This window comes from Cervus canadensis, chromosome 18 (assembly GCF_019320065.1).
Source record: "Cervus canadensis isolate Bull #8, Minnesota chromosome 18, ASM1932006v1, whole genome shotgun sequence".
Lineage (NCBI taxonomy): Eukaryota > Metazoa > Chordata > Mammalia > Artiodactyla > Cervidae > Cervus > Cervus canadensis.
Genome location: NC_057403.1, coordinates 20,128,734 through 20,352,026, shown reverse-complemented (window position 1 = coordinate 20,352,026; position 223,293 = coordinate 20,128,734). Strand labels below are relative to the sequence as shown.

The following is a 223,293-nucleotide window of genomic DNA, read 5'->3' as shown; positions in this document are numbered from 1 at the left end:
GCACAGTCAAATAAATAAGTAAAAATAAATTTTAAAAAGCAGATTGTGTGGGTGCTCAGTCACGTCCAACTCTTTGTGACCCCATAGACTGTAGCCCGCCAGGCTCCTCCGTCCATGGGATTTCCCAGGCAAGAATACTGGAGTGGATTTCCATTTCCTTCTCCAGGGGGTCTTCCCGACCCAGGGATCGAACCTGCGTCTCTTGCATCTCCTGCATCAGCAGGTGGGTCTTTTACCACTAGTGCCCCCTGGGACGCTCCTCACCTCACTTTTTGAAAGCCACTTGAGGCAGTAGCATCTGAGATTAAACAGAGACATGTGTTTGACACGCCATAGGCTAAGGATTGTTATCTTTAAATGAATGAATATTTTGTTCGCTTTCTGTCATAATGTCATATCTATAAATATTAATAGCTGTGACGCATATGAACTAAAACTCTTAAAGGTTCTCAGTGATTTTTAAAAGTGTAAAGTGGTCTCAGGACCAAAAAGTTTGAGAAAGGCTATCCACGGACAATGCCTGACTCTCAGCAAGCTGATGTGACCATTGGTTAAATAACAAAATAAACAACAAATCTGATCTGGTTGCAGTTTATCACAGAAAAGAACTTTGTTTCTTGTTTTGCATTTGTAGACATTTTCAGAGTCTTTTCTGTCTGAGACATTCTGTAGGAAGATTCCAGTAGGCTTACTTGGCATTATTACTTCATTTGATCACTTTTCACAGTGAGTAAGACACTCAGGGTGCAAATGAGAATTATTAGGGCACACACATCCACATTTCAGATACCCTTCATACTTTGCCTAATTAAAGATCAACTTTTTAAAAGTTCTCTAATAGCTGTGTGATGGGCTTCCCGGGTGGCTCAGTGATAAAGAGTCTGCCTGCCAAACATGAGACTTGGATTTGATTCCTGCATCGGGAAGATCCCCTGGAGTAGGAAATAGCAACCAAACTTCAAAATTCTGGCCTGGAGAATTCCACAGACAGGAACCTGGTGGGCTACAGTCCATGGTGTCGCAAAAGAACTGTCGGATATGACTTAGGGACTAAACAGCTGCAACACCAAAACTGTGTGATGTTGGGGAAGTGAGTGCACCTCTCTGAGCCTCGGTTTTCTCATTTCAAAAATGAAGATCACAGTACCTATCTATTAAGGCCATGTCGGTGTTGTTTAGTCACTAAGTCCTGTCTGGCTCTTTTGAGATCCAATGGACTGTAGCCTGCCAGGCTCCTCCTCTTTGGAAAAGACCCTGATGCTGGGAAAGATTGAGGGCAGAAGGAGAAGAGGATCACAGAGGATAAGATGGTTGGATGGCATCACTGATGCAAAAGACAAGAACTTGGGCAAATCCTGGAGATGGTAAGGGTCAGGGAAGCCTGGCTGCCACAGTCCGTGGGGTCACAGAATCGGACACGACTTGGTGACTGACCAACAACATAAATAATGTTTAGGGGACTGTAGATCTTAATGGCTTAAAAAATTGTGTGTGTGTGTTTTTTTCAAAATATTATGTCATCTTCATGCTTAAGGATGTTCTTCATTAGAAAATAATAAATATACACTAAGTGGAAAGAGCAAAATGGGAATTTTCATTTAGTTTATTCAGAATTCTGAAAAGTTCACCAAAACTCCTTGGATTAATATATAATAAAACCATTTTGAGCTTCCCTGGTGGTCCAGTGGTTAAGGCTCCATGCTTCCACTGCAGCCAGTGCAGATTCCATCCTGGTTGGGGAGCTAAGATCCTACATGCTGCATGATGTGGCCACAAAAACAAAAACAAAGACAAAAAAACCCTTTTGTAAGTTCGATAGTCTGCAGCTGTAAATACCTGTTTCACTAATCATGCTCAATAATCATGCTTTTGTACACAAATATTTTCATTGGTTTCTAAAAAACAAACAATAAGGTAAAAAAATCAGATTTAGTCTAACTGTGAATGCTACACTCTAGTTCTAAGTGATGAAAAGATCAGAGAAACTTATAAACATCACTTATGTTCTATGTAGGAATATCCAGTAACATATAAAAATAGTGATATAAATAAATAAACAAGACAAAATAATGAAGAATAAGATTAAACTGAGGAAAAGAAAACCTGTATTGAAAGTAAATCTCAGCTAAAAGTAACCATCATTGAGCAATCCGGCCTCAGGCGCCGCAGGAAGTGCCTCTGGCGCCATCTGGCGGCCAATTGTAGGATAAAGTCTCAAAGGCGGAAGGAAGAGCAGAGTCCAAACAAAATTTCAGCAGTTTCTAATGTGATTGGTTAAAAACAATTTTATTGCATTATAAAAATTTACAAACATCTGGGGGGACACTTTTTGATAAGGTTCCTTTTCAGAGATGTGTTGAAAACACTGGTTTGGGATGGGAAGGGAAGGATTGAGAGTTTGGGGTGAGCTATCATACATATGATGGATAAACAACAAGGTCTTATTGTATAGCACAGGAAACTATACTCACGATCCTGTAATAAACCATAATGCAAACAAATATGAAAAGAATGTATATATGTGTGTAACCAAATCACTGTTCTGTACAGCAGAAATTCACACAACATTGTAAATCAACTCTACTTTAATGAAATTAACAACAACAACAAGAAAGAAACACTGGCTTGGGTATTTAAGAAGGACTATCATCAAACATCATACTCAATGATGAAAGACTGAAAGCCTTCTTTCTAAAATCAGGAGCAAGAAATGATGCTGCCTTTGCATCTTCCACTCAAAAATGTAGCCAAAGTTCTATTCAGAGCAGTCAAGCTGGAAAAAAATGAAAGGTAGTTAAGTTGCAAAGTTGTAAGATTATCTTTATTTGCAGATAACATGATCTTATACCTAGAAAATGCTGGGTGTGGAGAAAAGGGAACCCTCTTACACTGTTGGTGGGAATGAAAACTAGTACAGCCGCTATGGAGAACAGTGTGGAGATTTCTTAAAACACTGGAAATAGAACTGCCATATGACCCAGCAATCCCACTTCTGGGCATACACACGGAGGAAACTAGATCTGAAAGAGACACATGCACCCCAATGTTCATCAAAGCACTGTTTATAATAGCCAGGACATGGAAGCAACCTAGATGCCCATCAGCAGACGAATGGATAAGGAAGCTGTGGTACATATACACCATAGAATATTACTCAGCCATTAAAAAGAATTCACTTGAATCAGTTCTAATGAGATGGATGAAACTGGAGCCCATTATACAGAGTGAAGTAAGCCAGAAAGATAAAGACCAATACAGTATACTAACACATATATATGGAATTTAGAAAGATGGTAATGATAACCCTATATGCAAAACAGAAAAAAGAGACACAGATGTACAGAACAGACTTTTGGACTCTGTGGGAGAAGGAGAGGGTGGGATGTTTCAAGAGATCAGCATTGAAACATGTATATTATCTAGGGTGAAACAGATCACCAGCCCAGGTTGGATGCATGAGACAAGTGCTCGGGCCTGGTGCACTGGGAAGACCCAGAGGGATCGGGTAGAGAGGGAGGTGGGAGGGGGGATCGGGATGGGGAATACATGTAAATCTATGGCTGATTCATGTCAATGTATGGCAAAAACCACTACAATATTGTGAAGTAATTAGCCTCCAACTAATAAAAATAAATGAAAAAAAAAAAAAAGAAAGAAAATGCTAAAGGGGACACCCCTGGTGGGAATTCTCTGGTTAAGATTTCCCCAACAACAACTAAAAAATCCACACTAAAACCTATTGTGAGTGTACTATAGCCCACCAGACTCCTCTGTCCATGGAATTTTCCAGGCAAGAATCCTGGAGTGTGTTGTTATTTCTTACTCCAAGGGATCTTCCAAGCCAGGGATTGAACCAGCGTCTCTTGCATCTGCTGCGTTGGCAGGCAGTTTCTTTACCATTATGCCATGTAAGGGGAAGATGTCCTGAATTCATGGGTTGGAAGGCAGTGTTATTAAGATGGCAATACTGAGACTTCCGTGGTAGTCCAGTGATTAAGGCTCCTTGCTTCCAATGCAGGGATGAGGGTTCCATACCTGGTCAAGGAATTAACATCCCACATGCTGCCTGGCATGAGAGGAAAAAAAAAAAGTCCCCCCAAAAAAAAAAAAAAAAAAAGTCCCCAAAGCAATAAAGCAACCTAGGGACCCAATATAATCTCTATCAAAACACCAAAATAAGATGAAATAAAAGCCCAGTCCTTATTTGCAGAATGGAAGAGGTGACTCTAAACTTCATAGGGAATCACAAGAGACCCCACATACCAAAACAATCTTGGAAATGAACACGGTTGGAGGATTCACACATCTCGATTTCAAAGCTGACTACAAAGCCACAGTTGTCAGAACAATATGGTGCTGACACAAAGACATAGAAATCGATGGAGTAGATGCAGAGTCCAGAAATAAACCTATCCATCAATGGCCAGTTGATTTTTGATGAGGGAGCCAAGTCCATTCAATGGCAGAAAGAGTTGTCTCTTCAACAAACGGTGCTGGGACAGCCAGATACCCCCCTGCAAAAGTCTGAAGTTGTACCCCTTACATCATACCATATACAAACTTTAAATCATCAAAGTCGTAAATGTAAGAACTAAAACTAGAAAACTCTTAGAAGAAAATACTGGGCTAAATCACCATGACTTGATTTGGCGATGATTTCTTAGGACACCAAAAGCACAGGCAACAGAAGAAGAAAACAGGAAAACTGGACTTCATCAAAAGTAAAGATTTCGTGCATCAAAGGATGTTATCATGGGAATGAAAAGACAACTCACAGAATGGGGAAAGTATTTGCAAATCATATAACTGGTAAGGTCTAGATTCAGAATCTACCAAGACTCCTACAAGCCCCCTGTCCCCAGCAGGACTCCTACAACTTGACAGAAAGACAACCCAAAATAAAAATGAGCACACCTGGAGGAGGAAATGGTAGCCCACTCCAGCGTTCTTGCCCAGAGAATCCCCAAGGACAGAGCAGCCTGGCGGGCTGCAGTCCATGGGGTCACAAAGAGTCAGACACGACTGAGCAGGCGCATCATGTTACATAAAAATGGGGAAGTGTCTGTAGTTAGTGATGCAACTAGGATGCTGGAATACGGGTCCTCGGGTTCCTACACCCAGCATTCTGTCCTGGACTGTTGTACTGAATGTGTTATGTAATGATGAATCCTTAATTAGCAACAAGCAGTTCTTTAAAAAAATTTTTTTTAATTCATTTATTTATTTCGTCTGTGCTGAGTCTTTGTTGCTGTACATGAACTTTTCTCAAGTTGCAGCGAGCAGGGGCTACTCTCTAATTTCCATGCACCAGCTTCTCATTGCTGTGGCTTCTCTTGTTTCGGAGCACAAGTTCTAGGGCCCACGGGCTTCAGTAGTTGCAGCTACTGGACTCTAGAGCGCAGGCTCAACAGTTGTTCAGTTCAGTTCAGTTCATTTCAGTTGCTCAGTCGTGTCCGACTCTTTGCGACCCCATGGACTGAAGCACGCCAGGCCTCCCTGTCCATTGCCAACTCCCAGAGTTCACTCAAACTCATGTCCATTGAGTCGGTGATGCCATTCAACCATTTCATCCTCTGTCGTCCCCTTCTCCTCCTGCCCTCAATCTTTCCCAGCATCATGGTCTTTTCAAATGAGTCAGCTCTTTACATCAGGAGGCCAAAGTATTGGAGTTTCAGCTTCAGCATCAGTCCTTCCAATGAATATTCCAACAGTTGTTATATATATTTATATATTACTAAGCATTTTGAAGTAGGAAATGGCAACCCACTCCATTTCCCACTGGAGAACCCATGGACAGAGGAGCCTGGTGTGCCACAGTCCATGGGGTGGCAAAGAGTCGGACTCGACTGAAGAACAGCAAGGAATGAGCCCAGAGCCAGGAGAGAGTTGGGAGCAGAAAGACCTTGACCGTCAGTAAATGGGAACAGGCGCCCTCTGGCGGCCGTGTGGAGGACTCGACAGAGGGCGATGAGAGGGGCAGCGGGGCGCATCCCTCGAGGAAGACGGTGAAGAGTCCGGGGGACTGTGGTGACCGCAGGACCAGGGTGGTAACTTCGGAGGGGCTAGAAGTGATCGGATCAGGGTGCATGTGGAAGATCAGACCATCAGGATTTGCCGAAGTGTTGATTCACACGCCTACCAGCCACATATGAGAGGAGAAAGGGAAATAAAATAGGACTTCCTCAGCTCAACGTTGTTTTATGAGATTTTTTTTTTTCATGTTGTGTTGTGTTAGTTGGCTCATTGAAAACTTCAACTTGCTTCGTGCTGGCAACTAGTAGCGCGGTATTTACGTGGTAATTATAACTATTTACATTGCATTTACATTGTATTGGGTATTATAAGTAAGTAATCTAGAGAGGATTTAAAGTAATATAGGAGGTTGCAGTCACTGTGGAAAACAGTATTGAGGTTTGTCAAAAATTACAAATAGAACTACCCGAGGTTCCACTCCTGGGTATATCCCCCCCACCACCCACCCACACACACACACACAAAGCCCCACTAAGTAGAAAAGATACATGCACCCTGATGTACATAGCAGCATTTTTTTTTTTTAGCATTTTTTTTTTAACAATAGCCAAGATATGGAAGACAGAGGATGAGATGGTTGGAATGGCATCACCAACTCAATGGACATGCGTTTGAGTGAACTCGGGGAGTTGGTGATGGACAGAGAAGCCTGGCGTGCTGCAGGCCATGGGGTTGCAAAGAGTCAGACTCTGAACTGAACTAAAGATATGGAAACAATTCAAGTGTCCACCAACCAATGAACTTAGTTTTTTCGGCTTTATTTTTATTTTCAGTTTAGTTTAGTTTAGGACGTTTCTTTGGGAAGGTGTATTTTGTTTTTTCATTTTGTCTTTCCTTTCTGGGGTGCTGATTTTTTTGTTGTTTGTTTTTTTTCCAGGTCAACTTTTTGATTTGGAATAACTTCATATTTACAAAGACAAATTGCAAAGCTAGTACAGAGTTCCTATACCCTTCACCCAGCTTCTCTTAATGTAAAACATCTTAATAACTATGGTGTATTTGTCAAAACTAAGAAATCAACAGTACTATATTATTAACAAAATGTAGGCTTTATTTGAGTGTCATCAATTTTCCCACAATTGTCCTTTTTCTGTTCTAAGATCCATCCAGAATGCCACAGTGCATATAGTCATCCTATGTCTTTAGTTTTCTTCTATTTGTGAGTTTTCTGTTTTCTCTTGTCTTTCCATGACCTTGACAGTTTGGGAGGATATTGGTTGAGTAAGTTGTGGAATGACCTTCAGCTTCAGTCTGTTTGATATTTTCTCATGATTACACTCCACAGCCAGAAACGGGGAGAAAATGTTCTATTGCTTCACCTGGGTGGTGGTGGCTAAGGAGTTCATTTCATACTTATTTCTTAAACGGTACGTGGTAGGCTGAAAAGTGTCCTAAGTGGGATTCAAGTCTAAGTCCTGGAACCAGCCAATTTACCTTATATAACAACAACAAAAGATTACTGCAAATCTGATTAAATTAGGTCTTAAGATAGGTGATTATCTGGGAAAAGTCTTTTTGTTTTTTAAAGATGTATTTATTTTATATTTTGGCCGGGGTGGATCTTCGTTGTTGCACGTAGCTTTCTCTAGTTGTGGCAAGCAGGTGTTGCAGAGCATAAGCTCTGGGTGCATGGGCTTCAGTAGTGGGAATGCATAGGCTCAGTAGTTCTGGCTTGCAAGCTCTAAAAAGTGGGCTCCGTAGTTGTGGCACACGGGCTTAACTGCTCCATGGCAAGTGGGATCTTCCCACACCAGGGACAGAACCAATGTTTGCATTGCATTGCAAGATGGTTCTTAATCACTGAACCACCAGGGAAGCCCTGGGCAACAGGCAAGTCCTAAATGCAATCAGGTTTATCCTTATACAAGAGAAGCAGAGGAATATTTGACACACAGAGAAGAGAACGTGATGTAAAGATGGAGCAGAGAGAGATTTGAAGATGCTGGCCTAGAGCATTGGAGTCATGTGGCCACAAGCCAAGGATTGCTCGGAATTATTGAAAACTGGAGGAGATAAAGAAGAACAGATTCTCCCTTAAGAGCCTCCAGAGGGCGCAAAGCCCTGCCCACACCTTGATTTCCTTTTTTTCTTTTTCAGTTTTATTTACTTATTTACATTTGGCCACAGCATGTAGGCTTTTACTTTCCTGATCAGGGATCAAACCCATGCTCTCTGCAGTGGAAGCATGGAGTCTTAATCACTGGACAGCCAGGGAAGTCCCTAGACCTTGATTTTGACCTGGTGACTCTCACGTTGGACCTCTGGCTTCCAGAATTGTGAGAGAATAATTTCTTTTCATTTTAAGGCACCCAATTAATAGTAATTTGGTTCAGCAACCAAACATTTCAGTTTTATTCATGTGTTATGTGTTTATGTTATATGTCTGGATAAAGGCTTAAAAATTAACCTAACGGCTTTCCCTTTTCTTTCATTGACAAGAGTAATGTTGACAATTCTTTGGGGAGACCTTTCTCAATCTATTAGCCCATACCACCTCCATTTGATAAGGCAAATGGATTTTAACCCCAGTCGAACTTTCTCCTGCTGGATATTTCAAAATAATGATGCTCTAATTTACAGCCCTGTCTGGCATGGTTAAAGCAGCCACCAGCTAGCGTGGATACCTCCAAAGAGCAAAATGAATTGAACAGACAGAGTATCCAATATACCCTGCACTTCATTGGTCTAAGGGACACTTTTTATTTCATTTTATTGCACTATGTGGCATGTGGGATGTTAGTTCCCCACCCAGGGATCAAACCCTCACTCCCCTGCACTGGAAGTGCAGAGTCTTAACCATGGGACCACCAGGGAAGTCCTACGGGGCACATTTTAACATCTCTGAAGTAGAGATGTATCTTATAACCCTTGGGATCATGTAAGTTTTCATTGCCTGCATGTGTGTGGATATCAAAGTTATGGACTTCACAGTACTGATCGGCAGCCTGGAAAAAAAAAAATCCCAAAAGTGATCCTGAAACTCACTTTAGGAAGCAGGGTTGTGGGGAAGATGAAGATAGCTGATGAATCAGACGTGTTTAGTGGCAAACCCAACCCTAGTCCCCAATTTTACACATTTCATTGAGAATCTAGTAGAGTGAGAGTTGTTACTGAGAGGTGGTATGGGCTAATGGACTGAGAAAGTCCTCCCCAAAGGGGTGACATTTGAACCAGATCGTGATGGAGATGAATCCTCCAGGCAGAGGAATGCTGGTGGCTGAGAAGGGCAGCTGACTACCAAGAATGTGCGTTCCCCTTGCACAGTGCCCACGGAGAGACTACATTTCCCAGCCTTCCTTGCAGGAAGGTTCGGTCATGTGACTAGCTTCTGACCAATGGAATGGAAGCAAGAGAGCTCTGCTCCGCTTCCAGGTCTGGTTCATAAATATCTCTCAGTGTGTCCATCTCTCTTCTCCACCTGCTGTTCGGATGTGGGTGCCAGTGTATTATTCATGCTGTGTAATCAATTACCCCCGCCCCAATTCCTCTTAAAATTGGAACTTCATTTTTAAAATTTCGAATAACAAACATTTACTACCTCATTTGGTGTCTGAGGGTCAGGAATTCAGAACAGCTTCAGCTGGGTGGTTCTGACTCAGGCTTTCTTATGAGCTGGCAGTCACGCTGCAGGCATCTGAAGGCTCAGTGGGGCTGGGGGAGTCGGTTCCAAGCTCACTCATGGGGCTGTTGGCTAGAGGCCTCACTTCTCTGTCTGATGGAGTCTCTATAGGCTATTGGGTGTCCTCGGAACCTAGTATAAGAGGGAAGAACAAATCTGACTCCATACTGGACTTGTTTCTTTTACTTTAAGCTTTGTATTTTTTGCTTTTGCTACAAGCTAATCACTAAAGGGATGTTTCCTGTAAGGATAAATTATACATCTCTGGGAACCCTTCCTCCCAGGTAATGAGTGTTAACCTAATATATCTTTAGTTTTTTTTTTTTAAATATCTCATTGTGGTCTGTTTTCGTTTTACTTATTTATTCAGTAGTTGTGACACACAGCCTCTAGAGCACTGGCCCAGTACCTGTGGTGCACAGGCTTAGTTGCTCCACGGCATGTGGAATCTTCCCAGACCAGGGATCCAACTTGTCAACTGCGAATTGGCGATTCCCAAGGGAAGTTGTTGTTCACTCGCTGGCCAGTGCTCTTGGCAAGTGCCAATTTGTAGCTGACACATGTTAAGACAACACAACTGGGCTTCCTTGGTTGTTCAGTGGTAAAGAATCCACCCGCTAATGCAAGACACGGGTTTGATCCCTGATCTGGGAAGAACCCACCTGCCTCGGAGCAACACAGTCTGTTGTTCAGTCGCTCAGTTGTTTCTCTTTCCAACCCCACGGACTGCAGCACGCCAGGCTTCCCTGCCCTTTACCACCTCCTGGAGTTTGCTCAAACTCATGTCCATTGAGTCAATGATGCCGTCCAACCACCTCATCCTCTGTCATCCCCTTCTCCTCCTGTCTTCAGTCTCTCCCAGCATCAGGATCTTTTCCAGGGAGTCAGCTTGTCACATCAGGTGGCCAAAGTATTGGAGCTTCAGCTTCAGCATCAGTCCTTCCACTGAATATTCAGGGTTGATTTCCTTTAGGATTGACTGGTTGGATCTCGTTGCTGTCCAACTAAATCTGTGCACCGCAAGTACTGAACGTGTGCTGTAGAGCCTGGGAGCTGCAACTGTTATAGCCACACTTTCCGGGAAACAGACTCACTCAGAAGGACAATGCAGATAGTGGAGTGCAGTTTATTACGCCAGCGGGCCCAAGGCAGAGTCTCCTCTTAGCCAAGGACCCCGTCCAGCATTTGTGAAAATCTTTTATACCCCATGCGTACGTGTCCAGACCCACCACCTACCCCATGTGTACGTGTCTAAACCCACCACCTACCCCATGTGTACGTGTCTAAACCCACCACCTACCCCATGTGTACGTGTCTAAACCCACCACCTACCCCATGCGTACGTGTCCAAACCCACCACCTACCCCATGTGTACGTGTCTTAAACAGTCAATAGTCAATAAGCCCACAGTTACATTCCAACCAGTTAATAATCGATAAGCCTGTGATTACATCCTGATAGATACGAAAAAAGTTTATGACCTGTCCGGAGACAGGGGTGATTACGGTATGCTTCCTCTTAGGCAATGAGTAGCCTGGATGTGATCTTCAAGATTCCCCTGTCTGGAGGGGGTCTTATCCTTCCATTGTCGTCCTCACAGGCACTAAGCAGAGAGTTCAGAGTCCACTGGAGAGGCAGCCGAGCACAGCCAGCACGGACAGGCCTGAGATGGAGTCCAGGCCCTATGAATTCCTTCTTCATTCCCCCCTCTTGATGCTCTTAGTTTCCATAAGGAGCATCACTCATTGAGATATATTGTACCTTAGCCCTCCTGTCACCCACATGAGAGAATGCTATCAACCTCTGGGTTACAAAATTCACAAGACATTGTAGGAAGCAGGGCCCACAGAGCAGTATGATTAAGAGTACTATAACAACAGTCACAATGGTTTTCCACCAGTCTCCCTTTGCCCAGGACAGAACTGAAGTCCAAAAGGGAATATTTTCATTAGACATGGCTTTCTCTTGATTTTGCATATCCTTCAAGGCAGTAGATACATTTCCAGACAGGTCAGGGATGTACACACATCATTCGACTTTAATTACAGGGCAAGTCCCTCCTTGGGCTGCTGTGAGTATGTCTAATGCCATCCTATTTTGAATTACTGCCTTCCTCATCTGAATTTGTTCTTTGTTCAAAGCTTGAATGGCTTTTGTACTGTCTAAGAGGGCCTGTTTAGTGAAATTAGTTAAGGCCTCTACCTTAACCATGATATCTGTTGTTCCTACAGAGGGTACAAACAAGGCAGCAAGATAGTCATACCATTGGAACACAGATCGTGTCCATCTTGCATGCAGATAAGGCAGGTTTACTGGAGGCTGGTGTAGGCCAGGCTTAATACTGCCATGGGCGAAAGCAAATCCTAATGTGCAACGCCCCACCCAGCCAACTGGTAACCATGGCCATAAGTTAAGCCCACAGAGCCACTGGGTCCCATCGGGGGCTACCCAGCGGATTCCAGGATTATATTTCCAGTCGGAACTGGGCCACTGAACAGACTGATTGGGGTGATAGGTAACTTCCAAGATTTGTTTACATTGTTCAGGGGGCAAATAACCCATATATTTTAATTCTTTTGGGTCTAGGGGGTGGTCTCCAAATACAAGTTTCTGTTCTTTTTTGTTCCCAGCAAATAGTAGCAGGGGTAATCAACTGTCCTTTCTCAGGAGTCATCCAGAAATATTCATCCCAGACCTGGTAGTATTGCTCAAGGTACCGGGAGGCCTGTCCCCCTTTTGTTAAGGGAGCCCTTTTCCTCTTTAATTTTCATATATGAGGTATAAGCCTTTGTTATCTCCATAAGGCTGGTGTTCATGTTAAATGTAACCCTATGTCCCTGGCCCATTGATGGCTTCTTCTTACACCAGGAGAGCAAAGAAAGGTTATGGTTGGTGAGAGAGAGAAAAGTTCCTTTCTGTTGCTCTAAGAAGGAACACAGTGGTATAAAGTCCCCATAACGGAGTGGCGATACCCACAAGGGGAGTCCGTCCATTACTGACAGGGGCATGGCCCCACATACCCAACAGTTGGAGGAGTTGTGGAAGTTCGCGTAAGAATGTGCCCACGAGATGAAGACGTTGTCCTGTGCAGGAACACTGGTCAGGTTCAGAATTGCGTTGATGAGGCCGAGCAGCAGGAGTCATTTACCCAGCTCCATCCTGTAGAAGGCTCGTCTGGGATCTCGTTCTCTTCTTCCTCTTCAGAATGATCTTGGTTCCCCGTGGGTTGGTGGGGTCCTTCTGGGTGGTCCACTCAGCGTCTTCCGGGTCAGTGTTGTATGCCTTCTTTGCTCTGGTGTGATGGATCAAGGGACAATACCTGCAACTTTAACTGCAGTAGGGGTAGTTAGAATAACATAAGGGCCCTTTCACCAAGGGGCTAGCAAATCATGTTCCCAATCTTTGACCCATACTTGGTCACCAAGTGTAAACTCATGAATCTGTTCCCCAAGGGGGAACGGCACCCTTTCTTGTACAAACTCAGTTACCCGATTTATTACCTTACCCAGTTCCATCTGCTGTGAAATCCTATCCCCCCTTACCTGAGGCAAATTTGTTGACAGCTGTTTTATTATGGGAGGAGGCCTCCCATACACAATTTCGTGTGGAGAATAGCCTTGGGACTGTGGGGTCATCCTGAGTCTGAGCAGAGCCATCGGAAGCAAGTCCACTCAGGAGCAGTCGGTCTCTCTGATCCACTTGGAGAGTCTCTTTAAGTGTCCAGTTGGTTCATTCCACCATCTCAGAACTCTGGGCCTATATGCAGTGTGCAGTTTCCATTTGATGTTTAAAGTTTTGCTTACTTGTTGTACTAAATCAGCTACAAAGGCCGGGCCATTGCCTGATCCAATGCTGGTAGGAAATCCAAATCTGGGAACCATTTCCCTAAGCAGGCACTGGGCTACTTCTGATGCTCTTTCAGTCCAGGTAGGAAAAGCTCTTACCTATCTCAAGAATGCACATATCATGACCAGCAGGTAATGGTAGTGTTGGTGAGGTTTCATTTCAGTGAAGTCCACTCCCAGGTGTTCAAGGGGCAGTGTGCCTTTCAGCTAAATACCCAGAGGATTTTGTCTGAATACCCGAGAGGCAGCATTCACCTGTGAGCAGGCAGCATGGCCTAGGTGGATCACTTGGTGTGTGTGGCTTACCAGAGTGTGTGCCAGCTCCTCCGGTACCAATAATTTGTCACTTGACAATTCCCACCATGTCTTTTCAGTCCTGATGGCCCCTTCTGCTCTGGCTAACCCAACAGCTGTTGTCCTTGTTTTATTAGGCTAGTGCCATCAGTATATAGGACCCAATTAGGGTCTGGAACCTTGAGCCCTTCTTTAAAACAAACCCCAGATACCTTACCTCCTCTTTGTAGATTGTGCCTTCTTTTTCAACACCCGGTAACCTGCTTCCATCAACAGCTGGAGCAGTGCATTTGTCCCTTTCCAGCATTTTTCCTTGGTCTCAGGCAGCCAGCAGCAGGTCATCCCCGTATTGTAGGAGCTGACATCCATACTCTTCTGGATGGAATGAGTCCAGATCAGAAGCCAAGGCTTCCCCAAAGATGGCTGTGAAGTTAGCCTTTGTTATCTGGTGCTCCCAACTGGATCTTCCCATTCAAAGGCAATGATGGGCTGTGATGCTGGGGCGAGGTGTATGCAGAAGAAGGCATCCTTGAGATCTAGGCAAGTGTAAAGTTTAGTCCTCGGTGGGAGGAGGCTAAGTAAGGTATAGGGGTTTGGAACAGTGGGGTGTAAAGTCACAGTAGCCTGGTTGACTAGCCTGAGATCTTGTACAGGCCTATAGTCCTGTCCTCCTTCCCTGTTGACTGGCAGGATTGGCGTATTCCAAGCCGACTGGCACTCTAGTAGAATGCCTGCTTGTTTCAATCTATTGATGTGGGGCAATATGCCGGTTCAGGCCTCCATCCATAGTGGGTACTGGCGCTCTCTAACAGGGATGGTGCCTGGTTTGAGTTCCATTATCACTGGGGCATGATGTTTAGCCTGGGGGGCGGGGGGGTTGTCTTCCACGCAGACCTCAGGGAATAATTGAGTTAGCTCCCTCATGCTCTTCTGGCCCACCCGGTTCTGCCTTCAGAGGCTCATGCAACCTCCACTCATCTTGGGGTGGTATTGAGAGAGAGGGCAAATAAGTCATAGAGTCCATCCAGAAGGTGGGCCTCTCCTCAGGGGAGAAAGTCACTTGTGCTCCTAGTTTGGAGAGCAAGTCTCTTCCCAACAGGGGTACTGGGCACTCAGGAATGTAGAGGAATTCATGAATCACTTGGTGGCCCCCACCCCCCCCATCTGACATTTTCTGGGCTGGCAAAACGATTTAATCATCTCTTCTCCCGATACCCCAGTAGCAGCGGTAGTCTTTTTGGACAGAGGTGCCACAGGTTTTGTTACTACCGACAGTCCTGCTCCTGTATCCACCATGAAGTCAATGTTTTGGTCCCCCACGTTTCAGGTCACCATGGGCTCTCAGGGACCTGATATCTCTGAGCCCTGGCAGCCCTAGTTAATTTCCAGGTCAGCAAGCCCCACAACTGCGGGAGCTTCCTCTTCCTTCCTTGCCTCAGGGCATTCATTCTTCCAGTGGCCAAAACCTCGGCGCCGGGCACACTGGTTTGGCTGTAACGGGCCCAGGGCCTCCCTTGGGACCGGCTGAAGGACTGTCCTGTCCCTGGGGCAGATGAGGTTTTCTGGAGGGCCCGAGATAGACTTTCCCAGAGCAGCAGCTTGCACTGTAAGTCTCTTGTCTGTTCTCTTTCTTTCCCTCCAACTCTCCGGCAGAGCGCGGTCTCTGCTTAATTCCAACGTCTCCCTCCCTCTCTTGTCAGTACTCCCCGGGAGAGGCGGGTATAGCTTGTGCGGTTCGGTTGGAGCGGGATCCTGGAAGTGTTGGCCAGAGCCTTCTGTCACCAGGATCGGAGCCTGCCCAAACGGCGGCTCTACGAACTCCGGGAAAGCTGGCGGAGGAGCAGCGGCTGTTGCAGAAACTTCACCTGGCCCTGGATCGGGCATTAAGGCGGCCTCCGGTCCTGGTGAAGCACTGGGAGGCAGGCGTGTCATTATCCAGCATGGGGGAGGGGTCAGGTCATCCCCGTCCAAGTCCTGTAGAATTTCCCTTTTTATCATCAGTCAATTTTTGTGCCATTAATATTTTCCCCTTTCCCTTCTGGATACAGAACCTTTTCCAAGTAGGAGGGTCTCAAGCTAACCCTAGCCATGAGTCAATAGATGGATATTGATCCAGGTGTCCTGGCTCTCCTGTGACTACTGTATAGACTGCTTCCACTATTTTTAAGTTCACGGTTTCTCTGGTGGCCATCCTGCTCCCATAGGGGGCCATTCGACCTCACAGAGTATGTGGAGGCAGTTAGGCTTCATCTTCACCCCATAGTCTCCTCCTAATCCCTTCTTTAAAATTTTCACTCCAAATACAGTTGCCTTAGATTCACTTCCCCCCATCTTGCTTACCTTCTCAGACCTTCTTCTACTTTTTCTTTTCGTTCTGTCTACGAAGTTCTCAGTACCCTATGTACTTCTGATATTTCCACTCAGTGACACTTAAATTGCCATTCTGCCTCCTTCCTAACTGGGGTGAGAAGAGCCTTACCTGCCGGACCCCAGAGGGAGAAGGGGGATCAGCGTGTCTTCACCTGCCGGTCAGCACAGCTGAACCAGAACATCACATGGTCCGAGATTGTTTCTCCCTTAAAGTCCATTCTGCCTTGGTGGGCTTGATCAGGTGCGGATGAAAACACAGATGGGTTAAATATCTCATGTCCCAGGCCATCTCCGGAAAAGCCAATTCATACTCACTTCTGTTTCCCCCTCCTTCTAGCCTAACAATTCCGTGGGGGGGGGGGGGGGTGTGTGTCAAGAATTTCACAGCAGACAGGACACCTCCTGGGGGAGGGCAGAATACGAGCATACAAGGACCAGTTTCCTATCCTAAAAATCCCCTGGTGATCGCTTGGTAATAATTTTCCCCGAGACGGCGTGGAAACACCTCCTAAATGACCTTCACAAATTTCCTTTCTAAACCCTAGCACGCTCGTCAGCCTCTGTACCAAGCAATCGCCGCCTGCCTATTCCAGGCTCCTGTGGGTCCCCGCTCCTTCTAGTCCCTCCCAGGGGGTTGTCAGGCCCCCTCTTCCACCCTGCCGGGTGGGTTCCTCCTCACCTGAGCGCTCAGTTCCCCTGCTGCCGTCCACTACCTGCTGATGTGAAAGGTCTGGGCGTTGAAAAGCAGAATCCTTCCAGAGGGGCGAGGCGCCTTCCCCCCTCTAGGAGATTCAAGCCACAAAGCCTCGGGGTGGCCTCAAATGAGACCTGTCTCCTCAAAGTGAGGAGTTTCCCGGCCAATGCACCAAATGTTATAGCCACGTTTTCCGGGAAACAGACTCACTCAGAAGGACAATGCAGATAGTGGAGTGCAGTTTATTACACCGGCGGGCCCAAGGCAGAGTCTCCTCTTAGCCAAGGACCCCGACCAGCATTTGTGAAAATCTTTTATACCCCATGCGTACGTGTCCAGACCCACCACCTACCCCATGTGTACGTGTCTAAACCCACCACCTACCCCATGTGTACGTGTCTAAACCCACCACCTACCCCATGCGTACGTGTCCAAACCCACCACCTACCCCATGTGTACGTGTCTTAAACAGTCAATAGTCAATAAGCCCACAGTTACATTCCAACCAGTTAATAATCGATAAGCCTGTGATTACATCCTGATAGATACGAAAAAAAGTTTATGACCTGTCCGGAGACAGGGGTGATTACGGTATGCTTCCTCTTAGGCAATGAGTAGCCTGGATGTGATCTTCAAGATTCCCCTGTCTGGAGGGGGTCTTATCCTTCCATTGTCGTCCCCACAGGCACTAAGCAGAGAGTTCAGAGTCCGCTGGAGAGGCAGCCGAGCACAGCCAGCACGGACAGGCCTGAGATGGAGTTCAGGCCCTATGAATTCCTTCTTCACAACTACTGAAGTCTTCGTTCCCTAGAGCCTGCGCTCCGCAGCAAGAGAAGCCGTGGCCATGAGAAGCCTATGCACCGCAACCAGAGAGTAGCCCTCGATCGCTGAAGGTAGAGAAAAGTCCAAGCAGCAACGAGGACCTAGCACAGCCAAAATTAAATAAATGAAATCATGTATTAAAAAAAAGACAGCCCAGCTGCCATGAGCCTGCGTTCCTGCCCCTCTTTCTCTCTGATGACTGGACTTTATATGAAAGCAAAGTGAATATCAGTTGCATAAACCATTGGCACTTCAGAGCTTATCTGCCTTGGTGATTAATATCACTTTCACTAACTACAGGGATCAGTTGCGAAAGGAACAAGGTGTGGAAGTTTGAAGAGTACACAGCACTCTGTGACTTTACCCTGTGCATATATAACTTTGATTAAAAAATAAACATGCAGTTACAGTTAATAAAAAATAAGTATGAAAAAAAGAGAATAAAGACAACCCCACAGGGACTCCCCTGGCAGTCCAGTGCTTTAGGGAGGTGGGTTTGATCTCTGATCGGGCAACTAAGATCCCACATGCCTCTCAGCATAGCCAAAAAGAAAGAAAGAAAGAAAGGAAACCCCACAAACCCAACAGAAGGGGGGAAGAGAAAAAATGATATGCTGGATAAACTCCAAATGGATCTAAGGTATCAACGTAACATATGAAAGCGTCAAAGCCTTTATAACCTGAATATGGAGAAAACCTTTGAAATATGACTCAAAATCCAGAAGCCATGAAAGAAAGCTCTGATGCATTTAAATGCACAAAACAGGATCAAATGTTCCCCCTCTTCTCCTTTTCTTCGTGAACAATACAGCCCTGAGGCCAGTATATGAGGTATGCAAGGCGGGGCTGGGGACAATGGCCCAGCATAGGGGCCTTGGTGGAGTGAGCAGGGTATCTATGAGCATCTCAGCCCAGTGGGAGGATCCAAGTGGGAGACGTGCTAGAAGAAGGGGCCCTCTGGCTTGGGGAGTAAAAACCCCAGCTGGGTGATAAGGGTTGGGGTGGAAGGGTGAGGGAAGGGACGGGTAAAGTACAAGGGAGTTGATGAAAGAAATAAATGAAGGGGATTTCCCTGGTGGTCCAGTGGTTAGGACTCCATGCTCTCACTGCTGAGGGGCCAGGGGTTCTGCCAGGGGAACTAAATCCCACAAGCCATGAGGCATGGCAAAAAAAGAAGTTGAAAACTTGAAAGTGGGATGAGGAGTAGGGTATGTGAATGGCTTCAAAGTATCTCTCTACAGAGTTCTCATCAGTCACAGAGGGAGAAAGAGGAGTAACTTTGCAGTTTGTAAGACTGTCAGATGCCACCTTCGAGTGAAGGAAATATAGGTCTATGCAGAGAAGAAGAAATTGGGACCCCCCGATGTGCAGTGAGAACAGACCGCATCAGCAGTTCTGCTGCTGAGGAATTTGGTCCCTAGGAAACATCAGACAAACTCCCGGTGAGGGAGATTACAGGAGATAACTGGCTTCTAGTCTTCAAAAATGTCAAGGTCAGGAGACGCCGAAGAGCTGTTCTTTGCTGGGAGAGCTGACACCAGCAGCAGTGCAGGGTTCGGAACCTCACTCTCCTGCCGCAAAGGGTATTACTGGAGCGATTGTGTCCCAGCTGGCTCAGTGATTAAGAATCTACCTACAGGAGACAAGGGTTCGATCCCCATTGGGGGAGATCCCCTGCAGGAGGGCATGGCAACCCACTCCAGTGTTCTTGCCTGGAGAATCCCCATGGACAGAGGAGCCTGGAGGGCTGTGGTCCATGGGGTCACAAAAGACTCAGACACGACTTAGCGACTAAGCAACAACAACATTGGGGCAATTGGCAAGACCTGAGTGAGGTCTGAAGACTCCAGGATAGCAAGCTGTTATTCTGTGGTTGTGCTATGGTTCTTAGCAGAATGGCTCTGTAAGAAATACAAGTTCCGGCATGTTGTTAGTGTGATAATGAGACCTCAAGTGACTGAATTACGTGCAAATGGTTCTGGAAAATAAGAGCGGCTTGTACTGTACTCCCAACATTTGGTGTAAGTTTGTGATTGTGTCAAAGTTGAGAAAAATGTTGTTGTTTTTTTTTTTAAAGAACAAACCTTGTGTGGCAAATTAAAACACCTTAAGTGAAACTCAAAAGGTAAATAACAAATGGGAAGATATATTTACAACTCGTATTGATTTCTAATAAAGAACTATGGAAATCATTCCTGCTAAGACTCCGAGATCCCAATGTAGGGGACAGTGTTCAATCCCTGGTCAGGGAACTAGATCCCATTTACTGCAACTAAGAGTTTGCATGCCACAACTAAAGATCTCTCTTGCTACAATTAAGACCCGGCGCAGCCAAATTAAAAAAAAAAAATCATTATGAGAAAGATCAACAACTCATTACAAATAGAGGCAAATGATAAATACACAAAGTTCCCTGAAAAGGAAATTCAAGTGGCTTGTAAATCTGTGGAAGGATGCTTGACCTTATTGACAAAAAGAGAAATGCAAACAACTCAGTACCATTTCTGTGTTTCAGATTGCCAAAAGTCCTAAAGTCTGATAACACACTTTATGGGGGAAAAGGAATGCATGGATTATAGGTATGTATACAAACTTATGCTACTTTTATAGAGGGTAATTTGGCAATATCTGTAATACTACAATTGGATTTATCCTTTGGTTTAGTCGTCCTGTTTTGGAGGATTTAACTTACAAGCTGTCTGTGTATATGTGTGTGTTTGTGTATTTTTTATATATATAATGAAGTTTTTACAAGCTTGATGGTTGCATTCTTTGATATGGCAGGTGATTAGAAACAGCTCAAGAATCCATCAAAAGGAAGCAGATTTATGGTACATGTAAGCAGTGTAATTCTATGTCTCTGTATAAAAAATGAAAAGCTCTCTAGGTATCCATATAGAAAGAGTTCCAACATATAGTGATAGGTGAAAAAAAATCAGGGGCCAAAAGGGGTTCTTAGTATTTGGGGTGTTTTATGAGAAAAAGGGGCTTCCTAGGTGGCACTAGTGGTAAAGAACCTGCCTGCCAAAGCAGGAAATTTAAGAGACAAGGTTTCAAACCCTGGGTAGGGAAGATCCCCTGGAGAAGGGAATGGCAACCCACTCCAATATTCTTGCCTGGAGAATCCCATGGACAGAGAAACTTGGTGGGCTACAGTCCATGAGGTCGCAAAGAGCTGGACACGACTGAGCGACTAAATCACCATGGGGGCTCTAGCCCACATCCTGACATGTTCAAAAATACTGCCTCTTGACATTATATTGTTTGGCTGGGCATGAAAATTAAGGATCACATTTTATTTCCTTGTGGTCATGACCAGCATTGTTCCACTTTATCTTGAAGTAATGCTTGCTGTGTAAAAGTCTGAGGCCATGCTTCTTTTAGTTTCTCCTGGTAAATTACGTTTTTTGTTTGTTTGTTTGTTTTTAATTTAACTGCCTCGGCTCTGTCTCAGCACACAGAGGCTGTGTCACGGGGGATCTTTACGTTGAGGTGCACGGACTCTCCTGTGGCTTCAGTAGTTTCAGCACTAGGGCTTAGTTGCGTGTGAAATCTTAGTTCCCCTACCAGGGATCAAACCTACATCACCTGCATTGAAAGGCGGACTCTTTATCACCGAGCCACCTGGGAAGCCCGCTGCAAGTCCTATTTTCTTTTCTAAACCTGCCTGATCTTTTAATAATGCCTCGACTTTTCTCATTTCTGATCCCCCTTTTTTTTTTTAAGTCTTTAAACATTTGACCATATTCATTTTACAGTTGTTAATATTGTCCATCTTAAGCTTTCTTAGAAAGATAAGCTGTGACTTCAACATTAACCAAAGGCTTTCAATCAAACTGAAACCCAGGACCAGGTTTCTTGGTCTGCTGAGGAAAACAGAAACCTCTCCAGGTATTTAAAATACAGGGAATTACCACTACAATATTGTAAAGTAATTAGCCTCCAACCAATAAAAATAAACGGAAAAAAATTTTTTTAAATAAAATAAAATACAGGGAATTTATTAAGGGGAATTGGCTACACACATACTAGGAGGCTGGAAGAACAAGACATGGTCCCTGAGGTAATAGGGACAATAGTGACCAGAAGTAGCTCAAATTTCTGGGGCTGTGTGTTCCCCAGTGGCTCAGACGGTAAAGAATCTGTCTGCAATGCGGGAGACCCGGGTTCTATCCCTGGGTAGGAAAGATCCCCCGGAGGAGGAAATGGCAACCCGCTCCAGTATTCTTGCTGGAGAAGTCCATGGACAGAGGAGCCTGGCGGGCTACAGTCCATGGGGTCACAAAAAGTCAGACGGGACTGAGGGACCAACATCAACACATCTGGGGCTGCGGGAGCTCAGAGGATGGGCAGGACGATCTATCTATCCAGGGTAGAACTCAGACCTCTGGGCAGGGGGCTCCAGGCAGCTGGCGCTCTGGCCCAGGGGTGATAATACCTCTGTCCAAAGAAACTGGAAATCTCCATGCATCCAGCTGTGGATGGACGTGCCGGAAGTAAGAACGGGCAGAACGAGCCCTCGTTGCCTGTGGCTGCTGGCTCGGAGCGGGCGGAAGGAAGTTCCTCAGCCTCTCCTCCTGCCACCTGCTCTCCTGCCAGGTGCTTCCCGCCACTCTGGTCAGTTGTCTGAAGGGATCACAGAATAAGGTGAGACTCACACTACAGAGACCGTGGTACAGCCTCCCCAGAACAAACGGAGGGAGAAGTCTCACCCTGCATGCAAGACAAAGAGGAAATATTCCACACATTTAGTGGGGTAGGCTCCAGGACAAACAGCTGCTAAATAATCTTGGCCGATTAGACCGACAATGACTCCTAGGACACGTTGTTCGGGCTGTTCTACAAGGCGGTGACACTCTGAACAAACGGCGGTGGGAAGTAAATCAGGATCACCCAAGTCAGTTTCCTAACTCTGGCGGTCATGTGGTCACAACAAAGTCTAATTGGCCTGGAACTCAGGCTTGGTGTGAGAGTCAGTTTTGGAAGAGACCCCAGGCCTGAATCTTCAGCCATCAAAACTGTTAACTCAGGTGGTAGACAAGCAAAGCCCAACTTTCTGGTAGGTAAGAAATATCACAGGTTAAGTATCAAGACTGTGGAATTAGGACTTCCCTGGTGGTCCAGTGGTTGAGAACCCGCCTGCCAACGCGGGTGATGTGGGTTTGATCCCTGGTGGAGAAGCAGATCTCACATGCTCCGGGGCAACTAAGCCCGAGTAGCCCAACTAAGCTCCAGTAGCCCGAGGCTACCGAGCCTGCGCTCTGGAACAGGGAAAACCAGAGTTGCCTCAGGGAAGACCCAGTAGATCCCAAATAAATAAGATAAATTTTAAAAGGTTGTTGAATCAAAATCTTTGATCAAAATCGAAACACTGAAGAAACACATGTATATCCATAATATAAATATGACATAAAAATATTTGCAACCAGTTTTTAAAAATCAGTTTATTTTTGGTTGCTTTGGGTCTCCGTTTCTGAGTGCGTGTTTTGTCTAGTTGCGACCATCGGGACGCCTCTCTAGTTGCGATGCTGGGGCTCCTCATTGCGGTGGCTTCTCTTGTTGCAAAGCATGGGCTGTAGAGAGCAGGCTCAGTGGTTGTGACCCATGGGCTTAGTTACTCCTTGGCCTCTGAGATCTTCCTGCACCAGGGATCGAAGTTGAGTCCCTTGTACTGGCAGGCAGATTCTTAACCACTGAACCACCAGGGAAGTCTTGCAACCAGTTTAATGTAAGCAAACTGATGAATGTGATCATCACTGTTCTATTTGTGGGTCTTTGAAGGTATTTACAGTATTTATGAGAATCCGCTATATTAGACTTGTGAAAAATATGCTCCAGATGATATTATTTTGGGCTGCTCTTGCCTTCTGAGAGGGACTGCATTCTGCCTAGGGAATATTTCTCTCTTTCGATAAACCTTTCACTTGGAAAAATAAAAAGATTGTATGACTCTTGTGCTTCTCTTCAAAGTTCTAGGTTCATTTAAGGGACTCTGAGGTCCCAGATTTGTAAAGTTTGTTTATTAAATTTGCAATCCTTGTTCAAATGTTTTGGGAAGCCTGAAATTGTGAAACTGGCGGCTTGCTATTTTTAGGTTTCGGAGTAGTTGGTGAATGTTTAAAGGAAAGTTGATGGTTTGAAAATTAATTAATCATTACCCCTAGACCAAATAGTTGTGAATATTTGTGCCCGTATACAAAAGTTCTTCTGGCATTAAAAGATATCATCACAATCGTTTCAGCAAACGGTGCTGGGAAAACTGGATGCCCACGTGCAAAAGAATGAAGTTGGACCCTAACCACTTACAAGCACACAGTTCAGTGGCTTTCAGTGCATTCACATTGTTAATGCAACCAGCCCCATCAGCCATCTTCAGAACCTGATTTCATTACTGTAACTCTGAGCCCATGAAACAACTCCCCACCCCCGCTTCCCCTGGCTGCCACCAGTCTACTTCCTGTTTCTACGAATTTGGCTATTCCAGATACCTCTTTATCAGTGGAATCATGCAGTACCTATCCTCGTGTGGCTTTTTTCACTTAGTAAAATGTTTTCAAGATGCAGCCATGTTTGGCAAGCTTCAGAATTCCCTTCTTTTTCAAGGCTGAATAATATTGCATTGTATTTGCGTTGGTGGGATTTTAAACTTTCAGTAACATTGTATGCCTTTGAGCCTCACCTTGGAAACATGTCCTGTCACAGAATCTGAGATGCTGGGGACCCGCGTGGTGGTACACACTTTCCACCTGGCGTGTCACATCTTTCTTACGTTTTTCTTTTCCCCCTTCTGTCTCTCTTCCTCTTCTTTCACCTCTCTTTCTTCCTTTCTTCTCTCTTCCTTTCTCTCTCTCTCTCCCGCCATCCTTCCCTTTTTTCCTTCCTTCCAATCCTTCTTTCTTTCACAGGTGGGACGGGGAGAGGACCTGAAAATTTCTCTTTCGTCTTAGAAGCTCATCAATGCACATCTAAGGATGTTTGGATATATAGATAGCAGTGGAGGCTATCTAGAGCTTGGATTTGTTTTGGGAGGGTGCTGGGTGTAACTTTACCTGATAGAGTCTTGAACCTATAGGAAGTTTCAAGTTACAGATAAAGAGCAACATAGTAGCTGGGGATTAAGGGGCACATACTACTATGTATAAAACAAATAATCCACAAGGAAATACTGTATAACATGCAGAACACACCCAATATTTTATAATAGGAAATGAAATCCATCCTTTAAAAATTGTGACTCACTAACTTGCACACTTGAAACTTACATTGAAAAAAAAAAAGAAACTTACATTGTACATCAACTATATCTCAATTTAAAAAAAAAATACTTGTACAAAGAACTCATGTAATCTTAACTAGGCTCCCCAAATTATCGCTCTTCCTGTTCCTTTTTGCTTTTGAGAAAGCAGGCATTCACTCTCTAGGTCTATATATTATTATGTGTTTACCTTTCCAGAAATATTTGAGAAAGCAGCAGAGATACCATGTCCCTTTGTCCCAAAGTACTTCTGTGTGTATTTTCGAAGAACAAAGACATCCTGTTTAACAACCACAGTACAAAAATCAAAGCCAGAAAATGTTAACATGGATAAGTTACTACTTTCTAAAGGACAGAGCTCAATCAAGTGTCATCAAGAGTCTTGTTAGCATCCATGACAACACCTGGATTGCTCAGCTAACTGCATTTCCTTGTGCTGACTCTGGTCTCTGTTCATGTAAACAGTTCTCCCACCTTCTTCTTGACCTTGACATTTTCCCAGAGTCAAGGCCGGTTGTTTCAGCCGAAGGTCGCCCATTGGAGTTTGTTTGATGTTTCCCCGTGATTAGATTTGGGTTAGAGTTTCTTAATCTTCCCAAATTCCACCCCTCCCCCCAGAAAAAACAAACCATGGGAGAGCCAGTGGGAGAACAGAAGCTCACAAATAACACTTTTCACAAATCCAGCAGACAGTGGAGCCCCAGGAACCCCGAAATACGAGGGGGCGGTGGAGCCAAACCCGTGCCACTACAGGAAGAAAAGCAAAAGTGCTGTGAATTTCCTGGGACCCCCTGGTGGTCCAGTGGTTAAGAATCCACATTCCAGGACCCCACTGAGGGTTCAGGGGTTATGAATCCGCCTGCCAGTGCAGAGGACATGGGTTCCATCCCTGGTTCAGGAAGATTGCACCTGCCGTGGGGCAACTGAGCTCACGCGCCATGGAATCCGTGCTGCACAACAGGAGAAGTCATCAGAATGAGAATTCCGTGCACCCCAACGATGAGTAGCCCCTGCTTGCTGCAACTGGAGAAAGCTTGCACGCAGCAGAAGACCCAATGCAACCAAAAATATAAATAAATACAAACTAAAAAAAAAAAAGAACCCACATTATTCCAATGCAGGGGATGTGGGTTCAGTCCCCGGTTGGGGGACAAAGACCCTATATGCCGTGGGGCAGTTAAGCCCCCAGGCTGCGATTACTGAGCTCGCCTGCCACAACGGCACAGCCCCAAACAAAAACAAACACACTAGAAACCAAAACAAAATTGGAAACTTCCCACCGGTCCTCACCCCTCGAAGAAGTTGCCCTTTTAGCTGAGAACTTGGTGAGATAATCTGAGAACAGCAGTGTGAGTGTGTGTGTGTGTGTGTGTGTGTGCAGCTTCACATATTCCAATTAGTAGTTGGATATCGGACGCTATGGGAAGGTTGAAAGATGCTGGGGTGGTCTGGGTCCTCAGAGATCACAGAATTACTCAAGGGAATCTCTTTTGGAAGAACAAAGCTCCATAGTTTAAAAAAAAAATTACCCTTGAAATCTACTGACAGATAACATTGTATAAATTTAAGGTATACGACCTGTTAGTTTGATACATTTATATCTTGCAATATGAGTGCTATTGTAGTGATAATTACCACCTATCATGTGACACAGTTTTCTTTTGAGTACTTGGACAAAGCTCCATTCTTATGAAAACTAATGGAAGCAAAATCCAGATTGATTTTGGCAGGAACTCCAAAGGAGAGAGAAGGTTCAAGTATGGGTGGGGAAGTAAACAGAGGAGATACAGCTCTCTCTTTGAAATATTGGCGGTGTGGCTGTGCTGAAAGGTTATATTTTTTCATACTCTATGGAAACAGCAAAGAGTGAACTCTGAGAACAGTGAGGCTAGGAGAAAGTTATCCTGGGCCACCCCACGCCCTCCAAAGCGAGTTCTTAAATGTACTTTTAGGAGAGGGGCTTTCCTGATGGCTCAGAATGTAAAGAATCTGTCTGCAATGCAGGAGACATGTGAGATGTAGTTTCAATCCCTGGGTCAGGAAGATCCCTTGGAGGAGGAAATGGCAATTGACTCCAGTATTCTCATCTGGGAAAATCCCATAGACAGAGGAGCCTGGGGTGGTGGGGTGGGGGTGGGGGGGAGGTGGGGGAGGTGGAGGTACAGTCCACCGGGTTGCAAAGAATTGGACACGACTGAGTGACTAACACGTCCATGCTTCAAGACCATAATGGTCTCCTCAAGACCTCCTGTGAGGCTGCAGTGATCAGTCAGAAACCCGGGACCCCACCACAGCTGACCCAGCCTTTCTTCACCCCTCAGTGTTTGGCTGCACTAAGGCATCCCCAGAGACTCTGGACTATCCGTGCCCTTTGACAGGACAGTATTTGTTATTCTTCCCTCACCCCCTCCCTGACCCCAACCACGTGTTTATGTTGTGGATCTGTTTCTCTGCGGTAACTCAACAATGGGACATTTTTAAAAATGGCACAAGCAGACCCACACCCTCATGGGAGATGTAGTTTTTGGGGGTTCATTTAGCACTAGGGATGGTTCTAGAAGTGTAGTCTAAACCTTTGTCTTCGCGTCTTTCCTAACCGGAAAATAGCTTGAAGAGCAATATGGAAATCTAGATGGTGGAAAGGAAGTGGGGACGGGCAACTTGCTCACTGAGATTGGATTCTGTGACAGTCATTCCTCTCCAAGGTCCATAAGCACCTGGATGGAAGCATTTAGATTCTCAAGTCCTTTTTCTGAGATACAGGACTCGATCTCCAGTCCCTCCTCTCTCAGACCAGGGTGCCCAGATTCCCCTGCTCTCCTGGGATCCAGGTGTCCAGATGTCCAGACCTCCGAATCCTCAGGACCCAAAAGGGCCTTCCTAGCACCGATTGTATCTCCAGAATCCAAGAGTCCTTGCCCCAGCCCTGAGGACCATCCCTAGTGCTAAATGAACCCAAAAAACCCACATCTCCCATAAGGATGTGGGTCCGCTTGTGCCACTTTAAAAAATGTCCCCGTTATTGAGTTACCGCAGAGCAATAGTTCCACAACACAAACACGTGGTTGGGGTCAGGGAGGGGGTGAGGGAAGAATAACAAATACTGTCCTGTCAAAGGGCACGGATAGTCCACAGCCTCTGGGGACGCCTTAGTGTAACCAAACACTGAGGGTCGGCCGGGGAAGGGGCGCAAAAAGGCTGGGACCTTCCCACAGCGTGGCTGGCAATGGAGGGACAAGGAGAGACGCGGAAGCAGACTCCCATTTTCTCCCTCAAACCACACAAACTCACTCTGATCCTCCTCTCAGACTCTTTATTATCTCAAGTAAGAAAAATAAAAAAATAAATAAGATAAATAATGCAATAAATAAAGAGGAGACCCAGTAATACACAGCGGGCGTCTTCAGGAAATGTAGCTGGGGCTTCGGCCATACGAGGGTCCCACCATGCTCAGGGGATCCGAGGAGCCCACGTCGGGAGGCTCCGGGGCCAAGATCCCTGAAGGATCCGGGGGCGCCGGGGGCAGGCCCGGCAGCGGCAGGAAGCGAGCAGGTCCCCGCGGGGCCGGGTCCCGGTTGGACGAGCGCTGGGGGGGCAGGCGGAGTGGAAGGCCCAGGGTCTCCGACTGGTAGACGTTGTATCCGTCTTCAAGAAGCAGCTCCCGGAAGCTGCAGGCTTTGGGGTCAAAGTGCAGCTGCGGGGATGAGAGTCAGATCAGAGATGTGGGGATTCCGATACCCCCTTGCCCTGCAGGACTCCCAGACCCATCCTCTCCCAGACTCAGGAGTCCAGGCCCCCCAGTCCCAGAACTGCTTGGGAGCTGGGGGAACCCCTTACTTTCTCAGCTGCATCGTCGAGGTCCCCCCAGCCCCTTCCTCCCGGACTCCAAACCACGGAGGCAGGTCTCTCCTTTACCCCTAGGTGGCGCTGCGAGGCCCACGCACTTCCCCGCCCCCCACTTCACAGAGAAGAATATTCCAGCCCAGGGATCAGGGGAGGCTCTCTAAGTTCTGGCAGGGGCATCTGGCTAGCACCCAAGGTCAAGTTCACTTTACAGGCCATCGATTCCTGGAGCGACCCTTCGCCCAGCATGAGCCAGGCCTATGGGAACCGGTGTGGTCAGTCCAGGTTACGAGTCACAAGACTTGGCCTCCCGGGTCATTGACTTGCGGCCGGTGGTCGCCCTGCCAGAGCCTCCGTTTCTTCTTGTGAACGTTGATGACCACAGCGCCCTCCTCTGGGGATTGTGGCCAGGTTTGGGGCATGCGGAGAATGTCAAACCAAGCCTGACCAACATCTAAGGTGCAACCTAGTCTCTCAGACTGTGAGGATGGGGAGAGCAAGAGTGGAGGGCAAGGACGGGGATCTTGGAAACTCACCGATCCGTACAGCTTCCCATCTGGGTCCTGACACAGAAACCTGGATGTTTTAACTCCCAAGATCTGAATGACGCCTGGTTTCAGGGCTTTCAGCTCCAAGAGACCTGAGGGGAGAAAGTGGTCAGGGACTCAGGAGGCCTTTGCTCCTCCCCCAGACTCAGGAGTCCAGGCCCCAATTCCCTACTGCTTCAGGATCAAGCCCTATCTCTCCACACACATACTCACTTTCAGGGCTCTGGCGGGCCGCCCCCACCACTGTGCCATCAGCCCTGATCTCCAGGTGGGCCTCTGTCTCCTGGGCATCATCCGTGTAGAGGTACCGCTGGCGAACTTGGCCCCCAAACTGGAGGAGGGGGCTGGAGTCCGGAATGGGATGCGCCTGGCAGGTTCCTAGCAGAAGGACAGCCAGCACAGGGACCCACAGTCCCAAGTGCTTGAACTTGGCCCCGTCCCAGCCCATCAGTGGCTCACGTCCTCAGGTGGGGTCTGGGGTCTGGGGTTTGAAGAGCTGAATGGTCTAGATCCTGTTTCGGAGCCCGATTGCCCCAGAGAGCAGGTTGTCAGATGGCTGCTCCAGTAGTCTGGATCCCCTTGCACGTGGACTCACAGCTGACCGGACACCCAGATCTCTTGGGATGGATGCAGACACTCCAGAATTTATATCCAGACAGACCCGCCCCATCACCTTCCCGACGCCTGACCCATGATATTTGACCCACTTGGCAGATGCTAGGATTCCACGGTGTCCAGGTCAACCTGGACGGATGATGCAATCGGGGGTCCTTCCAGCTGGGGGCCTGGCCTCCACTGTGTGAGGCACCAGGGGGATAGAAATCTGATGAACTGGGACCTGGGTGAAAGCAGCTAGAGGGCCCAGACTGTTTGGCCTGAGGGAGGAGGGAGCTGGGGTTTCAGACCCCTGGGTCTGAGGAAGGAAGGGGCTGGGGACCTTGACTCTGCAGACTGAGCAGGAAGGGAACGGGGACCCGCCTTTCTGGCTAACTGAGGAGATCGTGCCCCACAACTGGAATTTCCTCATCTCACCTGAAGTTCTGGGTTTTCTGAGGTTTGCTGATCATCAGGAAAGCAGCTAGCCCCACAGGATCAAAGCGTCCTCCTCAAGCAAACAGGTGTCATGATCTGGGAGTTACAAGACAAGCTCCTGAGTAACTGCAGCCCAGGCATTCATGTCCCGAAACATCCCAGCTTCCTCCTCCTCCTGGGTCCTGATGCAATCCTGATGTTTCTTTCACCACAGACGCTACCCAGGATCAGACAGGTGCCCTCAAAATAGCCTGGGGAAGCGGGGGGTGGGTAGGGGTGGGGTGGAATGGTGAGAGTCTTTGACTTGGAGTTGGCAGATGACTCAGGCTGCTCAGGGAGAAGTTAGACCCAAGATCCCAAGGGGGATGAGGGGGTGAGCAATTTCCTGGAACCGAAGGGTGCAAGGTCTATGGTAAAGACCACCTCCCAGGTGGCTCCGTGGTAAAAAATTGGCCTGCCAATGCAGGAGATGCAGGAGATGCGGGTTCGATCCCTGGGTTGGGCAGACTCTCTGGAGGAGGAAACGGCAACCCACTCCAGTATTCTTGCCTGGAAGGTCCCAAGGACAGAGGAGCCTGGTGGGCTGCAGTCCATGGGGTCGCACACGACTCCGCAACTGAGCAACAGCAACAAGGGTACTAGAGTCTGATCACCTGATCTGAATGAGGGGGTGACTGGAGGGCCCAGATTTCTCAGTCTGAGGAGGGGGCTGGGGGCTGGGGAGTCCTGGATCTGGAGAAATTATGATCACATCCTGGAGAGTCAAGTCCAATCCCTGGGTCTTTGATTTCTTGAATGGCAATAGTCAGACCACTCGGGCCACGGGTGGGATGGGCGCGGGTGGGGAGCAACAGTCGACAGGGGAAAGGGCTTCAGGTCTGCAGGAAGAGCCCAGCGTTTTTTCCTTGAAGAGGCCTGCTGCGACCTCTGAGGCAGGCAGGGAGGAGAAACTCTATTCTATTTCTGCTTTCTCCTTTCTTGACCTCGGGAGAGGCGGGACGTGCCCTTCTAGAAAGTAGAAAGTCAGGCGCCGGATACTAAGATTCCCTCGAAAGGACAACCTGGGAATCTGGAATTTGCTAGTGCAGGGGAGCGGGGGCGGGATGGGCGGCCCCTGGGGGGGCATGGGGACACGTTCGGGCCGGAGGTTCTCACGCCAGGATCCTGAGAGCTGGAGGAGGCTTTGCATCCGCGCGTGGAACAGCCTGGCGACCAGGTTCTCCACCCACGCACCCACCCCCACTCCCGGGGGAAGCACGCGGCAGGGGACCGAGGATCGCGCTCGGCGCCGGCACCAGGATGCCCGGGTCAGCACCAGGCGCCCGGGCATGACCGGACTGGGAGCATCCAGGAACACAGGTTCACATCCAGGATGGTGAACGCAGACACCGGAGTGGAAGAGGGAGAAGTCGACGGACCGGAGCATCCGGATCCAGCTTGGCAGTTGCAAGCTAGATCTCAGTGTCCACGAAAAGATGCGGCTGCTAGGGAGGCCAGGTAGGCTGCCTGGGCCTGGAGCGGGGGTGGGGGGGTGAGTGTGCGGAGCGGGCTGAGGCGAAGGTTCTCCGGGCCCCGGGAGGGCAGGGGGCGGGGGCTGCAGTTCCCAACCTGCCGAGTCGGGGCTCGGCGCCAGGGATGGGGCGGGGCGCTGCCTCTCTGAGCTACCTGTCGGGCCGGGGAAGGGCGAAGGCTGTGATTCTCGGAGCCGCGCCCACTCTCCTACCTCTCTCCTCCCGGAACCTTCGCAGCCAGTCGAGGGAGGAGGCGCGGAGAGGGAGGACCGTCGTGTCTGGGAACCTGGAGTCCAGGTTTTCCAGGAGGGGGGTGGAGGGGGGCGGAGGTGGAGGGGGGCAGAGGTGGGCCCCCCCGCGGGATGTGGTCTGCACTTGAAGCCGGAGCGCTCCATTCAAGCCCAAGCCGACTGTGGGTCCGCCACTCGCCAGGAGCTCAGGTGAGTGCGAAATGTGGATGCCTCGGACCCAGGAGTCGGGCCCTCAGTCCCAAGAGGCGCACCCCCAACCTCTAACCCCCCTACGGCACCCGGGAGTCTCCTCCACCCCCGACCCCCCAACTCCTGCTCCTCCAGGAATCAAGGTCCTCCCCCATCCAGGCCTGGGTCTCCTGCCTCTCACGTTCCACTTGATGGTCGCTTCCTGTCACCTCCGTGGTGGCCTCTGCCCCTCACACACAGGTACACCCAGAAATGAGTTGGGGGCAACATTGCCCCACGTCAGGGCACCCGAGACACTGAGATTCCCAGATATGGGGACAAGCTGGTGGTTCCTGGGTCACTGTCATTTTGGAAACCACTAATTTTCACCATCTTCCATTGCTGGAAATTCCAAGCCCTTAGCTCTTCCTCACTCAGATCCAAGAGCCCTGATTCCTTTTACCCTCGAGCCCAGGAGTCCAAACTCGTTTCCCGGTTCCCTCAGCCCTCTCCTCCCTGACAGTCATTCTCAAGCTCTAACGTCTCCTCATCTACTCTTCTTGTCCGGCAGCCATGTGGGCTCCCAGCCACCGTCACCTCTGTCTGATCTTCCTGCTAGCCTGTGTTTTTGCCTGCGTCTTCGTCCTCCTCATCCACCATTACCTCTTTCACAGTGGCTTAGACCTGTCCCTGCTGTGTCCAGACCGTAGCCGGGTGACCTCCCCCGTGGCCATCCTCTGCCTGAACCCCAACACCACCTTTTCCTGTCCCAAGCATCCTGCCTCCGTCTCAGGAACTTGGACTATCGACCCCAAAGGCCGGTTTGGGAACCAGATGGGGCAGTACGCCACGCTGCTGGCCCTGGCCCAGCTCAATGGCCGCCAGGCCTTCATCCAGCCCTCCATGCACGCCGTCCTGGCCCCCGTGTTCCGCATCACGCTGCCTGTGCTGGCGCCCGAGGTAGACAGACACGCTCCTTGGCAGGAGCTGGAGCTTCATGACTGGATGTCGGAGGAGTACACCCACTTGAAGGAGCCCTGGCTGAAGCTCACGGGCTTCCCCTGCTCCTGGACCTTCTTCCATCACCTCCGGGGGCAGATCCGCAGCGAGTTCACCCTGCACCAGCACCTGCGGCAGGAGGCCCAGCGCTCACTGAGTGGGCTCCGCCTCCCCCGCACCGGGGACCGCCCGAGCACCTTTGTGGGTGTCCACGTGCGCCGCGGGGACTACCTAGAGGTGATGCCCCTCCACTGGAAGGGTGTGGTGGGGGACCGTGCTTACCTCCAACAGGCTATGGACTGGTTCCGGGCCCGGCACGAAGCTCCCGTCTTTGTGGTCACTAGCAATGGCATGGAGTGGTGTCGGGAAAACATTGACACCTCCCGGGGGGATGTGATCTTCGCCGGAGACGGGCAGGAGGATGCGCCCGTCAAGGATTTTGCGCTGCTCACACAGTGCAACCACACCATCATGACCATTGGCACCTTTGGCTTCTGGGCCGCCTACCTGGCTGGTGGAGACACCGTCTACCTGGCCAACTTCACCCTGCCTGATTCCAGCTTCCTGAAGATCTTTAAACCCGAGGCTGCCTTCCTGCCTGAGTGGGTGGGCATTAATGCGGACTTGTCTCCGCTCCAAATGTAGACTGTCTTGAGGAACAGGGAGACTTTCTGAAATAGCCTGATCGATGTAAGGCTAACAGTATGCATCTCTGGAAGTCCAGAAGATTCTAGAGAAGCTTGTGGCCCTGCAGGTGGTGGACACCCATTTCTAGAGTCATTCTAGTTGGCTAGACTTAGAAGGGGCATGGGTGTTTCCTGCCACTGCTGGAACATTCTAGAATCAATGGAAAACCTTTGCATGGTGGGTGGCGATGTCTGGAAAAGTTCATGGCAGTTCCAGAAGGCACAGTGCCCACCTGTTCTTCCCAGGCCATAACCAGAGTACTTCTAGATCACTGCCTGCAGTAACAGGGAGTTCACCATTCCAGTGTTGACCATCCTGGCCTTTTTTGAGAAGAGAGAGTTCTCTTCTCTGGGTCAGCAGGACTGAAGGAACTCATGGGTGTTCTACAGCAAGCATCTACCAACTCTTCTTCTGTGGCTCTGGAATGATTCTAGAGGGGTGGGGAGATGTTTTCTGGAGAGGGTCAACTCTAATGCCTGTAAAGAGCCCTGCAGGGCCCTTCCAGAGGGTGTGAGATTCTAGAATTCCAGGTAACCTCAGTGAAGAAGCTAACAAAGAGACAACCAGTAGGTCAACAGCTCACCACTGCTGGAAAGGTTGATGGAAGACAAACTTATCTGTAGCTGGGACAGTGCGTGAGCAAAGCAGAACTTTACTTAACATTTCAGCCCCTGAAAAACCACAGATATGCTAAAGCATGAGATGGGAGTGGGGAGGGATGGTGCTGAATGCTGCAGCCTAAGGAGCAAGGCTCTGCAAAAATCTCCGGACACTATTGTTGTTGTTTTTTTTTTTTTAAAACTCCAAAAATGTGCACACCTTGACTCCAAGTTCAGTTTGTGTCTGCCAACTAAGGAAGTTTCCTCCTCCATAGCTGGGCTGCTGGGGGTGATGGAGTCGATTTATTGAGGTGGCTAGTGATAAAGAATCTGCTTGCCAATGCAGAAGATGCAGGAGACTTGGGTTCCATTCCTGAGTCAGGAAGATCTCCTGGAGGAGGAAATTGCAACCCACTCCAGAATTCCGTGAACAGAGGAGCCTGGCAGGCTACAGTCCATGGAGTCACAAAGAGTTGGACATGACGGAGTGACTGAGCACACACAGCATACCGCTGACATAAGATTGCCTTCTGGGCTTGCAGAAAACAGTGGGTATTGTGTCCCTTGCCAGCCACTCTCTGTCCCTGAATTCACAGAATCTCTAAGTCTGGCTTTGGACAAGTGAAGGATGAAAGAATCAGAAGGTATGCAGACTCCAGACTGGTCTCCAACCCAGGCAGGAGCACGGAGTCTGGACAAGAGGATGGGATTTTTTTTTTTTGGCCATTCAGGACAACATGGGGGACCTTAGTTCCTCAACTAGGGATGGAACCCGCAACCCCTGCATTTGAAGTTCAAAGTCTTAACCACTGGACCACCAGTGAAGTCCCAGAAAATGGAATTATTGACTTAGATTTTTAGAACTTCCATGAGGCTTTTTGAAAGAAATGAAGGGAGATACCTTTATTACAGAGTTGTCAGAGAATGAGAACTTTTCTAGTTTTCTCAGGGAGTTTTGGGGGACCAGTCCCTACTCGACTGCTGTAGGTGGGGGAGAGGGATGTATGAATTAAAATCCACACCACCAGCCCATCTCTGCAGGTTTTTTGGAGACTTGTGTGCATAAGGGTGTGTGAGTAGGAGTAAAGGTGTGGAACTTCCAGGGACTTCTCATTTCTTGGAACATGAGTTCCTTCTTTCTTAGTGCCCTACTTGTGTGATTTGTGGTCTCAGAGACCCAGTTCCTTCCTCGGAGACTGTCTGCATTGGGCCCCAAACCGCTTTCCTCTGGGACCCCGGTATCCAGCCCCACAGGCTGGAGAGAGAAGGTGGGGTGGGGCGTGAACGAAGATTATAATCCTTGAACTACATTTCCCATAAGGTTATGGGGTCGGCTGCTGTAATCAGCTAGGGAGACACCCGGGGCCTTCTGGGAAGTGTAGTCCTAGGGCTAGAAAGGATCTTTTCCTACGTTTTCGTGGCTCGACGACAGGGTTTCCAAAGGGCTGTGGGCATTTAGCCCAAAGCCTGAGTCGGGGCTCTGAGAGGGGAGGAGACTGAAGGCTTGAAGCCCTTTCCTTGGCTCTGGAAATCAGAGCCGACAGGGACCTTCCCCTTCTGTAGATGCTGTGAAAGTTCTAGTCTGAAAAGGCAGCTGTGACGTCACGGAGCGATAAGTGGGGCCCTCCCTTTGTCGCGATCCAATCAGACTGAGAGTTGGGATCCTGGGCGGGGCCAAGGAAACTCCAGGGACTCTCTCTTGGGAATCTGGGGCCTCACGTGGGTAGCCGGGAGGAGGAGGCTGTGGGCGTTCCTAGTAAGGGGCAGACCGTGACTGTGACCCCAATCAAGAGCTTTCTCTACCACGCAACTAACCTTACCCTCACCCCCAACAAAATTCTTAATTGTAGTCGTGGGAAAAGATTAGAGTTGGAAGGACGTGGCTTGGTGATTCTCTCTAAAAGGTGTCAGAACGTGGGCTCTTCAGCGAACCCTCGTGTTCGAGGGTACAACAGGAGTCAAGGTCGGGCGAAGAGTGCTTCAAGACTCCCCGGTTCTCTAATGAGAAGTGTGCGCCCTGCCAACTGGGGCTCCGTTAGTCTCGGGGAAGGGCTTCTCTCCATTTAGCGTTCACCTTCTCGGGTGGGGGTAAGAAGACCCTCCCCGGAGTTCGGCACGGACTGCGCGCTCTGGTCGCAATGGAGCCGCGGGGGCTTCCCCTCCTGGTGGCGACTCTGGCCGGCTGCCTGTTTCCTGCCAGGGGCTGTGTCATTTGCGATCCAAAGGTCAGGGAGGCGCTAAACTCCTTGGAGATGGATTACCTGCCTGGCCACCTGGAGGCCAGCTATCACAAAAAAGTGATGGAAAAGATAAAGCAGGCAGTGGAAGATTTCAAGGACCTGCCGATTGACGAGAACTCCTATATGGGGGTTGTCGGTGAGGGCGGAGATCGACTCCTGGATCCTGGGAAAGGAAGGGTTCTGGGGCTAGGGTCGCTGGGAGGTGCTGGAGAGAAAGGACTGAAGGCGGAATCTCCTGGGTTCGGGAATGGAAAAGGCTGGGATGCAGATTCTGGGGTTCTCCAAGGGCTGGCAAATACAGTTCCCCTACATTTTATCCTGCAATTTTATGTAATAAAACTACAACTCCCAGAAGGCAATGGGGTGGGGTAATCCTTTTACCAGACCTACTCTTGTCCACTGGCCCCATGGGTACTGTAGTTTCTAAGACTAGGTGAGCGGATGAGACAGTAATGCTTGGAATCTGGGGGTTATCTCTCCCCCGGCACCCCTCCCCCCTGCCCCCCACAGATGAGGCCACACTAGAAAAGGCATCCTGGAGTTTGCTGAAGGATATGAAACGCATCACAGATAGTGATGTAAAAGGTAAATGCTCAAGCGGGCCAGAGAGGGCTTCCAGAAACCCAGGGAAGCGATTGCTGGTGACCCCTGGTCTGGTGGTCAGGTACTGGACTCTGGAGCCAGCATTCTGTTAAGTGGTCTTTACATTTTTATTGTCCTACCCTGAGAAGACCGGAAAGCTGAATGCCAGGCTCTGCAGGCAGAGGCCAACTTCGGGCACCTCACATCTGGGAGGGGCAGGAGGGTGGGGGTGGGGACTGCTCTGCAGCCTGCCTGCTTCTTCCCAGGTGAGCTCTTCGTGAAGGAGATGCTATGGATGTTGCACCTGGCAAAGAATACCTTTGCCAGCTACGCTGCTCAGTTTCAAAAAGAGGGTGAGAGAAGATGGGAGTCTGGCCCCACAGGCTTCTCCTTTCACAGCCCTAGAGTCCCTTTCCCCCGCCTTCTGCTTCTCTGATCCGTCAGCTCTCCCAGCCCCCTGCCCCCTCAGACCCAAGGACCCAGATACCCATGTCTTTCCTTTCTTGAATTCAAGAGCCCCAGACCTAGCCTGTTCCTTCACCCTTTCTCTCATCGCCTTTAACTTAGAAATCATATTCTCTCTCTCTCTCTTTTTTTTATTGTTTCTTCCGAGGCAGCTTTTTGTCCCAACAAATGTGGTAAGTCTCGATTATGGGAAATGGTCGTCCATCCCTCATCCCTACCCTGTCAATACCCAGTATCTCTTTTGGGTCTGTGTCTCATTCTCCCCGTCGAGAGGTTCCTGGGTCTCCACTATTCCTTGGACTTCTTGGGGGAAATGGTCATATAGTTTTTGCACTCTTTACTGAGCCTAGTTAGAGACGACTTCCTACAGGGCTGTGTTCCAGCCCCTGACTGACCTCCTTGGAGATTCGGCTCTTGATCCCGCCCCAGCCCTCGGCCCCGCCCTCTCCTTTTAGCCCCGCCTCTTAGTGGGAGAACACAGCTTCGATCTTGCCCTTTCAGGTTTGATGTTGCAGCCTCTCATCTGGTGCAGTACCTGCCAGAAGCAGGTTCACGCTTGTCGAAAGTCTAAGAATTGCGGAGGTGAGAGAGCTGGGCCCAGCCGGAGGGGTTGGTGCCAGAGGGGCGGAGCCAGAGGCGAGACCGAGTCTAAAGAGGGCGGAGACTGGAGCCCGACCTGGAGGACAGGCGGGGTGAGACCAAGGGGAAGAGGGTTGGGAGAGGGCCCAGAATCTTGAGGGAGCACCCCACAGTAACCCCCTATTCCCAGAGCGCGAAGTCAAGGTCCATCAAATGGAAGACATGATCCTGGACTGTGAGCTCAACTGGCATAAAATCTCTCAAGGCCTGACCGATTACAGCTTTTACAGGGTGGGGCCCTCCAACTCCCGTTACCCTTGAACTCCAAGTCCATCCGGCTTGTATAAGCACCCCTAGCCCCTGTATCCACAGGCCTGCATCCACAATGCCCATGACCTATGACCGACCAAGTCTGACTTCCTTTTATCCCCTGGGACCTCACGTCCTGAACAGTACACCCTGGACTCCCACCTCCCCACTGAAGCCCCATGATCGTCTCACCCCCGTACTCCCCTAATCCCTGAATTCCCCAGGCCTCTGTGACCCCTTGAGCTTGGGTCTAGGTTTGGAAGAACAATTCTGAGACCTTGGTGTCCAAGGGGAAGGAGCCCATCCTGACCAAGACCATGGTGCGTCCGAAGGATGCAGGTACCTATCGCTGCGAGCTGGGTTCCATAAAATCCAGTCCAGCCACGATCATCTATTTTCACGTCACAGGTCAGTGCTGCGGAGTTGAGAGAAGTGGGATTCAGGGTCCTGAGTTTTTGGGGCGCCCGGTTCCAGGCGGGTGGCTTGCCTCAGGGGCGTGGCCTATGGACAGAACTTCCTGTCGGGGTGTGGCTTCAGGCCACGGGGGTGTGGCTTCAGGCCACGAGGGTGTGGCTTCCTGCCCCGAGTCAGGCTCCTGGTCACCCGGCCGGGGCTCCCTTCTGGGTGTGTCCCGGCTTCAAGCAGTTGGGAGGCGCGATTATGTCCCGGAGGGCCTGGGTCCTGGAGCGGCTTGCCGCGCGGGGAGAACTTGCCTTGGTCTTGGCAGGACCTTAGCGCTCTCCCAGGATCGCTTCTTACCCCTCCTCTGTCAGTATTGCCCAAAAGAATCCAGGAGGAGATACCGTCACCAAACACCGAAACTCAGGATGAGACGGCCCAAGGAGAGGTGGCTTTGGATCGCCCCCACTCAACCGTCGAGCCACAGACTCCGAAGCCGGAGCAAGTGCTGAAAAGACGCCTGCTCGGGGTGCTGATCTGGGGCTTAGTGGTGCTCACAGCCGGCGTTCTATCCGTGTGAGCCACCCACTGAAGAAGGCAGGGCTTGGAGTGGGAGGCGGGGTTTCCCGCTACCCAATGCAGGCGGGGGTCTGCGAGCCGAGGAACGCTGAGAGCTGGACTGCCTTTGGGAGCCCGGCTCACCTAAAGAGCGCGAAGCTTGGATCACTGCTAGAATAAGATCAAACCTAGGGAGGCCGGGAGGGGTGGTCCTCACCCAGGGAGGACCTAACCTGTTTCCGCTCTGTGTGCTCCCATCAGGATCCTTTTCTCTCGGTCTGGCAAAGTGGTCGACTTCATAAAGTCCCGGTTCAGCACTGGCAGTCGGACTGTTTAGGACTCGGGGGTTTCAAAGGAAAAGATCAAAGAATCCAGGAGAAAAATAAATATTTATCTGGTGGTCCAAGTGTCTGACTCACTCCCCCGGACTGATTCTAACTTTTGGTCTCCCCCCACCCCCAAGAGAAGTTTGGGGATGGTCTTCTGTCCGAGAAAGGAGGAGCTGGGACCCCCCGGGCCCTGTGGGGCCTGGAAGGGGCCAACTGGCGGCGATGTGATTCCAGAATCAAGGAGTGGGGCAGGGCCAGCCTTCCCCAGATCTCCTCCCCCAGGCCCGGTCCCCTCACAGGACGCCCCCTCCCCGCTCTTCCTGCCGGTTTCCTCTTGCCTTTTCCTGTCCCCCACCCAGTGCTGGGAGCCGGGGCAGAGGCAAAGGCTGAACGGGAGCCGCGGGGTCAAGAGCCAACCAGGGCAAGCGGAGACAGGGCCCCCGGGTGCTGTCGGGACCCGAAGCAGGGTAAGAACCGGGGACCCAGGAGTCCGGTCGCCTCCTCCCTTCCTCAGACCTAGGAGTCAGTTCCAGCCACCCTCCGTCCCAGCAACCACAATCCGGGCTCCCATCCCCTCCTCCAACCAGACTCTGGAGTCTGAGCCCCATACTCCCCTCCCTCTGACTCAGGAGTCCAGGTCCCCCTCCACCCCATCCCTACCTCCGGAGACCTCAGGAGTTGGGGTCTTCCCCGCCCTCCCTTAGGGCCATGCTGTCTGGTGAACGGAAGGAGGGCGGAAGCCCCCGCTTCGGGAAGCTCCATCTCCCAGTGGGCCTGTGGATCAATTCTCCCAGGAAGCAGCTGGCCAAGCTGGGGCGACGCTGGCCCAGTGCCGCCTCTGTCAAGTGAGTGCCCACGTCCTCACGACGCTAGCCCCTGCCCCACCTGCCTCCCACCTGCCCCTGTTTATGGCCCAGTCCCTACACTGGGTAACGCCAGGGACCCGGAAAGAGCTGGCTCCAATTCCTGTCCTGAATGGGCAAGTTGAGATGGTGGGCGGTGAGGAGACAGTGAGGCCCAGTGGTGGAGGGTCGAGCGAGGGGAGTTCTGGGCCTGGAGATGGGTTTAGGCCGGGTGGACACGGGGACCCGGACATAAGAAGTAGCGGTTTGATTCACCTTCCTTCCTCCCCTCCCTGCTCACCTCTTGGAATTTTCTTCTGAGGGACTCGCCTTTATTTATTTATTTTCTCTCCCTCTCTCTTTGCCTCTGGCCTGTGCCCCACCCCCACCCCACCCCATCTCCATACACCCCTCGTCTCTCGCCCATCGGTGGGTATCTGTCCCCCACTATCTCTGGGTGTCTGTCCCTCCCTCTCCGGGTCTCGGTCCCCCCTCCGCACCCCGGTCTCTGCCCACCTCCCTCTTTCTCTAACCCCCATCCCCGTCTCTGCATGTCTTTCGGGCCTCTCTCCTGGGTCTGTGCTCCCCGGCGGGCTCCCAGGTCGTCGTCTTCGGACACGGGGAGCCGCAGTAGCGAGCCGCTGCCCCCGCCGCCGCCCCACGTGGAGCTGCGGCGAGTGGGTGCGGTCAAGGCAGCCGGGGGAGCCTCAGGGAGCCGTGCCAAGCGCATCTCTCAGCTCTTTCGGGGCTCGGGCACCGGAACCACGGGCTCCGGTGGCGCGGGAGGCCCTGGGACCCCGGGGGCCGCGCAGCGCTGGGCCAGCGAGAAGAAGTTGCCGGAGCTGGCGGCGGGTGTGGCCCCCGAGCCTCCACTGGCCACACGCGCCACGGCGCCCCCGGGGGTCCTCAAGATCTTCGGCGCCGGGTTGGCTTCGGGCGCCAACTACAAGAGCGTACTGGCCACGGCGCGCTCCACCGCGCGCGAGCTGGTGGCCGAGGCGCTGGAGCGCTACGGGTTGGCCGGCAGCCCCGGCAGCGGCCCCGGCGAGAGCAGCTGCGTGGACGCCTTCGCGCTGTGCGACGCCCTGGGCCGGCCCGCGGCGGGCGCCGTGGGCAGCGGCGAGTGGCGGGCGGAGCACCTGCGCGTGCTGGGCGACTCGGAGCGCCCGCTGCTGGTGCAGGAGCTGTGGCGGGCGCGGCCAGGCTGGGCGCGGCGTTTCGAGCTGCGCGGCCGCGAGGAGGCGCGCCGCCTGGAGCAGGAGGCTTTCGGGGCGGCGGACGGCGACGGTGAGCGGGCTCTGGGGGCGGGGCCTGCGGAGGGCGGGCTAGGGCTTGGGGGCGGAGTCGTGGCGGGCGGGGCCTGCAGGGAAGGGCGGGGTTTGGGCGGGGCCTGAAGCACTGTGTTCAGTGGAAGGCGGAGCTGGGGCAGGGTCTAAGTCAGCCAGATGGGCTAGGCCGGGGGACGTCGCCCATGGGATAGGTGCATAGTTGATGGGCGGAGTCTGCGATGCTGGGACCCGGCCGCGGAATCGAGTGATAGGAAGGCAGAGATATTGCGCGCGGCGGGTGAGTGGTCCTCATGGCAGGTGGCCTCTCTCTAGAAGGCTGAGTTGGTTCGTGAGAGACAGGGCCTATGCGAATGGAGGCTAGAAGGAGGATAGGCTTGGAAAGTGAGAAAATGAGCTATTAGATCGCGGTCTAAGGATGGGTGGATCCTCAGAAGGGTGGGCCTTGAAGCAGGTGACTTTAGGCTAGATTGACTGCAAACCGTGAGAGGGGGCTTGAGGGCAGTGCACGAGAAATGAAGAGGTATTTGTATTGGCGGAGGACCAGGCTACCTGGGGGCCTAGCATTTGGCTCTGAGGTAAAGAATCCACCTGCTAGTGCAGGAGACGCAGGTTCAATCCCTGGGTTGGGAAGATCCCCTGGAGAAGGAAATGGCAACCCACTCCAGTATTCTTGTCTGGAGAATCCCACGGTCAGAGGAACCTGGCAGGCTACAGTCCACGGGGTAGCCAGAGTCGGACACGACTTAGCGCCTAAACCACCACGACCAATATTCTTGCCTGGGAAATCCCATGGACAAAGTAGCCTGATTGACTACATTCCATGGGTTCACAAAGAATCAGACACGACTTAGCGACTAAGAAAAAACAACTGGCACATGGCAGTTGCTAAGTGAAGAATGGCAATTATAACCATCGTTATTCCACACACACACCCCAAAAAAGCATTCCCTGGACACCTGTGAGCCACACATTACCTAGGGCCCTTGGGGAGTACAATGGGGACATTGACAAGTGAGGTTCCCGTCTCCTAGATTTCACAGCCCAGTGAGAAACGCATCAATTCACTCGTTCAGCTCATTTCCACTGGGTACCAGTTAGGTGTCAGTGTGCTGCGTGTGACAAAGTTCATAGTGCCCAGCACGGCTCTTCTTTGCTTCGACTTGGAATGTCAAGAAAAGGTGTTCAAGAGGAAGTGATTTCTCTTTCCCTTGGTGCAGGATCTTCTCAGTTCATCGCAAAGTTCCTAACACCTAGAACAGTGCCTGGCACACAGCACGGGTTCAAAAAATACCAACTGAAAGAATAAGTGAATTTATGAGTTGAAATTACAAGATAGGTAGGACTCAGGCAGGAAGTGTGTTCCAGGCACAGGGAACAGCATATGCAAAAATCTAAATGTGGGAAGCAGCCTCACTAAAGCCAACTGTCTATAATCTCTAGCTCTCTAAGTGTGTCTCTCCCTTTGTCTCTCTCCAGTCTTGTCTCATCGCTCTCCATCTCTCTCCGCAGGCACAGGCGCCCCCTCGTGGCGGCCACAGAAGAACCGCTCCCGGGCGGCGTCCGGTGGGGCGGCGCTGGCCAGTCCCGGCCCGGGGTCTGGGTCAGGGACTCCGGCTGGGTCCGGGGGCAAGGAGCGCTCGGAAAACCTGTCCCTGCGGCGGAGCGTATCGGAGCTCAGTCTGCAAGGTCGGCGGCGGCGGCAACAGGAGCGCAGGCAGCAGGCACTCAGCATGGCCCCAGGGGCAGCCGACGCCCAAATTGGACCTGTAGACCCCGGCGACTTCGATCAGTTGACGCAGTGCCTCATCCAGGCCCCCAGCAACCGCCCCTATTTCCTGCTGCTGCAGGGCTACCAGGACGCCCAGGTAAGCGCAGCCCAACCTACAGAGAGAGACCCATGTCCCATCCTTTGGTTGAATGGGCGACAGAACCACAACTCCCAGAATTCCGTGGGTCGCGTTAGCCTCAGGTTTGTTGGAAGGTAGTGCTGGCAAGTCGGTGAAGAACCCATCTGCCAATGCAGGAGACCAGGAGTCGTAAGAGACACGGGTTCGATCCCTGGGTCGGGAAGGTCCCCTGAAGGAGCGCGTGGCAACGCACTCCAGTATTCTTGCCTGGACAATCCCCATGGACAGAGGAGCCCGGCAGGCTGCAGTCCATAGGATTGCAAAGAGTCTGACACGACTGTAGCGACTTAGCATGCACACACATGGTTCCAGTCAGGTTCTAGAGGAGGAAATAATATCAGAGAGGAGAGTGGGAGGGTCCAGATAGATCTCGGAGAAGTATTTCACTGGAGGGATAAGTAGGCGATAACTCATTCTGTTCAAAGTTGGGGGAAAGCACTGTCTCCCACCAGAAAAGATTGGGAGAGCCTGTTTTATTTTTATTGGCTGCACCACGCTGCTTACGGGATCTTAGTTACCTGACCAGGGATTGAACTCGAGACTTGGCTGTGCAAGCCTGATTCCTAACCACTAGGCTACCAAGGAATTCCCAGGAGAGCCTATTTTAGAACGATCCTCTTGGAAAGCTTCTATTTCTTGAGGAGGAGTAATGGAAGAGTATCTCCTGGGGAGAGAGCTAATTTGATTGATATATGGAATCTTGTCCTGGGTAAGCCTATATGGTCTTGGAAGAAGTGGATTACATAACTTTTTAAAGTTGATGGTTTACTCTGGAAGGATTTTGACCATTGTCAATGGTGGCCAGTGGTACTGGTTCTTCTATTTTACATATTTGAATGGCAATGAGAACCTGTTTGAGTGTGGGGAGCAGAGAGGAAGAAAGGGTTAGCAGTTGGGGGTCAGTGCTAAGTTATTTCATTAAAGAAATGTATTATTGAAAATATTCATGTGTGTGTGTAATGATGGTGATGATTAGGGCGTCCCTGCTGGTTCAGATGGTAAAGAATCTCCCCGCAATGCAGGAGACCTGCCTTTGATCCCTGGGATGGGAGGATCCCCTGGAGAAGGGAATGGCTACCCACTCCAGTATTCTTGCCTGGAGAATCCCATGGACAGAGGAGCCTGGCAGGCTACAGTCCATGGGGCGCGAAAAGTGATGATTAGGAGAATCATTCTTATGCTTTAGTCCACCTTTGGGTAATAGTGGTACAGCCAGGGTACCCCTGGGACTAATGGGAAAGCCTCTTCTGGAAGGCGGTGGAGTTTATTGAACAGTTCCATTTTTACTCTCAGAGAGGGATCCAATTGGGTTAGGTCAATTGGCTGTATATATGGGTGAGAGGTTACAACTATTCAAGGAACTTCCATTGGAGGAATTCACTCCTCCTTATTGGGGCAACAGGACAAGGCAAGTTCATTGTAGAACACGGTATGTATATATTACAACAGCTTATTCCTCCAGGCAGGGTTGGCAAATCAGAAGCTCTATTGTGGAAAGGTGGTCAAATTGGAAGGATCTATTCTGAGAGTATAAGAAAGTAGGTTATGGGAAGAGAGGGAAACATTGGAAACGTTCATTTTTTCAGGTGGGATTCATGAGAAATTTCTTTGTAAGAGACTTCATTGGAAGTGTCCATTCCTTGGGAACAGGAATAAGAGTTCTATCCATGAGTGTCTGTAATCTGAGAGTTCATTTTAAGTGAGGTGGAAGAAGCCCTTTGGCGGTTAAGGAACAGGAAAGCCTCTTGTAAAAAGGGGGTTTGTGTATTTTGGGCCATTCCCATTCCTCCAGTCAAGGATGGAGAGTGAGAGGTTTTACCTTCAGAAGGTGGCAGACTGGAAAGATCCATTTTTCTTGAGAGGTAGATGAAACAATATATTGTAGTAAGGGGATTTAAAATATATACATATTTTAAAGTTTATTTATTTATTTTTGGCTCTTCTGGGTCTTCGTTGCTTCGCACAGGCTTTCTCTAGTTGTGGCGAGCGGTGGCTACTCTCTAGTTGCGGTGCAAGAGTTTCTCATTGCGATGGCTTTTCTTGTGGCAGAGCACCAGCTCTAGGGCTCACGGGCTTCAGTAGTTGTGGCTCACGGGCTCTAGAGCACAAGCTCAATAGTTGAGCAGAAGCTCAATAGGCCCATGGGCTTGCTTAGTTCCACTGCAAGTGGGATCTTCTCCGATCAGGGACTGAACCTGTGTCTCCTGCATTGGCAGGCAGATTCTTTACCACTCAGCCACCAGGGAAACCCAGTAAGGGGTTTCAGAAATGAGCATTTATGAGGTGGGGGTAATGGGAGAGTTCAGTGTAGGAGGGGGTTTATGACTATTGGGATGCCTATTTTCTCAGATGTGAATGAGGGTCTACTTTAGGAAGGGGGTCAGACTGAGTGCTTCCATTTTTATAGGCTGCAGATAGGAGAGTCATTTTTAGGAATAGGTCTTCTGGAATCCACTTCTTCATTTAGTGGATGAAATGGGCCACTCCATTATAAGAGGGTCTCTTTGAAAACATCCATTTATAAGATGAGGTTACTTAAAGTGCCACTATATGGAGATCTCCTTGGCAATGTCCTTTTAGGGGATGGTAATATTGAGAGCATCCATTGATGGGAGGAAGAGTGCCTTTGGAATGCTCCATCATGGTGGGGGCGGGGAGTGGGGAACAAGTGAGTCCACTGTAGAATTATGTCTCCTTGGAAGTGAATTCATCATGGGGTGGGGAAAAAAAATGAGAGTCCATTATAGAAAGTGGGTCTCTTTGGAAGTGTACATTCATGGGCTGGAGATAATGGAAGAAACCTTTGTTTGAGGGGGAAGTCTCTTTAAAGGTATCCTTGCTTTAGGAAAACTGAGAGTAGCTATTACTGGAAGGGGAAATGTCTTTGAAAGTCTCTATCATAGGGGTGGCATGACGGGCATGCGGGACCAGGAGTAGGGAAATGGGAGAGTTCCTAGGAGAAAGTAGGTTTCCTTGGGAAGGGCCATTGAGGGTGAGTGTAGTGGGAGGGTCCATTTTAGTAATGGGGATGCGGTGTCCTGTAAGCACCTATTCTTGGGGCTGAATGTTATGGGAGAATCCACTGTAAAAAGGGACTGCCTTGAAGGAGTCCTTTCAGCGGAGGTGAGAAGATGGGAGAAGCCATTGGAAAAAGATCTGCTGGGAAGCATCCATTCTTTGAGGGAGGGAAATGGTAGAGCCCCTGTCAAGAAAGGGGTTTCCTCCTATCCAGTCTTCAGGATGGACTTACGGGACAGTTCACCATAGGAAGTGCCTTTGAAGAGTCCACTCATGGGAGGTGGGAGGTAATTAGTGAGCTATTTGGGATCCCAGGAGATATACTTGGAAGTGCTCATTCAAGAGATGTGGTTGACGGGAGAGTCAATTGTGGGGAAGGTATTTCCTTGGAAACATCCATTCCTCGTGGAGTAGTATCCTTAGTGCAGTTTCACTTTCCTCCAGGACTTCGTGGTGTACGTGATGACGCGGGAGCAGCATGTGTTTGGCCGAGGTGGGAACTCCTCGGCCCGCGGTGGGTCCCCAGCCCCGTATGTGGACACCTTCCTCAACGCCCCGGACATCCTTCCGCGTCACTGCACAGTGCGCGCGGGTCCTGAGCCCCCGGCGATGGTGCGCCCATCCCGGGGAGCCCCGGTCACGCACAATGGGTGCCTATTGCTGCGGGAGGCAGAGCTGCATCCGGGAGACCTGCTGGGGCTGGGCGAGCACTTCCTGTTCATGTACAAGGACCCCCGCGCTGGGGGCTCGGGGCCGGCGCGACCACCGTGGCTCCCCGCACGCCCCGGGGCCACGCCGCCGGGCCCCGGCTGGGCCTTCTCTTGCCGCCTGTGCGGTCGTGGCCTGCAGGAACGCGGCGAGGCGCTGGCGGCCTACCTGGACGGCCGGGAGCCCGTGCTGCGCTTCCGACCCCGCGAAGAAGAGGCGCTGCTGGGCGAGATCGTGCGCACCGCGGCCGCTGGCGCCGGGGACCTGCCACCCTTGGGGCCGGCCACACTGCTGGCGCTTTGTGTGCAGCATTCAGCTCGGGAGCTGGAGCTGGGCCACCTGCCGCGCCTGCTGGGTCGCCTGGCCCGTCTTATCAAGGAGACTGTCTGGGTGAGCTCCCCCAACCGCCGTCCAGGCTCTTCTGCGCCCCAAGTCCTTGTCCCAGCCTCCTCTTGCCATCTGGAACCTTAGTTTCGTAGTCGGGCAGAACGAAACTACATCTCCCAGGATGCTTCAGGAGAGGGAGGGGCTTGGGCAAGGGGCCCCACGGGATGCTGGTAGTTGTGGTTTCATCCACAGTGCTTGAAGAGAAGGGAGTACAGTAGTACCTATCTTTGCAGGTGTGGGATAATGGGAGAAACCATTCTCTGAGATGGAGTGGGGTTAGAGATCGCATTGAGTGAAAAGTTCAAAGAGCCCATTGTGAGAAGTGAGGTGGGGAGCCTATTGGGCCTGAAGCTTGGAGCCATAGTGGGCGAGACCATTCTTGGAGCCTGTGGAGAGCAAATCCATAGGACCAACAAATAGATATGCTGGGGAGAAACCATTTAGAGTGTGGGGGGGAGTTGCATCCTATTGAGCTGAGCCCTAGTTAGAGAAAAGGTTTAGGGAATTTTGAGGGGTAGGAAGAAACTCCATTTGAGCAGAAGAAGACCTAGGGGCAGACTTATAATCATACGGGTGTGTGTTTTAAAAGGTAAGAAGAGAACTGGTTATTCTGAAACTTGAGGATCAGAGTTCATTAAAAAAATTTTTTTTTATTGGAAAATAGTTGATTTACAATGTTGTGTTAGTTTCTGCTGTACAGATTAGAGCCTGTTTGAAAAGTGAGGAGAGTCTCTGTCAAAAGGAAAACCAGGGCATTAACTCATGGCCTCTCTTCCTCATCCCCCTCACCTTGATTCTGATCTTACTGTTCCACAGGAAAAGATTAAGGAAATTGGAGACCGTCAGCCAGAAAAGTAAGAGTAACCCTGGGGAGAAGGGTCGAGAGGGATGTAGCGGTCAGGAGGATTTGCAGCCAGTTCTATGTTCACTTTTCCATGCATGTTTTAGTGCAAGTTTCTTTGGGACTCAACTTTTCTAATTGTGAAATGAGGGTTGGACTCTGTCCCCAGTTAGACCCAGATCTCTGGGTTTGGACATTATGGTGGGGGTTGGCAATGATTACGGCCCTTTCCCCTTTGCCCAGCCACCCTGAGGGTGTTCCTGAGGTGCCCTTGACCCCTGAGACTGTGTCTGTGGAGTTGCGGCCACTCATGCTGTGGATGGCCAACACCACGGAGCTACTGAGCTTTGTGCAGGAGAAGGTGCTAGAGATGGAGAAGGAGGCTGACCAGGAAGGTGAGCCCCGACCCAGGCCCATATTTGTCCAAACCCCCAGCCATTCCCTGCACCTGGGGACCTGGGTTTCTGCCTGGCAACCTCTGGTTCTCCTTCTCACTCCTATGCCTGTCTTCAGACCCACAACTCTGCAATGACTTGGAATTATGTGATGAGGCAATGGTCCTCCTGGATGAGGTCATCATGTGTACCTTCCAGCAGTCTGTCTACTACCTCACCAAGGTATGCCTCCTGTTTGGCATGGCATCACTTCCTGTTTGAACTATATCACATTGTTCTGATGTCACTTCCTATTTGACCTAAGAAGATTTCCTGCTTCTCTGACATCACTTCCCTTGTCCCCACAGGCCACCCCCCTACTTTGCTGTTCTGAGACTGCTTCCTGTTTGAGATTTCATCACTTCCTGCCTTTCTGACTTCTTGTCTCTAGATCAGCTGACTTTGCTGTCTGGCTATATCACCATTACTGCTTTCTCAAGCTCCTGTTTTCTAAGTCCACTCTTAAGTCACTGATAAGTTTGATAGATGATAGATAGATATCAAATAGAGTAGGCACTGTCATTTACACTAAACCTCTTTAAGCAGGCCTTTCTGTGTTTGCTGACCTCACTTCCTATAGCTTTGAGTTCATTCCCTTTTATTTTAAAAAAAAATGTTTTTTCTTTTCCTTTAAAACTTTATATATATATATATATATATATATATATATGTATATATATATATATATATATATTTGCCATAGTGTTTAGCTTGTGGGATCTTAGTTCCCCAACCATGGACTGAACCCATACCCTCAGCAGTCTGTCTTCTTTTCACATCCTCAGCAGTGAAAGCGCAGAGTCCTAGTCATTGGATTACCAGGGAATTCCCTTCATTTCCTTTTCTGAGTCACAAACCTTTTTCTCCCTGGAGTGCCCATCCTGCAGGACATGCTTTCTGCCCCAGGCCCCTGCCACCACTCTCGAACTTAACATCGCTTGTTGGAATTCTCAGGGTTTCTGGTTTATGATAAGCCTGATTCCGTATCTGTGAAATGAAAGGGGATCTTTGGAGACAGATAATCTCTATATTTCTTGAGCAGCCTTGATTTGTGAAGCTCTTTCCTCCAAGGCTTTACTTCCTGTGCATCCCTGCCAAGTGTGGGTTTGTTTCTTCTTTGGCTGTGACCTCATTTCCTGTCCTTGGCCTGATCTCACTTTCCACTGGCTAACTGCCACCCCACTCCCACTTCCTGACTCTCCATTCTTTTCCTTTCCTTCGGGAATTCTGGATAAATAAACCTTTGATTGAAGGGAGCCTCTTTGTTCGATGTCCTTTGTTCTCCTTGAGCTGTCTCTGTTGAGAACTACAGGTCCCGTAAGATACCAGAGGTGGTCTTAAAATACCCAAGACACTTCTAAAAAGCCTTTCTTAAACTTGAGGTATCCCAGGCCTGATGAATGCTAGGAACCCATTTGGAAAGGAGGAATTTGTTTATTGGAGATCTTTAGTGTGTTGAAAGTAGAATGGACTACAATTCCCAGAAGCCTTTGGTGGAGCTCCCTAGTATCTTCATGCTCTACTACCCTGAAGCTTCCAGGGAGTTGTAGTCCAATCTCTTGCTTGCATCTCTGTATCTCCTCAGACTCTGTATTCAACGCTACCTGCTCTCCTGGATAGTAACCCTTTCACAGCTGGAGCAGAGTTGCCGGGGCCTGGTGCTGAGCTGGGGGCCATGCCTCCAGGGTTGAGACCTACCCTGGGTGTGTTTCAAGCAGCCCTGGAACTGACCAGCCAGTGCGAGTTGCACCCAGACCTTGTGTCTCAGACTTTTGGCTACTTGTTCTTCTTCTCCAATGCATCCCTTCTCAACTCGCTGATGGAACGAGGTGAGGGTTGGACTGGAAAGGGGCTGGGAGGCAGAGATAGGACCCACTGAGACTTGTGTCAGTTAAGACACATCACAGGCTTAGGCCTCATCCTTAGGGACCCCAGAGAGTGTGCTCCAGATCCCAAACTGCAGGATAGGAAAGGTCTGGGAGGCAGGAGGGCAGGGTCCATGCACCCATTGCTTCTTACACCCTTCCCCCACAGGTCAAGGCCGACCTTTCTATCAATGGTCCCGAGCTGTCCAAATCCGAACCAACCTGGATCTTGTCTTGGACTGGCTGCAGGGGGCTGGGCTGGGTGACATTGCCACTGAGTTCTTCCGGAAACTCTCCATAGCTGTGAACCTGCTGTGTGTGCCTCGTACCTCCCTGCTCAAGGTGACTCCTGACCCCTAATCTCTGAGTCCCCAACCCCACTCACCCATTCTCTGTATTCCGCTTGCCCTTGGATCTCCCCTTGGGCTGTATGTTATTCCCAGTCCCAGCTCAGACACCATGGATGATGCATTGGCAGCTAGAAGGAAGCCAGCCACATCAATGTCTGAATTTGGCTACATCTGAATCCCAGTGGGAGTTATTAATAATAGTTTCCAGGGTCCCCTCCCTTAGACATGCTGATTCAAGAAGTCTGGTATGGAAACAAGAAAAGTGACATTTAAAGCATCCATTGAACATAAATTAAATGTGAGATACTGTGTTTGGTCCTTCTCATTGAATGCTGATTAAGCCTTGTGAAGCGGGTTTTTAACTGACAATTTTGTTCAGAGAAAAAAAATAGAATCAGGTAGGCTAGGTCACTTGATTTCATTTATTTACTTTTATTTATCAAACTTTTATAGAGTACTTAATAAGCACCAGTCAGAGTTCTGAGTACTTTACAGTCTTGCCTTTTTGAATCCTCATAACAACCCTGTTGGGTAGTTCTTGTTCTCTAATTTACAGGTGAGGAAACTGAGGCACCGTGGTTTGCCAGAAGGTAATGAGTTGCCAGGAAATCTGGGTTCAGTCTGTTTTTAATCACATTGATGATTCTGTTGCCTAGATCTAGGTTAGGTACAGAAATTTTCAAACGGATACAAAAAGTGGCCACAGTCAAATGAACACATATGATGAACACAATAACATAAACTAATGGTCAATTTGTTCCTTCTCCACAACTGCCTACTTCTACTTCCTCGTGTATTCTGAAGCAAGTCACATTTTTCTTTTTTAAAGTTGAGAGTAGGCCCTTCCCCACCTTCACTTTGGTGATAGCCAGGCCTCACAGTGTCTTGGAAGACATTGCAGAGATACCACTTTCTACCCACTACATTCATGCCCCCTGTGGAGGGCCTTCCACTTAGGATTTCTCAGCTGTCCCATAATGACTGTAGATTTCTCACCTTGTCTTCCTACCAGGCTTCATGGAGCAGCCTACGAACTGACCACCCTACACTGACCCCTGCTCAGCTGCACCATCTGCTCAGCCACTACCAGCTGGGTCCTGGCCGCGGGCCTCCACCTGCCTGGGATCCTCCCCCTGCAGAGCGAGATGCTGTGGACACAGGTGAGGAGAAATATGGACGGAGGCATCGGGGTGGTCAGCGTTCCTCTGTCCTCAGGACCTCGGAGTCCATAGCCCCAAGCCCTCCTTCTTCCTAGCTCTCTCCTCCCCCTGGATCTAAGGATCTAAGTGCTGGATTCCAGGATATAGGATTCTCCCACAGCTTACAGGAGATAAAGCCCCCAGCTCCTTATTTTTTCCCAGGGGTCAGTCCTCCAGCCTCTTTGCCCCTACAGACTACCTCCCTCACCTAAGAGGCCAGGCTCCAGGCCCCTCAACTCTAAGGAATCTGTGAAACAAAGTTCCTAGCCCTTCCTCCTTTCATCCTCGCGGACTCAAGAACCCAAGTACATGGCCAGTTTTCCAGGCAACGGTGGCCTTTCATTCTGAACTATAATTCCCATGATGCCTGGGAATTCCAAGAGTCACGTTCGAGGGGACCCTGCTCCAGGAGTTGCTGGGTGTTAGTTTTTCCTTCCTTCCGGCGTGAGGTAGCCTCAGCCCTCCCTCACGCCCATTTTCAGAATTTAACTCTGTGTTCTTCCGTCTCTTAGGGGACATCTTCGAAAGCTTCTCTTCCCATCCTCCCCTCATCCTGCCCTTGGGTAGCTCGCGCCTCAGCCTCACGGGTCCTGTGACAGATGATGCCCTGCACCGTGAACTTCGCAGACTCCGCCGCCTCCTCTGGGATCTTGAGCAGCAGGAACTGCCGGCCAATCACCGCCATGGACCTCCCGTGGCCACGCCTCCTTGAGAACCAATAGCAAATGAGCGCGCGAATCTTGAAAATTCATCGGCTTCTAACCTCTAGAGCCCTCCTGAGCGCCGAGCTTTCTGGGAGTTGTAGTTTTTCTCCGCGTGGAATGCTGGGAGTTTGAATTTGGGGGTAGCAGAGGATGGGACAGTGGGAAGATGGGTTTGGGATTTCAGTGCCCGGAACAATAAAGGCATCTGTGGTATTGGCAACGCCTCGCTTGTTAAGACTCAGGAGCGGGGGTGGTGATGATTTTTTGTGAAATAAGTCACCAGGGCCCTTGCCTGGAGCATTGGGCTCCTGCCGAATCCACGAGGTATTTATAGCCACGGCCTCAGCTTGCCCTCTTGCCTGTAATCCAATCCAGGTGCTGGGATCTTCCACACACCTCAGGACGGAGCGCTAAACTTGTTCAGCTAAAGATCAGTCCTGCCAGTGGGAAACAGCCAACGCTCCCTTCGACCCCCATAGCCCATACTCCAGCCTCTTCCCTCAGACCCAGGAGTCTGGGTTCCCGAGCCCCTTCTGGACTTTTGTGCCTGTCGGGCGCCCTGATGAGCCTCAACACCTCTTGTCCCTGTTCTTGACTCCCTCCTCCCTCACATCCGAAAATCTGGGGCCCCAACCAACTCCTCTCTTGGGTCCAGGAGTTCAAGCCTCTGCCTCTTTTCCTTCAAACCCAGGAATTTAGCTCTCCAGTCCCCTCCTCCCTCAGACCCAGGAGGTTGGGGCTCCAGTTTGAATTCCCCCACCTTCCCCCGAATCCGACTCCTGCTGCTGCGTCAGGGAAAAAGAAGGCGACAGGTGGCACCTGTCTGCAGGGCCGGGGCAAGACCACCTGCCGCTGCTGCTCACCCCGAGCTCCTCTCTTGGCACCTGCTTCTGTCAGTCTGCCCGCCGCTGCCCAGCCCGACCCCGCAGCCCCAGGACGCGGAGGAGCGAGCTGGGAACCCCGAGGTCCGCTCCGCCCCAGCCCCTCCCAGCCCGCGCTCCCTCCCCTTCTCAGGATGCTAGGAGGGGCTCCTGTCTACCCCGCCCCTCCCCCCCCCGCCCTGCTCCCGACACGCCCCCAAAAGGGTGGGGTCCGAGGCGGTCCCAGGCTGGTAGGGCGGAGCCTGCGGCCTCCAGCCTTGACCAGCGGACTCGACCCACTCCAGAGCGCCGCTGCGCCGAGTCCACCTGGTGAGAAGGCCCTGGGATAGGGGCTGGGAGGGGAACCCGCCTTAACTCTCCTGTCACCTCTGTGATCCCAGTCCCTTCCCCACAAACCGTGATGGCTGACGCCCACCCGCGCCCCTACACCCTTCTCAAATGCAAGTGTCAGAGACCCTTCCACTCCCTAGGGACCTGTCGGATCCCCGCTTCCCCTCTTGATCAAGGCTGTTGGATTCTAGGCCCCTTAGAGTATTAAGTTCCTGCCCTTCACCCCCTTTTCCCTCCGTCTCCTTTCATAGACCCGGAGTCCAGGCCACCAGTGCCCTCCTTCTTAGGACTCAGAAGTCCCAGGCCTCAGGTGCTTCTTCCCGCAGGCTCTAGGAATTGGGGCCCTCGGCGTGTCCTCTCTCACACCCAGGAGTCTGGGCCCGCAGTCCCCTCCACCCCCAGGATCCAGAAGGTATGGCCTGAGGCCGCTCCCGTCTCTAGGCTCCTCAGGCCCTTCCCTGCTGCGTTCACACGCAGGGGACGCCTCCTGACCTCCACTCTGACCCTGCCTCCCCCCTCCACCCCACCCAGCCCAGGTCCCCATCCCAGCCTTGGCAATGACCCTGGCGGCTTCCTCCCAGCGCTCCCAAATCATTCGGTCCAAGTTCCGATCTGGTGAGAGATTTCTTTCTGTGCACGTTGGGAAGGGATCCTCCTGGTCCTGGGAATATATTCTCAACCTGGGAGTATGCACCGCGGGGCGATGTGGGGAGGTGATCCCCAAGAGGCATGTGTTCTCCATGCAAAACATTATTTGTGTAGAAAGGAGGCCCCAGCAAAGGGGTGGAGTTCTGGTTGACAGTGAGTGTGCAAATGGCTGATGCAATGCTCACGTGAAGAGCGGGGAGTGGGCGGCCAGGGGTGGGTGTGCAGAGGACCAAGTACCACAAAGGAACAGGGGCTTAAAGTGACAAGTGCTCAAAGCAGAAGAGTGTCCACAGTGGGGACTTCAGAGTGGAACTGCGGGCGAGGGGACAGTGAGCTCTCAAGCCTTGAAAGTGTAGAAGGTGGCATTTCAGGTCCCAGCGCAGATGGAAAGTGTGCAAGTGGGTGTACACCTGGAGGCCAAGTCTGGAGTAGACAGAGCATGCTTGAGGGTGCAGATGAGTCTGCTTCTGTGGTTGGGTGGGTGCAAAGACACCAGGAACCAGAGAGCAAGGAGTGTGCAAGAGTACATGTGCACAAAGAAATGTGCAAAGAGAGATCCTGGCTTCAAAACTGGGGGTGAAATCCCTAGTGGGCAACCAAGTGTGTTAATGTGGCTGGGTGTGTGCCAAGATGGTGAGGTAAGGATGAAGAGTAGCCAAGGGCACCAGTGTATAAAAGTGGTATAAGTGTAAGACTAGAGTCCTGGGAAATACATGTTTAGAGGTTGGTGTGCAAAAGGGGTGACTGAAGGGAGGCTGAGAAGTAGGGAGTGGGCGTGTGCAAAGCAGGATGCACAGATAAAAGGAGGCAATGAAGCGCAGACACTAAGATGGCAGTTGGGCAGAGGATAGGGTGGGCGCAGGCTTGTGAAGGGGGCAGGTCGGGGGACAGGCTGCCTCCTGCCTGCACGCTGGCTGGCTCCCCGCCCCAGAACAGCTCTGGCCTTTGCTGCCGTGCTGGCAGAGAGCAGGCAGGAGGCCCGGGAAGGGAGCAGGCTGCCTGCCCACCCGCCTGCATGGGGTGTGTAAGGGGGCTGGACACACGTGTCCCGCCAACAACTGCAGCTCACGCTCGCCTGCCAGGCCAGGCTCTTGGACACTCCCTTCCCGCCTCTCTCCTCCCACTCCTTCCACAGTCCTTCAGCTTCGGATCCACAGACGGTATCAGGACCCGAGTAAGTGTGGGCCCTGAAAGGGAGGGAATGGTGGCCCCACTTCCCTTAGGGCACCCTGGGGGGCAGCTGCCACACATCTTGCTTTGGTTCCTGAGCCCAGTCTCTATGCCCCAGGGTTCATTGTGGTCCCCTCCTGTCCTTCCCCAGGACCCACGGGTACAGATCCCCAGCTGCCCCACCGGCTAGGAGCTTCTCTTCCTGCCCTTGGGCTTTTCCCACTCCAGTGAAATGCATGAATTCAGATCCTGTTTCTTGGGAGAATATAGGCATCCCAGACTCCACACTTGGCACACATGCAGATCTCAGGATGTGACTTTCAGCTTCTATCTCTCCCCAAGAACCCGGAGTGCTGGCTCCACCCTTCTCCCAGCAAAACCTCAGAAATCTGGGATCCTGTTACCACACCCCTTGATGGCTGAGGACGAGATTCCTGCCTTTCTTGAGAATGGAAAAGTCTGGGTCCCTTGCGCTTCTGCCCTTAGATCCAGGAATCCCGGCGCTTAGCTCCCACCACTTGGTTTTCACTCCCCACATCTGTCCTTCTGCACTTGGAGGCTGGGGCCTCCAGGGCCCTCCTTCCCACACAGCCTTGTTTCTCCCTGCCTGGCGTGCTGCCTGCAGCCCTCTCAGGGTCCTTTGCTGCCTCTCCAGTCTTGGATCCTGATCCATGGATCTCAGCTGCAGATCCGGCTCTGGCTCTGGCCCCAGCCTTCCCACCAGGCCCAGCCCCTTTCCTCTCCAACCCTGGAGCCCTTCTTCCTGAGCCGAAACCCTGCCCTTGGAGGTCTCTGAAGAAGGTGAGTCTCTATCAAAGTGAAGGGAAGTCCCCCTGAGAGTCTAGCCTTGGTCCTCCTTGCTGCTGCCCGTTTTGCTTCTCTCTGATGGCAATAAGCCGACCCCATATACTTTGCATGGGGCTCTGGGACAGTAGAGCAGGAACGGAGCAGAAGCATATGACATCATACCTGCTCTTTCAGGAGTCTCCCAGGACCTCTCTACACTGGAGGGAACCCAAGCCCAAGGGGAACTTGACATACCACCAGTACATACCCCCAGCGCCAAGACAAGGGTGCAGGGCAGACTCCCAGGTTGAAGCGTCGCCCTTGGATCCCCCTGGACCGCCTCTGTGGGAAGGGACAAACTTACAGCAGCCACCTCCTAGGTATGACCCCCATTTTTGTTCTCCAGGAAGTTCAGGCCCCCAGCTCCCTCCTCCTCCAGGACCCGAGTTCAGGTCCTCAGCCCCCTCTTCCTTGAGTTCCCAGGAATCCTGACCTCCTACCCAAGAGTCTGATCCCTCTCCCCTCAGTTCCTCTTCTCCCATGCATGGGAACTAGCCTCCCGTGCTTGCTCGCTCAGAGCCCCACAACTCGGGTCCCTCACTTTCCCGCATCTTCATGAACCCATGTCTTTGAGGACTCCAGAATGCCTTTTCTCTCTCTGCTCCTTCTAACCTCTGTTCCCCCCTCGAAACTATCGCCAGGATGAAGCCCACACCCCTCACTCCCTCCCCACCAGGAGTCCCCAACCCTTCGCCCCTGCCACACAAGTTGGAACTTCAGACCCTCAAACTGGAGGAGCTGACGGTGAGTTTGGGGAGTTCCGAGGTTCAGAAGTCTAACCCTACAGCCTTTGCTGCATTGGAGATCCGGGTCCCCAGTTCATCCTCTCTCGGGTTCCCAATGTCCAGCCCCAGCAAACCCCCACCTGCGCCCCGGAGCCCGCCTAGCACGTCCTCTCCCCGCCTCCCACCCTAGGTCTCAGAGCTCCGGCAGCAGCTGCGGCTGCGGGGCCTCCCGGTGTCGGGGACCAAGTCAATGCTTCTGGAGCGCATGCGCGGCGGCGCCCCACCCCGCGAACGGCCGAAGGCTCGGCGCGAGGACAGTCCGGCGGGCGCCCCCTGGCCTCGCTTCAGGCCCAAGGCTTTGGGAGCCGCCCGGAGTGCGTGCTCGGTGAGGGCGGGGCTGCCTGCGTGGACCAATGAAGAGAAGCCAAAGCGGGATGGGACGGCAAGCCGAGAAAAGAACAGCCAATAAAGTGTGGGGGCGTGGTTAAGAGCCACGGGGGAGGATCTTAAGAGAAGAGAAGCCAATGAAAGAAAGGGGCGTGGCCTAATGAGGCGGGGTCAATGAGTGAAGGACGGGGCGCAGGCCTGGGGTGGAACCACAGACAGCCAGTGGGTGGGGTTGACCCCCAGTGGGCGCAGCTTATAGAAATTACCCTTCGTGGTTCCAGTTCAAGCTGAGTCCAACGTCTCATTCACCGCCTCCTCCGCGTGCCGCGGAAACCCTGGTGACTGCTTCGGCTTCGGCTCTGGCTCCGGTTGCGACGACCGCTCAGGCTCCAACTCCAGCTCCAGTGCCGGTCCCTTCCTCAGCACCGGCCTCAGCAGCCCTGACCCTGGAGGAGGAGCTGCAGGAGGCGATCCGCAGAGCGCAGGTGAGAGAGAGCGGGCCTAGGGTCTCAGACAGGATCAGGCTGGAGTCCCAGGTTCACGCTGCTGCTCCCTCTCCGCAGCTGCTTCCGAACCGGGGCATTGATGACATCCTGGAGGATCAGGTGGAGCCTGAGGGTAAGAGTCGAACTCCTTGATTTGAGGAAAAGGGGGACGCGGTCCAAGGTTCCGGATTCCTGGGTCTTAGGGAGGAGTGGTCTGGGGACCCAGACTCCTGGAAAGGACAATTAGGGAGCTAGGGTCCGGACCTCTGCCTTCCTAAGCTCACGCTGCATTTCTTCCCCTGCAGACCCGCTGCCCGCCATCTCCTTGGACTTCCCCGGCTCCTTCGACATGCTGTCCCCCTCCCCGGACTCTGAAGGCCTCTCTTCTGTCTTCTCTTCCTCACTTCCATCCCCCACGAATTCCCCGTCCCCCTCTCCCAGGGGCCCCACGGACTCCTTGGATTGGCTGGAGGCTCTGAGTGGGGGTCCCCCTCTGGGCTGTGGCCCCCCAGCCCCCAGCATTTTCTCTGCTGACTTATCTGATTCCAGTGGCACCAGGCTGTGGGACCTGCTGGAGGATCCATGGTGATGGATTTTGGGGTTTCCAGGGACTGCGAACTGGTGGGGATGGAGAGGTCACAGAGATAGGCTCTGTGTGTGTGGTGGGGGTGAGCAGAGGTGGTTGGAACAACTAGCAGAGCCCCTCCCACCACAGATACAAAATCAGAGAGAACTCTCATCTCCACCTGGCCCCTGCACTGCTGCTGACATGCCAACCTCCTAACTTCTGCCTGACCTCCATATGATCCCCTCTGTGCTTGTGTTGTTGGGAGCAAAGAGGTTTCATTTGCTGCTGACCAGGACAAACAATCTGCTTGATGCTTCCTTCAGAGACCTCATGGATGTTTTTGTTCCACACTATCAGCCCCACATCTCACTGACTGGATGGCTGCCTGTTGCTGGGGAGCCTGGAAGGTGATCTCTGCTTTTTTGGATGCAACAGGGAGACAGGGATGAGCGGGGAGAGAGAGAATAGTCTGCCAGACCCTTGGCTTCTGATTGGAGATGAGAAAAATCAGATGTGTCATGAATCTGAGGTCAGATTCTCTTAGAAGCAGAATCTGAGACAAGATCCTTGTGTCCATGATTTAGTAAAGACATGCTCCCAGGAGAAAACAATAAAGGAATAGATGAAACAGAACAGGGATGGGGAAGAAGACTAGCAAGGGTGTGATGTCAGGTGAAGTCCCAGCCTCAGCCTAATCCCTTTGGGAGCTCTGGCAGATAAATCAAGTAGAGTCATTCCCACCTTGAAGCAAAGGGAACTGGGCCTCTGAGGCAAACAGAAATTCCTGCTTGGATTTATTGCTGAATAACAAGCCACCCCAAGATTTAGATTGTTCTCAATTCCATGTGTGTTAAGTCTCTTCAGTCGTGTCCAACTCTTTGTGACTCCATGGCCTGTAGCCCACCAGGTTCCTCTGTCCAAGGGGGTTTTCCAGGCAAGAATACTAGAGTGGGCTGCCATTTCCTTCTCCAGGGGATCTTCCTGACCCAGGGATGGAAACTGCTTCTCTTATGTCTTCTGCATTGGCAGGTGGGTTCTTTACCACTAGCACCACCTGGGACTAGCCTGTAATTGTTCACAATTCCATGGATTGACTGGGCTCAGTGACATGGTTCTTTGGCACCATACAGCATCAACTAAAGCCACAGTCGTCTTAGGGCCCAGCTGGGCTATAACATTCAAGATGGCGCACTCAGATGCATCTGGCCCCTTGGTAGGGATGGCTAGGAGGCATGACCCTACTGGACTGTGGGATATCTGGACTTCTCGCATTCTCTATGTAGTCTCACTGCTTTCCCTCTCCATGTGGTTTCTTTCTCCAACAGGTAGCTGGACCCCTTACTTGGTAGCTCAGGGCTCCCCAGAGTGAGCATTCCTCAGGGAAGGAAGCAGAAACTTACGATTTTTTAAAGACTAAGCTTGGAACTGGCACAGTGTCGCTTCCACCACATTCTACTCCTTAATGTAAGTCGGGGCAGCTCAGGCTGAATATGAGAGAATACTATACAAATGTATGAATTTTGGGGGCATGGTCATTGGGGGCTATCTTTGGGGATTTGCTACTATATGCCTCTAAGGCAATCATGGGCCACATGTCACAGGAAAGGGGCAAGAAATAAACTCCCAGGCACCTTGAGCCCAATAGCAGTCCTGGAAACAAAGTTGCAGGATAGGTTGTTAGCAGCAAACTGTTTTAAAATATAGGTTTTATTATTATTATGTATGGTGAGGCCAATAGATCAGGAGACAATTGTCAGTGAAAAAAGTTTGTTATTTTCACAGGTCCCAAAGGCAGGGGGCATTGCCAAGCTATGCAGGGCTATATGGAGAAGCACCAGGGTCAATCAGGACGTAGAGGGGAAGAGGAGAAACTTGGACCTGAGAGTCTCTATTGTGGTTTCCTTAGGAAATAACAGATGTGCCAAGGATCTGTAAGCTTAGGATTGTCTGGTTTGAATAATGTCAGCAGGCTCTGGGGTGTAAGAGTTGTCCCCAGTTACCTGGAACTTGTCCTTGGAGAGGCAGATGGATAGTGGCCTGAAATATAGAGATCCATACAGAAAGTGGTTTGAGGTATAGGCTCTGGGTTGCTTGGTTTGCATGTGAAGGACATGCTTAGGTGTGAGTCCTTTCTTACCTCTAGGAATTAGCCAGCCCTGGGAGGGGCAGACCCTCCATCAGCAAAGCCCCAGATGTCAAAGCTCCAGAAATACAGAAAATAAAAAGGCATGATTAATGCATAAAACACTCAGAAGCTGAGCGTTGAGTGCGCAGAACTGTAAGAAGAATGTGAGGGGACCTGGGCAGGCCAACAACGGTGTCCACTACAAGTGAGAATATGCTGCGGATTGGGTATATGTTACCATGCCTAGAGTTGTGACTTCCCTTGTCACTGTCATGTAAGTTTCTTTGTTCGTTCCTACAGCCCAGTGTGACAGAGTTCACTGAGACTGTCCACAAACCAGACCTGGCAAGTGACATGCACTGATACATATTAACCACCATTACTACTTGCTGATCCGCAATTCTAGTGCCTCAAAGTGTGTCAACTCCAGTGAATGTTGAAGATTCAAGATAAATATGGAAGGGAACAAATGCTCATTACCATGAGGGAAAGGGAATCTTTGGTGTCTTCCAAACCCATCAGGTGGAATTTGTCACCGTCACTTTCCAGAGGAAATAATTAAAGATCAGAGAAGGGGAGTGACTTGCCCAGTATCACACAGACAGGAGGTGTTGGAGTAGGGTTTTAAATTGGATTCATAAATCCACAGCCTGTGCCCTCAAGGTTGAAAAATTGAAGAGCCTCGATCTCTGCTCTGGTGAAGCTCAGTCATTTGAAAAGAGAGGGTCCCAGTGCAGGGTGATAAGTATTTTCATGGCAATGGGATAGGAGGGGCATGAATCCTAGAAAGTACCAGAATTTACAGGGGAATGGGACAGGGTGGTCAGAGGAAACATTTTTTGCTAAGACTCAAAGGATTGAGGAGATAGTCAGGAATCCCTTGGAAGACAGCATCCTTGTTGAGGGTGAAGAACACACAAAGGCTTGAAGGTGTGAAGGGTGCTGTTACCTGGGGAACTGTGAGGTCAGGGTTCCTGGAATAAAAAGTGGATGTCCGTGCTATGGCCGAATCTGGGACTAGACAGGTGGATGGCGGCTGGGTCTTGCAGGGTCCTTTATGTCAGGCTGAACGTTGCTGGGAAAGGGATACAGTCAGCCCTGGGGAAGGGGTCTTCCTTTTTTTTCTGTTTCCCGCCTGACACTTCTGTGCCTCTGTTCCCACCTGTGTCTGCCCCCGTGTCCTCCTCACTCTGTCCCCATCTCTCCGACGTCCAGACGAGGGCAGCATTGGGCTGAGAGCCTGTGGGCCCTGTGTGCAGTCCCAGAGAAGAGCCGAGGCTAGGGGCAGCTAGCTAAGGAACTGTCTGGAAGGTGGAGATGGGACAGACAGACCCAGGAATGGGTGGGGTGTGCAGGGGTGAATCCAGAACCTGAGGGATGGGCTTGAGTCCTGTCTTCTCCTCTGCCTGTCCCCTAGCCCCTTCTCCAGAAGTTTTGTTGCAGGCAGGGTGAACCCTTCCAGGGCTCGAGAGTGGGCTCTTGTCTAACACTCAGAAATGAATTGTCCAAGGAGACACACGGACAATTTGTGTTGACAAAGCAAGAGATTTTATTGGAAAGGGTGGGAACTGCTCTGCCAATCTCAGGGTTTTATGGTGATGAGATTAGTCTCTGGGTTATCTTTGGCTGATCTTAGCAAGAGATTTTATTGGAAAGGGTGGGAACTGCTCTGCCAATCTCAGGGTTTTATGGTGATGGGATTAGTCTCTGGGTTATCTTTGGCTGATCTTCAGACTCAGAGTCCTTCCTGGTGGCTCACGCATTGCTCAGCCAAGATGGACGTCAGCAAGAAGGATCTGGCAGGCGGTAGTACACACGAGGTTTCCTTTTGACCTCTCCGGAACTCTTGTGGTGGTGGTGGTTTATTAGTTCCGTGTTCCTTACCAGGATCACCTGTCATAAAATAACTCACCAGATGGTTACTATGGAGCCTGTCCAGTGTGGATGGTTTCAGTCGGTGTACCTCCTGCAGCAGTTTCAGCCACTTCTTCCTGCCTCTGAAGAGAGTGCTGGGCCTCCCCCGAGGGGGTGGGAAAAATGAGGGCTGGTCCTATGGGGGAGCTTGGGGGAGGATGAGGTCAGATGGGGGGGTCTCCCACCATGCTGCCTTTCCATGATCTCAGTGGAAGCATGAAAAAGACCCAGAATATATTTGGGGTAGCCATTCCTTTCTCCAGGGGATCTTCTCAACCCAGGGATCAAACCCGGATCTCCTGCCTTGCAGGAATATTCTTTACCATCTGAGCCACCAGGGAAGCCCAATGTTTGACAAACTACCCAAATTACCAGTTTATCTTATAGACATAGTCCCCAGAAAGGTACATTCATATTCATTGGGTAGACTGGAGAAGAATACACATATATATATGTATATATGTATGTATGTATGTATTTCTTCTTTCTTTTCTTCTGGTGGTGCAGCTTGTGGGATCATAGTTGCATAATCAGGGATTAGACCCACTCCCTTGGCCTTGAAAGCCCAGAGTCCTAACCACAGAACCACCAGGGAATTCCTTTAAAAAAAATAAATTCTTCCTCTTCTCGTTCCACCCCACCCCTTCCTCCCTGTCTCTTTTTCCCTCCCCTCTCTGTTACCACATATCTAGTTGGCTGCTTCCAATGCTGACTTCTATTCTGCCTTTTACCTCCACCTTATTTTTTCTTTCTGTTGCACCAGTGGTGGCCACCTCCCCAGCTCCCAGCTCCACCAACCACCCGAGACCATCATCCTCACCCTCCCTCATCCTCTCCATCACTCATCCTCCTCTCCCTCACTGTCATCATCAAGCACAGCCCCCTAGGGACCCGTGGGAGAATTTCTCTGGGAAACACACCCAGGAGTGGGTTGACATAGTGGCAGGTGCCACGGTAGTTGAGAGTCTCATCTCTGGGGTCAAATCCACCTGAGTGGACTTATCTCTCCATCACTAACTTCGTGGCCTAGAGCAAGCCATTTAAACTCTTGGTGCCTCAGTTTCTTCATCCATATAATGGGAACAAAGGCAATAGTACTTTGTGGGGTTGGTATGAGGAATAACCAAGTTAACTTGTGTAAAGTGCTTAGAACAATGCTGGCATACAGTAAGTGCTCATTAAGTATCAGCAATTGTTGGGCTTCCCTGGTGGTTCAGTTGTTAAGAATCCGCCTGCCAATGCAGAGGACACAGCTTCCATCCCTGGGCTGAGAGGATCCCACATGCCACGGGGCAACTAGCCCTGTGTGCCACAACGACTGAGCCCACGTGCTTCCACTACTGAAGCCCCAGAGACCATGCTCTGCAACAAGAAGCCCGCCCACCATAATGAAGAAGAGACCCTCCACTCACAACTAGAGAAAGCCCACACACAGCAACAAATATCTAGTACAGCCAAAAAGCAAAATAAATAATTTGTTTTAAGTCAAAGACCTTTACTTCCTCCTCAAGGGCTGTAGATAATATTCTGAGTCATCCTTTGAGCCGTTTTGCAGATACTGAAACCCCCATCAGGTGAAAGATGTTAATTATATGCTGCCACAAGTTTGCAGACCCCAGACTGGTTGGAACCAGAAGGCTGATGATGTTGACTTCTGATTACCTCACCACCAACCAATCAGAAGAATGTCCAAGAGCTGATTACACACCCCAAAACCACCCTTCTGCTCCCATCTTTAAAAATCTTTCCCTAAAAGCCACCGGGAAGTTTGGGTCTTTTAAGCACCAGCTGCCTGGACTCCTTGCTTGGTGCCCGCAATAAATGCTGTGCTTTCCTTCACCACAACCCAGTGTCAGCAGATTGGCTTTACTGCACATGGGCAAGCAGACCCAAGTTTGGATCGGTAACAGAAGCAGATCAGTGGTTGCTTTTTAGGATATTCACAGAGCACCACAATCAATATCAGAACGTTTTCATCACCACAAAGAAAACCATATACCCGTTGATCACTGCCCATTTCCTCCTAAACTTCCCCCCACTCTGTGTGTGTGTGTGTGTGTGTTAAGTTAATCACTCAGTTGTGTCTGACTCTTTGGGATCCCATGGACTGCAGCCCACCAGGCTCCTCTGTCCATGGAATTCTCCAGGCAAGAATAGTGGAGTCGGTAGCCGTGCCCTCCTCCAGGGGTCCTCCTGATCCAGGGATCGAACCTGGGTCTTCTGCATTGCAGGCAGGTTCTTTACCGTCTGAGCCACAAGGGAAGCCTCCTCTCACTAGGCAACTCCTAATCTACTCTTTGTCTCTCTGGATTTGCCTGTTCTGGACATTTCATATGCATGGATTCATTAGTGGTCCATGTGTTCAGCTTCTTTCACTCAGCATAATGTTTCCAAGGTTGGCGTATATTTTAGCATGTACAGTATTGAAACAGAGCAGGATCCCATGGTTCTTCCCCACCGTGTTTTCTGCTTGCCTTTTGTCTGTGGAAAAACTTTAGTCAAAGGATTAATTTAATCAGAGAAGGGAGAAAATGCGGAAGCAAAGAAAAGCGGTCCAACAGGATGAAAAAATAACAATTTAGTCAGTAAGCAGAGTCAAGGACCTTTTCAAGGACCCTCTTCAAGGGCTATGTAATAGATAATATTCTGAGCCATGTCTTGTGAGCTGTCTTGTAGATATTGAAATCTCCACTGGGTTGAAGAAATTAACTAAATGATGACCAGATGGTAGCCAGGACATGAGCTGCTACAATTCTGAGAACTGGCCTCAAGGAAATGGGAAAAAACTGACCCTGGAATTGAAGATTAACTGTATTTAAAACAATCAGGATGACGCTGATCATATCACCACATGACCAATTTCAAGATGACTGTTAGAGCTGGCTGTGACATTTCTGCATGTAGCCTCCTCCTTCGGTCTATAAAACGTTTTTCCCACTGATTGTCAGGGGGTGGTGGAGCGGGTAGTGGTGGGGGTCAGCCTTTGAACAGAAGTCCACCCCCTCTGCCCTCAGTTACCAGCATCCAAAATAATGCCGACTTTCCTTTCCACAAACTTTGCCTCTTTGCTTTTGAGCAGTACGCAGCCAGACTCCCACTTTTGGCTACAGAATTTCACTCCTTTTTATGAACGAATAATATGCCATTTTAAGGACCTACTGTATTTTGTTTATCCCTTCAGGAGTTGATGGACATTTCGGTTGTTTTTCCTTTTTGGCTATAATGAATAATGCTGCTATCAAGTGAGTGACTATTATTGTCTATAAACTGTGTTTCACTAAAACAGAAATAAAGACCAAGCTCGGGACTTCCCTGGTGGTCCAGTGGTTAAGACTCCACACTTCCAATGCAGGGGGTGTTGATCCCTGGTTGGGGAACGGAGATCTCACATGCCAAGTGGTATAGCAAAAAAAAAAAAAAAAACAACCAAGCAGAACAAAATGATTGTGTTTACAGACCTATCTAGAAATGGTAAAAGGATAAGAAAGATAGAAATATGCCAGCAAAACTGAGAGTCACCATTACCTGCAGTAGGGGAGAGAGGCTTTCTGATAGCATCCCAGGTGTGCATTAAAGGGTGAGCTCAACAGTCTTGGGATGCTCAAACCCCGAGTATTCTAAAGAGAGGACTGACACATGACTGGCTCCTGGCACATAACCTCGAAGCCCTTGTCCTACCTGATAAGAGTGTCTTTGTTTACTTGGGAGCTTGGACCCCACATGGTATCAGCTTGACTTCTGGTGGTACTGGGAGGTGAGTAGCTGAGGTCAGTCACACAGGCATCCAGACATTCCTACGTGACCGACCCACAGTAAAAGTCCTGGAAACCAAGGCTCACAGGGGCTTCTCTGTTTGGCAATACTTAGTACTGTGTTGTCACAAGTGGTTGCCAGGAGAATTGAGTGCTGTTCGTATGGTGCCACTGGGAGAAACCCCTGGAAGCTTCCACCTGGTCTCTCCTGGACTCTCCTCCATGCCCCTTTTGCCTCTGCTGATTTTAATTTGTATCTTTTCACTGTGCGTGCCTGTGTGCAAGGTCACTTGCCATGTGCAATTCTTTGAGACCTCATAGACTATAGCCTGCCAGACTCCTCTGTACATGGGATTCTTCAGGGAAGAATACTGGAGTGGGTTGCTGGGCCCTCCTCCAGGGGAATCTTCCTGGCTCAGGAATTGAACCTGCATCTCCTGTGTCTCCTGCACTGACAGGAGGGTTCTTTACCACTAACTAGCACCGCCTGGAAAGCCCCATCTTTTCAAGGTAATAAAACACAAATGTGAGTCTAACGGCTTTGCTGAGTCCTGTGAGTCATTCCAACAAATCATCGGACCTGAGAGTGGTCATGGGGTCCCCAGAAACATCTGGCCTTAAGCTGGATGGAGGTTTCTGCTCTGTTATTCTTTAAACTATACATTTTATGAATGTTTCACATTTATGATGTTAAAATTAAAAAAAATAATCATCAGGACTTTGTAACTGACAGAAGGTGGCAAGTAAAGAAAAGGAAATAATTAAAAGTAAGTTTCAGGATTGGGTTGACGCAGAGGGCTTGGAGTGGCTGATGAGAAAAGATGCAAAAGAGAAATAGCTTAAGGTGAGCAAAATGAAGAATTACTGAATTCACCTTGGCCTATTGAGTTTGAGAATCTGAGAATCTTGCTCAGTAGACTGACTTCAAAGCTCAGGAGAAGTGATAAAAATACTAAAAGAGATCTCACTCAAAGAGAAATATAATTGAAAAAGATGCCATTTCCCTGCCCCACCCCCCATCTCAGCCAAAGAAACTGAAGAGGGACTCCCCTAGTGGTCTAGTGATTAAGAATCCGCCTTCCAATACAGGGAATGTGGGTTTGATCCCTGATCAATGAACTAGGATCCCTCCTGCTGCTGGGCAGCTAAGCAGACCTGCCACAAATAGAGAGCGTGCGAGCTGCAACAACTTGCTTGCTCTGAGCCCATGTGCTCTAGAGCCCGTGGACAGCAACTAGAGAAAGCCTCCGAGCTGCGAAGCAAATATTCAGCACAGGGAAAAAAAAATCAGAGAAAAATTTAAAACATAGTAATATCCAACTTTGGCAAGACTGTGACAGAACATTTTTTTTTCATAAGTTATGCAGCATAATTGATTTTAAATGCACACTCCATGACCCAGAAATTTCAATTCTAAAAATATATCCTTAAAAAGAACTATTAGTACGCGTGCATAAAGATTTTTCACACTACAGCCAAAAATGGCAAATGACAAGGATATTCTCCCCAGCATTATTTGTAAAAGCAAAAAATAACAAACACCCTTAAAACCTTCAGTAAGAGTATGGATGTGCCACAGTTGATGAATACAATAGAATTTTCTGCAAGTACCAAAGGGACTGGAAAAATGCTGCTTCCACACAGTGGAAAAATGTGCATTCAGTCAGTTGTGCCTGACTCTTGGTGACCCCATGGACTGTACCCACCAGGCTTCTCTGTCCATGGGATTTTCCAGACAACAATACTAGAGCAGGTTGCTATTTCCTTCTCCAAGGGATCTTCCCAACCCAGGGATTGAACCCACATCTTCCACTCCTGGACCGACAAGCAGATTCTTTTACCACTGAGCCCCCAGGGAAGCCCCCTTTACTACACATAGCAGATTTAAAAAGAACATAAGTTGCTCAAGTTTGTATGATTCCATATTTGAATAAAAAATGACACATGATCTTTTTACATTTTATACTTTAGTTTTTTAATTTTATATTTTTAAGTTTTCTTTTTATGAGCTTGCTTTTTCTCCTCTAGATGTGTCACCATTATTTGTTAAGAAGCCATTTTTCAATCATTAATTTGTAATGCTACCCTCAACCTGCATTAAATTCCCCAGTGGATTTCTATCCATCTCTGACCTTTCCAAGCAGTTCCTTTCATCTGTTTTCCACGCACTGGGATCACATTGTTTTATTTACTGAGGTGTGACGTTAGTTTTTAACATCTGGTAGAGCCTCCTTTTCTCAGCACTCTCTGCTTTTGGAATTTTTCTTTGTTTTTTTTCCCTTTGGCTGTGCTGTGAGGCATATGTGGGGTTTCAGTTCCTTGACAAGAGATCGAACCCATGCCCCCTGCAATGAAAGTGTAGAGTCTTAACCAGCGGACACTCAAGGAATTCCCTGGAATTTTAAAAGTAATTCTATTATTAAACTTTTTTTTTTTTTTTGGTCTAAAGGGATGTTTCTGGCCCCCAAATAAAAATGTGACAGTCATCAAAATATAGCTATGAAACTACGAAATCACCCAGGGAGAAAAATAAGCCATGGATAGAACCCCCAGGGAATGCTAATTCTTAGAAAAAACACCCTATAACCATGACCATAATTAATTAAATTGAACAGATAGGGCACAACCAACCTTTTTTTGAAGCTTGGTTAACTGAAGAAACTCCATAAAACCAGCAGAAACAACTCTCTCCCCTCTCTACTATCTTGTTGTTCAGTCGCCAAGTTGTGTCCAACTCTTTGCCACCCCCATGGACTGCAGCACACCAGACTTCCCTGTCCTTTACCATCTCCCAGAGTTTGCTCAAACTCATGTCCAATGAGTCCGTGATGCCATCCAACCATCTCATCCTCTGTCGTCCCAATCTCCTCCTGCCCTCAGTCTTTCCCAGCATCAGGATCTTTTCCTATGAGTCAGTTCTTCCAATCAGGTAGCCAACGTATTGGAGCTTCAGCACGACTCCTTCCAATGAGTATTCAGGGTTGATTTCCTTTAGGATTGACTGGTTTGATCTCCTTGCAGTCCAAGGGACTCTCAAGAGTCCTCTCCAGCACCATACTGAATTAGTCTCCTAAGGTTGCTGTAGCAAAGTACCCCAAACTGAGTGGGTTAAAAAGCAGAAATGTAGAATTTTGGGTGTCAGAATAATTTCCTAGGTAATGATAGAAGATGTAGCAGTGAGGAAACATCCCAGGAAAAATACCTCCCATCCTAATATCCCGCCCCATACAGTCACCTTCCAGGATATGAAGTGAGCTGAGCAAGCTATGGGGTGGAGAGGATGAACTGTAAAATGAAGCAGTTGAGGGCAGACCTCGGGATGGTAACTGAGGTGGAAGGAAAATAAGCAACTTGAACACATATCTTCATGTGCTAACTGACACTTGTTAATCATTTTTTTCAAACCATCTCTTCAATTTTTTTTGGCCCATGTTTTTTAATGAAGTAACTGTCTTTTTCTTACTGACTTATAGGCACTGTTTACATATTCTGCATGTGAGCCTTGGGAAATGTGGATATTGCAAACATGAAAATATATCTTTTTTTTTTTGGAAAGCGCCAGAGTCTTAACCACTGGACTACCAGGGAAGTCCCTGTTTAGTTTGTTTTTAGAGAGACTTCTACACGTGTCCAGGTGGAGATGGTGGTGACTTCCACCAGGATGGAATGGTGATGATTAAGAAAAAAAAAGAAGATCAGATTCAGGGTACATTTTCAAGGGAAAGCTGACAACTTGCTGTTCGATTAACTGTGAAAGAAAAAAATCAAGAGTAAGTTTAAGTGTTTGGTTGAAGTAAACAAACAGTGCCATTTACTGAGGTGGGGACAGGCAGGGGAAGACTTTGGGGGCAGCTGAAATCCAAGGGGGGGAGACGTGGTCATGGTTGTTTTTGGAAACTATGACCCACTGTGATGTTGCTTTAATTAAGAAGCATGTAAAATATGACCCCCCAAATTCATTTTTAAATGTCCATGAAGAAAATAGAGAATGCTAAGTTAATAAATGAAAGTTGAATTTATTTATTTTTTTAAATAGCAAACCCTGGTCTAGTGACCACCACCCACTCAAGCTGTATAAAATAAGGCTGGAAATTTGAAAGGGGACTCCTTCAGTAGAATTACCAAGAATGACCAAGAAACTTATCAGCTGAGTAAAGTAGTAAGGCCTTCCATTCCATGGGTACCAAGCCACAAGAAAGGGGTCCCAAGAGCACCACCTAGAGAGACCGCAGGGGTCTGCAAGGGGATGTGAGGTAGTCGTCTACTAGAGCCGTGCATGAACCTGAGGCATGTTGAACCTGAGGCAGGTTGCTCTAGCTCACCCTCTGGCGACATAAAACACATGTTTTATGGTAAGACAAGAAAAATTTAAACATAAAAATGCTTCTCTGAAAAAAAGAAATGCTTCTCTGCCCTTTGACCTCTCCTCTCCCCACACTGTGCATCTTGTGTCTGTATTACCCATCAACCAAACCTCCCCCATGGGCAGGAATACCTACTCAACCATGAAGGGCCATATTCTCCCAGCAACATCGAGACAACTCCTTGAAAGATAATATTCCTTCTTGATCCTATAAGGGATCACGTGACCCTGGATGACCCAGGATGACTCTAAGATCTGGATTATGTAAACTGTCAATAACATGTCATTTGGTGTAAGATCCACTGTCTCAAAAAAAAAAAAAAAAGAACCAAAAAACAGTTTAACTATGCCTTGATTTCTAACCAATGGAACAGTTCTCAGACTTTTCTGAGATGCTCTTCTTGGGTTAAGTACTAAATCACTTCAGTCGTGTCCGACTCTGGACTGTAGACCACCAGGCTCCTCTGTCCATGGGATTCTCCAGGCAAGAATACTGGAGTGGGTTGCCATGCCTTCCTCTAGGGCACCTTCCCAACCCAGGGATCAAGCCCACGTCTCTTATGTCTCCTGCATTAGCAGATGGGTTCTTTACCACTAGTGCCACCTGGGATAATCCTCCAATTTGTCTTGAATACAATTCTTTATTTCTTTCTTAGATCCACTGGTTAATTTTTTCTCAACACCTCTTTGAAATTGGGTGTGACTGCATAACTTGCTTCATCACCGAAATGTGAGTGGCAAACGTTTTTTCCCCTATGTGTCCATTTTTGGAGCATCTCCCCAATTCTTAGGGTATTCTTTCATTACCTTTTCTTGAACCAACCTCCTTACAAACATAGTGGCCTTGTCGGTATTCGCTGATCCCCTCCCATGGCCTCAGGTAACTGACTCATGGCAGATGCCTGACTCAAATATCAATCCGATTGAACTATCAGATTGTCTTTTCCAGGAATGTCAAACTGTGGCAGAGAGACACTAGGAGTCTTGAAATGAGACTTCTATTTCACCATTATCTCCTTGGTCCACCATCATAGGGTGCTGGGAATGTTACAGTAACCTTCTGACCGGTCTCTTTTTCTTCACCCTTGCCCCTAGTCTTACCTCCACATAGAGGACAGATATGTTCACACAGCAAATCAGATCATATGTGTGCATGTGTATGTGTGTGTTCAGTCCTGTCCAACTCTTTGTGACCCTATGGACTGTAGCCCTCCAGGCTCCTCTGTCCATGGGATTCTCCAGGCAAGAATACTGGAATGGGTTGCCATTTGCTCCTTTAGAGGATTTTCCTGACCCAGGGATTGAAACTGCATCTCCTTCTACTCCTGGATTGGCAAGCAGATTCTTTTACCACTGAGGCACCTGGGAAGCCCCAAATCAGATCATATCATGCCTCTAATGAAAGCCCTTTGATGGCTTCCCATTGGTCTTAGAATAAAACCCAGAGTCCTTATTATCCTGGTCAATGAGGCATTTCATAGTCCCACCCTGCTAACTTCTCCATTTATATCTGTCTCCATGTGCTCCAGTCACACCATTCTCATTTCACTAGACTCCCCTCTGCCACAGGACCTTTGCATGTGTGATCTCAAGTCAGGTAGAGAAGTTCATGTTGGCCTACTTCATGCCAAGTCATAAAAGATTTTGCAAATACAGAGAATAATCTATAGTTTGTTACCCAGTTACTTATGACTGCCCAACAGATCGTCCTAATACTTCACAGGCATACAATCAGAGTATCATTACACTCATAGAACTGTGAATCAGGAATTCAGATATGGCCTGACTCTGCAACATGTTGTCAGGAGACTGAGCTGGCTTACTGGAAATGTGAGGTTGACTGGAATAACTGGAGGCTTCTAAACTCACATTTCTGATGCCTGGGCTGGGATGAAGCTTGGCTCAGCTATGACTGCCAATTGGAGCATCTCTGTGGGACCTCCCATTGTGTCTGGACTTCCTCACAGCCTGGCAACTTCAGATAGCTCTACTTTCTACATGATGAGGATACCTGAGGACTCCCAAAGCAAATGTGTCAGCAAACTTGAAAGCCATGTTGTGAGGGAGTCTGAGCTATCCTGTCCTGCAGGATACTCTGAATGAGCACCACAGAAATGCAGCTTCTTAAGAGACCTCAGGCAACGTTGCATGCAGCAGAGACTCACCCAGCTGACCCACTGACCAGTGGGAAAGAATTAACTGCTGTCTCTTTAAGCCATCATGTTTTGTCAACACAGCCCTTGAGAGCAGGGATCCTGTTGGGTTCATCATGACAGGCATTTACTAAAAGGATGAATGGACTCTCATCAAGTTCATTGAGCCACACTGGTCTAGGAGTTCTTAGCAATAGCCATGGTAAGCGCTAGAAGCCAGGGTTGCAGAGGTGGGGCATGTGGGCTTGGATTCCAACTACTAGCCAATACAGCTCTCTCGTGAAAATTGGATGAAAGGTCCCCACTCTGAGGAGACTAATTTCTAGAAAAAAGTGAGCCTGCTGGGTGGACATAGGCCCAGGGACACATGGCTTGGCGAGCAGACCATGGGCCCTATGCAAGCCCCACCTGCCTCCTTGGCCAAATGCCTTTGTGCAATGGCCAACCTGCACAATTATTCAAGGCACCTGTTTCGCACCCTGCAGACATTCCTTCCTTTTTCCTTGGTAAGAGCACCCCAATTTTCTTACTGCAAGCCACAATGTCCTTCAGAGGAGGCCCATTGATTCCACAGCTGCAGGGGGCAATGATTTATTGATCTGAAGCTAAGGCAACCCAGGGTCTAATTCACCATGCCTTATAAGGGGTCAGAGGGCATGTGACACCCTTCTGGCCAATGAGACATGGGACCAGTTGCAGGGAGATTTGGAAGTTTTCCCACACTCTTCAAAGGGGACATAAGATAAGAACAAACTTCTTTTTACTGCCTTGGAAAGAGGATATCTGTGCAACACCTGGGTATGTGGCAGCCCTCTTGGGACCAAAATGAGCATATGGAAGCTGATTTAAGAGATTATGGCAGCTCAACAAGATGGATGGTACTGGGGTTGCTGATGACTTGTTGAGTTGCTGAATTAACCCTGGAAACCTGCCGTCATTGGTCATGATGTGTGAGACTCATGAATATGTTATTTTAAAAAATTAGTTGGGCCTTCTGTTGCTCCCACCCTGAAGCATTATGGTACAAGAGGGAAGCCCCCTGGAACATGTAACAATGTGCTCCTCATACCCCGGAACTGATCTTGGGGAAGTCCGAAAAGGAGAATGGGGTGCCGAGAACCAGCCAACATCAGTGCTTGAGGAGTGGGGACAGGTCGGCAGGGATCCCAATCCACTCTGGCAGGAAGGCTGCCTCTGGCTTAAAGACTTTGAGGAAGGGAGAGTCTGGGAGGGTGTAATTGGCTAGGTAGATGGTCTCTCCACCCGCGAGATAGGCGGCCCAAATCCCGAACGTCCCAATGGTCATGACGGTGTGGTTACATTGCGTGAGCAAGGCAAAATCCTTGGCGGGCGAGCCCTCGTTGCCATTGCCGGCAAAGACCACGTCGCCGCGGGAGGCGTTGATGTTTTCCCGACACCAGGCCATGCCATTGCTGGAGACCACAAAGATGGGCGCGCTGTAGCGAGCGCGGAACCAGTCCAGGGCCTGCTCTAGGTATCGCCGGTCGGCCACCACGCCCTTCCACACGTTGGGCATAACGTGGACGTAGTCCCCTCGGCGCACGTGGACCCCCACGTAGGTGCTCGGCCGGCTGCCGTTCACCCGCAGACCCCGCAGGAAGTTCTGGGCCTCCTCACGCACGTGGGCGTGCAGGGTGAACTCCTGGAGGATCTCGGCGCGGAGGTGGTGGTAGAAGGTCCAGGAGCAGGGGTAGCCGGTGAGGCGCACGTACTCCCCGGGGATGTGGCGGTACTGCTCCTCCATCCAGTCGTTCAGGTGGTAGTTCCGCCAGGGGATGCTCCTGGCCGTGGCGTCGTGCAGGACCGGGAGGGTGATTCGGAAGATGGGGGCCAGCGTGCTGTGCATCTGGGGCGGGATGAAGGCGGCGCGCCCGTTCATCTTGGCCAGGGCGTACAGGGTGGCGTACTCCCCCATCTGGTTCCCCAGGCGGCCTATGGCGTTGATGGTCCACATGCCCTTCAGCTGGGGCCCCGGCTGCGGGCGCGAGGGGGTCTCCGTAGTTGCTGGCTGCAGTGCCTCTAACTCCCATGTGGGCTGCATCTTCTCTAGCCTCTGATGAAGGTGAAATATGGTGGAAGCCGTGAAGACAAAGAGGATGAAGGGGGCCGTGGGGAAGAAGAAAAATGTCTGCGTGCTGAGCATGGCTGTCTGGGGAGGGAGAGCAGGGAACGGTTAGCTGGGCGGAGGGAGGCCCTGGGGTTGTACATGAAGCTGGGGGCACAGCTGTGTGTGCAGACCTTGTGGGGAATATGTGCTTGTGGATTGACTCTACCTGTGCGTGGACGTGTGAGTGCTCATGTACACATGTGCAGGTGTATCTCTGGAGTGTGTGTTACATGACTGTGTTTCCATTGGATTCACATGTGCACGTTTACACATGTATATGCATTGTGTGTATATACACACATGGCATGTGTGTTTCATGCGTATATATGGTATCTTTACATTGTGCACCTATGGTCTGGGAAATTGTGTGCATATGAACGAAGGTTGTATTGTATTGTATGGCTGTGTATGTAGAGGCAGACTTGATTCTATTGCGCTTCATGATTACTGTCTGTCTTTTACAAATTGAAGGTTTGCAGCAACCGCAGACTGTCAGATGATGGTGAGCATTTTTTAGCAACCACCTGTTTAATTAAGTTAAGTACATTGGGTTTGTTTTTTTAAGACATAAAGCCATTGCACACCTAGTAGACTACAGTATAGGGTAAATGAAACTTTTATATGCACTGGGAAACCAAAACCAAATCAACAATTTATGTTGTTGCAATATTTGCTTTATTGTTGTGGTTCTGGTACCAAACTCAAAATATCTGAATGATATTTGTATTGTGTACATACTGAGTATGTACTAAATATGTGGTGTGAGGGTGGTTGTGAACAAATCCCACATGTGTATGTGTGAGCATATGCATACACTATGCATATACAAATTGTATGTTGAAATGTGGATGTTTATTGACTGTGAGTATGCATGTGCGTGTGCATGCTCAGTCATGTCTGACTCTTTGTGACTCCTTGGACTGCAGCCTGCCAGGCTAGGAACTGGGAACAAAGACTCAAAGTTCATACTGTGAGACCACAGCAGGCAGTGTGGAAAGCAAGAGTACAGATTGGTGTGGCTGGACATATCAGATGCAGTCTGGAGCACAAGGAGCCAATAACCAGAAGATAGCTGAAGAGACATGCAGGCGTCTCAAAGGAACTTCAACTGCTGGTCAAGAGGTCCCAGAAAGGACTTCCCTGGTGGTCTGGTGGATAAGAATCTGCCTTGCAATGCAGAGGGCATGGGTTTGATCCCTGGTTGGGGAAGATCCCACATGCCGTGGGGCAACTAAGCCTGTGTGCCACAACTACCGAAGTCCAAGCTCTAGAGCCCATGCTCTGAAATAAGAGAAGCCAGCACGATGAGAAGCCCATGCCCAACTGGAGAGTAGTCCCTGCTTGTTGCAACTAGAGAAATCTTGGATGCAGCAACAAAGACTCAGCACAGTGAAAAATTAAAAAGTAAATTAAAAAAAAAAAAGAAATCCTAGAAAATCTGCTAATATTTGAACAACTATACAACCTGTTCTTTTCAACTCTGATTACAACAGAAGTTAGTTCCAGGAGTAGGTGGTTGTGTCAGACAGACCTTCTGAAAATACATGGGACTCACTCTGGTATTGAGACAGGAGGGAAGGGGGTAGGACACACCCTTGAAGAATGACACAGATGTTAAGAAAAACAGGATGTGACAAGAACTGGTGAGAACCAGTTAGGTCCAAGATGGCAGAAGATTCGACTTCCAGTAGACCTTGAGCCTTATTATACGCTCATTGGAATAATTAGCATATGCTAAATAACACACCCACAGGTGCCATGACAGTTCCGAGACTGAGTATATAAGGTCAAAAACTGGGCGATGACCCAGTTCCTGGAACTCTCTCTCGCTTCTCCAAAATAGTTGAAATAATCTTTCCACTTCTTAGCCTATGAAACATCCCAGCTTGTAAAAACTAACCACCCCATATCTCTGAGTGGCTCTCACTTTCTGAGATGGTCCGTATTCTGCCTATAGGATGTGTGCGTGCAAGCTAACTCGATTCAGTCTTTTTTTTTTTTTTTTTTTTCGATTCAGTCTTGTCCAACTGTTTGACCCTGTGGACTGTAGCCCGCCAGGCTCCTCTGTCCAAGGGATTCTCCAGGCAAGAATCCTGGAGTGGGTTGCCATGCCCTCCTCCAGGGGATCTTCCCAACCCAGGGATTGAACCCATGTCTCTTATGTCTCCTGCATTGGCAGGTGGGTTCTTTACCACTCATGCCACCTGGGAAGCCCATGGACTGTGTAGCTCTCTGAATAAATTTGCTTTCATTTTTCTGTGGTTCGCTCTTGAATTCCTTCCGGTGCAAAGGCGAAGACCCTCAGTTGGTGGCCAGTCCCAGGGACCTGCTGGAGACCTGGGACATGACCATCCTCTCATGCCACATGCTCCTGCAACCTCACTCGAGGAGGTCCAGGGCATTGAGAATTCCCTATCGTGGATCATACACCTTGACTCGGTGGTTTGTAGAGAGAAGCAGTTAATTAAGCTGTTGGCTGAGATTATTTCAAAGACCCCCCCCCCCCCCCCCGCAAAGGATGAAACTTTGAAGGTACGGTTGCTGAGCATTTTAAAAAGCAGCTCTAAGGAAAGAAGAGCAGGGGAAAGGAATTGATTCTGACTCCCCATTTTGTGGCTAGAAGCCAGTAAGGATGTAATTAAGTAATGTCTTCACAGTGAACAGCTTATCATTGCTAAGATCACATCTAGAAAGACTGATGGACTTTGTCCTTCCACAGTCTAGGCTGGGCCAATACACATTGCCCCAGGGAAAATCCAGGTCAGATCACTGTTTGAGCAGGTGTGGACTCTGAGTGAATGGGAATGCCAGTGTCAGGGAAGAGTCCTGGGAATGACAGCTCTCTGTTCTCTGGACCCTTTCAAAGACTTCCTTCTTCCTTCTCTGTGAACACAGAGTTCCCACTCAGGTTAAAGTACATCTCTTCCTCCTGAGCAAGCTTTAACCACATCATACCCCGGAGGCTGTGCACCACAGTAGCTTAGAGATAAAAGTTTCCTTTTGATTTGGTCTAGGGCTTGTGTTCCTGGGCCGGCTGCGGAACCAAGTGGCCATTAAGGGGGCTTGCCCTGGTGGCTCGGTGGATAAGAATCTTCCTGCCAATGCAGGGGACACGGGTTTGATCCCTGGTTCAGGAAGATCCCTCGTGCCAAGGAGCAACTAAGCCAGTGTGCCGTAACTACTGAGCCTGAGCTCTAGAGCCTGTGCTCCACTACAAGTGAAGCCACTGCAGTGAGAAGCCCATGCACCCAACTAGGGAGTAGCCTTTGCTCGCTGCAACTAGAGGAAGCCTGCACGCAGCAACAAGATTCAGTGCAGCCATAAATAAATAAATATTTTTTAAATGGCCACTAAGAAGAGAACGTTGGGGTTAAATCAAGTTAAGTGTGGCCTGATTGAGGCTGGGAAGCTGCCAGAAGCCATGCAGGCCTTGTCCTTTTGGGTTTATTATGGCTGAGAAAAGTTACCGCAGGACCTAATGAAGTCACAGCCTTGCTTCTGATTCATGTCACTGAAACCCTCTGAGCCCAGTAAGATCACTGGAGGGCTCACTTTCCAGAAGAGACTCAGGCTTGTCAACTAGATGCCTGGCTTTGAATCAAACCAACTCAGCTAGGGGTGTGAACTCTTTGGGAATCCCCAGGTGTTGAACGCTGCCGGAAATAGACGTCTGGGTGGTACGACCTCCTCTAGCCCCTTTTGCATTGAAAGAGAGGAGCCAGGGAGTCTGGGTTTGCTGAGTAAGGTTCATTTCAAAGGACTTCCCTGGTGGTACACTGGATAAGAATCCACCTACCAATGCAGGGGACACAGGTTCGATTCCTGGTCTGGGAAGATTCCACATGTGGAGCCCGTGTACTGCAACCACGGAGCTGGTGTTCTAGAGACGATGCTCTACAACAAGAGAAGCCACTGCAATGAGAAGCCCATGTGCCACAATGAAGAGTAGCTCCCTCCGCCCCTGCCGCAACTAGAGAAAGCCAGTGTGCAGCAACAAGGATCCAGCACTATCAAAAATAAAAAAAATTTTTTTTTTTAAAAAAGGTTCATTTCAAAGCTCAGCTTTTGCTCATGAGAGTCTCAGCCTTATTGCCCACAAGCTCCAGATAAGGCCACTGAACCTGAAGCCTCTACTCACTCAGCCTGGCCTGCAATGTATTTGGCTCAGTAACCACATCTCTCTGTGTTAAGGTGTGTACACCCTCCAGCTGCGGGCTGTTGATTTCAGGCTCCTAAAGCTGTGATTCTGGACAAGTGATTTCACTTCTCTGAGGATTAAAACAGTCCCTGGCACATACACATATGCGGTACATTTTTTATATTATCACATATGAAGCAAAACGCACTGTTCCGTATGGGCTCTGGGCATTTTTCCTATTGGGGTGTATGTGTGTTTGCATACTAAGCCGCTTCAGTCATGTCCAGCTCTTTGCGACCTTATGGACTGTAGCCCGCCAGGCTCCTCTGTTCATGGGATTCTCCAGGCAAGAATACTGGAGTGGGTTGCCATGCCCTCCTCCAGGGGATCATCTGGACCCAGGGATCGAACCCACGTCTCTTGCACTGGCAGGTGGGTTCTTTACCACTAGTGCCACCTGGGAAGCCCCTTTGGGTGCAGGAGTCATGGTTGAATCTAGCATTTAGAACACAGATCACACACAGCATTTAGAACACAGATCACATCACAGCATTGGGAGAAGTCAGACATGACTGTGAGGAGGGCAGACCTAGAGGAGGAATTCGTCTCATCAGAGGCTGGGAATTCTGTGACCAACAAAGCAGCTGCATAGGTCAGATACAGACATAGTGGATGGAGCTGACTCTGGGGGCTGTTGTTCCAGAGAGTGAGTGAGTGTGTCTGTGATTCACCTGCCATGATTGAAGTTTGATTAAAAAAAACAGAGTTGAGGACTTCCCTGGGGGTCCAGTGGTTAAGAATCCACCCGTCAATGCAGGGGACACGGGTTTGATCCCTGGTCAGGGAAGATTTCACATGCCACGTGCAACTCAGCTTGTGCACCACCACTACTGAGAGGTTGCTCTAGAGCCCAGGAACCGAAACAAGAGCAGCCACCGCAACGAGAAGCCCTTACACCCCAGTGAAAACCAGCCGCTGCTTACCGCAACTAGAGAAAGCCTAGGAGCATTAAGGAAGACCCAGCGGCAGCCAAAAAAAAAAAAAAAAAAAAAAAGCCGTGGGGAGGGGAGGAGACCCGGAAAGCAGCCCCGCCCCGTGCCCCTCCCCTACGTCTTCGGGGCCTCAGGGGTGCGCTCCAGCGGGGGGAAAACCCGACAGCTGGAGTCGTGGGCAAAGTCCTGGTCCAAGGCAAGTGGGAGGAGCCTGCCTTTCCCTCCCGCCCCCTGAGGTCAGGAAGTCCATCTTCTTATCTGCCCTCCGTCCTTACAGCTGCATCACACCCTTCAGGGAGGGATGAGAGGGGGACCTCTGGGGGGTCATCCCGTTGGGGGTTGCGGTAGGATACGGAACTGAAAGGAGCCCCAACTTTGCTGGGGGAATCCAGCCTCCAGGTCCCTCAGAAAAGCGAGGTTGACAAAATCTGCCCATGACTCCTTTTAAACGTTCTCGTTCTCGTCCACGCCTCTCTGTCCCAGGCCTGGCCTCATCCACTCCGCTCTGGGAGTCTGGCCGCAGCCTCCCCTTCTCGCCCGCATCTGTCCTCACACGGGAGCTCACCCTGTAATTGGCACGTCCGGCTCCGTCAGCTCTGAAAGCCCCGCCCCTTTCCGCCTCCTCCCCCAGGTCGGCTAGGGTACCCAGCTCAGTGCCCGCCCAGCCGCAGGACGCCCTCCACACCTATGCTGGGCGTGGGCAGCTTCGCCGCGTTCACACCTCTCCCTGAAATTCACCCCGTGATCACAACGCTGGGAAAGAGCTTAAGACAAAAATGTGGGGCTACTGCTTTGAAATCCCCGACTTTGGGTCCAGCCTAGAATGGAAGCGCGGACTCAGGATGGAGCTAGGGAGCCGGGGATACGGCCGCACCCCGGGGTCTCCGACCAGGGTTTTGTTGTCTGTCCCTCCCGGAGGTGGGGGAGCTGTCTCCAAGGGGGGACCGGGACGGTTCAGTTACTGCAGCCCCGCCTTGGCCGTTCATTCTCAGGTTGCTTCCTGGAAAACAGGTGACAGGAGGTAGGGAGGGAGGCGGCAGGTGGCCTTGGGTGGGGAAGGGGAGAGCAGGGGTGACGGAGGGGATGGGAGGTCTGAAGGAGTCTTTGGGCCTAGAGAAGAAAACAACAGTCTCAAAGGCTCTTACTGAATCATCTAACTTCGGAGAAAACAAAATCGAACTTTAGGTCCTGCCCTGATGCTCCAGGCCGGTTGTATCTATCTGGGACTTACCACCCAGTGTCCAGAAACCTTCCACCCCCTACATCCGCCAGAAACTTATCACCCCTGCCCAGAGGACTTATCACCCCCTGCCCAATTACAAATGCCTTCTCAACTAAAGAATACGCTAAACATCCCGCCTGACCAATGTTTCCCTTATCGCTTCTGCAAACCTCCCTTTAAATATGAAGCCTCCCTGATCCCCCTGGCGCTCAGCCTGGTCTTTAGGCCGACTGTCGCCCCTCCTTGTCTGAATAAGGTAACCCACTTCCGTTGAGGTCCTCTCTCCTTCTTTTCTGCCGCAGGGTCAAGTATCAGATATGCCAGCAAGGGAGGTGACAGGAGCTGAGGAGAGCGGCCGGCTCCGGGACTGACGGAAAGATCAGGCGGCCAGCGTGCTGGGGGCAGGGATGGTGGGTGCCTGGGCTCTGATGGGTGGACTCCTGGCTTCCGAGGTGGGGGTGCAGCCCAGAGGGGATCAGAGGTCAAGGAGTGGAGAGCCCGAGTCTCCACTTGCTGCTGGATCCCTGGGATCAAGTCTCGAATGTGTGTGTGTGTGTGTGTGTGTGTGTGTGTGTGCGCGCGCGCCCGCGAGCCGAGAGAACTCCCCGACTCCATCTCTCACCTGGTCGTGGCTGGATGACAAAGTGGCTCTCTCAGCAGCTCAGCGCACACCCTTCCCTCGGGGTCGGCTCCTCTATCAGAATCTCCCCGAAACATCCAGTACCTGTGGCCGAAAACCCCGCCCAGGATCTACTCTGCCTTCCGGAGGCTCTGGGAGGCGGGGTGGCCGGGCGGCTGAGTTGCCCTGACAGGTGAGGCCGGAGCCCCTCCCTTCTCCCAGGGTGTGCCAGGACACCGGCCCGGAAGGCAGCCTGGAGGAGGGGGACAGGGTCCTGCTAGGCTTGGGCTCCCACCTCTCAGTGTCCTACATTCATTAATTTGGCAACCAACTATTAGCACTTAAGCTGGCCTACCAACCTCACCCATCTTCGCAGCAATTCTCTCTCAAGGTACAGAGAGGAAAAACCGGAGACGCACAGAGGTGAAGTAACTTGCCCAAGCCACGTGGCCAGAAAGTCAGAGAAGCTGGAATACGAAGCCAGGCAGGCCAGGACCTTGGAAAACACCTGGCAGGTAGCAACTCTCCTCAGTTTTCCTTGTTTCAAAAAAGATTCCTGACGATTGTTGGTATGCTGCTGCTGCTGCTAAGTCGCTTCAGTCGTGTCCGACTCTGTGCGACCCCATAGACGGCAGCCCGCCAGGCTCCCCCGTCCCTGGGATTCTCCAGGCAAGAACACTGGAGTGGGTTGCCATTGCCTTCTCCAAAGTGTGAAAGTGAAAAGTGAAAGTGAAGTCACTCAGTCGTGTCCAACTCTTACCGACCCCATGGACTGCAGCCTACCAGGCTCCTCCAGCCATGGGATTTTCCAGGCAAGAGTACTGGAGTGGGTTGCCAGTGCCTTCTCCGGATTGTTGGTATATTCTGGGTCCAATCCTGAATATTCATTGGAAGGACTGATGGTGAACCTGAAGCCCCTGAAGAGCCGACTCATTGGAAAAGACCTTGATGCTGGGAAGGATTGAGGGCAAAAGGAGAAGGGGGCAACAGAGGATGAGATGGTTGGATGGCATCACTGACTCAATGGGCATGAGTTTGAGCAAGCTCCAGGAGATGGTGAAGGACAGGGGAGCCTGGGGTGCTACAGTCCATGGGGTTGCAAAGAGTCGGACACGACTGAGTGACTGAGATTAGTTAGATATTAGTAGTTATTTTCTCATATCTCGAAAAGCACTAAAGGCCTTCACGGTGATGTCTGCTCCTTGGTGACTAGCAAAAGACCTTTTGTAAGATAAGTGCTTCATTGCATGAACTCCCCCTTCACCAAAATCACATATGTCAACCTTCCCCCGCTACCTCTTTGGAGCAGATTCTCAGAGCTATCTGAGGTGCTGTCTCCCAGGCCGCAGTCTTCATTTTGGCCCAAGTAAAACTTAACTCGCAACCCTCATGCAGGAAGCCCCTTTCTCTGTCATTTTGACAGAGCTGTATTGCAACTAACTTTTAAGAAAAATTATTGATGTTTTGGCCGCACTGGGTCTTCATTGCTGTGAGGCTTCTCTCTGGTTGTGGCGAGCAGGCTTCTCCTTGCGGTGGCTTCTCTTGCTGTGGAGCTGAGGCTCCAGGGTACGTGGGTTCAGTAGTCACAGCTCACAGGCTTAGTTTCTCCGCAGTAAGTGGGATCCTCCCAGACCAGGGTCTGAACCCATGTCCCCTGCATCCTTTACCACTGAGCCACCAGGGAAGCCCATAAATGGTATGTCAGGCAATGCTTGTCTCCCGCTGCCAAACTCGGGCACAAGATTGATGAAGAATTTTACTGACGGGGGGGTGGGGGTGAGGCGGGCATCACCAGAGCCCCCAGCAGTCCCGAAACCCTGACAGAGGGACCCGCAGCACCCCCACTGCCCATCAGGTGACAGGAGGTCCCTCCACCGGCTACAAATGTCCCACCTCAGCCTTCCCCTGCTTTTAAAAACAAAAAGGAAACTGAATCCGATCAGGCCTCTCCCTGTAATCAGCCGTTTTCAGAAAACAGGAGGATAAAATTGCCAGTGAATCAACACCATGAGGGCAAGGTCGGCCAAGTCCAGGAACTGAAACACTGGCTTCAGGGTGAATGACCTTGTTTCCCGAAGAGTCAGTGATGTGGAAAAAAAGAAGCAGGGAAGCTTATAATACATGCAAAATAGATGTGAGACTCAGAAGCGGATTTTTTTCAGCTGTACGAATGTCCAACAGGTCATTGAAAAGTCATGCGTGTCCAGGATAATTCTTCACTGTGTTAACTTTTAGCAATCCTGACCACTCAGTGCTCCGTCTGCTAGTGTCGAAAAACAATTGTGACAACTCAAAACGCCCTCATATATTCCCAAAATGCTCCCTGAGGGACAGTACTCCGGATTTGAGAACTGTTGTCTTAACTCTTCTGTTCTCCTGTCTCAGGAATTAGGGTGCACTGGTAAACTCTTAACCCACTCCCTGGAGAAGAAAACCCTGCATTTATCAATTTCCATGGTGTACAAAGTCTCACCATGACTAATAGCTTCATAGGGTATGATTTTCTGTATAAAACGAACAGAACAGGCAAATCAGGAAAGACAGAAAGTGGTTGCCAAGGGCTGAGGGGAGGGAGGGAATAGGGAGTGATTGTGATGGGCTTCTTTTTGAGGGCATGGAAATGTTCAGGAATTTGATAGGGCTGATGGTTGTACCAGATTCTGAGTGCGCTAAAAAATCACTGTGTCGTATACTTCAAAGTGGCAAACTGATTTTTGCTGTAGTCAGCCTGTCATATCGAAATGAAGCCAGACCCTGTCGCAGGGCTCTGGGGCACAAAAGCCTTTCTGTGTCCCCTTCCTTCAATTCTAAAGGGCCGGTTCGAACAGCTGCTAACAAGGGAAGGGATGGCCAGTCAAGAAACAACAGTGCTGGCACTCCCCTAGTGGTTCAGTGGCTAAGACTCTGCTCTCAATGTATGCAGGGGGCCGGGGTTTAATCGCTGGCCTAGAAACTAGATCCCACATGCTGCAACCAAGAGTTCACATGCCTCAACTAAGAGCCTGCATGCCACTACTATGGTTCAGAAGGTAAAGAACCCACCTGCCAACGCAGGAGACACAAGAGACACGGGTTCGATCCCTGGGACGGGAAGATCCTCTGGAGAAGGAAATGACATCCTACTTCAGTATTCTTGCCTGGAGAATCCCATGGACAGAGGAACCTGTCGGGCTACAGTCCATGGGGTCGCAGAGTTGGACACTACTGAGTGCATGCGTGGGCACACACACACACATACACAACTAAAGATCCTACATGCCACATCAAAGACCTGGCGCAGCCAAATAAATAGATATTTATTTTGAAAATTCTCATTATTAAGAAAAAAAAAAGAAAAGAAACATTAGTGTGGGCTTGGGGCAGGGTCCTGGCTCCCCTTCAAGGGATATACATAACATTATCTCTGAGATCTTCTGCAGAACTAAAACCCCCACCAAACACTGTTTTCAATGTGTTGGCATTCTTGGGCATCTTTACCTCACCTTCCCAGGCTTCCTCATTCCATCTGTAAACATTTCACGGTGCTCCTCAGACTGATGAGAATATTTAAAAATATGTAACAAGCACCTTGATGTTACTACATCTGAATATTAACAGTCATGTCTGAATACCATATAATACCCAGCCTACATTATAATTTCCTGGAGGATCTCAAAGCTGTCTTTTTTTCTTTGAATCACCATGAACTACATCCTCATGCAAAAGTGAGAATCCTCTGGTCTCTGCCCCAGAGCCCACCTGTAATGGCACACTGTGCTTTTTAAAAAGTTTTTAATCTTAGCTCTGCAACCAGGGATGGAACCCGTCTCCCTGCAGTGGAAACACAGAGTCCTAACCACTGGACCACCAGGGAATTCCCAGCACCCTTTGCTGTGTGTGTGATGATGGCTGATCCTTACTATACGTGTATACGTGCCAGGAGCTGTTTTTTTTTTTTTTAATGACAGGATAATTACTTCACAATACTGTGATGGTTCCTGCCATACCTCAGTGTGAATTAGCCAAAGGTATACCTTTGTCCCCTCCCTCTTGAAAACCCGTCCCACCTCCCTCCCCATCCCACTCCTCTAGGTTGTCACAGAGCACCAGCTTTGAGTTCCCTGCACAGGAGCGGGGTTTTTTTTTAAATAACAGCATTGAGATATATTTCACATACTCTAAAATTCACCCATCTAAAGTATACAATTCAAAGAGAGTAATTTCTAAGAGTTCTCACCACAAGAAAAAAATTTTTTTTCTATTTCTTTAATGTTGTATCTCTGTGACCATCCCTGGATGCATGTAAATCCAACCATTCCGGGTACACCTTCAGTCTATACTATGCTGTATGACAATTATATCCCAAGAAAACTGGAAGAAAAATAAAGCATACAAGAACGGTTTTGAGCGGCTTGTAGATGAGCAGCTTTGAAATCAGAATGGATTCAGAGCTCGGCATCCACCCACAGTGTCATTTCAGAACATTCTCATCACCCCATTGAGCAGGACCTGAAGGTCTCCATTCACTTGGCCCTGCCTAGAATGTACTTCATGGGATAACTCAGAGGACACACAGGTAATTGCACACCCTCTGGCCACAGGACGCTGATTTCAGCCTCAGTTGCTGTGCGATCCTCGACAAGTAACATCACCTCTCTGAGGGTTAAAACAATGCCTGACCAGGGACTTCCCAGGTGGTCCAGTGGTTAAGATGCTGGGGATACGGGTTAGATCCTTGATCAGAGAAGTAACATTCCACATGCCGTAGAGCAACTGAGCCCCGTGTCGCAGCGAGAGAATCCACATCCAGCAACTACGACCCAGAGACAACTATTTTAAAAAAAGGAACAGAAAAAAAAAAAAAAAAAAAAGGAACAGAGATAATTTCTTAAAAATAAGTTAAAAACAAAAATGATGCCTAGCCAAAGAACCACATATTATGGGAAATGTCAAGAGAAAGCAAATCCACAGACACCGAAAGTTGGTGGTTGCCGAGGGTCAGGGTGCTGAATCAGAAGTGGGGTGGCTTCTCTTTCATTGGCCACGAGGAAGGGGCCTTATCTGGAGCTTGTAGGCGATAAGACTGAATCTTCTGAGCCCCAGCTGAGCCTCAAGTGAACCTTGTTCAAAGACCCAGCCTCCCTGGCTCCTTTCAGTCCAAGAAGGCCCAAGAGGGTTGTCCCACCCGGGAAACTTTCTGGTTGGACTCAAATTAACACGTGGGGAGGACCCAAGGGACCCACCTCCCCCACCCCCTGCCCCAGCTGGGTTGGTTTGGTTCCGGCCCAGCCATCTAACTGACAAGTCCAAGTCTCTTCTGTTAAGGTAACGCTCACGTGATGTTAATGGGCTCTGAGCCTTTCGGGGACTTATTTACAAGCTGTAGGTCACCCCTGGGCCACACCTGTATAGCCTCTGGCAGGTTCCCAGGTTCAGCCAGGCCCCACCCTGCTGGACTCAGCCCCACTGTCCTCGTAATGGCCCCTGGCTCCCAGGCTCCGAGCAGGAACACAGATCCTGGGGCAGGGCATCCGGGGACTTGCAGCTGTAATCTGCTGGTGTCCTAAGCCAGGAACTCAGTGCTGAGCCAGCGCTTGTCCAGCCCATTCAGTCAATATTCATTTATCACTGCTGTTTGTTTTACAGGGTTATTAGAACAGCATACTGCAAACAGCGTGGCTTAAAACAATAGGAAGTTATTCTCTCATGGCTTTGGACACTAAAAGTCAATCTCTGCCTCCGTCATCCCGGGCTTTTGTGTTGGAGTAAGGGACCACCCTACTTCACTGTGTGTGTGTGACTCTTTGTGACCCCATGGACTGTATCCCGCCAGGCTCCTCTGGAGACAGGAATTTTCCAGGCAAGAATACTGGAGCCGGTTGCCACGCCCTCCTCCAGGGGATCTTCCCCACCCAGGGATCGAACTCCTGTCTCCTGCATTGGAAGGCAGATTCTTCACCACTGAGCCACCAGGGAAGCCCTCAGTTTAACTCATTACATGTGTAAAGACCCTTTTCCCAAATATCACATCTGAGGTACTGGGGGTTAGGATTTCAACCCACCTTTTAAGGGGACACAATTCACATTTCAACTCTTAATAAACACATAGGATGCACTGATGCTATCTAGAGTGCTGGACTGTGAGAGCTCTGGCTTCAGAGACTCTAGGTAGCCCCCCTGTTCTTCTGGCATCCTTTTGTCCCCTCTGGTGAGGAGCAGGGGGAAGGTGTTGAAGGGTTTGCAAACCCACTAAGGACCTAGGTTGCTTCAGTTGTGTCCAGCTCTTTGAGACCCTCTGGACTGTAGCTGACCAGACTCCTCTGTCCGTGGGATTCTCCAGGCAAAAATACTGGAGTGGGCTGCCATGTCCTCCTCCAGGGGATCTTCCTGACCCAGGGATTGAACCCTCATCTCTTAAGTCTCCTGCATCAGCAGGTGGGTTCCTTACCACTAGCACCACCTGGGAAGCCCTAAAAACCCACTAAGGAGCTTAGTAAATATTCCTTGAATGAATTAGAGTAGTTTATTATTAGCAGCCTGGAGAAGGAAATGGCAACCCACTCCAGTACTTTTGCCTGGAAAATTCCATGGACAGAGGAGCCTTGTAGGCTACAGTCCACGGTGTTGCAAAGAGTCGGGCACGACTGAGTGACTTCACTTCAGAATAACTTCAGATTATTAGCAGCTGGCCAGTTCCTGCTTTGGCCCTGATAAAAGTCACCTTCCTCTTCCAAGTAAGGCATTTCAAACGCGGAGGAGGAGCGGGGTCCCTGAGTGTCCAGACAAACAGGGCTCAGCCCAGCCTGCGGGCTTCTCTGGTGGCTCAGACAGTAAAGGATCCGCCTGGACGGCGGCAGACCCGGATTCCATTCCTCGGTTGGGAAGATCCCCTGGAGAAGGAAACGGCAACCCATTCCAGTATTCTTGCCTGGAGAATTCCATGGACAGAGGAGCCTGGCGGGCTACAGTCTGTGGGGTTGCAAAGAGTCAGACACGACTGGGCGACTAATACTTCACTTCAGTTCACTACACTCGGTGCCTGAAAGCCAGCCCATGCCTGTTCTGTCCACTGGCAGGACCCTTTCTCCGCAGAGACCTCCTGGGAGGTCTTCCCCCAGCACCTAAAGGTCCCCAGGATGTGCAAGAAAAGACGTGCAGGAGAGCAGCACCCTGCCTCCCACCCATGGGTGCTGGGACAGCACCATGCAGGCTTCACTCCATCCCCCAAGTCAGGGCTGCAGGCAGTGTCACCTCTCTTCGTTATTTTCTGTAAATCAACCTGATTTTGACTGAGACGGTACCACTCCCAGGAATGTACCTGCGGGGAGCTGTTACCACTGTTGTGGCCATGCGTTCTGGGAAACAAACTCACTCAGGAGGACAATGCAGATAGTGGAGTGCAGTTTGTTACACCGGCGGGCCCAAGGCAGAGTCTCCTCTTAGCCAAGGACCCCGACCAGCATTTGTGAAAATCTTTTATACCCCATGTGTACATGTCCGAACCCACCACCCCAAATTCCTTGAGACTTACGGAAACAAAAGAAGGGTAAATACAGTCCCAATAACCCCATCATTCATGTGCCATGTGCTCAGACAGTTAAATAATTAGCCAATAATCAATAAGCCCGAGGTTACACTCCGATAGGTACAGAAAATTTATGGCCTGTCTGGAGGAAGGGGTGATTAGTGTATGTGCTCACTTAGGCGATGAGTAACCTGGATATGATCTTCAAGGTTCCCCTGTCCAGAGGGGGTCTTAGCCTTCTGTTGTCGTTTCCACAGGCACTAACACAGAGTTCAGAGACCATTGGAGAGGTGGCCGAGCATGGTCAGCATGAGCAGGCCTAAGATGGAGTCCAGGCCCTATGAATTCCTTCTTCATTTCCCCCTCTTGATGCTCCTAGTTTCCGTAATGAGCATCATTTATTGCGATATATTATACCCTAGCCCTCTGGCCACCCACATGAGAGAACGCTCTCAACCTCTGGGTTACAAACTTCATAATACCTTGTAAAATTCAGGGTCCACAAAGCAGAACTATCAAGGCAACTATAACAGTGGTAAATATAGTTTTCCACCAATCGCCCTTCACCCAAGATAGGACAGAAGTCCAGAAAGGAATGTTTTTATTTGACATTGATTTTACCTGGTTTTTCATGTCATCTAAAGCAGTCAATACATTGCCAGATAAGTCAGGAATGTATGCAGAACATTCAACCTTAATTATAGCACAGGTCCCTCCTTGGGCAGCTGTTAGTATGTTCAAAGCCATTCTATTATGAATTACCGCTTTTCTCATTTGGATTTGCTCTTCATTTAAGGCTTGGATGGCTTTTGTTCTATCTAGGAGGGCCTGTTTTGTGAAATTAGTCAAGGTCTCAACTTTAATCATAATATCTGTTGTCCCATTAGAGGGTACAACTAAGGCAGCAATATACTCATACCATTGAAACACAGATCTTGTCCACCTAGCATGTAAATGAGGTAGATTTACCAGGGCTTGTTGTAGGTTAGGCTCTTGTTACATTGGCATTTATATCAAATGTAACCCCATGACCCGAGTCTATTGACTGTAGGTCTTACACCAAGAGAGCAAGGAGAGGTTATGATTGACAAGAGAGAGGAAGGTCTCTTTTTGTCATCCCAGAAAAGAGCGGAGTGGTTTAAAATCTCTTTGGCAGAGTGGTGACACCCACCAAGGAAGTCCATCCGTCACAGACAGAGGTATAGCCCCACATACCCAGCAGTTGGAAGTGTTGTGGAAGTCTGCATAGGAATGTGCCCATGAGTTGAAAACATTGTCCTGAGTTGAAACGGAAGTTAAATTCAAAATCACGTTGATGAGGCCAAGCAGCAGGAGTTGATTGTGCGGCATCATCTTGAAGGGGTTCATCCGGGATCTTCTTTTCCTTCTTCTTAAGGATGGTCTTAGTCTCTCGAGGGTCAGCGGGGTCCCTCTGTGTAGTCCACTCAGCGTTTTCTGGGTCTGCGTGGTATGCTGTCTTCACCCTCGTATGATGGATCAAGGGACAATACCTGCAACTTTAACTGCAGTAGGGGTAGTTAGAATAACATAAGGGCCCTTTCACCAAGGGGCTAGCAAATCATGTTTCCAATCTTTGACCCATACTTGGTCACCAAGCGTAAACTCATGAATCTGTTCCCCAAGGGGGAATGGCACCCTTTCTTGTACAAACTTAGTTACCCGATTTATTACCTTACCCAGTTCCATCTGCTGTGAAATCCTATCCCCCCTTACCTGAGGCAAATTTGTTGACAGCTGTTTTATTATGGGAGGAGGCCTCCCATACACAATTTCGTGTCGAGAATAGCCTTGGGACTGTGGGGTCATCCTGAGTCTGAGCAGAGCCATCGGAAGCAAGTCCACCCAGGAGCAGTCAGTCTCTCTGATCCACTTGGAGAGTCTCTTTAAGTGTCCGGTTGGCTCATTCCACCATCTCAGAACTCTGGGCCTATATGCAGTGTGCAGTTTCCATTTGATGTTTAAAGTTTTGCTTACTTGTATTAAATCAGCTGCAAAAGCGGGGCCATTGTCTGAACCAATGCTGGTAGGAAATCCAAATCTGGGAACTATTTCCCTAAGCAGGCACCGGGCTACTTCTGATGTTCTTTCAGTCCAGGTAGGAAAAGCTTCTACCCATCCCGAGAATGTACATTCCATAACCAGCAGGTGAAGGTAGTGTCGGTAAGGTTTCATTTCAGTGAAGTCCACTCCCAGGTGTTCAAAGGGCAGCGAGCCTTTCAGCTGAATACCCAGAGGTTTTTGTCTGAATACCAGAGAGGCAGCATTCACCTGTGAGCAGGCAGCATGGCCTAGGTGGGTCGCTTGGTGTGTCTGGCTTACCAGAGTGTGTGCCAGCTCCTCTGGTACCAATAATTTGCCACTTGGCAATTCCCACCATCCCTTTTCAGTCTTGATGGCCCCTTCTGCTTTGGCTAACCTGACAGCCATTGTCCTTGTTTTATCAGGCTAGTGCCATCAGTATATAGGACCCAATTAGGGTCTGGAACCTTGAGCCCTTCTTTAAAACAAGCCCCAGATACCTTACCTCCTCTTTGTAGATCTGTGCCTTCTTCTTCGACACCGGGTAACCTGCTTCCATCAACAGCTGGAGCAGTGCTTTTGTCCCTTTCCAGCATTTTTCCTCGGTCTCGGCAGCCAGCAGCAGGTCATCCCCGTATTGTAGGAGCCGACATCCATACTCTTCTGGATGGAATGAGTCCAGGTCAGAAGCCAAGGCTTCCCCAAAGATGGCTGGGAAGTTTTTAAACCCTTGTGGGGGAGTCCAGATGAGCTGTTGTTTGGTGCTCCCGACTGGATCTTCCCATTCAAAGGCAAAGATGGGCTGTGACGCTGGGGCGAGGCATATGCAGAAGGCATCCTTGAGATCTAGGCAAGTGTAAACTTTAGTCCTCGGTGGGAGGAGGCTAAGTAAGGTATAGGGGTTTGGAACAGTGGGGTGTAAAGTCACAGTAGCCTGGTTGACTAGCCTGAGATCTTGTACAGGCCTATAGTCCTGTCCTCCTTCCCTTTTGACTGGCAGGATTGGCATATTCCAAGCCGACTGGCACTCTACTAGAATGCCTGCTTGTTTCAATCTATTGATGTGGGGCAATATGCCGATTCAGGCTCCATCCATAGCGGGTACCGGCGCCCTCTAACCGGGATGGTGCCTGGTTTGAGTTCTATTATCACTGGGGCGTGATGTTTAGCCAGCCTGGGGGGAGGGGGGTTGTCTTCCGCCCAGACCTCAGGGAATAATTGAGTTAGCTCTCTCTCATGCTCTTCCAGCCTAGCCGGTTCTTCCTTCGGAGGCTCATGCAACCTCCACTCATCTTGGGGTGGTATTGAGAGAGACGGCAAATAAGTCATAGAGTCCATCCAGAAGGTAGGCCTCTCCTCAGGGGAGAAAGTCACTTGTGCTCCTAGTTTGGAGAGCAAGTCTCTTCCCAACAGGGGTACTGGGCACTCAGGAATGCAGAGGAATTCATGAATCACTTGGTGCCCCCCCCCCCATCTGACATTTTCTGGGCTGGCAAAACGATTTAATCATCTCTTCTCCCGATACCCCAGTTACAGCGGTAGTCTTTTTGGACAGTGGGGCCACAGGTTTTGTTACTACCGACAGTTCTGCTCCTGTATCCACCATGAAGTCAATGTTTTGGTCCCCCACTTTTAAGGTTACCATGAGCTCTCGGGGACCTGATATCTCTGAGCCCTGGCAGCCCTAGTTAATTTCCAAGTCAGCAAGCCCCACAACTGCAGGAGCTTCCTCTTCCTTCCTTGCCTCAGGGCATTCATTCTTCCAGTGGCCAAAACCTCGCATTGGCCTCGGGCACACTGGTTTGGCTATAACGGTGCCTGGGGCCTCTGTTGGGACTCTGCTGAAGGACTGTCCTGTCCCTGGGGCAGATGAGGTTTTCTGGAGGGCCCGAGATAGACTTTCCCAGAGCAGCAGCTAGCACTGTAAATCTCTTGTCTGTTCTCTTTCGTTCCCTCCGGCTCTCTGGCAGAGCACAGTCTCTGCTTAATTCCAATGTCTCCCTCCCCTTTTTGTCAGTACTTACCTGGAGAGGCGGGTATAGCTTGGGCGGTTCGGCTGGAGCCGGATCCTGGAAGTGTTGGCCAGAGGCTTCTGTCACCGAGATCGGATCCTGCCCAAACGGCGGCTCTACAAACTCCGGGAGAGCTGGTGGAGGAGCAGCGGCTGCTGCAGGAACTTTACCTAGCCCTGGATCGGGCATTAAGGTGGCCTCCGGTCCGGGTGGAGCACTGGGAGGCAGGCGCGTCACTATCCAGTATGGGGGAGGGGGTCAGGTCATCCCCGTCCAAATCCTGTAGAATTTCCCTTTTTATCATCAGTCAATTTTTGTGCCATTAATATTTTCCCCTTTCCCTTCTGGATACAGAACCTTGTCCTAGGAGGGTCTCAAGCTAACCCTAGCCATGAGTCAATATATGGATATTGATCCAGGTGTCCTGGCTCTCCTGTGACTACTGTATAGACTGCTTCCACTATTTTTAAGTTCATGGTGTTCTCTGGTGGCCATCCTACTCCCATAGGGGGCCATTTGACCTCACAGAGTATGTGGAGGCAGTTAGGCTTCATCTTCATCCCATAGTCTCCTCCCAATCCCTTCTTTAAACTTTTAATCATGCACTCCAATACAGTTGCCTTAGATTCACTTCACCCCATCTTGCTTACCTTCTCAGACCTTCTTCTACTTTTCCTTTTCGTTCTGTCTACGAAGTTCTCAGTACCCTATGTACTTCTCATATTTCCACTCAATGACACTTAAATTGCCATTCTGCCTCCTTCCTAAATGGAGTGAGAAGAGCCTTACTTGCCAGATCCCAGAGGGAGAAGGGGGATCGGCGTGTCTTCACCTGCTGGTCAGCACAGCTGAACCAGAACATCACATGGTCCGAGATTGTTTCTCCCTTAAAGTCCATTCTGCCTTGGTGGGCTTGATCAGGTGCGGATGAAAACACAGATGGGTTAAATATCCCATGTCCCAGGCCATCTCTGGAAAAGTCAATTCATACTCACTTATGTATCCCCCTCCTTCTAGCCTAACAATTCCGAGGGGGGTCAAGAATTTCACAGCAGACGGGACACCTCCTGGGGGAGGGCAGCATACCAGCATACAAGGACCAGTTTCCTATCCTAAAAATCCCCTGGCGATCGCTTGGTAATAATTTTCCCCAAGATGGCATGGACACACCTCCTAAATGACCATCACAAATTTCCTTCCTAACCCTAGCACGCTCGTCGACCTGTGTACCAAGCAATCGCCGCCTGCCTATTCCAGGCTCCTGTGGGTCCCTGCTCCTTCTAGTCCCTCCCAGGGGGGTGATCAGGCCCCCTCTTCCACCCTGCCGGGTGGGCTCCTCCTCACCTGAGCGCTCAGTTCCCCTGCTGCCGTCCACTACCTGCTAACGTGAAAGGTCCGGGTGTTGAGAAGCAGAATCCTTCCAGAAGGGTGAGGCACCTTCCCCTGTCTAGAAGATTCAAGCCACAAGGCCTCGGAGTAGTCCCAAATGGGACTTGTCTCCTCAAAGTGAGGAGTTTCCCGGCCCATGCACCAAATGTTGTGGCCATGCGTTCCGGGAAACAAACTCACTCAGAAGGACAATGCAGATAGTGGAGTGCAGTTTGTTACACTGGCGGGCCCAAGGCAGAGTCTCCTCTTAGCCAAGGACCCCGACCAGCATTTGTGAAAATCTTTTATACCCCATGTGTACATGTCCGAACCCACCACCCCAAATTCCTTGAGACTTACGGAAACAAAAGAAGGGTAAATACAATCCCAATAACCCCATCATTCATGTGCCATGTGCTCAGACAGTTAAATAATTAGCCAATAATCAATAAGCCCGAGGTTACACTCCGATAGGTACAGAAAATTTATGGCCTGTCTGGAGGAAGGGGTGATTAGTGTATGTGCTCACTTAGGCGATGAGTAACCTGGATACGATCTTCAAGGTTTCCCTGTCCAGAGGGGGTCTTAGCCTTCTGTTGTCGTTTCCACAGGCACTAACACAGAGTTCAGAGCCCACTGGAGAGGTGGCCGAGCGTGATCAGCATGGACAGGCCTGAGACGGAGTCCAGGCCCTGTGAATTCCTTCTTCACCACCACCTTTAGGGCAGCCGGGATTCATCTGGGAGGATATATACGCCAACTTCACTCTTTCCTCTTCTGATTTCTGGATGGATCTCGGAGTGTAAACACCCCAGCATCCTCTTTCTTCTTCTGATATCTGGACTGTGATCTAACTGGTCCAAACCAACAGGAAGGCATACAGCAGGGGAGCCCATAGATACTGTGTTGGTCAGTTCCAGGCTGCCGTAACAAAAATGCCACAGCCTGTGTGTCTTGAACGACAGAAATTTCTTCCTCCCAGTTCTGAAAGCTGAGAAACCCAAAATCTGCTTATTGTGTTCCCAGCGAGAGTCCATTCTAATAAATATATCTGTTAGATGAATGTGTTGGAGAAGACTCTTGAGAGTCCCTTGGACTGCAAGGAGATACAACCAGTCCATCCTAAAGGAGATCAGTCCTGAATATTCATTGGAGGGAGTGATGCTGAAGCTGAAACTCTAATACTTTGGCCACATGATGTACTGGAAAAGACTCTGATGCTGGGAAAGACTGAAGGTGGGAGGAGAAGGGGACGACAGAGGATGAGATGGTTGGATGGCATCACCAGCTCAATGGACATGAGAGTTTGAGTAAACTCCGGGAGTTGGTGATGGACGGGGAGGCCTGGTGTGCTGCAGTCCATGGGGTCACAAAGAGTCGGACACGACTGAGCAACTGAACTGAACTGATTTTGGTAGCTGGGCAACTTGCACCGTTGCCCTTATAAAAATAAAAGTTGGGGGCTTCGCTGGTGGCTCACTGGTGAGGAATCTGGGTTTGAGCCCTGGTCCAGGAAGATCCCACATGCTGAGGAACAACTAAGCCTGTTCAACACAACAACTGAGCCCAAGAGCTACAAGTGCGGAGCCCATGGGCCTCAACTACTGAGGCCTATGTGCCCTAAGAGCCCAGGCTCCACAACAAGAGAATGAGAGGCCCGCAAACAGCAGCTAGAGAGCAGCCCCCACTCATCGCAACTAGGGAGAAACCGCACGGCAAGGACGAAGACCCCGCCCAGCCAAAAATAAAGAATAAAAAAATTTAAAAACTGTAGGGGGAAAAAAAAAGTTAGCAGAGACAGACATGTCTCTCACTTCTCTTATAAGGGCACCAATCCTATTTAGGAGGGCCTCCCTCTTACAACATAATTCTTCCAATACCTCCCAAGGACCCACCTCCAAATACCAACACACTGGAGATTCAGGCTTCAGCATATGAATTGGGGGTGGGGGGTGGCCACAAGCATTCAGGCCGCAGCAGATGACATCAGACAGCCTCCCAGGGCACAGGGCAGGGTGGGGAACGCTGGAGATGAGATCTGGACCAGCAACAGGAAGAGCTGAGTACTTTATTGAGATGTGACTTTCGGCTGCCATCCACCTCTGTGCTTGGACGCTGTCACACTTGACAGAGAGCCAGAAGGCAGCTTTCAGTTTCCTCTATCCTTTTGGCCCGAATCTCTCCCACAGAGCTAACGTGGGGAAAAAATCCTGGCTCAGGTGAATTGTCCTGAGGAGAAGGGGCTGGCCCTGAGAGAATGGCAGGAAAGAGAGAAAGTGAGTAAAACCCATCTGACTCTGGGGGGCAGGGCTGGGAAGGGAGGCTGGGAGCTGGTATGGGTTGAGCTGTATCGCTACAAAAATCCCTGTATTGTGACTTTCCCTGGTGGCGCAGTGGGTAAGAATCCACCTGCCAGTGCAGGGGAGACGGATTCCATCCCTGGTCCCAGAAGATCCCACTTGATGTAGGGCAGCTAAGCCTGTGTGCCACAACTATGGACGCCTGTGTGCCTAGAGCCTGTGCTCCCCAACAAGAGAAGCCACTGCAACTAGAGAGGAGCCCCTGCTTGCTGCAACTAGAGAAAGCCCTCACACAGCAACTGAGAGCCAGTGCAATCAAAAGTAAAAAATATTAATAAATTAAAAAAAAAATTCCTGTGTTGAAGTCCTACCCCAGAACCTCAGAATGCCATTGCATTTGGAGACAGGATGTTTACAGATGTGATTAAATTAAAATGAGGTCATTAGGTAGGCCCTAGTTCATAATGACTGCTGTCCTTACAAGAAGAGGAACTCGGGACACACGCATGTACAGAGGGAAGACGTAAAGTCATGCGGGGAGTGGTTGTCTGCAAGCCAAGGGGAGGGGCTGGGAGCAGATCAGCCCCCTCACCAGGAAACCAGCTCTGTTGACACCTTAATCTCAGTCTTCAAGCCTCTAGAACTGAGAGATCATGAATGTCTGTGCTTTAAGGCACCCCGTCTGTGGTACTCTGCTAGAGTTTGGTAGCGCTAGCAAACTAGTACAGCGACCTCCAATATGGCCCCAAATAATCCTATCCTCACCTCCGGGTATCATGCCCTTGGGTTGTTCCCTCCCACAATAAATTGGGCTGCTCTGTGTGAGGGACTGGGCATGACAGAAGTGACGCTGTGTGACGAGGTAAGGCTCCGTGGTAGGTTTCTACCTGGGTCGCTTGGGCTTCTCTCTCTGGAGGAATCCAGCTGCCGTGTTGTAGGACATTCAAGCAGCCCCACAGAGATCCACATCAAAGGAATCTGGCCGAGAGCCAACAGCCAGCAACAATTTTCCAGCCATGGAAGTCGACCCCAGTCAAGCCTTCAGATGACTGTGGCCCTACCTGACAGCAACTTCCCTGGATATCCCAAACACAATCACTCAGGTAAGCCACTCCTCAATTCCTGACCCACAGAAACTGTTGTTATTGTCATTTAGTCCCTCAGTCGTGTCCGACTCTGTGACCCCATGGACTGTAGCCCACCAGGCTCCTCTGACCACAGATTTCCCAGGCGAGAATACCGTGCGACCCAGAGATCGAAGCCGGGCCTCCTGCATTGGCCCGGATTCTTCACTACTGAACCACCAGGGAAGCCCACGGAAACCAAGTAATGACAAATTGTTGTTGCGACTTTAAGCTAACAAGTTTTGGGGTAATTCGCTACACAGAAATAGCCAGCTAATACAGAACCTCCCTCCTCAACTCCCTTCCCCTTCAGACCCTCCTCCTGCTGTAACATCCCTGTATCCTTAACTCCACATCATGACGACACCATCAAGGCCTTAAGAAAGTAATGTGCGTGCATGCTAAGTCACTTCAGTCATGTCTGACTCTTTGCGACCCCATGGACTGCAGCCTGCCAGACTCCTCTGTCCAGAGCTCTCCAGGCAAGAATACTGGAGTGGGTTGCCATGCCTTCCTCAGGGAATCCTCCCAACCCAGGGATCGAAACTGAGTCAGGTTCGACTGGCGTTGGCAGGCGGGTTCTTTACCACTAGCACCACCTGAGAAGCCCCTAAGGAAGTAAACAGGGCCTCTAAATGGCTCTCAGGAGATACAATATTACCAATATATGAACAGAAAGGTGTTCAGCCTCACAGGGATGCCAAGAAATGGAAATTCAAATTAAAAAAGACACTTGGAGAGGGTTTTCAAGTAAGAAAGAGATGTGACTGAAATGTTTTCGAAGCCAGTGCAGCTGTGTTCAGAGGAAATTTTAAGTGAACATAAATATTGGTATGTTAATTTTTTTAATATCCAAAAAGGAGTAAACATATTGGTTATCTCCATACTTTACACCAAGCACATGAAAATCAGTATTGTAATCACTTAATCCAACTTAAGTCCACATTAGGGTTCCACACGAGGTCCTGCGGGCACGGGCATTGCCACGGTGTCAGTCGCCTGCCCACACGGTGGACGTGACCATGGCACAGTCCATGGCCCCGCCCCTCCGTGGCCAACCTGCTGATTCCATGACCTACGGACTTGGGGCGTCTTTGCCGCTGCCGGCCAGGCCTGGGGTTGAGTCCTGCCATCTCTGGGAGGCCCTCCGATGCCCCATCCTCACTTCTCGGGACTCCCCCTCCTTGCCAAGGTTATCTCCCCGAGATCTACCCTCTCAAATCCTATTTTCTTTCCCATTCTTCCATGAAATAAGGCCCCATCAAACCCAAAGCCTGAATTCTTTAGCTGCCTCAAACACCCCAACTGAGGGCAGGAAGAGTTTCATTGCCAAACCCTCCAAGGAGGCAAGCACCAAATATTTGGGCTCCACACTCCTGGAGCTATAAAGAAGGAGAGGGCAAAAATACGTGTCCACTGCAAGGCAGTCCAATGGTCCAGGCCTGCCAATCACAAACTTGTAAGTGGCCAACCCTCACACCTGTTTCCAAGGAACTACATGAACTCCTGTTCTCAGAAGGAGCCTGCGTTAGGTTCATTTCTCAGGTAGAACACTAAGGCACAGAGAGATTAAGTCACTTGTCCATGGTCACCCAGTTGGGAAGCTGAACAGCCTGGATTTAGACTCGGGAGTCTAAGCCTGTTGGGCCCGATGGGGCGGCAGGGACCCAAGCGGGGCTAGGGGTGGCTCCCTCTGGCCTGCCCCAGGTTGGCTGCGATGCCCACCCACTCGGGCAGGAAGGCCGCCTGGGGCTTAAAGACCATGTGGAATCGGGAGCCGGGCAGGGTGAAGTTGGCCAGGTAGACGGTGTTCCCCCCGGTGAGGTAGGCGGCCCAGATGCCGAAGGTGCCCACGGTGATGACGGTATGGTTACACTGCGTGAGGAGCGCAAAGTCCCTGGCCGGCGAGCCCTGCCGGCCGTTGCCTGCAAACACCACGTCCTGGTGGGAGCTGTTGATGTTCCTCCGGCACCAGGCCATGTCGTCGCTGGTAATCACGAAGAGCGGGCTGCGGTGGCGAGCGCGGAACCAGTCCAGGGCCTGCTCTAGGTATCGCCGGTCGGCCACCACGCCCTTCCACACGTTGGGCATGACGTGGACGTAGTCCCCTCGGCGCACGTGGACCCCCACGTAGGTGCTCGGCCGGCTGCCGTTCACCCGCAGACCCCGCAGGAAGTTCTGGGCCTCCTCACGCACGTGGGCGTGCAGGGTGAACTCCTGGAGGATCTCGGCGCGGAGGTGGTGGTAGAAGGTCCAGGAGCAGGGGTAGCCGGTGAGGCGCACGTACTCCCCGGGGATGTGGCGGTACTGCTCCTCCATCCAGTCGTTCAGGTGGTAGTTCTCCCAGGGGATGCTCCTGGCCGTGGCGTCGTGCAGGACCGGGAGGGTGATTCGGAAGATGGGGGCCAGCGTGCTGTGCATCTGGGGCGGGATGAAGGCGGCGCGCCCGTTCATCTTGGCCAGGGCGTACAGGGTGGCGTACTCCCCCATCTGGTTCCCCAGGCGGCCTATGGCGTTGATGGTGAACACGCCCCCATGAAGGTGTCTGGGGAACAAGACCACGCGACCTGCATAGGCCCAAGGGGTGGGCACCAGGGCCAGGCGCCGGTGGCAATGGAAAACAGTGGACACCGCAAAGATGACAAAGAGGAAGGAGAGGGTGGAGGAGGAAGGGCAGGTGGCCCAGAATCTCATGGCGGCTGCGGGGAGGAGAGATGACTTAATTCAGGAGGGGTGGCCGGGCTGGCATGAGTTCCCTTTGTCACCCCCCAAACCAGTAGCTCATGCACTCACTCAGCCCATCCGGGCGTGTCCAATGGCCTCCTCCACGGAAGTTTCAGAGCACAGACCCTGAACCCCTCCGACCTGGGTTTAAATCTCAGCTCCAGCCTTTATAAAGCTGTGTGACTTTAGTCACGTTACTCCCCCTCTCTGAATCCCAGTTTCCTTGCCTGTTAAAAGGGGCAACTGGGAGTTTCCTGGCAGCTCAGTGGTTAAGACTCTGCCTTTCAAAGCAGGGGATGTGAGTTTGATCCCTGGTCAGGGAATTAAGACCCACGAGCTAATGTGATGCGATAAAACAAAAAAAAGAGTGGAGGGGATGACGAAGTGGAACCATTTGAAAGTGCCAACATCCGGCCGTATATTTTCCTACACAGTCCTTTCCTGTGGTTCAACTCAACAGAACTACCTCAGCTATAAGGCTTTTAGGACAGTGCTTAGCACACAGCAGGCACTCTGTAAGCCCTGGAAAATAAAGACTTCTGGAGTATTTACTATATGTAAACCTAAGCTCTCACAACCTATTAAGGCTGCATAGCGCAGAGGTTCAGAGCACAGACTCTGAGGCCAGACAGCCCAGGTTCACGGGCACACTCAGCCTCCTTCTGGTGGGCAGCCTGGAGCCTGTTCTCTAACTCTTGGAGCTCAGTCTTCTCCATAAAACGGGGGTAACCAAGCGCCCGCATGAAGGATGTTTCTGGAAGGCCCCCTGCATGGTAAGCGCTCCCTGCTTGTCAGTGGACATGGTGCATTCAAGCCATCTACAGAGGCCTTGACGCCCTTTCCCCTGACTCTGGGCAGGGCCTGTGATGGCCTTGGCCAATCAAATATGGCGGAAGTGACGTTGCGCCATTTCTCTCTTTTTTTTGACTGTGCCATACAGCTTGTGGGATCTTAGTTCCCTGACCAGGGATCAAACCTGTGGCCCCTGCAGCGGAAGTTCGGAGTCCTAACCTCTGGACCACGGGGGAAGACCCATAAAGAATGGATTTTTTGCAGGGGGAGGGTGCCATTTCTGGACCAGGACTTAAGGGTCTGCTGATTCCCAACTCCTGCTTCTGTAACATTCTCTCTGCCCGGCCACCTTGGTTTAGCTTTTGTATTAGGTTTCTGATGAGCCCTTCTTTTTTGTAGGTAAGCACTTTACTGAGATAATATTCCAATACCATACAATTCTCCCATATAAAGTGCAGAATAGCTTTTAGTATATTAGCAGAGTTGGGCAACCATCACAATTACTTTTAGAAAAATTTTATCACCCCCAAGCCAAACCCTGCACCCTTTAGCCATCCCCACCCCCAATCTTCCCCTCCTCTCCACCTCCTGCCAGCTAATCTACTTTCTGTCTCAGTGGATTACCTACTCTGCACATTGCATGTAAATGAATCACACGTTAAGGGCCCCTTTGTGACTGGCTTCATTCACTCTGTGTCATATTTCCCAGGCTCATCCATGTGGCAGCATGTCACTAATTTCTGATGTTCCCCTCCATGGTTCTGTCTCCTTTTACTTACCAGTTTATCAGTTCCAAGACATCTGGGTTGTTTTCCTTCTGGGTTATCAGGAATAACATTGCTATGAACATGCATGACCAAACACGTGGACCTCAGTTTTCACTTCCCTCGGGGATTTACCTGAGAGTAGAATTTCTGGGTCATGTGGTAACTAACTCTGTGTTTAACAGTTTGAGGAACTGCAGACTGGTTTCTGAGCAGCTGCCTTATTTTCCATTCCCACCAGCCGCGCATGAGGGCTCTGATTTCTCCACATCCTTGTCAACACTCGCCACGGTCTGTCTTTTTACCACGGTGGGGGTGCCATGCTAGCTCAGTGAAGCCGACACTTTTGAACTCACCCAGGTCCCTAGCAGTTCCATGGCTCTGACTGGGCCCCACGGACCTCAGCGTCCCCATCCGTGTAACAGGGTGGATGGTCCCTCCTTCAGGGGTCGCTTCTTTTCAGGCGTCTCTCCCCTCGCTCTCCCTGGGCTCCAAGAAGCGGTCTGCTCACAGAGCGTCTTCAGTGCGTCCTGACCCTCTCTGTCCCCTTCCCTTCTCTGCTCCCCTGACCAGCCATGTGTGGTTTCCCTGTGGCCAGGAGACCCCCAAGGCCCCTCCAGGAGCCCTGGATTGCGAGGCCCTCACCCTCCCTCAACTGGCTTCCATCGAACCCCCTCCAGGCTCCCCGTCTGTCCCTCCACCGGTCCCCATAAATGTCAGGGATCTGTGGGCCTCGCCTCCACTCTCCCCTCCTCCTCCTCCTATATTCCAGGGTCCCGCACTTTATTAATTTGACCCCTTTGGGAAATATGAACGCTCTCAGGCCCTCCTCAAAGGTCTCCCATTCAGCGTGGGTTCCCAGTGAGGTCAGATGACTCTTACCACACGAAGACTAAGTACACGTCATGCTCCCTCCCCAGGGTGTACAGGAAATGCCCTGCTCGCTGCTTTGATTTCTAAAAAGCCAATTAAATCTGTCCCTGAGCCCCTCTGCTCTCGGGCTGGTGGTAAGTGTGAAGTGAAGTGAAGTGAAAGTCACTCAGTCGTGTCTGACTTTTTGTGACCCCATGAACTATACAGTCCATAGAATTCTCAAGGCCAGAATACTGGAGTGGGTAGCCTATCCCTTTCTCCAGGAGATCTTCCCGATCCAGGAATCGAACCGGGGTCTCCTGCATTGCAGGCGGATTCTTTACCAGCTGAGCTATACTCTGTCCCAATCCGTGCCACAATCTGCCCATCTCAGGCCCTGCCTGGAGTCTTATACGAGGGGGCGGGCAGGGGGGAGCGGGGGAAGGACTTGAGCCTCTGGTCAGCTCACCCAGCTCAGTCAGAGCCCCAAGCAGCTCCCAAACCAGCAGGCAAGCTGAGCAGGGATTGGAGCCAGGACTACTAGGGAGGAGAAACCAGTTCAGGACAGAGGGAGCCCCCACTCAGGGTCACCTCCACCATGTGGGACCCATGCAGCTGCCTAGGGCCCCTGCTCTGCTCCAGCCATCTAGAAATTCTCCATGAACAAGGGCAAAGCAGCCAGTTTTCATTTTGCCCTGGGCTCTGCCAATCAGGTACTCAGATGGTAAAGAATCTGCCTGCGATGCAGGAGACTCAGGTTCAGTCCCTGGGTCGAGAAGATCCCCTGGAGAACGGAATGGCAACCGACTCCAGTATTCTTGCCTGGAGAATCCCATGGACAGAGGAACCTGGTGGGCTAAAATCGATGGTGTCACAAAGAGTCAGACACGACTGAGTGACTAACACTGCTAATCAGGTAGGAAGCCAGGCTGGCTGCTACATCTTTGAGTCTCAAGGGCTCCCTCTCCTGGTGGCTCATCAGCCTACACAGCTGAAAAGCCACGGGAAACAGTGAATCAAAGCTGATGAAGCCCGGGGCTGGTTTCGTGGCTTACATTCCGTTCCACAATTCCTTATCGATCACTTTTATGAAGATTGGAAGTGAACCCCAACCTGAGTTAAACTCATCTGGGGACAAAATTTTAACCAATGTGAGGCTATTCATAGACTTATTTTGGAGTGAATGCCCAATTGTTCTGCTTGTAGAAACAATAACATTTGATATGGTGAAGTTGAATGGTTCTATGAAGATCTACAAGACCTTCTAGAACTAACACCCCAAAAAGATGTCCTTTTCGTTATAGGGGACTGGAATGCAAAAGTAGGAAGTCAGGAAACACCTGGAGTAACAGGCAAATTTGGCCTTGGAGAACAGAAAGCAGGGCAAAGGCTAATAGAATACTGCCAAGAGAATGCACTGGTCATAGAAAACACCCTCTTCCAATAAACAACACAAGAGAAGACTCTACATGTGGACATCACCAGATGGCCAATACCAAAATCAGACTGATTATATTCTTTGCAGCCAAAGATGGAGAAGCTCTATACAGTCAGCAAAAACAAGACCGGGAGCTGACTGTGGCTCAGATCATGAACTCCTTATTGCCAAATTCAGACTGAAATTGAGGAAAGTGGGGAAAACTGCTAGACCACTCAGGTATGACCTAAATCAAATCCCTAATGATTATACAGTGGAAGTGAGAAATAGATTTAAGGGACTAGATCTGATACACAGAGTGCCTGATGAACTGTGGACAGAGGTTCGTGACATTGTCCAAGGGACAAGGATCAAGACCATCCCCAAGAAAAGGAAATGCAAAAAGGCAAAATGGTTGTCTGAGGAGGCCTTACAAATAGCTGGGCAAAGAAGAGAAGCCAAAGGCAAAGGAGAAAAGGAAAGCTATATCCATCTGAATGCAGAGTTCCAAAGAATAGCAAGGAGAGATAGAAAAGCCTTCCTCAGTGATCAGTACAAAGAAATAGAGGAAAACAATGGAATAGGAAAGACTAGAGATCTCTTCAAGAAAATTAGAGATACCAAGGGAACATTTCAGGCAAAGATGGGCTCAGTAAAGGACAGAAATGACACGGACCTAACAGAAGCAGAAGATATTAAGAAGAGGTGGCAAGAACACACAGAACTATACGAAAAAGATCTTCACGACCCAGATAAGCATGATGGTGTGATCACTCACCTAGAGCCAGACATCCTGGAATGTGAAGTCAAGTGGGCCTAAGGAAGCATCACTACAAAGCTAGTGGAGGTGACGGAATTCCAGTTGAGCTATTTCAAATCCTAAAAGATGATGCTGTGAAAGTGCTGCACTCAATATGTCAGCAAATTTGGAAACTCAGCAGTGGCCACAGGACTGGAAAAGGTCAGTTTTCATTCCAATCCCAAAGAAAGGCAGTGCCAAAGAATGCTCAAACTACCATACAATGGCACTCATCCCACACACTAGTTAAAAGTAATGCTCAAAATTCTCCAAGCCAGGCTTCAACAAAACGTGAACTGTGAAATTCCAGATGTTCAAGCTGGCTTTAGAAAAGGCAGAGGAACCAGAGATCAAATTGCCAACATCCGCTGAATCATCAAAAAAGCAAGAGAGTTCCAGAAAAACATCTATTTCTGCTTTATTGACTATGCCAAAACCTTTGACAGTGTGGATCACAATAAACTGTGGAAAATTCTGAAAGAGATGGGAATACCAGACCACCTGACCTGCCTCTTGAGAAACCTGTATGCGGGTCAGAAAGCAACAGTTAGAACTGGACATGGAACAATAGACAGGTTCCAAATAGGAAAAGGAGTTTATTTACAAGGCTGTTTATTGTCACCCTGCTTATTTAATTTATATGCATCACAAGAAATGCTGGGCTGGATGAAGCACAAGCTGGAATCAAGATTGCTGGGAGAAATATCAATAACCTCAGATATGCAGATGACACCACCCTTATAGCAGAAAGTGAGTAAGAACTAGAGAGCCTCTTGATGAAAGTGAAAGAGAAAAGTGAAAAAGTTGGCTTAAAACTCAACATTCAGAAAACTAAGATCATGGCATCTGGTCCCATCACTTCATGGCAAATAGATGGGGAAACAGTGTCAGACTTTATTTTTGGGGGCTCCAAAATCACTGCAGATGGTGACTGCAGCCATAAAATTAAAAGACACTTACTCTTTGGAAGAAAAGGTATGACCAACCTAGACAGCATATTAAAAAGCAGAGACATTGCTTTGTCAACCAAGGTCCATCTACTCAAGACTATGGTTTTTCTAATCGTCATGTACGGATATGAGAGTTGGACTATAAAGAATAAAGCTGACTGTGAAGGAATTGATGCTTTTGAACTGTGGTGTTGAAGAAGACTCTTGAGAGTCCGTTGAACTGCTAGGAAATCCAACCAGTCCATCCTAAAGGAGATCAGTCCTGGGTGTTCATTGGAAGGACTTGATGTTGAAGCTGAAACTCCAATACTTTGGTCACCAGATGTGAAGAACTGACTCATTGGAAAAGACCCTGATGCTGGGAAAGATTGAGGGCAGGAGGAGAAGGGGACAACAGAGGATGAGATGGTTGGATGGCATCACCAACTCAATGGACATGAGTTTGGGTGGATTCCGGGAGTTGGTGATGGACAGGGGGGCCTGGCGTGCTGTGGTTCATGGGGTGGCAGAGTCAGACACAACTGAGGTACTGAACTGAACTGATGGGATGCTGCCCAGACCCCACTGAGGGGTGTATAATATATAACCTGCACACCCCATGGTGGTGTCAAAACAGTTTCTGCAGCATGTCTGGTCCACACAGTTTCAGATATTAGACTGTAGGCTTATCTTCACTCATTTGGTCCTCATGATTTCCCATGAGGAAGGTACATTTTTATGCCGATTTAGTAGAAAAGGCAAGTACCGCACAGAGAGGTTAAGAAATTTGCTTTGGGTCACACAGCTAGGAAAGAGGTGAAGCCTGGATTTGAAACCAGTGTGGTTCAGGAATCTGGGATCCTGATTACTGTCTTGTCTTCTACTCTGCCCTGAGAAAGGGACACTCAGATGCACACTCTCAGTGCAGTTCTTGCTGAGTTGCTAAGTCGTGTCTGACTCTCTGTGACTGCATGGACTGTAGCCCACCAGGCTCCTCTGTCCATGGGATTTCCCAGGCAAGAATACTGGAGTGGGTTGCCATTTCCTTCTCCAGGGGATCTTCCCAACCCAGGGATGGAACCTGTGTCTCCTGCATTGGCAGGCGGATTTTTCATTGGCTCCTTCCAGCTCAGGTTATTAAAAACAAAAGTGAGAAAGCAAGTTTTCCTCCAGGAAACATTAGCTTAAGAAACTTCTAATTTCCGCAGGAGTTAGCCTGTCCCTCACACCGCCCGCCCCGGATCCCACATGTCCCCCCCTGATCTGAGGGTGTCTCTTTTTCTGGCAGCTAACCCCTCCTCACGGCTTACATTCAAATCCTATGTCCCCATGTGCCTCCGCCGCCGTGCGGGTCACGCAGAACCAGAAGCACAGCTGCCTCGGCTGCGCCCTCCCGCCGGAACAGTGGGTCCCCAAACCCCACGGGCCCGCACTGGGCCACAGTCAGTGCACTCAGGGCCACGGTAGCAAATACGTGCCCCATCGTCCCGAGGCCCCTGCCTTTCTCAGCGGGAAGTGAGGAAAAATGTTGTCTTTCTAGTCAAAACCATTCGGGTATGTAATAGAGTTGAGGGCAAGATTTCTGTGAAAATTTCACCCCTCAAGTCTTGAGGCCTCATAGTGAACTGGTCATGGGGAAGGCCGCTTTGAGCTCTGAACCCCTGCGGGGTCCCCGATTTCTCCCTCCAGCTGCTAGAACCACCGAGGTCCCAGGCATTGATTTCTCCTCCACCCCCACCCCACCAACTCAGAAAGCGGCCCAAGTCTTTGGGTTTCCAGGTGGCTGGTGTGACCCTTCAAAGGGCACTGACTTCTAGGGCTTGAAAGCGCCTGACCTTCATGCTCAGTTAACCCACAGCTGGCAGAAGGTTCCAGAGGGCAGGAGGGGCTGGCGTGGGGTCCCACCTCGATGTGAGCGGCCCTGACACCACCCCCCACCCCCAGCAGGTCTGCCCCTTCCTGATCGCAGCCACCACCACGTGGTGGGGCTGAGCCCCAGCCTGCCCGCCCTTAGGAGCCGTGGGGCAGGGGCTGGGTGTGAGTGGAGCGCGGACCCCAGATCCGGGAAGGCCATCTGGCCGCTGTCCCCTCCTACCTGTCTTGAGCTTCCTGGGCCAGCCTGCTCGGGGATGTCCAGCTGCGGGCCGCTGCGGGGCGATGGCGCTCATGTCCCACACCTTCCCGGGTGGCGTGGCTGCCTTGGCGAGGGGACTGGGGCGGGGTGGGGGGGCGGGGGTGGTGTTGGATTCTTAGGCTCTGCTCTGAGCTCCCGCCCAGAACCCCCACTAGCCCGGGGCCTGAGAACAGCCACTCCGCACTCACTCCCCGGAGCCCACGCTGGCCGCCAAGCTCCTGCGGGAGAGGAGGACATGTGAGCAGCTAGCTGCAGAGGACAGCCTCTTCCAGGGCACAGGTTTGGACGACGGCGGGGTGAAGGGTCGGGTGGGTGCCATAGAAACCAGGGAAGAGGAGCCTGCGTCCCAGAGGGACCCCCACACTGCCCAGGCGAGGGGCCTGATTCTGGATCTGGTGGGAACACAGCTAGTCTCTGCTCCTTAAATGGGGGTGGTCAGGGTGGGCTACAGTTCCCACAAGGGGCAGGGGCCAGGGGCCGGACATCTGGGCTCCCCAGTGGCAGGGGCTGGCTTCTCAATCCCCCAGGAACACTGGGGGACTCAACCCATTTGCCTGGCGTACTAAGGCCAGAAAGTGGTGGTGTCCCGTGAACCACCAGGAGAGAGGAGAGGAGAAAGAGAGAGGAGAGGAGAGAGAGAGGAGAGGTGGGAGATGGGGTGAGAGCCTTAACAAGGCAGGTGCCAGGGGACCAGGGCAAATGCCCGGGGCCAGAGCTCAAAATGGCGCCAGACTCCTCCTCGGGAGGGGTGGAGACCATGGCAGTCATCTTGGGCGGGGGAGGTGGTCTGCGCGCAGGGCGTCTGTACTGGGGACCCTGCGGGCAGTGAAATCAGGCTGGGGGGGATATGAGCCCACCGCACCCACTGGTGCCTCACAGACTCCCAGCAGGGGCCCACGCCCAGGTCCAGACTGACCCAGGGGCCTGGACAGTGGGGCCCAGAAGGGGTTCAAGGCCCCCAGACCTGAGGGAGCTCCCCACTGGGGGCTGCCAGCCCTGGACGGGGAGAGGGGAGCACTCCAGCACCAAGTCCTTCCTCAGTCGTGCCCTCCCAGGCCTGGAGTTCCGGCACCGCGGACGCCCTGGCCTCTAGCCCTGCCCTGTCCGGCCTCTCTGCTCCCTTGGCACTGGCCACCCCCAACATCTGTTCCCTCTTCTGCTCTGGGGATTTTACAGCCAGCGGGAATGTGGCGGCTCTGACTCGTGGACCCTGAGGCCTAGGATGGCAGTGGGAGCCGGGTGGGCTGAGATTATCAGGAAGTCCTCAGAAATGCAGCACACGGGGCCCTCCCATCCCAAGCGGGACACCAGGGCTTGACCTTCTCAGCCCCAAGCATTCCACACCAGCCTCCCAGCCCAAGCTTCCAGCCCCCAGACATCCCCACTGGGGTCCTTAGCACAGTCCTCTGGGTTCTGCGTCTGGGTGAGAAAGGGTTAAGGGTGGGTGGAGGCTGGGGGTGGGTGGCAGGGAGGCCTGGTTATTTGGTGATAATCCCCCTCCGTGCCCTGGGTGTGGAGAACGAGGTTAGGGCCCCATGTGGGAAAGGGGCCTCCCCTCTGATCCCTGATCCCCGAGGACCTGCCTCCTGCTTCTGATCCCCCCGGCCCAGCACCCCTGCTCTCCCCCCAGGTCAGGCCTGCTGCACTGCCGGCTCTCCTCCGGCTCTGCAGGTGTCTCGAAGGGCCCATGCCCGTCTGTCTGTCTGTCCCAGCCCCCAGGCTCTCCCGGGGACCCACTTCCCAACACCCTGTGGACTCCGGTTTCCCGACCGCCATCATTCTGGGCCTCGTGGTCTCCCCTTGCGTCCTCCTCGCCCCTCCTGGTTCCTCTCCCTGCCTGGCCCCTGCCCTACGCTTGCCTCGCCCCCTCTCCCTCCATCTGTCTGTCTGTGCTGTCTGCGCCCCTATCTGTCCCTGTCTCTGTTGCTTTGTCACTGAGTCTTCATCTGTCCGTAACTCCGCCTGCACCGCCTTGCTCCCCCCTTCTCCCCCTGGTCCTTGCTCAAGGTTTCCCCATCTGTCCCCCTCCCCGCCCTCTCCCCAGGGTCCCCTGCCCCTCTGACTGATAGCGCCGGGGTGTTAAGCTACGGATTAGTTCAGGCAAAATTCTCGATTTTGCTTGCGTTCTTTCCCCTTTGGCTTATGTAAACAGTAATTCTCCCCAGATGGAACTATTTTCCTCGCTCAGAAGCAGCCGGGAGAGGTCTGGGGCAGGGCCAGGGGTGGAATGCCGGGGTTCCTCAGGGAGCCTGGAGAGCGGGGTGGAGGCTGACCTTGGCGGGGCAGCCCGAGGCCCCAGCCCGGCCACTCCTCTCCTCTGCAGGTACTTGCCTCTGCTGGAACCATGCCCGTGACCTTTGCCCTCTGGCTCCTCCTGAGCCAGGCCAGCGCAGACCCGGACCCATGTTACCACCCTGGGGGCCGCCCCCGCTTCTGCCTCCCACCCGTGACCCAGCTGGCTGGCATGGCTGCCTCCTGTCCCCAGGCCTGTGGCCCCTCCCCGGGCGTGGACCTCGGCCCGCGGGCCCCCTGCAATGGCAGTCTGACCCTGGGCCTGGGGGGCCCTTTCCTCCTGTCGTCCGTCAGCCTGCGCTTCTGCACCCCAGGACCCCCAGCCCTGGTCCTGTCTGCTGCCTGGGCCATCGGAGGGCCCTGGAGGTCACTGTGGCGCAGGCCCGCCTGGCCGGGGGCATTGGGAGGGCCCGAGAGGGTGACCTTCCGGGTCCCAGCGGGCCCTAAGGCCAGCGTGGTGGCCAGTCACCTCCGCCTGGAGCTCGGGGGCCGAGGGGGGCTGGCAGCTGCGGGCGTGAGAGGCCGCTGCCAGTGCCACGGCCACGCTGCCCGCTGCGCTGCCCGCGACCGGCCGCCTCGCTGCCGCTGCCGCCACCACACCACCGGCCCGGGCTGTGAGAGCTGCCGGCCATCCCACCGCGACTGGCCTTGGCGGCCCGCCACGCCCCAGCACCCTCACCCTTGCCTGCGTGAGTCCTGGGCCCGCCCCGACCTGCCCTGACCCAGATCCAGGCCCATGAGGTCAGGAGGCTCTCTCCCGCCCCAGAGCTGCCTGCCCCTTGCTTCTCCCCACACTGTCCTCCGGCAGCACCCCTCTTGGCTCCCCCAACTCTTCCCCACCCCCTCTGCTGCTTCCATGCCCACCGGGGGGCTCCAGCCTCTCGGTGACACCTGATAACGGTGATGGTGACGTGGAGGACGCTTTCGGAGCCCCCGCCCAGGGCCTGGCTTGGCACCGGCGCTCGGGTGGTATTTAGTGAGAGGTTGCAGAAAAACAGGGCAGCTGGGTGTTTTTGGACTCATCAAATCAACCATGGTGGGGGAAGCTTCTACTCATTAGACACATTTTTATCCAGCACCTACTACGTGCCGGGCAGGGATTGCATCAGGCCCATTTTACAGACGAGGAGACTGAGGCTACAGCTGGGAAGTTCTGTGCGCAAGGACACGCAGTCAGCAGGTGGCAGGGCGGGAACGTGAGCTCAGGAGAACAAGCCCGAGGGTCCTGGCTTGTCCCGTGTGTGCTGTCACACTAGATGCTCTAGGACAGCGGACGGGGGCATGGCCTCAGCAGCCTGCCAGCCTGCTTGGGTTCAAAGCCCAGCTCGTCGGCTTCCTGGCTGTGTGACCCCCCAACTAGTGACCAAATCTCTCTGTGCCTCCATTTCCTCACCTGTACAGTGAGGAAAACAACAGTCCTTCCTCCACAGGCTGCAGTGGAAATTCAAAACATGAATATACCTAAAGTCCTTAGAATGCAGCCTGATACAGGACCTAGCACGGAGGTCCTGTGTAGCTCTTTTTAAACGCTTTCCGGGTAATTCGAATAAGTGGTAAGATTTGAGAGTCACTGCCTTTGAAATCTGACCAATGCTCCCCAGCAAAATGTACATGGTAGGTGGTCCTCCTACGAGGAAGTAGATACTATAAGTGTCATCTTATAGCAAAGGAGTCTGAGCTGCAGAAAGGAGACGTCACTTGCCCACAGAAAGAGTGAGACACTTCCACGCGGCGGTCTGACTCTGTAGCCCACGCCCAGAGTTGCCACTCTTTACACCCCGCGTGTTCATCAGTCCCCTCGGGCTCACCCAGCTCCAGTCCAGAGCACCGCCCATTTTAAAGATGAGAATGAAGGGCTTTGGGGGCCCACACTCAACCCGGGGAACCCCAGGCAGTCTCTCTCCTGAGGGCGGTGGGGGGAAAGCTGGGAAAAGGGGGACAGAATGGGGCCTGAGGCGCCCTCGCTGCATCCTGTTCCCAGCCTGCTCCTGCAACCAGCACGCGCGACGCTGCAGGTTCAACTCGGAGCTGTTCAGGCTGTCTGGCGGCCGGAGTGGGGGCGTTTGTGAGCGGTGCCGCCACCACACAGCCGGGCGGCACTGCCACTACTGCCAGCCAGGGTTCTGGAGGGACCCCGGCCAGCCCATCAACAGCCGCAAGGCCTGCAGGGGTGAGTGCAGCCTGAAGCCCCACCTAGAGGAAAAGGCGGCAGGCAGGTCTGAGTGAGGAGGGACTGGGGGCCAGATCTATGGGGTCTGAGGGCGGAGGAGGCCAGGGACCAGGAGACCAGGGTCCGCGGGAGGAGGAGCTGGAGCCCGGACTCCTGGGTCTGAGGGCGGAGGGGGCAGGGAATTCCAGCTTCCCCAGTCTTGGGGAGGAAGAGGCTGGGAGCCCGCACCCCACCTCCCCAGCTCCTCTCCTCACGCAGCCTGCCAGTGCCATCCTATTGGGGCGACAGGCGGTACCTGCAACCAGACCAGTGGGCAGTGCTCCTGCAAGTTAGGGGTCGCTGGCCTGACCTGCAACCGCTGCGGTCCTGGCTACCAGCAGAGCCGCTCCCCCAGGATGCCCTGCCAGCGTGAGTCCTGAGGGCCGGGGCCCCGAGTCCCCAGTGGGGCGGGGAAGGAGACAGCCAGACCTCCAGCGGGCAAGAGGGGTGAGGACCAGGTCCCTGGGAGACGGAAGCTAGAGACTGGAAGCGGGACTCTGTGGCCATGGGGAGGCGGAGCCTGAAGTCCAGTCTCTCAACCTGCAGAGGAACAGGCTAAGAGCCTGGATTCCTGGGTCTAAGAGAGGTCTTAAGACTAGGACTCCTGAGTCCAGAAAGTGGCAAGGGACCAGAACTCCAGGTCCTGGGGGAGAAAGGCAAAGTGTGCTTCCACTCTTGGGCCTTAAAGGAACAGACTTATGTGGTTTAGATGCCTGGTTTCCTTGGGGGCAGCAGGGTGCTGGTGGGAGGTGCTAAAAGGCCCTACCTCTCCTTTGCTCTATCACAGGAATCCCAGAGGCGACAACCACCCTTGCTACAACCCCTCAAGCTTACAGCTTGGGTAAGACAGGCTGGCCTACAAATCCCTGGTAGCAAGAAGGATTGGGGATGGGGTGATTGGGCCACCAGGTGGGGATCCAGGGGTGGTCCACTAAGCGCAGTCGCAAGGGTTCAGGCACCCCAGCTGTCCATCAAGATGGACTGTGGGGGATGGGCAGGGGCAGAATGCTGTAGTCCAGGCCTCAGGAGCCCGACCCTCCCCAGACCCTCAGTGTCAAAACTATTGCAATACCTCGGACACCAGGATACACATGAGCCTTCGGAGGTACTGCCAGCAGGACTACGGTGAGTGCCGGGGAGAACAAAGGCCAGTGGGCCCACAGGGGCTCTAATCTGCCTCCAAGTCACTCTTTCCTCTGGGCTTCAGTTTCCTCATCTTAAATGGGAAGGGGTGTTGAACTCAAAGGGCCTTTTCTGATCTAGAACCTAAGGGGACAGGAGACAATGGGCGGAAGGGGGAGTGGGGAGGGATACTCCCTACCTTCCTAGGTCTCCTCTCTCCCCACGTTCGTGGCCTTGCAGAGTTTCACAGTCTCCTTCAGCCTGACATCCCCAAGTTGGGGAGACGGCCTCCTGAGGATGGAAGGAAAAAGGCAAACTGGTTGAATGGAGGGGACCCTTGCGCTGTCTTGTCTGTCTCAGGTCCTCTGCCCTCCTTCAGGGCTGTAGCCCCATTCCCACAGACTCCCCCATAGTTTCCTAATCCACCAGTCTACACCAGCCCCCTGAGTCCAGGGCCTATGAGCTCAGCTCTCTTGGACACTTGAGTTCAGCCCAGCCCCAGTTACTGCCCCCAATGGTACAGGATCCCAGACCTCCCCTCCCTGAGGCACACCATCTGGCCACTAGTATCCTTGAACTCCAAATGTGGAGGCTTCTCCCCCCACCTCCCACGGGGATCTTATAGCCCATAGACCCAGCTTGCCCACCAGAGCGCTGCTCCCAACAGATCTCATCTCACCCTCTTAGAGGGGACACTTCTCTGAATCACCACTAGTAAGACCTTGACCCTGGGCTTTAATCCTAGATGCAGATCCCGCCTAGGGCAATATCTCTGTTTTCCAGGGGCTCCGTGTGCTCCTAATACTTTCTGACTCTCTGGCATTAGAGACCTGGACCGGCCTTTTCTGCCTTGTTCCAGCCCCACCCACTGCAGGGTCCCGGGAGATCTCTAACCTTTAAGTCATTCCTATACCTGCGCTTTCTAATATGATCTCAAAAGCATCCCTGGTGGTGCTTGCATATTTCCTGGTGGGTACCTGGGTTCCTGGTCCAGCCTGACCGCCACTCCAGAGGGACCACCCACCTCCCCCTCCCCTTCACAATCACAATCCTGGGACCCAACCTCACACTCCAAACGCCCCGCCCTCCTTGTTTTGACCCGTGTCCTCAGAAAGACCTCACTCCTCACAGCACAGGGCCTCTCACCCTCAAAGCTTCAAGGTCTCTGTTCTTCTTGATGCGATTCTGGAAGTCCACCCTTGCGTCCCAGGCCCCTCCCCACCAAGACTAACCTCACTGGGCCTTCAAGCTACCCCCGGTCCAGGCCTGACCTCTCCCCTTCCCGCAGTGCTCCACGCGCAGGTGCTGGCGTCCGAGGCCGCAGACACGGCATGGCAGCGGCTGGCCGTGCGCGTGCTGGCCGTGTACAAGCAGCGAGCGCGGCCCGTGCGCCGTGGTAGCCAGGCCGCCTGGGTGCCCCGTGCCGATCTGACGTGCGGATGTTTGCGCCTGCGGCCCGCCAACCACTACCTGCTGCTGGGCAGCACGGCTGGCAGCCCAGATCCTACACGCCTTGTCCTCGACCGCCACGGCCTCGCGCTGCCCTGGAGGCCGCGCTGGGCCCGGCCGCTGCGGCGGCTGCAGCAGGAAGAGCACGCTGGGGGGTGCCGCGGCCTGCGGCCTTCGACCCCGAGCCCCGAACCCAGGCTCTAGAGCCGAAGCCCCGCGGCCTCGAATGACATCGAAGAAACTAGAAGCAACCACGGCAGGTGCCTTTTACCTCGACGCTGAGGCGTCCGTCAGCAAGCCAATCAGACGCCGGGGAATCCGCCTGACGTCACTGGCATGCGCCAGCATCCAGGAGTCAGGAAGGCCTTAACTAAAGGCGGTAGAACTCTTGGTCTCTGGCTCGGACTCTTGACCTTTGTCTTATGCAGCAAGTCCCCTCAATAAAGTCTCAACTCTTGGGGAATCTCGGCTCCAGACCGCTGATCTGCACTGGGAGAGTCTAGGAGGGGCAAATGATGAAGGCCATGAGGAAGTTGTGAAACCAAACATGGCTACAGAGGCTAGTCAGAGTTGTGTTGCTTAACCATTGGCTAAAGCCAGTGGAAGGGAGGGTGGCTAAAAAAGGCAGGAAACACACCTGAGAAAAGCACAGCAGTGTCGGATTTTTAGAAAGTTCCAAGTTAAGAAACACTTGATTACTAATGGCCCCAAGATGGTCTTAGAAAATAATAGAACTTTGAGTGACTATCTGAAGAGGATTCTGTTGGGTCCGCCCCGTCTTGAGGCCCAGCCTAAACCCTTTCCTGAGGGAACAGCCAATTGGGAGCCACAGAGCAGTCTGACTTCACTTGGTGCTAAACAAAATTGGATTCCACCCAGCATTTGGGTACCTACAGACCAGAGTGTTTGTTGCTCAGTCATGCTGACTCTTTGAGATCCCATGTATTGTAGCCTGCCAGGCTCCTCTGTCCATGAGATTCTCCAGGCAAGAATACTGGAGTGGGTTGCCCGTCCCTTCTCCAGGGGGTCTTTCCCACCCAGGGATCAAACCTGGGTCTCCTGCATTGCAAACAGATTCTTTACCGGTCTGAGCCACCAGGGAAGACCCAACAGACCAGAGAGGTGAGGTTAAAAAAGGCAGGAGGTAGTAAGTACTATGGAATGGAAGGTCATCGGGCTTATGATTTTTCATGTCAACTTGGCCTCTGAACCCACGATGAAAAGCAAAATTTCAAATTTGAGTGACCTTTGTAGGAGAGACAGTGAGTACTTTGAGGGAATCTCAGACAAAGAGATATGAATCACGGTTCATTGGGGCCTAGAGAGAAACCTATTCTTTCCCTGAGAGAAAAAGCAGGCCTGACCAATGGGGAGTCTGGCTGCACCATGATATCATTGGGTGCTAGGCAGTGAGAACAGGCTCTCCCACCAGTGTTCTGGGTATGCTCCTAAGGAGGCTGAAAAAGGCAGAAAATAGCTTGCAGTAGGTGACTGTTAGACCCCCAAGCTACCAATATAATCCTGTGTATGGGGAGGCATGCCTCTGGCCTCCAACAGGGCCCTGGCTGTGGGCATATCTGAAGCCTGAGTTAGGGATCTTTAAGGGGTTTTATAGGGCTACCCAGGCGGCATTAGTGCTAAAGAACCCACCTACCAATGCAGGAGACATTAGAGACGAGTACTCAGTTCCTGGTTCCAGAAGATTCCCTGGAGGAGGCATGGCCACCAACTCCAGTTCTTGCTTGGAGAATCACATGGACGGAGGAGCCTGGCAGTCTGCAGTCCATAGGGTTGCAAAGAGTCAGATACGACTGAGCAACTTAGCATGTCAATGGGTTTTCTTTTTTTTTTTTTTAAGGGGCTTTCTAAGAAGAGTTCTCTCTTTCAGAAATCGCTGGATGCCTCATCTTGCTCTTTCCATCCTTTTCTGAAGAAATTGAGGCTCTCAGGGAGACTCCACTTTGAAATGGGGGCAAGGATTGAACCCCACATGTGTTTGGGTTTGTCTGGAATGAGAGAGGCTGGGAATCTTAACAACCATCACACAGCAAGTAGCCAGTGTTCAGACTTAGTTCTCTGAGCTACCCAATCAGTAGCCAGTGCCACATTGGTAGTTGGTGGCTAACATATCAGATAGTGCAGATAAAGAACATGTCCACTATCACAGAAACTTCTATTGGATGACACTGCTCTAAAGGTGATTTTCATGAAATACATGGGCTCTGGAGCCAGACTGCCTGGGTTCAAATCCCTCTCTGTCCCCTAAGTTTTCCCATCTGTAAAATGGGAGTGGTGATGATGATGGTAATAGGAAATAACCCACAGGGCATATTATGAAGATTAAATGAATTAACGTGTCTGCAGGGTTACCCAAGTGGCTCAGTGGTTAAGAATCTTGCCTGTGATACAGAAGACACAGGAGATGTGGGTTCAATCCCTGTGTTGGGAAGATCCTCTGGAGGAGGAAATGGCAACCCACTCCAGTATTCTTGCCTGGAGAATCCTGTGGACAGAGGAGCCCTATAGGCTACAGTCCATGGGGTCACAAAGAATCAGACACCAATGAAGCAACTGAGCATGCATGAACATTTAGGGACTTTCCTGGTGGCCCAGTGGCTAAGTCTCCGAGTTCCCAATGCAGGGGGCCTGGGTTTGACCCCCAGTCAGGGAACTAGATCCCACATGCCACAACTAAAGATCTCTCATGCCACAACAAAGATTGAAGAGCTCAAGTGCTACAACTAAGACCTGGCACAGCCAAATAAACAAATAAATACCTAATTTTTAAAAGATGTGTATGTAATGAGCTTAAAATGGTGTCTGCACAGAGTAAGAGCTTTTGGAGTTTGTTTTCCTGATTTAAACACCTGGTGGCCAGACATTCCCCAGGAGAGGTGAACCCAGAAGGTGAGATCACAGGTCAGGAGGATTTTTGCTGGACTCCCCTAGGGAGTGGGCTGAGGGAGTGGGCTGAGAGCGCGGGCAGGAAGGGCTGTGGGAACCACCCAGGCTCAGAGAGTCCTGTCCCTGCTGCCTCCCACCCAGGGGCCGGGGAGGTAGGAGATGAAAGTGAGGAACAGGGCGAGCCCCATATGCTCCTTATGACCCAAACTTTGTTCCCAGCGCCCAAGACTAATAGGCATGAAATCCACATCTGGGCCCCACCTCCGGCCTGGCCATTCCCTCCCGCCTCTGGGCGCTGAGCCCAATCTGTCTTGTTGCTATAATGAGGGCAGCACAGGTGGCTTCCAGAACTGAGAAGAGGCCCCTGCCTTCCACAGCATCGTTGCTGGCTTCCTGCAAGAGCAGACTCCTAAAATGCGTGTTAGCTGAGGACGAGTTTGCCCAGCAGAGGAGGTAGAAAGAAAGGCCAAGTTAGAAGTTACGGTTGTAATGGCTAGCACTCTGGGCTCTGAATCCAGCGATCTTGGTTCAAATCTCAGTGGAACCTGCATTCCTTGCTTTTTCCATGGACAACGGAGCCTGGCGGGCTATAGTCTGTGGGGTTGCAAAGGATCAGACGTGACTGAGCGGCTACACTTGCACGCTTTCAGGAAGTTGCAGTTGGTGCAAAGGTCCAGAAGCCAGAGGGCCGGGTATGGTCAGAGAAGAGGTCTGAGGCTGGAATAAGCAGGAACCGGGACATGTGTGGCCTCTAAGACCAGGGTGAGGGCCTGAGTTTTTTCCCCAGGGGCACTAGAGAGCCGTGGGAGATTTATGAGCAGAGGAGGGGCAGGGTCAGCCCTGTATGAGCAACAAACATGATATCGACAGTTGTAGAGGTGGCTCCGTTCACTGGGTGAGCCCAGAGAAGGCCTTGAACCCAGACTGCAAGTTGGGTTCTCAGAGGAAGTGACATCAGAGGTAGGTCTTGAAGGACACAGAAAGGAATCGATCGGTCATGACTAGAAAGGCGGAGGGTCAGGGAATTTGTCCAGGGGTGCTGGGGAGATACGGGATGGCTGTGACTTGAGGAGAGGCCAGGTCACCTCTGGACGTAGAAGACTCCTCTGGGATCCCTAGAGGCTAGACTGGAGGGTGAGGGAGACTGGGGGTGGGGGGAGGGGTTGGAGAGAGGATCCTGGTGGGAAAAGATGCGTTCTGAGCCAGGGCTGGGCTTATAGGGACAGAAAGAGGGTCAGAAAAATGTCACCTACACTGGAAAGACTTCCTCTTACCCCCACATAAGAGGAATTTTCTCTTACCCATTTCTTTTCTTTTTTTAATTAATCAATTAATTTGACTGTGCCAGGTCTTAGTTGTCGCAGGCAAACTCGTAGTTGCAGCATGTAGGATCTACATGCATGCATTGCGAGCTCAGAGTCTTAGCCACTGGACCACCAGGGAGTCCCCACTGCCTCTGCCCTCACGATACTATGTCCTCTGTCTAAAATCCCCCTCTGCCTTTCTTCTTTCCTTCTTCTTTTGAAATTGAAGTATAGTTGATTTACAATATCGTACTAGTTTCAAGTGTGCACAAAATGATTCTGAGGGCAGGAAAAGGGGGTGACAGAGGGTGAGATGGTTGGATGGTATTATCAACTCATGGCATGGACACGAGTTTAAGCAAACTCTGGGAGATAGTGAAGGACAGGGAAGCCTGGGGTGCTTCAGTCCATGGAATGGCAAAGAGTCGGACATGACTGAGCAACCGAACAACAACAACTATATATATACACATATATATATATATATATATATATATATACACATATATATATATATACTTTTCCCCGATTCTTTTCCATTATGGTTTATTAGAAGATACTGAATAGGGACTTCCTTGGTGGTCCAGTGGTTAGGACTCTGCACTTTCAATGCAAAGGACATGGGGTTCAGTCCCTAGTCCAGGAACTGGGATCCTACATGCCTTGCAGCCCAACCAAGAAAAAGAAAAAAAAAAAAAAAATATATATATATATATAGAGAGAGAGAGAGAGAGAATACAGTTCCCTCTCCTATACAGTAGATCCCTGTTGTTTATCTATGTCTTTATTTTAAAAGAACATATGTAATTGGATTTAGGGTTCACCCAGATAATATGGGATGATCTGATCTCAAGATCACCATCTTAGTTACAACTGCAAAGATCCTTTTGCCAAATAAGATCCTATTTTCAGGTTCCAGGGGGATGTGTCTCTTTTGGGGCGGATGGGGGGCACCAGTCAACCCACGACATCTTGGGTGAGTCACTTTCTTCTCTGAGCTTCAGGGGTTCTATCTGTATAATGGGGCTAATACCAACCCCCACCTCAAGGGGCAACTTTGAGGGTTAACAAAACCTAAAGAATGCATGGTCCAGCTCCAATGTCTAGGAAACCCTCAGTCAGAGTGGCTGCCATTTCTTGCTGATTGATTTTTTTCCATCCGAGCTGGGTTCTTCTGCCAGTCTCTTCCTGACACTTCCCCATTTCTCTGCACATATGCCTTTGTCATAATTTCCCCATCCTTCTTTGTTTCCTACCTGTGTCATTTTGAGCAAGTCACTTATGCCCTTTGAGGCTTGGTTTCCTCATGAGGGATGAGTTATTATCCCTCATCTATTATGGGATAATAACTTTCTCTTTTTCATAAAGAGACTGTGATGATTACATGAGTGAGTCCTCAGAAAGTGCTCAGAATTTTGCCTGGTATGTAGCAGATGCTTTACCTGTGAGCTGCTGTCACTGTCGTTATTATTATTATTACCTCATTATTATTATTACTACTACTGCTTTGGTTTCCTTTATCTTGTCTCTGTCTTCCCTCTCTCAACACATTCCTGTCTTTCCGAATAAGTGCCTCACCAACCTCTAAGCCTTGAGGGTCATTGAAAGCCTTGAGTGTCTAAGCCTTGAAAGTCTGTCTCTCTCCCTTGCTGTCTCTCTTCCTCTCCCCACTTATGATGAGTTTATTTTACTTTATTTTTTATTTTTTGGGCCACATCATGTGGCATGCAGGATCTTAGTTCCCAAATCAGGGATCAAACCCACAGCTCCTGCAGTGGAAGCGCAGTCTTAACCACTGGACTGCTAGTAAAGTCCCTCTGTGATGGTTTTGAAAGAAGCCCACATTCTTTGATATCCCTCTGTTCAAGAGGAGGAGCTCAATCTCTTTCTCTTTGTTTTTGTTTTCCTAATGTTTTATTTATTTTGGCTGCACTGGGACCTCATTTTGTTGAGGTCCCAGTGCAGCCAAAATAAATAAAATTTTAGGGGAAAAAAACAAGCATCAATCCCTTTCCCTTTGAATGTGGGCTAGACTGAGCAGCTCACCTCCAATGAATAAACATCCACAGCTTCCCTAGTGGCTCAGGCAGTAAAGAATCCGCCTGCAATGCAGGAGACCTGAGTTCAATTCCTGGGTTGAGAAGATCCCCTGGAGAAGGGAACAGCTACCCACTCCAGTATTCTGGCCTGGAGAATTCCATGGACTGTACAGTTCTTCGGATCGCAAGGAGTCAGACACGACTGAGTGACTTTCACTTCCAATGAATAGAATAAAGAGGTGATGGTGCTAGGAATTCCCTGGCAGTCCAGTGGTTAGGACTCAGCACTTTCACTGCTGGGGCCTGGGTCCCGTACCTGGTCAGGGAACTGGGATCCTGCAGGCTAAGCAGCGTGGCCAATACCCAAATAAAAATGCTGGTGTGTGACTTTGGACATAGGTTACATAAGACACTGCTGTCTCTCCAGTCATTTACTCTGAGGGGGAGCCAGTAGCCCTGTTGTGACCCAAGCAGTCCTATGGAGAGGTTCACGTGGTGAGTGTTAGGGTTCACAAGGGGCTCATAGTGTATAATTAACATATTGCCACTGTGACTTCATCTCTTGTTTGTCAGGTCACCACAAAGGGCCATATTTTAACTATACGCTATATATATATATGTGTGTGTGTGTATATATATATATATACATACATACATATATATATATATAGGCTTCCCTTGTGGGTAAAGAATCCGCCTGCAATACAGGAAACTTGGGTTTGATCCCTGGGTTGAGAAGATCCCCTGGAGAAGGGAACAGCTACCCACTCCAGTATTCTGGCTTAGAGAATTCCATGGACTGTATAGTCCACGGGGTCCCAAAGAGTCAGACATGACTGAGCGACTTTCACCCACACGAGCCCTTTGTGAACTCTAACATTGAGCAGCTGAGGCCTCTTGTCAAGGGCCGTGTAGGTGAGCTTGAAGGTAATCTTCCAGCCCTAGTCAAGAGGCCGGATGACTGCAGCCCTGGCCAATAGCCCACTGGCCCTTCATGAGAGTCTGAGCTCTCTGTTGTTATGGGAGCCAGATTCACCCAGCTGAACTGCTCCACGGTTCCCACCCCTCAAAAGCTGTGGGACAATAAACACATGTCGCTCTAGGCCATGGAGTTTCAGGGTAATTTGTTATGTGACAACAGATCACTAGTATACCTTCCTTTCTTGTATTGTCTTGGTGTCTCTCTCCACTTCCGGCTCTCCCAGGAATCTCTGTCTCTCTGCATCACAGTCCTTGCGTGTCCATTTCCAATTCTCTGTCTCTGAATGCCTCTGTCTTTCTCAGCCCTCTTTAGTCTCATCCTTCATGTCGGTTGATCTGTTTCTGGGTCTTTCTCCCCCCATCTGGGTCTCTGTCTCTGTTGATACATACCTCTTCCTCTACACGAGGGGCCCTCTTTACAGATGTGCATGGGTGTCTGCCTCTTTCTCTGTGCTCGCCTCTCTCTGCTGCTTCCTCTCAGCGTGTGTCTCCATGTCTGTCTGCAGATCTGGTTTTCTGTCTCCCCCTGCACACCTCCTGCCTGGCGTCTTGCTCTTCTGTCTCGAACCTGCTGTTTGAGGCCCACGCGCGCACTCTCTCTCTTTCTGGGTCTCTCTGCTTCCATCTCTAAGTTTGTCTGTCTCTGTCTCTCTGTGTATCTTTCTCTGCCTCCATCTATACCTGTCTCATTTTGTATTTTTTTCCCCAGTCATTTGCGGGGTGGGTGAAGGGGGGCGGTGTCCTCTATCTCTGCCCCCTCTATGTGTGTATCAGTTTCTGGATTTCTTTCATTCAAGGTATGGAAGTCGGTCTGTCTCTCCTGCCGCCATCTCCTCCCGCCCAAACCCGCAGCCGCCCCACCCTGCCCTCTCTTCTCTACCCTGCATCTCCCTCCATCCTGTCTCTCTGTCCTGATCTCAGGCTCGCCTTCCCCAGCCTCCACAGTTCCCTGACCTCACCTCTGCTCTCTCTTCTCTGCCTTCCCGGCTCCACCTTCTGCCTCGCTCTCTCTCCCTCTCCAAGTCTCTGCCTCCCTCTCCTGGTCAGCCGCCCACACCGCACTCAAGTCTCCCAGGGGATCCCCTAGCCGAGTTAAGGGAGCCCCTGGTGGAGGCCCGAGTGATGCACTGGGCGGGGGGCTGCAGGCAGTGATGCAGGCTCCAACCTGGGTCCCCGTGAGCTGGGGGAACCCCTGATCCTCTGGGGCCAGCAGCTCTGGGCGCAGAGACCTCGAGGACTCTCCCAGCTCCACCTTAAGCGCCCCCCCTTCCCTCTTCTGCGGAGGATGGAAACTGCCAGCTCTTGGGCCCCAGGTGTCCGGGCCACCCCCGCCCCCAAGGCCCCAGCGCATCTGGGAGCTGGGGATCAGCCCCCCAGTGACCCCTCCATCCTGCCCCTTGGACACCCCCACTCCATCCACACCAGCCCGGAGAGGAGGGTTCTCTGCTGTGAGAGCCCCCACCCCCACCCCCAAACAACGACAGAAAAATTAAATAACTGCAAGAGAGAGAAGAGAGGGAGGGGCAGGAGGGAGGAAGGGAGGAGAGAGACAGAGAAACAGAAGAGGCAGGAGAGGAGGAGGTGGGGAGGGAGAGAGGAGCTGGAGGCTGAGAGGGAGAGAGTGAGGAGGAGAAGAAGGGGAGAAGGGAGCAGGGAGAAGCAGGGACCGAGAAGGAAGGGAGGGAGGAGGAGGTGAGGGAAGCAGGATGGAGGAATGGAGTTAGGGGGCTTGGAAGAGCTTTTAATGAAAAGAGAGCGAAGAAGGGGAGTGTGCATTAGGAACCCAGAGGGAACCCGAGGGAGAAGCAGAAGGCAGAGAGGGGAGTAGGAAGATCGGGAGGTAGAGCAAGCCTGGAGGGTTCGGGAAAAGAGGAGAGAAAGGGGAGGTAAAGCGAGAGAGGAGAGGAGAGAGGGGAGGGGGTGGGGGTCTCAGTCTCCCATTGCCACAGTAACTGGGGAACTGGGACTCCCTGTAGGGAGGAGCGGAAGGCTGGAAGTCCTGGGAGGGGTTAGGGTTCCACAAAAAGGGGGAGAAGCTGAGAGAGGGCCGGCGGGACATTGGGAAGGGGTCACCCCGAGGCCTCTTGGGGATGGGGGCTGCAGCTCGTCTGAGCGCCCCTCGGGCGCTGGTACTCTGGGCCGCACTGGGAGCGGCAGGTAAGGCCTGGGGGGTTGGGGCAAGAGCCCCTGAGGGAGGGGTGGGGTGGGGCGCCAAGGAGAAGGGTGCAGGCTGCTCTCTCCCCAGCTCACATCGGAACCGCACCTGACCCAGAGGACTGGTGGAGCTACAAGGATAATCTCCAGGGAAACTTCGTGCCAGGTGCAGCCAGGGCGGGGACTCTGGAGTCTGGGCTGCCGGGCGCTTTCTTCCTGAGACCCAGAAGTCCTCTCCTTCCCGCCCGCCCTCCCCACGCCCCAGACCCGAGGGTCCCGGCCCCTTCCTCCCTCCTCAGGAGGCCCAGCTTCTGAACCCGAGTGGCTCAGCATGGGACATTATACATGCGCATTTCAAGTAGTGAGTGGGAGTGACTGGAAGGTAACAGTGTGGGGGTGGAAGAGTGAGTGTGTATGTTTCCTGGGAAAGAGGCAGGTAGGTCCTGGCTCTTGCTGAGAACCAGAGGTTCAGTGGCCCCGTTCCCCCGCCTCCTCCTGCCCTCTCTTGCAACTCCTTCTTCCTACTTCATTCATTATCCGGCTGTGGGACAAGGAGACTGAAAGAACTACAACTCCCATGACCTCTGGGGTAGGCAGGTAGCGAATGGGTTGTTTGGCAGTCCCGGGGCCTGCTGGGAGTTGTAGTTTCTTCCCCCAATGACAATTTAAGATAGGTTTGATCAAAGAGACTTGGAGGTGTTAGGGGGGTGGAGGGGGGTCCTTAGGAAACGCCTCCAAGATTCTTCTAGGACCCCAGGATTCTGGATCCCAGCCCTCTCCTCCCTCAGAGCCAGGAATCCAGATTCCCAGCCCTTCCTCTCCTGGGATCCGAGAATCCAGACGACAGCCTTCGTGGCGGGCCCCAGTCTAGGGATCCAGTCCTTATTTCTGACTTCCTTTTCTCCCTATCCCACCTCGGCTCCCAGGACCTCCCTTCTGGGGCCTGGTGAACGCAGCCTGGAGTCTCTGTGCCGTGGGGAAGCGTCAGAGCCCCGTGGATGTGGAGCTGAAGAGGGTCCTCTATGACCCCTTTCTGCCCCCGCTGAGACTCAGCACGGGGGGAGAGAAGGTAAGGGACCTGGTGGGCGGGGTTACCGAATCCACTGGGGCGGGGCCTGAGTGGGGATCGGGGGTGGAGCTTTGAGTTGGGAGGCTAGCCTTGGGGGAGGAGGTCTACTCTCACCGTAGAGAGGAGGCTAGTTACACCCGCAAATGATCACCGATTCTTCCCTCCGCAAACATGGCTCCTAGTCTTTCCCTCTCTTAGAAGCAATGGTAAAACAGATCGTCTCCTGAGCCAGGCACTGTTTTCAAACTTGATGAATCCTCTAATCTTCACAGCACCACGAAATAGGTGCTATTATTATCTTTATTTTATGGATACAGAAACTGAGGCACAGAGAGGTTAAGTTAGTTACCTGAGGTCACACAGCCAGAGAGTGCCAGGGCTGGGATTCAGACCTCGGCAAGGTAGTTCCAGAATCCACGCTCTTGCCCGCGTTGCAATATTATTTCTTAGAAGAGCTGGCACTCCCTGGTCACCCAGCCAAAAGTCTCAGAGCTTCCCCATCCCATTTCCTCCCTCACTTCCGTTTCCCATCCGTTCCCTTTCTAGTTTTCCTGCTAAATAGCATTCACTTGTTGTCCCTACATTGGTCCCACCATCATCTTGCATTGGGACTGATGCTATAGCATCTTTGCTGGCCTGCTTCTCTGCCTCCTGCAACCCATTCTTCATCCCACAGATAGAGAGATGTTTACAAACATAAACTGGATCATACCACTCTCTCCTACTCAAAATCTTTTTGTTAGGATAAGTAATGACAGCATACACTTACACAGCACTTAGCCTGTGCCCGGCACTGTGCCAAATGTGTTATATCTATTCAATTATTTAAATAAAAACACAAAATACCCCATCATTGCCCACAAGGCTCTGCACCACCCGGCTCCCATCACCACACTCTCCTTTGCTTAATGGGCTCTGGTCCCAGGCTTCTTCACTGTTATTAAAATAGGCCACCTCAGGGCCTTTGCACAGACTGTTCCCCCTTCTGGAATACCCTTCTCCTCACTCCTTGCAAATAACCCCTCCTTATCTTTCAGGTCACCATTCAAATGTCACTTCTTCTTGGAAGCCATTCCTGACACCCCACCCCTACTCCATTCTCTGGGTTTCCTTTTTTTTTTGGCCATGCTGCTTGCAAACTCTTAGTTCCCCAACCAGGGACTGACACCCAGGCCCCAGCAGTGGGAGCACAGGAGTCCTAACCACTGGACTACCAGAGAATTCCCTGGGTTTTCCACTTGTTAGAACTCCCAATGCTCCTCAGTGTGGGCATAGGATGTAATAATTAATTAAGCATTTACTTATATGATTCAGTATTTATTGTTTCTCCTTCATTCGAACAGAAGCCCCATGAGCTCCAGAGTTTTTGTCTACTTGCTCATGGCTCTCTCCCTGGCATCCATGGCACATAGTAGCAGCTCAATAAATACTTGTTAATTAAATTCACCACTATTGAGCATCTACCAAGGATCAGCCCAGAGCCTGGAAAGACATTAGTGTTCAAACTATTCAGTTCAGTTCAGTCGCTCAGTCGTGTCCGACTCTTTGTGGCCCCATGGACTGCAGCACACCAGGCCTCCCTGTCCATCATCAACTCCTGGAGTTTACCCAAACTCATGTCCATTGAGTCGGTGATGCCATCCAACCATCTCATCCTCTGTCGTCCCCTTCTCCTCCCGCCTTCAATTTTTCCCAGCATCAGGGTCTTTTCCAATGTTCAAACTATGCCGAATGATTAAATGGATATTGGCTGTGGGAAATGTATGAATGGAAAACAGTCGGGAAAAGATTTCTCGCGTTCCCCTGACCGCCTGCGCCTCCCCCACAGCTCCGCGGAACTCTGTACAACACCGGTCGCCATGTCTCCTTCCTGCCTGCGCCCCGGCCTGTGGTTAATGTGTCTGGGGGACCCCTCCTTTATAGCCACCGACTCAGTGAACTGCGGCTGCTATTTGGAGCACGTGATGGAGCTGGCTCTGAACACCAGATCAACCATCAGGGTTTCTCTGCTGAGGTGATGGCCGCTGACCTCTGACCCTCGACCTTCACTCTAAGTCAACCAAATTCCTCCCACCTCCTGCATGCATGCTCAGACGCTCATCTGTGTCTCTTTGCAACCCCATGGACGGTAACCCACCAGGCTCCTCTGTCCAAGGGATCCTCCCTGCAAGAATACTGGAGGGGGGTGCCATTTCCTCCTCCAGGGGAACTTCCCCACTCAGGGATCGAACCCACATCTCCTGCATTGGCAGATGGATTCTTTACCACTGGGGTGGCCACCTGGGAAGCCCTCCTCCCACCTCACCCTCCTCTTTTTTTTCCTTTAAAATTTTTTAAAATTTATTTTAAAATTAAGGATAATTGCTTTATAGAATTTGGTTGTTTTCTATCGAACATCAGTATGAATCAGCCATAGTCACCCTCCTTTTCATCCCTCATCCCATCTTCCTCCACAGAATCCACAGCCCCCCCCCCCCACCTCGTGAGCACTAATCCTTAACCTGACTTGGAACCCCAAAGTTGCTCCCATTGCCCATCCTGCCCTCCCCTTCTTCCAGGAGACCCCGCTCTCTGTGCTTCCCTCTTAGGTGCAGCTCATCCACTTCAACCAAGAACTCTATGGGAACCTCAGCGCCGCCACCCGGGGCCCCAATGGCCTGGCCATTCTCAGCCTCTTTGTCAATGTGAGCCCAGGGAGGAAAGGAGAGTCTGGACCTGGGGTCTGAGAAGAGGGAGCTAGGAGGCCCAGTCTTTGGGTTCCTAGGGGAGGAAGGGATTGGGGAAGCTTGGGTTTCTGGGTTCCTCTCTCTTCACTGCATACCTCCACACAGGTGGCTGGTAGCTCAAACCCGTTCCTCAGCCGCCTCCTTAACCGTGACACCATCACCCGCATCTCCTATAAGAGTAAGTCCCTGGGCACTGGGCGAGGGTGGCGGGGGGGGGGGGGGGGTGGATGGGTGATGGTTTATGCATATAGGGGAGTTCTGCAGGGACATCCCTCTTCACTCTGACCTGATATTCCTGCAGATGATGCCTACTTTCTTCAAGATCTGAGCCTGGAGCTCCTGTTCCCTGAGTCCTTTGGCTTCATCACCTATCAGGGCTCTCTCAGCACCCCACCCTGCTCGGAGACTGTTACCTGGATCCTCATTGACAGGGCCCTCAATATCACCTCCCTCCAGGTGACCCTGTCAGCCCATTTCCCCCCCTCCCTGCCACCCCCCAACCCGTTCCTTGGCCTGGGTGTCCCCTTGCCTCACCTACCCTTTTACCCTCGCTTGACAGGGAACTGGAGGGGATTCGAGGGTCCGACCGTCCTGGGGCTGTCGGGGGCGGGGCTGAGCAAGACCCCGCCCACCCGCCCCCAGGGGCGGGGCTTCCTGCCCGCTGCTTCCAGGGCTATTCATTACTCACTCCCAGTTTCCCACCCCGCTTTCGTGGCAGATGCACTCCCTGAGACTTCTGAGCCAGAATCCTCCGTCCCAGATCTTCCAGAGCCTCAGCGGTAACGGCCGGCCCCTGCAGCCCTTGGCCCACAGGGCCTTGAGGGGCAACAGGGACCCCCGGCACCCCGAGAGGCGCTGCCGAGGCCCCAACTACCGCCTGCATGGTATGATGCGGTCTGCAACCCCTTACACGTCTTGGTCTAACCCACCTATGTGTCTCCCCTTGATGTTTCAATATGATGCAGTCCAACCCCTCCCTCGCTGCTTCTGTGTGACCCAGCCTCCTGAACTCTCCCTCGCTCTTTCTCCCTTTGTGTCAAAGTGGTACAACCCACCTTCCTGTCATAGACCATTGCAGGTCCGTGATTTGCTATTCTTCACTGCCTGCAACTTGCAACTCGGTGTATAACCCGAGTCCCCTGGTTTCCTTGTGGTACGATCCTGTACAGGTCCGTGGTTCTTATAATTAGGGCTTTCCGAAATGGTACAGCCCAGATCCTTTCCCCTGTTTTCATGAGGTACAACCCTATACTGTACCATAATCTGGCACGTCCCTTACTGAAAAAAAAAAAAAAAAACACAACGTGGTACACTCCCCTTCTCCCCCTACTGCCTCCTCGTGGTTCAGTCCCGTGGTCTAGTCCACCTCGCTGGCTTCTCAACATGGTACAGCCCAGACCTCCCCATGAATACCTTCACGTAGTTCAGCCTAATGCTGAAACTGGATGTCCCTATTCCACCCTCCTGCTGCCCCGCTATGGTTCAGCCCAGTGCCAGGCAATCTGGCCGTTTCCCCCAGCTTGTCAACCTGGTACATTCCGATTCCCCCCTTTGCAGCCTCCCTGTGGTAGAGCCCCGCGTGGCCCACGCCCCCCCCCCGCCCCCTACTCGCCCCTTGCACGCCCCCTGCAAGGTCCATCCTATCTTGCCCTAAACTAACGTCCTCTACCCGTGTCATCTTACAGTGGATGGTGCCCCCCATGGTCGCTGAGACTCCCCATCGAGGACTGCGCCTGCCTTTCCCAAGCCTCCCCACAAGGGGACGGTAGTCACCCCCAAAACAAAGCTATTAAAGGGACAGAATACTTCCTGCATCTCCGTGGTCTCATTCTAGGCATGGCGGGGGAAACATTTGGGTACTAAAGAATAGTAGCCTTCTTCTAGAAACCATAAACCCCACTAGTCTATTTTTTGGCTTCCGGTTTCCCGAGAGTTACTTGGATGTGTGGCTCCTTTAAGCAGCGCTTCTCTCCTCCCACCCAATTACCCACCCTCCCGGGCTGAGGCAGCACGCGCAGAGCCATGTGCTTCCCCCTCCCGTCTGTCTCATTGGCCCGAACTGGGTCACAGTCCCGCCCCCAGAGCCATCTCCCATTGGGTAAATGTAGGTCAGGGTCCCGCCTCCCTCCAAAAGGCTAGGTAACTTCACGCTCTGAGCCCCTCTCTCGCACTTCTGGGCCTTGGCGGATCCAGGGGTCCCATTGGCTGTGCGTCTAGAGGGGTCAGGACGCGATTGGCCCGCGCTTTCAGCTGGAGGGAGGCACGCGGCTGGGGTGCAAGGCCAGAGTCGGGTGGGGGATGAGAGGAGGGGTGCGCTCTGTGGCGTCGGGTGTTTTGGTTTGGCTTTTTTTTTTCCGCGAAAGAAGTTTGCTTTGGCCACGCCTCAAGGCAGCCGCCTCCCTCTGCCCTCTCCCCCGGCGGTCCGCGCACACCTCTCGGTGCAGATTGCAAAGCTCCTTCCTTGGAGAGAGCCGCAGATTTTGCAAGAGCCAGGCTCGCCCACCTTATACAAGGAGCGCCGTGTGTCCCCCCTGAACTCTCAGTTGCAAAGAGCCGGCCGCCTGATTTGATCACCCCCTCACCCAGACTGTATGCTCTTCTGGGACCCTCTTGAGTTGCACGTTTCTGCACCAAGGACTGCAAATCCCCGTCGCTCCTAGGATTTGCAGTATTCTGGATACTGGAGGCTTGCAAGCTACGCTCGCCCGCCTCTGGGCAGACACTTGCCCGAACCATCGGAGTGTGCCGCTGACTGGCAAGCCAGCTGTTCGCCTCTCCATGAATCCGTGAGCCTGCGGGCAGGTGCCGGGCGATGGCGCGGCCTGTGAGCGACAGGACCCCGGCCCCCCTGCTGCTGGGAGGCCCGACTGGAGCCCCCCCTGGTGGGGGAGCGCTGCTTGGGCTGCGAAGCCTTCTGCAGGGGACCAGCAAGCCCAAAGAGCCAACTAGCTGTGAGTTCTAGCCCCCATCTCACCCAACTCAGACACCGGACTCCCTTAGGGACTCAAGTGCGGGGAGGGGTCCCCAGCTACCTTCTAAGTGCCAAGAGTCCATCCTCTTTAAATACCCAAAGTCCAACCTTTAAATACCCCAAAACTTAGGTGTTTAGACCCCTAGCTCCTAGGACCCAAAAGTACCGGCCCTCATGCCAGTCCACCCGAGGACTCAAGACTCTAGGCCCCAGCCCCGTCTTCCTTTTGGTTCCGAGCGCCTGGACCCCTGGGGTCCAGGGAGAAGGGAGGGGGCGTGTCGAAGGCTCACACGGTGGTTACACGGGCTTGGGCGGGGCCTCCTGGGGTCACATGGCGTCTAGGGATGAGGAATGTGCCCCAGGAATAGAGCCCTTTCCTGCCGCCTTAAAGAGTGTGGAGGCGGGGAGAAGGGGGTACTGTGCGCCGGGTGTGTTGGGGGGGGGGAGGGGGTTGTAGATTACAGAGTGATTACAGAGTTGTCATTTTTTTCTCTCACCTGTCCAACCCTCCACCTACCTCTGTCTGAATTTCCGCTCCCCTTCCTGGGTCTCTTTCCCCATCCCTCTTTGCATCCCTGTCCTCGGCTCTTTCTGAGTCTCCGCCCCTCTCCTGGTCCACCGTCCCCGTCTCTGTTCTTGCTTTCTGGGTCTCTCTCCGTCTCTGAGCCTCTGTTTCCTCCTCTCTCTGGGTCCTTGCTCTCGTTCTCCGGTCTCTATCCCACCTCCTTTCTGTGTCCCCACTCTCTGGATCTCTGCGGTGCGGGGATATCCCCTCGTTCCTCGCGTTTCTCTCCACTCGGAGTTGATTCTTTATCTCTTCTCTTCCTCTTCCTCCCCACCCTGCCCTCTCTTTCCCTGGCCCGCAGGTCTCCTGAAGGAAAAGGAGCGCAAGGCGCCCCCGCCAGCGGCAACAGTCCCCGGGCCGGGCCTGGAGACGGCGGGCCCGGCGGATGCTTCAGCTGGGGCGGTGGTGGGCGGCGGGTCCCCGAGGGGACGCCCGGGGGCTGCGCCCGGCCCGGGTTTGTTGGCGCCGCTACTGTGGGAGCGGACACTGCCGTTCGGCGACGTGGAGTACGTGGACCTGGACGCCTTCCTGCTGGAGCACGGGCTCCCTCCCAGCCCGCCGCCCCCGGGCGGCCCGTCGCCAGCGCCCTCACCGGTGCGCACTCCCGCACCCTCCCCGGGGCCCGGCTCCTGCGGCTCGGCCTCCCCTCGCTCTTCGCCCGGGCACGCCCCCGCCCGGGCTGCCCTCGGGGCCGCCGGCGGCCACCGCGCAGGTGCGACTGCGGGGGCGAGGCAGGGTCCCGGTTGGGCGGGGCTTGGGCTCCAGAGGGCGGGGCTGTGTGACAAGGGCTTGGGACGGTGGTTCTGGGGCTGCATGCCCGAAGTCCGTGACCCCTAATCGGGAGACGTCGAGAGAATGTGTCCAGATTTTGTGTTCCTTAATGGATCAGGGAACTGGGTCTCCCGGACCCCTATAGGAGATGAGAGACTTGGGACCCCAAGTTCCAGGAAGCCTGCCCAGTGGTGAGGTCGTGTGAACTTTTATGTGGGACGTGAGGACAAAGGGTCTGGATACTCGAGGAGTCGGGACTAAGATTCCAGAATACCGGAGTTATTTACCGGAGTTTATTCTGGACTGCGCCCCTAAATCTGGGCCCGGAATCGGTGCAACTGGGGTAGGGCCGGAACTCCTAGGCCCTTTGCGAGAGAGAAAGACAAGGGCTGGGCACAGACCTGTTTCTCCAGGACAAAAGGGACTGGCGGCCCTGCTTCCTCGGTCCCCCTAGTGGAGAGAGGCGGGCTCCCCGGATCCCGGGAGTCCTTCAGAAAGGATCGTCATCCTAGGTCTTTCATTGACTGGGGCAAGGACCGAGCTTTCTATATTCCTGCAAGAGGTGCCCTGGGGTTCCAGAATCGTGCTTATCCCAGTGGCGAGAATGTCTGGGACCTGAGAACATAGAGGGGGGGCCGTCCTCGAGTGTTCCGTAGAAAGCAGAGGGGCCTTGAGGTTGAGAGCTGAGACCCCAGGGAGCAAGAGGAAAGGTGGGCACCCTGGGGTTGCCAGGGTTGGACAGCAGGTCGGGGATTCCCGGACACACCTGATCCTGGTCTTGACCTCCCCGCAGGACTGAGGCCCTCCCCTTCCCAGCCGCACATTCCCGCGCCACGTGAGTCCTCCTCCCTGCTCCGTGCTTCGCGCACGCGCGATCACGAGAGAGGGGGCGGGACTGGAGAAACGTGAGGGCGCCTGTGGCGGCGGGGCTGGGGGGGGGGGGGGGGGGGCGGGAAGCAGGCGCCAGCACGTGACTCGGCCCTGAACCTGTGTCCTCAGTTGGCCCCAGCTGGCTCTCTCTTAAAGATACAGGCAGTCTTTACGCTTGAACCAACCTCATTATGCTTCCTCACTGTTCGGACTTAATAACTCTTAAGAAGCTAACTTTAAGTGTCATCAGGACACTTTTCCTTGGGATCTAGGCTTTGGTCGGGGATTCAGTTAAGAAGGGTAGGACTGTAGGAAAGAAGCTAACTCTAAAGTCCTGAGGTTTTTAGAAGCAATGATCCAGGTTCTTGTGCTACTTAGGGCAAGTCACATAGCATTGGGCCTTGGTTTTCCTGTGTGGCAAGTGTGAGTTGGTTTCATGACTGCTAAGCATCTTTGTGGCTTAGGGAATCTTCATATTTTATATTAGGGAGGTTAATCCCTGGTGGGCTTTATGTTTGACCCCATAAAGGACCTTCCTTGGTAGCCTCTGGGGAACCCCTTTCCCCAGATAATCACGCCCTCAGGTGGTACATTCTGTTTCCCCAAGGTCTGACCTCTCGGGACACACCCAGCCCTGTGGACCCAGATACGGTGGAGGTGCTGATGACCTTTGAGCCTGACCCAGCAGATTTAGCCCTGTCCAGCATTCCCGGCCATGAGACCTTTGACCCTCGGAGACACCGCTTCTCTGAAGAGGAACTCAAGCCCCAGCCAATCATGAAGAAGGCGCGGAAGATCCAGGTGCCAGAGGAGCAGAAGGTGAGTGTTGCTGGGTGTGGGACACAGGCTTGTGCATGCTGGCCCCACAGCCCGGGATGGCCCTCCTTTCACAGTCAGACCTGGGTTTCTCACCATGATTAGCACTCACGTTTTCAAACCTACAGCCAAGGACTATGGGCAGCTGCACCGGGGGGGGGGGGGGGGGCAGAAGTTTGGGTTCGAGATTTGTGAAAAGGGAATCATTGTGGGTCTCAGACTCAGCCAGCCCTGCTGGGACTGGTTTTACAGGCTTGGAGTTTCTCCTATCAGTTGGACCCAAAACCCTCACTGTGGCAGGCTTCAGGGTCTACTAGTCACTACACTTGCTAAGGATCGCATCCCTTCAGAATGGGGTATCAGCTTGTTTCTTCTGAGCAGCCAGCTTGGCTGGGGTTGGTCTTCTGGTTTGGGGCATCCTTCAGGGCAACAGGGCTTCCCTGGTGACTCAGACAGTAAAGAACCCACCTGCAATGTAGGAAACCTGGGTTTGATCCCTGGGTTGGGAATATTCCCCTGGAGAAGGGAATGGCTACCCACTCCAGTATTCTTGCCTGACAAATTCCATGGACGGAGGAGCCTACCTAGCTACAGTCCACGGGGTCGCAAAGTGTCGGACACAAGTGAGCGACTTTCACTTTTTCAGGGCAATTGCATCTGCCTAGGATGAAGACTTTGCCAGTCTCTCTAGGCCTTGTTTTCTGGGCTCACTGGTGAGAGGCCTCAGGTTCTCATTTGCAGCCAGGGCCACATTCCAATTTGAGGTATTTGGGGCACTAACTGCAACTTTCTAGCACTCTGTCTTTTCCAGGCCTGGGGTCTTCCCTAAAAGCGGTGCCTGGGCCTCGTCTCACAAGACTTTGCCATGTCCTTATGTAAGACATAACTACTTGAACCAGTGAGTGAGTACGTGCTAAGTCACTTCAGTCATGTCTAACTGTTTGCAACCTCATGGACTGTAGCCCTCCAGGCTCTTCTGTCCATGGGATTCTCCAGGCAAGAATACTGGAGTGGGTTGCCATGCCCTCCTCCAGGGGATCTTCCTGACCCAGGGGTCGAACCCACGTCTCTTGTGTTTTCTGCATTGGCAAACGGGTTCTTTACCCCTAGCGCCACCGGGGAAGCCCAGTGAGTACTGGCCTGTAAACCAAATCTAGACCAGTGGTTTCTCCTGCCACAGGGCTCTGTTGTTAGGGACTGGATTTGCCCTAGCAAGCAGGCACTAGCCTTTAATGGAATGAGGTTGCAGGGGCATCTTTCAGAGCTCTGGGTGGTCCTTGTTGCTAAGGAGTGGTCCTCCCTCACAGCCAAATTCAAGGACTGGAGAACTCTAAACATGATGGTGTGGGAAGGTCTCGGGACAGACCCTTTTGCAACCAGGGCCTGTTGGGAGGAGGCAACTCCCTGGCCTCTATGCAAAGTCAGTGGGTCAGAGGGACCTTCCCTGGCAGTCCAGTGGTTAAGACTCCGAGCTCCCAACACAGAGGGCACAGTTTTGGTTCCTGATTGGGGAACTAAGATCCTGCATGCTGCACTGTGTGGCCAAAAACAAGACAGTAATCGAGCCAATGCATCAGAGACTGGCTGTGGTCACTGGGACCACTTATACCTCACTTTTGTCTGCTGAGGAGGGATAAGGTCACCTTGGCAACCAGGTCAGAAGGGCCCAGCTCTGAGAGGTGTTTATGGGACACCAAACCCCATCACTAGGAAGCCCAGCAACCAGGATCTGAAAAGGTGATGTATAGGGCTTTTCACTAGAAGATGCCCTCAGGCCCGGTAGGCCTTGTTGCTAGGGAACCGATATCCTTAGCAAACCAGGGAGCTAACTGTAGGCCTTTTGTCAAGTGAGAAGAGCTTGGGTCTGCTTTGCACAGTGGAGACTATAAAGCTCAGTTGCTTAAGGTAGGAGGCTATCTCCTGCCTTCGCTGTTGCTATGGGCCCACTTTCCTTAGCAACCAGGGCCCTAGAAGGCCAGACCCTTGGGTACCCATCCACTAGAGACCTGGTACCCCACTGCTGCGCCAGAAGCAGCCCCCGGGGCGGCGGGGGCTCTCCCAGCTGTAGTCTGGTCCCAGAAGGCACAAGCAAAGCTGTTCCTCCCTTCTCTCGCTGGGGCCGGGCCCCTCTGGACCTCGGTGCTTTCCTGCCCACCCAGGACGAGAAATACTGGAGCCGACGGTACAAGAATAACGAGGCAGCCAAGCGGTCCCGAGACGCCCGGAGGCTCAAGGAGAACCAGATATCGGTGCGGGCGGCCTTCCTGGAGAAGGAGAACGCCCTGCTGCGGCAGGAGGTGGTGGCCGTGCGCCAGGAGCTGTCGCACTACCGCGCTGTGCTGTCCCGATACCAGGCCCAGCACGGAGCCCTGTGAGGCCGCCCCCACCCCACCCCCCCAAGCGGAGCTCTCCTCCGCCTCGCTCAGACTTGTGCCCTGACACCCTCTTCCTTTCCCTACCCTGTGGCCCACGGGCCGGCCAGCTGGGTGCCCTAGGGACGTGATGATGCAGATAAATACATTTATATTTTTAAGAAAAAGCGAGCCTCCCCGCTCCCTCACGGGGGCGGGGAGGGTCCTGTGTGTCCCCCATCCTCCCACCGCCTCCGTTAACACGATCCTGAATAAATCTTGAGAACCCCAGAGCCAGCTGTCGTGGGGGAGGAGGCAGCTCCCTGGCCCTAGTTAAAGGCCAGCGGGTTACGCTGGCCGCAGTCCATGGGCAGGTCTGGGCTTCGATCCATAAAAGGCAGGAGTGCCCAGAGTCCGATCCCTCCCACGGGCTGCCGGATGGAGGAAGGGGCGAGGACCTGAGAGGAACGAAGCCACTGCCTTTATTGCATAGACCTTTTCAATTGCTTTGAAGATTGGGGCAGGGGGAACGCGCACAGAAGACAGGATACGAACTTCCCCACCCGGGGGTAGAGGAACATTAGTGCAAATCGGAGCGCCGGCCCGGGGGAACCTGCCCCTCCCGGGCTGATTGGCCAGCTAGGTGGAGGCACCGGAGAAGACGGGGCCAATTAGCTAAGGCCTCCCCGGCCCGTACATTCCAGGTCGCGTCACTGAACGACGCGTTATGACAGGCTCCGCCCTCAGCCGACCTGGCGTTCTACGAGCCGGGCGCGAGGACCTCGAGTGTATCCCGCCCTCATTGATCAGGCACTACCCTTGGAGCGACCCCAAGCCCCTGGAGTTCGGGACATCTTCCGGCATCACCTCTGGTCGCCTAGGGTAGGGCGCAATCCCCAGACGCGGCTGGGACCAGTGTGCGGCTTCCGCGCGAACTCCAGCAGCCTCGCCGGGCCCCCTGGCTCGGGCTCCGCCCCTTTGGGAATGTAAGCCCCGCCCTTGGCGGGCTCCAAACTTGGTCGGATTTAGGCTTCCCGCCCAGGGCAGCCTGGAGGACCTGTGAGCAATGTACCAAGGCCAGGATGCACCTGCGCCTGCAATGGCCCGTACTCCACCTGCTCCCCGTCCACCGTGAGCACTCCGCGAGGCGTGAGCGGCTCGAGGCGGAAGGCACGAGCCGCGGCGTAGCCCAGGTGCGGACAGCCCAGGCTGAAGTGGTTACCACGCTCCATGGCCAGAAACAGGCGCAGTAGCGCCGCCCGCGAGATGCCGCTACGCACCCAGCACAGGTGCACCAGGCCGTCGTCAAAGCGCGCGTGGGGGGCCGCCACGAGGTCAGCCCCCAGGTGGCTGGGTAAGATGGCCAAAATAAGCACAAAGTCTCCCTCCATTGTCACCCAGTCTGGGGGTAGCGGAGTGCCTAGAGGAGGGAGCAGGTGGTCAGGTGGTCCCCCAGCAGAGGTGGCTACCGGGGCACCAGGGGTGGGAGGTGGGAGCCCAGATGATGCTGCCATTTCTGAGGGCCCCTCGCTGATGGGTGAGAGCTGAGCTGCCTTGGGGGTCCCCGGGGGCGAGGGCAGCAGTGGGTCCGGGGACAGTGGAGCATCCCCAGCCCCACCCCAGTCCCCAGCCAGCTCTGGGCCCCCACCGTTGAGGGACAGGATGGGCAGGGGTTCAGGTGAGCCAGGGGAGGTCAGGGCAGGCTGGGGCAGGGGCAGGGGCAGGTCTGACACTGAGCGATGCAGGGGTGAGTGGGCCACAGCTGGGGCTGGGGCCGGGGCCAGGGTCAATTCTGACTTGGCCCTTGGCAGGCCATGGGTAGGGTTAGGTGAGGCAGGTTCCACGGTGGCAGGGAGGTAGGAGAAGCGGCCGCGGTAGGTGTGCAGCGTGGCAAGGCCCAGGACTGTGCCCAGGGTGAAGCGAGCACTGCCCAGGGCCCTGAAGCGCTCGCTCTGGATGTCCACATCTGACACGAAGCCCCAGGCCACAGACAGGAAAGAGAAACAGCGGGAGCCGGAGGCCAGAGTCACGGAGAGCAGGTCCAGAGGGTGGCTGCCACCCCGGCAGAGCAGTAAGGAGCAGTTGAGTAGCAGGTCAATGCCCAGGGCCGGCTCAAATCTTCACAATCAGACATGGACAGACACAGCAGGAAAGAGTAAACAGGGCTGGTGAGACACTCCGTTCCCGGACCAGGTGGGAGGGGTGTGGACAGCACAGAGGGACAGGGAAGCAGACCGGTGGGGGGGCGGGAACCAGGCCTTGGCCCACCCACAGCCATCTGGCTACCTCCAGGCGGGCTCTTCTTACTGAGCCAGGTTCCCTGTCAGGTCTTTCACTGCAGAAGCATTCACTGAGTGTCTCTTGTGTGCCAGGCACAGTTCTAGGCACTAGGGAGACCGCTTGGAACAAGGCAGGCAAAAATGCTGAGGGAGTGGGGGAGGGCTGCGAAGCAGATGGACTAGGCCCCTTATCCCAGGAGGGCTCCTCCCACCTACCCCCCGTGCTGGTTCACAGCTCCTGCTAACGCGTTGCCTGAGCCACAGGGGAGAATGCCCACGGGGGTCTTCACAGCCTCTTCCCAGTCGGGGCGTTGTAGGAGTCCATTCAGCACCTGGAGGGTGGGAGACCAGACACCCGGGTGTTGGTCCTGGCCCCCGCGGTGCCCCCGGGCACAGGCTTGAGGAAGGGTGGTCCTACCTCATACAGCACCCCATCTCCCGAGACCGTGATGATGCCGTCCCACTCGCTCAGGTTCAGCCCCTGGACCAGCTCACGGGCGTGGTTCTGTCGTTCTAACATGGGGAACCAGAAGTGAGGCAGGCTCTTCCACGCCTCCGAACCCACCACCCGCCCCCGGACTCTGGAGCTCTAGCCCCCAGCTCCCACCTCCCTCCTAACACCGCCCTTACCTGTCTGGATCAGGTTGAAGGACAGCCCCGCTTCGGAGATCATGGGCAGCACATGGTTCTTACACCACTGCCAGGCCAGGCCCCGCCCCCCAAAGGGATTGACCAATAGGAGCAAACGGGGAGGCCTCGGCAGGAGGTCGGGGGTGATTTCTGCAGAGAGAAGGGAAGGAGTCTACAGAGGTCAGGGACCCAGGCCCCTCACTTCAGAAACAGGAACTGCAAATAGCCCCAAAGGAGCTGGTGGAGGGCTGGCGTCAAAACCTGGAAGTCCAGCTTTTTATTCCCGGGCCTCACCAGCTCAGGCCCAGGTGTACAGCCCCGTCACCCACCACCCCCAGGTGAGGAGACAAAGGCAGTGCTGGGGAGTCTAATCCCCGTGCCCTGTGGACTCCAGGGAGGAAGGAGGAAAGCTGTGGTTTCCACCTTCCACACCCCCAAACACCTGGGCCCCGGGTCAGGTTACTCCACTGTGGGAAGCAGTCAGGACCAAGGAAAACCCACCACCTGGGGACCACGGAACCTTTACCTCCTTGTGCCATCTGAGTATCCTGGGTGGGGGTCTCTGCCCAAGAGCCTTCTTTGATTCCCCCCACCCCCCAACCAGAGCTGGATGAGATGCCATCTCCAGGCCTAGGAGCATGTCTCAGTTGGCTGCTCTCACCAGCCCAGGAGCCTCTGACTCATCTGTGGTCAGGACCCAGGGAAAGGGAAGGGAACAGAGACTGAAATCTTGCAAGAGCAGCAAACATGACTCCTCTGCCTGTGATTTTGTTCCTTCTGTAGCCCATCCCTGTCTGTATATCACTCTTTCAGTACAAAGCCAGAGGGACACATCACACAGACAGACACACAGAAAAGGAGACACAGAGATGCCCACAGAGGGAGATCCGCAGAGACACCGAGGTGGCCTTAGGACAGAGAGGCTGCCCAGTGCCTCACCCCCATCCCCAGGCAGTGGCAGTCCACGGAGCAGACACGTGAGGGCCGTGGCCCAGCGCTGGGCCTCAGCGCGGTTCTCCTCGTAGGTGGCTGCCCCGTCGGCCCGGAAGGTGCGTGCAGCTCTGCGCCGGCCCCCACGCCGGCCCCTGGGGTAGGTGTAGACGCAGAAGTAGGCTGCTGAGTCCAGGGGGCTTCGGCTCCGCAGGGTGCAGCAGCCTGAGACCTCGGTCAGCAGGACCAGGCCACCCCGGGGCCGGGCCTCGGGCTTTGGGCGCAACCGCTGTATGTGGAGGGCTTGTGGTGTGAGAGTGAGGGCGAAGCGTGGGCCGCGGGCTGGGTAGGAGCCAAACTCGCCATGCAGGAGTGGGGTGCTGGGGGTCAGTGGCGGTAGGGGGGCCATGGCCTTGACCCTGTCCAGGGCGCTTCTAGGCCGGTAGCCCCAGCTCCAGGTCAGCTCCTGCTCTGGCCTCTGTGGGGGAGGAAGGAGGGCAGGAGTCAGAGTCCAGGAGCCCCGTGGTGGGCAGAGGGGAGCACGGGCAGGGCCTGTGGACAGGAGGAGACAGCGAGGCGAGGGCTGCCAACAGGCGAGATGGAAGCACCAGAGGGAGACAGGCCCAGACACAGTGTGGGAAGACCCTGAGGACACAGGGCAGAGGTCAGGTGGACAAGAAGGCCAGCATCCTGGAGGGTCCACACCTAGGCATGCAAAGATTCATTCCTTTATTCCCCCAATAATTATTCAATACTATGTGCCAATGGGGCTTCCCTGGTGGCTCAGTGGTAAAGGGTCCGCCTGTCAGTACAGGAGATGCAAGGGCTGTGGGTTGGATTCCTGGATCGGGAAGATCCCCTGAATAGGAAATGGCAACCCACTCCAGTATTCTTGCCTGGAAAATTCCACAGAGGAGCCTAGCGGGCTACAGTCCATGGGGTCATAGAGAGTCAGACACGACTGAGCTACTGAGCAAACATACACATGCACACACTCAGACACAGAGAAAAAGGTCTGAGACCAGAGAAACACTGAGAGGAGACAAACAGCTTCAGTGAGATCAAACCTAATACAGTGAAAGATATTTAGAGAGCAAGGAAGAGTGTAGGGGCTCCAGAGGTGCACCAAGAATCAGAAAGACAACAGTGGAGAGAAAGACACAGAAGAGGCAGGAGATAGGGGATGCAGTATCTGCAAAGACTGAGAAAGGGGTGTGACACAGAGGGATTAAGGGGTCGGATAGGGAGAGCCACATGTGGGAACCTGCAAGGGACAGAGACCAAGAGGTGAACCTCAAGCACTGACCTGGGTGTCTGGCCGCCTGCTCTCCAGGGAGAGACTGGGAGCTGGGCCTGAGATCCCCTCCCCCTGCCCTCTGCCCAGTTTCTGCCTCCTCCTTCCTGCTCACCTTTGTTCCCCCTGCCCCGCCCACCCGGTCACCTATCAGTTCTGCCCCTCACCTACCCCAGGCCCAGAACTGCGCCAGAAACACCCCCATCTGTGGACTCACTCTTAGGAGCGACCTCTGTCTCCTACCCAGGGGGGTTCTTCAAGGTTCACCCATAAACTTGCACTGACCGCGCCCCCCTCCCCTTACCTTAAATCAGCTTGCATGGAGCCCTAGATCTCCCCCAGTCCTTGGCCTGCGATTCTGTCCCTAGGTCCCCAGGCTGCTGGCCTGGTCTTCATCCACAGGTTCCCCCCAATCAATAAGCCTAAGTCTCTGTCTCTGGTTCCCTGGATTCCGGGCCTTCATCCCCACCCCATTTCCAGAACCTGGTTCCAGACCTGAGTTTTCATTCCTGGATCTCTCAGTCCTGGTTCTGGTTCTCCATCTCCACCCCACACCACTAGTACCCCAGTCTCGGGCCTACGTATACGTTCCTCTTGGTCCCTGAGTCCTCCTGACTTGGGTCCATGTCCCGGCCCCGGGCCCTCCTCACACACCGGGTCCTCCTTCACACAGCTCCTCTAGTCATCATCAACTGTCCGCACCAGACCTAGGGGTGGGGGGGAGGGTGTGCATCCGCTCAGCCAATGGCCGCGCGGCCGGCCTGAATTGCACCAATGAGAGCGTGCGGGGGCGTGACCAGTCGACTCGCGAGCTTTGCTCAGGGGCCTGACGTGCGGAAGCGCTGGAGAACTGGGCGGGGTATCGCCTTTCGCGAGATCAGCCGCCATTATAGGTGAGGGCACAGGCGCAGCAGAGGCGGCTACACGGTCCCATGGCCACCGCCCCTGTCGCCATCTTTATTGAGGGCACGTGGGCCTGTCCCATCCTTTGAGTTTATAAAAGAGAAGGGGGCGTGGGGGAGGTCTTTAATTGCAGATAGAGAATGATCTTAACACATCTAACAAAGAGTAGAGATATGCAAAAACAGTACAAGAGAAGCAGAGGTAGAGGCAATAACACACTTAGACATAAAGCAGAAAACAGATAAACAAACAAAGACAACAGAATTAAGAATGTGCAAGGTAAGGACATAAGAAAACCCAGAATATGATGGACACATAGAGAGATGGGGACAGCCACTTTTGGAATGAAAGCCAGGAAGGAGAGGCTCATTAATTCACAAACTGTTTACCTTGGGCAAAAGCTGGAATGGGGACATCATATTCGCCCAGTGAAACGGCAAGACAGAGACAGAGGAAAGAGAATGGGAGAGACAGTATCTGAGAGAGATATATCTCTCGGTCAAGTGTGAGGAAGGGAGAGAATGTTGGAGGCTGAGAGGAACTGAGACCAAGAGACAGAAAGCAAAGATGTTGACAGACATAGAGAGGCAAAGACACAGGGAAACGGAAAGAAATAAGGCAAGAATAATATCAGGTGACCTAGAAACAGAATTGTAGAGAGGAAGACACATGCTGAAGGAGATAGGGACTGAGCTTGCTGCTGCTGCTAAGTCACTTCAGTCGTGTCCGACTCTGTGCCACAGAGAGATAAATGGAGGATGAAGTTCACTTACTGCAAAACAGTGTACCTAGTGTTCAACTGAGAATAGCAACAGCACCAGATAACATGTGCCAAAGAATGACCCTGAGAGAGGGACAGACACCCAGTAAGATGGAGAGACCGAGAAACACAGTGTGTGCTTAGAGCTCCAGGGAAAAGAAAGATACAGTGATCAAAGAGACTGAGACTCAAAGACCAAGGCACAGGGACAAGGAGGAGAAGAAAACTGTCCCATGGTATGGTTATCTTGACTTTCACATAGACCCTTACCTGGTCCTGCCGCTCCTCTGCTTCAAGGTGTCCATTCATCTGCTGGTCCTCCGCTGTGTTACCACATCAGCCAGACACTGGGCCTGGTTCGGAGGCCATGGGTGGGTGGTATGGGCAAGGAGTCAGGGCTCATGGTGCAGGTTTGGTCTGTGGCTCTGTGAAGAGGTAAGTAGGAGCCTGAAGGGCAGAGTAAAGGAGGCCAAGCTATTATAGGAATACTGCGGGTCCTAGAGGCAGAGCTTCCACAAGGAAGAAGCTTTATCACTGCCCCAACCAGTCCATCTGGTCCCATCCAGTAAAGTCAGTAACAAGAATAGATACTAATTTTTAGCAAGCACTTATTATGAACCAAACATTGTCCTGAGCTTTTAAACTAATTTTTAAACTAAATGCTCCAAAACACTCTATGTGCCAGTTCTACCATCATCACCCTTTTCCAGATAAAAAAAGTAAGGCACGGAGAAGTTACACGATTTGCCCAAGGTCACGCCATTAGTAAGTATTAACAGCAAAGCCACGAACTGAATTAGCTTACAAACGATATCACCATCTTTCTATGTCTCTGCTCTCTCTGGATCTCCACCTTCCCTCTTCCTAGGTCTTCTCACTCTCCCGCGTCACCAATTCATCACCCTCGCTTTCTGTCCACTCCCCTTCTCAGTCTCCATTCCTCCTCCTCTCGGAATCTCTGTCTCCCTCTAAGGCTCCCCTCCCTCTCTTTCAGGAGTTTTTTTTTTTTTTTTTTAAACCCATCCCCTCTCTACATCCCATCCCCAAAGCCCGGGGAGGGGGGCCTCAGCTTGCCTCCTCTACGCTCCAGTACCGTGCACATCCCTCAAACTGAAACACGCTGGACCACCTGAATCTTTCCCGCTGGGAAAAGCAGCCTCCTGATGGCAGGGGCGAGTAGGGTTCAGGGAAGGGCCATCTGAAGGCAGAGGGAGAAGGTGAATCTAAAAACTGGAAATACAGGATGCCACAAACGAGGCTGCAGCAAGATGATCTCGGGTTACATCTCAAGTAAGACTTCCCGAGCTGCAGCCGCACCTGAGAGGCGCAGCAAGCAATAAGACAGAGGAAAGCCTCCTGAGGAAACGCCCAAAGCTAGAGGTCAGAGGTTTCCTTGAGGTCCAGACTAGCCAGACAGCCCCGCCTCCTCACCTCTAATACTCGGTTCTCTGGGTCCTCCGGGAGCCACAGAGAGGCCGTCGGCGTCGGGCCAGAGCGTCACCGCGCGACGCCTCTTACTAGCTCCGCGCGACATCTCTCACGCTCCGAGAGCCTTTTCTTCCGGAAGACTATCAAGAACAGGGCGTGGATAGGGCTAGAGAGGCCCCCGACGTGCGGGTCCTTCCGTCCTTGGCGCAGCCCTTGTTCCCCTTTAGATGTTTCCTCCACTCAATTCCGGAAACGCCCATCTAGCTGGCCTTCTGATTCACCATAGAGAGGCGTGAGTCATAGTAGAGCGCCGCGTCGCCCAAGTGATGTCAAGTAGGCGCCACACGCTGAAGGCTTTCCCCGCCCATCCCGCGTCTGGTCTCTCTTTCCGGACCTGGCTAAGGAGGAGGCGCCATCATGGTGAGCTAGCTTTGCGGCGTCCTGGGCTCGACCATCCGCTGCCATCCACTGCGGCCCCGGGCTGGGGACATTCCAAAGGGAGGCAGGGGTTCAGGGGTGTTGGAAGGAGGCGACTCCCACGGTGGGGAGCTGTTTTGGAAGCCCGAAGGCCAGGGGTGGGCTTCTTCAGTCTCCCACCCTTCCTGAACTTGTCTATTATATAGGTCCCATCGTAGATGACCAGATTGAGGGGCAAGAAGGTTAAGTAATATGACCAGGGTCACAGTGCCAGTAAGTGGCGGAGCCAGGATTCGGATCCAGAAGCTGGTTCCACAGCCACTCTTGCGTGTGTTGCCTGTGTATTCTGTCACTCCCCAGCCTGGAAAGTTGGGTGCTGGTGGGGGGAGTCATCAAGCGGCTGGTGCCCATGTTTGGGAGCCAGGCGGGCTTCCGTTCGAGATTCAATTCCCTACCCACTGCATTCCCTGTGACCGGAAAGCATCTGTTCGTTGGAGACTCGGTAATTTTGTTTCAGAGATGTGAGTTCGGTAAGAAGTGCTCACAGAAAGTGCTCACCAAGTATCTTTGCATACCTAAATGCTGGATAAATGAGAGTTATTGACAAGTAGTTCTTTACAATTCATGACATAGTCTAAGAAATTTGCAGGAAAGCAGGCAGAGGGTGTGATGGAAATCGTGGGCTTCCTTCAGCTTTCTTAGCACTAGCGTGGGAAACTACCTGGTCAGGTTTTTGGAGTCAAGGAGATAATGCTTGAAAAGTCATTTTAAGATTGGTTCTGTACAGAGTACTTGAAAAAAACGCTCATTGCCTTTATGATAATAAAGTCAGTTCTTGGTTTAAGTGTTTCTGATAACGCTGCACGTGTTGGAACAAGCGTTGAGAGGTTAAATGGTACTTATTTTTGAAAAACATAGTTGCTGAAGAACTAAAAATTTGAGTTAATAAGGGTGCCATTAAGGTCATTGTGCTGTGAGCTGACAGCTTACTGTGTAAAATTAGCACTCTTCCCCCCCCCTTTTTTATTTTAAAAAAAGAGTGACTTGAGGCCCAGGGAGTTTTCAGTGATTTTCCAGTTGTTCTCAGTGTGGGTCTGGGATTGGTTATCTCCAGAGACTGCGCGTTTAGCTGTTTCTCAGAGGTAAGGAATAATTGAAAATGTTTATGTGAAATCTGCCAAATGAGAGTTGGGTTCATGGTCTTCCCTTCACCCCTGCAGGGAGTTGACATCCGCCACAACAAGGACCGAAAGGTTCGACGCAAGGAGCCCAAGAGCCAGGACATTTACCTGAGGCTGTTGGTCAAGGTGAGGTTGGGGCCAGAGACCCCTCATCAAGGACACCCCAGAAACAGAACTTCAGAGAACAGGCACGGGTCTGCTTTTCCAGAGCTGCTGGAGATGCCAGTGTTTTCAGTCTCTGGGCCTGTTCACAGCTGGCGGGGGGGTGGTGTGGGGGGTTTTCTGGGTCCCTGGCCAGCCGGGACTCTCTCCCTCTATTTGCCCCTTTGTTAGAAAGCTGGGAGAGAGGGGGTAGGCTGGGCTGCCCTGGGTTCTCACTCTTCATTTTCCTTCCACTCCAGCTGTACAGGTTCCTGGCCAGACGAACCAACTCCACCTTCAATCAGGTTGTCCTAAAGAGATTGTTCATGAGCCGCACCAACCGGCCACCGCTCTCCCTTTCCCGGATGGTGAGGGGCTGGTGTTGGGGCATAGCCAACCTGGGGGAGCAACTGGGTCATGTCTGGAGCCCGACTTCAAGAGGAAGGGTGGGCTTAGAGCTCTGGTAGCAGCCTGGCTATTAGCTGGCTTCACCTCATCCAGTGGTGGGTGCAGAACTCTGACCCCTCCGATGGAAGCTGTATAGGGGGAGCATTGGACTGGCTTGGCCTCATTTTCTTTCTCACCATGTTGGGGGTGGGGGGGATGCAGTTTACAGTGTCTTTTACGAAATCTTCTGAGGCTTGAAGTCTTAGAACAAGTCCTAGGTGTCAAAAGCTTTCTGTAGGAGAGATATGTTTGCATTTTTTTGGAGCTTTCTGCAGGCTGGACCTGAAATTAGGCTTGTTGTAGTAGTTAGAGAGATGTGGTGTGGATGGGTTTAGCTCAGACAGGGCACAACTGTTGGCCCTTGGGATGCCTGAGTCGGTGGGATTGGATTTAAGCACCAGAAGGGACTTGTTTAATGTGTGTATCACTGACCCCCTCCCCTGCACCCATTCCAGATCCGGAAGATGAAACTTCCTGGCCGGGAAGGCAAAACAGCTGTGGTCGTGGGAACTATAACTGATGATGTTCGTGTCCAGGAGGTGCCCAAACTGAAGGTGAGTGGGGGGTGTGGCTCAGGAGACGGTGTGTGGGTCACACTGAGTTCCTGCTATGGTGCCATCAGGCTCGTCTCACCTCTGGGTGAGGCAGGCATCAAGCCTGAATTGCAGGGGGGGTGATGTTGATGGTGGGCATCCCTGGGCAAACCCTTTCTGGGGCCCTGCTGATGGTGCTTGCTCTGAGGCAGAATTCACATCTGGCTTTCTCTGCCACTTTATCATCTCTGGACAAAGTGACGCATCTTTGTGTTTAGGTTTTCTCACCTGTGTACTGGCTTTGGTTTGTGGTGTCAAGTGGGTTTCTAGATGTAAACTGAGTGGCTGCATTCTTATGGCTCAGACGTTTGCCTCCAGTAGTTGGTTACCAGGCAGAATAAGCAGCCAGAATTCCTGCTGGGTCTGGGCAGTGGACCGGAGGCTCCTGGGCCACCATCCGGGGGCCCTGACCACGCCTGTCCTCTGTCCCCTAGGTGTGTGCTCTGCGAGTAAGCAGCCGTGCCCGGAGTCGCATCCTCAAGGCCGGGGGCAAGATCCTCACCTTCGACCAGCTGGCCCTGGACTCCCCCAAGGGTTGCGGCACCGTCCTCCTCTCGGGTGAGTGGTGCTTCGTGGCTCGAGGGGCCGGGCCATGTGGCTCCTGGCAGCCTTTCCCTTTCTGGGTCTGGGAGGTCAGGGACAAGGACAGCCCCCCTACACCCACACCCCAGCCCGGATCAGCCTGAGCCGCCCCTTCCTCCCCTTCCCTAGGTCCTCGCAAGGGCCGAGAGGTGTACAGGCATTTCGGCAAGGCCCCAGGAACCCCGCATAGCCACACCAAGTGAGTATGCCCTGCACGCCAGCCTCGCTGCGCTTCAGCTGTTTCTGTCAGCCTAGAATCTCCGCTTTTCCTTCAAGACTGCTTAGAGCTCTGTTCTTCGGGTGTTGAGCTCCCTGCCCAGCCAGCATCACTGGTGTGGGTTCTTCGGGGCCTATCCGCACCTCAGGTGGGGCCTGCATTTTGTCCAGCTCTGGGGCACCCTGGTTGACGCCCCCAGGGCCTAGTGCAGACCCTTCAGCCACTCCTGGCCATCTGGCCTCCTGCGCTGCCAGGCTTCCCCTCTGGCCCTGCTTCAGTTGAGTGAGGCCCTCTGAGGGTGTCCCTGTGCCGCTGGTTAGAGCAGACATCTCTTCTGAAGTCCCAGCTGGCTGGCAGGCCCCAGCAGCCCCTGACTCACTCTAACGTGGGCCCCTTCTCTCCCCGCAGACCCTATGTCCGCTCCAAGGGCCGGAAGTTCGAGCGTGCCAGAGGCCGTCGAGCCAGCCGTGGCTACAAAAACTAACCCGAGAGTCTACCTTGTTATTAAAAAGATTTTGGATGCTAACGGTCTTCTGTATATTACTGGGGAACAGAGTAGGGGGGAGGGAGAGAGTTGGAGCCCTCAAGGAGAACCCCGTCATTTTGGGCAGTGGGTGCCATGCCCCTCTCTTTGCCGTGTGCCGTGGTTAAAGCGTGGCTCAGATGGTAAAGAATCCGCTTACAAAGCAGGAGACCTGGGCTCGATTCCTGGGTCGATAAGATCCCCTGGAGAAGGGAATGGCTACCCACTCCAGTATGCTTGCTTGGGAAATCCCATGGACACAGGAGCCTGGCAGGCCACAGTCCATGGGGTTGCAGAGTCGGATATGACTGAGAGACTTGCATGGTTTTTCTAGTAGTCATGTATGGGTGTAGAGTTGGACCATGAAGGCTGAGTGCTGAAGAATAGATGCTTTTGAATTGTGCTGGAGAAGACTCTTGAGAGTCTCTTTGACAGCAAGGAAATCAAACCAGTCACTCATAAAGGAAATCAATCCTGCATATTAACGGCTGATGCTGAAGCGCCAATACTTTGGCCACCTGATGTGAACAGCTGACTGATTGGAAAAAACCCTGATGCTGGGAAAGATGGAGGGCGGGAAGAGAAGGGGGCGACAGGATGAGATGGTTGGATGGCATCACTGACTCAATGGACATGAGTTTGAACAAACTGGGAGGCAGTGAAGGACAGGGAAGCATGGCATACTGCGGTTCATGGGGTTGCAAGAAGTGGGACAGGATTTAGTGACTCAGTGACAACCCCTCTATGCAGACCAGCCTCTGGGATGAGCCCCTTAACGTTGTGCAATGGGGGGCGGAGTCTGCGGGGGCCTGAGTGTCCGTGGCGCTCACCCTAAGCCTGTTGGTGCCCTTGGACCCTACTGCACCCTTGGGATCTAGCAGCCATCTAAGGCTGAAGCCCCACCTCCCTCCAGGTGTCGTGTTAATGACACCTGCTTCCTTTTTGAACCAACCACACCTACTCTTAAAGGACCCGTGCTCCCCTCAGGAACTCCATGTTAGGGATGACTGGTGGGGCTTGGACCAGGAAATAGAAATGGGCTGGGACACCATAGGGGAGAGGGTGCGTGGGAACAGGTGATGTGAACTCCCGCCCCTGAAACTGGAGTCTGGCGGGCCGCTGGGACCTTCCCTTACTTCGGTCCCACACCGCAGATTTCCAGGGGCCTGTGATGGCCCTCCCCCTGTATTTGCACAAGGGGCTGGGTTCCCCGGATCCCAGGAAGAAACCTGATGAATAAGGCAGGCCGGCCGGCCAGAAGAGCCACAGGAATAAAGGAGGTCTCCAGGCCCCTGATCTGACCTCCAGAAAGGCAAGAGGAGGAGAAGGGGATGGAGACCTGGGAGAGCTGGGGGGTCTGGGGAGGATTGGAGGGAGAGGGACTGGCTTGGCTTTATTCCTCTTCCTTCTCTTTGCAGGGCTGGTTTGCTGTGGTCTGGCGGAGGGGAGCCGACTGGGTGCTGGAGAGGGGGTTCTTGTCGACAGGGATTGGGGGTCCACCGAGCCGAGGCTGAGTCAGAATCGTCAAAGGGGCAGCTTGGGAGGGATGCAGAGTGGTCCTCATCCTGGAATAAGTGGACAGTCTGCTGGCTGGAGGCAGTGGGATTAAGGCAGAAATCCTGGCTGGAGTGGGCCCGAGATCACTCAGAGGCCCGGGACACAGGCCGGGTCAGTGGTCTTGGGAACCGGGGTTAGTTGATCGGCCATCAGTCTGCATTGCATTGTAACGACACTCCCTGTAGAGGGCACCCAGCCCCGCGGCAGCCTGAGTGGGTGTGAACGCTCCGGTAGCAGGAGCTTCACCCTGCGTAGGAGACAGACTGAGGTCCCCAGCTGGGGAAGGTGATGCCAAGATTTAGGGCTGGTGTGCACCCTCCCACGGCTGAGAGGGGTGGTTCACAGAGAAGGCTTCCGGGATGGTCGGCCAGTGAGGACCGGTGAGTCAGGCGGCTGGTTATCGGGAGAAACATTCCGGCGGAGCCTGCTGGTTGCTCCACTGGGCGGTCAGATGCTGAGACTGTCAGCTGGAAGCGATCCATGTCTTCCGGACCGTCAAAGAGACTGCCAGAGAGGGTCAGTTAGGTGGGCTCTCTGCCAGGGGCCAACGGGCAGCCTGCTCTGCCTTTAGCTAGGGACGTTTGGATGCTCAGAGACAAACAGACAGCCTGTTGCCTGGGAGAGTCAGCCTGAGCCAGAGGCAGGGTCACTTGGAGCCTCGTGTTACCAGCGAGGGTGGAAGGGGGCTGGCGTGTCAGAAAGTAGAGCTGGGTGGCTGTAGACAGTGTCAGGCAGTCAGTCTGACCGACAAGTAGGGCCACTCGTGGGCTCCGCGAGACCATCGGAGTCTAGCAGGAAGCTCAGGTGGCCGGCGGGCTGGTGGTCTGAGCAGTGCGGGCGGTCCCTCATTTGGGCAGTCCGATCGTCAGGACGGCAAGCTGTCGGGACTGAGGACTGTGCGGGTGGCATTGCACGGCCACACGGAGTCTGCCTGTCTGGAGACCTCTAGATGCTCGGTGCCCAGAGACAGCCAAGCCCTCCGGACATCCAGCCTCGCCATCCTCCCCCTCAAACGGCCCAATGGCGGCCTCCCAGCTGGCAGCACTGGAAGGGACAGAGCCAGGGCCCGGGGGATGGCCCCAGACTGAGGCCAGCCCCGGCTTCCTGTACTCCGAGGGCCAGCGACTAGCGCTGGAGGCTCTGCTGGGCGAGGGAGCAGAGGCGTTCGAGGCCTGCGTGCGGCGCGAGGGCCTCCGGCCCTTTCTGGGCGGAGAGGAACTCCGGGGCCTGGTGGCAGCAGCTGAGGACTGGACAGCCGCGAAGCCTGAGCCCGGCGGGGCAGGAGAGGGAGCCGACGCTGCCCATGGCGTCTCGGGCAGCCTGACCTACTGGCCGGGACAGTCAGAGGAGGCGGTGCCGGTGCTGCGCCTGGGCTGGCCGGAGGACTCAGCCTGGAAAGGGATCACCCGGGCCCAGCTGTACACCCAGCCGCCTGGCGAGGGCCAGCCGTCCCTCAAGGAGCTGGTGCACCAGGAGATTCGGGCCGCCCACAAGGTGGGAGCCTCAGGGGGTCCCTCCCCCAGACTTGGCCACCCTCACGTGTCGGCCCCCAGACGTGGGTGTGAGGGCACATCCCTTGGGACCCCGGCATTCTGAACCGTGCGTGTCCACACTTCCCAGGATCCAGGCATCCACCCTCACCCTCTTAGATCCGAGGGTTCCCACTCTCTCCCCAAGACCTGGGTGCCTCAGGCATCCATGCCTCTTGGACCTAAGGATGACCGCACATCTCAGTCACCTACTCCACCCCACCCGCATCTCCAGGGTGGATGTCTGTGCCTAATTGCTCAGTCGTGTCTGACTCTTTGTGACCCCATGGACTGTAGCCCGCCAGGCTCCTCTGTCTGTGGGGATTCTTGTCCAGGCAAAAATACTGGAGTGGCTTGCCACTTATTCCTCTAGGGGATCTTCCCAACCCAGGGATTGAACCCAGACCTCCCACATTGCAGGTGGAATGTGGATTCTTTACCCTCTGAGCTGCCAGGGAAGCCCAAGAATACTGGGGTGGGTAGCCTATCCCTTCTCCAGGGGAACTTCCCCACCCAGAAATTGAACCAGGGTCTCCTGCACTGCAGGCAGATTCTTTACCAGCTGAGCTACCAGGGAAGCCCTTATCCTCCTTTAGGGGGCCCCAAATGAGTTTGAGCAAGCTCCGGGAGTTGGTGATGGACAGAGAAGCCTGGTGTGCTGTAGACCACAGGGTCGCTAAGAGTCAGACACGACTGAGCAACTGAACTGAAAATGTCTGCCCTGCAGCCCCTTGGATGGCCCATTCTTTAACAACACTTTTTATGTCTCTACTCCCACGCTAAGTGTTTTTCTATGGGTTAACCCACCTAATCCCAAGGAGGGTCCTGTGAGGTTGAGGCTTAATGTACCCATTGTGGAGATGGGGAAAGGGAGGCACGGCAGGTTGTCCCTTGCCTTTTAAGTGGCCGAGTGGGGCTTTGAACCAAGGCCCTCTGGCAAGTGACTCAGGGTTCAACACCACCACCTTTTCCTGCCTGCCAGCTCCAGGCTCCTCAGCATCTCCCTGTCCCCAGAGCTCGCCTTGATGGCCTGGCAGGTTATCCCACCCAAGGACCAGCTGTGCGGCTGCCCACAGTGAAGGGGCTCCAGCCCACTGAGCCCTGGAGCCCAGCCAGCCATGTAGTGTCAAAGCCCATGGGGCACTGCTGCAGACGTGTGATCTATGATGACAGTTTTCTAGCACTTAGAGGTGGGGAGCCTCCAGAAAGGCCATTTGCTTCTCATTCACACATCGTTGTGGTTCAGTCGCTCAGTCGTGTCTGACTCTGCGACCCTGTGGACTGCGGCATGCCAGGCTCCTCTGTCCTCCACTGTCTCCTGGGGTTTGCTCAGACTCATGTCCCTTGAGTCAGTTCACACATAGGCGCTGAATGAACAGTAGTACGTATTTCGGGGTCTCCCCCTCAGCTTCACTGGACGTCCCACGGAGCCTGGACCCTTAAATGCCCCAGAGGACCTCACCTGCGGAATGTGCCCCCAAGCCCCAGGCTCCACCCACAGCCCCTCTCCCCACCCCTCAGCTGGTGGCCGTGGTCATGGACGTCTTCACCGACCCAGACCTGCTTTTGGACCTGGTGGAGGCTGCCACGCGCCGCTGGGTGCCCGTCTACCTGCTCCTGGACCGTCAGCAGCTGCCTGCCTTTCTGACGCTGGCCCAGCAGCTGGGGGTCAACCCCTGGACCACTGAGGTAGGGGCCGGGTGGCTGGAGGGTGAGACCCCAATCCCCTGGCACTGGAGGGGAAGCGGGATGGGGCAGACCCTTCCAGGGGGTCCTGGGTCATCAAGGTGGATGCTGGCTGAGAGGGTCCCCTGAGATCTGATGCCCATGGTGTGGAGGTAGGGCTGCTGGGGTGAGCCTTCCCATGGACCATCCGCAGGAGACCCCTGGGGAGGCTGGGACAGACCCTGCCACGGGCCACCCAGGTAGGAGCAGCCTGGAGGGAGGGCACCGGGTGGAGGTCAGGGGGGACGGGAGGGTCGGCCTGAGCAAGGGCATGCCCTCCTGCTGCAGAACCTAGACATCCGAGTCGTGCGGGGCTGCAGCTTCCAGAGCCGCTGGCGTCGGCAGGTGAGCGGCAACGTGCGGGAAAAGTTCGTGCTGCTGGACGGCGAGCGGGTCATCTCAGGATCCTACAGGTGCGGCGCCCCCGACCCCACGCTGCCCGGCCTCCGGTCCTCGGCTGCCCCTCAGCCGGCAGTGGGGCATGCCCTTCCCCCAGACTCTCTCTTCTCCCCTGTAAGATGGGTCTGTACCCACCCCTGCCCGGGAGAGGAGGGGTCTTGTGGCAGAACAGGCTGGCACTGAACCTCCCACCAGGCAGGGTTGTGGCCTGGGGGTAAGTCTTCATCTCTTTGGCCCCTGCACTTCATCATCTGGGAAACTGCTCTCCCGGTGTGTGGGAGCTCCTATGCCAGGGGGACCAGGACTAGAGTCCAAGCTCTGCTTTGGGTGGCTGTCTCCACCTCTGTGCAAAAATCAGAGAGTTTCCCAGGTGGCGCAGTGGTAATGAACCCGTCCGCCCATGCAGGAGTCATAAGAGACGTGGGTTCCATCCCTGGGTTGGGGTAATCCCCAGGAGGAGGGCACGGCAACCCACTCCAGTGTTCTCGTCTGGAGAACCCCATGGACAGAGGAACCTGGCGGGCTACACTCCATAGGGTCATACAGGGTCGGACACGACTGAAGCGACTTAGCACGCACGCAAGGACGCCTAAGTCAGAGCTGGTGTACAAATGGCCCAGTCCTCAGACCATTCTCCTGTCCCTCCTCTTCTCTCCCTGGGGCCCAACTGACCCTGGAACCTGGCTCCGTGACTTCTTAGCTCTGGGACACTGGGCTGGTACCTCCCCTCACTCTGAACCTCAGTTTTCCCATCTGCAAAGTGTGAAAATAGCCACGTTTACTTCCTGGGAACAGCATGGAGCAGGGCATGTGGACTCCGAGCCGGATGGCCTGGGGTCAAATCCTAGCTGGAAGTCACTGGTTGTGTGACTTTGTGCAACTGACTTCCCCTCTCTGTGCCCCAGTTTCTCCCTCTAGACAATGGGATGGTCCCGTTAGCGTGTCTAGAGCAAGGTTTCTCAAGACAGGTACTGCTCGTGTTTGGGGCTGGATGATTCTGTATTGCGGGGGAGCTTTCTTGGGCTGAATGGTCCCCTACCCAGGGGATATTGGTAGCATCCAGCTTCCCCAGTTATGACAACCCAAATCATCTCCAGACATTGCCAGGTGCCCCCCGCCGGGGGCAGAAGTGCCCAGTTGATCACCTTTGCCCTGGCCTGGTGGCTTTCAACTGTGAGCAGACCCCAGAGTCACCTGGGTGACTTGATAAATAAAACCCAGATTTCTGGGCCCCACCCCTGTTCAGCCAGCCTGGACTGGGGCCCGAGAATTGACATTTCTAGCAAGTTCCTGGTTAATGCTGATGTTGCTGGTCCGGGGACCACCCTTTGAGAACTGCTAGCGTCAAGACTGGGACGTTGGGTTTTTGTTTTTGTGTTTTTGGGCTGCGCGTCACAGCTGGCTGGATCTCAGCTCCTCAACCAGGGGATTGAACCTGGGGATCCGGGCAGTGAAAGTGCGGAGTCCTAACCACAGGACCACCAGGAAATTCCCAAGACTGGGAGGTTTTGGAAGAGAATCTTTGTTCTCAACTTCACTTGGGGATTCCGTAAGATAATCATGCCTGGCACGGAACATAACATGTGCTGCATCAACGTCAGCTGTCATTTATTATTATTTGATTTTTTTTTGTTTTTTGTTTTTTTTTACCATATTTCATAGACTCTAAGGTGCCACCAAAGGAAAGAGACATCCTGATCCCAATCTGAAAAAATAACGCGTCTTAGAACCAATGAAATACAGTAGTCCAGTCCAACCCGTCGGACATGGCTCCCCCATCACTAAATTGGAGGGCCTGGGGCTGCTTCCAGAGCACCGGGCTCCTCCGGTGGGCAGCCCTAGAATGGATGAGGCCAGGGCCACGAGAGGGTGTCCAGGCCTCTGGCCATTTAATGGGGGAAGGGGATGGAGGTGGGGGGCAGGGGGAGCAACGCAGCCGGGAGACCAGCCCCGGGCCCTGCCCTCCAGGTCGGTCATGGCACGTGTCGGAGCAGCAGCAGCACACCCAGCGCCAGGCTGGCAGCGGCCCCCGCCAAGCGGCCGCGCGTGGGGTCAGGGGCCCCGTTACACATGTGGCCAGTGCAGCAGTTGGTGGTGAGGCTGTAGGTGACGCCCATGTAGTTGATGGGCTCCTCGTGGCCACACGAGGTGGCGTGCACGCAGCCTTTATTGATGATGGGGCCGACGCCGGGGGCCACCCCGTGGCCTGTGAAGCAGTCCTCGTCGTCGCCACAGCGCATGCTGGTGCCGGGACAGCTCGTGGAGTCGGTCAGCTCACAGAAGACGCAGTCCTTGACGCCCGTTGTGCCGGGGGCCAGAACCATCACCAGAAGCGGCAGCCAGCCGAGGACCATGGTGGCCTGGCGGCGGTGACGGTGCCCCAGCCAGGCCGTGGGCTTCCCGGGCCTCCCGGAACTGCTGAAAGACACGCCTCGCGCCCTTGGGACTTCTGATCTCCCAGGCCCAGCAATCGGCGTGTCCTCAGTTCCCGACGCTCCGCGTCCTTCTCCGAAGCTCCGTTGTGACCACTGCTCTTAAATCCTCGGGTCTCAGAAACCCCCCCCCGGCGACGGAGATGAGCCAGCGGCCGCTGCCCGACAGGAGTCTCTGTGGAGCGGAATGGGGGTGACCTCACAGATGCGCCCCCCTCCCCAGGGTTCCCACTGGCCGCTCCGGGGCTGAGGTCATAGGTGGGGGAGGGGTGTCAGAATCCAAGGGGGCAGGCTGGCCCGCCGACCTGCCGGGGAGCGAGGATGCTGACACTCCACGACGTAAGGATGCTTGGACCGGCGTTCGTCATCCCGGCCTCGAAGTGGTCCTCTCTGCCGGGTGCTGCTATGGTGCCCGCCGAGGTGCAAGATGACGTGGACCAGGGCGAGCCTCGTTTTGCAATTGGCAAACCGAAGCTCAGGGAGGGAAAGTTCCCCTGAGCCAGGAGGAGAGCCCAGGTCCATTTAATTCCAAAAAGAGCATTTACTGAGCACCTGCTGTGTACCAGCACATGTGCTTGATTCTCTAAATCACAACCAGTGTGATCACAGGGATAGTGAGGGCACAGCTCACCATGGCTTGCAGACTTTAATTTTTTTAAACTCTTCTATTTATTTACTTACTTTAATTGAAATATAATTGGGGGGGGATATATATATATATATTTTTTTTTTTTTTGGCCATGCCATGCAGTATGTGGGATCTAGTTCCCTGACCACTTATTGAACCCAGGTCCTGTGCATTGGAAGTGCAGAGTTTCTTTTTCTTTTTAATTTCAGTATTAGGCTGCACTGGGTCTTAGTTGCATGGAGTATCTTTTACAGCATGTGGGATCTAGTTCAAACCCAGGTCCCCTGCGTTGGGAGTGCAGAGTCTTAGCCACTAGACCACTGGGGAAGTCTCGACTCGCAGACATAATGCTGGGCCCTGGACAGGGGGCGCGACCCATATTTTCTGATTCTAATCTTCCTGTGTTTTAGTTCCATGTGACAGATGAGCAAACAGAGGCAGGGAGCAGGTACACCCAGAGCCTGGTACACCGCAAGCAGTTAGTAAGTGGCAGTCATAATAGGAAGCAATTGAGTCTTCAAAGAGTCCCAGAGGGTGTCAGAATACCATCTCTTCCAGAGGTAGAAACTGAGGCATCCCTCTGTGGGAACGGGGCAGAGCCCAGGTTTAAACTCCAGTCTGATTCCAGGTGATCATTTAAGTATATTAGCTCATGCCTTCCCATCAACCCCCTGGGTTGGATACCTGGTTGCCCCCATTCTACGGAGGGGCATGTTGAGGCCAGAGGGATTGCAGGACTTGGTTGAGGTCACACAGCCTTTCCATGAGACCAGGTTGGGGGTGGGTGATGGGAGCCAGACCAGGCTTCTGAGGCTGCCTGGAGATCCTGACCGCCCCCCCTCCACCCTCTGTGCCCCCCAGCTTCACGTGGAGTGACTCCCGCCTGCACCGTGGCCTGGTGACCCTGCTGACCGGTGAAATCACCGATGCGTTCAGCCGAGAGTTCCGGACGCTATATGCAGCCTCCTGGCCGCTCCCGCCGGCACCCACCCCAGGTCGCTTTGTTAGAGCCCTGGGGGGGCTGCAGCTGGCTCACAGCCCACACCGCGTGGCCCACCGCTGTTCCGTGGCCCCCCTGTCGCCGCCACCACCGCCCGATGGCTCACTGACCCAACGCCTGTCCGCCTGCCAAGTCTTCGAGGGGGACAGGCAGGAGACCCTGGCCGCGCCAGGGCCGGCTCTGAGCGACATCCTGAGGAGCGTGCAGCGCGCCCGGATCCCCAGCGGCCCCCCAACCCGGCCCAGCCGCTCCCTCTGGGACCTGAGTCGCCTGTCCCAGCTGTCGGGCTCTAGTGGTGGAGACAACGAGGTGAGACCGGGTGGTGGGCCTGGAAGAGGATGGAGGCCTGTGAGGGCCCCTGCGAGGTGCCTGGTCCGGGGGGCGGGGGAAGCAAAACGGCTCCCCTGCGTTCCTAATGGCATGGTCCACTTCCGGTATCCATACTGTGTGCTGGGCAGAGACCCCCAAGAGCCTCCTTCTCGGACCCTCAGGGCTCATCCGGGACATGGGCTGAGCTACTGTCCCCTTCCTCAGTTTGCTTGGGAGGAGGAGTCAGTGTGGTTGAATGAAATAGAATAATCACCATTGTTACAGTAAAGTCCCCAGATGGAATTTATTTTGATTTCCTGACCTCCTCCTCCCAGTGAGGCGATACTCCTGTTAATGCTCAGTTGTATGGATGGAAAAGCTGAGGCACAGAGGGGTTGAGTTTCACTTGCCCAAGGTCAAAGCAACGATCTTTTTTCAGGCACCTTGCCATGTGCCAGGCCCCATGCCAAGCACTTTCTCAGAGTTGATTAAATGTAACCTCTGCCACAAACCATCTGAATCCGCCTGCAATGCAGGAGACCCGGGTTCCATCCCTGGTTTGGAAAGATCCCCTGGAGAAGGGCATGGCAACCCTCTCCAGTATTCTTGCCTGGAGAATTCCACGGACAGAGGGGCCTGGAGGGCTACAGTCCGCGGGGTCGCAGAGGGTCGGACATGACTGAGCGGCTGTACTTTCGCTTTCACCCTGAACTGCCACAACCATTGAGGTGGACGTGGTCACAGCTCTCCACTCACCCATTTCACAGGTGGGGAAACCAAGGCACCGGGGAGGAACTGGATCTCAGCCCTGGTTGCTTCCCAGGTGGAACATTTAAATGCTCTCTGCTCACTGGCTTTCTGGACTCAAGTGTGCTGGGTGTGTTGGGGAGGGGGTTAGAGGAGGTCAGGGGGGTCTCCCCTCCCTTCTCCCAGCTGCTTAGACACTTGGCAGAGCCTGCCCCTGTTCTCTGGGGAAACCCTGGATGGTGCCTCAGTGTCCTCAGCTGTGACGTGGGCTGCAAGCAGGAGCCACGGGGCAGAAACCGGTGGATTCTCCCTAGATGCAGGCAGACCTGTGCCCCCTCCGGGCCTCAGTTTCCCCATATGCTAAGTGGGAGCTTGAGGCCTCTCCGGAGAGAAATGAATGTCCCTGGAATCACCTCCCTCGGTCCCGATCAAGAGAAGAGGGATGGGCAGGGGCAAGGTCCTCGCCTCTGCCCCGTCCAGAGCCGCCCTCACCCGGCATCACCTCCCTTGGCAAATATTTGCTGCCCCCACACAGCTGCCTGCTGCTTCCTGTTCCTCTCCTCACTGCAAAGCTGCACATGGGGACGCAACTCCGCACCCCCTCTGTAGGTCTGGGGGTCCCCAGCCTCCCCATTCACTTCCCTCCTGGTTCTGGAGACGCAAAGGCCTTCTCACCTCACCTCGGAGTTTCACACCCCCCATCCCTCCACTCTCATCTCCCTGCAGCCCACCTCCTCCTTCCTCCCCTCCCGTCTCCCTAAGCACCCCCTCCATCCTCTCCCTCACCCCTCCGCGCGCTCTCTCTCTCTCCCCAGGCTCTGGGACCCCCAAGAACCACCTCTCACCTCCCTGTCTTTCCCTCCACAGCTCAAGAAGTCCTGGGGCTCCAAGGACACGCCAGCCAAGGCCCTGATGAGGCAACGGGGTGCTGGAGGGGCCCCTGGCGGGGAGGCGGACGCCCGCCCGCTGGCCTGGTCCCAGCCCTGGGGCGGCCCCCTGCCCCTCACCCCCGGCCGCCGCCTCCGCTATCTGTCCCCGACCCGGAGGAGATTTGCTGAAGATGCTGCCTCCAAACGGTCGGAACCCAGAGGCATCCGGCAGCCAGACGGGGCCACCCAGCCAGGACTCAGGGGGCAGCCCTGACCGGAGCCAAAGCCAAATGGCTCTGGCCCTGACCCAGGATGGTCAGACAACGGTCACTCAGAGCCCCCCGCCTCACTGTTGTACCTGGGACAAAGCTTGTGGCCTTGGTGTCTGGGAGATGCCAAGGATTTTTTTTCCCCCCATTTGTTCTAGATTGCAGGCAAGCCCAGTGCCCACGCTGGACTTCAGTGTCACAGCCTAGAAAATGGGCAAGAGGCCTCCACTAGCCGGCGTCCTAACAGCACACCTCCTATTCCCGCCGGGTCAGAACTTCTCTGAGGAGACGCCTGGCTGAGTGGTCCCCATGCTGGAATTGTGCGGGGGTGAAGATGGGGGGGGGTGTCTTGGGACGGAGGGGAGGCTTCCTGAACTCGCCACGCTCAGGAGCTGTGGGGAAAACCGCGCCTGGGGGGAGCCAGCTGAATCCCGAGGGGCTGGAAATGGATGAAGACACACCTGCTGGGGAACAGGTCCGGGCCAGCGGAGGGGAAGCCAGCAGGGGCCGAGTCTGTTTCGTGGGGGGCTAAGTGGCGGATTGTGAGGGCTGCCCTTTACCTCTGCTCAGAATAAAGCTGCTTTATGACAGAAACGTGCGTTTCCACAGCTTCACGGGAGGAGTTCAGACCTGGCTCCTTCCTCCCTCAGACCCGGGAGTCCTGGCCCCCGTCACCCTCCCTCCCCAGGATCCCGGAGTCGGGGTCGCAGCACCCCGGCCGGGGGGAGTCAGGTGCCCAGCGCTGGCCTCCCTGCCTCCCTCTTTGCCTCTGGGAGAGGCTTCTAGAGCCCCGACCCCACAGGCGTGCGGGGTGTGTTAGAGGACCTCTCCCTCCCCTAGGCCTTGGGCAACCCCTGGGGCCCCCACCCCAGCCTCCGAGGCTCTCGACGGCGCCCCGCCCCGCCCGCCGGCGGCACATCCCCTCCGCAGCGCATCCAGTAGCCCGCGCAGGAGAGACACGCTTTTATTTTCAGGGTCACGGGTGGGGTGCTTCGGAGGCCTGATCTGGGTTGGGGCTCGGGTCGGGGTCCGGACTGGCGTCCTCGGGGTCCACGTCCCAGGGGAAGGTCGGCAGCCCCCGCATCTGCTCGCGGTAGAGGCGGTCGAAGGCTTCACTCTGCGCCACCGTGAAGTGGTTCTTCCAGTCACCGCAGACCCCTGGAGGGGAGGGGAGGGAAGGCGGAGCTGAGGCGCATCCCGAGCGTCGTCCCCGCCCCCGAGATGCCAGCACCCTCCTTGCCACCTCCTGGCCTTTGCCAGAAGCACTGTCCTTCCCCCCTCCCCCCATATCTCCATTTTGCTGATGGCTGACACGTTGTCACTGGCCACCAGTCGCCTGGCCAGACCCCTGGGCACCATTCTTGCCCCTCCCCGTCGGGCCCCCTTTGCCGTGCTCACCTCTCCAGCAGACCTCTCCCCTTCCCCCACCAAGCTCATAAATCTCCACCCAGAGCATCCGCCTCCCCGTCTAGCATCCTGCCCTGGCTTTGTATCACCTCCTCTTCCACCTGTCCTTCACCTCTCTGGCTAGAACAGGGCTTCCTCGCTCCAGTGCGCCTACCGCGGCGCCCACTGCCTCCAGTACCGCTCTGACACTGGGAGCCAGCGCTTCCCCTGCGCTTCTGGGCACCACGGATCACGCTGATGCTTTGCCTCTCACAGCCACTGAGCAGGTGAGGGGTGTGACTGCCAGCTCGATGTGCCCCTAGGCAAACACTTGGATCCCTCAAGTTGCTTTTTTTTTTTTTTAATTTATCTTTAAAAATTATTTAATTAGTTATTTTTACTTTTTTTTTGGTTTGGCCACACTGCACGGAATATGAGATCTTAGTTCCCAGGCCAGGGATCGAACCTGCACTCCCTGCAGTGGAAGTGCAGAATCTTAACCACTGGACCAGTAGAGAAATGCACCCTCAAGTTTCTCATCTCATGGGATAACCAGGGGCACCAGCTGTTAGCTGGAATCCTGGGGCCAAAGTCATTTGGGTCACAGTGTTTTGAATTTTCACAAATGCATACACCACATGTTACATGACACCCCTAGTGAGGTTTTGCGGGGGAGCTCCCTGTGATGGGCTGACCTCCCTGTGATGGGCTGACTAGTGGCACCCCCACCAAGATGTCTATGACCTGACCCTTAGAACCTATGTACATGTGACTCAACACGGCAAAAGGGACTTTACAGATGTGATTAAGTTAAAGATGTTAACATTCAATGGCAAACATAAGAGGGGCTTCCCGGGTGGCCCTAGCAGTAAAGAACCCATTTGCAGGAGGTATAAGAGACGCGGGTTCAGTCCCTGGGTCAGGAAGATCTCCCGGTCCAGCATTGTTGCCTGGAGACTCCCATGGACAGAGGAGCCTAGCCAGCTACAGTCCACAGAATCACAGACTCATCACGACTGTAGCAACTTAGCACACACTCACTCATTATTATAAGAGGGTGCGGGAGGGTCAGAGTCAGAGAGTAGAAGATGCTTTGAAGATGGAGGAAGGGACCACAAGCCAGGGAATACAGGCGGGTCTGGAAGCTGTGAAGGCAGGGAACTCATTCTCCCCTAGAGCCTCCATAAAGAACACGGTCTTGACACTTTAATTTTAGCTCTGTGAGGCTGATTTTGGACTTCTGATATCCAGAACAATAAGGCAGTGAATGTGTGTGTTTTGTTTTTTCTTTTATTATTATTATTATTATTTTGGCTGCACCGCACTATTTGGAAGACCTTAGTTCCCCCACTCTTGGGCCATGGCAGTGCAAAGTGCTGAGTCCTAACTACTGGACCACCAGGAATTTCCCTGAATGTGTGTTGTTTTAAGCCCCTATATGTGTGGTATTTGGTTCCAACAGGAATAGGAAACTAATACACTCCCACCCTCAGCCTGTCATCCAACACTTGACTATTTCTGGGGTGAACGTTAACCCTAAGAAGGGTTCACGAAGAAGACTCCAGCCTCCGAGCATTCAGAACCACTCTGGCAATGCCTTCCAGCGTTTAGCATCAGTTGTGTACCAAGCTCCGTGCTAACAGGCCCAGAGAGGTTAAGTAACTCGCCCAGGACACACAGCCAGGCAGTGGCCTCATGGGGCCTGGAACCCCAGAGTCCCCTCACCTTTCCGGAGGAAGGCACCATGGCGCTGGTCCAGCAGGCTGTGGGGCAGCAGGGAGAAGTTGGACATGGTGTTGGCCTTCATGGCGTTGAAGGCCGAGTGTGCCACGACGGACTCCAGCGCCTCCTCGCCCAGCGGCCGGCCCAGGAACTGGCAGATGTGCCTTACGGAGCTACGGAGATCCTGGGGGGCAGGGGAGGCGTCAGCGGACGAGGGGACCCCAGGCCCGGAAGGGGCACCAGACCCAGAATCTGGATGCCTGAGTCCCCACCCAGACCTGGAATCTGGCGGGGGGCGGGGGGGGCGAGCAGAATTCTGCCTCTTTGCCTCAGTTTCCCCACCTCCAGGTGGAGGGGTTGGGCTGTGGCTTCTGGGGTTTCCCGCGGTGTGGGCTTTGGAGGGTTCTGTGGGGGGAAGGGAAGGATTGGGCTGGGTTGGAGGTCACAGCAAGAGGCAGGGATCAGTCCAGCATCTCTTGCAGAGTCAACTCTCCTTCAGATTCAAAATTGGTCTGTGCCCAACCCCGCCCCACTCCAGGTCCCAGGAGAGCCCCACCATTCACCCAGGGCCGAACTCCTGGCCGTGCCTCACCTCCCCTTCCTCCCTACCTGCTCCCCAGCTTGCCCCCGTCGGTCATCAGCCCCTGACCCTCCTGCTTCAGCTCTCTGCCACCTCCCCTCCTGTGTGTCCCCACAGCCCCTAGCCCTGGTCCGGCCTCATTCTCTCCCTGTGAACCCTCACCCCAGCCTCCACCCTGGCCTTTTCCCCAGCCTCCCTGCCTCCAGTTTCCCACACCCAGAGCTGACCCTGTTCCTCCCCTCCTCCCAGCCCTCCTGTGACTCCCCAGTGCCCCAATCCCCAGGCCTGGCTTTTTTTTTTTTTTTTAATATTTATTCATTTAGCTGTACCAGGTCTTAGTTGGGGCAAGTGGGATCTAGTTCCCTGACCAGGGATCGAACTCAGGCCCCCTGCATTGGGAGCATGGAGTCTTAGCCACTGGACCACCAGGGACATCCCCCTCCAGGTCTGGTTTTCAGGTCAGGCGTGGCCTGGTCTTTCATCTCCTTCCCCGCACGGTCCTCCCTGTGGGCTTTGGCATGGGGCTGTCACAAATGCCCTGCGCCACCCTTCTCTGCCTGGCAAACTTACCCCTCCAGATGCCACCCAGACATCACCTCCCTCATGACTGATGGTTCAAATCACTGTGGATTAAGCACCTACTGTATACCCATCTCTGGTCCAAAACTCTCACGTATATTTGTCCCAATCCTCCAAATAGCTTGGCAGAGAGGTGTCATTACCCCCCATTGGTAAATGGAGGCTCAGAGAGGGAAAGACACTTGTCTAGGGTCACACAGCCAACAAGGAGCTCAGATCTGAGTCCCCAAAGTTCATGACCCTCCCATCTATCTCCCTGCCTTCCCTGACACACAGCACCTGGCATAAGCAGCCTTGTGGTCAGCTCCACCGACCTCACAGCCCTGATTTTCCAGGTCATTCTTGGTTTCATAAGCTTTTATCCTCTTGAACCACTGATGTGTCCCAGAAATTCTAACATGTTGGCCGTTCCTCACACCCAGGGGCAGCCCAGAAGCTCTGTCAGGCTGTGTGGCCCAGTTTTTGGTTCAGAGAACAAAGCCGGATGGAAAAGACAGGGGAGGGGTGATGCCGAAGTCTTTTCTGGATCTTTCTATCAAAAGAGATTTACCAGAGTGGAAAATAAAATAAACCCATTGGATTCACAGTGAAGAGCTGTGTGCCTCGGGCAAGTTCTCAGCTCTCTTGAGGCTATACTACCTCAGTTTGCTCCTCTGTAAAATGGGGGCAATAATAATATTGGGGTCAGCCACTTAAATATATTCTGGACTTCCCTGGTGGCACAGTGGTTAAGAATCCGCCTGCCAGTGCAGAGGACATGGATTCGATCCCTGATCTGGGAAGATTCCACATGACTTGGAGCTACTACAGAGTCCACGTGCTGCAACCACTGAAGCTGGGGTTCCTAGAGCCTGTGCTCTGCAACAAGAGAAGCCCGTGCTCTGCAACGAAGCAGAGCCCCCACTCACCACCATTAGAGAAAGGTCACACACAGCAACAAGGGCCCGGAGCAACCAAAATAGAAAATAAAATAAAATACACCATTTCCTGCAACTTAAGAGGCTGAAACCTCTGCTGTTACGGTTTTATTAGCCAGATAGGCCCTTGCTCAGAACCTAATCACTCTTACCTTGCACACTACACTAACACTTTGCTGGCCCTTGTCAGATGGTTATAAGACGCCAATGCCAGGGATGCGGTTCTCACAGCAACCCTTGAGCCAGCATTTTCCACCCATTTTTAAAAAGATGAGACCTCTGAGGTTCTGAGAGATTTTAAAGAGGCTTTCAACAGCTTTTTGAACACCGACATCCAGGCTCTTTCTGCCGTACAGTGTCGACATAAACCAGGACACAAAAAATATATGAAACACACACACGGGATGAGAATGTGTCTGGGGCCATGGGTGAAGGAACATTGGAAATCTCTTAGGTTCCTAGCCTCTCAGAATAGAGCTCTGTTAAGAACATAGAACAGGGCACTTCCCTGGCCGTCCAGTGGTTAAGACTATGCTTCCAATGCAGGGGGTTTGTGTTCAATCCCTGATTAGGGAACTAAGAGCCCACATGCCTTGAGGTACCACAAAAATTTTTTTTTTAATTTAAAAAGGAACATGGAACAGTTGGACACCTTCACTGTGGATTTGGTCCAACTAGAAGCCCAGCATCCTCCTTGCAGCCAGGCAAAGCCATAGACATTCTTCATGGCCCCTTCTTCCAGGCAGCCTTCCCTGACTGCCCCAGCCAGAAGGCCTTTCTGTCCCAGGTGCCTGCCCCAGGGACATTCCACAGGGTCCAGCCAGGCTCTCTGCCTCCAAAGACCATTTTCTTCCACTGCTTCCCTCTGCCTTTCATGTCACAATCATCACAACCATCACTTTTTGAGGGTCAGGGTTCTGTAGCATCTCACTTAACCTATAACCTCCCTCGCTTACAGCCCACCTGTGGCTCCCACCTACTCAGAAAAAAGCCCAAGTATTCACTCGGGGCCCCCACCCCCTCTCTGCCCTATCCCACCCCACCTCCTCTCAGCTCTGGCCTCTTGGCTCTCTTTGGAACACTTCAAGCAGACTCTCACCTCAGGGCCTTTGCACTGGCATATTCCCTTTGCCTGAGACACATTTTCCCCAGGGAGCTCCTCCCTTCTGAAAATTGCGCCCATGTGCATTAGGGATGCTCTGCTCCCCGCTTGCCTTTTCTCCTTAGCTCTGTGCCTTCTGGGAAGCGGAGATGGTGGGTGGGCGGGCATGAGCCGGGGAGGAGTGAGGGGGGAGGAGTGAGGGGGGAGCGGGCTGAGGTGGGGGAGGGGACCACCTGCTGCATCTCCTCGTAAGTGATAAACAGGAAGTTCTCTTTGCCCTTCATCCGAATCCAGCCCTTAATGTGGTCGAACCAGGAGCCGAACTGCACTGCGAGCAGAGAGACAGGAGGGTGAGGGACGGGGAGCTGGGCCAGCCCCTCTGGGGCTCGGAGGAGCCCAGCCAACTCCCCATGGCCCCAGGCTTGGCCCCTCAGAGCTGGAGGCCTCCCTCCAAGCCCCCCACCACCTCCCCTACCCCACTTCCTTCTTGGCCCTTCTCCCATCTGGGCCTCCTCGGGGCTCACCAACCCCCCAACCTCATGCCGCCCCAGTCCTCACCTTCGCCTTTGAGGAAGTTCTCCAGGAACTGGTCGGGCGTGCCAGGGTCCTTCAACTGCCTGGCGATCTTGGAGTAGTGATAGAGCGAGACCACCACGTCCCGGGGGTTCCGGCCCATGTAGATCACCTGTGTGGGGGTGGGGGGAAGAGGCGAGACGGTGTCAGCCCCTGAGGTTTCCTGCCCTCCAGCCCTCTCTCTTCAGATCTCTGCAGCAGGACAGACTCAGGGTAGACTTCTGGAGGGACTTCCCAGCTAATGGGGGTTCAGATCAGTTTGCCTTGGTCCACAGCAGGGGAGGGCACCCTCTAGCCACACTCTGGGAAAAGAGAGGGACTGTTTCGATACCAGGTGGAGGGGCAGTTTGGCTTCAAGAAATAAAGAGTGAAGGAGACAGGCGCGTGGGGCGGGTGGTGGAGATCATGGTGAGGGGCGATGACCAAGAGAGAAAGGCAGCCACCCTGCTTCTGATTCCCACGGCCGAGGCCCCAGCCTCCACACGGCCCCAGAGGCTCTTTCTACACCCACACCTGACTGTGCCCTCCTTGGCCCTCCGCCCCAAGGCGGAGCCCCAGCCCCTGGGCCTGGCATTCAAGGTCCTGATGACCCGGTTCCAATCTGTTTGCCAGCTTGATGTTCTGCTTCTAGCTTTACTCCAGCCCCATCAGATATGTCCTCTCTCAAGACCAAGGTTAGCCATGCAGGTGGTCAGTCACACCTACGTGGCCAACCTCCAACAAAAACCTTGGATGGGCCAGCTGACCGTCAAGGGGAGAGCGTCTGTACGCCGATCGAGTCCAAGATGAATGCCAGAGGACTTGGATCTCAGCTAAAGGACCGTATTCCAGTTACTGAGCTGTCAGCAAGTGGACCTTTTGAAAGTCATGATCTTCTTCAAAAACATTTCTCTTGTGTGAAAAATGAACTTCTGCCCAGTCATCCTCTTGAATTATCAGAAAAAAATTACTGGCTCAGCCAAGATAAGATGAACTTCTCCACACTGAGAAACATCCAGGGTCTTTTTGCACCACTAAAACTGCAGATGGAATTCAAGGCAGTGCAGCAGCGTCTTCCATTTCTTCCAAGCTCAAACCTTTCACCGGATATTTTGAGGGGGAACGATGAGACTACTGGATTTGAAGATATTCTTAATGACCCATCACAAAATGAACTAATGGGAGAACCGCATTTCATGGTTGAGTATCAACTTGGCTTACTATAATGCTGTGTGCTGTTCATGGAAGTAGAAGGGCGCGTCTTGTTTATAGTTGTCTTTTTCTTATAATTTGATGTGCACAATATTAAAAGTACTAACACATGAGAATTGTCACCTAAATATCTGTGATCATTTGAAATTATTTGGGTCATTGCTTTATGTGATAATTGAGAGTACTCAAGGGAATTGGTTTTAAAACTTATTTATATGAAAGCAACAGCTTTCTAGGTCTTTAAAAAAATGTTACTAATTAATAGTATAAAACTCTGCACAGGTTCCAAATCAGCCTATTTCCTAGTTATTCCAGAAATTTAACTTTGAGTAGTTTTGAGCCTGCAACCTTTATAGTAGCATCTTTCAGAATAAACATCTATAATTGATTTCAGTGGCAACATTTCAAAGTAAGGACAGAACAAGACTATTAGATTTTACCTTGTTTCAGTATAGTCCATTAATATACATAAGAATAACACTGGCTTTGTTGATACTACTTAAGAATTATAGCTATATTCTTTGATTCTTTCAGGTTTTTTGATTTTGGTCTTATCTTTAAACTGAAAAACAACCAGGAGATGTCAGTTTTAAACTATAGTACTGCAGAGATTTATGTATCACAAGCTACTTAAATTTAAAAACATAGAACATTCATGGACACACACATGCTATCCATGAACAAATTGCATAATAGTCTGTTTAAAAATAAATCTTCCCTATGGTGGTTCGTTCTTACTAAAGTATTTTTTATGAACCTAGTTTACAGAAATTAAAGATTATCTGTTTCTCAGGAAAAAAAAAAAACCCTGGATGCCGAGGCTCGGGGCAGCGTCCCTGCTGGGTGACGTTCCATGCGTGTTGTCTCATGCCTTTGTCGGAGGACCGCGCGCTGTCCATACAGCTCCACTGGGACAGACCTCATCAAAGCTGGTGCCTGGTCTCTTGTGGATGCGCCCCCAGGCACCTCTTCCCTTCACCAACTTTAATTTCTATCCTTTCTCTGTGCTAAGTCGTTTCAGTCATGTCTGACTTTTTGCAACCCTATGGACTATAGCCTGCCAGGCTCCTCTGTCCATGGGGATTCTCCAGGCAACAATACTGGAGTGGGTTGCCATTTCCTCCTCCAGGGGATCATCCCAATCCAGGGATCGAACCTGTGTCTCTCGTGGCTCTGGCATTGCAGGCAGATTCTTTACCGCTGAGTCACCGGGGAAGCCCATCCTTTCACTGTAATAAGCTATAACTGTGATCATAACAGCTTTGCTGAGCTCTATGAGTCTTTACAGTGAATCACTGAGCCTGAAAGTGGTCTTGGGGACCCCTGGATTGCAATCCCCACCACTTCTCTGCCACACTCACTTCCTTCCCTGGTGATCCCAGCAGTCTCCTGGCTTTAATTCCTCTCTCTATCTCTATTTCTTTATCTTTGTCTGCCTCTGTCTCTCTGTTTCTCTCTGTCTCTATTTATGTACACACACATCTCGACAGGTTGCAAATAGATGTGCCCAGCACACATCACTCCTGTCAAGCCCAGCTTCATCTCTCTCACTGTCCACTGGCATCCTCCACTTGGGTCAGAGCAGAGCCCCCCTTCATCCCCTCAAACCTCTCCTCCCCTTCTCAGTTCATGGCAGCCCCATCCTCCCAGTTCCTTACTGGACGTGCCGTCACCCTTGACTCATGCTCCTCTCACACTCACATCCAACCCGCCAGCAAATCTTCCTGGTTCCAGTTTCAGAATACATTCCAAACCCAGCCCTTTTGTCTTCACCTCCACGGCCACCGCCCTGTTTGCCTCCACGGCCACCTTACACCTGGTCTGTCACCTTCCCCGGTGCTCGGCTTCTGCCCTTGCCCTGAGCATCTTTTCCCTGCCTTGTAGCCAGAGGGCACCCGGGAAAACCTAAGTTGGTCCCTGTTTCTCCTCTGCTCAGGGTCCTCCCCTAGCTCCTGTCCCCATCAGACACAAGCAAACTCCCCACCAACACCCGTGCGGCCCTTGCACATTGTGGCCCTTGTCAAATCCATGACCTCATCTCTACTCCGCTCCCCCTTGCTCACTTAGATCCAACCACACAGTCCTCCTGGCCGGACCTCAGGCCTGCCACACCCACCCCAGGGCCTTTGCACCTGCTCATGCCGCTGCCTGGAACATTCTTCCACCATTCCCGACACCCCCGTGGCTCCTCCCCTCACATCTCAAGTCTTTACTCAAATGACATCGTCTTGCTGAGGCCTCCTTTGACCCCTCCCCTATTTAGAATTGCAACCCTTACCTCTAACCCCAACCCCCGCCGTCTCCTCCTTCTTGATGTGAATTTATCATCTTGGATGTATTAACTATTTTCCTTATTTTTAAAAGGATGTTTATATAAATTTATTTGGGATGCAGGATCTTAGTCCCCCAACCAGAGATCAAACCCATGCCTCCTGCAATGGAAGCATAGACTCCTAACCACTGGACCACCAGGGAAGCCCCAGTATTTTCCTTATCTATTCCATCTGTTCTTGGCCTGCCCCCTTTAGAGTGTGGGCTCACAAGGCTGGTGTTCCTGCGCATGTATTTGCTGCTCTTCTAGATCAGGACCAGGCACATCGTAGCTGCTTAATCAATATATGCTAAGTTCACCAGAGAGTTATGCTCCACCCCCTCGACCCCCCGACACACACACCCCTCCCTCCTCCTGTACCTTGGCCTTGGAGTTGAAGAAGGCCTTGGCGAAGAGCTGGATGGGGAGGTGGGAGCTCATGAGGCGGGGGCTGGGCTGGTTGGGGAGGCTGAAGGCACCTATGATGGCTTCACACCAGGGCGACCGCTTCCAGATGGGCACTGAGTGGACCCAGGAGGGGTCCCCGTCCTTTAGGATTAAGCTCAGGATCTCAATCATCCAGTTGGTCCCTGTCGGGAAAAACTGGGCAAGTTAATCAGAGGTAGGGCTTCCCTGGTGGCTCAGACGGTAGAGAATCCACCTGCAATGCAGGAGACCCAGGTTCAATCCCTGGGTCGAGAAGATCCCCTGGGGGAGGAAATGGCAACCCACTCCAGTATTCTTGCCTGTAGAATTCCATGGACAGAGGAGCCTGGTGGGCTAGAGTCCAGGGGGTCGCAAAGTGTCGGACACGACTGAGCGACTAACACTTTCACTTCCCCCCTGCTGGCTGGATGCAGAGATGCCAGTGGAAACTGGGGCTCCTGGGGATGGCAGAGCCATAAAGCAGAAGAAGCGAGGATGCCAGAAGCTGCATGGATAACCCACCTTCCCTCCATCCATCCCGCACTGGTTGTGTGGGTCACTGGTTGTGCAGGAGGCAAATGCCCCCACCCCCACCTCCACCCCCAGGGTGGATTCATTCCCTATGGACCAAAACTCCAAGAAGAGAATAGCAGGACAGTTAAGGGAGGAGGCCGGGTCCTGTCCAGACCACATAGTTTTCATTCTTGAAATCAGGAGACCTGCCCAGCCACACTTGCTCAGAAAGGATCCTCGGAGTTCAAAGGGGAATGATGCCAAGAGATTTTCTACCCAGACCCCTTCCGGTAAAATTCATCTTGGCTAAGAGTTGCATGTGGACACATGGGAAGATCCTGAGATATACCAAATACAGACTGTGAACCAGGCAAATAAAAACGATTGGCCAAAGGAAACCCGCAAGATGCCCCATAAAAGTAATTCAAACTGCCACAAAGGTGCAACTCAGTGACTCTCCCCCTGAGTCTGCCCACGTACCTTTTCCTCTTAATAAATAACTTGATTTGCATCATGACTCTCCTTTTGGTGGAAATTCTTTCCTGCAAAGCCAGAGGACCAGGGCCCTTGTCATTGCCCACTGGTCTAGTGGCTGGGATCTGGTGCTCTCACCGCCTCGGCCCAGCCACTCTCTGGCTGGGAACCCAAGCCCGGCTCCAAGCCGTTGCAGGCTGAGGCCACCTGAGATCAGTTAGAATTTATAGGGATGAGCAATACATTTCTTTTCTTTTTTTTTCCCTTGCCTCACCGCATGGCTTGTGGGATCTTTGTTCCCTGACCAGGCATTGAGACCAGGACCCGGGCAATGAAGGCATAGAATCCTAACCACTGGGCTGTCAGGGAATTCCCGAGAAATAAATTTCTATTGGGGCAGCTTCATGAGATTCTGAAGCACTCCATTAATACACAGAGGAAGCTGGAACTGAATTCAGGTGGCTGGACTGAAAATCTCCGCACTTTTCACCGCCCCTTCTTGGGAATAAGCCCTTGATTTCTTTGGTGGTGGTTTAGTCACTTAGTCATGTCGGACTCTTGCAACCCCATGGACTGTAGCCCGCCAGGCTCCTCTGAACATGGGATTTCCCAGGTAAGAATACTGGAGTGGGTTGCCATTTCCTTCTTCAGGGGATCATCCTGATGCAGGGATTGAACCCAGGTCTCCTGCATTGCAGGCGGATTCTTAACCAACTTAGCCATAGCTCCACAAACATCACGCAGCAGGAAGAGGATCTCATTCATGACCCGGTTCACAAGTCTGGGTTCCATCAGACTGCCGGCAGGTCAGATGAGAAATAACAATAATATGAACGGTCACTTGGCCTTAGTATTACATTGTCCTGGATTCTAACAGCTACCCTGTGCGGGTTCCCAGGGTATTGTCTCTCAGCTCCAAACCCATTCCTGGTTCCCTGTTCCTGGACGTTGGAGCTGGAGAGTATGCTCAGATCTCGTTGGCCACCTGCCGCAATGTGACGCTTGGTCAGTAGAGGGCGCTGGAGGAACCCTGCAGAAGGATGTGGTTTCTCTTCCTGCTTCTCCTGAGCTTCTTCCAGAAGGCTTTTTTTTTTTTTTTTTATGTTTATTTATTCAGTTGAGCTGGGTCTTCCTTGTGGTGTGAGGGCTTCTCACTGAGATGGCTTCTCTTGTTGCAGAGCAGGGGCTCTAGGCACGTGGGCTTCAGTAGTTGTGGCCCGCAGGCTTAGTTGCTCCCTGGCAGGTGTGATCTTCCTGGACCAGGGATCGAACCCATGCCCCCTGCATTGGCAGGCGGATTCCTAACCACTGTACTACCAGGGAAGTCCCCCAGATGGCTCTCGTGATGGACAGAGGCCAGCAGCGCAATGCGCAGAAAGATGCAGCAATGTGTATAAAGTTTACACTGTGTATAAACACACAAGATGGGAAACCAGGAAATGCGAATCAATAAGGAACTAGTTAAACAAGTTAAACAAGGATTCTTGTACATCCAATGTTATCGAACTGTAAAAACAATCCAACTGTTAAAAACAAGAGCTTCCCCAGGAAGCTCTTTGCTTACGGTTCTAAGATGGGAGGATGTCAAAATACAGGGAAAAAGAAGGCAAAACCATAAAAAAAAAAAAAAATGAAGCAGAATGATGTGTATCATTTGTTAACTTTTGTGGGGAAAAAGTAACAAAAATATGTACATTTTTGCTTGCACATAAAATTCTGAAAAGATACACAGGGACTGTTGATGACTTGGGAGGAGAGAAATCTTCTGTACCTCTTTAATTTTGAACTATGAGCACATGACTTTCTGAGAGAAATTAAGATATTTTAAGCTTTAAAAAATATCTAGAATAACTAGACATCATATACAAACAAAGAACCTTGATCCATACCTCATACTATATGTAAAAATTATCTTAAAATGAATTTTAGACTTTAGTGTAAACTCTAAAACTGTAAAACTTCTAGAAGACAAAAAAGGCATCTTTATGACCTTGCTTTAGGAAAAGTTTCCTTAGCTATGACATCAAAAGTCTGATCCATTAAAGAACAAATTGACAACAGGAGCTCATCAAAATTTAAACTTTTGCTCTGAGAAGACACTGAAGAGAAAATGAAAAAACAAGCCACAGACTCGGAGAAAATGCCTGCAAAAATCGTATCTGATAAAGGATGTATACTCAGATTACATAAAGAGCTCTCAAAACTCAATAGTTAGAAAAGCAACCAACCAATTAAAAAGAGTAAAAAAAAAAAATCTGAGCAGACACATTGCTGAAAAAGGTATATAATGGTGGACTTCCTGGATGGTCCAGTGGTTAAGAACCCACATGCCAATGCAGGGGACACAAGTTCGATCCCTGGTCTGGGAAGGTCCCACGTGCCTCAGAGCAGCTAAGCCCGCTCACCACTATTACTCAGCCCTGGTTCCACAACTAATGAAGCCTGCGTGCTCTAGGGCCACGAGCCAAAGTTTCTCAGCTTGTATGTCATGACTACTGAAGCCTGAGCGCCCTAGAACCCACCTGCCATAACTACTGAGCTAAGTGCCGGAGCTACCGAAGCCCACGCACCTGGAGCCTGTGCTCTGCAACAAGAGGAGCCACTGCAATGAGAAGCCCAAGCACCACAACGAAGAGTAGCCTTCACTTGCTGCAACTAGAGAAAGCCTGGACAAAAAGCAAGGAAGACCCAGTGCTGGAAAAAAAAAAAAAGATATATGATGGCTTGTAAGCCTCTGGAAAAATGCTCAGCTTCATTAGCCAGCAGAGACATGCAAATACAAGCCACAGTGAAATACTAGAGCACATCTGTTAGAATGATTTTGCAGGGACTTCCCTGGTGGTCCAGAGGTTAAGACTCCCTGCTTCCACTGCAGGTAGCATGGGGTCTGTCCCTGGTTGGGGAACTAAGATCCCACATTCCCTGTGGTGTGACCAAAAAAAAAAAAAAAAGAGAATGGCTTTAAAAAAAAACCCTGACAATACCAAGTGTTGACAAGGAAGCAGAGCATCTGGAGCCCACCGATCTTGCGGGTGAGAATGCAAGAGGGTAAACCAGGTTACCCAAACGTACAAGATGGTTTCCACTTTGGAACCAGTTTGGCAGTTTCTCAAGTTAAGCATGTGTACTTCCATAAACTCAACAATTCCACCGCTAAGTATTTACCCAAGATAAGTGGAGAAGTGTTTCCATGCAGAGACCTGTATGAAATGGATTATGGCAGTTGTATTCGTCATACTCAACCCAACCTGGAAACAACCCAAGTGTCCTTCAGCGGATGAATGTATAAAACCACCATGGTCTGTCCATTTTCTGGAGTACTCCCCAGCAATAAAAAATACAAAAACTGGATGAATCTAAAATGCATTACTGGGGGGAGGTGTAGGAAGGAGAGGGTGGGACAAACAGAGAGAGTAGCATGGAAACATATGCACTAACATACGTAAAACAGAGCCAGTGGGATTTGCTGTCTGATTCAGGGAACTCAACCTGGGGCTCTGTGACCACCTAGAGGGGTGGGATGGGGTGGGAGGTGGGAGAGAGACTCAAGAGGGATGGGACATACACATACCTATGTCTGATCCATGTTGATGTATGGCAGAAGCCAACACAATATTGTAATTATCCTTCCATTAAAAATAAATTAAGAAAAAAATAAAATACATTACTCAGTGAAAGACGTCAGTCTCAAAAGTTGCATAGAGTATGACTTCATGTATGTGACATTTGGGGAAAGGCAAAACTATAGGGGCAGCAAACGGATGACTGGTTGCTGAGGAATGGGGTGAGGAAAGAGCTGACCACAAAAGGGTGTGAAAGGATTTTTGAGGGCAGCGAAGGCATCGAGTCCTAACCACTCAGGGCGCCAGGAAAGTCCCTGAACTAGTCTACATCTCAATTGTAGTCTTTCCTGTGATTGTCTATCAAAATTCATAGAACTCCAAGAGAAATGAAAACACGTCCATAGACAGATTTGTATATCAGTGTTCCTACAAGCGTTATTAAGAGTCAAAGAGTGAAAACAACCCAACTGACTATATCAACTGATAAATGAATGAGCAGAACATAGTATACCCAATAGTGTACTCCTTCAGAAAAGAATCCACCAGCAGTGCAGAAGACGCGGGTTCGATCCCTGGGTTGGGAAGATCGCTGGGGAAGGAAATGGCAACACATTCCAGCATCCTTGCCTGGAGAACCCCATGGACAGGGAAAGCTGGCGGGCTACAGTCCATAGTGTTGCTAAGAGTCAACTAAGTGACTGAGCATGCAGGTAGCACACTCATATCACGAAATATTATTCTGCTACAAAGAGGAATGAAGCACTGACAACGATGTGTGTCAGCCTCAGAAACATGCTGGAACTTCCCCAGTGACTCAGCGGTAAAGAGTCTGCCAATGCAGGAGACGTAGGTTCGATACCTAGTCCGGGAAGATCCCACGTGCTTTAGCAACTAAGCCCAAAGTGCATCACAACTACTGAGCCTGGGCACTAGAGCCTGCAAACCACAACTCCTGAGCCCATGTGCTGCAGCGACGGAAGCCTGTGAAACCCAGAACCCCGGCTCCACAGCAAGAGAGGCCACCGTAATGAGAAGCCCGGGCACTGCAACAGGAGAAAGCCCATGCACCCATGAAGACTCAGCATAGCCAAAAATAAATAATAAATAAATAAAATTATTTTTAAAAAGTAGGCTAAAAGCCAGACACAAAAGACCAGCTATTGTACTATTCTATTTACACGAAATGTCCAGAATGGGCAAAATCATAGAGTAAGAAAGCAGAATAATGGTGCCTAAGCCTTGGGGGTGAGGGTGTGGGGCTTGGGAGGTGATGGCTAATGGGTACAGGGTTTCTTGTTGAAAGTGAAGTGAATGTGTGAATCCCTCAATCATGTCTGACTCTTTGCAACCCCATGGACTGTGGCCTGCCAGGCTCCGCTGCCCATGAAATTCTCCAGGCAAGAATACTGGAGTGGGTAGCCATTCTCTTCTTCAGGGGATCTTCCTGACCCAGTGATTGAACTCCGGTCTCCTGCATCACAGGTGGATTCTTGACTATCTGAGCCACCAGGGAAGCCCTGTAAGTAATGGAAATGTTCTAAAACTGACTACAGTGATGGTTTGCACAACTCTGTGAATATACTGCAACCATAGAACTGTGTACACTTTCCAACGGGTGAATTTGGAAGTATACAAAGTGTATGGTACGTGAATTATTCTTTTAAGCGTTACCCAAAAAATCCTCATAGAACTCTATGTTGAAAAGGGTGAGTATAATATTTTTGAAATTCTTCAAAAATATTTTGAAAAAAAAAATCTTTGTTCAGAGCTGTGTCTCTGCACATGGCAGACAATTCATTTCAGTAACCAAATGGAGAAAATGAAGATCTTTCCTTCCTCCCTCTCTTCCTCCCTTCCTTTCACAAATATTTATTGAAGGTGTTTCAGACACCGTTTTATTTTTTATTTTTTCATTTTTTCAGACACCGTTTTAAAACAACACAGTCATGATCAAGACAAACCAAAATATCAACCCTCGTGGAGCCAGGTTCTAGTGAGGAAGACGGTGACTAAATCAACCATTGAAAATATACTACAGCGGCTGGCAGGGAAGAAAAGTATGAGGAGAGGTCAAGGATGGAGAAGCTGTTTTAGCCAGGAAGGTCTCTAAGAGCCCGCCTAGGGGCCGGGAGGGAGCGAGGCGCCCAGGGATCCGGGGAAGGGTGCCCCCTGGCGGAGGGACCGGCCATTGCAAAGTCTTGGCTCTGAACAGACCAAACGGGTCCCCGACCCCACCGCCCCTCCCGCCTTCTTCTCCCCGTTGTCCTCGGTGTGACCCTCTCACCCTCGGCCCCACACTCACCCAGCACTCTCCTTAGTGCCCCCCGTCCCGGCCCGGCCCGGCAGGTACCTGACTTGGGGTAGGTGACGATGAAGATGTCATCGTCCTGTACTTCGGCGTTCTCTACCATGCTGATGCTCTCAGGTGAGTAGAGGCCCACGGGGAAGAGGATGCCTTTGTACCTGAAGTATTCGCCTGACAAATTCTGGCTGTAGGAAGGTAGGGGAGACAGCGTGAGGACTGGAAACGAGGCAAGGACAGAGGTCACCCTGGGAGAGCCGGCCTTTTTTAACTTAATTTTTTATTTTTTTTGGCCGTGCCGCGTCATGCAGGATCTCAGTTTCTCGACCAGCGATAGAACCCACGCCTCCCAGCGGAAGCACGAAGTCTTAACCACTGGACCGCCAGGGAAGACCCAAGGGACCTGCGTTGGAGTGTCCTTCGAGGTCCCAGGAGTCTGCCCAGGGGTCCAGCTTTACAGCGGAAGCTTCCAGAACGGATGGTGACAGAAAGTGGAGGGGTGATCTTGGGCAGAGGACAGAGGGCGACCAAGGACATGGGCGAGGGGCACCCCGTTCATTAGCAGGACTTTCTCTGCACCTCGTTTCCTCATCTGCAAAGTAAGGCTGATTTACTAACATCCGGTAAGAATTCTGGGCTTCCCTGATGGCTCAGAGGGTAAAGAATCTGCCTGCAATGCAGGAGACCCGGGTTTGATCACTGAGTCAGGAAGATCCCCTGAAGAAAAGGGCAACCCACCCCAGTATTCTTGCCTGGAGAATTCCATGGACAGAGGAAGTTGGCGGGCTACAGTCCATGGGGTCCCAAAGAGTCAGACACAACTGAGTGACTAACATGCTTACTTCACTTCATAACATTCATATGAAATGACAGTGGTTAGTATCCCCATTTTCTGGATGAAGACATCGAGGCCCAGAGAGGTCAAGTGACTTGCCCAAAGTCACACCGCTGGCGGCACACACAGCACTTCACCTCTGCAAAGTGGGACTGAGCGCGTTCCTTACATATAGTCTTCCTCCCAACCCTCAAGGAAGATGCTCAGTCACCACCTCCATTTTATAAACACAGGCCAGAGGAGTCAGGTGCCCTGCCCATTCCTGCACGGCCACTGGGACACAGAGCCGACCTGCGAAACCCATATGCGGAATCAGCCAGGAAGCGGGAACAGTCTTAAACTTCAAGCCCCTGGCTGAAGCCACTGTCCCCAAAACGCTGCAGTGTGTTCACACAGCCATACATGGACATACAATTTCCAAAAGTGAGACTCTTTGAGAGCCGTCTGTTTAATTCCGTGACTCTTTGCTATGGCAGCCTCCCCTGGGGTCTCCTGTCTGTGGTGTGGGAGAGGGATAGGTAACTGGGGGACCCGACTAAGGTGAAACTGAGCTGGGGATAGATTTCACTGGACTTCTGTGGGATATTTACAAGGTTGGCTGGCACGTCTGTGTATGGTTAACGGGGATGGCGAGCTCGTTGGGTGCAGGAATTGCTTCTGGGAGCACTGGTTGGGCATAAAGACAAGAAGGCTAGGGACATGGAAGTCGGATCATGATATCACATGTCCAAGGGAGCTTGGCATCAGAAGTATGGAGTAGGGGAGGAGACTCAGGTTTTTGTTTTTTACTTTTTGGTATAGGCTTCCCTGATGGCTCAGACAGTAAAGAATCTGCCTGCAACGCAGGAGTCCTCGGTTTGATCCTTAGGTTGGGAAGAACCCCTGGAGAAGAGGATGGCAACCTGTTCTTGACAGGAGAATTCCATGGACAGAGGAGCCTGGTGGGCTACAGTTCATGGGGTCACAAAGATTCAGACACAACTGAGCAACTAACACTTTCACTTTCTTCACGAGGCATATGGGATCTTAGTTTCCTGACCAGGCCTGGAACCTGTGCCTCTTTGCAGTGGAAGCATGGGATTTTAACCACTGGACTGCCAGGCAAGTCCCTAAAATAATGGCTTTTAATAAAAAGGAGGTGAGGTGGGTATTGGACCCAGTGAGGTTGAAACCCCAGCTGACTTACACAGGCCTTTTCTGTTAGTTCTTCCTCATCTGCCCAGTTGACAGATGAGAAAACTGAGGCCCACTGAAGGCTGCAGCTTGCCCAGGGATCTCCCAGTGGCCTTCCTGAAGGCCTCCACCAGCTTCCAAGATCTGAGGGATGGGGAATTTCTCCAGGGCTCGGAATCAGGCTCAGGCTTGCAGGAGAAAGACAAAAGCTAGAGTATTGTTTCCTCAACGTGGGGTCCCAGGAGGGTTCTGGGAGCCGAGGTAAAGCTTGGCCCAGACAGCCAGGGGTGCCAAAGGGCAGCGTCCCAAGGGGCGGGGAACTCAGAGGAGGCTATGGAGGAAGTTGGCAGGTGGGCTATGGTCTACTTGCCAAGGCCCCTTTTGTCCCTGGTGAGGGGACTGGGAAGGAAGGGCTGGTTACCTTAGAGGGGTGGTGACAGGGGCTTTGCAAGCCCTGCTTCTTAGTATCCAAAGTGGGACAAGTGTGAATAAGAGCGTGGTTCTGAGGGACTTCCCTGGTGGTCCAGTGGCTAAGACTCCAAGTTTACAATGCTGGGGGCCTGGTTTCAATCCCCGGTCAGGGAACTAGATCCCATATACCTTACTCAACTAAAGAGTTCTCAAGTCACAACTATAGATTCCACATGCTACAATGAAGATCGAAGATCCTTCATACCACAGCTAAGACCCGATGCAGCCAAAATAAAGAAATATTTAAGAACAAATATTTTTTTAAAGTGTGGTTCTGAAGCTGGGCATCTCAGGTTCAGAGTCGAGCTTTGGCACTCTCTAGCCGAGGTAAGGCCCAGTGCTTAATCTCTCTGTGCCTTGGTTTCCTCAACTGTAAAATGGGGATAGAAGAAGTCACATGGTGTCTTGGTTAACAGCATAAACCCTGGAGCCAGAATCCATGAGTTTGAATTCTTCCTCCCTCCAGCTGTGTGGCTGTGGGTAACTTACTTGACCTCTCTCTGATTCAGTTCTTTCATCCATAAAATGGGGATAATAAGTAAACATTACCTCATAGGATGGTTGTGAGCATGTAAAAAGTGCTTAGAACTGAGCCTGGCATAGGAGTATGAATTTTATAAATGTTTCTTAATTTTTAGTGGGAGGATTTAATGCACCACTTGACTTGCAGTCGAGTCAAGATAGAATCTGACTCTTCTGCATTCAATAAATCTGGACTAAAATTATTGTTGTTATTATACCCAGTAATAGAGGCAACACCAGAAGTTGTGTGAGCCCAGAGGAGAGGTTACTTGGCACAACCTTTGGCACACAGTAGGCCCTCAGCACGTTGTAATTAACTTTATTGTTCAGTGATGTCAGAGGTTGAGCACAGGGGTAGGAATTAGTGATGTCACTAGTTGTCAGGCGGATTTAACCCAGTAGGTGGGACTGTGAGGTCATCAGTCACTAGGCAGATTAGCTGCTAAGTGCCTGGGTCTTGGCTCCCGTGGGTCCCCTGTGTTCTCTCTGGGCCCTGGGCAGCAGATCTCACCTCTCTGAGCCTCAGTTTCCTCGTCTGACACGTGAAGATAACAGTAATCTCAACCTCAGGGTTTTAATCCTACCTAAAGATTAAAAGGGATAATATATGTTAAGTCCCTGACTCCTGACTGATGCTCAAGACACTGAAGCTCCCTTTAGCGTTCAGTTCTATTTTAGACTTTGATCTCATCAACAGCTCCGTAAGGAAGAAATGTCCTCCCCCAGCTTATGGAAGAGGAAAATGGAGTTGTCAACGAGGAAAAGATCCTGTGCCCTTCAGGACTCCCTGAAATAGTCACTGAATGCATACATGCATAAATATGAGGGTGTCCCACCATCCCCTGGGCTTCCCTTGTGGCTCAGCTGGTAGAGAATCCGCCTGCAATGTGGGAGACCTGGGTTCAATCCCTGGGTTGGGAAGATCCCTGGAGAAGGGAAAGCCTACCCACTCCAGTATTCTGGCCTGGAGAATTCCATGGGCTGTATAGTCCATGGGGTCATAAAGAATCAGACACGACTGAGCGACTTTCACTCAAACCATCCCCTTCAGCACAATCTTCAAATTGGGGGACTAAGCCCCACCCCAGGAAGCCAGGGAGGAATCCACAGTGCTAGTACATTGTTGGTGCCTAACCAGTATTTGACTGACTGAATGAATGAATGTGTGAATGAATGCAGATGAATGAATGTATGAAGGAATGACTATGTGATGAATACATGAATGAATGAATGCGTGAACGTGTGAGTGAATGAAGGGGGTCACCTGGAAAAAAAGTTAAGGAAAGTTAAAGAGCACTTGTTACATCCGTTCATGTTCCTCCAGGGTTCTCGTTCCCCAGCATTTTTAGATTCCCCCGGGGAGACGTCAGAAACTCCCAAAGCCCGGCCTCATTCCAGGTTAACAGTGTCCAAACCTAACCGCTGCGCCCTTTGAGCCCAGAACAACCAGCTACTCAATAAATGACTGAGCATCAATGTTCAATAAACAATTGAGGCGTGATGGGGGCGAGCTGGGACCTCCCCGTATGTCACGAGGCTACAGGTGAGAAAATGGAGGTTGAGGGAGAGGGAACCATGTGACCAAGGCCACTTAGCAAGCACCAAACAGAGCTGAGATGTGACCTTGAGCCCCGCAGACAGTTCCGTTCCGGATCCCAACGCACCAAGCACTATTCCAGCCTCTGGCCTCTGTATCTGCGTTCCTCCCGCCAGGAATGCTGTCTCCCTGCCGGTCCCTGCACTTGAGCATGGTGGCCAGGCTGGGGTTGGGGGAGTGGAGGGCCGGGGATCTGGAGTCCTGCTTGGCTGAATCTTACTGTGTGTCCCAGACGGGTGCTGTGCGCCCCATCTTCTCTCCCCACCTGGTAGATTAAATCTGGCCCCGGGGTGACCTTGCCTCTCCCTGGGTTCTGAGCCCAGTTGGTTTCCAGGTCAGCTCCAGGGCCTGGTGGCAAGCAGTGATCGCTCGGCTGGAGCCAAGGAATGAAGATGACAACTGGGCTGGGGGCAGAGGCCTGCAGCAGGAGGCACAGCAGACAGCTCACGTGATGGGCAGTGGGCCAAGGTCGTAATTAGCCTCCTCAAAGGGGCCTGGCCTGGGACTTCCCTGGGGGTCCGGTGGCTAAGACTCCACACTCCCAACGCAGGGGGCCCCAGGTTCGATCCCTGATCAGGGAACTAGATCCCACATGCCACAACAAAGACCCAGCACAGTCAAATAAATTAAATAAAATAAATAAAAGCTTAAAAAAAAAAAAATAAAAGGCCTGGCCTGCCCTGCTAGGGAGACCCCAGGACACAAGACTACGAATGGCCCGACCTGGTGACCCTCCTTCCTGCCACCCCCAACCTCCCAGCCCCTCAGGCCCTGGCTCTTCCTCTCAGCCCCCACAACCCCGGGCCAGCTCAGCTCTCCTCCTTACCCTCTGGATCCTCAGCCCAGCCTCCTCCCCAGTCTCTCGGCCTGCAGTCTCTCATTCCTGTTCATCTCCGATTGGCACAGAGCTCAAGGCCCTACACAGCCTGGTGGAGGGGAAGCGTATCAGAACTTGGATGCCATCCATCAATATTTTTGTTGCAGGGACTTCCCTGGTGGTCCAGTGGCTAAGACTGTGCTCCCAATGCAGGGGGCCCGGGTTTGACCCTTGGTCAGGGAACTAGATCCCACATGCCGCAACTAAGACCTGGGTGCAGCCAAATAAGTAAATATGCGTTGAAGAAATAAAAATAGCACTCCTAGTGCTCCCTGATCTGACACTCCTCACTTCATTATGAGCCTTAATTCGTTTATCCCCTCAACAACCCTAGGAGGCCACCTGACATTGCTATCCCCGAGTTACAGATGAGGAAGTAGAGGCTCAGAGAGGCAACGTCACTAGGCTGATCTCACACAGCTGCAGAGGGCAGAGCTGGGGTTGAACCCAGGCAGTGTGGCCCTGCAGTTTGCACCCTGAACCACCCCTTGCTGTGGCGGTAGCCCCTCCCCAGGCATCATTCAGGTGTCCTCATCCTGGGCACAGGCTGCAGGGGCTCGAGGGTGGGGGGGGGGTAAGGAAGACACAGATCTGACCTCAGGCAACGCACATAACCTGTCTAAGTCTGTGTCCACCTCCTTCCCCTTGGTCACAGGACCATTTAACTCATAGGTGTATGTGACCATTATTAGTATTATATTGTATACTAGGGCTTCCCAGGTGGCTCATTGGTAAAGAATCTGCCAGCCAACGCAGGAACTGCAGGAGACGTGGGTTCCATCCCTGGCTCGGGAAGATCCCCTGGAGGAGGGCATAGCAACCCACTCCAGTGTTCTTGCCTGGAGAATTCCGTGGGCAGAGGAACCTGGCAGGCTACAGTCCGTGGGGTCGCAAAGAGTCGGACACGACTTAGCAACTTAAACAGCAACGATAATTGTATGTTAATAGACTTCCATGAAATACGTTAATATAAGCAAAGATTTTAAAGCAGAGTTTCTCCCTCTCCTGGGAATTCACCCAAGAGAAACAAAAACTTATGTTCACATCAACATGAGTACTCGAGTGTTTATAGCTGCCCTATTCATAATCTCCCTAAACAGGGAAGAACCCAAATGTCCTTCATCAGGTGAGTGGATAAACAGTGGTACATGCATACCATGAGATACCACTCAGCAATGACGAGAAACAAACCTTTGACACCCACCACACAGATGGGCCTCAAAGGCACTGGGCTAAGTGAAGGAGGCCAGTCTAAGGAGGTCATGATTTGTATATTTCCATCTATACGCTTGTGCTGGGCTGAATGATGGTCCCCAAAGAGGTCCATGTTCCAGTCTCCGGAACTTGCAAGTGTGTTCCATTGCTCCACAAAAGGAAATTTGCAGCTGGGATTATGTTAAGAATTTTTAAAGTGTGTGTGTGTGTGCTTTAAATCTTTTGACTGGGCCACGTGGCACATGGGATCTTAGTTCCCCCACCAAGGACCGAACCCGCATCCCCTGCACTGACATTGTGGAGTCTTAACCACTGGCCTACCAGGGAAGCCCCGTGTTAAGAACTTTGAAATGGGGAGAGAATTTAGTGTGCCCCGAATTACAAGGGTCCTTCTAAGAGGGAGGCAGGCGGGTTAGAATCGGAGACAGAAGATGTAATAACAGAAGCAGAGGTCCAGAGAGGAAAGAGATTGGAGGAGGCTACGCACCCGGCTTTGAAGATGGAGGGAAGGGCCACAAGGAAAGAGACGCAGGTTGCCTCTGGGAACTGGAAAAGGGACAGAAGGAAAGGGAGGAACGCCCCCTGCTGACACTGTGATTTTAGCCCAGACTTCTGACCTTCAGAAATGGACGAGCACAAATTCATATTGCTTCAAGCCACTCAGTTTGTGGCAACAAGAAACGAATGTGTCACTTTGGACAAAAGTCTATGGCGACTTCCCCGGTGGTCCAGTGACTAAGACTCCGCGCTCCCGGTGCAGGGGGGGCCTGGGTTTGATCCTTGGTCGAAACTAGATCCCACATGCTGCAACTAAAGATTCCATGTACTGCAACTAAAAAAAAAAGGAATAGAAAATCTGCAAGCTGCAATGACAATAGAAGATTCTGCATGCCGCAACTAAGACCCAGTGAATCCAAATAAATATTTGTTCAAAGGTATTTGGACAGGGAATAGATGAGTAGCTGTGGGGTGGGAGTTTGGCAGTGGAAGGGAAGAGGGCAGCTAGGGATGGGGGAGGGAGGGATCGCTACAAAGGGGTGATGATGTGGGTTTGTACCCTCATTGTGGTGATGGTTACACAAATCTACATATGAGTTAAAATTCATAGAGCTATACACTCCCCCACACACAAAAGTCAATTTTACTGATTGATTAAAAAAAAACAACAAACCTCATTATATAAATACTTAACTCCCACTAGCCATTATTATAACAAGACATCCTCTTGGCCAGCATCCCTCTTGGCAACATAGGATTTTGCAGCAGCGCAACTCCTGCCTACCCCTGTAGGCCTGCCTTGGGTCTGCTGTGTGACCTGAAGTCACTCTCAAACCCTCTCTGGTCTCACTTGAAGAATGGGCAGGGATGCGGGCAGAGCCCAGGGGCCCCTTTCCCAGGGACCTACCTCCCAGTCTGATATCCAAAGAGCGCTCCCCATGTAGGGAGCTTTAGGCCTTTTGCCTGCGATGAGGCAAAGTCATTCATTCAGCCCACAGGTATGAGTCCCTGGTATGTGCTCGGGGGATACAAAAGTGAGTGCAACTGACAAAAAATGAAAAAAACAAAACAAAAACCCTAGTGCAGTTTACGTTTGAATGAACAATAAAATGAACCCAGTATGTTTTAAATGTAGTGTATGGGATGGTGATGGGGGAAAAAAAAGCCGCTGGGGGGAAGGAGGCATCTGGGGTTGGAAGGGTTTGTAATTTGAGATCGATGGAGTGGGGGGGGGGGGAGGGTGTCTCTCGGAGGAGGTGACTCTTGAGCAGACCTGCAGGAGGCGAGGGGTGAGCCTTGAGTGTGGGTACCAGAGGGAATCCTGGGTGCAAAGGAAGGGGGAGAGGGCAGGCTATTGGGACTCTGGAGGCTGGCGGGAGGGGAACTCTCCCACCCCCTCCGCCCCCGACTCCCGCGCTTCCAAGCACTCGATGCGGCTGCAAGGGGCGTATTTCCGCCTTTCCGCAGCGCGGGGCTGCTGACTCACAGCGGGTGTCTGCGGTCAACTCGCCTGCCTGTCTGGGGAGAGCGGTGCCAAGGCTCCTCCAGTGCGCCTCAGTCCCAGGACAGCCTGCGCAGTGGCAGCCGCCCTCCTTTGCCTGGACTGTTCTCTCTCTTTCCCCTCCCGAAATTCCTCCGCTTGGAGCCCATCTGGGGCACGCGCCCCCGTCTCCTCCGGCCACCTCCACCTCTGTGGGATGACTCACGCCTTGGCCAGAGCTCAGAGAAGCGGGCGCTTCCCCCCTGCTGCTGTGGGCTGCGGCAGGCAGCCTGGGAGATGGGATCAGAGTAACCTCTTTGGGAGATCATTTGGCAACATTTGTCTTACACAAGCCACCTCTCGCTGAAGCCGACCTGGTTGATGTGCTTTTTCACCCCGGTGGCATCCTGTCTCCTTCTTTCACAGCCCTTTTAATACTTAGTCACTATTTTCTTTGTCTAGTACAAGGAAACAGAAATTGTGCGTCTCCCGTGTCCCACCTCCAAGAACCAGCCAGCATCAGGCAGGCGGCACTCCATTATATTTGTTGGAGGCACAAATGAATGTGACTTCCAGAAATTTATGAGATGGGTGCCCTTGAGGAAGTGAAGTGGTGTTGTAGGTACCAAAGTACTAATAGCAATATTGTTTATAAGAGGTATAAACATGTTCTCTGAACAACAAGAGAACAGGTTAAATACATCAGAACTGGGTGAATAAATCACTGGCCGGCAAACGCTGGAATCCTGCCACTGGAAAGGAGGCGTTTATGTTTTGTAGGGATTTGGGCTACACATGTATTTCTCAAAATGGCACCCTTAATAGATTTGTGCAGTGTACTGTATATAAACATCATCTATTTTCTTTCTTTTTTTTTTTTTTTTAATATTTATTTATTTGACTGTGCCGAGTCTCAGCTGTGGCATGTGGGGTCTAGTTCTCCGACCAGGGATCGAACCCTGGGCCCCTTGCACTGGGAGCCCGGAGTCTCAGCCACTGGGCCGCCAGGGAAGTCCCCTAAACATCATCTATTTTCAAAAAGCCCACAAACAAGTATTGAAGTCTATTTCATAATATGCAGCCTGGAATGCTTAAGGTGAAGTGTTTCCACGTCTGCAGTTTACTCCTCGGAAAGGCATCACCAATAAGAATTGCTGGATGGATAGAAGGATGCACAGATTATGAGGAAACAAGTATAATCAAACTGTAGGGGTAGTGGATATAGAGCAGGTGTGCCATGGATGAGTCCTTCAGAGTTTTTCTAAGTCTTGAAATTTTCATAATAAAAGGCTGGAGGAGTAAGGAGATGGCATTTATTTGGGAAGATGTCTGAGATATTGCAGAGAGTAAAAAGACAAGGGGCAGAGCCAGAAAAATAAGTAAGTTTAAAAAATATTTAAAAGTTTAAACATTTTTTAAAATGTTTAAAAATTAAAATGTTTAAAAAATAAGTAAGTGGGACTTTCCAGGTGGTCTGGTGGTTAAGACTCCACTCTTCCATTGCAGGGGGTCATGGGTTCGATCCCTCTTTGGGGAACTAGGATCCAGCAGCCATAAATAAATAAATAAAATTTTAAAATAAACAATAACAAATAAATAAGTAAAGACAAGATACGCACTCAGAAATCTTCTGGCAGTATAGCATTAAAAGTGGTTACTTGGGGGATGGGTCTGAGGCAGCTGTGAGAACTAGAATTTTCCGTTTTATGTCTTTCTGCACATCTTGAATTCTGAGATGTGAGCGTGGCAGGTGTGACTGCCAGGTGCTTGCCCTCTGCCCCATGGCTGGTGGGATCAGCGAGATGTCTCCAGAGACTTGGGAGTCAGGGGTGGAGGATGGCAGAGCCCACACCTGGCATCACGTGACCAGGAGAGCGAGCCTGGGGTGAAATATGAGCTTGAAATGAACTTCAGTGGGTGGGTGGGGACGGGGGAGAGGCCAGGGGGCGGGGAGGGGATAAGTCCCCTAGACTGCCTGGATATAGCACAGGTATCTTTTTCCTTTTTTTTTTTTTTAAAGAAAATCAAATTAGGGAAATAAAATTTTAGATCGTATCTCTGTATCTATTGATCATCTGGGTTTATTAATAAGTTATATGTATTTATTATCCTCTGGGTTTGTTCATAAGTTAATGGCCTCCCCCAATGCTGCCATGCCAGCTTCAGGGGACCCCTATATTACCAGCTTGATGCGAAACCTAACCGTCCTTACAGAAGTACATGCCAGCCGGTTCACGGTGTGGGCACTGAGATTTCTTTTCTGCTGCCCTTTGTCCTTCTTCTAAACAATATCGATATCAGACCTTACACCTTAGTCTGCATCTGGCTGATGTTTTATTAAGGCGGTCATTTCAAATCTGTAGCCCTCTCCTTTTTAAAAACAGCTGCCAGACCATTATTTACAATTGCTGAGGTATAAAGTGTCCATCAACAGATGAATGGATAGAGAAGATGTGATATTTATATATATATGGAATATATATATGGTATTTATATATGGGATATACATATATGGTATTTATATATGGATGAATGGATAGAGAAGATGTGATATATATATGGACTATATATATATGGTATTTATATATGGAATACTACTCGGTCATAAAAAAGAAGGAAAATTTTGCCAAAATGGCAACATGACTGGACCTGGAGGGCATTATGTTGAGTGGGATGAGTCTGACAGAGAAAGACAAATACTGTAGATATCACTTACATGTGGAATCTCAAAAATACAACTAATTAGTGAGTGAAACAGAAAGAGCAGACTCATGGGCACAGATAACAAACTAGCGGTCCGCAGTGGGGAGAGGTGAGAAGGGAGGGGCAACACAGGGGCAGGGAATGTTTTTTAAAGGTTCTTGGTTGAGAGTGACGTGTCTACCCTGCTATGATTACAACAGATAACGAACGAGAACCTGCTGCATAGCGCCGGGGTCGCCACTCAGTGCTCTGTGGTGACCTACATGGGAAGGAAATCCAGAAAAGGGGGGGTGTATGCACACATAGGGCTGACTCACTCTGCTTACAGTAGGAAGTAACACAACACTGCAAAGCAACTGCACTTCAATAAAAAATAAGATAAAATAAAATTTAAAAAAATTATAAAAGAGTTATCAGCCATGAAATCAAAAGATGCTTACTCCGTGGAAGGAAAGTTATGACCAACTAGACAGCATATTAAAAAGCAGAGACATTACTTTGCCAACAAAGGTCTGTCTAGTCAAGGCTATGGTTTTTCCAGTGGTCATGTATGGATGTGAGAGTTGGACTATAAAGAAAGTTGAGTGCTGAAGAATTGATGCTTTTGAACTGTGGTGTTGGAGAAGACTCTTGAGGGTCCCTTGGACTGCAAAGAGATCCAACCAGTCCATCCTAAAGGAGATCAGTCCTGAGTGTTCATTGGAAGGACTGATGTTGAAGCTGGAACTCCAATACTTTGGCCACCTGATGCGAAGAGCTGACTCATTAGAAAAGACCCTGATGCTGGGAAAGATTGAGCGCAGGAGGAGAAGGGGACGACAGAGGATGAGATGGCTGGATGGCATCACCGACTTGATGGATATGGATTTGGGTGAACTCCGGGAGTTGGTGATGGACAGGGGGACCTGGCGTGCTGCAGTTCATGGGATTGCAAGGAGTCGGACATGACTGAGCAATTGAACTGAACTGACTGAACTAAACTGAAAACAGTTATTATGGGATTTTATGAAACTGTATGTGAAAGTTTTGAAAATTATAGAATTTAAAGAATCTTTCATTCAATAAAAAACATTTTTCATAGCTGCAAGACAGACATCCCATTTCCACCTTTTAGACATTATTTTCCTGTTGAGGAAAACTCCTAATTTGGTTTTTCATGTTTTCAATGATTTTAATGATATATGGAAATTACTATCACCTAAAGTTTTGGAATCATTATTTTTCTGCTCATGAAAAATAACATATAGGACATTTGGAAGATACAAAAATAATAGAGAGGAAAATAAATATCAGAGGCAAATCCCCTACTTAGAAACAAATGCCTTTGTTTCTCGAAACCTCTTCATTTTAAGTGAGTTTTGACAAATGCATACTACCTCCAAGTAGTCTAAATCTCTATCACAATGCACTTAAAAAATTTTTTTTGGCCATGCCATGTAGTATAGTGTGTGGGATCTTAGTTCCCTGACCAGAGATTGAACCCACACGCCCTGCATTGGAAGCACAGTCTTAACCACTAGACCACCAGGGAAGTCCAGAATAGTTCATCACCCCAGAAAATTTCCTCTTCCCAGTTAGTCCCCGCCTCGAGGCTACCAGTTTTCTGAGTTTTTCCATCATAAATTGACTCGGCTTGTCTTGGACCTTCTAGAGCCAACAACTTATAGAAAGTACTCTGGCATCTCACTTTTGTTGCAGTTGTTCAGTCGTGTCCAACTCTTTGTGAACCCATGGACTGCAGCACGCCAGGCTTCCCTGTCCTTCACTGTCTCCCGGAGTTTGCTCAAATCCAGGTCCATGGAGTCAGTGATGCTACCTCATCATCTCTTCTTCTGCTGCCTGCCTCTGCTTTTGCCTTCAATCTTTCCCAGCATCAGGGTCTTTTCCAATGATTGGAAGGACTCATGCTGAAGCTGAAACTGTAATACTTTGGCCACCTGATGTGAAAAGCCAACACACTGGCATCCGACTTTGCTTAACATAATACTCTTTGACATGCATCCTTGTATAAACATAAGTGTACATTACATATAGAGTTTGATCCTTTTTATGGCTGAGTAGAATTTGATGGTGTGAATAGATTACAGCATGTTGTCCCCTTCTCCTGTTCATGGCTGTTTCCAGCTTCGGCTAGCGCCCATAAACCCACTGAGACCATCCTTTGCCTTTGTGTGGAACCCGCATTCTCATTTCTCTTGGGCTACTTATTTAGTAGCATCGGAATTGCTAGGGCATCAAACTCTTTGGATTGTAGTAACTACAGGTTTTGAAATCTGATAAGGTCAATTCTTCCTCCTTGTTCCTCTTTTTCTTCCCTTCGCTCTCCTTGCACATTTAATATCTATACATACTTTTCAAGGACTCTTTGATTTATTTCTCTGATGATGGTGATAGAGGACAATCTAGCTCTATCTGTGGATTACTCTCTTCAAAATCTCAGCCTTCTTTGTACTGCATCCTTGGCTCTGTCCTTCGAAGCCCAGCAGATTCTTTGCGGGCTCGTTGACCTGCGCTGCCCCCCTTCCTCTGGGTTCCCACACCAGCACAGCCAGGGTATTCTGCTCCCAGCATCAAGTTCCATTTGTTCCCTACACACTTCATGCTCCACCACACCACTGGAACTCTGCATGTGCTGTGCCTTTAGCCTAAAGGCTAATAATATTTCAGGTATATGGGGTTAAATAAAATATATACTTAAAATTGGGTTTCCCAGGTGGTGCTAGTGGTAAAGAACCCTCCTGCCAGGGCAGGAGACATGAGAGATGCGGGTTTGATCCCTGGGTCGGGAAGATTCCCTGGAGGAAAGCATGGCAACCCACTCCAGTATTCTTGCCTGGAGAATTCCACGGATAGAGGAGCCTGGAAGGCTACAATCCATGGGGTCACAAAGAGCTGGACACAACTGAAGTGACACACACAGCACACACACTTAATTTCATCTGTTTCTTTTACTTTTTTTTTTTTTTTGGTAGGACTAAGAAAAGGTTTACCAAGGGAGCTTGGGTTATGTATCTATGGGCAGTGTTGGTCTGGATGGTGGTCAGACCACAGACTCATTGACCCTATTTGAGTTGGACCAGCCTCACTCCTAAGTTGCTGGCCACAGAGGGGTAGCCCCTCCCTCTAGTTCAAGGCCCCCCTCTGATCTCTTTTTCTAACATGGAGATAAAGAGCAATATCTCTGGAACAAATCCCAGATGTCTGAGTCCTCTCCGGGGCCTCAGTTTTCCCATCTGTAAAGTGGGAACCCTGACACCACCACCCTCACAGGGCTGTTGTGAAAATGGGAAAGGTTCACCCAGACAAAGCTCTGAGCACAAGCCTGGTGCGTGGCCAGTTCTTGGGAAGGTCATAATTATTACCATATTTCACCCTGTCCCCACCCTTTTTGGCACCCAGTCTCCTGGCTCAGAAGTGGTCACGGGAATCCAAGAAGGAGGAAGGAAAACCCCGTGATCCCTGACTCAGCAGAGAACGGCGAGTCTGGCCTGTCCTGAGACATCACCCATTTCATGGATGCGGAACTTCCAGGAAGATCCTGTGTGCCCAGTGGGTTCCATCTGGCGGGTGACAGGGGCCGGATTTGAACTCAGGACTGCCTTCCTGCGGGCTGCGTGACTCCTGACACAGGCATTCTTTCTGCGAGGGCAGAGTCCTCAGGGGCACTGGTCCAGGTACCCCCATGAGTAGTTGGCCACACCTCTGTTAGGCCCTTTGATTCAGACCTCCCAGCGAGACAAGAGCCTGTTGTGGGGGTTTTTTTGGCTGTGCTGGGTCTTAGTTGTGGCACGCAGAAGCTTTAGCTGCAGCATGCAAACTCAGTTGCGGCATGTGGGATCGAGTTCCCTGATCAGGGATCGAACCCAGGCCCCCTGCATTGGGAGTCTTAGTCACTGGACCACCAGGGAAGTCCTCAGGGTCTCCCTTCTTGTCTTGGCGTTTGATGCCACTGATGGTCCACCAGGGCCCACTCTGCCTCCCTCAGAGCCTACCTTTGGCAAACTGGGCTCCTCTGATCTTTCCAAGTGGGGCCTGGATGCTCCCACTTCCTGATCCCTACAAGGACCGCAGCCACAGGTGGGATGCAGGCACGCCTCCCCCTGCCCCCTTCTTGGCCTCTAGAGAGCAAGTGGAGACCGAAATACATCCTTCCCTCCCCTCTCCCAGCCTGTGTCTTTTGCAGTGGGTGGTGGGGAGAAGGGAAGGTAGGAGCTAGGGGCTGTGAGCATCTTTCTCTAGTTCTTCTCAGGGCATCTGATTTATTCATGGAGGTCCAGAATCCCACATCCTCTCTGCCTGCCCAAATTCCACCCAGGCAACAAGTTCAAGGTTTGATTACGTGTTTACTGCCCTAAAAAAAATTTTTTGGGGGGCGGGGCTGCACTGTACAGCATGCGGGATCTTAGTTCCAGAGACCAGGGACTGAACCCTTGCCCCCTGCAGTGGGAGCACAGAGTCTCAACCACTGGATCACCAGGGAAGTTTCCCTGTTTATTGCCTTTAGTTTTAATGGCCCCCTTCCCCTTAGGAAAAGCAGCTTGGTGACTGGCAGGGCTGAAGTCCTAAAATCATCCTAGTAGCTTGGCCCTCCCCAAGGAAGGAGGAGCCGGGGCTGTAAAACCTGGGCTGGTGACCTCAGAGGGTGAGATCTGAAAAGACCTTGCTTGGGGTTCTCTAAGATCAGAGGAAGGAGGGGAGGGGAGGGGTGCAGCAAGCACAGGTCCAAACGCCCAGGAGGCTTCCGGCCTTGACCTTCTTCTTGGGAAAGGGCTGGTCAAGGTGCAGCCCAGGGCACAGCATTTTCCAGGAAATGCAGCAGCGAGTACACTATACCTACTAAGCCTCCGTCTGGGCAGGGCTGACTTGCGGATCCACCTGCTTCCTCATCTTGCTTATTCCCAAATTCCTTTTGAAACTGCCCACTCCTTTCAGGGTGTGACAGAATCAGGCTGTCCTGGTTCACGTCCTGACTACACCTTGCTCGACAGCTGTGTGACCCTGGACAAGTCACTCAACCTCTCTGGGCCTCAGTGACCTTCATCATAAATAGAATGATCATAGTTAATCATTCACATGGCTTAATCTCAACCGATTGTTGGGGATTAAATGAGATAATGGGTGGAAGATACTCAACAAAGTGATATTAAAAAGATTCTCTAGGGATTACCATCCTCTGGGCTTGTCTCTGCTTCATCTCTGCCTCCTGAAACTTAGCATAACTGCCTGGGTTTTGCTTACCTCTTGCTTCTAACTTCTTCCTCTTAAAATTTTAGTTTTGCACTTATGAGCCCTTTCTAGTCCGCTGGATACCTACAAGTCTCCGTGGAAAACATATAACATTTCTAAACCATAATTTGTAATGTGCATGTATGTGGTACTCAGTCTCTGAGACCCCATGACTATAGCCCACCAGGCTCCTCTGTCCATGGGATTCTCCAGGCAAGAATACTGGAGTGGGTTGCCGTTTCCTTCTCCAGGGGATCTTCCTGACCCAGGGATCGAACCTGGGTCTCCTGCATTGCAGGTGGACTCTTTATCATCTGAGCCACTGGAACATTCCAAGCAGTTTGCCTCTGGGCTCCTCCCTGTACCATTGGCCTCCCCCTTCAACCATCCTAAATTAAATCCTTACCAGTCTTTTTTTAAAAAATCAGATTAAAAAAAAATTCTGTGTGTTTTTGTTTGTTTGTTTGGGTTTTTGGTCGCACTGTGCAGCATGTGAAATCTTAGCTCCTCAATCAGGGATGGAACCCAAATCCCTTGACTTAGAAGCAAGGAACCTTAACCAGTGAACAGCCAGGGAAGTCTCAGTGAATGGTTATGCCTGTATTCAAAAATTGATACCTGGTGTAGCTTTCCTGGCTTGGGAGAGCGGGAAACTTAAAAATGGAAGTGGGCTGTAATCAGTTCCTGGGAGTCGCTTTTAGCCCTTGACCTTGAAAGTCATTCATGTCTTTCAACCTCCAACAGCCACGGTCCTTTTTCTCCAGTCTCCTCCCCTGCATGCCCCGCCCCCACCTGTCTTCCAACCCTGAGTCATCCTGCCAGCACCAGCTCCAAGCTTGCCTCCTCTCTCCTCCATTCATTTGTTGACATCATTCTCAGAGCCTTCGCAGGCCCCCCCGCCCCAGCAGAGGACGGCAGAGGTGGTCCCAACTCTGTCCCTGTCTCTGGACGGGTCCACCTTTGAGTACCATGGCAAGTGTTTGAAATCAGAAGTATGATCAGGAAACCTACCTATGGGGGCCAAGAGTCTTATATTGGGTGAGGACTTTGCCAGGTGGAGTGAGGTCATTCCAGGAGCAAAGGCCTGAAGGTGTGAGATCTGGATCAGACAGAATGTGGAAGCTGTCAGGTGAGGCCCAGGTAGCTAGGAAGGTGGAGGATGGAGCTGGGGGAGAGGTGTGTGCAGAGAGGCACTCTCACAGAAGGAGCATGGGCAGCGGCGGGACCCCAACCTCACTCCCCCATTTTAAGCCAGAGCAGCTGCATTTTGATCTCTATTACATATTTTGGCTTGGACATAAGATTTCTCCTGGACAAAGGAATCTGTGTCTCATAAAGCTTTTGGAAACCATTGCTGTGGGTGTGAGGGATTCAAGAAAGGCACTTGAGCTGGGGCTATGGTCAGCGGGTAGGTGTAGAGATCTCTAGGAATCTCTGCAGAGGAAACCATATATGCAAAGGCACTGGGGCAGGGAAGAGTGAGGTGTAAGCAGGGAATTCGAAATGCTGGGGTAGACGGAGTGCAAGTGAGGGTGGGGACTGACCTGGAGAGGCCAGGGTGCCGGGCCCTGGGGGGCCTTGGGATTGGGAAGAGTGGAGGGGCAGCTCTGGGAAAGACTAGAAGGCAGGGAGGCCGGGGTGAGCTTGAGGGGCAGATGAGGTCAGAGCTGGGGCCATGCAAATGGAGAGAGTCAGGGAACGGGAGAGCAGGGCTGGGGAGTGACAGGATGTGGGAGGGAGAGGAAGGAAAGAAGGAGGATGGCGGGGCGTGGTGTCTGGCCTGGGGACTGATAGGGGCCAACCCTGAGAAGACAGCCTGGGAGGCAGGTAGTTGTGGGGGAGCCACTGAGTTCCCACCCAACGCTGGGGATGTCGTGTGTCTGAGGGGTCTGCAGCGGGAGGTCCAAAAAGGATGGTGAGGGCCCTCATGAGAAGCATTCTTCTGGTCCAGGGAATTCCAGAAGCTCGTGGAAAAGAAGATTTTCAATCCTAAGGCCACTTCCCAAGGAGTTGCAGAATTCAGGTCTGTAAGTGCGTCATAGGTGAGGGTTATGTACCCCCATTTCACAGATGAGGAAACTGAGGCTGGGAGAGGACAAATGACTAGGTCAAGTTCACTCACTGAGAAAAGGCTGCAGAAAACTGGCTGCGTGGGAGCAAAGCAGAGGGGGGTTGCCAGGGCCTGATGGGAGGAAAGTCTTCCAGATATGAGAACCCAGAAGCAGAACCTATTTATCTCAAGAAGGAGAAACTGCAGAACCCAGGGAACCTGGAGAAATGAATGCAGAAGAGAGAATGCTGGAGGTTTCCTCAAACAGAGCTGGACACTGCCCGGCGGCCACTCTCAGTTCGACAGGTCCAGAGATGTCATGAGGCTTGTCCATGTCACACAGATATCGGGACTCAACTACTCCAGCCTCTGGAGTTTGGGGGAAACGGGGGCACAAGGATGAGGGAGGGGAGGGGAAGAACCTGAAACAGTACAGCCAGGGGTGGCTGGAGGGGCTCCGGAGGCCAGGAGAGATTTGCCTGGCAGAGTGCAAGATACCGAGGGGTGGGATCATCTAAACAGCTCGCTGTGTGATCTTGGGCAGGCTGCCTGCCCTCTGTGAGCCTCACTTTCTCTCTGATAAATGGAGCTGTGGGGGTATCACGAGGCCCTTGAGGAGAGGGTTAGATGGATGGGATTCAGTTCGTTTCTGGCCGCGTAATAATCATGGTCCCATTACTTTCCCTCTCAGCCTCAGTCTCCCCATCTGGAAAGTGGAGGACTATAAAAAGTGTCTGAGTCATGCCTGGGAACACAGGAGTCAGGCTTCCAAAGTGCTGAGAGCTCTGACCTAAGCACCCCCAGGAGGAGTCAGAGGCCCCTCCTCTGGGCCCCCGAGTCCCTCAGGACACAGCCTCGGACTCGGGGACTCAGCTGTATCTGTATCCAAGCCCGGCTCACCCCTAATCTCCTATCCTCCCCCAAACAGAGCAGAGCCCCCTGGAGGGAAAGCACCCCCACGTGAAGGGCTTCTAGGGGGGAGATGTCTGGGAGGAAAGCGGGGACAACAGGCCCTCCTGTTTCCCTGGCAACGACGGCGCACCCAGCCCCTGCTCTCCTCCGGTCCTACATTTGACACACAGCGAACCTGAGGCCCCGAGGGGGACAGGACACCGCAAGCATCTCAACAGGTGGCTCAGCACCACCTGGGTCCTCGAACCCCCTCGCAGGAGGGACCTGCACCCCAGGGCGGTCACGCCAGCCCCAGCCCAGCCGGTTCGGAGGCTCTGGGAGCCCTGGGCCTCCTCTGCAGAGGCCCCTGGCTCTTCCCCGCAGGCCACCTCCTCCAGGGGGCTCCCCACGCACTGCCCGCGGGTCTGGGCCTCACCTGATCGCCAAGATGTTTTTCTCATTGGGTTCCCACTCGGCCTGGTTCCCGGGCTCGGCAGGCTCACCCATGGCAGGCGGGCGAGGCTGGGGAGAGGAGGACGCGCTGGGAGCAGACGGCACGGGGACCAGGTGTGTGCACCGGTGGCGTCTGCCACCCGGGGACCGCCAGGTGCCTACCTCCACGCCCAAGGGGAGGGGCCGCATCCAGCCGGTTCTCCCAGCTGCTACCCACGCCTCCAACAGCGGGGAGAGGCCAGGAGGGAGCCACCCTTCTGAGGGTGGAGAGGAGGGGTGACAGGCACCTCCTGGGCACCGTGCCAGTGGATGGGGACAGAGTCCGGGGGGGTCACAGACAATGCTACACCGGAACCCTCTGTGCCGGTGGCTCGGGGCACTCCTATGACCCTACGAAACCTCAGCTTGCTCATCTGATCAAGGAGCTAGCCCCATCTCAGAGAGTTCATTCATTCCTTCATGCTTTTATTCATTCAAGAAATATTTATTGAGCGCCTCCTGTCTGCCAGGCGCTGTTGGAAGGGTTGGGACGCTGCTGGGAACCAGACAGACAGAAACTGCCCGCGCAGGCTGACATCTGCAAGGGGCACGGATAGAAACAGGCTGAGATGGGACCAGGGCCGCAGGGGCACCGACGGGAGAGAGAGGCCACCGAGACAGGGTCAGAGATGACAAGAAACACGGAGAGACCGAGGGGGAGAGGCAGAGACACACGCAGAGAGACAGAGGCGGGAGAAGCCGAGGGGACCCGAGAAACACGGAGGCTCGGAGATAGTGGGAGACACAAAGAGATACCGAGATGCAACAGATGACGGCCAGAGCTGGCTGGTGGGGGGAGCTGAAGCTCAGAGCTCCCGGTCTGACTCTCAGCTCCAACACCTCCCAGCTCATCAGCCCCCTGGGCGTCAGTGCCCACCCCCACGCGCCCCCACCCACCGCCGCCCTGTAAGTGATATCCACGTCATCAGGCTGTTGTGAGGATCTCATGAGACATTTCTCAAATGCTTCTTAAAGTGTCTGACACACAGGAGGCTCCGCAAAGCCCACGTTCCCCCTTCCGCTGTCTCCCTCCCAAACCCAGCTCCTCCCCACCCACTGGTCTCCTGACCCCTCAGAGACTTGGTGTCTGACTGAGATGCCCAGTCTCCTCACCAGAAATGACTTCCTTTTTAAAAAAAAAAAATCATCTGAGCCACTAAGTCCAGAAAGAAAATAGGGATCCTCAGGACCCTCCTTCAACACGCAGAGACAAACACCATGAACGTTTTTGCAGTATCGTTCTAGAAATTTCTTCTCATCTGTCTAGTATGAGCCAGAGAAATTTTGGTTGGATGAGTAAATACAAAAATACTATCATTTAAAACTCGATTGGGAATTCCCTGGCCTTCCAGTGGTTAAGACTTCGCCTTTCAATGCAGGGGGTGCGGATTCCAGCTCTGGTCAGGGAACTAAGATCCCACATGCCTCGTGACCAAAAAATAAAAACATAAAACAGAAGCAATTTGGTAACAAACTCAATGAAGCCTTGAAAACTGGGCAGGGGGCGGGGGGAAAGTCCTCTCTTTACTGACCAATCACAGTCTCCCATGTTTTGCATGTGGGACAAGTAATAGATAGAGCAGGGAGCTCAGAGAGGTGGAGTGACTTGCCGAAGGTCACACAGCATTGCACACCCTCACTCTGAAAACAGGCAGAAGACACACGTCCTGGGGCATCACGCCCTCTCAGTTTATCTGCTCAAAGGCCCATCTCTAGGATATTGTGAAATGAGGAGCCACTTCAACTGAGTTCAAACCCTGCCTTGGCCACTTTTTCTGGGGGTGGGGTGGGCATGCGCTACGGCTTGCAGGGTTTTAGTTCCCTGACCAGGAACTGAACCTGTGCCCTCAGCAGTGGAAACACAGAGTCCTAACCACTGGACGGCCAGGGAATTCCCATGCCTCATCCACTTTCAGCATCAACCTTGATGTTCCCATCTGTGAAAAGGGCTCCCTCAAAGGGAGGAGGGAAATCGAGAGGGCCTACTCTCTCCTGGTCTGGGGCTGAGTGGATTTCCCACATCACGATGGTGGGTTGAGTGAGACATCCTGCTTGGCCCCCGGGCCTGGACTGCCTAGCCTTTGTTCTGCCTTCAGTGACCCTTTGTTCTTAGCTCTGAAAAGGTGACAACCTTGCCCTGCCCTTCCCACGGGAACCTCTGCTGAACCCTGTCCCCAGGGCCCCCACAGAATCAGAGGGGAAGGGCACGCATGCCAGCCAGAAGCCTCAAGTTCCGGAAGAGAGGGAGAGTCTAGGGGAAATGGGATGCCCCGATCCTTGAAGGACACTGCGGGTGGGGAAACCTTGGGGGCACAGCCCTGGGGGACCAGGAAATCCAGGAAGACCCCATGAAAGTTTCAAGGAAGGTGTTTAAGGGAGAAGGCAGGCCTGGAGGCTGTGGCTGAGTGGGCAAGGGACCAGCTGCACAAGGGGTCCCAGGGACGTAGAAAACGCTCCCACCCCAGGGCCTTTGCACTTGCTCTTCCCCTGTCTGACATGCTCTTCCTCAGATGCCTGGAAGCTTCAACGTCTCCCTTTATCCAAGTCTGCCGGGTCTCACCTCCTCAGAGTTTGCCCACCAACCTCTCCACCTCCACCCCCCCACCCCCATTTCTCCTGTTTTGCTTTTTTCCAAGTAGCGCTTGTCACCACCTGACAGCCTCAGCATTTCACTTTTTGGTCTGTTGACTGTCTCCTCTTCTGACAGCGAACCCCATGAAGACAGGGTTGGTTATCTATCTGTCCCCCATTGTAGCCCAAGAGAGGTGCCTAGCGGAGCACCTAGAATGTGGTAGGATGTTTGATAAATGCTGTGGATGGAGTGTGTGAAACATCACAGATGATAGGGAATGGGTGATGGGTCGCAGTGCTACATGGTCGGTTGAGTCCCTTCAGAACATGGGAATGGGGAGGTGCAAGGCCTGATCATAGAGGGTGAGGGGCCCAGCCTCCTACGGAGGTGGCAGGAGGAATCAGAAGACACCAGAATAGCATCTTACCCAGAGACAGGAGGGGAGGGGCAGGAATGGAGATCACTGGCCAAACAGAAATGGAGTTGGGGGCTCCATTCGGCATCTGGGAACAGGGAAGAGACTTGGAAGGGGTTGGGAAGGAGAGAGTGGGAAACCCAGTGCCAGCTGCTGGGGGATGGGTGGGCACTGGGAGGAATAGGATTGTACAATCATCCATCTGATTGTCCATCCATTCATTCATCTGTTCATCCAGCCACGTATCCATCCAGCCAGCCATTCATCTGTCCTTCCATCCATTTGTTCATCCATCCATCCATCCATCCATCTGTTCATCCACCCATCCATCTGTCTGACCATCTACCCATCCATCCATCTATCTGTCCATCCATCCATCCATCTGTCCATCCATCCATTCATCTGTTCATCCATCCATCCATCTGTTCATCCAGCCATCTATCCAGCCAGCCAGCCATTTATCTGTCCATCCATCCATTTGTTCATCCATCCATCCATCCATCCATCCATCTGTCCATCCATCCATCTGTTCATCCACTCATCCATCCATCTGACCATCTACCCATCCATCCATCCATCTGTCCATCCATCCATTCATCTGTTCATCTATCCACCCATCTGTTCATCCAGCCATCTATCCATCCAGCCAGCCATTCATCTGTCCGTCCATCCATTTGTTCATCCATCCATCCATCCATCTATCCATCCATCCATCCATCCATCCATCTGTCCATCCATCCATCCATCCATCCATCTGTCCATCCATCCATCCAATCATCCACCCTCCATCCATTCATCTATCTATCCAATCATCCAGCTTCCATCCATCCCTCTCTCTAGTCAGTATTCACTTATCTATCCATCCTCCAAGCATCCATCCATCTCTTCCTCTGACTAAGACCAAGGGAGGCCTCCCCTGGATCAGGACCTGGCACTGGGTCCACAAATGGGTCAGGTAAGGAGACACACCGTACAGCTGAGCTGTCCAACACAGGAGCCACCGGCCACTAGAAATGTGGTGCCTGTGACTGAGGAAAGGAACAGTTCCAATTTCATTTCATTTTAATCAACTGAAATTTAACTTGAAAAAAACAGAAGCAAAAGATAAATAAATAAATAAACAGAAGCAACATCATTCCTCTTAAATGCAGCATTAACACTTTGGGAAGACTGTATCTCACCTAACCCTTGGAGGTGGAGCATCAAAATTGAGATAAAGCATGTAAAATATCTCATGGGTAATTTCTGTATTGATGATATGTTGACATGATGATGTTTTGGATACATGAGATTAAACGAAACATATTTCTAAAATTAATCTCATTCCTTTCTCTTTCCTAAAAGAACGTGGCTGCCAGAAAGTATAAAATGACATGCAGAGCTAGCATATTCATTGAATTGATTCTGCTGGCCTGGGGGACATTCAGTCCACTTGGTATCCTGCCTGTAGATTTGAGTCTCGTGAGGAGGAAGGGGGTGGTTTCCCAGGGACAAGGATGGCCCAGTAGGGGAAACACACCAGGTGAGGGACCTAAGTGGAGAAAGCAACCAGAGAGAGGGTCTGGCAAAGGCATAGAGGTTGGGGAGACAGCTGGGAGGTATTTCTTCCTATCCTAAGAGGGGACTTCCAGGGATACCACACATTCCTGGGTCCTGGGGTGGGAACTCACATCCAGCCCTGGGGGCTTAAAGGCAGCAGGGAGCAATGTCAGGTAGGGCTAGGCTGGTCAGGACATGCCCTCCACCCTGTGAGCCCCTGAGAAGACGAACACACCATCCTGAACCCGGAGGGGCGCCCCTTCCACCTCTGACCTCAGGGAGTGAATGTAAAAGGGTAGCAAAAAGTGGTCTTCCCGCCTGGGGCTGAGGGCAGAGATGGGGAGCTCTCAAGCATGCCACACCCCGCTACAGTCCTCGGCGCACCCCCCCCCCCAATTCTCTGGGTTCTTTCCAGACTCCCCCTGGAGCCCCAGGAAGTCCCAGGATGTACCACTTTGCTCCTGGAGCTCAGACATGGGCAAAGGGAGGTCACTGGGTCATGAGGTCACATTTCCACAGAATCGGGGCCATTGTCACCTCCAGAGCCCGACCTTTCCATTAAAAGTTAGTAATTGCTGGGAATTCTGGGAGAGCCGAAGACAGGCCGGCTCCGGCTGGGTTCCCTAGAGAGCAGAGGCTGGGGGCAGGGCTCCCAAATCCTGGAGCCGGGGAACAAGGACTTTGAATGGGATGAGGAAGCTGGCCACTAGAGGGGCAGGGGGCGCGGAATCCTGGGTCTTGGGGGAGGAAGGGATGGGGGCTGGGGTTCCTGTGACCCAGACAGAGATGAAACTGGGACATCCGGACCTGCGGAAGGAGTGGGTCATGGGAGGCAGGGGGATGTCCTTGTCCCCAGGGCGACCAAGGGCTCCTCGGGGGAGGAACGGAAGAATCAGGCTGGGAGGGCTGGGAAGAGGGCAGGCAGCTGACACCTCAAAGCCGGCACGGCTCCCCGCCCCCAGCCCTCTAATCAGTGGATCCATCTCGGGGTGTGCTGCGTTGCAGAAACCTCCGTCTCTACTCCCCGCCCCGATTACCCCATCCCGGTGGAGGAGCCTGCCCCAGGGCCGATACCGTAGACCCGGCTCCACCCCACACACTCACGCAGGCGTCCCTCCCGGAGCAGGGCGGGGGCTGGGCTGCGGGCTGGGCAAGGGCCGGGCCACACCTGGCCTCCTCTGGAAGAGTGGACGGCTGGGATCCCTGACTCTGGGATCCTGGAGTTGCCTCTGGAAGAGAGGACGGCTGGGGGGGAACTCTGCCTCTGGGATCCTGGAGTTGCCTCTGGAAGAGTGGACGGCTTGGGGGAGACCCTGACTCTGGGACCCTGAAGTTGGACCGAGACCTGGGGAAGGGATGCTCCGGGCAAGGAGGGAAGGCTGAGAACCTGGATCCTTACCGGCTGTCCGGTCTTACAAGAAGAAACGGGGCGAGAAGGGACCCACGTGTACAGAAAGCTGGGAATCCTGAGAGATCAAGCCTGGTGGTGACGCCGTGTGGGGAAGCCGGGACTCCTGGGTCTGAGAGAGGAGGAGGTGAGGGATGGGGAGGTTAGACTTCTGGTCCCTGAGGCTGGGCCAGACAGCGCCCAGTGAGCCTTCTGGGGTGGGGGTGTTGGGTATGAGAGTCTGGGGTCCACAGGGGTGGGCCCAAGAACAGAGGCGCTGCCTGCCCCTCCCCCGCAATTTCCGGTGGGCCCTCCCAGCAGCATCCTCACCCCTCCTTAGGGCTCTTCCCGGCCTAGAGGCCAGAACCAGCCAAACCAGCTGTGCTAGCCGGGCATCTCCATGACCCCCTCCCCCTAAGGTGCTCCAGGGCGACGGCGGTGAGTAGGTGGGTGAGCAGGTGCGTGAGCACAGGCTTAAGTCCTGGAGAACAGGATGCCCCAAGTGCTGCTCCATTCTCCCGCCTCCGGTCTGCCCTGCTGGTCCAGCTGATCCCTGCTTCTTCCATCATCCCGCCCTGGGCAACTGGGGTTGGCACTTCCTCCTTGGCCCTCAGTCTCTCCCCAAACCTGCTCCACCGAACATCCAAACATCCGTCCTGCCCTTCCTGCTCCTTCTGTTCCGTTCATTCATTCACCAACTCCTACAGAGCACCCATTCTGTGCCAGACGCTGTTCCAGGCACTGGGGGTACAGTAGGGCACAAAAAATGAATAGTGACCCTACCTCCTAACCTCAGAACAAACACGGATCAGGAATTCCCTGGTGGTCCAGGCCAAGGGCCTGGGTTCAGTCCCTGATTGGAGAACTAAGATCACATAAGCCTTCAGGCTTAAAAAAAAAAAAAAAAAGAATAAATAAGTGACCTCAGACTAGCAAAAGGGACTTTGCACATATGTGATCAAGTTAAGGATTTGATGTTAAAACATGTAACTTACATGCAAAATCACCAGTATTATACATTTGGTAGTTTGTAGCTTGCATATACGTATGTATCTTCTTTTCAGGATGAAAAGCTGGACAAAACTTTAAAAAAAAGAAATAAAGATAATACCCCATCTCCATGTCTTTGTGGGGAGGCAGGAACTAAACACTGATAAACAATAACTAGCAAACCCAGATGATCTCATCACATTTACCAGTGTCGTCCAGTGCTTTTCCATTAATTCACCCCAAGGCTTGAGAACTCTGCCTCTCTTGTTTTAGCAGAATTGAATTCAATCTCTCCCCGATTGCAATAAACACAGTTACAATAGTCTTGAATAAAATCTTCCTTGCCAGTTAAAAAAAAAAAAAAGTTAAGGATTTGAGGCGGGGAGGCGACACTGGGTGATTTGGGTAGGCCCAATGTCATTTACTGAGAGCTGAAGAATTGATGCTTTTGAACTGTGGTGTTGGAGAAAATTCTTGAGAGTCCTTTGGACAACAAGGAGATCCAACCAGTCCATCCTAAAGGAAATCAGTCCTGAATATTCATTGGAAGGACTGATGCTGAAGCTGAAACTCTAATACTTTGGCGACCTGATGTGAGAAGTGACTCATTGGAAAAGACCCTGATGCTGGCAAAGACTGAAGGCAGGAGGAGAAGGGGACGACAGAGGATGAGATGGTTGGGTGGCATCACCGACTCCATGGACATAAGTTTGAGTAAACTCCGGGAGTTGGTGATGGACAGGGAGGCCTGCAGTCTGTGGGGTCACAGAGTCAGACAAGACTTAGATTGAACAACAGCAAATGTAATTTACAAATGACAAGGGGAGGCAGGAAAGTCAGGGTTAGAGAAAGACTGACTGTGCTACGCTGCTGGCTTTGCAGATGGAGGAAGGAGCCACAGGCCAAGAAATGCAGGCAGCCTGTAAAATGTGGAAAAAGCAAAGAAAGAGTCTATTCTGGAACCCCCAGAAGCAACAGCCCTGCGGACACCTTGATTTTAGCCTAGTAAAATCCATTTTAGGCTTTCCTGGTAGCTCAGCTGGTAAAGAATGCTGTTCGATTCTTGGGTGGGGAAGATGCCCTGGAGAAGTGATGTGCTACCCACTCCAGTACTCGGGCTTCCCTGGTGGCTCAGACGGTAAAAGAATCCACCTGCAATGCAGGAGACCTGGGTTCAATCCCTGAGTTGGGAAGATCCCCTGGAGAAGAGAATGGCTACCCACTCCAGTATTCTGGCCTGGAGAATTCCATGGACAGAGAAGCCTGACAGGCTACAGTCCATGGAGTTGCAAAGAGTCAGACACGACTGAGCACAAAATCCATTTTGGACTTTCCAAATGGAAAGTTACTGCTTTCCAGAGCTGTTAGAGAATAAAATTGTATTCTATTTATTTATTTGGTTGCACTGGGTTTTAGTTGCAGCACATAGGATCTTTTTTTTTTTTTCTTTTTTTTTTTTAATTAGTTGGAGGCTAATTACTTCACAATATTTCAGTGGGTTTTGTCATACATTGATATGAATCAGCCATAGATTTACACGTATTCCCCATCCCGATCCCCCCTCCCACCTCCCTCTCCACCCGATTCCTCTGGGTCTTCCCAGTGCACCAGGCCCGAGCACTTGTCTCATGCATCCCACCTGGGCTGGTGATCTGTTTCACCACAGATAGTATACATGCTGTTCTTTTGAAATTTTTTTTTTCTTTTTTTTTTTTTCACATAGGATCTTTAGTTGTGACATGCAAACTCCTAGTTGCGGCATGTAGGATATAGCTAGCTCCCTGACCAGGGATTGAACCCAGGCCCTCTGCATTGGGAGCATGGAGTCTTAGCCACTGCACCACTGGGAAGTCCTGATTTGGGTTGTTCTAAACTACTAAATCTGTAGCAATTTGTTACAGCTGCAACAGGGAACTAATATGGTGGTCAAGGAGAAAGATAACCAGCAGCTAAAAATTAAATAGTTTCTTGATGAGGGTGAAAGAGGAGAGTGAAAAATCTGGCTTAAAACTCAACATTCAAAAAACTAAGGTCATGGCATCGGGTCCCATCAGTTCATGGCAAATAGAGGGGATTAAAGGGGAAACAGTGACAGATGTTATTTTCTTGGGCTCCAAAATCACTGTGGGCGGTGACTGCAGCCATGAAATTAAAAGTGGCTTGTTCCTTGGAAGAAAAGCTATGACAAACGTAGACAACATATTGAAAAGCAGAGACATCACTTTGCCACAAAGGTCTGTATAGTCAAAGCTATGATTTTTCCGGTAGTCATGTATGGGTGTGAGAATTGGTCCATAAAGAAGGCTGAGTGCCGAAGAATTGATGCTTTCGAATTGGATAAATAGGACAAAGAAGACAGCAAGGGCACAGCTTCAGAGTTGGGACTGTGCCCCTTAACAGGCAGAATGGAGAGACGGAGGGAGCTGGGTCCCCTATGATGTGGCAGGTTCTCTCCCAGCTCAGGGAAACTGACATGCCTTGCCAAGGCACAGGGCCACGCTTGCCATACCAAGATACACAGTCATAGTTTTGTTGTATCTGTCAAACCCTTACGTAGCCCTTAGTCAGTGCCTGACGAGATGCCAAGAGACCTACCCAGCTCCACATTTAATCTCCGTGATGACCTTATGCAGCTGGCACTATTCTTAAGTCCATTTTACAGATGAGAAAACTGAGACACCGAGGGCAAACATCACTTGTCCAGCTTGGATTTGAGCCTAGCAGCTGCTGCTGCTGCTATAAAGGCATGAACAGGGCTGGAGAAGAAAAACTTCTTGCACATTTCCTGGCCCACCATCAATGCTTAATCAACAGTAGCTCGGGGTCACCAGTTCTCATCCTGGCTGCCCATCAAAATCCCTTTTCAAAGCCATTCCCCAGGCTGAGATAATTCAGAAGCTCCAAGGTCCTCGTGTAACCATCTATCTCTCCTGGGGGTTGGCTGGTGGTCTCTGGAGGGAGGATTCTATCTGCCCCCCTCAGCACCAGGGATCCAAGGCTCTTGGAACAAACTGGGAAGAATTCACAACACAAATGTTGAGCCCAATGGTTGCTCGACCTGGGCCAGTTTTGTCCCTTCCAAAGGACATTTGGATATATCTGGAGATATTTTTTGGCTATTGCATCTGGGGAAGGAGATGCTACTGGGATTAACGAGTCAAAGCCAAGGAGGCCACTCAATGTCCGACAGCACACAGGTGGCCCCACAAGGATGACTCCTCCAGCTTCAAGTGTCAGCAGGGCCAAGGTGAGAAGCCCCGCTCCAGGCACATCTTCTAGTGTTGGGGAAACAGCAGGTGGCAGCGAGTGGGGTGGGGTGGGGAGGGCAGCGGGAGGGCGCAAGCTAAAAAAATTTACAAGGAAAGAGATGAGTCAGGGAAGTGGGACATTCCATACTGGAGAATATGCCAGGCTCTTCAGCATCTGGAATAGCAAAAGGACATCGTCACACAAGTTAGCTCTTTCTTGAAATCCAAGTTAAGATCTGTGCATTTCACATTCTGTAAATTTCACCCTGTTCCAAAAAAATACAACCGTGAACATGGAACCCTAGTTGATATGCTCATTGAAGGGTTAGAGTGTACTCGTTTCTGCAGCTCACTTTGAAATGCATTAAAATATTGTCATATATCGTGTTAATGTGATTCATAATAAGAAATATATATTTTGTTCCTGCCACAGAGCTCCTAAAGCCCTCGGAATTTCCTAAGTGATAAGAATGATAAAGTTGTCCTGTTGTTGGTCAGTCACCCAGTCGTGTCCAACTCCTTGTGACCCATGGACGGCAGCAAGCCAGGCCTCCCTGTCCCTCACCATCTCCCGGAGTTTGCCCAAGTTCATGTCCATTGCATCGGTGATGCCATCCAGCCATCTCATCCTCTGATGCCCTTTTCTCCTTCTGCCCTCAATTTTTCCCAGCATCAGGGACTTTTCTAGTGAGTCGGCTCTTTGCACCAGGTGACCAAAATCCAGGAGCTTCAGCTTTATCATCAGTCCTTCCAATGAGTATTCAGGGTTGATCTCCCGTAAGATTGACTGGCTTGATCTCCTTGCAGTCCAAGGGACTCTCAGGAGTCTTCTCCAGCACCACAGTTCGAGGGCATCAATTCTTTGGTGCTCTGCCTTCTTTACAGACCAGCTCTCATAACCATATGCGACGACTGGGAGTTGTCTTGACACTCAGCACTTCCATATTTTAACATACATTCCATGAAGAAGCAAGTGACTCAGATATGCCCAAGATCACCCTACTCACTTATTCCATATTTGTTTCATATTTATTCTATAAATATCTCAAGCCCTTCACTTTCGGGGAGGTAGATCTGAGATATGTTCTCCTATCTTCCCTCTTGACGTGTTCTCCTGTCTTCCCTCTTGGCTGCCTAATGAACAAATCTTTTCTCTGTTGGAAACCTCAACATCTTAGCATTTTTGTCTTGCTCTGCATCAGGCAAACAAACCTGGTTCGGTAACAAAACCTTATATATCTTCTCCACAAATACCCATCTCATGATTACTTTAAAATAGAAGCTATGAAGTCTCTGCATCTGTCTGTATGTTCATGCGTGTCTATATATATATATATGCCTTGTAGACGTGTGGCTTTTTCTACCTCTAGTTGGCATTGCCTTGAGTAAGGAAGCTCACTTCCTGGCAGGGGCAGTAACCCCAGGATATTCTGGGGACCCCAAGAAGAGAGGAATTAACCCAAATTTCTAAGTGTGGCAGGCAAGATCTGATGGTAAGTTCTTGGCTTGACTTCCTCGCCGTGAGCGGTTTTTTAAAAAGTAATATGAGATTTCTGATAAAAAGTTTGAGCAAAGCAGATTAAAAGATTCTGTGTTGTCCATCACTATTCTTGCTCACTTCAGTTCAGTCACTTAGTCGTGTCTGACTCTTTGCGACCCCATGGACTGCAGCACGCCAGGCCTTCCTGTCCATCAACAACTCCCGGAGTTTACTCAAACTCATGTCCATTGAGTCAGTGATGCCACCCAACTATCTCATCCTCTGTCGTCCCCTTCTCCTCCTGCCCTCAATCTTTCCCAGCATCAAGGTCTTTTCCAATGAGTCACTTCTTCACATCAGGTGGCCAAAGTATTAGAGTTTCAGCTTCAACATCAGTCCTTCCAATGAATATTCAGGACTGATTTCCTTTAGGATGGACTGGCTGGATCTCTTTGCAATCTAAGGGACTCTCAAGAATTTTCTCCAACACCACAGTTCAAAAGCATCAATTCTTCGGTGCTCAGCCTTCTTTATAGCCCAGCTTTCACATCCATACATGACTATTGGAAAAACCATAGCCTTGACTAGATGGACTTTGGTTGGCAAAGTAATGTCTCTGCTTTTTAATATGCTGTCTAGGTTGGTCATAACTTTTCTTCCAAGGAGTAGGCGTCTTTTAATTTCATGGCTGCAATCACCATCTGCAGTGATTTTGGAGCCCAGAAAAATAAAGTCAGCCACTGTTTCCACTGTTTCCCCATCTATTTGCCATGAAGTGATGGGACCGGATGCCATGATCTTAGTTTTCTGAATGTTGAGCTTTAAGCCAACTTTTTCACTCTCCTCCTTCACTTTCATCAAGAGGCTTTTTAGTTCCTCTTCACTTTCTGCCATAAGGGTGGTGTCATCTGCATATCTGAGTTACTGATATTTCTCCCCGCAATCTTGATTCCATCTTGTGCTTCATCCAGCCCAGCATTGCTCATGATGTACTCTGCACATAAGTTAAATAAGCAGGGTGACAACATACAGCCTTGACGTACTCCTTTTCCTATTTGGAACCAGTCTGTTGTTCCATGTCTACTATTCTTGCTGCACATATGTAAATAATCAAGCCAAGTTTTTTGACATAGACTTAATTGGCAAACAAATTCATCTTTCTGTGGTTATCTTTGACGGAAATTGGGGTGATTGTAGAGAGCAAAAATCTATATTTCAGTAGACACTATAATACACACATGTGTTGGGACTTCTCTGCTGGTCCAGTGTTTGAGAATCCTCTTTACTATGCAGGGGACATGGGTTTGATCCCTGGGCGGGAAACAAAAGTCCTGCATGCCAGTGAGAACTGAGTCCTTGCTGCCACAACACCAGAGCCCGTGAGCTCTGGAGAGACTGTGCTAAAACTAGAGAGTTCATGAACTGCAGTGAAGTAAGTGTCCAAACACTGCAACAAAAGATCCCACAGGCTGCAGTGAGGATCCTGCAGGACGCAATGAAGATCTGATGATGCCAAAAATAAAAAAAAATTTTTTTAAGAAAAGTGTATTTGTTTAAAAAAATACAGAAAGTGTAAAAGTCATTTTTTTAAAAATACATGCCTATGGATATTAGATTCTAGTTCTGTTTATTGTCTTTGAGGTTTTGTTTTCTCCCTGTAAATTGAACTAGATCCTGAGCTCATCTAGTTTCCTCCGGTATTTGACTATTCTCTATACTAACATTTCCAATTTTTCCCCTACCCTCCTGACTTGGAATCAGGGAAGACTAAAACTGCCCTGTTCCCAAAGTCTTGCAAACTAAAGCTGGATAGATGGATAGCAAAATCACAAACAGCTCGTGTATGGACAGTCTTCAGGCCCATCGTTGCTATGTGACCACTCAGAAGGATCACCAGAGGGACTTTCCCGGCGGTCCAGGGGCTGGGACTCTGCACTCTCAATGCAGGGGGACCCAGGTTCCATCCCTGGTCGGGGAAATAGATCCTGCCTGCCCGCAAGTAAGAGTTCACACGCCACAACTAAAGATCCTGCAGACCATGACTAAGGCCCAAGGCAGCCAAATAAATAAATATTACAAAGAAGAAGAAGAAAGATCACCAGAGACACACAAACCAGGAAAACCTGTCATGTTGTCACTCCTGGCCCCCACTCCATCTGAAGACGTTTTGAGCCCAACATGTAGAAATGTTCTCAACTGGCTGCCTTCAGAACTCAGAAACTGGGATTCTAATCTTCTCTAATCGTTAACCATTGTTTTTCTTTTGTTTCCATAGAAATGCCTTATTAAATACCTCATTTCTCATGCAATATAGGCCTAACTTTGGGAACCCAGCTGTACCACCTCCTCCTAAAAATGAGACACAACTGTTTCACTGAACTGACCTATTTTCCAGACTAAGAGACTAATGCAACGAAATCATGGAACGATCTACCTGTTCAGCTTTTCCTGTGTGGAGTTTCCAAAGAAGTTTCAGAGGAGGGGACAGATGGGGTTCAGGTCAGGCTACCCTAACTCCTGCCACTTTGGTATATAGATTATTTTAAGCTGAAGACAATCAAGGCCCGCAGACCCAAGAAATGCTTTTTACCTCTCCCTTAGCTACCTAAAAGAATTCAGATAGGGAGCCTAGTCCAGGAAGAGAACTATCCCCAGAGATAACTATTTAATACAAAGAGGATGGGTAGGTGTGCTAAAGTGGAGGTGGGGTGGGGCTGGCCAGGTCCCCATTTGTTCAAATGCCTCTGTGTCCCATTGTCTTTCCATAGCATGGCAAATATCTGTTAACCAAACATTTCCCATCTTCCTGTGAACTGGTCTCCTTCCCTTTGAAGCCCCAGACCCCCTCCCGCTTTTTCTTAGCTCGGGTTGTCATTTAAGCCTCAACTGCCTGACAGTCCTTGAGCCTCTGGAGTCGGTGCAAGTCTCCTGCACACAAAGTTAACTTTGTTTTTCTCCTGTTGACTTGTCTTAATTCAATTGAATTGTTGGACCAGCCAAAAGAACCTAGAAGGGTAGAAGAAAAAATTTTAAATATTTATTTGGTTGCGCCCGGTCTTCGTTGTAGCACTCAGGATCTTTGATCTCTCTCGTGGCAGGTGGGATCCATAATTGCTGCAGACTCTTCGCTGCAGCGCGTGGGATCTAGTTCCTCGACCAGGGATCAAACCCCGGGTCCCTTGCATGGGAAGCGCAGAGTCTTAGCCACTGGACAGAAGAGATTTTTTTCCTCCCTACTCTTATTAATTTAAGTTTAAGGCGTCCCTGGTGGCTTAGTGGTAAGGAATCCACCTGCCAATGCAGGTTTGTTCCCCGATTTGGGAAGAAACCCACATGCTGTGGAACAACTAAGCTCGCGCGCCGCGTCTTGAGAGCCCGGGAGCCGCCACGACTGAAGCCCGCGTGCCCTAGAGCCTGTGCTTTGAAGCAAGAAAAATCACCGCAATGAGAAACGAGCACCTGCTCTCTGCAGCTACAGAAAAGCCTTCGCAGCAATGAAGACCCAGCGCAGCCATAAAGAAATAAATCTATGTTTATCATATGACCCAACAGTTATCATATGACCCAAGAGAAACAAAAGCACATATCCATGGGAAAACCCAGTATGAATGGTCACAGCAACATTATTTATTATAAGCAACTAGGAGAAGTGAAGTGAATGAAGTGAAAGTCGCTCAATTGTGTCCAAGTCTGCGGCCCCATGAACTCTACAGTCCATGGAATTCTCCAGGCCAGAATACTGGAGTGGGTAGCCATTCCTTTCTCCAGGGGATCTTCCCAACCAAGGGATCGAACCCAGGTATCCTACCTTGCAGGCGGATTCTTTACCAGCTGAGCCACCAGAGCAGCCCCATAAGCAACTAGGAGAGGCACCCCAAATGTTCATCAACAGGCAATTGAATCGACAAAGTCTGGTACCACCAGGCCATGGAATACTGCTCAACAATAAAAAGGAATGAACTTCTGAAGCACCCAAAAATGTGGACAAACCTCAAAATAATTCTGCTGAGCGAAAAAAATCCAGACCAAAAAAAAAAATAGAACATTCTGTATGATTCCATTTATATAGAAGTCTAGAAAAAATGCAGACTAATCTGCAGTGACAGAAAGCAGGTCAATGGGTGCCTGGGGATGAGGGTGGGGTGGGGTAGGAAGGAGGATTTACAAAGGGGCACAGGAAACTTTTGGGGTGATGATGTAGTCACCATCTTGCTTGTGGTGATGGCTTCACAGGGGTACATGTATCAAAGCTTAGCAAATTGGGCACTTTTAAATATGTACAGTTTCCTGTGTGTTAATTTACATCAATAGAGCTGTGAATAAGTAAATGGAAACAAATTCATTGAACCATATGCTTTAAAAGTTGAACCATGTACTTTAAAAGGATGTGTTTTATTGTATGAAATTGGATGATTATTATGTAAATTAGAGCTGAGTAAATCTGACTTGGAAAAAAACATAAAATTGCAGCCAGTAGATAACTAAGTCCTGGAGATCCAATGTACAGAGTAGTCAATGCAGACAACAGTCCTGTATTACAAACTTCAAAGTTGCTAAGAGACTGGATTTTATTTGTTTATTCATTTACTTTTTGGCTACACCTCAGGATCTCAGTTCCCCAGCTGGGGATTAAACCTGGGTCACAGCAATGAAAGCCTGGAATCCTAAGCGCTAGCTCACCAGGGAACTCCCAAGAGTGGATTTTAATTGTTTCCCCCACAAAAACAGAGATGATCATCAAGAGATATGATAAAAGTGTTAGCTAACACTCCAATAGTAATCACTCTGTAACAGATCAATGTATCAGGTCATCGTATTGTACACTTTATCTTACCCAATGTTGTATGCCAATTACATCTCAGTGTAAAAAATGGATGGGAAGATAAGCCATAAAGCAAACTGAATGAAAATTCTACAACGACTCTGAAGGATGCAATATTCATCATACAATACTTTTGATTCTTCTGTGTGCTTGAAATAGTTTATCAGTATATTCATGTGAGTAAAAAGGGAGTAAAGGAAAACTGTCTTCACTCACACTTGTGGAACCAATATGTATGGTTTCTCCCCCTCCATGCCCCCCACACACACCCACCAATTCTCCAGACACCAGCTGGGTGTTCAACAATTCACTTCACTAACTACCCAGAGTCAGCACAGACTCCACAGGTTGAGGGCTTGTTCCCACAAAACTGGCCCGTCTTCAAATGCCCATCTCAAGTCCCAGATTGTTTGTTTTTAGTTGTGAGGGGTTTGTTTTGTTTTTGTTTGTTTTTATATTGGAGTATAGTTAATTTACAACATTGCGTTAATTTCAGGTATGCAGCAAAGTGATTTAGTTATCCATCTACATATATCTTGGAGAAGGAAATGGCAACCCACTCCAGTATTCTTGCCCTGAGAATTCCACGGACAGAAGAGCCTGGCGGGCTACAGTCCATGGAGTTACAAAGAGTTGGACGCAATTGAGTGACTAACACACGTAAATATGTCTATTCTTTTTCAGGTTCATTTCCCATTTAGGTTATTACAGACTATTGAGCAGAGTTCCCTGTGCTATACAGTAGGTCCTTGTTGGTTATCTATTTTGTGCTATTTATTGATTTTGGCCACAGGGGGTGGCATGTGGGGTCTTAGCTCCTTGACCAGGGGGTCAAACCTGAGCGCACCCCCTGCAGTGGCAGTGTGGAGTCTTAACCACTGGACCAGCAGGCAAACCTCCGGTTATCAGTTTTAAATATAGCAGTGTGTATGTCTCAGTCCCAATGTCTCCCTCCTCCCCACCCTTTCCCTTTGGAAGTTTTCTAAGTCTGTGAGTCTGTTTCTGTTTTGTAAATAAGTTCATTTGTATCATTTTTAAAGATTCCACATGTAAGTGATGTCATATGATATTTAGCTTTCTCTGTCTGACTTGCTTCACTTGGTACCATAATCTCTAGTTCTAGTCATGCTGCTGTGAAATGGTATGATCCCATTTTTTATGGCTGAGTAATAGTCCATTGTGTATATGTACCACGTCTTCTTTAGTCATTCATCTGGCGGTGGGCATTTAGGCTGTTTCTGTATCTTGATTGTTGTGAATAGTGCTGTTGTGAACACTGGGAGGCATGTGTCTCTTTGAATTAGAATCTTTGTCCCTTCTGGATATACGCCCAGGAGTGGGATCATATGGTAGTTCTATTTATACTTTTTAAAGGAACTTCCATACTGTCCTCCAGAGTGGCCGTACCACTTCACATTCCCACCGACAGTGTAGGAGGGCTCCTGATGTGTGCTGTTTTAAGTCACTTAGTGTGTGGTGATTTTCTACAGCAGGCATAGGAAACTAAGACAGCTACTGGTCTATTTCACCACTGTGTGAGAAGCAGGGAATCGGCGATGAGATGGGGGACCAGCCTTAACTGTGATGCTCATGGCCTCTGGCCTCAAGGGTTCTGTCGTCTCCCCTGTGGCCCCTCTGCACTGGGTCGAGCGCTCCAGCCCTCTAATCTGAAGGGAGACACAGCCCCAGCCTCCTCACTCTGCTCTGAGCCTCTTTTTGAACAGAGTGGGGGTAAGGCGTCTGGGACCTGGATCCTCCTCCTCAGACCTGAGACGGGACCAGGTCACCCTCAAGACACTGGATGCTCACTGCAGGGAGACACGGGAACCTTGTCCATCAGCCTAGGAGTGTCTGAGACTGATTCCCAGAAAGTGTTAGTCACTCAGTTGTGTCCCACTCTTTACAACAGTGTAGCCCGCCAGGCTCCTCTGTCCATGGGATTCTCCAGGCAAGAATGCTGGAAAGGGTTGCCATTTCCTTCTCCAGGAAACTTTCTGATCCAGGGATTGAACCCCGGGTCTCCCACACTGCAGGAAGATTCTTTACTGAGCCACCAGGGAAGCCCAGAAAATCGCGTGTAAATTTGCATTCTTCCAAATCACACTGTATGTTTGTTTTCAGGAAAACACAGGCTCAAAATGGAAAACCTGATGATTACAAAAAAGGAGGAAGAGGAGAGGGTCTCTGGCAGGGCTCCTGAACCTTTTAAAACGTGTCCTCTTCATCCTACCATTTCACTTCTTGGAATCTCCCCTAGAGAAGGACTTCAACCCACACAGGACATTTCAGGATGTTCACAACACTACTGTTTATCACAGCAAAAGCACTGGGAACCACCTAGGCGCCACCAATAAGAGAGTAGTCAAACAAAAAAAACCAAAACCAACAACAACAACAACAAAAAAAAGAGAGTAATCAAATAAACTGAGACTCACCCTTCTATGAAATGTGACGCAACAGATTAAAATTGCAAAACAGGGCTGGTGACAGATTAAGTTCTCTGAGGTCTATTAAGTGAGAAAAGCAAGTTGCTAGACAGTTCATTTGGGACATTACACAATATTTAGGTGAGAAAAACCTACAAAAGTGTATATTTATGAAGACTTAAACATGTGGGAGAGTATAGGGGGAGAAAACACTATGAGGAAACACACCCAACAAAAAGAGTGGGTCACCTAGGAAAGATGAGGAGTGAACAAGGGACTTTCTCTATGAAGTTGAACACAGTCTCATCGAACAGCTATGTGTAAGTAATCCAAAGATTTTAAATTCTGAAAGTCACTCAGTCGTGTCTGACTCTTTGCCACCCCATGGCTTATACAGTCCATGGAATTCTCCAGTACAGAATACTGGAGTGGGTAGCCTGTCCCTTCTCTAGGGGATCTTCCCAACCCAGGGATCAAACCCAGGTCTCCCACATTGCGGGCGGATTCTTTATCAGCTGAGCCACAAGGGAAGCTCATAAAGTTGAAAGGGCAAGATTAACCCCCAGGGGGTCCACCACCAAGCAATAACCAGGAGTAGTGTTCTGACATACTTTTTTTAATTTCTGCATAGTTTACTTTTAATTGGTAGAAATGTTTTATAAATTTACATATTTATTTTTAAGGATTTTACCTTTGTAAAATTAGGTGGTTAGCATCCTGGTTTTTGTCTCTTAATTTCATATGTATATAATTTTTTTATAAATAAACAATTTATAATATAAATTTACAAAATATTAATATATGTTTATATGATATTATATTTAATATATGTTTATAATATAAACATATACACACATTTATATTTACATTTATATATATTCATCCCATTGTTTTCTGTGGGGATATAAAATCCCCTCTGTGCCCCTATATATATAAAAATATATGTATATATATATATATATATAAAACCCCCTCTGTGCCCCTATATATATAAAAATATATATATATTTATATATATATATAAAATCCCCTCTGTGCTCCAATATATATGTATATTGGAGAAGGAAATGGCAACCCACTCCAATATTCTTGCCTGGAAAATCCCATGGACAGAGGAGCCTGGCGGGCTATAGCCCATGGGGTTGCAAGAGTCGGACACGACTTAGTGACGAAACTACCATATATATATAAAATCCTTTCTATGTATGTATATGCGTGCATATGTATATATACACATAAATGACTACACAAATATACAGAGGGGATGATATTACATATGTCATTTTTTTCTTTCTTTTTCTTTTTTGCATGTTTCATTTTATATTTTGCTGTTTTACACACGACACAACCATTTGCCATGGCGCTTCAGGCTGTTTATAAACATAACTTTTAATGCCTGCCTAGGTTTCTATGGGTGGAGTAGGATTTACTTCCTCAGTTCCCTCTGGTTGGACATTTGGTTCCTTGCCAAGTGTTCTCTGGGATAATTATGTTTGCACCCAGCGCCATCTCTGCATTTTGGATTTGTTCCACCATCTCCAGAACTGAATTCCTGACTGGTCAGCGGGAGTAAACACTTGGTTCTGAAAATGATTTTCTTGCTTTGTGATTACCAAAAAGAAAAAGAAAAAATTGCATCCATGTTTGTGGAGAGAGTTTGGGAACTACAGATAAGCGAAAGATGGAAAAGCAAAACCTCTGGTGATTCTGTCTCCATTATTGGCTCTGAAGCCTTCCATTAATTCCAAGTTGAATAATTTTCTTCCCTTTCATGTTGAGAATACATTACATAGCACTTCCGCATTCTGCTTATTCTGATTTAGTGCATCATAAAAATGTGTTCCCCTTTCACTTAAAATCATTGCATAACATTCCATAACGTTGCTATCCCATAATTCACAGAACCTTTCCTCTAAAGCTTATTATTACTATAAATATTTAAAACATGATTACAAATATATTTTGTGTCTATTTTTTTTTACTGATAACAAATAATGCAGCAGAGAAAATCTTTGTGCATCAGCTTTCTTGCAGATCTTAATGCTATGTCTTCCCATGAGAGAAAAGTGAAAGTCGCTCAGTCATGTCTGACTCTTTGTGACCCCATGTCCATGGTCAACCCCATGAACAGTTATTCAGTAGCCCCTCAGGCTCTTCTGTCCATGGGATTCTCCTGGCAAGAATACTGGAGTGGGTATCTGTTCCCTTCTCCAGGGGATCTTTTCAAACCAGGGATTGAATTTGTATCTCTTGCATTGCAGTCTGAGCTACAAGGGTCCTTCCCATAGAGTCCCGGAAACAGAATTACTGGGTAAGAGTGCCAAGTCAGTTTCTGGAAAGGTGAACAACTTCCACTTGTTTACAAAACGGATGATACGGTAGAGTTTGTGTTACACATCCTCCCTATCGAATGTTATCATTTTATTAGAGTTTCCCTATTGGTCTGTGAAAAACTGAATCTCACGTTCATTTCTGTATTCATTCACTGAGTCACTAAACATTTATTGACCACCTGCTACATGGCTGGCGTGGTTCTGGGCGCAATGAACAAAATGGACTCATTCTAGGGTTTGAGAGGAGGGGAGAGAGAGTAAACAAGTCAATAAATAAAGGGATAGATCATTTCAGAAAGCAAATTATACTATTAAAAGAGTTAAGAAGGAGGGTAAGGGGATTTCCCTGGTGGTCCAGAGTCTAAGACTCCTCGCTCCCAATGCAGAGGGCATGGGTTCGATTCCTGGTCAGGGAACTAGATCCCACATGCCTTGACTAAAGAGTCCATGTGCCACAAGTAAGACCCAGTGAAGCCAAATAAATAAATTTTTTTTTTTAAAAGAAGGAGAGTAAAAGCTTTCCCACAGGTTGGTAATCTGTTGTAATTCTGCCTTGTGACTTATCCATTTATTGGCATGGCAGTTCTGCATTTTCCATATCTTTATCCATTTCTCACAACTATGACAAAAACTACGGGCTTCCCTGGTAGCTCAGATGGTAAAGAAAGTACCCATCCACTTGCAATTCGGGAGACCTGGGTTCGATCCCTGGGTTGGGAAGATCCCCTGGAGGAGGGCATGGCAACCCACTTCAGTACTCTTGCCTGGAGAATCCCCTTGGACAGAGGAGCCTGGCGGGCTGCAGTCCATGGGGTCTCAAGCAGTCAGACAGGACTGAGCGACTCAGCACTCACATGACAAACACAACAGTGACATGTCTTCAACATCTTCTCTGTGACAGTTATTCAGATTTCCTCTCGTTATCTCAGGCAATTTTGCTCGATAAGCATTACCTTCATTTTACAAATGTACAAATTAAGGGTCAGAGAGGTTAAGTAACTTGCCCAGAGCCACACAGCCTTGGTGGCACAGCAAGACGCTAAAGACACTCAATCTAAAAAGCTTGAGACACTAAGGAGTTATTGGATAATTTGCCTCCCTGACAATCAAATTTTTTTAAAGTTTATATTGGACTATCAGTATAAACATGTCCAACTCCATGGACTTGAGTTTGAGCAAACTCTGGGAAATAGTAGAGGACAGAGGAGCCTGGCATGCTGCAGTCCACAGGGACGAAAAGAGTCAGACACGACTTGGCAACTGAACAACATCAACCTAGTACATATATATAAGAGAACACATTTCAGAAGTGAACGGCTTTGTGAATTAATTCTATGTACATACACCAATTATCCAGCACCAGATTTAAACAAAACCAAACCTGGGCCCTTGTGCCCGGCGGCCCCAACCTGCAATGTAATCATGTTCCGTGAATTCTCCTCTCTGCTAATCTCGTTTTAACCGCCAGCTCTGAATTCCTGAAAGGCATTCTTGATGAGATGACTTCATCAAACCAACGGAGCATTGTAGGCATGCACTCTTGTCCCTATATGCTAAAACCCACAACTTTCCATTCTCTGCCTTTGGAAGGTAGACTCTGTCTCATTTAAATTAATAGCAGATGTGCAAACACACAACCCCAAAGCCAGAAGGTGACATGGGGACAACCAGATGGATGCAGAAAGGTCATCAAGGTCACGGGGAACAGAGCAGGTCCCCTGGGGGGTGGTCAGGAATGTTATGGGCCGGTGAGGAACACTTCAATCATAGCTTTGAAAGCTAGGTTGAGTGTCACAAATGGGGCTGGATAATAGTCAGCCATTTGCACCCCACATGGTACTGGTCCCAGATCGCAGCAGGCAGCCCCCAAGATAGCCCCTAAGAATTCCCATCCTTGGTGTTTCCTACACAACCACATTACATTTAAATATGTGAGTGATGGAAGCAGCCATAGTGCAGCTTTAGGCACAAGAAACCCACCTAAGTATCCTCTGACACTCTAGGGATGCAGAGGCAAATGTTTTGTCTGTAAAGGCCAGAGAAGATATTTCAGACTTTGCTGTCACATGGCCTGTACCAGCACCACTCAACTCTGATCTTGAAGTGAAAGAAGACCCACAGGGTAGGGGATCGGAGATAAATCAGGAGTTTGAGATGAGCATATACACACTACTGTACATAAACTAGATAAAGAACAAAGACCTACTGTACCTCACAGGGAACCCTATGCAATATCTGTAACCTATAATG

At 51.4% G+C, this 223,293-nt stretch overlaps 16 protein-coding genes across 38 annotated transcripts; 10 read left to right on the top strand and 6 right to left on the bottom strand.

Moving 5' to 3' along the window:
• Window positions 1–28,323: 28,323 nt before the first annotated feature.
• On the bottom strand, window positions 28,324–30,504 carry FGF21 (fibroblast growth factor 21). The gene is made up of 4 exons (XM_043437848.1): window positions 30,356–30,504; window positions 29,537–29,938; window positions 29,312–29,415; window positions 28,324–28,626 (listed from the first exon to the last, which is right to left on the bottom strand). Exons 2-4 carry the CDS (start codon window positions 29,769–29,771, stop codon window positions 28,336–28,338), a joined length of 630 nt encoding a protein of 209 aa, XP_043293783.1. The 5' UTR covers window positions 29,772–29,938; window positions 30,356–30,504; the 3' UTR covers window positions 28,324–28,335.
• Window positions 30,505–32,856: 2,352 nt separating this feature from the next.
• On the top strand, window positions 32,857–35,602 carry FUT1 (fucosyltransferase 1 (H blood group)). Its single transcript, XM_043436599.1, has one exon. It carries the CDS (start codon window positions 32,859–32,861, stop codon window positions 33,927–33,929), a length of 1,071 nt encoding a protein of 356 aa, XP_043292534.1. The 5' UTR covers window positions 32,857–32,858; the 3' UTR covers window positions 33,930–35,602.
• A 95-nt stretch (window positions 35,603–35,697) lies between these two features.
• Window positions 35,698–40,219, top strand: IZUMO1 (izumo sperm-egg fusion 1). The gene is made up of 8 exons (XM_043436600.1): window positions 35,698–36,946; window positions 37,321–37,395; window positions 37,659–37,745; window positions 38,359–38,439; window positions 38,627–38,727; window positions 39,000–39,153; window positions 39,519–39,720; window positions 39,964–40,219. The coding sequence occupies exons 1-8, from the start codon at window positions 36,709–36,711 to the stop codon at window positions 40,037–40,039; spliced, it is 1,014 nt and encodes a 337-aa protein (XP_043292535.1). The 5' UTR covers window positions 35,698–36,708; the 3' UTR covers window positions 40,040–40,219.
• Window positions 40,220–40,351: 132 nt separating this feature from the next.
• RASIP1 (Ras interacting protein 1) lies at window positions 40,352–53,795 on the top strand. The gene is made up of 12 exons (XM_043436598.1): window positions 40,352–40,498; window positions 40,736–40,876; window positions 41,475–42,160; window positions 43,672–44,027; window positions 47,532–48,185; window positions 48,999–49,036; window positions 49,267–49,418; window positions 49,537–49,640; window positions 51,043–51,286; window positions 51,492–51,664; window positions 52,685–52,832; window positions 53,384–53,795. The coding sequence occupies exons 2-12, from the start codon at window positions 40,740–40,742 to the stop codon at window positions 53,581–53,583; spliced, it is 2,892 nt and encodes a 963-aa protein (XP_043292533.1). The 5' UTR covers window positions 40,352–40,498; window positions 40,736–40,739; the 3' UTR covers window positions 53,584–53,795.
• An 859-nt stretch (window positions 53,796–54,654) lies between these two features.
• MAMSTR (MEF2 activating motif and SAP domain containing transcriptional regulator) lies at window positions 54,655–60,440 on the top strand. Of its 3 annotated transcripts, none has more exons than XM_043436922.1 (11): window positions 54,655–54,765; window positions 55,038–55,198; window positions 55,318–55,401; window positions 56,570–56,608; window positions 57,260–57,405; window positions 57,586–57,770; window positions 58,092–58,194; window positions 58,366–58,560; window positions 58,844–59,047; window positions 59,126–59,180; window positions 59,353–60,440. In XM_043436922.1, exons 3-11 carry the CDS (start codon window positions 55,344–55,346, stop codon window positions 59,634–59,636), a joined length of 1,269 nt encoding a protein of 422 aa, XP_043292857.1. In that variant the 5' UTR covers window positions 54,655–54,765; window positions 55,038–55,198; window positions 55,318–55,343; the 3' UTR covers window positions 59,637–60,440. The 3 variants fall into 3 exon arrangements, with proteins under 3 accessions (XP_043292857.1, XP_043292855.1, XP_043292856.1); XM_043436920.1 differs by having other exon boundaries at window positions 57,230–57,405; XM_043436921.1 differs by lacking the exon at window positions 55,038–55,198 and having other exon boundaries at window positions 54,699–54,765; window positions 57,230–57,405.
• Window positions 60,441–70,979: 10,539 nt separating this feature from the next.
• Window positions 70,980–83,149, bottom strand: FUT2 (fucosyltransferase 2). 2 transcript variants are annotated; one of them, XR_006263549.1, is made up of 3 exons: window positions 83,025–83,149; window positions 74,992–76,092; window positions 70,980–71,154 (listed from the first exon to the last, which is right to left on the bottom strand). XR_006263549.1 is itself a non-coding variant. In XM_043437831.1 (2 exons), exon 2 carries the CDS (start codon window positions 76,084–76,086, stop codon window positions 75,052–75,054), a length of 1,035 nt encoding a protein of 344 aa, XP_043293766.1. In that variant the 5' UTR covers window positions 76,087–76,092; window positions 83,025–83,149; the 3' UTR covers window positions 73,859–75,051. The 2 variants fall into 2 exon arrangements, 1 of the variants encoding a protein (XP_043293766.1); XM_043437831.1 differs by lacking the exon at window positions 70,980–71,154 and having other exon boundaries at window positions 73,859–76,092.
• A 17,069-nt stretch (window positions 83,150–100,218) lies between these two features.
• On the bottom strand, window positions 100,219–117,256 carry LOC122420846 (galactoside 2-alpha-L-fucosyltransferase SEC1). 3 transcript variants are annotated; one of them, XM_043436370.1, is made up of 4 exons: window positions 117,124–117,256; window positions 115,603–115,694; window positions 109,742–109,998; window positions 100,219–102,068 (listed from the first exon to the last, which is right to left on the bottom strand). In XM_043436370.1, exons 3-4 carry the CDS (start codon window positions 109,812–109,814, stop codon window positions 101,047–101,049), a joined length of 1,095 nt encoding a protein of 364 aa, XP_043292305.1. In that variant the 5' UTR covers window positions 109,815–109,998; window positions 115,603–115,694; window positions 117,124–117,256; the 3' UTR covers window positions 100,219–101,046. The 3 variants fall into 3 exon arrangements, with proteins under 3 accessions (XP_043292305.1, XP_043292306.1, XP_043292307.1); XM_043436371.1 differs by having other exon boundaries at window positions 109,742–109,857; XM_043436372.1 differs by lacking the exons at window positions 109,742–109,998; window positions 117,124–117,256 and adding an exon at window positions 116,874–116,906.
• On the top strand, window positions 111,132–117,315 carry NTN5 (netrin 5). Its single transcript, XM_043436369.1, has 7 exons — window positions 111,132–111,203; window positions 112,104–112,761; window positions 114,054–114,242; window positions 114,501–114,650; window positions 115,069–115,122; window positions 115,326–115,406; window positions 116,692–117,315. Exons 2-7 carry the CDS (start codon window positions 112,125–112,127, stop codon window positions 117,054–117,056), a joined length of 1,476 nt encoding a protein of 491 aa, XP_043292304.1. The 5' UTR covers window positions 111,132–111,203; window positions 112,104–112,124; the 3' UTR covers window positions 117,057–117,315.
• An 8,104-nt stretch (window positions 117,316–125,419) lies between these two features.
• CA11 (carbonic anhydrase 11) lies at window positions 125,420–131,841 on the top strand. 2 transcript variants are annotated; one of them, XM_043435208.1, is made up of 9 exons: window positions 125,420–126,237; window positions 126,326–126,400; window positions 127,161–127,303; window positions 129,132–129,317; window positions 129,892–129,987; window positions 130,135–130,207; window positions 130,331–130,485; window positions 130,748–130,913; window positions 131,715–131,841. In XM_043435208.1, the coding sequence occupies exons 1-9, from the start codon at window positions 126,171–126,173 to the stop codon at window positions 131,738–131,740; spliced, it is 987 nt and encodes a 328-aa protein (XP_043291143.1). In that variant the 5' UTR covers window positions 125,420–126,170; the 3' UTR covers window positions 131,741–131,841. The 2 variants fall into 2 exon arrangements, with proteins under 2 accessions (XP_043291143.1, XP_043291142.1); XM_043435207.1 differs by lacking the exon at window positions 131,715–131,841 and having other exon boundaries at window positions 130,748–131,565.
• Window positions 131,842–132,190: 349 nt separating this feature from the next.
• On the top strand, window positions 132,191–138,664 carry LOC122420265 (D-box binding PAR bZIP transcription factor). 2 transcript variants are annotated; one of them, XM_043435209.1, is made up of 4 exons: window positions 132,191–132,980; window positions 133,867–134,277; window positions 135,814–136,025; window positions 138,182–138,664. In XM_043435209.1, exons 1-4 carry the CDS (start codon window positions 132,842–132,844, stop codon window positions 138,395–138,397), a joined length of 978 nt encoding a protein of 325 aa, XP_043291144.1. In that variant the 5' UTR covers window positions 132,191–132,841; the 3' UTR covers window positions 138,398–138,664. The 2 variants fall into 2 exon arrangements, with proteins under 2 accessions (XP_043291144.1, XP_043291145.1); XM_043435210.1 differs by lacking the exon at window positions 132,191–132,980 and adding an exon at window positions 133,009–133,428.
• Window positions 138,665–138,832: 168 nt separating this feature from the next.
• SPHK2 (sphingosine kinase 2) lies at window positions 138,833–146,806 on the bottom strand. Of its 15 annotated transcripts, none has more exons than XM_043435192.1 (7): window positions 146,601–146,806; window positions 145,440–145,616; window positions 142,222–142,690; window positions 141,283–141,432; window positions 141,071–141,165; window positions 140,869–140,984; window positions 138,833–140,491 (listed from the first exon to the last, which is right to left on the bottom strand). In XM_043435192.1, exons 2-7 carry the CDS (start codon window positions 145,476–145,478, stop codon window positions 139,399–139,401), a joined length of 1,962 nt encoding a protein of 653 aa, XP_043291127.1. In that variant the 5' UTR covers window positions 145,479–145,616; window positions 146,601–146,806; the 3' UTR covers window positions 138,833–139,398. The 15 variants fall into 15 exon arrangements, with proteins under 15 accessions (XP_043291127.1, XP_043291128.1, XP_043291129.1 ...); XM_043435193.1 differs by having other exon boundaries at window positions 145,440–145,594; XM_043435194.1 differs by lacking the exon at window positions 146,601–146,806 and adding an exon at window positions 146,244–146,587 and having other exon boundaries at window positions 145,440–145,594.
• A 103-nt stretch (window positions 146,807–146,909) lies between these two features.
• On the top strand, window positions 146,910–150,701 carry RPL18 (ribosomal protein L18). Of its 2 annotated transcripts, none has more exons than XM_043435212.1 (7): window positions 146,910–147,017; window positions 148,235–148,321; window positions 148,597–148,704; window positions 149,239–149,337; window positions 149,811–149,934; window positions 150,088–150,157; window positions 150,584–150,701. In XM_043435212.1, exons 1-7 carry the CDS (start codon window positions 147,015–147,017, stop codon window positions 150,657–150,659), a joined length of 567 nt encoding a protein of 188 aa, XP_043291147.1. In that variant the 5' UTR covers window positions 146,910–147,014; the 3' UTR covers window positions 150,660–150,701. The 2 variants fall into 2 exon arrangements, with proteins under 2 accessions (XP_043291147.1, XP_043291146.1); XM_043435211.1 differs by lacking the exon at window positions 146,910–147,017 and adding an exon at window positions 147,409–147,516.
• A 1,419-nt stretch (window positions 150,702–152,120) lies between these two features.
• On the top strand, window positions 152,121–162,750 carry FAM83E (family with sequence similarity 83 member E). Its single transcript, XM_043437899.1, has 5 exons — window positions 152,121–153,749; window positions 155,306–155,473; window positions 155,798–155,922; window positions 159,830–160,277; window positions 161,892–162,750. Exons 1-5 carry the CDS (start codon window positions 153,276–153,278, stop codon window positions 162,165–162,167), a joined length of 1,491 nt encoding a protein of 496 aa, XP_043293834.1. The 5' UTR covers window positions 152,121–153,275; the 3' UTR covers window positions 162,168–162,750.
• Window positions 157,486–158,959, bottom strand: SPACA4 (sperm acrosome associated 4). The gene has a single exon (XM_043437900.1). It carries the CDS (start codon window positions 158,260–158,262, stop codon window positions 157,882–157,884), a length of 381 nt encoding a protein of 126 aa, XP_043293835.1. The 5' UTR covers window positions 158,263–158,959; the 3' UTR covers window positions 157,486–157,881.
• A 360-nt stretch (window positions 162,751–163,110) lies between the features above and the next one.
• On the bottom strand, window positions 163,111–199,996 carry SULT2B1 (sulfotransferase family 2B member 1). Its single transcript, XM_043437886.1, has 7 exons — window positions 199,776–199,996; window positions 179,850–179,989; window positions 172,905–173,113; window positions 169,007–169,133; window positions 168,682–168,776; window positions 165,274–165,454; window positions 163,111–163,320 (listed from the first exon to the last, which is right to left on the bottom strand). Exons 1-7 carry the CDS (start codon window positions 199,979–199,981, stop codon window positions 163,139–163,141), a joined length of 1,140 nt encoding a protein of 379 aa, XP_043293821.1. The 5' UTR covers window positions 199,982–199,996; the 3' UTR covers window positions 163,111–163,138.
• Window positions 169,788–170,428, top strand: LOC122421680 (proteasome maturation protein-like). Its single transcript, XM_043437887.1, has one exon. It carries the CDS (start codon window positions 169,807–169,809, stop codon window positions 170,224–170,226), a length of 420 nt encoding a protein of 139 aa, XP_043293822.1. The 5' UTR covers window positions 169,788–169,806; the 3' UTR covers window positions 170,227–170,428.
• Window positions 199,997–223,293: the final 23,297 nt, after the last annotated feature.

Bases quoted from the DNA above. Each gene is read 5' to 3' on its own strand.
- FAM83E (XM_043437899.1), top strand. From the start codon at position 153,276: ATGGCGGCCTCCCAGCTGGCAGCACTGGAAGGGACAGAGCCAGGGCCC. The intron at 153,750-155,305 runs GTGGGAGCCTCA...CCCACCCCTCAG, and splicing joins AGATTCGGGCCGCCCACAAG to CTGGTGGCCGTGGTCATGGA. The intron at 160,278-161,891 runs GTGAGACCGGGT...TTCCCTCCACAG, and splicing joins CTAGTGGTGGAGACAACGAG to CTCAAGAAGTCCTGGGGCTC.
- MAMSTR (XM_043436920.1), top strand. From the start codon at position 55,344: ATGACCCTGGCGGCTTCCTCCCAGCGCTCCCAAATCATTCGGTCCAAG. The intron at 57,406-57,585 runs GTGAGTCTCTAT...CTGCTCTTTCAG, and splicing joins CTTGGAGGTCTCTGAAGAAG to GAGTCTCCCAGGACCTCTCT. The intron at 57,771-58,091 runs GTATGACCCCCA...AACTATCGCCAG, and splicing joins TTACAGCAGCCACCTCCTAG to GATGAAGCCCACACCCCTCA.
- IZUMO1 (XM_043436600.1), top strand. From the start codon at position 36,709: ATGGAGCCGCGGGGGCTTCCCCTCCTGGTGGCGACTCTGGCCGGCTGC. The intron at 36,947-37,320 runs GTGAGGGCGGAG...TGCCCCCCACAG, and splicing joins CTCCTATATGGGGGTTGTCG to ATGAGGCCACACTAGAAAAG. The intron at 37,746-38,358 runs GTGAGAGAAGAT...TTGCCCTTTCAG, and splicing joins TGCTCAGTTTCAAAAAGAGG to GTTTGATGTTGCAGCCTCTC.
- LOC122421680 (XM_043437887.1), top strand. From the start codon at position 169,807: ATGAATGCCAGAGGACTTGGATCTCAGCTAAAGGACCGTATTCCAGTT.
- NTN5 (XM_043436369.1), top strand. From the start codon at position 112,125: ATGCCCGTGACCTTTGCCCTCTGGCTCCTCCTGAGCCAGGCCAGCGCA. The intron at 112,762-114,053 runs GTGAGTCCTGGG...TCCTGTTCCCAG, and splicing joins GCACCCTCACCCTTGCCTGC to CCTGCTCCTGCAACCAGCAC. The intron at 114,651-115,068 runs GTGAGTCCTGAG...GCTCTATCACAG, and splicing joins CCCCAGGATGCCCTGCCAGC to GAATCCCAGAGGCGACAACC.
- SULT2B1 (XM_043437886.1), bottom strand. From the start codon at position 199,981: ATGCGGCCCCTCCCCTTGGGCGTGGAGGTAGGCACCTGGCGGTCCCCG. The intron at 179,990-199,775 runs GTGAGGCCCAGA...ACCTTCCTACAG, and splicing joins AAAAACATCTTGGCGATCAG to CCAGAATTTGTCAGGCGAAT. The intron at 169,134-172,904 runs GTACAGGAGGAG...ACCCCCACACAG, and splicing joins TCTTCAACTCCAAGGCCAAG to GTGATCTACATGGGCCGGAA.
- CA11 (XM_043435207.1), top strand. From the start codon at position 126,171: ATGGGGGCTGCAGCTCGTCTGAGCGCCCCTCGGGCGCTGGTACTCTGG. The intron at 126,401-127,160 runs GTGCAGCCAGGG...CTCGGCTCCCAG, and splicing joins CCAGGGAAACTTCGTGCCAG to GACCTCCCTTCTGGGGCCTG. The intron at 130,208-130,330 runs GTAAGTCCCTGG...ATATTCCTGCAG, and splicing joins CACCCGCATCTCCTATAAGA to ATGATGCCTACTTTCTTCAA.
- SPACA4 (XM_043437900.1), bottom strand. From the start codon at position 158,262: ATGGTCCTCGGCTGGCTGCCGCTTCTGGTGATGGTTCTGGCCCCCGGC.
- RPL18 (XM_043435211.1), top strand. From the start codon at position 147,424: ATGTTTGGGAGCCAGGCGGGCTTCCGTTCGAGATTCAATTCCCTACCC. The intron at 147,517-148,234 runs GTAATTTTGTTT...TCACCCCTGCAG, and splicing joins ATCTGTTCGTTGGAGACTCG to GGAGTTGACATCCGCCACAA. The intron at 149,338-149,810 runs GTGAGTGGGGGG...TCTGTCCCCTAG, and splicing joins AGGAGGTGCCCAAACTGAAG to GTGTGTGCTCTGCGAGTAAG.
- FUT2 (XM_043437831.1), bottom strand. From the start codon at position 76,086: ATGCTCAGCACGCAGACATTTTTCTTCTTCCCCACGGCCCCCTTCATC.
- FUT1 (XM_043436599.1), top strand. From the start codon at position 32,859: ATGTGGGCTCCCAGCCACCGTCACCTCTGTCTGATCTTCCTGCTAGCC.
- SPHK2 (XM_043435192.1), bottom strand. From the start codon at position 145,478: ATGAATGGACACCTTGAAGCAGAGGAGCGGCAGGACCAG. The intron at 142,691-145,439 runs GTAAGGGTCTAT...CCTCCCCCACAG, and splicing joins CAGAGGAGCGGCAGGACCAG to AGGCCAGAGCAGGAGCTGAC. The intron at 140,492-140,868 runs GTAGGTGGGAGG...CTGATTGTGAAG, and splicing joins GCTGTGAACCAGCACGGGGG to ATTTGAGCCGGCCCTGGGCA.
- RASIP1 (XM_043436598.1), top strand. From the start codon at position 40,740: ATGCTGTCTGGTGAACGGAAGGAGGGCGGAAGCCCCCGCTTCGGGAAG. The intron at 51,287-51,491 runs GTGAGGGTTGGA...CTTCCCCCACAG, and splicing joins CAACTCGCTGATGGAACGAG to GTCAAGGCCGACCTTTCTAT. The intron at 52,833-53,383 runs GTGAGGAGAAAT...TCCGTCTCTTAG, and splicing joins GCGAGATGCTGTGGACACAG to GGGACATCTTCGAAAGCTTC.
- LOC122420846 (XM_043436370.1), bottom strand. From the start codon at position 109,814: ATGAGCGCCATCGCCCCGCAGCGGCCCGCAGCTGGACATCCCCGAGCA. The intron at 102,069-109,741 runs GTAGGAGGGGAC...TCCTCCCCGCAG, and splicing joins GCCCAGGAAGCTCAAGACAG to CCGCCATGAGATTCTGGGCC.
- FGF21 (XM_043437848.1), bottom strand. From the start codon at position 29,771: ATGGGCTGGGACGGGGCCAAGTTCAAGCACTTGGGACTGTGGGTCCCT. The intron at 29,416-29,536 runs GTGAGTATGTGT...TTCTCCCCTCAG, and splicing joins GGCCCGCCAGAGCCCTGAAA to GTCTCTTGGAGCTGAAAGCC. The intron at 28,627-29,311 runs GTGAGTTTCCAA...TCATCCCCGCAG, and splicing joins ATGGGAAGCTGTACGGATCG to CTGCACTTTGACCCCAAAGC.
- LOC122420265 (XM_043435209.1), top strand. From the start codon at position 132,842: ATGGCGCGGCCTGTGAGCGACAGGACCCCGGCCCCCCTGCTGCTGGGA. The intron at 132,981-133,866 runs GTGAGTTCTAGC...CCTGGCCCGCAG, and splicing joins GCCCAAAGAGCCAACTAGCT to GTCTCCTGAAGGAAAAGGAG. The intron at 136,026-138,181 runs GTGAGTGTTGCT...CTGCCCACCCAG, and splicing joins AGGTGCCAGAGGAGCAGAAG to GACGAGAAATACTGGAGCCG.